At 42.9% G+C, this 288,358-nt stretch overlaps 13 protein-coding genes across 26 annotated transcripts in view; 8 read left to right on the top strand and 5 right to left on the bottom strand.

Moving 5' to 3' along the window:
* Positions 1-378: 378 nt before the first annotated feature.
* Positions 379-21,142, top strand: Axed (BTB/POZ domain-containing protein axundead). Of its 5 annotated transcripts, none has more exons than XR_013085580.1 (7): positions 379-1,451; positions 12,919-13,160; positions 13,561-13,733; positions 14,835-15,091; positions 15,799-16,193; positions 18,372-18,685; positions 18,729-21,142. XR_013085580.1 is itself a non-coding variant. In XM_076815060.1 (7 exons), the coding sequence occupies exons 2-7, from the start codon at positions 1,271-1,273 to the stop codon at positions 18,591-18,593; spliced, it is 1,470 nt and encodes a 489-aa protein (XP_076671175.1). In that variant the 5' UTR covers positions 379-663; positions 1,151-1,270; the 3' UTR covers positions 18,594-21,142. The 5 variants fall into 5 exon arrangements, 4 of the variants coding, with proteins under 4 accessions (XP_076671175.1, XP_076671165.1, XP_076671185.1 ...); XM_076815060.1 differs by having other exon boundaries at positions 379-663; positions 1,151-1,451; positions 18,372-21,142; XM_076815070.1 differs by having other exon boundaries at positions 384-528; positions 1,151-1,451; positions 18,372-21,142.
* Positions 21,143-22,118: 976 nt separating this feature from the next.
* Positions 22,119-25,048, top strand: LOC143370320 (protein VAC14 homolog). The gene is made up of 7 exons (XM_076815294.1): positions 22,119-22,289; positions 22,383-22,764; positions 22,830-23,376; positions 23,448-24,019; positions 24,076-24,194; positions 24,285-24,364; positions 24,428-25,048. Exons 1-7 carry the CDS (start codon positions 22,186-22,188, stop codon positions 24,733-24,735), a joined length of 2,112 nt encoding a protein of 703 aa, XP_076671409.1. The 5' UTR covers positions 22,119-22,185; the 3' UTR covers positions 24,736-25,048.
* Positions 24,999-28,565, bottom strand: Ikkepsilon (I-kappaB kinase epsilon). Its single transcript, XM_076815282.1, has 4 exons — positions 27,481-28,565; positions 26,204-27,377; positions 25,887-26,088; positions 24,999-25,796 (listed from the first exon to the last, which is right to left on the bottom strand). The coding sequence occupies exons 1-4, from the start codon at positions 27,902-27,904 to the stop codon at positions 25,359-25,361; spliced, it is 2,238 nt and encodes a 745-aa protein (XP_076671397.1). The 5' UTR covers positions 27,905-28,565; the 3' UTR covers positions 24,999-25,358.
* A 1,597-nt stretch (positions 28,566-30,162) lies between these two features.
* LOC143370408 (pregnancy zone protein) lies at positions 30,163-52,409 on the top strand. Of its 2 annotated transcripts, none has more exons than XM_076815500.1 (26): positions 30,163-30,460; positions 31,800-31,969; positions 34,465-34,706; positions 34,810-34,926; positions 35,753-35,919; positions 36,194-36,302; positions 36,401-36,634; positions 36,756-36,998; positions 38,011-38,342; positions 38,474-38,835; positions 38,916-39,067; positions 40,239-40,357; positions 40,794-40,973; positions 41,517-41,745; positions 41,840-42,045; positions 42,965-43,314; positions 43,427-43,671; positions 45,467-45,715; positions 45,977-46,369; positions 47,410-47,644; positions 48,004-48,176; positions 48,256-48,727; positions 49,571-49,908; positions 51,003-51,054; positions 51,150-51,377; positions 51,540-52,409. In XM_076815500.1, exons 1-26 carry the CDS (start codon positions 30,327-30,329, stop codon positions 51,740-51,742), a joined length of 5,934 nt encoding a protein of 1,977 aa, XP_076671615.1. In that variant the 5' UTR covers positions 30,163-30,326; the 3' UTR covers positions 51,743-52,409. The 2 variants fall into 2 exon arrangements, with proteins under 2 accessions (XP_076671615.1, XP_076671606.1); XM_076815491.1 differs by having other exon boundaries at positions 40,239-40,353; positions 40,787-40,973.
* LOC143370434 (uncharacterized) lies at positions 51,968-60,958 on the bottom strand. Of its 3 annotated transcripts, none has more exons than XM_076815573.1 (13): positions 60,315-60,958; positions 58,883-58,944; positions 58,616-58,689; positions 58,401-58,485; positions 58,238-58,329; positions 57,852-58,138; positions 57,467-57,766; positions 57,117-57,245; positions 56,817-56,886; positions 56,442-56,732; positions 56,227-56,366; positions 55,784-56,151; positions 51,968-55,686 (listed from the first exon to the last, which is right to left on the bottom strand). In XM_076815573.1, exons 1-13 carry the CDS (start codon positions 60,384-60,386, stop codon positions 55,038-55,040), a joined length of 2,619 nt encoding a protein of 872 aa, XP_076671688.1. In that variant the 5' UTR covers positions 60,387-60,958; the 3' UTR covers positions 51,968-55,037. The 3 variants fall into 3 exon arrangements, with proteins under 3 accessions (XP_076671688.1, XP_076671679.1, XP_076671698.1); XM_076815564.1 differs by having other exon boundaries at positions 56,817-56,973; XM_076815583.1 differs by lacking the exon at positions 57,117-57,245.
* Positions 60,552-62,772, top strand: LOC143372992 (uncharacterized). The gene is made up of 6 exons (XM_076819717.1): positions 60,552-60,603; positions 61,220-61,423; positions 61,707-61,846; positions 62,016-62,172; positions 62,262-62,381; positions 62,462-62,772. Exons 1-6 carry the CDS (start codon positions 60,552-60,554, stop codon positions 62,611-62,613), a joined length of 825 nt encoding a protein of 274 aa, XP_076675832.1. The 3' UTR covers positions 62,614-62,772.
* Positions 62,773-62,996: 224 nt separating this feature from the next.
* Ppat-dpck (Bifunctional Phosphopantetheine adenylyltransferase - Dephospho-CoA kinase) lies at positions 62,997-65,195 on the top strand. Its single transcript, XM_076815606.1, has 5 exons — positions 62,997-63,738; positions 63,834-64,177; positions 64,248-64,502; positions 64,584-64,766; positions 64,887-65,195. Exons 1-5 carry the CDS (start codon positions 63,147-63,149, stop codon positions 65,097-65,099), a joined length of 1,587 nt encoding a protein of 528 aa, XP_076671721.1. The 5' UTR covers positions 62,997-63,146; the 3' UTR covers positions 65,100-65,195.
* A 200-nt stretch (positions 65,196-65,395) lies between these two features.
* On the bottom strand, positions 65,396-66,979 carry LOC143370492 (intraflagellar transport protein 22 homolog). 2 transcript variants are annotated; one of them, XM_076815710.1, is made up of 4 exons: positions 66,625-66,979; positions 66,092-66,261; positions 65,817-66,016; positions 65,396-65,724 (listed from the first exon to the last, which is right to left on the bottom strand). In XM_076815710.1, the coding sequence occupies exons 1-4, from the start codon at positions 66,661-66,663 to the stop codon at positions 65,555-65,557; spliced, it is 579 nt and encodes a 192-aa protein (XP_076671825.1). In that variant the 5' UTR covers positions 66,664-66,979; the 3' UTR covers positions 65,396-65,554. The 2 variants fall into 2 exon arrangements, 1 of the variants encoding a protein (XP_076671825.1); XR_013085626.1 differs by having other exon boundaries at positions 65,582-66,016; positions 66,166-66,261; positions 66,625-66,655.
* Positions 66,980-67,122: 143 nt separating this feature from the next.
* LOC143370465 (uncharacterized) lies at positions 67,123-73,659 on the bottom strand. Its single transcript, XM_076815619.1, has 6 exons — positions 73,428-73,659; positions 72,830-72,876; positions 69,657-70,302; positions 69,080-69,246; positions 67,991-68,552; positions 67,123-67,695 (listed from the first exon to the last, which is right to left on the bottom strand). The coding sequence occupies exons 1-6, from the start codon at positions 73,465-73,467 to the stop codon at positions 67,580-67,582; spliced, it is 1,578 nt and encodes a 525-aa protein (XP_076671734.1). The 5' UTR covers positions 73,468-73,659; the 3' UTR covers positions 67,123-67,579.
* A 401-nt stretch (positions 73,660-74,060) lies between these two features.
* Positions 74,061-76,869, bottom strand: LOC143370451 (uncharacterized). The gene is made up of 7 exons (XM_076815593.1): positions 76,671-76,869; positions 76,476-76,601; positions 76,306-76,403; positions 76,001-76,172; positions 75,665-75,918; positions 75,043-75,583; positions 74,061-74,890 (listed from the first exon to the last, which is right to left on the bottom strand). The coding sequence occupies exons 1-7, from the start codon at positions 76,732-76,734 to the stop codon at positions 74,448-74,450; spliced, it is 1,698 nt and encodes a 565-aa protein (XP_076671708.1). The 5' UTR covers positions 76,735-76,869; the 3' UTR covers positions 74,061-74,447.
* Positions 76,870-77,273: 404 nt separating this feature from the next.
* On the top strand, positions 77,274-82,324 carry LOC143370415 (uncharacterized). 5 transcript variants are annotated; one of them, XM_076815514.1, is made up of 8 exons: positions 77,434-77,510; positions 77,567-77,615; positions 77,726-77,938; positions 78,028-78,201; positions 78,290-78,491; positions 78,569-78,764; positions 78,851-78,936; positions 79,007-82,324. In XM_076815514.1, exons 3-8 carry the CDS (start codon positions 77,752-77,754, stop codon positions 81,927-81,929), a joined length of 3,768 nt encoding a protein of 1,255 aa, XP_076671629.1. In that variant the 5' UTR covers positions 77,434-77,510; positions 77,567-77,615; positions 77,726-77,751; the 3' UTR covers positions 81,930-82,324. The 5 variants fall into 5 exon arrangements, with proteins under 5 accessions (XP_076671637.1, XP_076671629.1, XP_076671647.1 ...); XM_076815532.1 differs by having other exon boundaries at positions 77,452-77,487; positions 77,544-77,615; XM_076815541.1 differs by having other exon boundaries at positions 77,478-77,510; positions 77,567-77,631.
* A 485-nt stretch (positions 82,325-82,809) lies between these two features.
* LOC143370493 (UPF0489 protein C5orf22 homolog) lies at positions 82,810-195,566 on the top strand. Of its 2 annotated transcripts, none has more exons than XM_076815730.1 (4): positions 82,810-83,074; positions 83,299-83,444; positions 84,993-85,142; positions 85,562-85,773. In XM_076815730.1, the coding sequence occupies exons 1-4, from the start codon at positions 83,012-83,014 to the stop codon at positions 85,587-85,589; spliced, it is 387 nt and encodes a 128-aa protein (XP_076671845.1). In that variant the 5' UTR covers positions 82,810-83,011; the 3' UTR covers positions 85,590-85,773. The 2 variants fall into 2 exon arrangements, with proteins under 2 accessions (XP_076671845.1, XP_076671852.1); XM_076815737.1 differs by lacking the exon at positions 85,562-85,773 and adding an exon at positions 195,548-195,566 and having other exon boundaries at positions 82,811-83,074.
* A 61,868-nt stretch (positions 195,567-257,434) lies between these two features.
* LOC143370484 (UPF0489 protein C5orf22 homolog) overlaps positions 257,435-288,358 on the top strand; it is a 683,248-nt gene continuing 652,324 nt past the window's right edge. Inside the window, exon 1 of the mRNA XM_076815684.1 lies at positions 257,435-257,438. The gene's annotated coding sequence lies outside the window, so the exon portion shown is untranslated. The remainder of the gene's footprint in view (positions 257,439-288,358) is intronic.

The raw sequence follows: 288,358 nt of genomic DNA on the forward strand, positions 1-288,358 counted from the left end.
TAATCTTCCAGTAACATGCACAATTACAGTACATTTGTACGCATGCTTCGTCAATTTCTCTGCAATAGAATTGTATAGACTATGTAGAAAATAAAATTTGTGTATCCAATTTTCATTTAGCATGATGGGCCAAGCTTTTCACAAGATTTCCTTTGGATTCTGGGTTTATTCCATTTTCCGCCTCTCTCGCGTCTGGGCTCTTCGCGCCTCTCGCTAGGTGGCATAACATTTTCCAGGATTCTCGCTGGCGCGTATCGTCTTTCGACGATTGGAAGAGCAGGAAAGGAAAAAAAGGAGAAGTCGATCCGCGAGCGAGGTTTGATCCATTCTAGCTTTGTTCAACCAGTCTGTAGTACGGACTCTGTACGCGAGCGTGTACGCGACTACACCCACGTCTCTCTACGGCCGCGCGGGAGCACGTGGCCCTGTGTGTGCGTGCGCGTACAAAAGATTTAATCACGTGACTCCTTGTAGAGAGGATGCTGGCGGTCGCTTTTGAAACCACAAAAGCGCATCGACTTACTGCTGGTCGGTTCATTCTTCGAGTGTCTATCGTGCGACACGTGTTTTGACGCGCACAGAGTATCGGTTGGTGTGAACATCATCTTCTGGTTAATAACGCGTCTAAACGGCCCTAAACTCCTTTCGAAGTGAAAGAAATCAGTGGGCCCCGATCTTTCTAATTGCTCCTTGATTTTTCGGTACCACCCTTCAGCTGCGTAACGAAATTCTCACTATTATTTAGGGAAGTAAGGGACGATTTAAGATCATCGAGTAGTCGATGATGGCACTGTGTTCGAGCAGTTCTTCAACAATTATTCTAATGTTTAATTGCTGGTTACGCTTATTAGGTTTGGCGTAATTCGTTGTAAAAATAAGATGTGATAAGTGTTTTATAGCGAAGCCAGGGAAAACTTTGTCTTGCTACTACTTAGTACGAAATTTTATACAGGAAAATTAGATGAATTAAATGGCCATTTGATAGGAGCTGCGATTAACAATTCGGCGTAATGATTCACGGATTTGTTCAGAAGGGGCATTTTCACTTGCGCGGAAATAAGTTTCTTGGTTACTTACTATTAGAAAGGGATTCACTTTGCCATAGCTGGAGGATTGATCGAAGACAACATTCATTTAATTCATTGTTTAGCTAAGGGGTTCCCATGAGTCGAGGTTTGTCGACCCGCGGCGTGCTCCCTCGTTGGGCATGAAATTCAAATACGCGTTGTGAATTAACGATATCCGAACTGTTTTCGTGCCGCGCGGCTTGATGACATCGGAACTCCTTGACTGTTTCGCGTGCGGAGTGTTGTGGATCGCGAGCAAGTGGATCGTTTCCCTCGTGTTCGTGCTCTGCAGGCATCGCAAGGGCAAGATCGACCATGACTTGGTAAACATGCGACTGCTCGCGTTTCAGAATAAACGCTCGGAGGAAGAGGCTGGAGCGCGAGGTGAGAGCGAATATTCAGAGAGTATGTATGTAGGATGTATGAAATTTCAGTGAATTCGAGTTTGGAGCACCTTCTTTCCTCGATGACCACTTTCGTTACCTTTGCCTCTCTAAGAGACAAAATATAACTCCGGTATCAGTGATCTTCTTCCGTGAATTTTCCATTATAACAAACAAGCCACGAACCAATTCGTCCTTGTATTTTTGAAGTTATAGTTCATAATTTTCACATATTTTAGTTCATAATTTTCACATATTTTAGATCATAATTTTCACATGTTTTAGATCATAATTTTCACATATTTTAGTTCATATTTTTTATATATTTTAAATCACAATTTTCACATATTTTAGATCATAATTTTCACATATTTTAGATCATAATTTTCACATATTTTAGATCATAATTTTCACATATTTTAGTTCATAATTTTCACATACTTTACTTCATAATTTACACATATTTTAGTTCATAATTTTCAAATATTTTAGTTCATAATTTTCAAATATTTTAGTTCATAATTTTCACATATTTTAGTTCATAATTTTCACATATTTTAGTTCATCTAAAGCTCCCTTTTCTCAAATAACGATTTCGCCTATATTTTCATTCTAATAACAAGAGTCCGCAAAAGCATTTGAAAATACTTATCAGAGAAAAAGAAACGTGAAAAAAAATGGAATATGGGCCAAACTACCACGAACCGCGAGTAAATGTTCGTAGACCCACGTTAAAACTTCCTCAGAACGTCATGGGAAGAGAAACTAAACAAACATCCAAGTATATTGTTCCTTCAAAAAGTATATAATTATTCGCCGACTTAACGAGCAAATATTCCACACTCCAGCGAGCAAAAGGACGTCGTTTCCCTCCTAGGCGGAACACATCCTGGTTCATTTGATTCAACGAGCATCGGAGGCCTTGAAAAAAAGCACGGTCGTCTCAAGGTCCCATCGGTACACCGCAATTCTGTTAACAACTAATTTTCGCACATTTTGCCATTGTCAGGCAACAGCCGCGCCACGTGGCGCGTCGATTCAATTCGCACATTTTTCCTTTGTTGCTTCCGAGTGCAAGGCGTTTATCGTTTTCTGGATGCGGCCTTTCATATTGTTACCAGAGCATGCTAGTTACCGTGGTTGAGACGCGTTTTTCACAGCGGTTATTAAAAACCATTTGTGGTCGAGCAGCGTATAATCGGGCGTAAAATCGAATTTTATACATGGACCTTTAATTTATGCAGCAGTTTAAGTTTATAGCCGAAGATCGGGATTCTCGTGGCTCGTAATAGTTTTCAAGATACTCCAAGCCGTATTTAATTTTGTACTCTCTGAAACTTAGAACGTTCCCCGCTGCGCTAATTTCTTCTGCTTTTTGTCAAGATTCGTCTCGATAGCTTCGCCAGTACTTGACCCATTGTCAGCTAGGCGAACGTGCAACAGATTGTCGCCCGCTGCTTTTCGCCCCGCCATAAACACCCCCGTTGTACGTTGCAACGGTCGAAGGGTTCGAAAGTGGGCCCCATAAACTGTGTCCTTTTGAAATCTGTAGCTTTTACGGCTTGCACGTGTTGATTTCGATGGCTTATTAAAATATTCACCACTTTCATCCTGCCCTTTATTTGCAATAAAGAAGCAGCTTGTAATGTTATTGTCTGTGAATTAAAATGAGAACAAAAACGATATGATAATTCTGGTAAATCTACCATTATTTCCGGGAAATGTCAAACGAAAGAAATTCTTACGAACGTGAATGATTTCGACGAAATAACAGTGACACTATCTCAAGTATGTACATTATCGTAAATCAACGGCATGTTTTATTGTAACCCGAAATCACACAGAGCAGCTTTTGTTCACGAAAGAAGGTGCTATTTAAACGCTTTCTGTATTCCCTAAAAAAAGGACGCGACGCCTTTTACCCAGCAGTGTTCGATTGTTAACGAAAAGCAATTGTGCATACGAGACGTTCATTGTGGCTTCAAGGCTTCTTGCTGAACACTCTCGCACGCTCCTATTTCGATTCGCCGGTTTTTCTGTCACCCTTTTCTTCGCTTCTTGCGGTACGTTTTTCGCTTCCAGCGGCAGACTGTCATTGCGCTCGGCTTTTACCGTCAAATCTACTAGAGCATGACGAATTGGCAGGAACAAAAAGAGGATTCCGAAAGCTGCCAGACGTACCAATATTATCCTATGTAATCTTTTATGCCTTTCCACTTTTTCCCCATCGGAGCACGCTAAAACGTGTGGAACTAATGAACAACTTGGTCTTTTTATTATTTCACGCGGGCCCCTCTGTTCTGGAATTATTCGGTTGCCGTGAATTTTAAGTGGCGTTTATGAAATAATACATCACTTTAAAAGCAACGACGAACGCAAGGAATGTTGGGATGGAAATTTGGATAGGCACTTTCATTGTGGAAATTTCGAATTCAAAGATGACGAAAGGGAGACTTTAAGATTTGCACGAAAAACGTATTCATTTATGAATAATTAGTTATGGATTAAATTTAAAGCCATTTCTGTAGTATATAATATTTTGTATTTTACTGATAGAATGATTGTTTTTTTTTACCATGATAATATGAGATTAGAAGTGGTAAATAGAGTTGCAATGCTTCTTACAGTGAACGATTAAAATCAAACGTATTCAAAGAAATTAAAATACCATCGCGGCAGCTAATCGTTTTCAATTGAGGATTGCTATTCGAGTAATAGATTGCCTTAAACACAAAAGAAAGGAATTATATGCGGGCGATAGTAAATTAAACGGAAGCCCTTCGACTGCTTTCGATTCGATTGATTTAATCGGGGATAGCGAACCCGAGAGTGCTCTGATCTTGAAAAAGATATACATCAAAGACTTCCCGCATACGATTTTATTATGGAATATATAGCAGATATGTGAGAGTATATTCACACAATAAACAAAACAAAAAAGATGGAAATTATTATGTATAGTTACTAATTTGAAACGCAAACATACAGTTTCTTACAATGATATAGTTGGTGAATCCAATTTATTTCCCTCTGTTTCTCGTTACGATGAATTTGAAAATGATATCGCAGATAAAATTCCTATTGTACCGCAGCAGAATGTTACATAAGTAAATGGACTATTACTCAAACTACTTGTCGTTGGACTCGACGCTCGTTGTTTCTAGTTTTCTACGCAAATTTATCGAGAGATGACATGGATAGGTATAATAGTGCATTTCTGCATGAATTTAGTATGAAATTCAAATTAAATTTCTCTAGCTTGATATTGTTACTTAAGAAAGGGTTTCACGATATAAAATATGTAGTTATATACTTGCTTTACATTTGGATCACAATGCAAAGTCTTCGAAGTTCGTAGTTTAACGACAAAAATTTAATAAAATAAATAAAATATCTCTGCAATGATATTCATAATTCACGAAGTACAGTTTTTAGGCAGTCTTCGCGAAAAGAACTCAATAATAAAAATACTGCACATAGTTCGTTGGCCGAAGTGGTTGTTTCGATTAAAAACCGAGTGGGGGACGAAAGGAACGCCAGAAAAGTGCCAACTGTAGTGTCATAAATATTACGAAAAGCGTCTGATTTTCTTCTACCGCTGAATGGTCATTGACAGAACGACAGATGGAAGAGTAAACAGACCAGTCGGGCCTGAAGCGAGCCAAGGAAAAAGTCCAGTTTCCTTCGTCACTACCTCCATTCACTAAATCCACACCGACAATGAGTGAAAAGATAGGCGTTTCTAAAGAGACGAAGAGCAGAATTGAAGATATCCGGTTCTAACACTTTGAAACCATAACAAACTCGAGAGCTTGTATAAATGATGTGGAATTTTAAAAAAGAGAGTAAGAATACAATAACAATGCAATTGCAATTATACAACACTCATTCAGGCCAAAATCTAATTTGAACTGTCGAAATTGCATATCACATAAAAAATGATACACATTTCTATTATTATAATTCCTAAGGCTAATTAGACCCATCTATTACTCTAAACTTTCAAATTATTAAATCTTTATATATCCAGCTGAAGAAAGGGGCAGAAAGGGCTAAGAAGCCACAACGGAATCAAATCAACAAAATTTTGTACGATAAAGTTATGATTCCTCGTGAAACTTAAAAGAATGTCACTCGCGGTGATTGAATTTCCAAAATCGTCGCCAGGTACCCCTTTCTCGCGAAGACAGTTCTGTTCAATCCGTACGTTTCACGTCACCCTATTCATCGCTCGTCTAATTATTCCATTCGCTTTTTACAATTTTTCTTTCGCTCCGTTCGCCGCGCAACGTGTTGTAACGCACCTTTTTATCATACAAATTCACGCACCACTTTTTTACTGGAATCGGCCGCTCGACGAGATCGCGTGGCACGCAATAACGAGAGGACAATATGTTGTACGTACTGCCACAGGCTTCGAGGCCACGTTCATTGCATACGCCCACGAAGAAAAATGTCGAAATATGTGTTCCTTGTGAGAAACGCGCGGTTACACTCGGTCCGCTTTTTCTCACTCGAGTCGAAAACTGATAATAAAATACTCGTTCCAGCGTCGCTCATTTCACCCTAATAATGTCCGTTTGCCATAAGGAAGCGTACAATTAAAAGAGGACTAATTTCTCGAGTGCCAAGAAAGAGAAGTACAGTTGAAATTAATCGAATGTAACGTGGTCCAAATAGTAATCACGATGCTTGTTAAAATTTCATTCTCTCGGAATAAATTTCTTTCCTTCTCTTTTGCTGTAGCTATAGCGAGTGGGATACAGATACTGTCGGGTAATGTGTGCTCGCATAATATTACAGATAATTACACTGTCCACCCGTCAACATCAGTAAACGTGAGAATCGATAGTTGTAGAAGGTGATACGATCAGTCTGTGCACAAATGAATCATGCCTTAAGAAGGACAGGCAGCAGACATTGTTATTTATTTACCATACGCTTTTACTAACTGCATGCATAAAATAAATGCAACGATGAGGGATTAATACATCTGTTTAATTAAAATTATAAGACGTTCCGTTGAAAAACATTGCGACGTAAACGTGGAAGCAATGAATCCGTAAGAAAGCCCACAAAAGACTCTTTCGTTCCTTGTGAATCATGCTTTCGCTAAAATTAGAGCCACCAGACTCGGGAGACTAGAGCCGCGTTTGCCGTAGGGTCTGAATAATTTTGGCAACAAAATTTCTCCCATCCCGAAACTATCGTTCACGAGAGGGCGCGTATAGCCTTGGATTTCTGGGCACCAATGAACCTTCAACTCGCCCTAGCTAATTTTAATCCAGGGACGTTCGTGCTCGTGAAAAGAAACCGAGCAAACGGCAAGCTCTTGAGAGTTACAGGTCGATACATCGAGGGGTGAATGTACAGTATTAAAAAAGAAATAGAACGTCATATGCACTTGCACTGCACAGGTGCTGTTTTCCGACGTTTAAAGAAAGAAAGAAGGGTGCAAGTTATAATACGTTCCACCCTGAATTTCCATTGTCGATTCCACGATTCTTCTATAAATTTTAACGAAGTAGGTTCGTTGACACCCTGCAATTGAATTCTGCTGTTCTTTTCGCTTCTGGTTCGTGTATAGTGTAATTAGTTGGAAAAGGAATTAATCAATTTATTACAACTTCGGAAATATAAATTGTCTCAAAACTTTTCTCTCGTTTTGTCCTCTACACACACCCTATAATATACAGGAATGCAAGCAGGAATACTCTGTGAATAAAAATTGCGATATTTTTTACAAACGCGACCAATTCAACGTACGTGCACGAGGCCAGTTCATTTAATCAAAATTCTCACGACGGTGTACTGTCGTTAACGCGATGTGCGACTGTACACGAATAATTAAGTTAAACGAGCCCTCGCACGACCTTTTAATTCAATTGAAAATAATTCCTTCGCTCCGAGCGCGCCCGCATTTCTGCAAGATGCGTTGAACGCAGCAGAAATAGTTTAAAAAAAAAAAGAAAAAAGCAATGGAGACACTTGTTTCAAGACTCAATATCGTAATTCAAGTATTCTCATTTAAATATCTCATTCCAACAGTCACTTAATATACAAATCGACAAATGTATCTGTGCACACATTGGCAGTAGGAATATTAATAAAAATAACTACCGCTTATCGATATTTCTTGCCGAAGGGGATACCTTATATTTTTGTATTCTTACCTGCAGAAAAGTTTAGGTGTAACCTTGGCTGTGGCTTCTGAAACGGACTTATTCTCGCGCCTCTCGGGAATCGCAATTGATTAACACTTGCTAATTATTCGCTCGAAATGCGAAACGGCGTTAACATCGTCTAACGAATCCCGTCGATCATATCCGTGTTCTCTATGCTGCAAAAAACGGAAAGAAAATCGGGTGCGTTTGTGCCGGGGGTACGTAGGGGTAACGTGAATACTTGTACAATGTCCCCCAAGAGAATGTTTTCCTGTCGCCGTGATCAGGAAGCAAATCACACAAACAAATATTCACTCCATTATAATTTTATTGATCATAGGCCTATGGTGTGAGAAATATGATATAAAGGGCATAAACGATGCATCTAAAATAAAAAATTCAAAAGAATTTAGTTATTGTATTATATTATCTAGTACTTGAACGAAGGATTTTTCGAAATATTGATTTGGGAAAAAATGGCTGATGTTTAAAGTAAAAGTTTCAATTTTTATCATAAATCGTGCCTGATTTTCGCCAATTAAAAGAAAACTAAGCATCGGATAAAAAATCCTTCGTTAAAATACTAGATAATATGATACAATAAGTAAATTCTTTTGAATTTTTTATTTTAGACGATCGACTTTCGAGCAGCAGTGGTCACCGCAGAAGCCTTTTCTTTTAGAGAACCCTCGAGTGATGGACAATAACTTAGTAATTGATAAATATTTTTAAATAAAAAAATTACGATGCACGGTACTAGATGCAATGCTTAAGAGTAAAAAAGATTTTTTGAGAAATGTGTTATAGCTTTTGAGTAAAAAATGTCCAAAGACCACCCTTTTTCGGCCTCCTGACTGAGCATGACCCCTTAAAGGCGCATTCACGTAAAAAACAGTGCTTCCGGGCGAGCGAAAGAAGGAGAGATAAATAAATGTTTCCGAATGAAACGATTGAAGTTGAACAATGGAAGGCCTGTGTTTATTTTCCACGGGAGGGTAATCATTATTTAAAAAAAAAACCGAAGAGAACTCGGTGAACGTGTGTTCGTACAAAATAGCAAATGTTCTTGTACTATGTCGTGTGTGACGTCAAGTAGACGCCAGGATTTTATCAGAGAGCATGGCGACTGCTAGTTCAAGCATCTTTCAATGCTTCGAAGTATCGATAACCTCTCTACCTCTCTACGATAAATGCATTCCACATTGCTTTCTCACGAGATATGCTCTCTCTATTAAGTTATAGCAAATTACCGCGAATACTATCTTAATACAGAAGAGTAGAACCCCGCTAGTTCGAATTGATGGACGTGGAGGGAAATTCGTTCGAATTCATTCGGATTTGGAATTGGAATCCTTATTAAGTAACTACATAATTAGGAAGGAAAAAAGCAATGGTTCTAAAATCTTTAAACTCCACAATGTGGCGACTCAAAGACAACCAGAATTCTGAAGATTTTCCTTATTAATTTCCCTTCCCTTTGTAGCAAAATTACGATACAAGTTGCACCCTTCTGAAGTTTCCAGGTGCAGGCGAATTTTAACCTTTCGTTACCCGCGCGTTGTACTTTTTACATCGCCATTTTATCGTGGATTTTTGAAGTTTTTACCTGTTCTTTGTTTTCATTTGTATTCTGACTTTTTAAAGGTAAGAATACTACTTTCCTTTAAAAATAATTCTATATTAAAAAGCGAATGTAGTTGTCTTTAAAAAATAAAAAAGACGGAATAGAGTAAACAACTACTATTATAAATAAGTATTGGTTTATGCACTCCAATTGCTCTGGTGACACCTTTCACGCAATAGTTCCACTTTGGAATGTGTTTTGCCAATGAACTTTTACAGACGCGTTGCACTTTCTACAAAATGACGAATTTTTCTCAAAAACGCTTGAACAGCCACTGAAAAACTGGAGTAAAAGAGACGGGGATTTTTCATAAGGTGCAGAAGGCATAGCTAGAGGATTAGAAAAGGGGTTCAAAACCGATTGGTCGCTCTCAGGCAGAAAAAAAAATAATTCACAGCTGTTGTACTTTTTACAGCAGCGCGGGTAACGAAAGGTTAACCAAAATAAAATACGAAACGAAGACCTAGTATCATGCTCCGAAACAGAAAATAATTTCAACGTTTCTTAATTAATGCTGCATACTTGCAATGAAATCCGAGCAGAAGGGATTAGCATTATTAATGCCCAAGTGTCTGAGGAAAATATTAATTATGAATGAAAGAGGCTGGTTTAAAGTTAAATTACTATTCGGTCGAACACCTGAACCGATACTAATCCCAGGTCGAGCTGCATTCCCGCAACATATGACGCATTCCTCGTGTCGCGCGCAGAGACGAACGCAAAACAAACTGCCTCCTTTCCCCATCCTGTCTTTCCAGAGCGCCCTGGGACGGTTCGAGGTATCGATAAGGCACTCTCACTCTCATAGACCTGAGGCATTCCACGGTGCCTTGGCCCGGGACCTGTACTCGTTGTTTATAAATAATTGTCGTCGCAGTCGATAAAACGTGAGCGCATACATTTACATTAAAACGAATCCCACGGAACCTGACTCATTCACTGCAGTCGCACGAGGCCCCATCGATCTGTCAGTCGAGCGAGGTTGCTCGCTCCGGGAGGGTTGATAGTTGCCGCGCTCCTTCGATTCTCAATCGACCTGTGCAGAAACTTCAGAATCTCTGAATTTACTCGTTTATTTCGCCGAGATGATGTACTCGCGAAAAAGAAACTGATTGCCTTCGAGTGAGAAAAGTGACAAGCAGGGATAATTTTTTAGACAAAGGGCTCCATTCATGGAGAGTCCTTACTACCATTAATTAATTCGATTTAACTAGTGATGTGTGACGGTAAAATGGGTGTAATAAAACACGGCTTTTGAAGCCCATTCAAGTGGAGACAGCGAAAGACGAAAATTTTGCGAGGGACTTATTTTTTGGAGGACATATTTCTGGACGTAGCTTCTGGAGCTTTTCATTTTTTTTTTACATTAAGACATCTTTGTTTTCTTTGATGTTCAAGTGTACGCTAGATATTTTCGACAAGGTGGAATCATTAATTGTGAGCTGATGGGAAAGTGACTAATTGTTGAGTGAAAAATATGTTTAGTTGGCGTGATATTCGGGCGGATGGGTAGAAATGTGATTTTGTGAAAAATATTAGCAGTTCCTGCTATTGGGGAAATTATTTTTTTGAGAGGGTTTGAGTATTTAGAGTTAGACTTGGTTTACTGCCAACGTTAATTTCGTACGTTGGGGATGAGAAAGTAGAGAGAATTTGGAGAGTATTCGATAAAAATGCCTCTAAAAGTTGTACTGCCATCCACTCAGCAAACTAGTCTCGTGGGAAGTGAGAAGATTGTGAAGTGCTTCGTCAAAATGACGGTTGCTTATAACGATGGTAAGTTATATATCTGTGTGTTGCAAGTGAATTTTTAAATTATTTGCTATGCTTCTGTTAGCATATTCATTGTACCCATAAACTGATATCAGTGATTATCCCTAAGCAACGCTTCTACTCGTTACGAAGCAAGTTCCAACATCGGAATTGTGATTGATAGGGAGGAAACAGTATTTTTTAAAATACAGTTTTAATAAGAAACTAAACTTAACTTATACGATAAGATTTTAATAAAAAAAAGTAACGTAAATCCTTCAATACCACAGGATATTTTTACAATAACAATTTCCTAAGAAATGTTGTTTTAGAAGGGAACTCAATTCAGTTTAGAGTTTTGATACTTGTTTTCAAAAATTCTTACCACGACAAATTAAATCTACAGTTTATAATTATTTTTCTAAATTACTTGAGAAATGGCAAACGCACAATTGTTTATTATGAACGACCAAGTCCTCCATGTTACTTCCTCCGACTTGGAAACGGAAACATCATCCGTTAAAAATACCATAAGAAGATATCACTGATTTATACATTCATTTGGTACTGCGATACTATTAAAAGACCACAGTACTTTTCCTGTTCGAAAACAAAATATCCCAACTACAAAAATGATCTCCCGAAATATAACCAAGGCTAATGTGCCTTTACCTTGATACGTTACTTAAAGGAACTAGGCATTCGTTTTTGTCGAAAATGAAGCTTTTCGTTTCCAATTAATTATAAACGAGACTTGTTCTTTGACACAATGTTTATTAACATCATAAGCTTCAAAGAAACATGTTTGTTTCGCCAAAAATATTCATTATAGATGACGCTACAGATGAATCATTACAGAGACTTTTTAAAACAGTTTCTGTTATTTTGCAATGACAACTAAAAAATGGAGGTCGCAATCGATTTAAAACAAATATTTCTGGCGAAACAAACATGTGTTTTAAAAGCTTATGATGCTAATAAACATTGTGTCAAAGAACAAGTCATAGCGTCTATTTATTTCTTTATAATTAATTTAAAAATAAATGCATCATCTTCGACAAAAACGACTGCCTAGTACCGTTAATTCTCCCCCGACACAATCCCATAATTTACAAACATTTACATATTGCTGTTTCTCATCGATTCTGCTATAAACACTGTCCGTTTTAATTGTCAAATAATTAGCGCTTAATTAATGAGTCGATAACAGGAGCAAAGGCTACATCTTTCATTGTACATAACACTCTCGTCGCTTTAACGACAGGAAATCAATAGGTAATCATAACGCGGGATGCTATCTCCAGTAAACATTGCCGAACCCATGTATGGTTTAGATATTGCATTTCTTCTAATGTTTACGCAGCGGAACACGTCGAGCTCCTCGATAAAAGTGTGTAAAAATAAAAATCGAGGTCCCATTCACTGCGAAGTTATAGTTTGAAGAAGTGATTCATGGCAGATATAATAAAAGCGCGCGGTGTTACCATTCCTCTGTTAAACACTACATAAATCGATTGCGCGCCATTCCACGGATTCTGGGAAATGATCGCGAAAATATTAACTTTGTCGAATTATTACTCCTTTCGCATTCATTTCGGATTTCCGAGATCATAGAATTACTCGTCTTGCTAATTTTCCTAATTTTGCAGTGAAAAAGTTCGGTTCAGAAACTGTATGCAATATTGAAGAAACAATACACCTTCCTGCGCTACAAAGAGTACATGTGAAATATCAAAATATTACACGATACCTGTCTATATTAAAAGACATGTAAAAACTGACTCGCAGCAATTATCTACGACTTAACAAGTGCTTATTCTTGCGAATTATACAAGCTATAAACTGTCTAGGAACTAAGGAAATAGGAATTTGAATGAAGCGTATAAAACGACACAGGAAGAATCAAGCTCCTTTTACGTTTGTTACAGGCGACAGCTCGCGATGCGCTCGCACCGAGTCTGAAAGGTCTCGGCAAAGGATTCGGGAGGATGTGCGGAACCGAATATACTCCAGGACCGTGATAATCCCTGTGATCGCGCGGCACCCTTCCAAGGAAACCGCGATATTCAAAAGTTCGCCAGAAGATATGTCTCAAGTACCCCTAATCGCGGCTGAGGAGACCTCCCTGCAGACAACGGAGACACTTGCCAGCAGCATGGTGATACTCGAGGTACGGAGAAACAAAGGCAATCACAAAAGTAGCACACCTTCCTCTGTATCTCTAAATAAATCTAAAAAAAAAGCCGTGTCACCAAGCTTTCGAAATCAGAAATAAGATTTTCCTCGTGCGAATTCTCATTTTTCTTCTTCATTCGCGACCCCCTCAGTTTTGCTCGTTAGAATTATAATTCTCTATTAAGATTTTAGTGTGCCTCTTCCCTTTTAAACGAGACGATACGCAAGAAATGCCCAGATATTGGATGTACATTTTAAATGGGAAGCTTTTCCAAAGAAAGTTTTGTCGGTGGGCTCTGCCGAGCAATATCGATGGGGGCATCGCTTCCCGTTCCGATGCGCGACGTTCTGTGATATAAATGAGAAAACGTTTCTTTAACTGTGAATAAATACAGGCCGGCCTACCTGGTGACACATGGAGATACTGCGTAGAAAGGGAACGACTTGCCGAGAGGTCGGAGTGGTTCCGTGCGATGCTCGTCGGTCCGCTTGCACCAGCACCGAGGGATCCTCCGCCTCTGCTTAAACTGCAATACGTGGAAAAGCGTGCTTTCGATTATGTGCTCAGGTAAATCGCCATTTACCGATTTCCATCGACACCGCGTAGCCACGTGTCTGTCAGACTGCCGGGATGTTCGTAGGACTGCCAATTAACGACATTGTCGTGGACAAATTTTCGACTGCGCCGCGCGACACGCGAAGAAACATATGCGCACCCGCTGTATTCTATGGTTGTCTATCAAGTGATTTTATTCTTTAACCAATTTCGCTGCAATTTCAATGTGGCTCACTTCTATTCGCCAATGGACCACGAAATATCGTAGAAATGGTAGTTATAGCTGGTTGAAGAGTTCAGATCGCTCGTGGATCTCGAACCATTCGGGGCAGAGAAACGGTAACAGGGGGAGAAATTGAAGTCGCAATATGGGAGTAACCGTACCCCATTGTGAGAGCAAGGTCTCGAGGAGGATACCTCATTGATGAAAGAAGTAACAGGGGTTTGCGTGGTACAGTGGGGTCCAAAAGCTATCGAAGCAAAACAGGTCGCGCCGTTTCTAACAAACGAAACATTAGCGAATACTTTCGGCGCCCCGTATTGTTTTCGCGTCTAGTAAAGCTAATAGTTTCACGCGCGTCGGTTGGTCAGTCCGCAGAAGCGATTAATCGGTTTTAGAAGTCTTTAAAGGAACCGACGCGATGGCTACGATGTCTCTGTACACGCTCACAGTTATGGGGATGGTAGCATATTTCTGGATCATCTGTCTAATCACAATCCCATTGATAATTTCATGCAAGCGAAAGCTAGCTAGACCACAATACAGCGGAAGGAAGTGTTGCCGATGCGGGACACGCAGGAACGTCTGTTAAGAATTGTGGGATCCAAAACCGATCGCTGTAGTGACTAAAGAAATCCATTCGACTTAAAAGCGCGCAAATACCAGCCGAATCGAGACATTGATATTTAAATTTACGTTGAGACTATGAAATTCGTTGAACCTGCTCGGTTTTCATTGTATTCTTCCCCGTGCCGGAGTGCGATTTCTCTCGAACGGAGCCTTATCGAGGGGGAAAGGACGTTCCGTCAGAAAAGTATGGTTAAAAATTCAAGTTCAATGATAGGCGACTGTCTTCCCTCGCGTCAACTTGAAGGCTCTCGTTTTCTGTGCAGATATCTTCTCGGCGAGCCGATAAACTTTCAATCCGTGTCGACGGCTCGAGCCACCCTCGACGCAGCTCATCAGTATCTCTGCCCAGAATTGGCTCGACTAGCCAGTGAATATCTCGAAAGGAACCTGAACTCGAGCACCGTGCTCGAGATCTATCAGGGCCTCGGTCTCTACGCGAGTCCTGTAATCTCTGGCCTCTCCGGAACGCCCAGTTCGCCGACGGCACCGCCAGCCCCTGGAGACGACGCTGGTGAAATAGGTATTACCGTCACCCTCGCAATATCCTTCGTTCGGTGCTCTTTAAATTAAATTCCACAGGCGAAAGAAATATTATTGAACCCGTAAAGTCATTCCAGTATTAACCAGAGCCAATGAATTACCTAAAGACTTGAAAGACTCAGGGTCTTTAAGGGGTGATGCTCAGTCAGGAGGCCGAAAAAAGGGTGGTCTTTGGACATTTTTTACTCAAAAGCTATAACACATTTCTCAAAAAATCTTTTTTACTTTTAAGCATTGCATCTAGTACCGCGCATCGTAATTTTTTTATTTAAAAATGTTTATCAATTACTAAGTTATTGTCCATCACTCGAAGGTTCTCTAAAAGAAAAGGCTTCTGCGGTGACCACTGCTGCTCGAAAGTCGATCATCTAAAATAAAAAATTCAAAAGATTTTACTTAAAAGTAAAAAAGATTTTTTGAGAAATGTGTTATAGCTTTTGAGTAAAAAATTTCCAAAGACCACCCTTTTTTGGCCTCCTGACTGAGCATGACCCCTTAATTAAACCCCCAGCATGGGCACTTAAGTGATTTTTCGTAAAGAGAATCTCCCACAAATTCTACCTCAGATCGATAAACCTTAAAACTCGAGCACGACATGGGTCCCTCCTGTCAGAACCCAGCGTGTACTAAACACGCTGCTTCTCCTGTCCCCAGGACTAAAATGAATCCTTAAAACTGCTTCCTTAGCCGAAGTCTGCACGCGACTTTACCTCAGCTGTTTGAACGTGATCGACTCGGATCCAGAAACCGTTTTCGGCCAGGAGCGATTCGAGGAGTTGAGCACGTCCGAGGTGGAAAAGCTGTCGTGTCGGGACACCCTGAGGTTGACCAACGAGTCCATCCTCTTCCACGCCCTGGATAGGTGGGCTGCATCCGAGTGCAGGAGGCACGGAGTCGAGACATCGGCTGGCAACAAGAGGACCGTCCTCCCCGAGGAGGTTTGGTACAACGTTCGTTACCCTCTTATGACGGATAGAGAGTTCATCGAAGGTCCTATGGCAAGCGGCATTCTCTCCAGCGAGGAGTCCGCTTTCATCGTCGCCCGGATCCTCGGGCACACGCAGAACCAACATGCCGACGAGGTACGCACGTTTCTATCGGTCATTTTAAATTGGCCGCGTGGGGTTCATTGCAGCCCAGCGGTATTTTTGAGTTACCATTTTCGAATTTTTTAAGCTTTTAACTTTTCAGTGATAATTGTACATTCGTAATAATCATGCAATCATGCTGTAATAGTCTTTTTTCTAGAAATGTAGATTCTGATATGTTGAAATTTGTAATTGAAAAAATAGTTATGGATAAAGGCGTTTTATTTGGTTAAAATGCACGAAATTGTTGAATTTTATTATTAAGGTGTAAAAATTCACAAAAATATTGGCAAAGACATATCCTGGGGTGCGATATACTCCGTGTGACCATGAAGGGTTAATCGAAAGCGTATGAATCATTGGTGTGGTGGCTTTTTTGTAATATGTTTCACTTTGTCGGAGAAGCTTGAGATTTGGGTCTGAATTTGGACGAGCAACGAAACGGAAGAAATCTGTTTCTTATCGCAATTGTAGTCCCGTTTATCGATTCTGTAACAGTAACCAAAAACGGAGGGTATCTTCGCTATTTTCGTTGTACGATTTTTTCAATTATTTTTAACTTCTTCCCTCCGTTCCCCTGAGAATAAATGATGCTTATCATGATTATTATGCAAGAGAGGTGGATGACTGAACTCGTTTCACGCATAAAGTGTACTACACGTTCTTATCGAAGGTTAGTACTTATCTGATCACTGGAAACAATGTCCGTGACAATTATCAGTCACTGCTCTTTTATCAGTCCCTTGGTTTATTGATTTAACACTGTGTCCAAATACCACTTTTCCCAAATCTATTTATCGAAGTGCCTAATCTCAGTCTTCGACTGTCTGTCGCGCGGTGCACCGAGGTTTCGCGCGAACGGTATTCCATCTATTTCACGAAACACCCTAAAAGCCTCGTGCAACGGGTCTGGTAAAAATTTCACACGAATGAAGCGTCGCAGCGTGCACAATGACAAGTAAGACGTACGGTTTGAGTAACGCGTTGGAAAACTGCGAGCCTGGTGCGCGATCGAGCAGACGCAGACGAATGGTACCGTCAGTGATCGCTTGTGTTACAAATCCATGTTTTGTGGTAATCATTTTATCAACATTGATTTAGCGTCAAATTTAGGTCCTTGCTGCAAGAAGGGTGCAACTCCATTATTGACAGTTTCTGAGTCATAATGTGTAGTATACCTAAAAAGGAATTCTACATCGTTTGTTGCACGTTTGATGGAGATCCGATAACAAATAAGCGATTTATTGCAAATAAAATAGAAATATTATATTTGCGATTTGTTGCAAATAAAATAGATATATTATATTTGCGATTTGTTGCAAATAAAATAGAAATATTACATTTGCGATTTGTTGCAAATAAGATAGAAATATTATATTTGCGATTTGTTGCAAATAAAATAGAAATATTATATTTGCGATTTGTTGCAAATAAAATAGAAATATTATATTTGCGATTTGTTGCAAATAAAATAGATATATTATATTTGCGATTTGTTGCAAATAAAATAGAAATATTACATTTGCGATTTGTTGCAAATAAGATAGAAATATTATATTTGCGATTTGTTGCAAATAAAATAGAAATATTATATTTGCGATTTGTTGCAAATAAAATAGAAATATTATATTTGCGATTTGTTGCAAATAAAATAGAAATATTATATTTGCGATTTGTTGCAAATAAAATAGAAATATTATATTTGCGATTTGTTGCAAATAAAATAGAAATATTATATTTGCGATTTGTTGCGAATAAAATAGAAATATTATATTTGCGATTTGTTGCAAATAAAATAGAAATATTATATTTTTATTATAGAATATCCTTTCGCCAAAAATAGAAATAAAAACTTATCAACTCAATAACTATTGCTCACAGTGTAAAAGTATATATTTTTCAATTAACATTCTCTTTTTGATGTTAAGTCAAAGCAATAATTGTATATACAGTATTTTCTAATTTACTCGAAGTTGGTAAAGATAGAGCTGCACCCCTCTCGCTGCAAGGTTCTCAATTAAAGCACGCGAAGGACGTTACTTTCCTGCACGAAACTCTGATATTTCATTCTCACATAGAAGACCCGCAAATTTTATTCATCAGCTGAATGTACTCAAATTTACTAGGCAAATAGATTCAAGTTTTAAAGAAGATTCCCATTTTTGCTTACAGCTTCGTACAACCGTCACTGGCCCACTGTCCAGGCTCTCGAGCGCCCCGAGGATCGGTATGAGGGCGTACGAGGAGCAGAACTCCAGGCTGGCGAAACCTGGTAAGAAGGAACGCCAGGATAACAGGAAGAACAGAAGAAAGGAGTGCGCGAATCAGGGCCACAGAACTTGCGCCAGGATCGGCAATTGTCTCGTGCGAGTTCTCGCCTGCGTCTTCGATTGAACGATCCTGAAGAGGAGCTAAGAGGAAGAGAAATCGAGGGAATCGAGGGAATTGAATCTCCCACCGAAAATCAATTCTTTTTCTACAGTTTTCTAGCCATCTTTGTGACAGTTTTATCCCCCCGTGAAATTATACGATGATGTGTGATAAGCACACGTGTTTTGCGTTGAGTCGACATTAATATTGGTATATTATTGTCCAGACATCGTTGAGAGCTTGTCTCACAAGGTTCCTTCTATTCTCGTGTCGTATTTCATTTTTACGAGCAATCGACACTCCGTGTGGAAAAAAAGCTGCAAGAGGCTGGCACGTTTAATTATATACTTTGTAAAGCCCTTTTTTCCAGACACGACGTTCCTCCTTGCGTCTCATAGGGGAGAGAAAGATTTTTAGATTATTGAAAGGTCCGCGCGGGAATTTCCAGTTATTATTTTGACGACAGTTTTTCTACGAAGGCTATTTTACCGTTTACAAAGCTTTGTTACCAGAGATATTTATTTATTGCGAAGCGCTACGCTGCGGCCTTAAGAGAACACCGCAGCGAGTTTTCTCCTCGACGATCATTATTTTGCCCCTTCTGAATAGTACCCGATTGTTCCTATAGAATAGTATGGTTGTTATCGATCCTTTCAATTGCTACGACATAATTGACGTCACTCGGATGTTTCGCGACGATGACAGAGAAGAAATTCGATTAGGACTCCTGAACACGATTCGAAAACAGTATTTTTCCATGTACTTGTTAGACCGAGTCGATTTCTCGAGGATCGTGAGTTCTATATTTATTTTAAAAAAATTGCAATAATCTAGACATTTTTTTAATCGGTATGTTTTAATCTCCCTTTGTTCTTTCGCGAGTCCAACAATTCAAACGCTCTTTGACGTATAAGTTCCCCGAGAAACGCTTAAAGTATTTATATTTCTGTATGATACTTGAAGACTGAGGATCCATAGGGGCGGAGGTAACATTTCTACGATAATTTTGCTCTTGAAGCTAACCAGAATAAAATTGCTGGTGAAAGTGTCGTTTAAGCCATTTGGAGTTTCCAGTTTTTCGTTGCCACTATTCGCTATGTGTCCTGTTACGCGTTAACTGCGGTATATTCGCTATGTTCGTTGTGTTCATAATTGCTGTTCAGAGTATATAAGCGTTTAAATTATAAGTTTTAGCGTGGAGCCATGGCTGGTCCGTGTGAACGTGCGACGTTCAACCATGCAGACATGATTTTTACAGGATTTGCCTGCTTTCGGATTTCTTTTGAAACCTTAAACTGTCGTGATCTCTCGTCAGCATTATTTCGGAGATCTCCTACATTTTTCTAAGTTGAACGTCCACGTGAACCATCAAGCGACTGCAAGTTAAAAGCGCGACAGCTTAGAATGCTCCCTTTGTCAACGAAAAATATTAGACGAGTTCAAATGGGAAGGTCGATTTGAAGTTGATAGGTGTGATAGGTTCGATCGAATTCACGGTGTACACTTGATTCAGCTTTTTAGAATAGTAGTGGTGGAAATGGAGAAGGCATTGGTAGATGAAGAGAAATCAATTTTCACACTTTTTTTGATCACTCCAATTCTTCCTATTCCACGAGGCTTGATTATTTGTTGTACGATCGAAGATAAAAGGAAGTTGTTTGTGTAAAAGTGATTGAATTTGAAGATGGGAACGGAATAGTGCGACTGAATGTATTTCTCAAAATCAATTTACGTGAATGAAATTGCAGCTTCTAGTGTTCTTTTAATTTCATCGATTATTTTTAAATGAAACTCCCTCAACGAACATATGTTAAAAGGAACGAAGAATGACCTCAAGATCTCGACTGTTAAATGACCCCAAAATGAAACTTCAATTTCGCTATTAAATTTCCCTTTCGAGCTCAAACGATTTCCTTGGATCGTCGATAAATAATGTAAGAAATAAGATAATGTATAAATCAAACGCCGTGTACATTGTTACCATCGAATTAGAACTAGCAGATCTATTGTGTGTTACCGATGCAACAGCCGCGGGATCGAAAAATTCGTGGCGGCTACACCACGATTTATCTCGCGCTGATTACGCTCGCATGAACTTTCATAGTCTTTACTCTACGCGTCTACGCGAATGACATTAGCGTAGGCGTGTTCTGTCGTTACCATAATACGTTAGTCATTAATCGCATGTTGCTATTTGATTGGTTAAATTTTATTCGTTGCGACGTTGCTCTCGAATTACGTTAAGATCGAATGTTAACTTTGATAAGTATCGCCGAGTCTATTATGTGTTAACGATTATTTATATTATACATTTACTCGATCATTGTGACTTTCGATTAACCATCGATATTGCCTATGGAAGATCGAGTGGAAGCGAGAGAGATTCGTTTGGTGCATCTTCTTTACGGCAAGCGTGTGAACTAATAACAATATGTATAGTCAATTTCATCATTCGCTATGTGCATTTTATCGTATGTAGTTGTGCGAGCTGAAAATTATTGAAAAATGAAGATAACGCTTGAAGATGTAATGAAAGATTATAATGCAAATAAACTATGTATACAGAATCTCAATATTATTGTACATTATTACTTTGTCCTTGAATAGTTATGATTTTTAGTAATAATAAAGAACCCCTTATTACATATTCACTTTTAGGCACAAACAAAATTATAGTAATATCGAGAAAAATTACTTAAAAACTTATTTCCTGCTTTCGGTGTAATCAATTAGTTCGTAAAAACGAACGATTGCCAAATATACCGTGTATAACAAAAACAGTTTTCAAATACAAAAGACAATGGTTAAAAAATAACAATATTTTAAGAACAACAGCTCAATGTCAACTAATAAGTATTTGTACTCATACACATGAATATACACTTATTAATTTTGTTTGAATAGAGACAATTGGAAATGACGTAAAAGAAGGTGACGAACTATTAATATTAATTTGATATTAAGCATCACGAGTGCAATAGGTCAGAAATATTTTCAAGAATAGTATCATGCAGAAGTTTAAAGACTTACCAATTCTAACCCAGACCAGAGATGAAAAATTATAAGCGGAGCTTGCGGGCAAGCGCTTGAAACATGGCGGATCTGTACGACTCCCAGAACCCGCGAAATCCCGTGACTTCCGGAACCATCATGTTCATAATAATTCTCCTCAAATCGTCAACACGGGATCTAACGATACTCGATATTTCATTTCTCCCGCGCGATTCTCTGTACTCGTAGTTTTTTGTCATATGCTTTCACAAAGTATACAATTATAAAAAATATAATATATGTATTTTACTCCCGCGCGTAAAATCGAATCCATTTAGCTGCCTATTTCGCATGCACACTTCTCATTTTAGCATCAGGCCACAGACGAGGTATACCTGGTCTGTGGTAGCACAACGCACTTGCCGTTCGAAATGCGTCTACATAGCGCAACGTGAACCAATTTTCACTTTGTTAGTTGGATCACTTGAATCTAATGCGCATGCGCCAGGGTGACCGATATCAGGTGATAATTTTAGGTTGGTACGAGACAGCTGTCAGGCTGTCATTTCTGTCGGTAGGCGTTCTTATACATCATTTGTGAGAAATTAAAACGTGACATCGGAAAATGATGTCCGAGAGAGATTATGCGCCGCTCAGTACTGCTTGTGTACGTTCACTTAACGATAAAATCTACGAGAAACGGAAAGCAGCTGCTTTGGAAATAGAAAAGTGAGGTTATATATTTTGTTTACTGGCACGTCTGTTCACCTTTAACAGTAAATACGTCGCTTACTATCGCGTACTGTTTGTAAACTATTCCAGAATGGTTAAAGAATTCGCTGCACACAATAACACGGTTCAAATAAAAAGGCTGTTAAAAGTGCTGGGTGAAGATCTGGCCACTTCACAGAATCCGCACACACGAAAAGGTGGCTTGATAGGCCTGGCAGCGATGGCAGTAGGCCTGGGAAAAGACACTGGCCAATACATAGAAGGTCTAATCCATCCTATCCTAGCCTGTTTCTGTGATTCTGATTTACGTGTAAGATATTACGCTTGTGAAAGTTTGTATAACGTGGTGAAGGTTGCGAGGGGCGCTGTATTGCCGCAATTTACAGATATTTTTGCAGCGCTTAGTAAATTAGCATGCGATTCAGAGCAAAGCGTAAAGAACGCTACCGAGATACTTGACAGGCTGATGAAGGTAATTAAAGTTCTTAGACAATAAGAAAGAAACCACGGCAGTATCTCTTTTAAGTATAATTTCAGGATATCGTAACGGAGAGTGGGCTGTTCGATTTAGTTGGATTTATGCCATTATTGCGGGAACGAATTTATACCAAAAATCCGTTTGGTAGGCAGTTTGTTATAGCATGGGTGTCCGTCTTAGACGCTGTTCCCAACATGGACTTTATCATATTTCTACCTGAAATTCTCGACGGGTTATTTAAAATATTAGAGGACCCAACGCCAGAAATTAAGAAAGTTACGGATACCGTTCTTGGTGAATTTTTGCGTAATATAAAGTCTAACCCTGGGAGCGTGGATTTCCCTGGAATGATAAATATTTTAATTACACACGCTCAAAGCACAGACGAATTATTGCAATTAACAGCAATTACGTGGATCAAGGAGTTTGTACACTTGTCGGGACCTCTTATGCTTCCTTATATGTCTGGTATTCTTCTAGCAGTTTTACCTTGCTTAGCGTACGACGGAGATACAAGGAAATGTATCAAAGAAACTGCAACGCAAGTAAACGCAAGCTTAATGGGATTAATAACTACGGAGAATGCGCCACTCGTCCATGTTAATGGTAAATATTTAAAATAGTTGTCACTTATTTGAAGTGTAATGGTAACGATGATAAATTGATTTTTCTTTTAGGTGCTAGTCAGAATTATTTCTTAAGGGAAAGTTTAGATTTATCTAGCGTCGTTGAAGTGCTAACAAAGCATTTAATGTACATGTCGGTTCAAACGAAAGTTGCCGTTTTAAAATGGATTCATCACTTGTTCACAAACATTCCGCACGAAATGTTTAATCATATCGAGAATTTGTTCCCAATTCTAATGAAGTCTTTGAGCGATAATTCCGATGAAGTAGTACAGCAAACGTTAGTCGTGATGGCTGAAATAATTAGTTCGAAGTCTCCCGAAGCAGCTACTACAGATTCAAGTGGAGACATGCAAAACAAATACTTCACAAAGTTCATTGTAAACTTATTAAGACTTTTCTCAACCGACAGACATTTACTGGAGGAAAGAGGGGCATTTATTATTAGAGAATTATGTGTGCTGTTGAGTGCTGAAGACATTTACAAAACTCTAGCGAAAATATTGTTGGAAGAGCCAAATTTAGGGTTCGCGTGTACAATGATACAAACTTTAAATGTTATATTGTTAACAAGTTCGGAGCTGTTCGACTTACGAAACAAACTTAAGGACTTGGATTCTTTGGTGAGTGCTTTTATATCCTTTATACTTCTATGTTCTAATCGCGCTTATCTTTGCAGGAAAGTTGTGAATTATTTAAATGTTTATATATATCCTGGTGCCACAATCCTGTCGCAACTGTGGCATTATGCCTTTTATCGCAGCACTACGGTCATGCTTGTAATATTATTAGATCATTGTATCCTTTATTATATATGATTTCCCATTTTATGTATTTTAACATCGATTTGATATATTTTTAATATAACTTAACTAAAAATGAATGTAGCGAAAATATAGAAGTTACTGTAGAATTTCTCACGGAGATAGACAAGTTGGTGCAACTGATTGAATCTCCGATATTTACTTGTAAGTACAGTATACTATTTCTTATTATACCTGAGCCGTCTACGTAAAATTAACTTGTTTCAGACTTGAGATTACAGCTGCTAGAAAGAGGGGAGAATGATGCCTTAGTCTATGCACTTTATGGCTTACTCATGATTCTTCCCCAAAGCGAGGCGTATGCGACATTGCAAAGGCGTCTAGCAGCGATTCCACCGACAACGAAGTCGATACCAGACAGAAGATCAAGTACCCCAAAATCTTATAAAGACACGTTTGACTTTCCCCAATTATTGAAACACTTTCACACTGTCCAAGAACAGCATAAAGAGCAAAAGCGTAAACAACGATTGATAAGCTTGATAGAGAAGAATACAACTCATACAGATATGTAAATAACAGTTCTATCATTTTAAACTTTAAACGATTATAAATAATAATTTATGTAAAAGTAAGCTGATGTATTTATAGATGTATACTTTTTTACTGTATGGAACATACTTATACAGAAGTATCGCGCATCACCTTTTTTATTCTAAAATTATTGCACGCTAAAGATTAAAAGTAAAGAGTAAAATTGATTCCCAAACTTTGTATATAGAATAATATACTTCTTCATTATTTTAAGCCAGTTGTGAATATTATGGAATGTTAAGTATTTTAAATAACTCCTTTCTTTTATTCTTACCTTTGTATATACATTAAAAATACACGATGTAGGATAGGATACATACATACATCAGATACACTACGTACTCACAATACGGTTTATGCATAATAAAAGAATGTGACTTTTTACATTGTACGATCTATTTAGTAAAATCTCGTCGCTTGAAAAGAACATCATAATAGAATGCGTGACAAATCTAAATTTATCTTTTTTCAAGCAAAATGATTCATCTAAGGACACAGCACACTATTAGTGTCTTTTATATCATTAATTATTCTAAGCTTTCTGTACATGTCAGTCTTACTCTCATAAATGTAAAGGAAACAGGAGAAATTAAAAGATAAATTGCTAAAGCGACGTGTATTCAGAATCGTCCGTATCTTCTAGGCTGTTAAGTGTTGACAAACGATCGAGCTGATCCACGAGCCGACCATTTTTATACAAAATCATTGCAATTCGCTCCTGCATAATACCAATATTCTTCCATTTCTTCGTACTCTCTTGAGCGGGTAAATTAGTTTTCTCCTCGGTTATCAATTTCCCTGGAAGTCTGTCTAATAAATGTAAAAAGCTCTCGTAACGCTCCTTACTGTCCTGTGATAAACGACACGAATATGTCTCTAACACGTATTCATAATTATTTACGTCCTTATATAAAATTTGAGTTTGTAGGAAGACTGTCTGTGCCATTTTGTACCAATCAGCCACACACTCGGCTCGACTTATCATCGAGACCGTACAGTACGTTTCCAGGAGATTCTGTAATCTCTGGCCAGTTTCTGTTACCTAAAGAGAAATCAGGCAAAATTCAGAATAAATATTCGTAATTATATCATAGCATTCTCTTGCGTGCATACTTGTTTCGCGTGCGAATACCTTTATTCGTTCTAGAACATGAAATTGCTCGTCGTTGTATGTGAGGCTACGCGTAGCCCTGTCCCTTAATAAATGTTGCCAGCCATCTCGCAATCGATTAACCAAAGTCGCTGCTTTCTGGCTCGCTTTATTTGCCCATGGGCACCATAATCCACGAATAATATTATCCCACTCGCCGCGTAAACTACCTTCCTTGACGTACCTGTATTTGGAGTGATATACAAATTCTCGTTGCAACGAACTGAACCCGCCGTTCGTTTCTCTCAAGTATAGCAAACAGATAGTAAGCGTGCAGGTGTATACTATAAATTTATCACCTTTGATGAAGTTGCACTACCGCAGGAGCTAGTTCAGTTACAAGCTCCTTACTCTTCGAGTCCAGTTCTTTCTTCCAATTTTGTATTTCTAAACTATTTTGATTCCCCAGTTTCCTGGAAATTTGTCGCGCCAGAGTTTCGCTTCTCTCTACAGCCACCGCTATATCTTCTACAGCTTTTGTGAATTCTTTTGAATGCTGACACTTTTCTAATAACCTGGTAAGTTCTGTCGCAACGAGTCCACTGAAAGCCTCTATCGCGTCTTGCGACAGTTTACTGCACAATACTAGTTTAACAATCCTCCTCTTACAAACATATCCAACCGAGCAAGCTATTTTCGCTTGACTCGCGTCATTTTCTACGGACACCAAATTCGCGAATACTGGAAATTTCGGTAATTCCGAATCTACCGGCAAAATGACATTGTTATTTTCTTTGGAGAACAACATCAACGGCTTGTCTTCGGACGTATTGGGGTAGCCTTTCCCCGGTGTAGATTCTTCAACGATGCTTGTTAGAAACGTATCTCTGAAAAGGAGTATTTGGGAATTTGGTGCAATGTCGGTCTGATCTTGAATATGCACCTGCAGCGCTGTCAATTTCTCTTCAGGGTGCAAGAATACTTTTATCAAACTGCCTTTATGTATACTAAATATGTGCACACGCTTCCTGCAAAGTGTGTCAGTAACTTCTGTGAAGAATCGTTCGAAGCTCCATATTTTCTGAGCGTCGACTTCTAGTAAGCCAGCTAATAACGGGGTCACGATCTTTTTTAAACCTACGCTCAATTGGCAGTCTTGCGGCAGTTCCCTGCTCCAATCGATCGGCCCGCTATCAGAAGTTTGCACACCTGATATCACACCAGAGGCTTTCTTTGTGGTAATATAAAACATAGTTTCCTTATTTCTACGACCTCCGAACGGTCTGAACGGCAAGTTCCCTGTGGCTACGTGATACAAGGTCACGCCTATAGACCACAAATCTACGGTCGCTCCGAATGTCTTTCCAACGGGTTTGCGCAATACTGCTCGTTCGTATATATCTGGATGCAGGTACTCTTCGGTACCGTACAGAGATACAAATTGTTGATCTTCTTGTAATTCTCTGGCAGCTCCGAAGTCGGTAAGCTTATAGATTATACTACCGTCGTCAGCGATAAACTTCATTATGTTACCTGTACAGACAAAAGCAAAGTATCGCTTTACAACAAGCTATGTATGAAATACAAGATTCCCAGAGATTATACGTCGACGTTTCTAAATTACACGTCGTCGTACCTGGCTTTAAGTCTCTGTGCACTAAATTGTTGTCGCGTAAATGTTTCATCCCCGCAGTCAAGTGTTCCAGGACTAACAGGAACTCGCTTTCCGCTAGCCCGTACGTGTTTTCAGGATCGTCCAGGATATTGAAGAGACTGCCACCGGTGCACAGCTCCATAACAATAACGGTCCCACGACCATCTTGCTCCTCTTCGATGGCCAACAACTGAACGATGTTCTCGTGATTTACTTTCTTAAGGACCTCGAACTCTCGCATTTGCACATCGTGCGGGCGCATATGACTCAGCTGATTGAAAGTCTTAACCGCCACGGGTTCTCCATTGCTTTTGTTTACCCCTTGGAAAACTGCGCCAGTTGCGCCTTTGCCGAGAACACTTGTCGTGCACCAGACAAAGTTCGCGGACCCACGTAGGAAAGACATGTTCCCGACAGACCACGAAAGGCTCGTGATTTTGGGCGTTTGACAAGTGGTTTAACCGATACCGCTCAGCTGACAAGTTTCAAAGATACTGCGCCCACGGGAGTTCGCATGCGTTGCACATTTTTTAACTTTCTACTATTCGGAATTAATCGGACTCATTTCGTAACGCATTACATGAAAATTTATGCGAGCAACTAATACACTGCTCTCTGCATCATTATTAACGCGCAACGCACGCCACGCACACTTATCAGTGTTAGTATAACTTTCGAATGAAGCATACATACAGTTTATAATCCATTTTACACAGGGGCGTAACGATGCTTTTGCGTACCTGCACGTACCCGAATTATTTACCTACTGTGCAATTATTACGGATTTCGTTGGGATTAATTAGCAATGCGTATGGATACTAACAAGTAGTAATAGTATTATCGACGCATAAATAATAGCAATTAATCTAGGAATCTTTAAACTATTACTGCACTTTATCCTACTTACTACTGCGAAATTAGAAATACGTTGTACGGAAGAAGGGAGCATCGTAACCAATTGCAAATATATCTTACATTTAAAATCGAATATACCGCGGTTTCACTAATTTTCACTTTGCCAACTGTAAATATGGTTAAGTTGTAAAGAAAAACAGACGGCAAAGATAATCAAAGGGATCCCGGGTCTTGACCAGTTCCCGGTGTACCGGAAGTGGCGCGGCTTCTACAGAAACTAATTCAAATTCCCAGCCGCGGTTTTTTGGCGCGTCTTTCAAATTACGCGCACCTGGTTTCTTGATGCCACGAATTTCCATGGTACAAATTAGGCTCGTCTACCTTGACGAGTGCGGTGGTGTGCAGATTACATTTTCCAGAAACATTTTACTGCGAATAACCTCTGCGTATCACGAAAACGAACCCGCAAAAAAATTAGATTTATATATTATCTTATCCGCACAGACATGGAACTTATCCGTTCGGCACCGATCAGACAGATATTCTTTAATGTATTTGAAGAATACTACGTCAGATGCGGAGCTGACAGTATGCATATGCTCGGTTCAGTTCAGACACAACCGAGGACAATAATTGAAGAGTCCTTGTAGAAAACACTGTAAGTGTAGAAATTAAAAAATAAATTTATCGAAAAATGTTCTACCTGCCAATGGTAATACTATAGTATAGAATTTTAATGCAATTTCCCTTTATAAATAAGCTAGCAATAGTGCTAAAAGGTGGTACCGCTTGTACGTCCAACGCCACTTCCATAGTAAACAATGTATCAGCCAATTAAGCGATAGGTGAACAGAATGGGGAAGATGAATAGCACATTCAGGTTTCTGTAGAACTAAAAGGTGGCACATACAAGGTTTTCTACAAATACAATTCTTTTTTCACTAATCTGGACTATATTAATACAAAAAATAGCAAATTTTGTGATGCATTTGGGTTACTGTATACCTACGTAAGCATATTTAGCAATCGAAACAAATCAAATTTCGTAAATAATTACAATTTTAAAGTCAGGAAAATTTTTACTCTCTCCTGAAAAATTTAATTTTGTGACACAGTGTTTCCTACAAGAACTAGTCAATTCATGACGGATCGCGAAAAGCTTTTTATATGACCAACAAGATAAAAAATACTCTAAATATAATAATCTGTTGTATATAAATTTCACAAAATTCTAAAATATTGAAAAAAAAACTTTTCTCATCGTCTGTCAGTTTCTTGTACAGTGTCCAACATTCTCCTCCAACTTTTCTTCTTCTCAAGTACTTCTGCACTCCAAAACGGCGGTGCCTTTTTCTCCCAACTTCGGCTGCATCTAAATCTTGCATACTTAAATTCGAAAACATTTTTCTCTCGCTATTACGTGCCTTTACGAATTAGTATAATACAAACACTCCTGTCCGTATCGGGTCCGGATAATATACATCCATCTGAACTCGTTTTCTGCAAATATTTTTGATAAATGCAGCGCCGATAGTTCGTCACTCGAGGAACCATCAGCGTTGGTTTTTCCATGGCGTCCCGCAAATATATTACCGATTAGATTCCAATTAATTACGCGGAATTTCGTGCGGCTTTTTCCTTTAAGAACGGCTAATCAATTCCTCGAACGCCTACGCTTGGACGGCCGATTAAAACGAGCCGGCAGAAATATCGCGGGGAGTACGCATCGTATTCTCTAATCTCTGTCAGCGAAACGCGTAACCCTTCTCCTTACAGATTCCGGGGGTTAATAAGAGGGACCCAATGAATATCGTGCTTTCAGTCTGCGCGCAGCGCAGTTACGCTTATCGGCGCGTTCTCCATCGTTTTTCGCGTGTTTGTTGCACAGGAAACGATATTCAGCGTCCAACCGGCAGTTCGGGCTGGCGTTCGAACCGTTTCTCAAGCATGTTCGCGGGCGAAGTTTTTCGAAAATGAGCATCGGGAACAGTGCGAGCATGCGGGGACTATATGCAATGGATAGATTGGTGTTTTTGGTGCTGCTTGTTTGTTCAGTGGCGTTCTTTCAGTCGTGCGGAAGCACGAAACCACCTTCGGCTGTTAATCGGTAATCGGCATTAAATAGTTACAATGTTTAGCACGAGAACTTAAGCCGGGTATCCACTTGAAAGTTAAGCTACGCTATGTGTAGTTTTAAAAAATCAGCTTCGATACATCTTTATGGAACCGCTTCTATCAAAAGCTAAGCTAAGCTGTGCTATGTTTTTTTTTTATGTTTTATAGCACAGCTAGGCATAGCACAGCATAGCTTAGCTTTCAGGTGGATCGCCGGCTTTAGGTGAAATATCTTTAGGTATTCTCAGATGTAGTATTTAAAGTTTAATCGTGACCAATGAATAATACAGCAAAGATTCTATTAGATTTCGCCTTGTATTCTTGAATGTTCAAGAAGAAGAATTCTTAGAAATTCACGTAGCTACGTGTAAAATTGAATGATTCAGAAACACTTGGGACGCACAGCAAAGGAAACAGTTCAACGTTCGCGAATGCTATTGTTTGTATACCGCTGGGAGTTAGATACCGTCAAGGGCCCACTTTCTGGTCGGTTTAGTATATAAATATCAAATAATAAGCTTATTATGATACGAATTTATTCTAACAAATTACTAAATAATTATGAAGTGTTTTGAAATTTATACGCAAAATTTGATAGCTCGCAGTAGAATGTGTTTAGGTGATCAGAAACTGCTCCCTTTGCATTTTTCACTTCCAAAGTTAAATTATAAAATAATTATTATTATATGTGCACTTTCTTTAATACCAAATGAAAAACATAGATTTACTGAAATGACAAACAATCTTTTAAATTTCGGTAAGCTTTCCCTTTACACGTTTAAAAATCCGCGGTAGTTACTTTTAATTGATCAGGAACTGGGTCCTTGACGGTATTTAAATGAAAATGAAATAAAAAATAGTTCAATTCTTGCGTAGTCAAGGAGAATTACACCTGGAATTCCTTTCTCCTTGAACTTACTCGCTAAGATGACAGATTAAAGGCTTTTAATTTTGACCTGTAAAAACACATATTATTCCAATCTCTCGCAATGTTTATAATACGAAAGAGAGTGCTATGTCAGCCGTTCTCAGCTCATTAAAACGTACAATTTTATTTTACAAGAAAACAGTGGCATGCCAATACAGGTATATCAAACTCAGAAACATACTAAGTTAAAAGGCCCCAGATTATTATTTATCATTAATAATCCAATTTAAAATTGTACGTATTCCCAAATCCTAGTACATAAATTATGTAGCAGCACATCTACAGTTTCCCAACTCCGATAAGCTGAGAAATAAGAAGTACTACTTAGGCGATCGATCACAAAAGTGTTCGGCGCAAATGATTCGTTTCACCGAGCACTATGCTTTAACTACTTTACTTTTAGGGGATACGTGTTCACGGCCCCGAATAAGTTCTTAGCCGGCGAAACCGAGCGTGGATGCCTGTCTTTGCACAACCTACAACCACCGGCTCTTGTCCTTCTGGAGTTATTGCCCCCGACGTCGGCGAAGAATGAACAACCACTGGCTAGCACCAGCGTGGTAATGGACACAGGTAAACGTATCCTTAAGCAGGCATTTCCCAAAAGATCGTTTACGAGAAGAGGATGTCGCAGAGGCGGTCATCAGAAAAGAATCGCGAAATTCAGTTATTACTTCGTTAGCCCCCCCAATTGCTAGACAGGTTGTTTATTGGAAATTAAGCTTCGGAGGCTTTGAATCGATGCAAAAGTATCACTGACATATGTGACATGCTGGGAAATATACTTCACTCGACGTTTATACGCTGTAATCTTGTCGTAACGACGAAGTCCGAGTGTTACAACAGAACCAAATGTTTCGCTATCCTTCACGATTGAATCTGAACCTTTGACCTCTTATTATGTGGTTGTATGTATAATACACCGCGAACATGTGTCCTTTTCGTCGCGCCTATTCGGTATCACTTTGATAAGAAGCCTCCACACATAATACGCGCATGGTTTTCAATCGGAAGGCATCTATTAATTCGTGCTGCCTTGTGCGCTGCCTCAAACGCGTGATCAATGAGCTTGATCCGCTTCTGTTAAGGTGCAAATCCACGGCCAGACAAAAATACTGTCTCTCGCATGAGAGTTTAATATCACGGGACAATTATTTAATTATTTTTTTAATTACTTTTGCCATTAGTTTCATGGGATTAGACTCCTGTGACAAATTTCATCTCTCGCGAGTATTTCCATTATTTAGATTTAGTTGTTGCTGAGATTTCTGTCTGGTGATGGAATTGTCTCGTGTAGAATCTCATCGTGGATTCGCAGGTTTACAGATAAGTGAGCGACTTGTAAATGAAAGAAAGGAAATTCTATGAAGGGGGAATATTGCTTTTAATAGCAGACCACGTATATACTAGAGTGAAATGCACTTTCGTTTAATTGGCTTATAATTGCTTAACGCTTGGACACACCGGAGATATTAATTTCGAGTTAAAGCTTCGCGTGGGATGACAGAGATCTTATTTTTCCTGACTTCTTTGTTTTTTTTTGTATCCTATCATCTGACGCGTCGGCCTTGTCGTCTCGTGTCGGGCTCTTTAAACAAATCGTAAATTGAAATTGTCGTCGCTTCCTGCGGGGGAACTGAATTGGCCGACTCCCTCTCCGAAGGGGAAATAAGCAATCGCTGGAATACATGGGAAACCCTATTACATTGTTATGCGCAGGGTGAACAACGAACATTGGCCGTTTAACTCGATCAAGGTCCTCGACTTCGACGAACAAACATATCTGATACGTCGCTGGTGTATCTCAAGATGATACGAGCAATAATATTTATTAACGAATCTTTTCTAACAGAGCACCAGAGGCTCGGAACTACTCTGACCGTTTTACTCAAATTTTACCGCTGAATGTAACGCGATTCGCAATCTGAACTAGAAACGATAGTGTGTTTATTAAATATTGGTCTAACGAAAAAGATGGAGAAAGTGATGGAAGTCTTCGCTGATTTCCGTGCAGATTTTACAAAGTATAATGGAACTTATAGAAGACTCTAATTGAGGACCTTGCGGCACGAGGGGTGCAGCTCCATCTTTAATAAATTCGAGTAAATTAGAAAAAACTGTTTATCAAATTATTGCTCTGACTTGGCATTAAATAGGGAAGACTAATTGAAAAATATATATTTTTACACAACAAGTAGTAGTTATTGAGTTGATAAGGTTTTATTTCTGTTTTGGTGAAAAAATATTCTATAATAAAAATACTAATAATTATATTAATAGTAATATTAATAGTAATATTAATGGTAATATTAATGGTAATATTAATAGTAATATTAATGGTAATATTAATAGTAATATTAATAGTAATATTAATAGTAATATTAATAGTAATATTAATAGTAATATTAATTAATTTACTAATATTACTAATATTACTAATATTAAATAAATTACTAATATTAAATAAATTACTAATATTAAATAAATTACTAATATTAAATAAAAATTAATTTTACTATTACTATTACTATTACTATTACTATTACTATTACTATTACTATTACTATTACTATTACTATTACTATTACTATTATTTTTATTTATTTGCAATAAATAAAGCTGTCACAAATGGAGCTGCACCCCACTTGCTGCAAGCTCCTCAATTGCATTATCCTATTTTCACTCTTTCATTCTTTCCCGAAATACCATCACCCTGCGTTCTAAAGTACACTTGGCAACACCATAATCTCCTTGCTCACCTAACGCGTACGCAATTGCGGGAATAGCAATTAGCTAAATCGACGCATAGTTAGATAGCGTTCTTGGTAGCAATTTATCGATTAAGGGCATCCTTTTGTGTGAATGCAGTTATGTCAACACAATGTAAAGGGAAGATTGCTATTTCGATGTCAAGTACTAATACAAAGGTATTGGTGCGGTTAAAATGGATTTTAATAGATGCAAACGAGACAATAACTTGCGATAATTCTACCACACTTTAAACCGTCTTGCCGTTTTGTAGGTACATTTCTTTTATGGCGCACGCTGACATAAATGTTCCTCGGCAGGTATTGAAGCATGCTTGGAATTAATGGTGCCAACGACGAAATACAGGAAGGCGAGGCTTCGGCTGAAGATAAAATTCGACAACCACCCTGACTACGTGGTTGAATCTGTGGATGAAGTTGTTATCGAGCAGGATTCTTTGATCACTTTCGTGGAAACGGATAAGCCGGTATACAAACCAGGTCAAGATGTTAATATCAGGATCCTTACATTGAAACATGATTTGAAGCCGTGGCTGAAAGCAGTAAGTCGATCCGTCGATTGTGAAATCTGACGTTGCCTCGAAATGCATTCGATTTAATAGAGCCATCGTGAAATGTTCAATCTGCGTAATCTTTTCAACGCAGATCCCCAAAGTGTGGATCGAAAATCCATCAGAGATAAGGGTGGCGCAATGGACGAACGTGAGCACGGAAAATGGGATGGCGCAGTTGCTGTTTCCTCTGTCCCCCGAACCACGCTCGGTAAAATGTTTAAACTGTATTTATCACGAAGCGCGTATCGTAGAAAATAGATCCATTCTCAAATTACGTAAGGATAACTTTGGCAATTTCTTATACCCTCCCTCCCCCGGTATAAGAACTTTTAAGATTTCATATTTCAACACCCTGCCCCCTTCCTTACGTAATATTTTTTACATTGCATTGTGTCAGTTATTAAATTTTTTTTTAAGGTTTATATAATTCATTTAAATCGTTTTCACCTGTGCGATAAAACATCGTTTATAGGCTACTCATATTGAAAATTAAATTTAAAAAATATTACTAATTCTAATATTATAAATTCGCGAGACCTTCTCCCCCAAAACGCCTTAGATAATTTAAGGACGACCCCCATATAAAGCAAAGCTGTTAAATAAAGCGACATTATCGCCGCGGATAAAGGGAAGTAGATCGGGGGTTGCAGTGTCGGACTGGGTGTTAAAATATAAAGAGACAAAGGTTGTCTACCCACAACTATAAGGCTTTAATTTAATTTTCATAAGATTTTAAATAATCAGAATTATTTTTTCAGAGTTATTTATTGCATTCTTAAATATAAAGTATCAACGTAATGCAGCGAAAATTTTAGTTACATACAGTAATAATATTGGAACTTCTATTATATTTACAAGCTACTAAAAGGTCATTAACATTTGTAACATATTGCCTGATGATTAAGAGGGCCCATTCCATCGAGCAAGCTGGCACCCTGGCCAGTCCGCCACTGAAGGGTTGCTATGTTCGAATGGCAAAATGCTCAGTGCGCGCATCACGCAAATATAAAACCGTACTTATTTATGCTTGGCAGGGAACTTGGATGATACATGTGGAAAAGGAGGAATTATACCCTCAACTGGTTCACACGACCATTTTTGAAGTGAAAAAATACGTACTACCGAGATTTCAATTAACGATAAATTCACCGGGGTACATTCTGGCGGACACAGAAAACGTGACGTGGAACATCTGCGCCAAGTATCGTCACATTTCTATTAAATTCTTTCAGCATTGTAGAACTTCGGTATGTACCTGTATAGATGAACTTTTCGAATTCAGTCTCGACAACTTCAGGCTCTTACTAAGCAAGAATTATTATTAATAACAATAAAGAGGAGGGTCAATGAACTCTTGATTATCCAGAGTCGTTTGTCTTCGAACGTATTCACACGTGTGGAGTTCTGCTATGCTTTTAAACATTACTGCGCCGTGCAATATTTTATTAGAAATCAATAAACGAACGAAACGACAGGTACAGTTACGGGAGACCCGTTAAAGGTACACTACTACTGAAGTCCACCCCAGAAACGGCAAGTTGGAGGAGCAAATACAATTTTCCAGAAATAAATTACGAGACGGAAGTAAGCGATCTGCTTTTCTTTTCAATGTCCCATATCTGGCTCAATTATTACAATAAAAAATTGACGAGATTGCTTAAGAAATGCGCAATAATTTTCAGTTAAACTCATCGGATGGATGCACCGAATTCGTACTTTCTGGCGTGGTTCTTAGTCTAGCGAATTGGAAGGTGGTCCCCAGCAACATCGTCCTCATTGCGAATTTCACAGAGGCTGGGACCGGCGTGGTGGAAACCGCGATTAGTTGGACGATGGTGATGCATCAGGCATTGAAGTTGGAATTCGAGCAATACACGCCGAAATATTTCAAGCCGGGCTTGCCTTATCATGGAAAGGTAAATGCTACGAGGTGTTCAATCGTTTCGGTCCGATCCTGAAGACACTCTTTAAACAGAATCTCCAGCGATCGTCCCCACTGGCCTCGTTATCTCCTACATCCTTACTTTTACCTAACAGTTGCGAGTTTTACGGCAAGACAATACCCCGGCACCTAACGAGAAGATTCAGGTCTGCCTGAAGGAAGACAGGAAAGACGTGATATCGTTAGTCCTGATGGAATGCCGCAACTTTAGATCGTCTGCCGATGGATTGATCGATTTCATAGTTCCACCGTCGCATAAGAATGTCAGCCTATTGAGATTCCTGGCCACGGGCGTCGACTATCCAACAAAGTACTATTCCCCTGACATTCGCTGGAGGGTAAGCGTTTCGCGTAACTATAAAGGCCTGCGCACACATATCAGTTTCGTGTCAGTACTGTTCCGTCGTGCCAGTGGTAAGAAGAAGAGGGGCGTAGAGGGTCTCTTCTTCTTACCACTGGCACGGCGGATATGAAACTGACATGGAACATATGTGTGCGCAGATCATTAAGGGGAGGTTCCGGTCTAAAAGTCGATTTTTTTTATTTCAGTTTTCGAATGTTAAACCTTTTAGGAATACTTGTTTAAAAGCATTTGTTGAAATTCGTAAAATTCCCGAAGTTATAGGCATTTGAGTAGCGGCAAATGCATGAAACAGTGTTCTCAAAACGGTGGGACCTGTATCTCCAAAAGTTATTATCCGATTGGACTGAAACTTTTTTTACTTTGAAGAATATACTTCTGACTAGGAGGGAAACCAGAAAAAAAACAAAATTTGAAAATTTATAATTTTCAAAGGCGTTGAAAGGACGAAAAATATAGGGGAAAAGTGATTTCAAACTTCAAGTGCCGTTATTTTCTTAAAAAATGTCATTTTTGCATTTTTCTTCTGGTTTCCCCCCTAGCCAGAAGTATATTCTTCAAAATAAAAGAAGTTTCAGTCGGATCGGATAATAACTTTTGGGGATACAGGTCCCACCGATTTGGATGAATTTTTTGACGCCTCGACTTTAACGACTCCCGAGTGCCGTCTGTAATGATTAATTATAAAACAAAAAATATATTTCTATAACTTAATACATCCTTAATACAATGCAAAAACTCCCATTAAATTATATACAGTAGTTTTCCTTTAATTAATTCCTAAAGATCACCTATTTTTGGGGGCTCTAGACCGGAACCTCCCCTTAAGGTCTAGCCACACTTATCAGTTCCGTGACAGCTCAGTTCTTCTTACCATTGGCAGGCTAGCACTGTTCCTTCACGGAACTGATAAATGTGTTCAGACCTTTACATTTAACGATGCTTCCCAATACGGACGCGCTAGACTTTATTTCCCTGAACTGCGTTAGGTGTTGATGGACCAGCCTTCAGCGTTGTACGACGTGAAGCCTTGGTTCTCGCCATCCGACAGCTACTTGGCGGTGGCTCGTGGGTACCAACCCATCGTTTGTGGCGAAAAGTACTCTTTCAACGTGATGTACACGATCCCTCCGAACAGCAACGTCAACGAGGCCATTTCCTTCCATTATTCTATCAACTCGAAGGGAGATCTGCTGATCTACGGGCACGTGAAGCACAAGCCTAGCCGAGACACGACGCTGAATTACTCGGAGTTCCGTAATCTGCTAGGCGTCGTTGAGTCTCCGCCGAACAATACCGACCGCGACTCTGTTGTACATAGGTTCGTATTATAAATCACACTCGTTCCATTCCATTTCTCTGCTGTTGTCTGTGAGATTAACGCGCAGCTAGGTATAACGCGTGCTCCCCGTCTGCGTTGAAATGCATGCTAATCATTCGTCGTGGCCTTAGGTTCCCGTTGAGCGTTAAGATTACACCAAGCATGGCTCCAGTCTCGGAGCTGCTGCTCTATTACGTGCGGCCCGACGGCGAGGTGGTCGCAACCACGTACACGATCGAGGTTGGCCACTGCTTCGAGAACAAGGTGAAGAGTGCGTGGCACACGGACGTCCAGACGCCAGGGTCAGCTACTCAGTATCACGTGGAGGCTGCGCCGTGGTCCTTCTGCGGTGTCTCGGCCGTCGACAAGTCCACGCTCTTCGTGGCTGGATCGAAATCCAACCTCGTCGATGCTGACCGAACGTTCCGGCAACTGAAAAGGTTCCATCCTACACCGAAGGCACGCACCACGCAGTCCTGGGTACATTGCGAACGTACGTTCTCGACTGTCGATGTGACTATCAAGCGTGGAGGTGTGACGTTAATTAAACCTTGCGCTTCGATCGTGTAACAGCGCTGCCGCCGAATAACGCAGGCGAGGAGATGGACCATCTCCCGAACCCATTCTGGAATCCCTTCTTGAACTTGCGGAGACGAAGGAGGCACGTGGTGTACAACGGAGGGGTTAAAGCCTCCACTTATGTCGATGCTGTACAAGCTTTTGATGTAAGTATCCTTCGCGCGGATATTGGCTTTTTGCCTTTCGACAAGCTCATCGATGCTGTTGCGAGGATTTGAGAAATCTTTGGGGTTCGTGGAAGCTTCTAACGTTACGATGGCACTGACATGGTTTAAGGGAACTGGACAGTCAAATCGCTCGAAAATCAAGTATTCTTTGCGAATTAATTACAAGCAGGTGGAAGCAGCCACAGATTTTTCCTTTTGCACAATGTTTATTACTGTCACGTAGAGTAAAAATATATTTTTTTTGCCTACATAACTATCTTACAAGTGGCGCCACACGAGGTTGATTATGCAGTGGATTAAAAAAAAAGTGTCTTTGGTTTTGCCCCGATATCCAGCTTAAAAATAAAGATATTGCGGTTGAGAAAAGAATAGAAACAAAATTATTAAAATAGCGACTAGGAGAAGGCGATTTGTACGATAAATGTCGATTCTCGGGGTGCGCGTATAGCTGTTTCTTTTTGTATCTCAGAAACTAGAGTTTTTACGCTTTAATGTTGAGGTTCAAGGCAGAAAGGAATATAATTTGAACGTGTTATAAAAATTTCAAATCGATCCGAACTTCCGTTTCTCTGCAATCAGAGCAAATCCGCAGAAAAATGCGTACACATCAGGTCGGCTGTACCGCCGTCATATATATATGTAAATATTATCAATTTTTTTTAACAGTAGTAATAAACATTGCCTAAAAGTACTAGTTACAATTTGTATTCAACTCCTTGTAATTAATTCGCAAAAATACTTGGATCTTCGAGCGATTTTCCTGCCTAGTTTCCATAATGAACAGTTCCATTGCTATCTTTATAAGGTATATTCATTCGTTGAACCTTCAATAAATACTGCTGACACCCTGAGGTCCGGAAGAACCCACGGTACTTAACAAGAATAAAGTTTCAGCGTACTAGATAAATTACACGTTTGATAAAGACAGCGTTTCTTTCGTCGTGGACATTTATCTTAGCTTTCTGAATTGTTAAGGAAAAGTAAGACAGTCGTTTGCAACAGTGAATGCGTTCTACTTTACTGGCGTTGCAGATAAAGTAATTTGATCATTTTTAGTGATGCACTAGTCGGTTAAGCTGACTATCCAGCCGGTCTGTCTCTAAGCATTTTCATCGAATGTTGTTCATTTAATAATCTTTCTATCTCGTAGGATTTTGGAGTGATCGTAATGAGCGATTTGGTGTTAGAAACACGACCCTGTCCGATTGCGACCGTGTTACGGTTTAAGATGAGAGACATTTCGCGTATGCAGGCCGCGGGTGAAGGTAAGTATTTACTAATTTATTTTATAGCTACTATAATGAAGCGGACGCGACCTTAAAGAATGTGTAAAACGGGTAACCAAATGAATAATTTGTTTAATATTAAAGTATATTATTAACTGGTGTTATGCACCCAAAATAACATAATATAGAATATAATATTGAAAGTGTAACGTGAAACCCATCCACTGCGCGAGGTGTTGCCCCAGCGTCTGACTATACACTGACCGTTTCTACTTTCCCATCTTATCCGACAAGGCAGCAGAGAGCCGGAAAAGAAATTACTTTCTCCCCCTTTGCCCATTGTCTCCTTATTACAATCCTGGTATCACCTCAACTCTGTACGATCATTTGTAGGCACTTGAAAGCGTATTACACCACTCGCAAAAGTTAAGATGAAACACAGAAAATATCAAACCCTACTTTGGTTTTAAAGATGCTAGAGCAGACACTTTTTCGATTCACTCTGAAATACAACCTCTGGCTTTCCCATTGACAAACTTCGCGAGCGCGCAACCCGCGATGGCATTGGAAGCGGGATACGTTGACGAGCTACCTGATCAGACAGCCGCCATTCGCTCCTACTTCCCTGAAACATGGTTGTGGGAATTAGTGCCTACTGGGTGAGTTCTTTCAAATAGCACATGCATTATCAATGGCGCAATATCGAAGATACACAACAAGCAATGTGATCGCGATCCTTGCCGATTAAATTTATGACGCTCCGATCCGGAGCCTATAAAAATAGGTGATCTCTAGGAATTAATTAAAGGAAAATTACCACAGATATTTTAATGGGACTTTGTGCATTATATTAAGAATGTCTTAAACCGCAGAAATGTATTTTTAATTCTGTAATTAATGATTCCAAATACCACTGGGGATTCGTTGAAGTGGAGGCGTCAAAAAATAATTAAAGACCATGAATTGCCCTAGTAGACAAAAATTACATTTTTGAGAAACTAAAGACACTTGAAATTTGAAATAACTTTCCCCCTATGTTTTTCGTCCTTCCAACGCCTTTAAAATATACAAATTTTCAAAATTTCCCTGCCGTATCGCAGAGTTTACACCCTTTTCGCCGGAACTTCGTGACCCCAGTCGGTGCTATTAAAATTCACTTCATACGCGTGTGGAGTAATTGCATACTGAAATGTCTCTCATAGGAAAGAAGGGAAAGTGACGATAAAACGCACGCTTCCGCACACCATCACCGATTGGGTTGGCTACACAACGTGCATTTCACCGATCCACGGCCTCGGAATGGCTCCGCCGACCACCATAACAGCGTTCCAACCGTTCTTCCTCGACTACAGCCTACCGTACAGCGTGAAGCGCGGGGAGATGTTGCGGATGAAGGTCTCCCTCTTCAATTACATGCAGCACAGTTTGCCTGTAAGACATATAAGTTAACTGTAGACGCATAAATCTACAAACTACCACAGGGAAGGATCGATGTCCTATTACCATAAATCTCATTGATCCGCAGGTGAAGATCAAGTTAGTCGACGCCCCAGGATTCGATTTACATTTGTCACACCCTTCGGCTTCGTTCTGCGTGGAACCAAGGGCAAGCGTCGTTCACGAATACATCCTCAGGCCGCGGGTTATCGGGGAAGTGAACATAACAGTGTCCGCTTCCATAGATCCCGATTACGCCGGCTTTTGTGGCCCGGACACCCTGATATTTACACGGTAATTGGGGCTAATTCGCTTGGAACGATCCTCCCATATTCCATTAAGGGGTCACCTATCGTCAAGGTGTAGAAAAAGAATCGATTCTTTGGGAATTTATTTCAGAAAGTACATGCATATTTTTATGCAATGGTTTTTGTATTCAGATGAGGGACACTTTAACAGGTTATTATATTATGCGTTGGTATAAAAATATTTAGTTATTGCGCAATTACAACTGATTTCCCGGAAGCTGTTTTTAGAAACACGTTTTGCGGTGACCAACATTATTCGGAACTGGGTTATCTGAAATAAAGAAACGAAGAAGATTTAGTTGGTCCAATAGTTTATCTAGTCTTTAATGGTTCCGTTTTATAAAATATTAATCTGGGAGAAACTGCCAGATGTTTAAAGTGAAATGATCGACTTGCGTAGAAAAAAACACTGATTTTTCCCTGCATAAAATAAAAACTATGCATTGGAAAAACAAGTGCTTCGATTACAGACTAGATTTGAATGTCTAGAAGAAACGTACAAACTTTCAGAAAGATTGGTGAAGCGGTTTTGAAGAAATCGTTGTCACCGGTCTGAAAACAGCTTCCAGGAAATTAGTTGTAATTTTGCAGTAACTAAATATTTTTATACCAAAGCATAATATAGTAACCTGTTAAAGTGCCCCTCATCTGAATACAAAAACCATTGCATAAAAATATGCATGTAATTTCTGAAATAAATTCCCAAAGAATCGATTCTTTTTCTACGTCATGAGGGTAGGTACCCTCTTAAGCCAGACATAGCGCCCGATCAATCCCTGCGCCGAGATCTTGAAAGGCTGCCTGCAAGATCGTTAAAACTCTGCTCGACCGCCAGCTAATAACTGTCCATAACGCTCGTTAGGTGACCGCCACCAATTATAGATTGTCGATGTTCACTTTTTAAGGGACGTTATCGTGAAACCGATTCTCGTTCTACCAGAAGGATTCCCCGTGGAGGTAACGAAGTCGGCGTTCATTTGCCCGAAGGACTTCAGCGACGATTCGGCGATCGTGTGGGATTTAATATTGCCGGAGAACGTGGTGCCGGACAGCGGCAGGGCGTACGTGAATCTGGTAGGGGACATTTTAGGCCCGGCCCACGAGAATTTGGACAAGCTCGTGCAGCTACCTGTGGGCTGCGGCGAACAAAACATGGTGCTGCTCGTTCCGAACATCCACGTGATACGGTACTTGGACGCCGTTGGGATCGAGAACCTCGCGCTTAAAGCGAGGGCGATCAAGAACATAGAGAAAGGTATGTCCCTAATCGGGCAATCTAGTAAAGCCTCCAAAGGTATCAAGAAATCAAACCGCTTTTAACATTGGACAGCTTCGATTATCTTATCACCTCTTAATGTTGAACAAAGGATATCAGAGGGAGCTGAATTACAGGCACCCGGATGGCTCCTATTCAGCGTTCGGGACTAATGATTCGGAGGATGAAAGCTCTATATGGTTGACTGCCTTCGTATTGAAATCGTTTGCTCAAGCTCAAAGCCTGATCCATATCGACGAGCGTGATCTTATAATGTCCGCTGAATGGATCGTGAAGAAACAGCTGAAGAATGGCTGCTTCCCTGTGGTTGGCAGAGTTTTCCACAAGAACATGAAGGTTTGCCTGATTAACATTACTTAGAACTGCTGACGATTGACGTGTACGTACCTACTTCTATCGAAGGGGCCAAAATGATTTGTTTTTTATAAGGGTGAAGGTAGGCTCTCACTACGCCTCGCCTCCCCTCGGCGCAACTTCTTTCCGCACTCACATTTAGGCTCGCGTCACCTCGGTTTTTCCGTACCTGAAGTTAACTGAGCTTGCCTCGGTTCGTGTGTTTGGTCAGTTCCTCAGAGGACATCTTCCTGTGCAGTTGTCAATTCAATAGGCGCACACTACGCCTTCCTCAAAATATTCTCGAGGAAGAATCCGCGGCTCGGAATCGCGCTGAGGCGAGGCGCAGTGGGAGTCAAATTGTCAAACTACATAAGAAAAGCATAGGAAGAATAAAATGATCCGAGGCGAGGCAAGGCGTAGCGAGAGCCTGCCTTAAGTCATCTAAGAAAAGACATGCATGTTTATATATTTCTCTGCTTTATTTAACTTGCATACTTTTCTCTTTTTTTATGTAAACAATGAAATCTTTCATCTTCACTGTCAGTATCTGATGATTCACTTTTGCTTCCGCTGTCTGATTGTGGATATTCTTTTTCACAATCTGATGACTCACTTTCATCCCAGTCGGTGTTAGAACAATTTTCGTCTAAATTATTTATTTTTTCCAGTAATTTCACACTTCGTGAATGTCTTTCCGTAATTCCTAGGTAATTTTTTGGGTAAGTTTTTTTTTACAGATCACAATAGGAAATAGATCCCTGAATTTCAATTCTTCAGATTTTTTTTTATTATGAACAAGCGAAAGACATGAAAGAAGTAAAGGCAAACATAACAAACGAGTATTGTTTTGCATTTTTTGAGCAACGCGTGTGTACTGAAATGTATTTAGTTTACAGATACAGATCGTAAAAGTGTTTGAAGTATACGGAAATATTATGAGAAGCTTCTGAAATCAAATGTTTACCTGCGTTCCGTGAGGGGTCAAAATGGCCCATCTCGGTATACAGTGAGTAACGAAAATATTCGGACACTTTTTAAAATCGCATAACTTTTTTAAAATTAATCCTAAGGACTTGAGTTTTTTTTAAAAGCTAGAAGGATTAGTTTGCCAACTGACGTGATTCGTCGTTTTGAAGAAAAAAAATTGCAATTGGTCGGAGTATTAAAAAAAAGAAAAATAGTAAAGGTCGTTTTTAAATTTTTTTTGTGAGCCTGTAATGAAAATTAAAAAGAAACCGTTTGTAGATTGAAGTACGTTATATACATGCCTAAATTTCCATCAAAATCGGTTAACGTTGCTCTGAGCTATAAATTTTAAAGATCGCAGAATAATTTCGAAAATCGCGAAATTCCCGAAATCAGCGATTTTCGACCTTTACTAATTTTTTTGCTATTCCGACCAATTGCATTTTTTTTTCAAAACGACGGAACACATCACTTAGCAAACTAATCCTTCTAGCTTCTCAAAAAAACTCATGTCGTTTGGACCAATTTTAAAAAAGTTATGCGATTTTAAAAAGTGTCCGAATATTTTCGTTACTCACTTTTTGTACTTAGGTATACTACATCTAACTGTTATAGAGAACAGCAAGCAAAGAAGAAAATTATTTTACAGAATTAATCATTTATATATTTCAATAAAAGTAAACTAATTAGAAGAAATGACAGAACATTTGTGACATTTTGACCCCCTTGGTAGGTCTAGTGTTAAGTAGCGACGGTATTAAATAGATTTCCAAGACTTTCGAATAGAAATGATGCGAAGACAATAATTGGATGCCTATTTGCGTTGCAGGGAGGCCTCCAAGAAGACGACAGTTCATCGGCATTAACAGCGTACATTCTCATCTCTCTGATCGAGTCGAAGGTCCCTTTGCCGTCATCTCTCGTGAAAAATGCCTCCCAGTGTCTGGAGAACGGAATGGCTAGCAACGACGACGGCTCCTACACCATGGCCCTCTTCACGTATGCATTAGCCCTGTTGGAGCACCCGAACGCCAATTCCAGCATGAAATCGCTCATTGAGCTTGCCACGCATCAGAATGTACGAAGGAATAAGCCACGTTTTAAAACATTCATAAATATACAGAGTAGAGACGGAGGAATCCAGGCGATCGAATTTCTCCAGTCTTTTCGTTACATTACCTTAAGCTTAGTACTCGAAAATGGTGACGGTTGGTAAAAGTATCAGGAAACTCGATCTTTCTTCGACCTAAGAAGACTGATCAGCTCCTTCCGACGAAACGAACAATTCTTGCTTCTATGACGCGAGGATCCCATTACTCACGCACGATTTACATCTTAGGATCTACTTTGGTGGGAGGACAAAGCTAAGCCCTCGTTGAGTTTGAGCATCGAAATTACAGCGTACGCTATTCTAACGCTAGTGAAGCTAGGAGGCGGCGGGAACATGGTCCAAGCTCTGAAGGCCGTTCGCTGGCTGTCGAAGCAAAGGAACGCCGAGGGTGGATTCATATCCACCCAGGATACGGTTCTCGGCCTGGAGGCCCTCACCAAGTACGCCGCCGCCATGAACGGCAACAATGCCGACTTATCGGTCCTCGTAGTCTCCGTGGAGGTGGACCATGCCTTCAGGATGCACAATGACAATCGTATGGTCCTCACGCAGATCCGTCTACCCGTTCTACCGACCATGGTCGAGATCTTCGCCGAGGGCGAGGGCTGCGTCATGGTGCAGGTAAGCTGATTACCTCTGCCATTTGTGATACAGAGTATTGGTGCACAGTGGATAGGTGCAGTGGTGGATTTAACAGGGCGGCTGAGGAGCAGCTGCCGCCTGGGCCCCTGCTCGCACCCCTGGGGCCCCATCTCCCAAAAAAAAATTATGATTACTTAGGTATAGGTATTTAACACTACATATTTTTATGCTACACTTGGCCCGTTTTTAATAAACTACTTATCCATCTTCCTGACAAAATGGGCCAAGGACGGTTGCCACCTGGGCCTTTCTTCTTAAATCCGCCACTGGATAGGTGGAAAATAGAATAAATCGATGGCTTAGTGCATAAATAATAATAATAATAATTGTATGTCCTTTTTTAGCGTTTTCGAGAAACACAGGTTTAAACATGCAATCTTACATAAGAATCAGGGACATACAACGAAGAAAAATATTATTTTTGGCAAATTTATGAAGTATAGTAACTGTAAAGAAATAGCAGAGAACTATTTGTTGCATATTAAAATTCAAATTTCACAAAAAGCGGACATACGATATTTCTGCACTAACAGGGGATGATCCCCAGCACGGAAATTCAAAAACTTATGAAACTTTGGGGATAGGTACGTAGAGAATATATAGATATACATTACGCAACTCTTTTCTGCCTAAATTCACTCTGAGGGGGTGAAATTGACCCCTGAAAATTCGGTTATTTCTCGATGTTGCGTTATAACTCGCGAACTGGAAAATATAGACAAAAACTTTTCAAACAAAAGTTGCTTCTTTTAATTAGGAACTACCATTTGGTAGTTTACAATTCTTACAGTTCGTGAATTATAACACAAAATCGGAAAATAGCCGGATATCCAGGGTCAATTTCACCCACTTGGGGTGAATTTGGGCAGCAAAAAAAAATTGCGAAATACATATCTCCATATTCTTTACACATCCCAGTTTCATAATTTCTTGGATTTTCGGCTTAGCTTCCCTTGTAAGCCACAGAAATTGATCCTCAAGTATTCATGATTCAAAATTGTGTTGCTTTCCAAACTTAGACTAACATGAAGTACAACGTGGCGTACGTTACTGGCTCAGATGCATTCAATTTCGCGGTGCACGCGAAATCGCTGCCCTTCGCGAATGAATGCTCGATGCAGGAAATTACAATTTGTGCCCGATATAAGATGGCAGACGAAGAAAGTAACATGGCTTTACTCGAAGTAGGAATGATAAGCGGCTACGTGCCGGACAGAGCAAGCCTGCACGCGTTATTGAGAAAACCGTCGACAAGTAAATCCATTGATTTTCTGCACGCTATGACGATCCTTCGCGGTTGGAATTACTACACGCAATGGCGCACTCAGGATTTAATCTTGGGGGGAGCCGAGTCGAACGGGTGAAAATATTTGTAATGCAAACTCGATAAAATTCATTAAGCGACTATAAAAGTTTATTTAAAGAATAAAATTCAGTTTCCTTATCTTCTTACAACGCCCCTTCCCTGGAGGGTGCCAGCCTCCTACCCCTCTGGGTGCGCCACATGCTACTTTTATCTTATACACTTTAGGACCGGGTGTACAACCGCAAAGGAACAACATCGAAATTCAACGGAGCAATAACCGTAATTAACGCGAACGCTTGAATTACAGGAGTGAAGCGTTTCGAGGAGGACCACGATGTCGTTACCATTTATTTCGACAAGCTGACCAACGAAGTAACATGCATTTCGTTCACTGTGGTGCGGAAGAACGTGGTCGATCGCCTCGAGCCGGCGAACGTGAAGCTTTACGATTACTATCAGCAAGAACTCACGATATCTAAGGTAAATCGGAGCGATCTGATTCGGGGGTACAGGTACTGAGGATATGTAACGATAATGCTAACGATTGGAAAACTTTCAGAGCTACAATTTCGCCCCGACTTGTAGCAGCGCAGATCCCACCGAGGAGCAACCGCCCCCGCAGTTATTACCAGAAGTGAAGATAAATAATATGGTCTCGAAAAGCCTGCCGGGCGATGAGTTATCTGTTCTGGAAGCGAGGTCGGATAGCAACCGACCGATGGAGAAATCGGCCAAAGACATGGTGAATGAAAGTGGAGGCGTCAACGAGAAATTGAAGAATCAGATCGACGAGGAGAATGGGAAATCTACATCCTTAAAGGGGCCGAGTTTAGTGAACAAATTCACGGAAAACGTGGCTAACAAAAGGGAGAAGCAAATGGATATAATCGAAGAGGCATCTATCGTTGGGGTGCAGCCTAAAGTTGATAATGTGCCTTTGGTGGACAACTCGAACCCGAAGATCAACGAAGACGATTCGGGTTCCATAACTACGACTAACGGCAACGGCATTGCCTCTGATAATTCTAACAGTGAGTAAGAAATGATTATTAATTACACAATTTTGGTATTGGAATTTTAGAAACGATCTCAAGGTCCGTTTCGAGAATTGAGATTCCATTGCTGCAAGTAGTTGAAGAGTCCTTGTAGAAAACACTGTCAGTGCCAAAAATCGAATTCTATAAATCTATACTATAGTATTACCATTGGCAAGTAGAACATTTTCTCATAAAGTTTTTTTTAATCTTGGCACGAACAGTGTTTTCTACATGGACTGTTCAATTAGAGGATCATCGCTACTCGAGTCACTTTATTGCCCAATAAAACGACGTTTTAAATTGTGATGGGTTGTAAATCTCTTCTGAGCAAACGCAGAAAATTTGTTAGGGGAAAACGTTGCGCCATCCAACTATGCGCTATTTTCCTCTAACTCCTTCCTTAAAAGGAATATATTGTCCACCCTACTTTCTAGAATCAACCTGATGACTCGACAAACAGAAATGGGGTGGATGTACCAATAAATGAACACGTACCAGTGAATGGACATTTTATATTAAAATGAGTAAAATAAGTTATTAAAATAAGCAACTAATTAATTAGAAACTTCTTTTGATTTCTTGCTTCATATTCAAACAATTTTTGCAGCACGTGGAATCAATCGCGCTGCAAACATAATTTTATAAAAGTGTTCGTTCGTTAGCCTTGAGTGTTCATTTACTGGTGCGTTTACCCTACTAGTTGCTTCGAGTAGAGTACTCGTTTCCTCGATTCTTTTAAATCGTACAGACCTAATGATCGTCTAATTATTTGGAGCAATGAATTAGTGTCTTTTCGCAGTTCTCGTGTGTGTATTTAAATGTGACAAGTTTCATTAGCCCCGCAGGTAGAATCTGGGAGCGGTCTGACGCCCGATGAGCCAGACACTTGTCGCAAATCTCATTTCGATAACTCCGATTCTGACGTGGGAACTTCAGGCAACGCGGACAATCCGTCTGCGGTGCTAACAAATGAAACAGATGACGCAGAGTTTCCGCCGAACCCCTCCTTCGTCGTTATCAATCATGAAATGGAAACTCCACAAGGAATCGAAGGACCCATGCTGGTTTATGTGAATCCCACCGCGTTCGATTACAAAACGGAAGCTCCTGTGGGTACCAATGGTCTTTCCGATCTGGCGCCAACGCCTAGGATGGAAAACGAAAATATTTCACAGGTACCTGTAGCGTATACAATTTATCATGCGCACCTTCGACGTATTCCAATATTTTCGTTGCGTTTGGAAATATAGAATAATATCGAAGTTCATATCGTAGTACACACCTCAATTTTATTGTCTCGACAACGTTCCTAGTTCCAAAGTACCGTGTTCTACTATAGCAATGGTGACAGTACAGTAAACTCTCGCTATGAGCTCATCTCACCTATGCGTTAAGCGTTCGTCGCTATCCTCATCACTTCTTGGAATCCTTCGGTCGAGAGTGAGAAAATTCGAGTGTCGACGTTAAAGCCGGGAATCCACCTGGAAGCTTAGCTCAGCTATGCTATGTTTTAGCTTAGCTTTTGGTGGAAACGGTCCCATAAGAATGTATTAAAGCTATTTTTTTAAACTTAGCATGGCATAGCATAGCATCGCATAACATAGCTTAACTTCTAGGTGGATTCTTAGCTTAAGCCTACCTTAAGCATAGCTTAGCATAGCATAGCTTCCAAGTGGATCCCCGGCTTTACCGTCAGCTACGAAAGAGGGAAAGCATGATACTTTGTCTCGCTTCATCTTTCACTCGGGCCATCGGCGGCACGGAGTCATCGACGCTATGCGTTAAGCGCTCGCCACCAGCCCCGAGCGCGAGCTGATACCGAGAGTTTACTGTCCCTGATAACCATCTGTCTCCAGTCTGACATCAGATTGGTAGCAGGGTCTGGCTCTGACATGAGAGCGCAGAGTCTGACGTCAGAACCGTAGCAGACAGGAGAATCTGCTGCCGATCTGACATCAGGCTCTGCGCCTCAGAACCCAGCCATCTGCGGACACAGACGACTACAGTTCTGATGCCAGATTCTGCTGCCCAGATCTGGCTATCAGGGGTAGTAGTAACAATATAACTAAACTTGTAGCATACAAAGTCTCTGAAATTATGCAGCAAGCTAAGTCATGCAAATTCATCATCCCAGAGCAGAAAGCTTAAAAGTACTTTATCATTTTGCGATCAAGGGATGACCTTACTCTGCAGATGAATTAACAATTACAAATCAAACGAATTAAAACTCAAAGCGTTCGCGAGCTTATCGAAACCGTGCTGCTTCCAGGAGGAGTCTGATGGCCGAATAAAGAGCGACGCGGACGTGTCGCACGTATCGTGTAAGTGAATGTATTTTACAACCTACACAACAGTTACACGTTACAATCAGTATGTTCACAATTACATTTTTTTTTTTTGTTTCGTTTTAATTTAGCGCCAACGAGAGTGAAACAGTTCTGCCCTATATGCGTCGACGAGCTGCCATCGGATATCAGCAATGTTTATTGCTCGGCGAGGAGCGCGGTCAAAGTGGCGATCAGACGGCTGCGTAAAGCGCGGCTGTTGCTGGATCTGCATCCATCACGTGATGTCCGACGCCTTCGTGCCACGAAGTTCGAGTTCACCTTGAATCCGAATTGCTTCTGTACCCCGCTAGATTCTCGTACGTACTTATACCCGTACAGTATGTTACGACACTACATCGATAATAAACCATCCATCATACCGATACAAATAACACGTACACCGTTTTACAATATTCCGTTTCCATTCTCTCTCTCTCTCTCTCTCTCTCTTTCTCTTATAAAAAAATATCCTCTTGCAGCTGGAAGTTTAGCGTTGATACTAAACAAGGACGACGACTTCCTAGCATCCGGAGATCACAAGCAGATGCTCAACGAGTCGTTTTACATATACGGATTGCCGTCAATCAGCGGCGAGCCATTCAAAGTGACGGATGCACGGCCCCTGTGCTCAAATCAGCAGAAGAATCAGTCCGATTACGTGGACCCGCCGGCTGGCGGTTGAACATACCGAATCCCTTTAAAACATTCAGCACGCGAGAAACATTCGATGGAACACCAATCTCTAGCTCACTGGAAATCCCGGTGTAGCGAGCGATCGAGATAATTAATCCCACTTCCGGAAGCTGCATTGGAAAATTGGCCTCGCTCCTGTGTAAACCTCAATCATAAAGATACGCTATTCGTAAACTTCGCGCAGGGTATATACATAATTTTCATTGTTTCTTCGTTTTATCTACAAGTATGTCTATCAATTATATAATTAATAGTAAGGGTAAGCTATCGCGCGGCACGCACATGAGAACGTAAACAAAGAAGAAGTTGTCACCCTCGTCGCAAATATAAATTGTTGCCAGGGAATGATCTGCTCTCTTTCTCTATCTATTTCCTCTATATTCTGTTTTCTTTCTTTTCTTTTTTTTACTAAAATTGTAAATAAAGAATTATCCGTCTTCGACGCAACAAATCGGCCAGCTCACTTTCATCTATAATTCTATCGACAAAGTGAACAACAATACGCAAGAAAGCGGATATATATTGTTTCCTTTTTTGTCGCACTTTTATTTATTATCTTCGTGTCTGACCGCTACTGAAATAATTATTACAAATTAACAATCACCTTTTTTTTTGTCGAACTGTACTACCATTAAATATTATTTTATTACAGTGGATTTATGGTTATTCATTTACTATTACGGTTGCTTCCTTCTTCAATTATTGTTACACACTAAGTGTTTGCCATTTAATGCTGATCTAAATTTCGTTATCGTCTTCGTGACTCTGCGCGGAGCGGTGTTGGATAATGTTCGTGATTAATTTTTTGATTACTCTTGCTATCTACTACGAACACCAACGTGTGTCCTCAGCATTAAATACCAAACCGTATCGTCGTCGTCATCCATCGTCTCCGGAAATATTACTATATTTAATCACGTTGTAAACAGGTAAAATGCTCGCTCGAAATAAATAATGAACTATTCGTTATTGTTCGTTAGAAGCTACTCGTTACGACGCTCTGCTAAAGTAAACGCGAGACCTAGCTGCATCGGGAATGAAAAGAGGAACGTACGAACGTTTACGAATTGGCAGTAGCATTTTTCAGTTTAGTCGGCGCCGCTCGAGATACTTCAGGTATAATAGTAACAGGTATTTCCTCTCTGCTTAAAGATACTCGATCATAAAGTTGCAATGCATCATCCGCACGAATAAATAATACGGGGTATACATAGATATAGTGGAATTCTATCGGAATCCGATTAACTTAAAGAGAACCGGGGGAGCGAATACGATTACTAATACTTTGTTACGTTAGGATTCGTTAGTCGCCTAGATTCGTTTAATATGCGATCAAGTGTATTCACTGGAGTTATCGTATCGTAACGTACTATCAATTTTTCGCCGGTCCGAGACCACACACACACGATGGTTAACATTTACCGAATATTGGAACAGCGTGGCCCAGGCAGAACAGAAAGTACTGTTACTCATTCAGGCAACATGTTGGCCCAATATCGTCAGAGCAATGGTCGTACAGTGATTGGCAGTAGATGCTTGAGAAGTAGTAAATGCACACGCTTCAAGATACCGTAACAATATACCTAACATTTCGGGTGGGAAAAATATAATGAACTTTCTTCAGATGCACTCAAGTGGTAAGCAAATCGCCATACGTGTTTCTCACCATTCGTTGTAGAGTCTTTAATGCGCTATAGTTGGGATGGAAACAACTGGCCACCCAAGGGAACTGATCAAAGCTATCACCCACCGTTCTTCTTTTTATCAAATCTTGTTAGTATACACCCTTCGGAAAAATATACTAAAAACAAGTAACTATTGTAGGTCAAATGGACTTACTATAGTATAAAAACTTTCGAGAATGCATCCTTATCGGTTCATCACATTCCTTCTACCCAGTATAATAATATTACAAAACAACGTCGCACGTAGTACTATACTAATATAAAAAACAAAAGACTGCGATACAAGTATTCTGATATGTAGTATCAATGTGTTCGCAAGATAAACCTTGGACCACAAAATATTCTAAATGCAAGTCCATGGTATTAATAACCACAGATGTGTTTTCTAGTTTCAGGCATAAAATTAATCTATAAAACATACTGGTCCAATGCGAAACATTCAATATAATAAAATTAACTCGTAAATTGTTATTGAGAAAAGAAAATATTAATAAAACCGTGATACTGTAATAAATAATGCAGCATCACATTGATATTAGTTAAACTTTGAAGCCACGCAATACGAATGGAATTGATCGGACCAATATAAAAACTAATTCTAAAATTACTCGTTCTACCTGGGCAATAATACTCAGATTATTCGTGTTTAATTTTGTCGCATCAAGTATAAATAACATCATTTGTCGGACAAATACCAAACTATGAGAAAGTGTTCCCAAGGGACACGCGATATCAGTAGATGATAAGAACTTAAAGCTGTACGAAGTAAAGGACAGTTCTGCTTGTGCGCTTCATAAGAAAATGAAAGACAGGTAACACAGGAAAAATTAATGACTATAAGTAAAGCAACGATACATTAAGACATGAGCTCTATATTAAATTATACGCGGATTTTGTATCTTTTTTTTAATTATTATCATTAAAATATAAAGTATTAACGTGTTTACTAAAATAGTAATTAAATCAGTCAGGTTCCCGGCAATACTGGCAAGTATCGGGCATTAGTAGTATCCAACATCAACTCGAACCAAGTAGAGTCGAGAAATAATATATATATTAATATATGCTACTTTATTACATCTTTATAAATATATATATTACTTGAATCTTATTAATATGTTTTATTATCAAATACTACAATGTAATAAGATCAGACTCTAGTCGAATAATAATCAAGGTAAGTCGTTTTTTATCTTCGCTGCAATTTAATTTATATATAATAATACATACTAAAGTATATATATATCAAGGATGGATTTAATATAGAGCTTGCCTTTCCTACGCAATTTTAATGAAATTAATAACGGTATTCAACGGGTCCGTGTAAAACAATTCGCTTTGCTCTTTTATTTCGACATTAATGCACTTCAGTGTAAAGAAGTCAGTCTATACCGATTTCAAAATTATCACCGAATTTACGCTGATAAATGCACATGTACAGCCACTGCGTGACAAACGCCACGTTTTATTTATTAGCGACGTTAAACACGTCCATTGGACTCGACAACGAGCGCTGCGATTTTCGTGACAGTCGTTAATACAATGCAAATGCATCAGAGATAATAGGAGGAACTTACGTGAACATTAGTATTTCAGTACTCAATAGATTTTAGGTGCCGAACGATCGTTAATGGATCCAGTGGTTTTTCTTAAAGAGGTACCTCTCCGTATCTGATCCATGAGAGAGTCCCTGACCTGGACAGGATCCATAATGGGCACACGGTTGCCCATAATACGCCTCACGCTCGCCGATTTACTCGATACATTATTCCCTTGCAGATTCTGCTGTTGTTGAGCCAGCTTAGCATTCAAAGTTTCGAGAAAGCCGGACGACGATTTGGAATTATTTATCTGCTGCTCAGCGGAGTGCTTTCTTGCGGGTTTGGGACTGCTACTGGCGTTACTGCTCGCGGCACTGTTACCTGTACTGCTAATAAGCTTAGCACTCAAAACCGCCATAAAGCTTTGACCCACCCCCCCTGGACCTTGACCTTGTATATTTACATTCGTGTTGATCGTGGTCAATTGCGTGGTGCCCGATCCACATTCTTGGGAAACCGAACGGATCGCTGCGCACGAACGTTCGACGGACGATCGAGTTACTTGTAACACGGCATTATGCTGTAACGTACCAGACGAGTTGTTATGCGATTGCGTCTGTCCCGTAGCCTTCCGTAACAGGGAAGGGCTAGCAGGGGTGTGACGTAATTCTGTAAGGGTCCTTACTGTTTCTGACACGGAGACAGATCTGCAATACGAAATATATATTGCATTAAGCAAATAGTCTACGTGTCATTTGAGGGGGATTTTTCGTTTCAGGAGGAGTAAAAAGAATTATCCCCTACCGCTGAGGAGTAGGGCTGGCTGTGGGCGAAGAGCCTTCTAACAAAAACGCCGGCGGCGGAGGAAGGTTTTCGGCCTCGTCGCAAGTATTATCGGTACGCTCGTCGTTAGAGCCAGACGAAGGATTACTGAACGTGGCAGTTATGATAGTAGACGTGCGCCTTGCTGGCGGATGAGGCTTGCTCGCTTGTTGCATCGATCCTCTGCGAACGGTTAATGTAGACGCAGCACCAGGTACATTCCAGGCATTCTCATTTTGATTCTGGAGCGAATGAGAATGCGGTATAGTAGTTTGACTGCCGTAGCCGCTGCTAGACTCCACGCTAGACTCTGACGTTTGGCTCCCGCCATCTTTTTCTGCACCTTCAATCTACAATATCACACATCAACGTAAATATCCGTGGCTGTGAAATTTAATACAACGTATGGTGTCTCGATTGCATACCTTCTCTGTCCCTGGCGCTGTTAATGACGCGGGAGGCGGAGGTAACGGTAATTGCATCTCTTGAGCACGGCTCGCAGCTAGATTTGCTAATTCGTGCATGTTCACGTACATGGGCTGCTGAAGCTGATGAGTTGCTAATTCTGTATCATACAATAATAATTGTACATAATACGCTTTAAGCAGTATAATAATTAATAGAAAGAAAGGATAGATACCTTTTGCTAGATGCGCTGGAAGTGGTAATTTGGGCTTGCCTCGCGGACTCCCAGGAGGTTCGTTCTTCACTGGAACTGACGGTCGTTCTAAACTGGAACATCTGTTCGGTATAGGGGGACGATTACTACCATTATTTCTACGCAATTGTACTCTGGATGCTTGATTCGAGGAAGAACATGAAGAGGAGGAAGAAACTGGAGAAGCCGGTTGACTGTGACAACAGCCGCTATTGTCCGGAGCTTGGAATGTGTAGACGCTGAGTGCTGGTCTCTGATGGCCTTTCTCGTACGCTACAACAGTAATCGGTAATATGATGTTAAAGAAACTTAATTATAATGTCCTTGGATATAGATCTGAAACAGTAATCCACTTACCAGAAGAGATCGTATGCGGCCGTTCACTGATCGTATTCTGATTTTGCCTATCGTACTGAACTGATGTTTCCTGTAAGTCAGGCCAAGTAGCAGTGGTTACAGGTCTTGTTGTAGTACTACCAGTATTTTGATTAGTGTTAGAAGACACATTTGTTACCTACGACAACACAATTCAACTTCAGCAACATAACAGAGACATTCGTATGGGGAGGGTGTGTAAAACTTCTATTTAGCATCGAAAGTGAAAAAAGAAATACGTGAAATGCTATAGCAGGCAACTAATGTCTAGCACAACCTTACCTGATGCTCGGAAATTGGTTGCGTATACAATGTATCCTGAGAAGTGAAGCCAGAATCACGGGAGCTACCGTTCGCCAAGTGGCGTAGCGTCATCATACCGCTGATGCTGGAGGGCCTGACACCGGCGGACTACAACGAGTACAACATCGACTACCACATACTCTAAGCTGATGCCAAACGGCATTCATGCTGTAATCTACGGGCAACTACTTTGCATGGTATACAGCTAGTGCGTAAACAGTGAAACTATTATGTGCCATGCATCGTAAAGGCATAACATTCTTAGTACATTGACTAGGCAAAGAGAAAGGAACTTTAATATCGTGTTTGAACATTTGTAGAATTTTCACCTGAGAGAGCGATCTATGCCAGGGATGTCCAGACGGGCTTGGATGACTTTTGCAAGAACTACTGCTGCTGCTAGTTAACGAACTGATCGAACACATTGAACTCTTCCTCGATCCAAGAGACAAAGAAGGGCTGGAAGGAGGCGTAGCAAGCGACCATTGTGTAACGTCGCAGCCTTTTATATCCGTGATCACTTGCTCCGACGCAGGTGGCAAATGATGCGGAGAGGCTGCGTGTCGTTGTAACTGATCGGAAACTTCTTGGAGGTGTGTCAGCTCCATTAGCATCGCGATCTCTTCGTCCTACGTTTATTTGCGCGCATTGTTAAATGTATTATTACGGAATCAAGTTGTTACAAGCCTAGTAGTTACAATCGAGTTTACTAACAAGCACTGGCTTCAAAAATCTGGCAAGAAGGCAAAATCTGCCTCTTTCTTCGAGCAGGGCTGCGCGCACAGCTCTTCTTTCTGTATCTTCTAAACTTAGCCGTTTCTCTTGAACGACAGCAGCGGAAGATTGTAGCATACGGTTTAATTCAACATCTCCGGATAAAGCTCCAAGGCCCTGCGATTGCCCTTGCCCATGTAAATGTTGACCTTTGCGTGCCTTCTTTTTTTGTAATCGCAATGTATCGGTAGATCGTTTCTTCAACTCTGCCCGGGCTTTTTTATATTCTAAAATTAATACAATTTCAGGTGTATTAAGTGAACTTACACCGATTTTGTTTCAATACTTTATTCATAATCTTGTTTGAAACAAAACGTTCTACTGACCTTTGGCATGTTCCTTGTCTAAATTTATTAAAGACTTTTTCCAATCCTCTAATTTCTCTTGAAGAGGCAACACCAAGCAATCCATAATAGCGCTAAAAGAAAAGTGTTTATGCAGAAATATAATTAACAAGAGCAACGAACTAGTAACATCAATAAGCATTACCTGGTAAAAGATTTCATACGAGTTTCTACTGCTTTGTGCCTAAGACATATCCGTGTCAAAGCAGTCCCAATTTCTTTTGTTGCACCTTAATTACAAGCATTCTTTAATATTATATGTATTTCTATAGAATACTAGAAGCGAAAAATATTTGACTTCTTTATAACATATTCATTAGTACTAAATGTAATCGAAAGTAAAGTTTAACATTAATTTACCTCTAGCATTAGTTGCAGCGTCAGCAATTTTTTGAAATGTTTCAAGATACGCAGAAATAGCTAAAATAGCAGCCCTAAAAGGAACGAAAATAGAATATACAGTTATAATGTTATATTTTTACATCATTTTTAACCGCAGCTTATGTATTATTTAAATTCTAGTTTTAGTACTTCTTTTAGAACAGTGGATACTACTGTCTGTAATTCATCAAGAGAAATAAATATGATTACCCTAGAACTCTGAAATGTGATTGAAAGAATTATTACCTTAGGCACGAATGTAATTTGGTTGCTTTCGATATTAAATCTTCCCATAATGGTGCGCCATTCTAAAAAGTAAAATTTGTTATCCACTTCTGTTTAAAACCACTCGGATACGCTTTATTTCCTTTCAACCTGTGAGTTACATCGTATCGTGGAAATAAAACAGTGCATATTGAACGCAGATAATACAATCATATACGCCTACCTATTTTTTATGATTAGATGCTCGTATGATTTAATTATGAAATTAGATCAATGACTGTCAATAATTTCTACCGATCTTAATAATAAATTATCTTATAGATTTACCGCATTTGTAAACCTTCTTCAACTTGTACTCAGCATTATTAGCAGAAAGAAGAGTTCGTTAATAAAAGTAAAATTTTCTTTTAGATGATACGAATAACCACTGCAACTGATAATACAGAGTATTCCAAGACCCATGAACAAGGTGTTAAATAGTAGATGTCGAAGCAAAAACGAATAAAATAACATACATTTCTAAAGTACTGCATAAATTATTTTACTTCCAAAAATGTTTAGAACATTCTGCGATAGATTAACATACACTGTTTAAATATTTTATAGATCATAAACTTAAAAGATCCTTACTGCATCTTACATTGTAATGTTAAGACTCTAAACCAGAGTGAGTTTTTTATGTTTCAGGGCTATAAACCCTAAGAAAGTATAAGAAACTGCAGATCTGTTTTTAGATCGTATATATTTAAGAACTGCATAAATATAAACACAATGCTTGGAATGAAAATCCTATAATCAAATGTAAACAAGAATTCAGGAGACCTTTAATCATCCAATCCTTAAAATACTTCAAGATTCAAAAGGAACTATAATATTCGGTACTTTGCAGCTAGAATCCAAAATAAAATACATACTCTTTCATGCTTCAACTACTGAAATCAAGCCTCTACCTGTTAAAATATACATGTTTCATTTGGAGTGTTATACTCTTCCATTCGCTTTGACACCTACCACATAAAATGATAAATATTTCGAACATTTCTGTCCTCTGTTTCATCCAACTGTGGCTGTCATGCAAGAATGAAAAAAGTATACCGACATTCTAATAACATGGACAAATTAGCTCTCGTCCTCGTTCTGTCGCATTAAAGTATCTCAATGGTTTCAGAGAACAGTTCTCAGAATGAGGCCATCGTTAACGAAGTTTACAGAACGCCATAAGAAAAGGAACGATAAAACAAAGAGAAAGAAAGAGAGAAAAAGGAAGGAAGATAACGCACTATTTTGTGGAACGTGCGTAACGTAAAAGGGGCACTACATCGACAACGCGCCTTCGCCTGCATCGTAAATTGTGCAACGGTATAAAAGCGTACAAGAAACAATGAACAGGAAAAACGCGGTCGGATATCATAATGAAGATCGAGTCCCAACGACGCCGATATTACTTATGTACCTTCATGTCAGTGATAATCTGTTGAAAGAGGCCACCCAGAGCACCGCACTCTCTCTCAATTGTTGCATCCATCTTTGACTATCCGAAATTGTTTTGTCACTTGGCCCCGATAAAGTTCTTCCGCATCAGAGGATCGTGGAGACGTTCACTTCTTGTCATCCGTATGGACGCGTACAGAATTCCCGTGCGAGTGTCGGCGATCCGTGTAATTCGCCATTTTCGTGGCCAGCAGGAGATATGTGGTTTGAAATAACACACGGAGAGGCAAACACGACCGAGTGTACCCTAGGTGAACCGTAGTCCCGTGTACGGACCGCGATCGCCCGCGGACGAGTCGACGAGATACTCCGACGATTGATATCGAGGTTTCACGAATGCTCGGGACGATTTCAAATCATAACATGGAAGGACTTCCCGTAAAAAGATTGTAAACACTAGGGACGGGTTCTCCGAAGCAACGCGCTCATCGCGACGATCAAGTATGGCTCGCGTCTGCGTCGATTCTGTTTTCGTGTTGTAATATCTGAATATCCGTGGGTGCCCCCTACGGCGACCCCGTTCCAGAACTTCAAATTGAGGATTCGGGGTATATCTAATCGTTACTCAGGCTAAGGGCCTCTCTCTCTCTTTCTCTCTCTCTCTCGCTCCCCCCCCCCCCTCTCTGCCTCTCTCTCTCTCTTCCTCGTTCTCTTTCTCTACCCCCTTGGACGATCACTTCCGGAGTGTCGACTATTGAAAGAGGACATCCTGCATCGTTGCTCCCTTATTCTGATTGGTTATTCAACACTATGGGGGAAATATGTTTGCCACATGCATATTCCTATCTGCTATTACTGTTCCTAGATCGAGATTTCATTCTTGAATGTGTTCTTGACGAGGACATACTTTTGTTCAGTTTTGTTAAGAGATATCGAAAGTTAAAGAAACAATTATTCGAAAGTCGACAGAAGAAATAGCTATGAGTCTTGTGATAAAGCAGAAAGAATCGTTTTCCGATATTTTATTAAGATATGTTGGGAAATTGGCGGAAATAATACCGAGCATTTTTGAATACTTCGCTACCGTTGGATTCATCGCAGTTGTTTCTTATATGTTCTACCGCGTTTATGGTAGATTTGAAATTTCGAATCTCTTTTAATAGAAACTTTACGCTTATCAGATTTTTATCGATTAATTAACACGTTCGCTCCCATTGCTCAGCTTGCCATGGCAGCGAGATTAAAGAAACGCTATCTTATACGCTTCGCTACGCTGCAATTAACGGAGACCGACTTCTATATAGCAGCGGACGCGTTAATCCATAATTTTACGACAACGTTTAGAATGTATTATAGAATGTACCCGAGCAGTTTTATATATTCTAAATTTTCTATACCTTCGATTGAATTACAGAACGCTATTATAAGAAATCAACATGCAAAAGACAGGAGATAGGATTACAGGAAATAAGAAATTATAATCGCTCGGTTATTCGAGATCGAAGCATCATTAGCCATAAAGAAATGTTTCGTAACTTGGAACACGCGGTTGATGTAAATGACCCTTCTATTTAATTATAGAATAACACTTTACAGTACGAATTGTACTAAAAATTCAATATGGAGGACTTCATTTATCAGCATTATTCATTATAAACATTCCATGTGACAATCTTTTACTGCATAATAGTTTGTTTAGAGGACCTTTATATAATATTTCCAGAAATGCCATGACAGATTTTATGCATTAAAATGCATCGATATAGTAGTTTACTGTCCACAATTGTTGAACGTAAAATCTCTACTCGATGGACTGACACCCTTTCATCGTGTTTGTTTACGCGGCCATACATATTTAATAGCGTTTATGTTAGCCAAGGGTTTGCATTCTACAAAATAATAATTTAAATATATCAATATAATTGTACATTATAATTTATATCCATGCGTTTATACTTGGTAAATGTAGGTGCAGATCCTTTTATTATCACAGTGGCAGGAGAAAATGCTCTGTGTATGGCCATTTACTATTGTCTTAACAATCCCATGCAAAATGACTTTTCGTGTCTCGAAATACTACAAAGAACAGGTGTGCGATCTTAAATTCAAGGTTTTGTACTTATAATCTTAACAAAGTTCCCATTTCAAGTGTATTCGTTTTCTTAACAGGATGCGGGTTTGGTTTGAACGATAAATGGTACAATGTTCTATTACAACTGGCATTTAATGATAATCACACGAAACTAATAGAATGGTTACTTTTACATCATAAAGTTAAATTAAACAAACCCTCCCGGGCCTCCTCTGTACCACTACTATAGAAAAATTATAAACTTAACTAGCATTTTAAACATATATATGTATATATATATATATTAGCTCTATTTCTATTATAGTATCTATAAATTAATTCACTTGATAAGTGTTGATTATATATAATAAGTAGTAAATGTATTATTTAAGATTACAAAATAATTGTTAGCATTGTACAACTTTTATTTTTATGAACACTAAATACATTAAAGTAAAAATATATTACGTGATTGTTTATTGCTTTACAAAATTTAAACCAAAGTAATGATTTTTATAATATAGTATGTGACGTTTCGTTATGTCATTGCGTGATGCGTTATGTTGAAGCGCGTCATCAAATGTTGAGCGAAAACGTTGAATGCGTGGAGAACTGCCGGCACTGATAAGAATTAATATTCACTCTTTAAATATTAATTATGTAATGCGGCGCGTAACCGATTTGCGAAAACATCGTTGCAAGTATAATGCACAGTGCGAGTAGTTCGACGAAAGTATCGTTGAAAGGAGAGGTTAAACGTTAAAAGCTCTATTTGTATTTAGAATGGCAAACACCGGTTTGTTAGTTTTGACAAATCCGGCGAAGGTGATAAAATTATTACCAATTATCAAGAAGCACGTATTAAAAACTTTGTATATCCAATATTTTCCGGAAAAGAATATTTTTATATCCGGAAATTACACGGTTTCGAGTTCTCAACGCAGAGCAACGCGTTATGCTCAAACCATTTCTAATATTTACACGGACACTTGCGCGATATCCGCACGACTCGATATCCGAGTTTTACTTACAAATATAAAGAATCCCCATCTATCGATAATAAATACAAAGAAGCCCGTGGAGGTAGTAATTTTTGATCAAATCTATAGTAAAAAGGAGGCTGATACATTCATACAGGATTATCTAGCTAATACTTCTATGGGCTGTAGTTTTGTTACCTTCAACGATGATCAGAGAGGAGAAAAGGCGAACAATGCGATCTCTCGTGTTGAGGAGGGAGATACTTACAAAAGCGTAGTACTAGGTGGCACGTTCGATCGTATACATAATGCTCATAAAATATTTCTAAGCGAAGCTGTGTTGCATTGCACGAGCAAAGTTACAGTTGGAGTTACCGAGACAGATATGTTACGTGGTAAGATTTCTGAATGTAATGGTGCTGCAAAAAATTTAGTTTATATACGAGCTACTAATAATTGTTTTACCTAAACTAATCAATTAAATTTATAGGAAAATTATTATGGGAACTGATAGAACCGTGCCATAAAAGGATTCTAAATATTAAAGACTTTTTAGAAGACGTAGATTCAACATTAATATACGATGTCGTTGCGATAAACGATATGTATGGCCCAACTAAGGATGATCCAACGTTTGAAATGATAGTAGTCAGCGAGGAAACAAAACGAGGTGGTGAAAAAGTGAATGAAATGCGCGAACGGAACGGTCTAAATAAATTAGACATTCATGTTGTAAAGATAGTAGAGGAAGAGGATTGCAAAGAACACGAAGAAAATAAAATCAGTTCTAGTAATAATAGAATACGTCTATTGGGAACACAACTTCGAGCACCTGTACGCATGAACTACGTAGACCTAATCTAAATATGTACTGCATTAAACATTATCAATTTTTTTTGTTCAGAGGATAGGAAACAAACCTTTGAAACCTTATATTATTGGTTTAACCGGAGGTATAGCAAGTGGGAAATCAACAGTAGCTGACAAATTGGAAAAATTGGGTGCTGGTCTCGTAAACTGTGATAAAATAGCCCACGAGTTGTATCTTCCCCATAATAGTTGTTACGATGCAATACTTGATCATTTTGGGCCCACTATCTTGAGATCAGATGGATTTATTGATAGAAAAGCACTTGGGAATATTGTATTCAATGATACAGTAAGCTTATGTAGTTTTATATTGTTTATGTTTGTGCCTTCTTACCGTTCTTTAGTCATTCAGGAACAAACTTCCTTCTAGGCACAGTTAGAAAAATTAAATAAACTTGTTTGGCCTATAATATTAGAAGAGGCGACCAAGCAAATAAACGACTATCATAGAAAAGGATTTGATATAATTGTGATGGAGGCAGCTGTCTTAATTCAAGCCCACTGGCAAGATGTGTGCCATGAAATTTGGACCTGCATCATACCACAAGAAGAGGTCAGCCTTTGCTTCATTAAACGAAGCTGTAATACTCTATGGGGAAACACTCTCTTCCAGTCCAATGTAACATTCATTTCAGCGTAGTATGATGTGCAATTATCTTTGTATAATTTGTAGGCCATAAAGAGAGTGGTAGAGAGAAACGGATTAACTGAAGCTGAGGCAAAATTAAGAATTCAAGTTCAACCAAGCAATATGGAGCAAATTAACCAAGCTAATGTTGTTATATGCAGTTTCTGGAGTCATCATATTACTCAGGAACAAGTACAAAGTGCGTGGGACGAATTAATGGCATTCTTGCGCGAAGAAGCGAAAAGCCAACATACATAGCGTTAATATTGATCAGAATTTTTATAAGGGATTTATGAAAACTTTATAATGAATATTGGTTTTTATTAAGAATGTAACATTGTACAATCACGCAGTGTTACCAGCAGCATTTAAGTGAAACATGATTTTGATAATATTTTTTAAATATTTTAATCTATTCATTCAACTGATTCGTTTGTACGTAATACAAATTATTCGTTTATGCTTTTTGTTAAGTATAAATTTTTAACAAGTAATTTCTGTGTAGTAAAAGATGTTACACCGTGTATAAGGGAACTGTAAACAAAATTACTAGGTGGTATAGCTATTATATTGTGGAATAATTACGTGATTTTATATATCGTATATGGTGTACATATAAGTTTGTTACATATATGAAATAAAAAGTATTTGTAAAAAACAGCGATTATTTTCAATGAAATGTAAATTTTTCCAAATTCCACCACCTTGCCATATTACTTGACAAATAATATGTTCTCGTTGAAATTATTTTTCGCTTCGCGATCTGTGTAATTATACATTTTAGTAACTATTGTACTTATAAACGACGAAAAATCAGCTTTAAGTTTATTTCCACCGCTTTCTATGTTACACCTTACATGAGATACTTTCACAAATGTCGACGCTATATTTATAAAAGTATAAGTACGTATTATTTAAAATACGAAAGTTAAATAATATTCAGAATCTTCGATGTAGTATATACTAAATACTTACAAATTGTTTTTGAAATTTCGGGATGCCTTTTATCAGGGTCGTAACAAAATATTACACATCTATCTGGGCCTAACTTTGTTTGACTGATGAAATAATCATATGACTGTTGGATTTCTTTTAAACAGTCATTTGACTTTTCACTGTACACAAGTATGACACCATGCAAATCCTTTCTTATAGCTGGCCAGCAATTTTCAAATCTAAAACATTCGCATGTTATTCACGATACATGTACTTGCTTTTGTTTTTAAACAAATCAAGTTTGGTATATATACTTATGATCCCCACTACAGTCCCATAATTCAATGTCTTTCGTTACTCGTTTATCATTTATGTCTATATTTTGTACCTCAAATTCTAATATTCGAACACCTTGAGTCGGGCGATAGTCGTAAGGTATTTCTGTAGCATCGGCAAGAAAATTCGATATCGTCGTTTTACCACTCTAAAAATTGCTTCTTTATAACGCCATTTATATTTTATGGGATTAGTAATAAACACTATAAGCTAATATTTAGTAGATTATTTCTACAGTTTTACATGCAACGAAGAAAATAAACATATAAAGCTTATACTTAAAGGATATTGTGTTAACTAGAGCTGTTACTTTTTGACCCGTCGGGTACCCGGCTACCCGAAACAACGTCAAGCAATTGCATGTTTTATTGCCTGCGGTATTGTTTGATGTTAGCTAAAAATGATCGAACAATACCACACTCAATGGCTTGAAGTTGTTCCGAGTACCCAACGGGTCAAAAAGTAACAGCTCTAGTGTAAACCAATAAAATTTCAAATTTTGGAACATTACCCTAACAGGCCCTACGACTATTATCTTTAACGGTTGCATGTTCTCACAGTACTTCAGCTTTATACGAATGTTTCACTCCAAACTTGAATGTTTGGAAAATTGTTACCATATCAACCAGTCAGTTACCCACTTCTACCTGCTTTGTAGAGTAAGATCATTATAATGCGAACACTGTGTGGAAATGTAACGACTACCAAATATCATTAACATTTTAATAATTGCAACTAATTATTTATGAATTAACTGGATGTATAGATATACATATAACAAAGGCAATAGTACACACTATATAAAAAAGTATACTGTTTTACCAGTACGAATGAGTTTTCTAAAAACGGATAATTCTATTGACGTCCAATATTGAATTATATTTTTATTGATAATTTAATCTATTTACAGTAGCTTACTATCAATGTATCTTCAGACAGGATCTATTTAAAACTACGCAGAAAGAGTAGTGATAATTAATGATGAAATAATTGCACAATGGATCCGGTGTACGATGATCAATTCTAAGGTGTTCATTTATTGTAAATACAAATTAAATACATATATAAAAAGATGCAATCCATTCGATAAAAGAAATACAGCGACCATTCTGATACAATCTGTCATTGTATTCACAAGAAAGTCTCTAATTGATTTATAACATCGAATTGATTGGAAAGAATACTTTTGTAAATCTTTCGCAATGTGCTAGACATTTGAATATTATACAACATCATGTATATTTACATGATTTCTATACAGTTATGAATATAAGTTGAAAAATTCTTACATCGTTAATATTATTGCAGGCTGCTTAATTTGTAGAATTGTTTTTTTTGCAACACTAAAATGATCAATCGAATGATTAAGTGATAAACTAAACTGATCAAATTGAAATGAATAATGATGTTATAATGTTGTAATTCACAGATTACAAACATTAATGACATTCATAGTTTAATACTTTTTAAGCTATTGGTTGATCCTGGACCGCAGCTGTAGTTTCATCTGGATAAGTCAAACCATAGAGGGCTAGAAGTGCACATTTTGCTGCTATTTTCTTGGCATCCTTCTTATTTTTTGCTGTAACATATACATAAATTTAATAACATATTAAATACTTATTGTTTTCTTCGTATGTCATTTTCACGATATTTTCTGAATGATTTCTGATGCATTTAAATTTGCGAAAAATTCCTTAAACGTTATCGTGCATTTTGGTGAAGCGAAGCTGGGAGCCGCGGAAATTAGACCGAACCGCAGCGACAATTAAGTAATTATTATTAATTTCTTCAATTCGCTTCGCCGCGCTTCGCCAAATTACGCGACGGCCTTAATTAGGAATCAGTATACATAGAAGAAATGTGTGGTGCGTTACCTGTTCCTGTATATTTAATCCCATCGATGACTGCAGCAAGAGTAAACATTGTGTTTGGTGGATTACCCACACGATTCAGTTCTACGTATGTCAAGCCTGGTCTCATTTGATTCAATAACATTACGGGATGTATGTTTGTAGCATTTGGAGGAAGTTCCTTTTGGACTGGAGTTTTCGGAACTAGAGTTACCTCCCTTTTAATTCCTTTAACTGGCGAAGGTAATCCTGGTCTTGGGACTGGAACTGATGTTCCTTGATTGTGCCATTCAAGGAATAGTTTATACAATGCAAAGCTGGCCAGAGAACTCCATGGAATTTCGTCAGTTTCGTCAGTAGTAGTATCCATCGGTGTTCCACCTTCTTCGTTAATCTCGTCCTTCTGCATGTTTACTGGCTCTACGGCCGGATTTATCACTTGCCCATCTGTTTCAGCATCAATACGTGCTTTCATAGATGCTGTTGTCATTTTCTCAAGTAATAAGGCCTTCAATGCATTCTCAGCAGCATTTTGTCGAGCAAGCGGTTTCGACAATCCTTGTCCAACGAAGGTTTTACCATCGAGCTGTTTTTATTCATAATATATGAATAATTTAGTAATAATTACATTTACATTATGTTTAAATAATAACAATATCCAGTTTATGTAAATAGGATATAAGGGGTCGTCCTTAAATTACATAAGGCTTTTTTGGGGGGGGTCGCGAATTTCTTACGTTTTCTTACGGGAGGGGGAGTCAGGTAGCGTCTTACGTAATATTTTTTAATCTAATTTTCAATAAATACAAATTCTATCATTAATGTTCCAGAAAAGTAGTTTTAGTTTAAATTTCCCGAAGCCGAGTTAAATGAATTATATAAACCTATAAAAGAATTTTAATAACTGAAAAAATTAAATGCAAAAAATATTACGTAAGAAGGGGGTTGCAATATCAAATCTTACGAATTCTTATACTGGGGGAGGGAGGGGGTAAGAAATCGCCAAAATTACCCTTACGTAATTTAAGGACGGCCCCTAATTTAAATAATGTAAAAAATTTTAAAACATTAGTAATACTTTTGGTACACAAATAAATGCATTATTTTAAATACCTCTGCATGAACGAGGTAAAGAGAGTTCTGTATTCCTTGAGTTTCAGGAAATGTGAATTGTACTCCAGCTTTCATTTCGTTTAATACCATGATCGCATTCTTTGGTTGTAATGTCTTCCTCAAACGTTGATTCAAGCGAAGTCGCTTTAGTCTCTTATTCACCTTGACTAAACCAATAAATTTTGTTTAATTTACAGTATTACGGAGTAATCTATCAATTATATTTTATATTGATATCAGTAGGTATATTTTCACAATTATTAAAAATGCCACAGCTCAACAGCAAGTTACTGGAGCACATGGAGTTATCTTAATTTTCAAATTTGCGCAGTGAATTATCATCATTATCTCATACTAATCATTAATCAATTCTTCTAAAACCAATGAGTATGTACAATATGAAATAATTGTTATTTTCAATAATTATGTTAAACATATACAACGTTCTTCAAGTAGAATTAATGCAATGTGAAAATAAATGGGTCTTCTTTTCAAGGGAACTTTTAATCTTATTAGTTTTAAGGAAATGTGAGAATATTATATAATCAACAATGAACTAATTATTGGAGGTACTTACATCCAGGTACTTTGCGTCTCCACTTTGGTTGCTGTTCTTGCATTTCGGCATCAGCTTTCTCAGGCATTTCAGAGTCATTCATTTCGTCATTGATCACTTCGACAGCATTATTACTTATTGCAGGTGTAGGATTAGAATTAGCTATCTGAGGAGGCGCTGGAGTAGGAGCTGGTGTTGGAGGAGGCGGGACAGGGTTACTTTGCACAGTTATTGCAGATTGTTGTTGCTGAGCATGAGAGGTTTGTTTCAGAATTGGCTTCAGTCGTTGGGGTTGAGGCTGAAGCTGAGGCTGAGGTTGAGATTGTGGTTGTGGCTGTGGTGGAGGCTGAGATTGCGACTGAGAAACAGGTTGCGGTTGAGATGGAGGCTGAGATTGAATCTGGGGGGAGTTTGTCATAGGTTGTTGTGCTTGCTTAATTTGTGCCTGCGGTGGCTGGGGTTGCTGCTGCTGCTGCTGCTGCTGTTGCTGTTGCGGCTGTTGAGGTTTCCCTTGCTGCATGTTTCTTGGTGCAATTTGTTGCATTTGTGGTGACTGTTGCGGTTGTTGCTTGAAGGATTGCGAATTCGGTGCATTTCCCTGTTTGTAATTGCCCAGTTGGTTAGAAGGGGGTTGCGAACCTTGGAAGCCTCCTTGTTGCTGGTTGTACTGTAAAAACAGGGTGGGTCGCCGCTACACAAGGAACCTCTACGGTTGTGCTATCCCACCAAGGTCTAGCATCGTATTATGCACTCAGAAGCAGTCTAATGCTACCCCCATAACTGATACCTGTCAAACTATATTCATGGCCGATATTTTTTTTATATATAACTGAGCCGAGTTTACACGCAATTAAAAGTGTTAAATTACACACACAAGTAGTACGAAAAATTATTAATTACAAATCAGAGTTTCAAATCTATGTTACGATCAAAATATATACGCAAATAATTTTTACATATTTGCAAAGACAAAAAAGTTTCAATCAAAGTTATACATAAAGTTAATGGAGTAAAGTAATTAAAACTACTTTGTACTTCGTAATTGTTCAATGTCAAGGTGAAACTTGAAAAATTGAAATGAATTTGTTTCTCTCATATTTGGCAAACAGCAAAGCGTAGATAGTTGGTATTCCAAACATTATAGTAATGTACTCTATTTAAACATCAGGTCAGTATGTTTTCAAAAATATGGCCTGTGGCAGGCTATGCTATGTGGGTAACTGACGAACTAGTCCCTGGCTGAATAGACCTCCTCGGTATTGTTGTATAGCTACTAGTTCCTGCATTGCAGGGGAAGGGAAAGTAGGGACCACTAATTAGTACATGCAAATGGATGAAAAATTGGAAACAACAAATGGAACAACTACACAGTTTGATCATGAGAAATACAGAATATCGTAAAGAATCTTTCCCTTTCACGAACATAAATTTAATACAGTTCATCAAGAAAACCTTAATATGCTTATAATTCTTAGCTATACTTATCACTTGCAACGAAGCCCCATTATGTTATCAAGGAGAAATGTTCAAAAATATTCATTGCTATTCTCATAACTATAGAAAGTATCTACAAAGATGTTGAATTACAATAATTAGAGTCGAGGTCAGATAATTTATAACTCTTTCAAAGGAGGGCTCTTTTATAGATGCTTTTACATGTAGATCGCTCAAAAGAAATATACTTTTGCCCTCGCGTGTTCTGCTATTCATTATTCACCATTAACTTTACATTAGGGCTGGGGCTATTCGAATAATTTAATATTCAAATATTTTACAACTATACTGATGTATTCGAATAGTATGGTGTGAAGTGGGTCAAAATTAGCTTACAAGATTTCACTCTGACAAATGAACCTAAAGAACTTGATTTATAATTCATACCATACTATTCGAGTACTTAAGTATTTGAATACTTAGATATTCGAATTATATTCGCCAAATAATTGAGCAACTGAAGTATTCGAATACCGAAAAACTCGACAAATAGTCCCAGCCCTACTTTACATATCTTTTTAAAGTCATTCTAGAAATTTGCAAAAACTGTACAATAATATGTAAAGTCTTTAAACGATACAATATGTCTTTAGAATATTTCATTTACAAAAGTCAAATGATAATAAAATAAATTGGAGAATATAAAAAATATTAGAGTATAGTAAAAGAGTTGACAATTAATAAGCGTATCGCATTATTTTTATCTTAGGAATTACTCTATTGCAGAGCATCATATTCTCTCTACAACTCTTTATGTATGCATTTATCTTATATACGATAAGAAGTGAATAATATAATGATAATAAATGATTACTAACACCTCGTTGATGTATGTATGCATATACATATGCTTATGTGTACGAAACACTTTGTAATAGATTTCTGGTATACATACCAAACGATATTGTAGTATAAGAGTAAAACCTTAATGTACATACTTTGGTATACGTACGAGAATATTATCAAAAAATGCTTCCACTATCTGCACTTGTATACTGGAATTCTTTTCTATATAGGTACATTCATAGAACATATATTCTATGGAAAAAAGGATTAATTACACAAGTATTGTCTTAAAACTATTGGCATAAAAAATATTCCAAAGTATTTCTATATTTTCGAAAGATCTTTATGAACTCGACCCTTCGCATTACAAGATCTTGCCATATCGTGCATAGAAGTATAAGTAAATTCATATGTTGGGTCTACTATTGTGCATAAGTCCAGGGATTTAATCCTTTTTCCTACTTGTCTGGTAAAAACATATAATTAAAGTAATTGGATTCTATTTATACGATACGGTTGTAGTAGTCTTCAAAAATCAATGAATAGTATAGACATTCGAAATGAAGTGTCTATTTCAGATCAGCGTTAGGTATACATTAGAAAAAGATGTTTAATTATTCAATGGTATATTCGTATACCTTACGGGTGATAAATAATAACAAATTTACTATGTAAAAAACAAATTTTATGAGCACACACTCTTGGTATGAAAATTTCTGTGTTTGATATTGGAGCCACCCAAAATGATTTTATAAATTGTAAAATAAGAACTACCGAGTACTTGAGCGTTTTAAATCTATATACAGCTACAATAATTACTCGTATAAAGCTACGATTATGTTTCCAAATTTTTTTAGATTTTCTCTTATGAAATATTATTGCATTAAAATAATTGTTAAGGCAGAAAAACTTACGGTGTTTTGCCCCTGGTATCCTACATTTGGATTATTTTGGTTTCTCACTGTAAATGTAATTTAAATAAACGTTAACACCAGGTAATACAGAATATAAAAGCGGTAAGGCTAATAAATACATTATGAGGATGTATTGATATATTCAATGGCATTTTATGTAAAAATGATATTTTAAAACGCATTATAGTGAGCACAAATATTATTTATAAAAGTAATGAAAAGGAAGCATAAGTATATATATATATATGTATATATATCCTTTATATATATGTATATATAAAGAAAAAACTGTAAAAGAATAAAGGTAATTAGAAAATTATTCCAAACTACGCTGTTCGCAACGTTTCGCGAAATTGTTTCCTTCTCGGCTGAGATATTTAAAAAAAAAGCGACGGAAAATTGTGTCAAAATAAGCTGCATCCGAGGACGCCATTCCCACAAACCGGTATATATGATATTGATTTTTGTTCTATTGGAGCTATTTACATACCAGTAACTATTAAATCATAATATGTGTATATTGTTTGTGAAATAAGATATTACGATACGATATACAACGTGTTATAGCGTCCCCATAAAAGAATATGGAGTATCTCACCGTTGGCATAGCCTTGACTCTGTCTGCTTCTCGTATACATGTTGGCCGTTAACACTTCGTTAGATCACTGAGGATACAATTAACTGCAGAATACTAAGGTACATAAACTACCTTTTTATATTACACTCAACTTCGGAATACAGAGCGTGGCTAACGTATGCGAAGTGCGGATGCAAGGGAGGTACACGGCGCTGCACGACGAGAAACGGCTTACTTTCTCGTTACAGAGAAGAAGGAAATGACGTTGTTTACCGTTGTCGGAAGTGGAGAGTCTACCATATTGGTCATCAAGCGCATGCTTTAATCTTTAATGATTACATATTCGAATTCAAAGGTTTTAACGTGAGAACTCTTCGAATCACGATTATCCTTATTAAAGTTCTGTTAGAAAAGCAAATAAACGAAAGTAAAAAATTTCACGTTATTCTGCTTACAGATTGTATTCGAAAAATGATATCCCGTAGTTTAAATAAAATACAATGATTTTAGAATTATACCATTACAAACGAAACTATTATTATCTTGGTGCTGAAAAAATCAGAGGAACATTTTTAATAACAAATATTTTCAACAAGTACAGATAATTAATGAATTAACGCGGGAAATAAATATACAAAATGTAGGATTAATGAAAATGTCAATTCTTTTAGGATGGTTATTACGAGTATACAGTATAATATTTGAAAGAAAGTTATTTTAAGCAATAACCTGTGTCACTATTACGACAAAAATTTAACGCGTAAACAACTTTTGATGGTCAATAGTGAAAGTTAATTGTTAATAAGTACAATATTAATATCTACAATAAACGTAGAATGTAACAACTTGTAGTTTCTTATTTTTATAAAAATACAATTTATATAAGTCTATATATAAATAAAAGTATATAAAGTTCGAGCTGTGGGATTTTGAATGAAGGAGTTTTAAGTTATTTGATCATAGCAATAATAGTAGTAGCATATTTTACAGTTTTTAATTATTCTCTATCTTAATAAAATTGTGTTACAGTATGTAATAAATTTAAAGCAACCCTTCCATTTCCTGCATGAACTGCATGTACGCATCATCTTTAGTTTTAGGTTGAGTTGTTCGTAACGGTTGTGCCTCTGGTATTCTTTCTGCAAGCCTAGACAGAGTGCTCGGTTTCTTCTTGTCATCTCTCTTCACACGAAGAGAGGTGGGCAAGAATCTTGTAACATCGGCAGCCAAATTTCTAATTTGCGGTTTCGCTTCAATAGTCGTGGTGCTTTTCCCATCTTTATCTTTCCTATTAATTAATTGCGGGGCAGCGGAGAGTACATTAGGTGTCTTGGGTTGCGACCCTGTCCCAGGCTGTGCCTGCATTTGCGGATTTCCTATATTCGTCATATTCGATAGATTTGGCATTTGCATTTGCGGAGGAGGCATTCTAGGCATACTCGGTGGTCCAGGTCTTAACATTCTTGGCATCCCTGGTGGCGGACCTAAACAGTGATTAAAATTTTTCTAATACTATGTTAAGCCTTCTTCCTGAAACTTATTTTTTTTTTTTAGAGTAACTACGAGGATCAATACTTTTTTTCGATGAAACTGTTTGCTTCCAATTTAACATAGAATTTTATTGAAATATCCTTACCAGGAGGCAATCGAAGCCCGATACGAGGCGGAGGTGGTGGAGGCATTCTTAAATGTAACGGTGGTGGTGGCGGTCTGTACATTAAAGGATGAGGTGGCATCCCCATAGGAGGCATTGTATGAGGTTGTGTATGCTGAGAATGAGAATGCGAAGATGCATGTTGATTGTGATTTGATGAGTGGTCTGATGCCCCTGGGGGTTCCACTTCTTCCTCTTCCGTTCTATTGTTATTAGATTTATTATTTGATTTTGAATTAGATTCATTCTCTGCCTCGAGCAACGATAATCGATTATTTAAGTCTTGGGCTCGCTCGGTTTCTCGTTTCTTATGGACGACTTCCATTTCACGCATAAACTGATCAATATCTTGGCCCGCCATAGCCAACATTTTCTGCTGCAGAGTAGTTGGCTTTACTTTCGACATGTCTCTTTCCTTCTCCTTCTCCTTATCTGTGTCTTTCTCTTTACTGTCTGATTCCTGCTTGTCTTCCTTATCATCTGCAAACCGGATTGTCCTCGATTTCGGCAGTGATTCTTTAATCTGCATTCAAATCGTAGGATTACTCAGTAACATACATTTAAAAGAAACATATAATAAGAACGATTATAGGTAATTACACACCTTGTCAGGCACATCTTCGTCATCGCTTGATAAATCTGGAGGTGGGTAAGGTGGTACACCAGGTGGTTCTTTATTTGGTGCTAACGTAGGTACAGAGGCAGAGTTTGCATATGCACTTGTTTTTTTCAAGATACTCGGTGGTATGGGTATGTTCATAAGTGGATGGTGTTGTGGTATATAGTGTGGATGAGAGGGATACATGTGCGATGGCGGTTGTGGCATATCAGGTAGGGGTATTTGTGACGTTAAGGAACCTGAAAAAGTATTTCTTTACATGAGGCAAACAAAAGAAATTCACTTTGTCGTAACTAACGATATTGAACAATCGAAATGTACCTGAATACATTCGCGATATGTCGTTACCAGCCGAAGGTAAAGGAATTTCATCAACTTGTACTTGCTGGGCATGTCTGACAGCTTCGAAATAGGAAACTAGATCTATCCTTCTGCGTTCGTATTGTATGAGCTGTTCTTTCAACTCGGCCCATTTTTCTTGATCGTCTTTCGCCTATTGATAGAAAAAGAGCAAAAGCTGTCAAATATATAATAGCGTATATAATATTTATCTACAACTCCAGTTTATTAATCTTACCGATAACTTTCGAAGGGAAATTTACATTCAATACGTTCAAAATACTTACATACATTTTTAATACACGATCTAGGGTCTCCTTTAGCTTTTTCCTTTTATCTTTTAATACTTTCTCGTTAAGAGGTGGTGGCTGCATGACATTATACTCTAAAAATTAAGCATGTATTACATAATGCTAATCGTACGGATCGCTCGAAGAGTAATAAATTTTGTGCAAACCCATTTGATCTATTTTCTCCATCTCTTCGATAATTTGAGCAGGATCTTTCCCTTTCAAAACAGCTGCACGTACTAATTGCCTCTGCTTCTTATTTTTCTTTAATTCTTTCTTTCGCGCCTCTTTACCTGTAATAAATCTGTCAGTGATAAATAACTGAAAGACACAGAGATTATTTGGTTATGTTATTTACTAACGTGCTTGATCAGTGGGATTCATGTATTTCCCACTTTTTGTGGTATTTATCGAGCGGCGACCCATCTTTTCTTTCTTAAATTGACGTTACGCTATTTAAAATGTATCTTTACACTGTATTTTCAGAAATATTCTGTCATAGCAATCATTATTTACATTCGTCGCGATTATAGATTCGCCATTAATGCGTGGTATCTAGTACAGCGTGCTACATCGAAATATGTGCCATCATATCATATCATTCTTTACAGTTGCAGGTTTATATACGACAGTTGTTCAATTAAAGTGAATGGATTGGACAATAGATTAAATTGAGCAACGAATAAGAGACTGCAAAAGTTATTTTGATAATATAGAGATTATAAAAATTCGTAAAAAGAGAAAGTAGAGCACTGAAGAGGTGAGTATGCGCATCCGCCATATTGGGTCCTCTAGAGAGAGCCGATTATTGAGTACCCGCCCTATTTGGTATTGTCAGATTCACTTTATAAACAAAATATGCGTTATTGATATTGACGTATAGTAGCACGACACATTATTAGAATATTTTGAATTTGACAATACTAAAAAAGGCGGGTGCTCAATAATCTTCTTTCTCCAGAGGACCCAATATGGCGGATGCGCATACTCACCTGTTTACTGTTTAGTGCTCTAGAAAAAGCCGGCTCGCGAATAACTCATATATTATTTGTGGATACAACAAGTACGCATATGAGTATATTCTCTCGTTAATTAAGTGAGTAACTTCTCCTTGATTAATTCCGTATTAACAAAGGTGACAATATCTGCGATTATGCGAACTATTAAATAGTGAAGAAGGTCGATCGAAGCTTGACATTTATGTATAGAACCGGTCTGAACTCGTCGGTTAGCAGGTTCCTTCACATTTGAGAACGAGTATATGTTCTGTATTGTTATGAATACATACAGTAACAATAATAAACAACGTTTGTACCTTATAGAGTAACTTTAGTAATATTAATAATTGCGTTATTAATACTGCCTACTTTGACAGTGGAATTGAATTTCAAGTAATGTTTCTAAAACTCTGTTACAGGAATATAAAATTATTTTTAACGGATAATGTCGCATATTACTGCGCATGATATACACAAGAAACCACGTACGAGAGATATTAAAATACAGGAAGATGTCACGTTCTTCCAAATGGGTTTTTCTCAAAAGATATTGGACGGATTATCTGTTTGCGCGTTTCAAAGACCTTCTCCAATACAGTTAAAGGCTATTCCATTAGGACGATGTGGATTCGGTATACAAAGTTTTAATTTTATATTTATATTTAACATAGCATAATTATATTTAATAGCTTCAGCTTCTAAGCTTTTGTGTCGATTACAGATCTGATAATGCGTGCAAAGTCAGGGACTGGTAAAACCTTAGTATTTTCTATAATAGCGCTTGAAATGATTGATATACAAGTATCGTCTACTCAAGTGTTAATATTAGCGCCTACTAGAGAGATCGCTGTACAAATTTCACAAGTTTGTGCGTCGGTGGGTTGCGAAATGAAAGGTGAATTTCTCTTAAATATCTGATAAGGCAGTTTTCTTTTAAAAATGGCTATAGTCCTGTTGTAAATAAAATAATTCTATTCTTGTAGGTTTAAAAGTCGAAGTATTTATAGGAGGAATGGCCATAGACAGTGACAAAAAGAAGGTAAATGGTTGCCACATAGCTGTCGGTGCTCCGGGTAGAATTAAACACTTAATTGATAAAGGATTTTTAAAAGTTGAAAATGTCAGGTTATTTGTACTCGACGAAGCAGATAAATTAATGGAAACTAGCTTCCAGAAAGATATTAAGTTGGTATATCAATGCTATTATATTATTATATTGAGATTATGATCGATATAAACTCATGACGCATTCAAATTTTCAGTTATATCTTCTCAAAGTTGCCATTTAATAAACAAGTTATAGCGTCGAGCGCAACATATCCGGGTGATTTGGAAACATTCTTACAAACGTATATGTGTTCTCCAGTTTTAACATCACCGGACGATGATGGGCCAGTTCTTATTGGACTCCAACAGTTCGTAACGGTAGTCCCTTCTCATCCAAATGCCATGAGACAGGTCCGACTTAATGTTCACGTATCATTCGACATGTTTATGTACACAATTTTCCATCGCACACTTTTGATATATATCTTACATTTCAGGTCCAAATAAAAGTAGACGAACTAATAAAAATATTGAACGAAATTCCATTCAAACAAAGCCTGGTCTTTTCAAATTATCAGACAAGGTAAATGTATTTACAGTTGCTGGCGTATAATATTTGTATTGAAAGTAAACATGTTTCTTCGAAATTACAGGGCTGAGTCTGTATGCAACAAAATTAATTCGAAGGGTTTGCTAGCTGTCTATATTACTGGAAATCAAAACATGGTAAAAAGACTGAAGGCAATCGACGAATTAAAAAGTTTCAAATGTAGAATAATGCTGACAACTGATTTAACTGCAAGAGGTATAGATGCAGACAACGTGAATTTAGTTGTGAATCTTGATTTACCTATAGATGCAGCAACGTATTTACATAGAATTGGAAGAGCTGGACGTTATGGCTCTTATGGCATCTCTATAACAATAATTGCGGAAAACGAGATTGAAATGTTCAAACAATTATTAGCTTCTATTGGTGGCTCAAATTTTTATGTATTGAAGCTTCCTTCAGATTATCCTAAAGATATTTGGGCTACTCCCACTACACAATTTGAGAAAATTTATGCGAAGTCGAATGACACAAATGGAAGCCAGCTTGAAGTCGGCACAGCTATTAGAGCTGAAAGCGATCCTCTCGTAACAGTTGCTGATGCAGAATTAAAAAATATAAATTCAGGAAGTAATGAAGCATTAGATAGAGTAAGCGAGCAAATTACAAATATCACCCAGGTTTCTAACGTAGAAGAAGTAAAAAGCAGTATAATTAAAAATGTTGAAAATTTACGCAAGGCTCCTTCCAGTTTAAGAAAACCATTTAATTTAGGTAACAGAATCAAAGTGAATTCTTTGTTTGTGCAAAGTACTGATGCGATAGATGAATCTCAATATACCAAAGAAAAGGAAGAGACGACAGTTACAAACTCTTACAATCTAACCGGACCTAAAGTTATACACGAATTTAAATTAGACTGTTTATCAGATAATGCTTCCAATTGGGAAAAGGCTAACGCAAATGTAGTGTTCACGGTTGATTTATCAGATATCCAGCACGATGACGTATCTAACTCTACTATTGAAAATATCATTGAATATTTAAAATATAACTCGCAAAGTAGCAATGCAGAAGAAAATGTAATGTGTCATAATTGCGTAAACGTTGCTTCAGAGTCTGACAATATAGTTTCTGAGACCACTGTACTCGACGAAATAGGAAAATTAACATTGTTAGCGCCGGAAAATAATTGTGTAGATGATAGTACTGATGTAACTAGTGCCGTCACAATTTCAGATGAAACGCATGATTGCACAGATGTTTCTATTATAAAAGAATTTAATTGTTATCTCTCAGAGTGTGCAACAGATTGTAATAAATATGATGATAATGTTCTTGCAAACGATGAGGAAATTTTATTAAAACAAGCATGTGCTTGGAAGGAGAAACTTCAGTTTGAAATTAGATTATTAGATAATGCAATGGAAGCCATGAAAACGTCTGTTCAAAAATTGATATTTGAAGAACATATCAGTATGCTAAGAATATTCTACAAAATACAAAAGCAAGCTGTTATGTGCATCTTTCCAGAAATACGGAATGACGACGAAATAAACGACACCTACTTGAATTTTGGATGTACTTTACATGGGAATTTAATAGACATGTATAAAGAAATAGAAGATTTTAAAAGTCTCCATCGAAGACCTGGACAAAAGTTTGACACGTACTTCCCGTATCCTGTTCAAGAAGATTCGTATATGCCAGGCCTTATGATATCGGAGACAGACATAGAGAGTTATTGCGACGCATTGCGATATTTAAGATCGAATCCATGTCCTAGAAAGAAGTTGTTGCAAATAATAAATTTGGTTGCATTTATGAGCGAAGGAAAAAAATGTGATTTAGTAAAGAAGTTACAAGATCAAAGTGGTAAGTCATTTGACGAATTATTGTCAGTGATGCAGCATGAATTATTAGATAATGAATCGGATGATAATAAATACATGGAGCATGAAATTGATTCACCAAGCATTAACGACACTCAAGTTCAGTGTATTACTAATTCGAGTGATCAGGATTTGCATAAGGAACTTTCTGGCGTTCAAAACATAGATGATACTGCTGAAAAAGAAAACGTAACTGTAGATGATGATCAATTGGTGGAATCAAGTAACAGTACTTCCAACGATTCTAGTAGTTCAATATCAACAGAATTTATCAAAGATGATTCGTCTAAGATTCGAGAATATGAAACTTATGACGTACAAAACAATACATCAAGTACTTTTCCAAGTGAGAGTGATGACATTAAGGAACAGATATCAAACGAAGAAATACACACGAAAAGTAAATTTCATAAGCGGAAAATGAATCAGAGACAAAGACACAGCACCTATACTAAAGAAACAGGGAAAACTTATTGTAAATTTAGAACGGTTCGCACAAATAACATCTCATATAATCAAGCTACTGCATTACCTAATGATAGTGATGTATTTCAGCAGCAGTCTAAGTCAGAAATTCAACAATATTCAAAGCCTCAAACAAGTAACTATGTTAACTCGACGTTGTCAAAAAGAAAGATAAATTCATGTACAAATAATAGACAACATGTATATGATTCTCAAATGTCATACATGAATAACGAATCTGAAAGTTCTGATTCTCTTTCCGAATCTTGCGAACATGAAAATTACGTTTCACACGAATCTAGTATTGCAGCGGCAAAGTCTAACGTATCACAGAGACATCTAAATAATAAAATCGCATCAAAATCAACTAACTCTTTTAATACTGATTGCTTGCGACAGCATAGAGGAAGAAAGCAGCCTGCGCACACACAATATCATAACACCCCTTACATTCCTCAAACAGAAAATTGTGCGTATTTTCCGAGTTACTCCTTAAATTCCAATATACCCAAAGATAAGAACAATATCGACCATTCATCGAATAGAAATGTAAATGAACGTGAAATGGAAATTGAGCAGTTTTTATCGTCATTGAGAGCCGAAACTGATCGCTTACATTTAGAATTATATAAATCGCAAATGCTTCATGGTTGGATAAGAAATGATTGAAGTTGGTAGCATCGGTATGCGTTTGAAAATAAGAGCTTATAATGCGGTAGACTATACGAGTCTTGGAGCTCCTGAATTAAATTTGTCCACGATAAACTTATAATCGATCAACGGTGTATTTTGAATGACGAATAATCAGTAATAGAAGATCAGTAGTGCGTATTTGTAAAGATGCTGCGATGGAATACAACCGATGTTTTTTAACCAACTAAAGTTGTGCATACATTAATAATAGGATATGCTTAATTTCAATAAAAAATTGTGATAGCTTGTACAGAAATTGTTAATTACCTGTAAAAATAATACATTTAAAACAAGTTAGTTTCGCAAGATCTACTTGATACACGATATATGGTTACTGTATTTTATAATAAAAATTCGTACAAAACATGTTATATTGGATGATTTCTAATTTCCATATAAAATATCCAACAAACATCTTCGAATTTATGCCAGAATACTTTGTCATAAGCATACTGAACATGCGTCGAGTAATATTCCTAAAATATATCGTAATTAATTAATAGTAGTATATGCAATTTTCTTCGTAATTTAAAGCAAAAGGAAAATATCGCGTATAAGTACTTTCTTACTCCGACGAAAGCATTGGGTACAAAGTAAAATCATTCTTTCATTGCATTGAATAAATTACGAAAAATTATAATTCCGTGAACATAACATTACAACGGGACGCAAACCGATTAACATTCATGTCGCGTATAGGTACATACATGGTAAATGATTTTATTTATTAGCACGTCATACGCCGGCTGTGAGTTAGGGGGATCAGGTTTCTAAGGCGTTTCTTTGAGGGGAGCGAGACGAAAAAAAAACACCTTACGAAACTCGTCTCGTGAGAATTTGGGGTACGCGCTTGTTGTGTCCGTCCTTTATTCGCAAAATAATCGTTTGAGCAGCCCGCCTAGTATACTTCAGTCGGTGTCCACGTGCTTTCGCGTGAAGGAGTCTCTTAATCGCGTTCGCGAGTATCGTATCGTGTTAATTAGTGTACCTATCGATTTTTTTTACGCCGCGGATTACGGTCGTTCCTGATTGCACGTTCTGGGCAGCGGTAGAAAAGTATGTCGCTCTCCAGAAAATATTTTAAGAGGGTCCCGATTTACGTGGTAGAGGGGCACGACGAGGTGAGTATTTCGAATGGTCGGCGTCCTCCTACTTTGTTTACATCCTAACTTGCTCCGTTTAGTGTTTTCGTCTCTGCACGCTAGGAGCGCCGCGAGCGTTCCGACAACCGATGACGTAGAGGTCACGTGACCAAAAGCGTTGAAAAATTACAATCCAACGTCGTTTGAGTTGGCGTACGTTATAATTACGATTTTTTTTTATAAAATTTGCGTTGTTTCGTTAGGTTCTGCCGTTCATTTATCGTTGCGTCGGGTCCAAGCATCTTCCATTCGAAGGGAATACATTTGTACATTTGGATTCTCATCCTGATATGCTTATACCGAAAGGGATGCCGGCGGACATTGTGTGGGACAAAAATCAGTTGTTCAGGTAATTGCATTTCATTAAAAACATGGGGCAACTTATGTAATTCTGTTCAGAATTATTTGTTATATGTGTAATATGCAAATATATACACGTGTCGCTATGCGATCGATGCTACTTAGTTCTGTATGCTTATCAACTGCCCAGATAGCACACGACGTCTTAAGATGTCCATTTTTACGACTGTTTTTGGTCTGAATGTCTGACGACCTTTTTAAGACGTCGCTGTCAAGACATTTCTAAGACGTTTGTCTACAGATGTCTTTAAGTCGTCTTCGAGACGTCTATGCCAAGACGTCTTTTAGACGACTGTGTTAAGACGTCTGTCCGAGTAGGTGTTTAGGACGTCTCTAAGACCTCCATGCCAAGACGTTTTTTAAACGATTGCGTTTACCCAGATAGCACACGTTATCGATTAACCGTCTTTAAGAAGTCTTCAGACGTCTTGGAAGTCTGAAAGACGTGTTAAAGACGGCTTATAGACGTCCTGTGCTATCTGGGTTAGATGTCTTAAAGACGCATATATACATAAACGAGTCATGACTAAGCCGGCTCGAGATGAATAGTCGCGACCGCCAGGCGGCGACCGGGCCGAGCGCTTCTCGCAGGTGGGATACAGCAGTCATGCCTATAAGAGACCCGGGCAGATCATATACCATCATTCTCGAGTATCGGCGTTTTTTGACGAAGGAAATTTATATTTTCGATTTCGAATATGCCAAAAAATGTCTCGATCATTCGCTCTTGCAAAACGGTTCTTCTTTTTTTATGAAGAAACGAAAATATTGATCAGCATGAAAATAGACTTTCTCAAATGAGAACAAGAGCCAGCAGCAGCTAAATCTACGGAGGGCTGCTGCTTCTTTTTTCGAAATACTTAATTTCATTAAAAACAATGTATTTAATTCTAATCAAGTCCTTACGAAGACGTCTTTGATGCATCGTGAAAGTCTGAAAGGACATCTTTAAGACGTCATTACGACCATCTAAAGATATCTATAAGACGTCTTATAGACGTCTACAAGCCGTTTAAAAGACGTCTTAAAGACGTACCGTTTCCTGACAAACGATGTAAAAAAGCGTCTATAGACGTCTTTACGACAATAGCAGACGTCTTTAAGACGTCTTGAAAATCTGACACAGACGTCTTTAGGACATCGTTAAGTCGTCTGTGTGCTATCTGGGTGGTGGTACCCGGCAGTCCACCATTTTGATATCATTAAAAAAAAGTGGGAGCGATACCACTGACGACAGGTCGTACTGAATGTATGCGCATTACATATATGCTAACAAATAATAGTTTATTATTATCGTATTATCATAATGAGTAATGAATTAGTATGTTATTTTATTATTAGATAATAGTTACTTATTGGCAAATAATATAATACTATGGGATGGTAAAAGAAGTGTTCTTTCCTTTTTTGCCCTCACTTGTGTAGAAACAAGAAATATTTAATTCCGAAAATTTTCTGTTCTGTAAACAAATTTAAAATTTATATTTTTTATGGTAATGCTATTTTTAGGATGTTAATTTTCATGTTTTCGTTATAGTGAAATTAGCATAGAGAATTGGATTTTACCTGCTGCATACGCCGGACACTTGAAGCACTTGATCTGGGTGAAACCACCGTGGGCAAATCAGATGGCCGATGGCGTGACAACCTTTTCCATCGGCAAGCATAAGGACAACGGATCAATAAGGTAAGTCCGCGACGCATTATTTTATTTTCATCGCGTGTCAAATTGACCACGTAATTATAGCTGTAGCATTGAAAAACCCTCAAAGTAATAGGGGTTATTAATAGCCATCACATTTGCAGTTGTGAGTAGGTACATACGTGTTGACAATATGCAATAATCAATTACGGAGATCTTGTTGTTCCCTGTGATGAGAAATCCGATTTTATAGCCTGTTGAAATAATTTTCTGTGCTATGAAATGTTAAAATAATGGAATTTCAGTATAATTTCGTGAAATGAACAGAAAGTTGAGATCATTGTATCATTTCGCACAATTTTTATTTTACAAGCTGGAACTTAAAAATGATTGAAAATGACATTTTGCAATTGGTCTTATTATTGATATAAAAATGCAGTAACTTTGATTATTGTTGCTTATAGATTTTCTTGGTCGTGGGAGGCCAATTAGTGGATAATATATTACTGTTTAAAGTGGAAAGACTAACGGTCAACAATTTACCATTACGTAACAATTAATGAGAAATGCTTATAAGTACCCACTTGTAAAATAAATGTTAAAGTGATGATAGTCCCTTGATAGAAGGGAATTAGAGAAGCATACAAATTTTGGTTCTTAATGTTTCAACCCTTTTATGTTTCTTCCAAGACAATTTAGTAATTCAACAATTTCCTAACAGAGTCCTCTTTGGAAACATCAGTATCAGTTGATGGTTAAAAAATATTCACAACATTATCATTAAAATTATACAGCTATAGAAAGCCAAACGTATTAAATTTCTAAAGCGTAAGAATTTAGAGATTAAGCTCCCTTGCAAAGGAATGAAAAATAGCATAACGAATGCTTAACAATTAATTGCTATTTCCCCTAATTGCCTCGCACGGCTATCATCGCTCTAATAATTAGCAAGGAAAGCCAGAACACCCGAAGTATCCATGGCGAACCGTAAATTGTGTCATTGAAAGAGAGCCCGCATTATCTTCTGTAATTATAACGTGCAGTCTGCGCGTGTGGAATACGTGGTTCGCGATTCGTACGTTGCAACGAAGATAAAGGTACGGATGAACCGTGCGTTTGGCGCGAGGGTGAGGGGAGAGAATTATTTTTCACTCGCGAAAAGAGCAACGCAGTTAAGTGTCTCCTCCCGCGGCGATTAGCATACACGAGCACGCCACTTCGTGTACATTTAGGATAGCCGTAGCATAATGTTACATGTGTCCTCTGGTACCGAGACAAGCATCAGAAAATTGTCGACAGGTGGTACCAGCTTCGGTGGTACCAGGGCCCGTGCATCTTACCTCAGCCGTTGCGTGATCTCAATTTACGCGACAACTTTCACCAGGAACAAAACAATACGATTAATTGAAACATCAGCATTAATCGCGCATTAATATGCTGGGCGAGCTGTCGTTAAACCTTCAACCGTAAAGTAACTCCATCAGTTTTGATTACTGGGGACATCGCCCAGGGTCTCGTTGGAGAAGAAACCGCAATATGCACGCTGAAGTTCATCGATTGCACTTCACCAGAGACTTTTAAATGTAATTCTATGTCGTCGATCTCCTCCATTCGTAAAGCTCTCCCAGATGTTATTATCTAACAATTCTTGTGCTGCATCGCTGGCTATTGTTATCCGTCACGGTGACGTTACCATTAGCTGCGACAAGAGTATTGAAATCGAAACTTATTTTAACGATAAGAATCGCGCGGGACCATTACGCCCGACACATTAAGACTGTGTAATACAACGACAGGGTATTGAAAGTCATAACACCGCATCGCGGGGCCATAATATACATAAAGCGCCACTAGGTTCCAACATGATTCATGAAGTGCGCCGGTTTTATTGTTCTGTCATGGCTCTTTGTGCGTCATTCAGCGGTACGAATGATTGGCTCTTCTATTATGGACGCGAAATACGGTGGAGATATCTAAACTCGACGTATTGAATTGCGTCGATAAAGACGTAGCATCGTATATTATAACCCGATCGCGGTACGATTGCGTCCGGACCGCAGCGCGATACGTTCGATTACCAAGGTAATTTAGTTTTGAATTACCACGACTAATATAGGGATGTAAATCAGTGGTGCTGGTAGGGTTGCCAGTCGTACTTTAAAAGAAGTATCTCACGTTATTATGCGTAAACGTGCTCTATACTTTTCAATTACAATAAAGTATGCGAAAATACTTTATTCTGCGATTAATGATAAATATTACGTGAAACGTAACGCAATATTATTGTACGTAGTTCCCAAACGCACACAAACCATGATCATCTCCGTTCCAAACGACAGCGCACCTCTCTTAATTTAATAATCAACGAATATATTTATACATTTTAATATGGATATTGAGTGCAATAACGCCATTCAGTTATTTAAAAATGATAAGAAGTTGCTCTGTAATGCTAAAAGCAATAAAGAGTATGTTTGGAAGAAATAAACACTAATAAGATTAAAATGTAGGTATTTTAAGTTTTTCTCGAGCGTACGGTTTTTTATATTCCACGAAAGCAAATTTATGATATTTTCCTGTAAAAAAGGTGGTAACCGTAGTTGCTGGCTTCCATCTGACACATCTCGATTTGAACAGTGCTATCCTGTGAATTGAATACCCCAGTCGATCCGAGCAGGCATCCTACGAATGAAAGATTCTGAATTAGCTCGAATTCTTTCTTTAGAACTTTCTGACTAGTTCACCTGTATAATATGAATGTTAGGGCGAGGGAATCTATCGTCCGGCCTCAGGTTCGAAAAATGGCCCAGAAAAGTCTGACCGGCCCTCCTTTTATCCCCCTGGTAATATCGACAGTCACATGTTTCCTCGTGCTTCTATGAACTCGTTGCTGAAACGAGGACAGACATTCGGCTCTTCCATTGGCCACCGCGGACGTCCTGGGTATCAGCTTACACGGCTGGAAGGTGGTACACGCGCGCAGCGATGAAAACTTGTCACAGTCGGTTAATCCGCGTGGAAGGGGTTGGAGTTGGTCGACAAGATGAGGGTGCGCGCGAGGGCCGGGGTGGCGGAGCAAAGACGGTTAAAAGGAAAAAGGCAGGTAAAGTAGCAAAGGGAAGCCGACACGGTGCGCCGCGGCGATATCTGCCAACAAACTGGTGGCCGTGATGTAGCGCTCCGCCGGGACTTGAGTTATGTTTCTCGAATTACCCCGTGGATATATGTCCGTGCACCGTGAGTGAAGCACGCGAATTATGCCGTTGTCGAGACTCCGCTGTGCATCTCGTGCTAATCCCTTATCCGGCGAATCTCTCGATTGTATCAATTGCTCGGAGCTCTGGTGGCGATCCAAAACGAGGGAAACGCGCAGCTCGAAGGGTTACGAGGCTGAAATTAGTACTCAACAGCGTAGAAACATTTAACGAGTGTTTTGCAGCGCATTCGTGCCCACGGTCCTCTGACCCGTGTGCCACGGGTCAGGACAATTTTCACTTGCGCGCTCCTCGATCTGTGTACAGGGCGATTTAAAAGAGAGCGGAGTTCCAAGCCTCATTTCCGCTCGACATTTCGTTCGACTGCAAATCGAACTCGCCCAGCTCGACATAATGGTACACGCCGGTGCATAGTATTTAGAAAGGTGGACACTTTCTCCCTTCCGCGCGTTCGCCCCGAACCGTGAACGTGGCGAGTGGAAGTTTTCGTCCCCATAAGGACGAGAAAGATTGTCGTCCCGCGGCGGTCCCCTTAATCGTACAAAACGCTCGCCAGAATCCCGGAGCATTAGTTATGCGTAACCCATTAAAGTGAATTACGACAGGGGACAAAAATTTGCCAATTACTAATAATTGGCCGCCGGTACGATCGACGAGGTGGAGGGACGGGCGGGCGAGGTGGGGTGGCAGGGGCCCACGGGTAGAATATCGTTCGCGATAAGATCTAAAATATGACGCCATCGACCGCTTTTCGTCGAAGTTATACATACGTAATCGCGTGTACCCACGCGCAGGTGCCGATCGGGGAGCGATCGATTTGCATCGGCCGGGCGCGCAGGATGCACACGGGACTTTCGTTGCTCCTTGGCTTTTTTGCATGCTACGCGCGTCTTCTTTTTAATGGCTTTACGCTACCGACGCTCGCAACCGCCTCGTCCTTTGCCGCGGTGAACCGCCGCAAAAGAAAGCAAAGGCCCGATACCATTAAAGCGCTAGGATGAATATGTTTTTATTGAACCATGCACACAGGGGACCGAAGCGCCCGGACCCATTACCTTTTCCAGTCAATATGTGGACTCCGACGAGACCGCTAACTCCGACTTGGCATTAAACGGCGCTTACGCGGGGCGATGTAATTATCGGATTTATGGAGTACGGTAAAGTAGCCGAATATGAGACAAATTTCTTAAGAACGTCATAACTCTTGACTGAGAACAGTTTTATTAAAATTCGATACACGTGTTAAAAGTAGAATATGTATTCTTTAGCAACCTACTGGAAAGTAGTATAACAAAGATTCGGTTTCTTCGTAATAAAATAAAAACGAAAGTCATTGATATAAGCAGATAAAAAATATGGGTTCTTAATATGAGACTCAGTTTGTTTTTTCCTGAAACTTATTTTGTCTTTCTTTTTTTATAAAGTCGGCATGCGAAACCTATTTCTTCACTACTTCAGTTTTCATGGGCCCACCACGCCCATTGTAACACTTTATACGTACACTTAACCCATTGTTTACCTAGCACATCTGAATAATAAAGACCTGTGCAAAACAAGCATTCTGTATCATAATTTTCTCTATTAATCACTTTCATCATTCAGAACAATTTCTTCTTCACTCTCATCAGCAGAATTTTCACGGGTCTCATAGTTGGAAACAATAACATGATAACTACTAAGTAGCTTCGAAGCTAAGTCTTCATCATTTAATGATATACAACTAGTAAGTCTTAAACTAGATCTCAAGCACTATACAACAGTATTTGTGAAAATCATTATACACTTACCACTTTAGAGGTATTTATAATTTAATCGAACCACTTCAAAAACTTTCTGCAACGTATTTCAGAAATATATGCTTGCTCGAGACGCTAAATTGATTACAATGCCACTGTGCGGACAAAACAACTGATACACGGTTAGTTAGTAAAGAAATAGCATCGCTATGATATTCTACTCATATAAGAAGAGGTCGTCATATTCGGCTACTTTACCCTACTAACTTCTGACCGGGATTAAGGAATTATCGGTGTATCCACGCGTTCCTAACGCTCTGTGTCGCACCTCGTTCCTGGTACTTTTAGTGGGTTGTAATTCGAATAAATTTGAATATTTAATTAATTTTTTAATCGCAGGCAAATAAGTTTAGATTGATTTGTGTAGGTATTCCCAATTTTTTCTTATCATCGACGATCGTTCCCCTAGATTCAGTTCGCTGATTGTCTCTCATTCTTCGATTCAATTACCCACTTGATATTCAAAGCGAAATCAGGGGATTGCCGAATTGGGGATTTACAAAAGTTGAATTCTTGTGTCTGTATGAAGAATTGGTTTCGATCTCTCGTTCCCTTCATACACGACCGGCGACTCTCTTTTTCATCGTCGTCAAGGAAAGATCCACAAGAAGCTCAGTTGTGGGGGTTCGCGACAATGGACAATGGCGCAATAATCTACAATAGAGATCCGCTTGGAGATTCCATGCCGAATGAATAGGGCCCCTAGGACAATCATCTCGTAAACTCGGCTTCCTTACACGCCCCTCCTTTCGTCCTGCGGCTTGCTCTCCTGTTCCGTACTTCACGTTTCGTGGTTCCGCGGACGCATGAATCTGAATCACCTACTTATGCGAAAGTGTCGAGTAAGGAAGTCCCCTCTGTGCTCCGTAGAATAGCTTGACCTTCTCTATTCTGTAACTCGCTACGGTTACCCGATCAGCGGGTGTCCGTTTCATTTAACATTCGTGGCGAAGCGCGTAAAAAGTATCTGCATCGTGGCATGGAAGATATCTGCACAGCCCTAGACAGAAATGTAACCACGAAACATTCCGTTTTGAAGGCTTGCAGATATTCCTGGGCATTTCTCATCACACTTCGATCCCACGTTATAAAAATCTCGCCCGAACTTGCTTCCCCAAAGCGGAGCTAAAAAGGTGGCGTTCGCATGCCACTGCATCCGCCGGTCGCGCGACATCCATGTTCCACGGACCAAAGGGAAAGTTCGATCGAATGCATTTAGTCGCCAGCACGCGTGATCCTTCCCGATACTTTTCCCAACGATTGCGGTCACAAGCTTTCCATTGAAAAACTATTCGCGTCGCGCAAGAGATTCTTGGGCGCGCGCGCGAGGCGGCCGATACTTTTCGGTATGCCTGGAACGCGATCCGCGCGAAAGCGCTTACGCAACGGGCCCTCTCCGTTCTTACGCTCGGGCACCGTGGGTCCGCTCGGACCGTGGGCATTCCTCGAATTTCTGGAAAAACGGCCTCTCGATGTCACGAAATACGCGATCGACGTAACGAGACCCCCTTCCTCGTATCGGGTAGTAAATGCCAGCCGCGTCTGCGGCTCGGCTCGCGTCCCGGTTCTTTGAATACCGGTATGGTGGTAGCGGCACGTCCAGATTTTCACCGGGTGTCTTAATCGCATAACTTGTTCCCGGTAAGGCGAGCGCGGCTTATATTTCCTGCTTTTTTCCCCCCCTCGGAACGTTTATCACCGCATCAGGAACGCCCGGTGGAAAGTTCACGGGTTGTAGAGCACAAATTGCTGCGCGCCGTGCCGTTTTGAGCCGGCGTCTGTGTCGCGCCCCGCAGCGCGTCTACCGCGCCGCATTGCTCGCGGTTCGCGTGTATTTTAATTCGGGTAATTGTCCGACGGAAACGATCAAATTGACACGGGAAATTAATTTTAATTAGATTTCCGCGGGCCCTCGGGGTGGGTACGGTTTCTTGGGCTGCAATAGATACGATACCTGCAATCAAGTCAGCTCTTCCCCGAAGCATTTAACGATACAAGCGACTCGTCTCGGGTATGTACCTACTCATTTTTTAACGACCTCGATTAGAATCAACCGGCTGCGAGTGACAGGATTATCTTCATCCTCAACTTGGATTATTATCGTCGAATCTTTCGTTATTTTTCGTTTTGTCTTCCGAGACTTTGCAAATTCTACTTTGATGTCAACAACCGCTGCATCACATTTAGAGATGCACATAGCTAATTCAAAAATAGAAGGACCAGGGTCCTCGATAATCCATATTTCTCACGAATATTCCTGTAAGTGGAACGAGGAAGTACTTATATTTATTGTTAAACGATCGCGTGCTACCAACTTTCGTTACTTCGAAATCCACTTCGTCGACTTCGCCGAGTTCGTCCGATTTCTCTGTCGCTGGATGCGAGCGATCAGTATTTCCAAGGGTGAGCCGAAAGCGCAGGTTTCATTAGAGATCACACGCAATTAACATGAGCGCTCCGTGCAAAGCGAAGGCGTGACGTGGCAGATCCAAGCCGATAATGCGTCGCGGCTGCATCGGTCTGCATCTGCACGTGCATCGCGTGTGCCGCGCGTTGAATTCGTTTCGCGAGGTCGCGGGATTCCTAGGTGAACGTTAGAGGCTGTCGTCCAATTGGTAGCCTTGATTTCCGTGGCATCCAATGGTCGGCGATGGTACACTTTCCAGGAAGAGGTGGCCCAACTGCGCGGTGGTATCGGAGTAGGAGGATAGGCTGATCATAGTGGGAGAAATTGCAGCGGATGGTGAATGCAATCGTCAGCCATCAAGAGTTCTTCTTTCGATTGCCATTACGAGCTTTGGCTATCGCCATTGACTACGGAGGTGGGACTAGTCCCGCGGGAAATTCCAATTCATACGGTCACACTTCTATTGTCTCTGACGTGTGGGTTTACGCAGATCCCTCAGCGCGATAAGGTTGGCGATACTTCAACTCGGGATAGTACTAGACGAGCCGCAATAGATATAATTGGCTCGCACCTTCAGCTGTTGCTAGCTGCTGCGAGGATTAACTGTGATAATTACTTTCTTACCGCGTCCATAAAATATCTGTCACTCTTAACTTCTGCCGGTATTTCGGATCTACGATAAGGCACTCCGTATACTTACCTACCACCTGTTCGTTCCGATATTAAGTTCCCTCATATCGAGCGCAGCGGGGCTCCCCTTCCACGATCGGAGACAATCAATCTTCGCGTTGCTGAAGATTCTATTTTTCCCGCCGCCATTCATAATACACCTTACACGTTGTCAGCGTTTAAAGGAAATTGCCGCAGAAACGGGCCCCGGCTCGGATTCAATAAGTTCACGATCGCCGTATCCCTTATACCCGGTCTCCTATCGCGTTCCAATTATTTCCCGCAGCAGTTGGTATCCGACTCCATCGGCCAGGCCATTCATCATCATTAACGCTCCCGTGCGAGAGCGTACGAGTATATTTTGAGAAATGGAAGGGCGATAGGTCGAGGAATGGTAACACCTATCCGCGAGCAGGGGCGGTGTAATCAGCGCGGTGGAATAAAAGGGTGTAGCTTTAAAGAGCGTTGGAGGTGATGGCAGGTCAGGGACGGGGAAGGTGGCACAAGAACACGTCTCTGGAGCTTGAGGAGCGTGGGCGCCAGTTGGCATATCACGATCGTCGTCAGGTTGCTCCGCACATATCGGCGGTTCTTAGCGAAAAGAACAAAAGGGGCCGCCACCGTGGTGGACCAATCGCGAGCGTAGTCGAGGCACGACTCGACCCCGAAGAATTAGCATCGACCCCGCGGGGATCGGGTCCCCGATCGCGATCCTCCTACCCCCTTCTCTCGCCCTACGACTCTCGCTCCTCCGCCGATTGATTCGTCGTGGCCGGCTCCTAATTGATTGTTAGCCACGTAACACCGACGCGAATCTCCCGGCCGAGGAACCTTCTCCCCGATCGCCTCGCATCGGCCGAAGGACTCGGAGGCTTGGTCGACATGATCCTCGCAACACGGCCTTCCTGCATCGCGTGCGAACTCGTTTAATCGCGATCGTCTTCTGGAGAAATTTTATCGCGGCATGTATTGGTAGATGGGACTGGCAATTGCTTTGGTAGGACTTTGCAGGAATGAGTGGTGAAACTTTTTTTTATACTCCTATGCGCAGGTTGATCCAGAAATGGCTAAGTGTTCAGTGGCTTAGGGTGCAAGGTGTGACGTTCGCAGGATTGTAATAATTGATTCCACGAAGCGATAAATTTAGATAGTCGCGCGGGTAGGATAATTAAACTTGAAGCTCTGAGATCGTTTGTCAGCCGCACTTCTCCGCCTGGTTCCTTCGGAATTCAGCAAGCACGCGCGCGCTTGACTGTCTCGTTGCGAGATCACGGCTGAAAAACCCGACTGGAAAAAGTTCAGCGCGGCAGCTTGAATGACAATTAGAGCAGGATCGGGTGGAATTTAGGCCGACGGGTCCGATCGGGCACGCACGCTTAGCCGGAAGCCTATTAAGCTGGAATTTCATAATGGGGGAGTGCCTGTTGACTATAGTTTCGACGTGTTACGCAACTTTCGCTCGTTACGGCGAACAATCGGGCCCGTCTCGGACACGTATCCGAATTAATTACTCATCTATGTCGATTAATACTCTGGAAGAGATCCTTTTCATCTGTCCGTAAACGGAGCCAGGCGAAGGACGAAAGCAGCACTCGAAAGCACAATAAATTAAATGACCCTATTATAACTATTCAAATCCAAGGAGACCTTTGTGGAAATTATAATTCGTAGAGTAGTTGCAAATCATATTTCATTTGTACTTCGATCCCCTCCTTTATGTCACTATCGACTGCGTTCAATATAAAACGAGCGAATACTATGCTCGGACCCTATATCTTGCTAACTACACGAAATATCTTGAAATGGAGGTGGTTTCTTCGAGGAGTGACATAATTCTTTACCATATCTGGCGAAGCGTAGAATAAGGGGACACAAAGGATCTCACGTGCCCAATTATTCCTCCCGAAAAATGCGCAGGAAGCGCAGACGTCCGCGTTTCCGAGTGCGAGAAATAATTATGCGTAATTGACGTTGGCGGATATGCACGCGCGAGGAGGCGCTGCTTGATCCTCCCGAAGCCCAAGCAGATGTTAGTTAAGTAGGGTCGTGTTATGCGCTACACGAAACTTTCGTAAACGTGAGTCGAAGGAATTACGGATACGTTTAATGGGAAACAATAATGCATAGCTAAGTCCGCGTCTGCCACGAGCATTGCGCGAGTGGCTCCACGATATTCCTCCCCCAATTAGGTACATTCGATTCTCGGTATTACGTGCGCTCGCAAGAGTGGTTTTTAGATTCTTGGACAGAGATACGCGTACTGCCGGGAGGTCTGATCTGGATGATGATGATGATGATGATGATGATGACGACGATGACCACGTTGATGATGATGATGATGGTGATTGCGATCGTGACGGATTGTAAATATATACATACGTATGTGCATCTGTCCCTGAATTCTGCCCAGCAGAATTAAGTTGTGTTTACGCTGCGAATGATATCTTCACGGACACCGGGTATCGCTGTGCGAAAAAGAAAACGCTGGAACAAGCATGCATTGTAATTACAGTTGCAGAGAGGGTATCATTGCGGGGAACGTTGTGTATAGCATGTTTCATTATCAACGATGTATTTCATTCAGGCTATTCTTGGAACTCCAGAGCTTCTGGACGGTGGGAAGTTCGTTAGAATCGTTTTGATGGAAATGTAATTCACCTCGATTGCTTTCATCGTGTTAATCGGACTTTGATAAATTTTCGGAAGCTTTGTTACATACAGTTAATCGTCATAGAATTGAAATTACTTAAGTAGAATATTCTGGCACTCCACAGACACTTACTCGTGAAGCATCACGAGCATAGATTGAATTGCTATTCGTTTCGAAGTGTATTACATATCGCAACTGGAATCGCGAGAATGAATTTTAGTTGACTGTGATAAGCAGAGGGAGAAGGCAAAGCTTGCGAGGACGTGGAATCATAAAATTGTGTTCACTCGTATAAACAACGATTATGAAAAGGTTCGAGTATGCATTAACGTTGGGTTTTATAATCTCGCTGCTTTGCGTGGACGGCGGTCTCGTTTTTTATGCTGCGCGACGGCAATTTTCGAATTACGTTGACCATATCTAGAGACCCGGCATTTTTGTTGCTTATCGCGGCTTACTCGTGCGTAACACGCGAGTGCTGCAAGACATACCACATGGTGAGATATTGCACCGGGTGGTACAAAGCAAACGAATCGTATTAACCATCCACGTGCATGTTTTTCACGCGCTGTTGCGGCTAGTAGAACAATCCGCGTAACAAGCAGGCATCTTGTCTCTCCGTCTGGCCAGCTGTAACTCGTAAGATCGCCTAGTTTAAGGCATTTGTCAATTCCAGCGATCGTTCCACCGTCCGTTTACGTTCGTCGCACAGAAGAAGGCGGATATATATAACAATCGTAGGATCGTTTACCGTCCGATAGGCCGATACCTCGATTGGTTCCAGCTATCGGCAATTGAAATACGAAGACAGTCGAATGAACTTTCTGATTTTTCCGCGGCTCTTAATATCAATAGACCGCGCTGGTAATGCCGGTATTGCTGCAGATCGGAATCGAAGGGGGGTATATATTCATATATCCTTCGCCGCGTGTACGGGGCCTTTGAATGATGGCGCGTAATGCTCGGCTGGCGGCTCTATACCCGGTCCGGAGGAAAAATGGGGGCGAAATGTCCCCCACGTGCTCGGCTCGGGCACGATTCGTTGAATGCGCGTCGAAGAATGTCGCGTTACAACGGGTTTACAATCCGACTTGGAGCGAGGTCGCTTTGTCAGTAGCAGCCTTGCAAGGCTGATACCGCGTCAGTATGCCCACGCGGAGAACGGTTATTTTCGCCGGGCCGCGTGTGAAAAATCGTTTCCCACCGGGCGGGACTGAGGAGAAAATGCCCGGTCTCCGATCTGGCCGAGTGCAGCCGTAACGGGGGCTGGACAATTCCGTTTTCGCGTTTCTTCGCGACAGTTCGTTCTCGTTCGCGCGGTGCCGTCTACTCGCCGATCGCTCGCAGATTTTTAAATACCAGCCGGCCGTATTCGGCCGTCGCTCCCCATTATTTCATCAACCAGATGCGTAATAAAATTCGCTGTCGCGCAACAGCTTGGAGCTGAAAGCCGCGGTTTGCGCAACATCGGCGCTCGTTCAGGGAGCATCGTAAATCTGAAACTCGACCAACTGCTCGCCGGTCTAGCCTGCCATGGGAAACGTGGCCGCGGTCCCGAACCGTCTAGTTCATATTTTCCTCGCGTCCGCAGCATTTTACACAGGGGGATCGATGTTTCCACCGTTCTAAAGGGGCTCTCAGATGCGACCGGTGTTCCCTCGGCGACGACGAAATTATACGGCGGATTATCTGGCCGGCTCGTTGTCGGCGAAGCCGCTGAAAGCGAACGCACCGCGGTTTTTGATCTCACCGCGACGATTTGTACCCGCGATCCAACGTAAGAAGAACGTGCCCCGCTCTCTTCGGGCCCTGACGAAGGGAAGAGGCCACTATTCTCTCCCTATCTCTCTTTCCGCTGCTTTTTCTTTCGTCCCGCTGCGAAGCAGGGGCGGAGAAGGAGGAGAGGAGCAAAGAGTGAAAGAGAGAGGGGAAGAGAGAGAAAGAGAGAGAGAGAGAGGGGGAGAGAGAGAGAGAGAGTGAGAAGGGGGAGAATCCGTGGGTAAGATCTGCTGCCGTCTCTCAGCCGTTGACAAATAGTCGTCGTGGTCTTTTCCACGTATACATATAGAGAGTCAGCGCCGAGGCTTCTGGCGCGGTTTGTACGCTCGCTCGCTCCCGCCATGGGCTTTAGCGATTTCTTTTTCACCCTCCTCTGGCGCGTTTCACCATGCGCATAATTGCCGGTGGGTGTCTCGCGTGAAATGCAGCTGCGCGCATGCACATTCAGACGTCCGTCAAGACGGAGACGTTCGTTCGTTCGTTCGTGCGTAGGCAGCCGATGGGACGACGACGGGGATAAGATCGGCCCTCGGGCCCGGTGATCGTACTTTTTTTCCCGATCTCCGATCGGATCGCAGGAAGAAAGATACCGGCCGAATTGTAAATTCATAATTTCCTGGCCGTGTATCGCGTTTCTCGTTAACTACCGCCCGTAATCAGTCCGGCAGTCTGAGTTCCGTAAGTAAGCGTGTCGCTTCAAATTATTCCCGCCTCGTGAATCGGGGGCTGCGCCGTATCGTGCTCGGATACCTTCTTCTTCCTCGCCCGTTTCTCTCTTTCCCTCTCCCCCCCCCCTCCCTTTCCTCCATTCTGGACAGCCTTCTGGAAATTAAAATCAATTTCTCCGGCGAAATTGCGGTGTTTCTCGTAATTTCATTAAGCCCGCGCGGGCAGGCCTGATGTTTCGATGGTATCAGTCGCTTGGTCACCAGGAAACGCGTGATGCAGCCTACCCCTGCTGCATCTACTCGCTTTTGCTCTCGGGACGGACGTTCCAAAAACCCTGCGGATTCCACGGCATTCTATTATTCTGAACTTGTACCTCGAAATACTATTTTTTGCACCACTTTACGTCCCATCACTTTCTCCGCGGCGATTATGATTCCAACGACTCACTTCTCTAATCGACGTAACAAGTTTCCTCGCAATTTTCTCGAGAAGCTTCACGAAACACCCGTTACAGACCATTAAGGTAGAAACCCACGACGAGTTTAATCTCGCGAGATAATTATTTAATTATTTTATTATTTTTCAATTATTTTTTTCGTTAGTTCGTCATGGTTGTTATACGTATTCAAAAATCTCATCTCTCGCGACTGTTTCCATTATTTACATTTAGTTGTTACTGAGATTTCTGTCTGACGACAGAAAAGTCCGATGTGCGATCTCGTCACGGATTCGCACCTTTGCAAGCGCCCACTCCGAACTCGGTGAATCCTCCCGCCGCAGCAACCCTTCTTACAGGCCGCTTTCGAAAGCCGCTACATTCTAAACGGCCCTTATCCATTAACGTGTCTCGCGTGCGGGACGCACGAAGAGCGAGAGAGCATCGTTGATAGAGTCGGCTAGCCATAAATTCACCGGGTCGTGTACAGGGCGTTCGGGTTTGGCGGAAGGCACGCGTATAGCCGGGCGATGGTGGTGGTCGAGCGGCGGTGTGCCCCGCTAACTCCGCCGTATAATAAATTCCGCGCGGCTTTGGATGATGTACGATCGTCCTCTCGTTGCGAGTGTATTAGTCCGCGCTGTAAATCTCGAGTTCTTTCTGGCCGCGGCTCGTTGCGCCGTTGCGCCGTTGCACTGTGAAACGGGGGGAAAAACCGCGACGCGCAAGAAGAGAAAACGGTGTCGGGAACGTGTGGCGTGCACGAGAAAGCACGGGGACGGAGTGAGATAGAGATCGGCAATGCTGGAGGGAGAGAAAAAGAGAGAAAGAGAGAGAGAGAGAGAGAGAGGGGGCACGGTTTCTCCACCGTAAAATTCTCCGCGGAAATTCCGGTTGAACAGGGCCAGAGAAGTGATGATGGATCGCCGGCTTATTCGGTTCTCTTCATTCTATAACAATCTCGTAATTTCAAGGGCCGCGTGCGTAATTTTCCGCGACATTACGAGCGGCGTGCTCACGGCCTCGAGGATCCGAGATTCATGACGGCCACCGTCCAGGGCGGACACCCCCTTTTCCACGGAGCGCGCGGCCTGCCCGCTTTGAGGCGCGCTTCCCCGAAATCTTCCAGCAGAACTTTCGAGCGAATCCATTAGCAGGTGACAGCACGCGAAATTAAGCGCAGCGAGCGAGGGTAAAGCTATTAGGGGGCCACGGGAAGATTTATATTTTTCAGGCCGGACTGGTTCTCGCGGACCCGCTCGTGGAAGATGATCGCTTGATTTATTGGAGACGATGAATGTTGTAACAGTGTCATCTGCATACTAAACGCGCTGCTAACGATAACATTGTTAGTAAATAACACGCGCTAGCGATGTTTATTGCTAAATTCGCTTGAAGGGACATTACAGACGTGTGGATTTTTTATTCTGCATTTTTAAGCACAATTTTAGATATGGTTTGTATTAAACATTTTAATCTGTCGTTTATTTGAGCTGAAGGGAAAAGTTTGTTAAAGGTGGATAGGTGGCAGTAAATAATCTCCATCGCTTTCTCTGTCTTCGCCGAGAAAAGAATTCTAGTTCCTCGAATGATACCCTGTAATTGATATAAAAGCGTAATTTATCCGGTCTTTAGGGTGAATTAGGGCAAAACATAAAGCCACACATCCCTCGAGCGCGATCCAGTTCACCGATTAGTATTATTAGAACTCTATTTCCAGCGTCGGCGAGTGGACTGAGAATTATCGCGCGAACAAGTGCTGAATCGCTGCGAAACGATTGCGCCGCGATTACTTAAAACCATCGATATCCGCCACGACTAATTAAGAAAATATTGCTCGCATCGTCGGGCTGGTTGTTTTATTTCTCGATAATTCATACGTTTCTTTCGGCCTGATATCCCCTGTTAAATCCTAGTTAAATATACTTGAAACCACCGGACTATAACTCTTCGTCAAGTATGAACGAAATTATCCGGATACTGTTTCATCCGTGCAGATTTGGATGCTAATATTTCCCAGATGTCACGACACTCATACATAGTTTCCTGGAAACGAGACTCGCGGCAGCAACATTCTTGGACTCTCACGCAGCGAAAGGTTGCTCCCTGAGTTATTGCTGGCGCATCGATCCGAGTTTTCACTTTAACTTCGCCTAGGGATACTCGTAGTGACGGCCACTCGCGGATCTCTGGCTTAAAAATTCTTGAACAATTCGGGGTCTCGAAACTTCCAATCGCTCCGGAGTTTCTTCTCCAAGTCTTTCAAAAGAATTTCTTTAAAGTCCTCAATGTCCAAACAAATTTTCCTTTAAAGGTATATTTAAATATCTAATAAAGTCCTAGATCCTTGATAGTAAGATTAAGAATTATACTAAAGTTACTTTTTACGTCTCTGTGTAAGCCAGAGGGTGGTTTTCAAACGACGACGTAAGTTGTGTAATAAATTAGACGATAATTTGAATATGACCTTGAAAATTATCAAATTATTTAACGCCTACGGTATTTTTAATAACTTCAAGCCGTCCGAGGTTTTCGAGAACTTTCAGTTTCGAATAACTTTACAGACGATTTAAAATTAACTTCGCGTGTTCGATTCGATGCGCCTCGAAGCTATCACTACCCGCGCCATTCCGCGTTGCTTGCTCGCGATCGCCGTGCAGGTTGTTTATTATGCGTTTGTCTTACTTACGCACCGCCTGTTATTTACGACTACGGTAGACCGAAGTTTTCCCGTGAACTACCCCCCGAAGACCTCTCGCTCGTAAACGCTGACGAGCACGGCGCGCTTTTAGATCTGAGAACGTATTTGGAATCATGTTGCACCGCAAGAAAGGAAAATTGCTCATTGTTCCAGATTTTATCCTTTCTTGCTACTTTTAAGTTACTGCCTGGCAGTTCCGCCGCCTAATGCGTCTGGCTCTTTTATAGATGTATGAGTTAGAATTATAATCGTGGAAAAGGGTTCTTGCCATCGCCGCCATTCCTTTATGCAGAGCATCCAGTTCGATGATGTTCCTCGAACTCCATAACTTTGTAACGGTGCGAGATACAACAAAACTTTAAATATAAAAATGGTTCAGCTTTCTGTACTGCATCGCGCTACCGAAAGAAAAAAACAAGTCATGATTAAAAAAAAAAAACGAAAAAACGGTATAATTTTGAGGGTTGATTCACCCTTCTAGAGTACATATCCGCAGAAAAAAGAAATTGCCCTCTGCATACTCGAATATGCTCTAAATTCACTCGAAGTTTCATTAGAATCAGAATTTTCGGGTTGCGAAAGTTTCTTACAAGGGAACATCCCGAACCCGGAAATTCAAAAAATTCTGAAACTTTGTGAATATGTAGGGAATTTCCTCCCGATTACAACGGAATTTTTGTTTGCTGCCCAAATTCACTCTCAGGGGGTGTAATTGACCCCTGAAAATCTGGCTATTTTCCGATTTTGTGATATAACTCGTGAACTACAAAATAATTTTTTTAACCAAATGGTAGATCTAATTAAAAGAAGTAACTTTTGTCTTGAAACTTTTTCTTTATCTCTTACAGTTCCCGAGTTATAACACAAAATCGAGAAATAGCCGAATTTTCAGAGGCTAATTGCACCCCCTATGAGTGAATTTGGGCAGCGAACAAAAATTGCGTTGTAACCAGGAGGAAATCCCCTTCATATTCACAAAGTTTCAGAATTTTTTGAAAGTTAATGTCTAATTCTTAACTAATTCTTGTTAGTTAATGCCTTTAAACTTTGCACTCTCCAAATTTTGCACCTGTTCTAATAAGTGCCACCGAGCTTTGCATCACACAGAGAGCATATCAATAGAGCAGCGAATGAATTGTATGACTGTGAAAATTGTGAAATGGTGCACGGAGTTCACCTTTGAAAATTTTCATATCCGCGAACGGGTCTTAATATTTTTTCAATTTAAAAATCCATCGAAAGTCCCATAATTAATCATCAGAGCGAGAGATTAAGCATGCGCTCCAATATTGGCCGAAATCAAGGGAGGAGAATATGTGCGTTCGGTATGTAACCGGTATCAGATTAAATCGGCATCGGTTCCAATTTAATTTTTAATTTTTCTGGCGGATCCGGTTGAACGGCGTGAATTATCCGTCCGCACGATCTAACTCGATCACGGTCGTTCCACGAAGCGGCGCAGGGTGGTTTAATCGATGTACTTGCCATTACCATCGGTAGGGAGAGAACGGAAACCGCGGTCTTCGCGCTTCGCTATGCCCGTTTCCTCGGATCAATCTCATCGACTAACCCCTGCGTTAGCCCGGTGCCGTATCGTAATTAACGACTAATTACCGCCCCGGTCCGCTTATTTAATAGAGTTGGAGCCTTTTCTCCCGGATCGGGCTCATGCTGGATCAACTCGCGGATTCTAAAGCGGCCTGGCTAGAGCGTTAATTAGTCGCGCTCCGTTCGACCTTCGGTGTACCCTTGTTAATTATCGTCTAAACGATCTTCCGGATCTATTCAGCCTTCCCGGGTTGTTGAAAGGCGGCGGCGGCGAGACAGGATCGTTGGACCGACGACGACGGCAAACACGCGGGGGGAGTGAGGGGAGGACATATTTATTTCATCGGTGCCGGTTGGATTCTTTTCTCCCACGGTAACGCATCCACCGAGATCGCTCGGTTTCTATTTTCGCGGCAGCCACCGCGCGGTGCCGTTGGAGGGCCGCGGCCGGTGTTAATCGATAGTGCTGGCAATTAACTGCTGACGTATCGTTTCTCCTGGTGAATGCGAGAATCGGTCAGCGCTGTAACGAGTACCTCGGTAAAGAGGTCCGCGGTCGCGTGAGAGGCGGTCGACGGGCTAACACCGCTATTGTCGCTTGCAGTTTGCACGTTTGTCTGTCGAGCCTTGTGCAACACTTCGAGAACAATTACGCGGCCACGGGCGGAGCTGTTACCGTGTATTTATTCAAAATATCTGCATAAATTCCTCCGAGAGCCCTTCTCTTAGCTCCTCTCTGCACAGCCAGGAATCCGCTCTGTCAGACGTTTTAGAACCGCGGCGATAAGATGCAGAGTTTGCACAGCTAGGTTCAACGAATGGCGTAGTAATTTTTATACCGACTGCCTGCGTCGGATAATATGCGTGCGTAATATAGGAATGGAAATTACAGCTGCTACGAACAGACTTAGATGCAGCCTAATATCCAGCATTTAAATATCTCCTCTATCGTCCGGCAAATGTTTAGGATGCTCGCTAGGGGCAGCTAAAGTATCGCGCTGGTCTAATAATATTTAATCGATGGACCTGCGTAAACTTCAGCCGGACTTTCGTTCCCCGCGGCTGCCAGCCACGCAACTGTCTTCCAGACAAGCTCGAGCACATCCGGCTGCATAGAGGCACTCGGTTTATTATTCTTCCTTGTTCGAAGAGTCGCGGGGCCGCGCGGAGAGAAAATCTAAGCCGTAAGAGCTTTCCTAGCGGCGCGGCGAGTACGTGGGCGAGTGTATGTATACAGAAGATGGCCCGAGGGAGCGAATCGCCTGGGCAAACAATCCAACTTATCCCGTGAATCAACGTTCATCCTTGGGAGCGAGTAGACGGTAGCCAGGATATTCGGGGGATAAAAAATGGACGTTACTTGGGAAAGTAAACGGCCATGTGGTTAGCGAGAGGACGCTATGTCTGACCAAGCAAGTCAGCGACACGGGTATTCGATTAACCCCGCGAACTCTGTCTAGCGGTAGAAAAACGGACAAATATCTTCTTCGTATTTGGACTCCGTCGCCTGCTGCGCCATTATTCTTCTGGTCGTGATTATATTACAGTGCCGGAGAGAAATTTGTCGCCGCGGTGGAACAATCGGTTGGCGCGCACAGCCACGGTCTTTCTATTTATCCGCGCTTAATCCGCAGCCGTTTCCTGGATCTCTATTCGCTCCTGATACCGCCACGGAACGGAACGTCGAACAGGATCCGCGTGTTTTCGCAAGCCCCGCGAGGCGTTCGTGTAAAAACAGAAGGCAACTCCTTTTAGACCGTAGCGCAGTCGGTTTAGTAACGAATGTAGTCCCTCTATAACGTCCGCTCTTCTTGTCATTAGTGTGTTTTTAATGAAAATTAGAAGCGACTCAATCTGTATTCCGATCCGCCGGTAAAGGGCAGTCGGCACTACTTTAAATGAAGCGACAAGAAAAAAAGGCTCGCCATCTGTCGCAGCGCCGCGGCAAAAAGGAATAGACCGTTGCTGTTTGACTGTCATCGGGTTTTTCTGTCCGCGAAACAGTGCCTGTTTTTCCCTGTCGGGCCCTACTGTACGCTGTCGCGCCATATTCGACACGCGAACGAGTTCGTCTCGTTTCTTTTTACCACATTAGCCTTTTCCGCGGTCCCGAGCCGCGGTTTTTCCGTAGCCATGGAATCGCTCGAACCTGCCAGCTGATTATACAAACGAGCATAGTCCTCTGTCTGCCCCTTCGTGCTCCCGGCCGTTCGAATCGAATCGGACGTTGACGAATCGACTCTCGCCTTTTGCAGAACATCTGGTATTTATCGCCGTGCCTCCGAGCACGCGACAACTCCGTGGGCAATTAATTAAACGAAAAATCACGTTAATTGATGGTCGTCCGGCTACGCGTCCGCGTTGCTTTCTCTAATCTGATCGATTCGACCCCATTATACGCGAAATAAATACGGCTATTTATGCCCTCGGACGTGCGAGCAACTCGGGCGAGAGATAACAGTGATAATCCTGCATTCTTCCACTCTGCATTCCCACGTACTGCTGTAACATCTGCAACCTCTGCGTTAATTCGGTATTCTCTCGGAGGACTTATCAGGACTTCAAATTTACTCACAACATTTTTTTATACAAATTTAATTATTTCCATAATAATAGTTGTGTATAGGTACCTATTCAATATCGTAGTTTCTTTAACACGAAACAAGTTGTATTAGAATATCCTAAACTCATGGTACTTCTAAGTAAACAATTTAATAAAATGGCACGTATTACATGTTTCGTTTTTATAAGAGATCAAAGTGACCATTTCGAACCTCCCATAAGCGCTGAATACTTCCTTCAACTTTAGCCCATGATTCCATACACTTTATCAATTCCTCGAATCATCGAGACAGTATATTTCACCCTACCACAAACTCGTGTCATTTCTCGTGCTAAACTGTATATTTTATTGCAACTCTTACATCGCACATTCCTACGCTTCTTCCTCGCCATTGTTTCAAAGAGTAAGGGATCCTGTTTTTTTTTTTATCAACGCAGCTCTCGCACAGCGGTCGGGTAATTGGTATTCGTTCGCGGCGCGAGCCTCCTCGAGGGCTTCGGGAATAAAAGGTGTGACGAAAAAAATATCATAACGGCGATCGGTCCTTCTTTTTCGCGTCTGGAGACCAATAGTTGCCACCTGTCGGGGGTTTTCGCCGTTCTACACCAGACACGAACAGGCAGAAAACACCGCGATAAAAGCGCCGCGCCAAATACGGCCGAGTCGTCCGGGACATAAAGCTTGTTTTGAGGAATCATTAGAGGTGAAATAAAATGCGGTACGCCTGCCTGTGCTGCTACCGTGTCCGGTTCGACAGGCACGTATATAGCCTTATGGCATCGGTACCTTCCACGGCTGTCGGGAGACAAACGTGTCCCTTGCCGGCGCAGGCATGACGTAAATACGACATCCGGCCCATAACGTTTTACAATTTCATCCATTGTGCTTGAAATTAATTATGGATTCTCGGTGCGAGCATAAAGTTGCGGGTAATGCTCCGAATCCTAAGGAATAGTGGCGTTGATGCGCTGCAGATAGCATGTATTCTTTCCGCATCTGATTTTGTGGTGGATAACTTCTATATTTCTCGATCTTTGTTAATGATTCTTGTACGGTTCGCATAGTAATGGTATGAAGCTTCTGATTTTCAAAGAATTCTGTAGCTACGGCGGTGCTTCTCACTCGGAACTTCTGAGCAGTAAAATTTATTTCTGCACTGAATGTGTTAACAAAACGGTAAAAGTATAGGGATCGTTAATTACAGAACTTTCAGATCGTATAGTATTTATTAAACGAAATAAATGTTTACTCAACATAGATCGAGAAAATGAACCCTGTCAAAGTTGGACTCGACGTTTGGTTTTGATAACGCAAGTAGTTTAGTGTTTTCTGTTGGTCACATGCAGTGTATAAGTAAGCGTTTATTTTGTTACCTATGTTTTTTTATATAATATCTGCAAAAGGTATTTGAAACGTTCTTCTATCTCTACATACGTACGTTCCCACGTCTTCGTATCACAGAATAGTCTACTTTCTTGGGAACTCCTGGTCTGCAGATGGCAGGTATTTTCTACTTGCCGAAATAAGAAAGTGTCACCCGTTCGCGTCGATACGCTTGCGCCTGTCATTCCTCCTAGAAACAAAGTTCAGTATCAGCGACATATTAATTGCTTGATAATGACGCAATATTCGTCCCGGTATGTTGTGTCCGATAGCGATTAAAAATTGTAACAAACTGAAAGGTATAATTGTACTGCTAGATGCAAGAAGGGCATCAGTGCCAAAAGTGAGTTTCGAGGAAATTATCTGTAAACATTCCGAAGGTAGATATTTTTTATACATAGTGAAGTTGTTGTAAAACAGTCTGTAATATAATAATCTTCTTACATAAAGACATATTCTCATTAAATAATCTTCTTCTTGCATAAAATGGAAAAATAAAGAAAAAAACTTGTTTTTTAACATTACTTTTTACTGTTTATTTAATATCTGCATAATATTTGCAAAAATATAGAATATGGAAAAAATATAGTCATAAAAATCGTGTCATGTTCAGGTTGATGTGTGTTTAGCTTACAACAGAAGATCCCGAACCCGGAACATCAAAAAATTCTAAAACTTTGTGAATATGTAGGGGATTTCCTCCTGATTACAACGCAATTTTTCTTTGCTACCCAAATTCACTCGATGGGGGTGAAATTAACCCCTGAAAACTCGGCTATTTTCCGACTTTGTGTTATAACTCGCGAATTGTAAGAGATAGAAAAAAAGTTTCACAACAAAAGTTACTTTTTTTAATTAGATCTATCATTTGGTAAAAAGCTTACTTTACAGCTCTGTTAATTTTAAAGATGGGGCAATGAAATTTACAGGGCATACGTAGAAAAGAATAAGCAATTTATTTATGCGTTTTATGCAAAAAGGACCTAAATATCTTGAGGCTGTTCTTGCATTTAACAGTACAATTTCGAAATGACGAATTGAATAATAGCACACATAGGTGTCCAGTTGGAATAGATATAAACGCAACGCTAAGTGAACGGACGTGATTCTGATGAAACAGAAGCTTTTAAATTGGCTCCTCGCTGAGATACGAGTGATAAATGTGTCATCGGGTCCACACTCCGAAGAAGACTCGTACGATCTACATTAATTGTAGGTTTACGTGTCGCCTGCGCTCGTGCACGGCAAACGACAGTTGACAAAACTCGCTCGTTCGAACCGTTAACGATCTCGAGGACGATCGGCGATGTTACGCACGCGTGACCCGTTTCCAGCCCACGATATCGCGATCGATAACGATCGTGACAACAGTTACGCGCTCTCGAATTCGAACGGTTTGTCGTTTGCCCGTAGGTAGATACCGATGCCCTTGCTATCTAATTATGTCTAATTAGTGTCACCTGCCGCGTAGCTACGGAGATAGTGAATACCAAAGGGCCAACGATCAAAATTTGTATCGCTCCCTGCTGGCGAATTCAATTTCGCCCCATCGAATTCCGATCACAACACATCTCCGTTTCAGCGATGCAATCTGACGCCGCAGAATTGCGGCTGGATTACTTAATCGTCCCGCGAATTCAGAGCAAACTGCACGATAACTGAAGAGTCTTTGTAGAAAACACTGTAAGTGCCAAAAATCAAATTGTATACTACGGTATTACCATTTTCCGATAAAATGTTTTTTAATTTTGGCACTTACAGTGAATTCTCCAAGAACTCTTCAATTAGTTATCTTAGAATACACGTGCTGTCCGACCACAATCCTAATTCCTCTTTCCTAGCGAAGTATTTTATTGTAAACTCAGAAATTTCGACGTCGGATTTCGGGATCCCTTTATTTAATGATTCTATTTGCATAAAACGACAAGTGTATCGACGAAGGGCGATGCGAATCGCAGTCCCGAAATGGGTGCATCTAAAAAGTAGATTGAGCAAGCCATCGACAGCCCACGTGGCGAGCAGCGCGTTCTCGAAACGCGTGCAGGAGAGGCTCGCCGTTTCGCAGTTCCTCGTCCGAGGCAGCGAAAAATCATCGGATCGTGCCATAAAATCACGCTGGCATTTATTGCCCGCGCGTCTTGCCCTGGCCGTGCGCAGTCCATTTGTAAAACAAATGCGAACTCGTTCCTGGGCTCGTTGCCGCCTAAGGTTGCCGCTCGTTGTCGCTCGTTGCTCGTACGTCCCTTTCACAATCGGCAGCCAGCAAAAATCGCGCCGATATATACGGCTTTACGATCATCTACGTATCGTCCGGCCAGTGGAAAAAGTCCTCCCCCCCCCACCCCCCCATCGCTGTTACTTCGTGGGACGGGGCTGTTTTGCATACATGAAGACGTCACGTCGCGTCGTCTCAATAGAGTCCAGCGAGACGATTTTCTTTCTCGCAGGCAGTGCGTGACACTTAATCGAGACACTTCAGTTTGGACAGGAGTTTCAGATTGTCACTCTCAAATGCGGCAACTCTTGTTTACGCTTTCATTTACATATCCACGTGTCCAGCGTTACCTTCCTCTCAGGGCACCACGTCGTAAGGAAGTCTGAGGAGATCGAGACTTCACGAAATAGGAGGAATGGGATTCCAGCGACAGATTTCTTTTCAGGAATAAAGGAGTCTAATTGGCAACTGCTGTATTTATTCTGCTTTAAACGAAGAAGGATATTCACGCGTTGATGAAGATTATATTTTAAGGATCCATTTGCCAGTAGTTGCATTCGCCGGATAGTTGGATTAACAGAGAAATCGTCATGCAAATGACCGAGCACCCTTTCTGCTTAATTGAATCGTCATGTTGGAGGAGCGTTTCACATCGATTCTCAGCCGGGGCAACAAAAGTTCAGGCGAACGTGTTGATTTACCGGTGGCCGCGCGTTAACACGGATTTTCACGATCCTACATTATTCAAAATCACTAGCGGGCCCTTTTTTTCCTTCATTTAGCGCGAGGCACCGACTCACTCGGGATACTAGTTCCCAGCACGAGACGGCCATTTATTATCGGAGACAAAGGTTACGCTCGCGGGCTGACAATGCTTGTAAGTGCGCGCTTCCAATGGCCGTCGAAGACAATGCCTGAAGTCGACTTAATGTCAGAAGGGCGAGCGATGCATAATTTATTAAGCCGGCTCTCGTTTCGCGCCGCGAACGCTTCTACATCGTCCGAGAGCCGTCTGTATCTTCGCCAGACTCGGCAGATCAGCGGGCAAGATTGACAGTGTCTCTTTCAAGCCCCTTCTGTGTACATAACTCGCAATACGAATGTACTACCGTCGGAACCAGACAAGGCTTTTTTGTGCCTCGGCAAACTGCCGGCTTGTCGAGTGGTTAGAAGTAAGGGGCTTCAAGTTGTTTAAATAACAGGCTAAATTTTATCGTCGACTTATATAAAATTAGAGATAATACCTTGATAGATCGCGAGTAATAAAGTCGTTAGCGTTGTTGATCCACTAATTGTTTCGAATAAAGGAGAAACCGATGATCGATACGGCGACGAATATATTGACCAAGATCACTGACATTTTCTGTGCGAATGATCGAAATGAAGCAGGAAGCATCAGAGCGTTATAGAGTCCGTACAATAATTGTTATTGCTGGGAGGCATAAAAGGGACTGCATGGAATTCTGGAACACGCCAGATCCTCATAAAACTCCAATGAAAAGGAGTTAATGGGCCGACTTGTCAAGCCAGGCGAAAGGATAATAATCGTCATTGCTTAATGTTACGAGAGGGGCTGGAGCGAATTCTAGTATACACACAGGGCCCTCGCGGTGAACTTCTCCTCTGGAAATGAGTTAATGGCACGAGTTGTTAAGCCGAACGAAAGAATACCGAAACGGACGGGGCAGCGGCAAAACTCGCGACAGGCCGCGGCCCGCAAATTAATTAAGGTGGTCACAATTAACAGTAATGAAAGGGAATGTTTCAACTACCTCGTTTTTAAGAATCCGGCTTCTGCCCGGGCACGTTCCTTAATCGCAATTAACCGACTGCGAAAGTAATTAAGACCGAGGACCGTCGCCGGCGAGTGTAGAAATGAAGAAAAGGTTCGGTCGTGACAGAAAAGCGAAGAAAAAGGGACGGAAGAAGGGAAGGAGAAGAAGTGAATAAGGCGGCCGTCCGCAGGAACCCTGTAATTAAGGTGTCTTAATTGGACGCTTTCGCCTGCCAATTATCCACGAGATTCCCCCGAGGAATAGCGTGCCTGTTAACCCTATCACTGGAAGTGGGTCATCCCGTTCGATGAATAACCAATGAATGATCCGATATTATGCAGATGATGATCGATATGCGCCAACTTCGCGCAGGTACCCTTGCTCTTTGTTCGACTCATCGTCCGCCGCGGCGGTGGTCTCCCTCTCAATTAAATCAGACTTGAAGCGTAGGCAGAATTCTGCATTTCTTCCTTGTTAATTCGTATGATAATACAGCTCCCCGTTACTGAACCCTTGGAGTCTTCTAATTAACAGTGTAGGTGGAATTCTATATTTCAAGGGAAAGGGGAAACAACTGGGAATGTCCATTTCTCGTGATTTTGCGATTTATAGCATACTAGCTTTACTACTCGGCTTCGCCCGAAATTTAGATTCTGATTTTATAAAGAATTTTTTTTTATATTTATTTATTTATTTTTTTGTGAAAATAGTCATATTCATCTGGATTAGCTAGGCATAATGAGCTGGTTAAAAACTGGAAACGTCCACTCTGCACTGGAACTCTTTGCCTAAGCATAAGCTTCTGTCGTCAATACAGCAAGAAATTATTTAAGAAGAAATCTATATAAGAGAATTAAATTCATTGAACCTTGTTTCTTTACTGATGCACTAAAGTATTAAAACTTAATTTTCTCGATAAAGCTGTTTTGTGACATTCCCTGTTCTTCCCCTTATCCTTCATTTCATTCTTGTTATTTCGAATTATAATACAGAACTTGATTTCTACTTGGAGTTTTCTACTGAACAGCGTTAGTCACAATTCTATATTTCATCTTCTCGTCATCATACAGACTTTTGTTATCGAAGCCTCGTAGCTCTCCGCAAAGTTCCATCTCCGTTCCTACGAACAGTTTTCTCCAACGGACAGTTTTACACGGATAACTCAGAGGTTGGCATGTCGAGCTAATGTCAGTACATCGAATGCGCCCGGTAAGTGTTTCAGATAGGTTGAAAGGACAACTTACATCATGATAGCGGCCCTGTGACATTTTACGTGCATACGGTAGACGGTTGAGCCGACAATAAAATGTGGGTGGTTCGGCTCGCGATATTTACTCGGCCCGTTATAACTATCAGATAAATTTGTCGTGCCTGCAATTACATCACCGATGAAACACGGCTCGGCCATCCTCGCGCTCGTAAAACACGCCTGCTAATCGTTAATATTCGCTCTTTTCGAGATCGAGTTCCGCCTTAATTGCAGAGGGTCGACATTAATTTACCGTAGGTGCGCGAAAGCAGCTGAATCTTTCGCACTTCATTGCTAAAACAATTTCCTGCTTCTATCTACGCGTGGTACTTTAGATACTCCAACATGCAAATGCTATCCCGCGAGCGTGCGTCTTCTATGCTGTTTTCTATAGACACTTTTTCACCGGCCATTAGAAGACAGAATATCTTTTTTAGTCTGTCAATTTTGACTGAAAAAGCTGATTCCTCCACCAGACGATGTTTCCTTCATTCTAATTCCTTAATATCCTTTATTCTAATTCGTTAATATCCTTTATTCTAATTCCTTAATATCCTTTATTCTAATTCCTTAATATCCTTTATTCTAATTCCTTAATATCCTTTATTCTAATTCCTTAATATCCTTTATTCTAATTCCTTAATATCCTTTATTCTAATTCCTTAATATCCTTTATTCTAATTCCTTAATATCCTTTATTCTAATTCCTTAATATCCTTTATTCTAATTCCTTATTATCCTTTATTCTAATTCCTTAATATCCCTTATCCTAATTCCTCAATATCCTTTATTCTAATGCCTTAATATCCTTTATTCTAATTCCTTAATATCCTTTATTCTAATCCCTTAATATCCTTTATTCTAATTCCTTAATATCCTTTATTCTAATTCCTTAATATCCTTTACTCTAATTCCTTAATATCCTCTATTCTAATTCCTTAATATCCCATTCATTAAATGATATCTGACGAAAAATCATCTTCACGCGCGAATCCTGCGGCCCGGCATTCAGTGGCAATAGCACCGCTGCAAACGAGCCCTCCTCCACCAAATTTTTACGAACCGGATAGCGGTTATCAGCAAAACGTATCTCATCCTGGGAGGATGCTCTTCTCCCGGTCCTATCACCTGCATCTGTTTCTCCTTGGGACTGAATAAAAAGAGGGCGGAGGTCGCGAGGAAGCGATATTTTCGGCGTGCCCACGGTACGTCATCGCGATCACCGAAACAGGTCGTTCAACCCCCGAAACGGGAGAGGATAAACCGCGCGGCGCGAGTTTCGGCAAAGCCAAGGACAGGCATCCGCCGGTCTAAACGCTCTTGGCCCCCTAATTAAACGATAAACGATGGCACTGGCCGACCGGAAGCGCCGTGGATCCGGTGTAGGAGGCAGTGTCCAGATAAATCCTCGGCCAGCCGAGATTTGCATTCTTTTATTGCCCCTCGCCGGACACGCCAAACAAAGCATAAACGTCGTATCGACTGGCGGACTTCGTTACACGTCAGAGTTATGGCTTCCTTCCTTAAAATCTTCTCGCCTCGTCCTCCTCTTCTCCGGTTCCCTCCTTTTTTTTTTCTCTCTCCCCCCATTTTTTTTTTTAGTCAACGATGCTATCGTCCTAGTCGTATCTCATTTGCCTCGGTAATTTATACCCCGATCGCTTGTATCGCTTGTTTTACACCGCGACAATTAGCATACTGGGAGGCGTCCGTGTGAGTTTTCTTCTTGTTTTTCCAGCTGGAAATTTCGTTACGCCCGTGTCGCGGGCTTTTCACGACCGACACTCGCGTCCTTAATTGCGTCCCCTCTGTCTCCCACCGCCCGCGGAACGAATCTGGAAGGTCCTCCAGGCGCGATGGCTATCTGGATTCATTACCTCGTACAAAATACGAGATTAATTGCCGCGATACTTTTTTTTTCTCGCGCCCGAGACACCGGACAACCCTCTTTTCTCCTGCTCTATTCATTGTCTACGCGGGCCGTGGCGATATCGAATCGGTCGAATACGACGGTGTGGCTACAGGCTGTTCCAGCTCGGCGGCGGCGCTCTCGTCATCCGACGATCCACGGGAAAGATGTCCTTCGGGAGGCGCACCTGCCTCTTTAGGATCATATTCCGCGATATCAGATCGCCTTTCCGCAGCGCCAATAATTAGCTACTAATACACGAATAGTCGCGTATACGTGGCAGGAGGAAATTGCGGATACGTCAAGCGGCTTTACCGATACGATCTTTAACGGATAAACGCTGACATACATTTCGCGACACTTCCTTCGGCTTTAAAGCGTCTAGTTTATGGCATTCGCTTCGCAGGCATATTTTATCCGGGGAATTGATAGCCGTCGATGTAAATAACGTGGAAACGTAGGGGGAGCATCGCGACCGAGGAATGCCGTAAGATGTTGAATTTAGTGTACCGGAATCGAGCGTCACAAATGGAAGTTGAGCAGAGAGCTAAGGTTCCGATTTATTTTATTCGTGACGAATCTTGAAACGTGTTTTTACCAATTCGTAGTCCGTGTTTTACGAGTGAACGTGCTGCGAGTGAGATGTCTCGAAATTCTTTTAATTAGCGTGACAGAATTCATGGGGCAGTGAGCGTGAGTGAGATCGCTTTTGGATCGGTGCATGTGTCACTTTTGCGCGTGTTCGAATACGGCAGTACGTATTCAAATGGTCGCTACTCGTAATCGCGTGTCAGTGCTTGACAAGGTGCATAATACAGCAGGAAGCAGGGGAAAATAGTATATGAACATAGGATTAATTATTTCCCATTCATGCTTTACGTTTTACCTTCTTAATGTCATGCTGGCTTTGGCCTGCTTATCTCGCCGCGACTACGTATCCGTGCAATTTAATCGTTGCTTTTTATATTCTGTAGCTCGTCATCGTTATCATCATGCCTTCGTGGATTAGAGTTTCTTAACAGCCTGCTCTGGCGTCAGTCGTTTCCTGAGTCTTCCCACGTCCTTATGCTCTTTTGTTCCGTGTTCCATTGCTTGTTTTGGAGTTCTCTTGTTAAGGGACCTGTATGGAAACACGGTGTAGGTGATCCCATCAACCTTGTCTGCAGGATTCTATGCTTCCAATTAGGGATTTGTTACAGTATACTCCGCATCGTTGGTGTATAGGCTGTTCCATTCTAATCTGTCGAGGGAGGCAGCCTGATGGAAAGCTTTCATTTTCCGGAAACACGGGCCCTCTAAGACGTTTGTCACTTGGGCCTTTTTTCTTAAATCCGCTGCTGGCTACCGCTATTTCTTCAGATGAAATTGACGCGATATTGCAGTCTCAGGAATAGCAGAAGTAACGATCTGTTTTATTCTATGCTACACGAGATCATTAACCAAGAACCGCGATGTTTCTTGCAACGCAGATATCTCCGGAATCTTAGTCAAACATTTTTGTGATATCACTAATAATTCCAACTATTCTCGCACCGATTAAAACGAAGCACCGCTTATAAATTTCTACCCTGTTCCACTCCAAGCAGCATAATCGTATCCTTTGGAACTGAACGATAAAACATTCCACGATAAGGAATTCGGACAGTAGGGTGAAAGTATCGAAGATTGCAGAAGAAAATACGAAGCTCACAGGAGGGCAAGATTTTACGGTCGGCGAGCGGGCGTGGGGAAGTATCGATCTTCATAGATCGAAGTGAAGAAGATGATAAGAAAGGCGCCCAAGGAAACGGCAATTTATCGAGGGGGGGCTGGTGGCTCTAATATCCCTTAATAGATATCCTATCGGCTGATTGGGGTGCTTCACGGTTGCTAGCGCAGCCCTAAATGCCGTGGTGCGCAGCTCGGGCCCTCGGAACCTGGGTCGGCGGACGCGCGCTATTAGAGGCCCGGCGCATCCTTTTACTGCGCAGTAAATGCAGGTATAAGGCGCGACTTTTAAATTCACTTAGACCGCGCGCTTCGCCGCGGAATTAAAACGCGAACTTTATTGCACCGGACCGGTTCCCTGTCTCGCTTTGCATCCCTAGTCGTTACCCTCGGGGCGCGAGCGAGGGGTCGTTCGCATGGTAGCAAGCTGGAAAACGACCAGTGCGGCTTCTGTTCTTCTTCGTAGAAGGATTCGTGCCAGGAGACGCGGGCAGCTTTTCGAATTTGGCAGTTGGGAACTAATATATTTAACGAACCCCAGATCCATATGGATTATGAGTTCAGGACGTTGAATATTGATCGCAAAGGAGACGCCACAGTTTGGTACTGCTCTGGATGATAAGCGGTAGTGTCTACAGATTGGAAGCTTAGCATGCCTACTTCTGAACGTGGAAGTATGGCTACATTCGTCTCCACCGTTACTGATGGTGACCGTCTTCAGTTTCATCGCTTTCGCGCGCAGTCCTCCGAGGAACTTCGTTATTTATGGGACAACCCGGCAACAGTCCGACAATATCAAGCTGGCGCACAAAGAGGAAGAAACGATAGCCCCTTACCAGTGCGCGGAGAGCACATTTAATTAGAGAAATGTCTTTCGTGCGAAAGGCTAACGCGGTCCCGCGTTGCCAATCATTAATCAACGGCGAGCGCTGAAGGGAGCTCGGCAATAAAGCGCTATTCAGTATAACACGCGAGAACCCCGAAGAAACGGTAACAGCTTATTTAAATACGCTTTATTCCGCGGCTATTGATCGTAAATTTCCGAGATCCCTTATTCTTCCGGTTTCATAAGCGGCGCGAGATGAATTTATGAATACGCGTGGGCAATACGTTACGGGCACGTCCAATAAATATCAAGCCTCTTCATTTACCTGTCCGGGCGATATACTTACACGCCGAGAGCTACGGGCCGAGCGACGATCGGCCTAGAACAATGGCGCGAACGTCGGGGCCAGCGCGCGTTACGCAAAACGCGGCACGAATTTCGCAATTCGCATTATGGGCCGCCGTGGCCGCGGATTTGTGGGTGGAGTTTTGAGCCGCTGCTCGGCTGGTGATGTGTGCACGGTACACGCTTCATGGGAAAATGGCAGATCCGTATCGCGGTGGAAGGCAGCCGGGGGAGACCGGCGCGGCGTGCACCGCGGTAGTTTCGTGGGTTACTTACGAGGCACGGTTTTACACAGGTCGTAGAAACGTCGAGGCTCGTACGAAATAACACGACGCCGCTCCTGGCTTCTTCGCCCACGAGACTTATTTTTCAGTGTTAACATCAATCTGCCGTTCGCCTGGCAATGCCGGCTACGTGGGCGATACCATTCACGCTGCCATAGGCGCCGGAATGCCCAGCGAACCTCTCTTCATCCTCTCGTTATTACACCGAAACGCTATGGGATGAACCCTTTACACGGGAACAGCCGCGTAACAGTTGTTTCGGTGCTTGACGATGTTGTTTCGCCAGATATCGCCTCGAGATGGACGACGGAGCGCGCGTCTGCTGTGGCGAGGCTGCGCAGGCATCGTCAGAGTTGAAATTATGTAGCTTCATCATCGAAGTATTATACCTGGTACCTAACGTGTTTAGTTCCGCGTGGATGGGTCCTTCGCGTTGATACGGAGGAAATTCAGAAATCCGCGTAACTGAATGTTGCCGATCTTCGATGTTATTCCCGTAAGTAGATCATAAAAGCATCCTCCATAAATAGAAAGCCTTTTCCTACCGTGGTTGGTCGTCTCCTTGGTGAGCCTCTAAAGATACCACATTGCATTCCAAAAGCCCTCTCCTCCGGTTTATTCGTCTCTTCTCGAAAGGAACTCGGCACGGTGAGGTAACACGTGGACATACTGAAATCGGCATAAAATCGAACAGGATCATTTTTCATAAACGTAATATATCCTAAGCGTTTCATCCGCGGGGCTACCCGTTCAGCTATCAAGATCCTTCCCCGTAACTTAGGTCCCGTAACGACAGTGACTCGCTCAGGAGGAGGCAGTAAATGATCGTCCGCGCTGTGCCGTTCGGGTTCCAGGCTCCCAGGGGCCGTAATGGTGGGCGCTGCATCTTCCTCGGCTTGTTTTTAATCGCCCAGTGTTTCACGCCGGACGCTCCGAGTGTCCGTGCTCGTCGGTGTCTGTGTTGCTCGCGGAAATCAATTAAAGGTTATGAGTCTACCAGCGGAGGGAATCGCCTCGCGATGGTATCGGGTTTTAATCCGGTCCCATTTGTCGGTAGACGGAGATCTTCATTGACGATGGAGGATCGGTGTTCGGATGATATTCGCGCGGTAAGGAAGGATGCAACAGGAACGTAACGACAGCGGAAACAACAGGAAGTCGTATAAAGCAACGTTCCCTGAATGCTGGCCATAAGCCCGCGAAATTCCCGGCGTAGGCAGATAAACGTTATGCTCATTTTACTATCGAGATAACTCGGTACACGAGCGACGCAAGTGGGCTTAGTGCGAGAAACTTTATTACGCGTGTTACGATTTTTCTCCACCGCCTGCTGGAACAGATGATGGCGCTCAATTATCGGAATAGCTGCACGTGTAGATACGGCGAATAATTGCATGGCAGAGGATTCGATATCCGAAAGGCGTCCCAGTCTAATAATGATGACGGCGATGCGTGTCCCATTGAAATTGTCAATATTCGCATTGAACATTGGAGTTTGAATCTTTAGATTTTAGCCCTTTGTGCAACTACAGGGTGCGCCAAATTAATGGGACAATACGAAACATGCAAATTCTTTATGCGACCAGACATCGAAAAGTCCTTCACCCGTTTTGGGATCCGAGGCTTCGTTCTCCAGATATTTATGATTTAATATTAGCGGTGGAACTTTCGGGCCGCACAGTTTAAGGGGGGATTGCGCCTTGTTGCGCCGAAAAATAGGTAATTCTTTATGAATTTTTTGTACAAAAACGGTTCGACAAATTAATTTGAGGTTTCGCAGGCTGTTTTATTGTATCTTGAACTATTGTTCTGAATTTTTGTGTGACAGTGAAAAAAAAACATGGCAGATACAGAGAGAGCGTTGAAAAATAATCGGGTGGCTCTGGCGTTGACGAAAAGTACTGTAAGGGTTATCTGAAGCACAAAAAGAAGTTCCACATCATCAGGTACTGAGTAATCTTATCAACCGCTTCTTCTAATCCTATACGAACGGTACTTGCTTTATTACTTGCTAAGTACATCACAATGTCATCTGCGAATGTAAGCAGGGTAGGGTTTCCTGGTTCGTTAAAACTAAGTAGCTTAGGTAGATCACTTATAAAAATACTAAAGAATATTGGGGAATTAACAGTTCCCTGTTGCAATCCCTCCTCTATTTTAAATGTACGCGTAGATGTATTTTTCCCATCCCATGTAACAAATGTCTTATTGCATACCATACCCCATATCAGGAATATCATCCACTGTGGGAACCCTTTCTTTCGGAGTTTGTATAATAAACCATTCAACCACACTGAGTCGAATGCTTTCTCCGCATCAAGTAGAGCCGTACCTACTAGCTGACTCCTGTCTACATATGCATTAACATCGGCTAGCAACTTATGAATGGCATGAGTGGTAGAGTGCCGGTGTTTGAAGCCAAATTGGCTATCAGGGATAATGTTATTTGGGACACAGTGCTCTAATATCTTGTCATTTATAACTGCTTCATAGACTTTACTTATGCACGGTGTCAAACTAATTGGTCGATAACTAGCTGGTACATTAGGATCTTTACCTTTTTTAAAAATGGGCAAGACTTTGGCACATTTCCATGCCTTAGGGAAGTAACATCTGTCGAGGGCGTTATTAAATATTATAGTTAGACCCACTATTATTTTGGCTGGCAGATGCTTTAATGCAATTGATGGAATTCCATCAATCCCACAAGATAGTTGGGATTGTTGATTAGTTTTGACTTTAAACTGCGCGGCCCGGAAAATCCACCGCTAACGTTCAACTGTTAATATCTCGAGAACGAGACCTCGGATCCCAAAACGGTAAAGGACTTTTCGATGTCTTGTTGCATGCAGAATTTGCATTTTTCAGTCCCATTATTTTGGGGCAGCCTGTACTACGTACGCAGTATAAGATATTATCGCCTGCAATTACTACGTAGACTTACGTTAATGATAATAGTTGTATGAGCCCGATGGGGATATTTCCTGAATCAAACGAAATTTTTTCTAAGGCTCGAAAGTGACGCTTATGAAAACAAACTCGAAAAGATTTTTATTCGATTCATTTTATAATACATTCTTTTGCAAAGTCAACGACTTCTATCCACCCCACCATTCTTTAGAAGCAACAATACTGATCAACTTCGTATCATTCCATGAAGTATCATTTAAACGGCCTAATTTTATGGAACAGACTCTGAAAAATCATTGCAGACTCTCGCACGTACAATTATACAGCACGATCATTTTCCTCATCCAAGCTGCCGCCATTCAAATTCAGGCCGCGCCGGCGTCGCGTCAAAGCGGGGATAAACGCATTTTGAGACGTAATTACCGGCATGTCCGCGCTGTAATACGGACCTTAGTTCATTACACAGCACTGCGAGGCATGCTTACGCCGAGTTTAGTAGCTAATTTCAAGTTTCGCCGGGTATGGGCGAGAACCACGGCGTCGTAGATTATGGCTTCATTAAGTAGAAGGCAGAAGCGAAATAAGTTCGCGATTACACGCCGGGGCCGATGAATTTTTTATGAAAGCGCGCCTCCCAGCTCTTTCGCGATCGTGTAATCATCCCCGATACATGATCAATAACCAATACCAGCGGAAAATCGTTCCGCCTCTCGGATCCAGCGAACGATCGATAAACCGCCCACGCAGTGGAACAGCCCCGGTGCTTCCGTGATTCCGCTGACGCGCCGTGCGCTTTCCATGCGAAAGTTTCTCATTGTGCCGCTGCACGATGCTGGGCTAACCTGTGAATGCATCACCATATCCATCAGGATGCTTGCTATCGGTCGCTCGTCACGTTTTATTGCAGCCCGCCAGATACCAATTGTAAAACGTTCGTTTGCAAACTGGACTCGGTATGGAGTACGGGCACGCCTATAGCTTCGGCTGTACAGCTGAAATGGCATTCAATGGTAGTTGGTTTAATTGTGCTTCGTGCTTTAATGGCGCAGTATGCATGTTTGGAGCGTATGGTGTGCCGATGCTGATGCTGAGACACTTTGAGGACGAGGTATCTTTTCTTCGATGCCTTCTCTCAACTATATTTTTCTTCTCGCAGGAGGGTAAATTTGGAACTGAAAGTTGGAATAAATCTCGACGTCTCGAAGCCCTCGGAAATACGCTGCTCCGTGTGTTTTTACTGAAAGGGTAGGTTTGTGGACAGGGTGTGTTAGCTTCAGAACTATTCACTGCCACAAAGGAAATCTTAATATTATTTTGCATAGCGAAGGTCCTGAAATGCGATAAGTTCCATCTCCGTCTGTTTGGAATAATGTAAATTAAGTTGCAAATCGTTTGCGGGATAGTTTGATGGTAACGAAATGGCACCTGAAATTTCTCCCACGTTACGATTGCCCAGCGATGTGAAACGTTGATCTTCGTCGATCTTTTCGCGAACATAAAACCGATACGAATTTCTCGATGTCGAAACGGTCTCCTATGAATTCTACTTGTGTGGCAAGGCGAGATCGTGCGCACACAGAGTACGAATTAGCTATTTGCTACGGTATCGCGTTCCTTCGGCACTTTAACCTCCTCATTCTTTTGCCTGCCAGGCATACACAAGTTCTTGCCCCAGAAATCACAGTACTTTAGTCCTGCCAGGTTTATATTATCGAAATTGCTAGTGAATGCTTTTACTGTGCGGTTAGATGCTGGCAATCTACTACCTCGCAACGATGTACGCGACAACAACGTACATTAAACACCGATCAACCAAGATTTCTCAATAATGTCCTAAACAGGATAGAAGACATAAGACACGAGATGCTGTTCCTCTCTTTTGCTCAAAATTCTATTCAGCATTGAAATATTAAATTGGAGCGAGGGATCAGGCGTGGGATTTACAAGATTCTGGAGCATAAACCAAACATACCTAACGAAACTTCATATACAATTCTCAGCTTCCACGAACAAGTTTCTAAGCTTCGAAATACCCTACTGATTCTAAGGGATGAAATTCGTGAAGCGACATTCTCCCCTCGCCCCGTCAAGCAGTGCGCGCTGTTCTTTAAGAATCCCAACTATTTCCCCAAGCGATTGTCCTACACCAAGGTCGATCGCAGAAAGCTCACCGCGCCAGAGCCTGAAACAGGTGATGCCCGAGATCTCGCTGAAAGAGTCTCGTGCAGGTCCATCGGCGCGCGAGACTCCTACGCTCGGCGAACTCTATCCTGGAACTCTTTCTCAGAGCTGACGAAGAATAGGCAGCGCGAAGAATACGAAGTGGACGTGGCGGGGCCAGGGAATAAAGGAGGAAGTGTAGAGGGTAGCGCGAGCAAAAGGAAGTTGGCACGGGAACAAAGAACAAAAGTGGGCGAATTCCCGGTCTCTCGAGATAAAGAGGAGGACCTGGAAGGCGGGCCGAGGGAATAAGGAGAAGCAGAAGCAGCAGAAGCAACAACAGCGGCAGCGGGAGGAGAAGAAGAAGAAGAAGAAAGCCGGTGCTTGCCTTGGTCCGGCAGATATTCGCCGACTAATTGAATTTACGAGCTCGCCGAGCAACCGACGTGGGTCGTGCCTGGTCTTTGGACCAGATTCAGTGTCGGTACACCGCCATTAGTGGCCGCTCCTCCTGATTCCTCCAGTATTCCACGACGATAATCGTAAGTTCCGCGATCATACGGCAAACAGCCGAAAACTTCGTCGCGTATACGTGACCGTGATATTTGATACGATACCAGGTGTTCGCCTTTGGTGCCATTATGCCCCCCGTTGTATTCCTGTGCTTCTGCCGGCCGATCTTAGCCGCCATACCGATCTACCATTACGGCGGGAACGACGTGGATCGTACATATGTGCGAAAGATTTTGCTAGAACGGGCCCGAGCTGCTACGGATACGCATCTGACGAGGTCACGATGCCTTTCACGGTGGTTTCGCCTTTTCATCGTCATTATTTTGTGATCGCGATGTCGTAAAGTGGAGGACGTACTTTTCAAGCAGGTATCTTTCTCTCTGTTCGCGAAGAGTCGTCTTATGGTTCAGTGTTGATGTGTCCGAGTACAATGAAGTTTCTGCGAAGGATTATTCGAGGATGAATTATTGATAGAATTATAATTTTACTTCCACCGAGGGTGCAGAGCGAGGTTTGATAGAGTTTCAAGGATCTCGTTTGTATTTTGAATCGCGCACCATATTCCGCGAGTTGACTGGAATATTTTATCCCCGTCGTGCGTTCACGCGTTTCCTCCGAATTTTTTCTCGAGTCTGTACCTTTTTGCGACACGTAAGTTGGTCGGTCCCCTGTTCGCCGGGCAGATCGGTTCAATGGAAAGGAACCGGTCCCCGTTTGTTCGTGAACCCGCACCGACAACCGGTATAACTAACCTCCCTTAACGGCCGACGTGTGAGAGCGCAAAGTCGAAGGAAAAAGGCGCTATAGGCCACTAGCACTCGCCTCCGCACTTCAGCGTTCCTAATCTATTTCCACGGGAATCTTTGTTCCCTTCGATCAGACGATTCTAACAAGAAGCTTGTATTATATTTATTTCCTACTGAAGCTGCATAGAATTGAAGATCTTGCAGCAAAAGGGGTGCAGCCCCATTTTTGACAGTCTCCGAGTTAAAATATATAATATACGTAAAAAAAAATTTTACACAGTTTGGTGCACGTTTGATGCAAATCCGATAACAAGTGAGTGATTTATTGCAGATACATAAAAATAGAAATATTAATATTAGCATTTTTATTACAGAATATTTTGTCGCCAAAAGTAGAAATAAAAAATTATCAACTCGATAACTACCTACTACTTATTGTGTGAAAATATATATTTTTCATTTATCCGTCTCTTTTTAATATTAAATCAAAGGAATAATTTTATTTTTTCATTTTATTTTTTCTATTTTACTCGGAGTTAGTAAAGATGGAGCTGCATCCCTCTTGCTGCAAGGTCCTCAATTCTCGACAATTCTTTTAAAATTCAGCACTAATCCTTCTTCTTTCTTAGGAATATTCTTTCTTAGAATTAAAAATAAGCGAAGGCTTTTATCAAACCCGAATTTAATTTTTTTTCCAGACCGTGTTACATCAAAATCGTGTAATGACAGAATTAAGTGTAACTCCTTTTTCGCTAACCCACACACGATCCTCAGTTCCGCAAAAGCCCAGCAGAACGCTGTGCTCGTCCACCATTTCAAAACGCATCGTTTTATCCATCCCCCCTCGACCGGAATAGGTTGAAACGTCTTTCTCTCAAAAAGATGCCCAGATTGCGTCCGCCTCGTTGTTAACGGCCGTGTACAAACAAAATTGCTGTCCCGTTAATGGCCACGGTGCCTCTGCGGTTTCATCGCGGCGAGATTTCGAGGATGGTCGTGCGCGGCGCACGCGACTGTAAAAGGTAAAGGAAGAAGAAAGCAGTGAAAGCTCGCGCTGCGCGGAGGCGTTTGTCGAAAAAAATGCCGCCGCTTTTAGCACTTTTCTCGTAGCGAATCAAAGCCTGCCCCTCCACTCTCTCTCTGTCTCTCTATTCCACCATCTTCTCTCCCCCTTCCGCCCCTTTATTCTTTTCCTTTTGCACTATACAAAACTCTTGAAATCGCAACGCGACGCTTTTCGAGCACGGTTTCATACAACGCCGTTTCCTCTTCCCGTCGCTGTATCCTTTTCACTCCCCGCGGCTTTTGTCGAGGTTCGACGTTGGAGCCGCGGCTTACACGTAGCGCAGCGCTGGGGAAAAAATGACCCAACGGTCGTTAAACACTCGTGTTAACGTTAATAATGATAATGGACTCGCGAGATTAAGAGAGCGCGCGGCGCTGCTGAGAGCCGGGGGAGAAACCGGCGTGCCGCGAGGCGAGGCGACGCCACCAGCCCCCTCGGGTGTTTCCACCGGTGTTGCATAATTAGAGAAAACGTCATTACGCCACCAATTACCGCAGCTTTCGGCTCGCCACGAAAATTAATTAACGCCCCGCGAATGCGAGCGTCGCGTTGCCACGCAGGAACCAGAAAGCTTGTTACGCTCTTCGCGGGCACGCTTGCTTTTCGGAGCGGGTGCACGGCCGGAAAGACGAGGAGCACAGTGCCGCGCGACTGCGTTATTTTCGCAGCAAAGTGTTCGGGCAGAACTTTCGTAGGACCCCTCAATTAATTCTAGCTGCTATCATCGTTGCTCTACACAGAGTGCTTCTGTCTTAGTTTGTTCGGCAGGCTCTCTGCTCGGATTGTATCCTGCGGTAAAAATGATATCTTTCAGGCTTGCCTTTCTATAGAGGTCTGAAGCTTGTAAAAAGGATTCGATACGATCCGCTCAAAGGATATTGCGCGAAAACAAAGGCTCTTTTTATGGCGTTCAAAGCATTGAACTTTTGCTACTCGCTTAATGGCTAACTATAAATTCATGAGCGCGCTGGTAATAGTGGTAGCCTACTCGACGGAGTTTCAAGGCGTGCGACAGATGCACTATTCAAGATTTGAAGAGACCTCGAGCACTCGGAGCTCTTTGTAAACAAGAGGTTTCAAAGGTAACGATCCCTTTTGGCGTTGAATTTTCAAAGGAGCTTTGGTCAGATATCGATGCGTGTGAAGGGGCATGAAAGATTCCTCTGTCTCCTTCGCGGAGTCTGCAGTCGAATGATCCGCGTTTCATGTTGCATATCTACGAACTGCGCGTGCATCTAAATGCATGCAGGCTTCGCATTGATCGCGAATGTAGAAAAATGAAGAAGAAAGAGACCAATGACGTTAAGGGCTGATTTTCGCTTAGGTTCATAAAAGGAAATGTCACTTCTTCAAGGTGATAGTCTACCCAGAACGACAATGACTTTTATGCACGTTGCTCGGCGTACGAGGTTCTGCCAAGTCAGTTGGCGCGCACGACACGTTCAAGAAGTACGAACGCGAAGTCCAGACGTGTCGAGGATCAAGATGATATCAACACGAGTTGGCGCCAACCTTCGGTCTACGACACATTGCTTCCTGTTTGCCGTGGTACATGAATCATACAGGACAGGCCGACGTGTATCGGGCGACACTGGCTCGGTACAACATCGACGAATAGTCCTAATTGCGGTTTAACGACTTTTCCATCCGGTCCGTTTCGAGAAAACGCAGCGCCTCCACAATTTTCCACGCCTTTCTTCGATGTTTCCAACACTAAATGAGAAGGCACCCGGACACTCGAATGGGACCGTCTTGCGTGACTCGGGTGACCAACATCCGTTTACCATGTTGTGCTTGCATTTTAAACAAATATGTAAACAGTTATTGATTACTGGGTGTGGCAACATTTTCGATAAAACTTCGAATGTTTAATTCTAAATGTTAAGATCCGCGTGTCCATGATGGCGGTTCTATATTTTGTTGATTTCAATTGTTTCTGCTTAGTCAGAATAATTTTCCATAGACAGTCTTTCCAGTCTTTCAGATCCAACTCCAGAATGAGGGGACATTCACAGCGCATAATCGTAATTCATTTATTTCTTCCTCCCGTGAGTTTTTGTCGCGCGGCAGCTCCGAATTGCCCGGCCTTCTGCGCAGTATCCTTGTAACCCGAAGAATATCCCGTCGGAACTTCGGAATAATTGGATCGGTACAATTAGGGAATGCACCCTTTCCCCCGCCGAGCCTCTTTCTACGCTTTTTCTGGACTCCGCTGCTTCTTTGTCCCGTTGGTTCAGTGAGCGTCTCGGAGTAAAGGGACACTTCTGCCCCCCTACCCTAATGGAATCGGTGGCTTCTTGTTCCGAATGTGCTGGCTCAGCAATGTCAATAAAATTTAACAAGCTTCCCATTTACCATTTGCGGAATCTTCAGCGCGCGCTCCGCGTTTTCTTTTCCTCCTTTCCTTCCTCCACTCGAAGGATAATCACTTTTATTGTCCCGCCTTCGTCTCCCGCCCTTCCTCCGCGTTGCCAGCTACTTCCTGCTTCGACGTTTCTCTCCTCGTTCCTCCCTTTTTTCGTGGCCGCCATCGCGAGCGATGACACTTGTTACTTCAGGGATACTCGGATATTATCGCCGCGGTGGAGAAAAATTGCGAACCCGCCGGCTAATAAAGAGGGATGCTATTCCCGCGTTAAATGTAGCTTCCGTCAAATGTTACGGCATCGCCCATTATTCCGCAAAGAATGCCCGCTCGGGATACGGACACGTCCCCCCGTCACGTTTCGCATTTTTCTCTTCGGTAATTGTAATTTCGCTGGAAATTTATTATCCCCCGTATTTAATTTCCGAGTTTCTACTTCGTTACTGGGCAACAAGTATGCACCAGCTGTACTTACCGGAGGTAATTAATCTGCCCGTTTCTTTTTTTTTTGCGAGCGACGTTGCAATTACCGTTCCGATCGTGCCTTTCGTTTCCATTTTTGTGGGAAACAGTGGCGAAGAACAGAAGAGGTTAGCCTTTAAAAACGCTTTAATTAACCAGCGAGATAAATGCAAGCCGAGCCAAGCAACCTGTCCACTCTGGTTTTTGTGATTGTTAATGGAGGAACGTTAATCTTCCTTTATCTTGGATTATTTAATTCGGAGTGTTTTATAAAGCGATTGTATTTGCATGATTTATGAACTACTATGCTTAGTGTATGGAACTCTATCATTTTTGTCGACTATCTTTTCGTGTGTATCACAAAAGGCTTTGTACCTACTACGAAACTTTCTCTAACTCCTGAGAATGAATCGATATTCACAAGTTTCCTTACAAACTAGTTCAATCCACTCGAAACTCTCCAATACTCAGCTCGATTTGGATATTCAAGTCCATTCAAGCACCAAGTGGATCTTCTTTCCTACTGCTCTTTCGAATAGCTCCTTCGTTCTGCTGATAGTAACGCTCCGGAACGCTTTCACTATCTTATTGATACAAAACTATTCAATCATCGAAGGAACACCAAATTCTAGGACACATTATTAGAGACGCTTCAGAACCCTTTTCGATCTTGTTTCTAAATCATCCTAAACTCTAAGACTCGGATATCTACGCGACTTTCGTCACATCTTCCCCCACGAATACAGCACCACACACTCGAGAGGATTTGAATATAAAACCCCTGTAACCCTTACCGTAAAGTGGGGAAACATTGGCATGTTTTTGGAACATTTTTCTCTACCCTTATCAGATAATAAAAAGAGGAAAGTAAACACAAGCAAAATAAGCATACCTTATTTTTATATCAGAACGTGATAACTTTATGTTAAAAAGTTTAACACAACATTTTACAAAACATTTTTTATTAATTTGTTTTTTATCCATAAAATAAAAACTATGCATTAGAAAATCAAATTCTTCGATTAAAGACTAGATTTGAATGTCTAGAAGAAACCTACAAAGTTTCAGAAAGATTGGTGAAACAGTTTTGGAGAAATCGTGGTCGCTGGTCTAAAAACAGCTTCCGGGAAATCAGTTGTAAATTTGCAATAACTAAATATTTTTATACCAAAACATAATATAATAAACTCTTAAGGTGTCCCTTATCAGAATACAAAAACCATTGCATAAAATTATGTATGCACTTTCTGAAATAAATTCCCAAAGAATCGATTCTATCTTTACCTCCTGACGGTAGGTAACCCCTTAATGCTAAAACTTTTTCAATATTTGAGTGTGGTCCACTTCTTGAATACAAGAATATTCAGGGGTTGAATACTTTTGTGGAAAATACGAAGACTATCTCAAAGACTAATTTTCAAGCAAAAGGTGCAAAAGTGAAAAAAAAGTCAGATCGAACCCTCTGGTTTTCACGTCGCGAACTGTCAAACTGCCTAAAGATACTGCCAATGTTCCCCCACTTTACGGCACCTAACTTAAGTCTAAGAAGACATCGAACCTCTGCACCGCATTAGTCAATGACCTACTTCTGATTCCGAAGGCGTACCCATAATCAGCGAAACACCGAGTCTCTGGGAAGCTTGCTTGGAGTTACCATCGAAATCGTCGGAGTGTTTACTTCCCACGCGGCCACAGCGATCCTCGATGCACCCCACATCCCAGGAATCCGCGCCATCTGCGACGAAAGAAGGCTCGCAGTTGGTTTTGGACAGGCCGCGTGTAGGCATCGACGTGTCCAACGTGTCATGTCGTCTGCGCGTGTTTACACGCGTACCACCGACATGCTTGGTACGAGTTCGCTCCTCTCGCGGCAAAAGAAACGCGAGAAAACACTCGCGCCCGTCGATCCGCGGGATCGCTAATCGCGCGCTGCGCCGTCCGTGGAACCAGTTTCTTCGGCCCCGCTCGGGGACATCTTCTTAGGCGGATGCTACCGGTGTCCGCCACCGCGGCATCCTCTTCCACCCAATTATTGTCCCGTCAGTAGGATCGGGAGAAACGGTGGATGGCAGCGACTTACTTTCTTCAATCCTCCCGTTCGATCGATTCAACTTTTTCACCAGACGCAGGGAAATCGACGCCGACGCTCCGACGAATTCATTCGATCTGCTCCCACTCCAGGCTGGGTCGCTTATTGGAGATGGGTGCAAGAAGCACATCTTACATTTCGAATCCTTAGTTGGCGACTTTCTTCTTCGAGGAAATTGAGACATTCTGACCGGGACTCTTTGTAGCGTACCAGGCTTGAGGATAAGCAAGAGTTCAGGTTTTCAGGACTGAAGAGATATTAATCTTCTCTCTTACAATTGGCCCGTGTCGGAAGACGAAACCTCCTCCCCTAGGATTCAAGGGTATATAAAGAGTAAGGGGGAAAAACGAGGAATGTCCATTTTTCGTGGTTTTCCGATTTATAGCGTTTATGTTGATGGCATCTGGGACTACATAACTGTCGAATCATAAAGGGTTGTAAAGTTCACGTGCCCCCTTAAGATAACGTTAAAGTTTTGACGTACTGGTTAAAAACATGTAATGTTCACTCTGCACTGGAACGAAACACTTTATTTTCTCGGTAAAGCTGTTTTGTGACATTCCCTGTTTTTCCCCCTTACCCTTCATATATTATTAATATTGTATATTGCTACTCTAGCGGCACTAGTCCACGTTCTTCTTATATGTACTTGTATTAAAATAGATACAACTAAGTACCTAGATATCGTTAAGCCATTCATCTGCAGCAGATGACATAGCTGGGCTAGCTAAACAGAGAAAATTACAAGTATACGATGTTACGTAAGTGAAATCTAGTGGAGGATCGTTTGGTAGCACCAGTAATTAAGAATTTTGACAACATAGTGTGGCCCGATCGAGTGGTATCGTTCATCGAGCTCTCCGCTACTGAAGAGCAGAAGTAACGCGCCGCGAGGTTGAAAAAGAAACGTAATGCCTTAATTTGCAGGTGGCAAATGATCGGCGGGGAAACGCAATTTTCACCTGGTATTTTGACGAGGCAGAGATACTCGTTTGGAGCGTTTCTCTCCGCGGAGCGGTGGCGTTGATCGGAATAGACGCATTAATCATTCGCGTCCCTCAAAGGAACCAATCAGCGGCGCTTGTTGCGCGTGGTTTCAATTAAACATGGTAAATTGCGGCGCGCTTCATTTACAATTAACCGTGGCTTCTTAAGGTCGGCTGCCGTTGACTGAGTTACACATACGCAATCAGCGCTCATAATCGCTGCCCACGGTCCCAGGTATCCCGTTAATGAGCTTTACGTACTGTTACTTCATCAACTTCTCATCGTAATTGTAAATGGGCCCTTAATTCTCTCGTATCGTACTCCGCCGACCGCCGCCGACGCCGACGTGCTCTCCCACTTTGCTCCTGTGCTAACAAGCATTTTTAATGAAAACACGCGCGCCCCAGCAACGCGCTCGCTTCTTTTCCGTTGCAATGTTTCATTTCACTTGTCTGCCCGCTGATGCGCCGCTCTCGAAACGTATCAATTCGTTAGCCGTCGATAATAAGCTTCCTCGCAACCGCTCCGACATTATTTGGCCATGCGTGCCTTTTACGGCGGGACAGGGCTCGCTGCATTTCAATTAGCGCGTATTAAGAGGTCATTCTGATGATCACGCCGCAAAATTCGGCAACATTCAGGCTTTTTTTTCTCAGTGAATACAATGGATAACAATGTCAAACTTTTTTTTATTTATTAAGCTACTTGTAATGTGTACGGGAGAATTTTTTAAATTCACTTTTAATTGTGTTTTTTCAATGTTATCTGGAGTTTAAAATCGCGCCTTTGAAAAGAAATACCTCCCTGGCGGGAGTGATTTAAGCTCACAGACTCATCTGAAACGAAAAAACCAAGCTGATTCTTAATCATTAAAAATTTCTTAATAAGTAAAAATTTAACAAAATTGCGCGCATTCGAACTTCAAGTTACGAAATTTTCCATTCTTACTTGAAGCTTGAATGCGCTCAATTTTGTTAAATTTTGACTTGCGTGGCTAATTCTGGCACCTGCGAAAGCGGTACTCAATATGATTAAGAATCAGTTTGGTTTTTGTTGTTTCAGATCAGTCTGTGAGCTTAAATCACTCCCGCCGTCTTTTCAAAGGCGCGATTTTCAATTCCAGATAACATTGAAAAGACACAATTAAAAGTGTATTTAAAAAATTGTTCCGTATACATTACAAGTAGCTCAATAAATGAAAAAAAAAATTACATTGTTACTTATTGTATTCACTGAGAAAAAAAACCTGAATGTTGCCGAATTTTGCGGCGTGATTACCAGAATGACCCCTTAATTCATCTTACTCGTCGACCCTCTCTCCTGCAAAGGAGAATCTGAAATTATTAAGTCTGATCTGAGCTGCGCGGAAGACAGGTTCTCCCGAAGAAGAACTTCTCCTGATGCAGGGAAAGTTTATGAACTATGTTTGTGGCACATTTCGCATAGTTGACATTCCAGTAATCTAAATGTACATAACCAAATGGTATAATCTAGCAATCTGCTAAAACTAAAAATTCAACGAAATGTGCTATTGAATGAAACAGTCGGAACAGAGTGATCCACAGGGAAATACCACGACCACGGATGGAGAAGGCCAACGGCGATAAAGTAGCATACCGGCGGGCAATTTTGCAAATCGACAAGGATGGCGATGTATTCAGCTGCAGAGGCCTAACCGTACCCTAAACGCATCCAATAAAGGTGTTATTTCCTTTTTTATGGAACGGTGTGTTCCATTAAGCTGGAGCTTTCTTTCTTACCGCATCGATAAGGAGGCAGAGGTGCATCCGAGGTTGGATACACCGGGCACGTAAGTACTCCGGGTACTCATCGGCACGTACGTGAGCGTATGTTGGCACGTACGTGCCGTTAAGAAACTTCCTTTCCCGGATTGCTGGCCTGCTGTCACGTGCAAACCATCCTGGCCAACATTGTTACATTCTCGTTGCATTCTTTCGCCGAATCCGCGGCTCCTCGAACGCTTCGTCGAAGGATATTCCCCCGACAGGCACGGGAAACCGGGAGCGAGAGAGGGCGAGAGAGAGAGAGAGAGAGAGAGAGAGAGAGAGAGAGAGAGAGAGAGAGAGAGGGAGGGCAGAGAGAGATCGGTACGTGTTCGTGATTTTATCGCGGCCTGGACAGGAAAAAGTTCGGAGCAGAAGAATTCTGCTGTGGCAAACGGCGTCCGCGGATAGAAGACCAGATGCTCGCCGCGAAATCCGCCGATCGTTTGCGCTCCGAGGCCCCTAAACGCCGCGAATTATTCGCTATTATCTCGATACCTGATCGAGGAAACTAAATAGCTAGATTCGCGTAAATGCTGACCACGGGTGCTTGATAAGCCGCTATCGGGTACACCTGATACAAGCGCTTTGCTGTTTCACTTTATGGTAGATCTGGCTGCTATCGAAGAGAGCGCCATTTTAAATGGGATGTTACTTTATTTCGTCGTTCTTTCATGGTCGAATCCAAACTCCGCTGCAATGAACTCTGTATGTATACCTGCGTAAATGTATTAATATGATTAAACAAAGAAACGGATCACGGAGGACACGCGTCTAGTGCTTAGCGCTCATATACACTTGAACAGAGTGATCGCAAATCACAACGCAATGGGATTACCTGCAACGAGACAAAAGACCTAAATTCGCTGTGCAGAATTCAGAAGAATGCGCGCATTTATATGTCCCGGTGCTTTGATTAACAAGTAGGGTGTTCAGCCCTACAAAATTTCCACGCCCTTCTCAATTTCGGGAAGAACCAAAAGCCCGATGGTAAAAAAATCGTGGCTGCACGAAGTCTGTGCAACAACTGTGAATTCGAGGCTTCTCGCTGTCTTCGTGATGCGCAATAAGACTCCATTCCGGTTCATCCCAAATCTTTCCGAGCACACAGACAAAATGGTAGAATTATTAAACCTTACCTCAATCTAAAAATTGATCGAGAAATGGTAGAAAATACTCCGTGCAACAAAAGTTGCTCCAAAACAAGGACCCTCGGGGTCCAACGGCGAACCGATAAGCCCCTCCTGTAATTACACTCTCTAATCACTTGTTGAGTAAGCTACAGAGGCAACCCACCTGCAAGCAACCGCACACCAGCGCACCCAGCATGTACCTACACACTCCGATAAGAAAAACTTAAAAGCTTCATTTAGTTACATTTTACACGGGAGCCTCGTAAGTGGCCAATTTCGATCTACCGAGGAATTTCGCGTCGTAAAAATTCCACGAGCTCGTTACCCCCGGAATCGGTCATTATGCGTGAAAGATTGACGTAATAAATGTAATCGTAAATCAGTAATTTCGCTCGCTGGGGTCTGGGGGTGGCGGCGGCGGGGGAGAGGGGGTGTTGACCCGCCGAAGTCATTAATCTACGAGCGCTGATTAAACAAATTGCTGGAGCGCGAGGCGTCGATGACCGACTACCTAGTCGCAAGGTGTTCTGCCATGATTCCTGCGGGACGATCGATCGGTTAGTGGTCGATTAAAAAAGAGAGCTGCGTCATCGAGATAAGTGGAGCTACCTTATAATGAGAGGGCGCACTTTAGACGTGGATAGGCGCGTCGACGGCAGGCGTTATACAGTCGCGAGGCCTATCGGATGCCATTTTGTAATATGCAGATAGGTCGGTGCCCAGCCAGGCGACAACGTGTAATTTAATCATACGCCGGTCCCAATTAATTACGTTTTGTCTTTCAACGACTCTCGCTCGTTTAATAGCGTACCGTGGTCTTTCGAAACTGTTCGCCGCTATAACAGACGTATCGGCGGTTCTTTCAATCTGTTCGGACGGTTGCAGGTAATTGCTACTTACGAATATTTTTCTTAGGAAGGATCAGTCTAGGATCTAGTGTAATGGATTGCTTGAATCGATAGAGCAATTATCTACCCGGGTAACGGAGGATCCGTGACGAACTCGTAATTCAGTGATCCATTCCTTTCCTCTGTGCAACGGGATTCGCGAATGTACCAATAACATACTGTGCACCGATGGAAAGAAGTCGGTCGAGAAACTCTAGGGTCCGAATATCAGGTCCTAATAGTATATTGGCCGGCGCGACAACGTCGACGAATACAAAGTAAGCAAACGGAACACAGGCGGCGGGAGCCAATGCGAGCGAAGAACCCCTCTTGCCCATGTGACATTTTTCAACCGTCTTCTTTCCATCGGGCCACAGTAGATAGCCCCATTAGTAGAGCGATCCCGGTGTAAACGAACAATTCCACAACGTGTTGTATACCAACGTCATTTAAATCTATATAAAGTATTAGTCAGCGCGTTAGTTTTCCAGATAGCAATAGTAAGCATCCTGAAGTCCTTCTTTTATCACCTTATCCGTACCCTATTACTCATCCTTGAACCTCGATCTCTATGCCTCATCCCTTAACGACCGTTAAACTCAGGACAACCCCCACTTTTCAGCTTACCGAAAACCGTACATATATATATATTACACGCAATTCTTCCAGTCAGAAGCTCTTGAGCACTTCAGTCCGAATAGTCTGGACACGAGAATCTAGTTCCGAATCTATAATCTAGTATTTATCTGTAATCGTCTTAGTTTCCGTTATTTGTATAAAGTTATTTAATAAAATAAAAGTAATACGAAAAATACGGAATACAACAAACGAACGTCTCAGCTTTAGCAAAGCGTTTCCTTACAATCGACCTAATTGATTGCCTCGATGTTTGCGCGCGTCTTCCCTTAATCGTTCTGTAACCACCGAGGTGCCATTTTCGACAGCATTCTCGCCAGGTACGCGAATGAAGCTCGATTTGTCAAGAATGCGTTCGCTTGAAAGCAAGGCAGAAAAACGTTATCGAGGGTTTCTCGCATTGGCAAACAGCTCCTACATACCGTCGATTGAATTTCACTGCGCTGCGGACCACACAGCGGCCGCGATAATAATTCCCGTATCGGATAATAGGTCGATTTAGCAAAGGACCTGCCACCGGTGCCACAATAGCGTAATAGATAAAGCGATACGAAATGATAACGCGGGACACACGGCAATAATTTAGCCTCCCCTTATTGCACCGTAACTGCGTACCGTTTATTACTATCTGTTATCTGTGCGGACGGGAAGCCCGTGGACTTATCGTTTCTCGAAACGCTCGCCGCCGCCGCGAACAGAGGAGAAAGAGATCCTATCTATCCTAACCGCGAGCCACTTTTTCTTTTCCCGTTCTTTCCCCCGTTCCGTGGTCGCCAGCGAAACCGACTCCTTCGCGAAATCTCTTATCCGGCCCGGGCGAATTTATGCGCGATCACGTTTATTGTTGGGCTACCAGGTGGCAGCGCGTATCTACGTTGGACTTTTACGCGGGCGTCGCGGGCACGGGGGCCAGCGATAACGTATTTAAGGCTATTTGTATTTTAATCCGACGGCATTTCTATTCGCGTACCGCCGTGTTCCGCCGTGAAACACGGTAGTGGAGGCCGGCATTTAAATGGAATTCCGATGTTCCGAATCGTTTCTGCTCGGGGAATGGCCACGAGCGTGTTCGCCGTGAAAACGAGCGCGTCGTTCGTCAGGAGCCGATGATCGGACCGAGCTGGCTGATTAGCAATTAAATTGGCGGTGTCTCCAGGCACGGAATTATCGTCGGACACGCGTCCCTGCCGCGTTAGGTGCGAAATATTCTATTATCATTTTTTTTTAATCGCGCGAGCTTGGAAATATTCCCGCGGAATTCGAGAAATTTATTGGATGTCTTGAGGTGGAAATCATTCGATGCTGTTTTGTCGCAGAACTCGTGTGCGTGGGAGATTCAGCTGGAGAATGGAGAAGTGATGTTAGGTTCTGACGATAACGTTTGATTACAATCGTAGTACCTAATTTGTCCGCTGATGGGTTGGTGAATGTGTTCAAATCGTGCAGTAATATTTCACTGTGAGTATAATTACTAGCTTCTGTTAATTAATCGTGCTCGTTAGTCGACCATGGAGCTCAGTCGCCTTTAGGCCTAAAATACTCATCCGTCGGAAGCCATTTCCGTGTGGTCCTTCAACGATTATTTATCGAGTTGCGCATAAAACCCGCTTTAACGCCCCATTTTTAATTTAGTATTCTATACTGACTTGCAATTTTTTTTTTAAATTCAGTTTCTAAGAGTTAATAATTGTAATTTCAATAGCCCAGCCTTTCAGCTTAAATTTCCACGCTTTTCTAGCAGCTTGCCGGTGAACTGTATTGTTAGACGCGAATGGTTTGGACAATGGGATGGCCGAGCGCAAAAATCGCAGAGTTTTTCGCGAAGAAAATGTAACTTACCCGACTGCGAGTTAAGTGACAAGAATTACGCCCCGTATACGTCGTTGTACTCTTACACGGGAAGAGAAATGATTCGGCAGTATATCGTGTTTTATGTAATTCATGAACAATAAATAAGGGTATCCACTTGTCATTTATGGCCGTACGCCTCGACGAGATTCTCCGCGCAAGATGCCGTCCATAATGCACTCACGGGCGGAACCGAGGCATCTGCGTTTAGAGACGAAAATAACTTACTTCCTCGGTAATAGATAAACTTTATCTGTTTATTGGTAAACAAATCAAAGCCGAGCTATTCAGACATATATCCTTATAATTTATCGACGACACCTGCCAGTTGCCACTCCTAACAATATCCCGCAACGGACACTTTTTTAACACTCATTCGTCCCTGTGTCAATTGGACACATTTCCCTCACAAAAATGATGATAGTCTGTTACTTGTAGGTAAATTTATCCCAGGCTTCGCGAAGCTATATTAATTGTGAACGATGTAAACAATCATATGCTTGAATATACAGAAATTCCTTTTTTTTAAATTTCAATATAAGAATTTCCAAAGTCAAGAATATTTATCTTTTCATTATATTGACTTTTTTCAAGGGTCAAATTAAGTTGGGAAACTAAGGGACGGATGAGGGTTAAAACGTCTATCATATTATCATTTCAACTTGTTTCGTTATGACATCACGTTTTTGAAAATGTACCACGGTGCATGCAGGGTGCTTATTCCCACACGAAACCGATATCCAAATTGTGGAATAGTGGAAGGAACTTCGCCGCTAATTCAATATTCAAAGCGACTCCTTCATCGAGGCGCGTTCGATTGAAATTCGTCACGCTCGAGATACAAGTGCATAGCCGAGTGGCCTCACACAGTGAATTCTCATCGCCGACAAATTCTCGGCGACAAATTAACCGCTCGATCGGATCGAAGCCACGACGTTACATTGTAGCAAGTCCTTCGAGTCCCCCGCGGTGATCCGTTTTACACAGGGAGGCGGGGACCTTCCGTGCGTGCACGCGACTCATCGGGCAAAGATTCGCATCCTTCGGGAGGCCTTATGTTTGCTCAGGTACGTTCCTACTGACTCACCATCGGTATCATTACTCCGAGCGGTAGGTGGGCCAACGGAAAGCACGCCGTGGCTACTTCCATTTGCCGTGTAACTCGACGAGAGAGCCAATCCATCACGATGAATGCAATCAGCAGCTGTTCCATCTCGGCCCCGTGCCTGTACCAGTGTACACGATGGTTTTTAGGTGCGCGGCGGCCAGCGTCGTTATCGATATCATTACAAGAGCCGTAGGTGGCCATCTAGATCTAGGAATCGAGCGACAGGGAACTCTCCTCGCCTCCTTTTCTTGCGATCGCTCTTGCAGCCTCGCGCAATCCATCATTCCGTGGATGCATGCAATCATCGGCCGGCACGGTAACGCGGCGTCCTTCTCCGTTATTTCCTTTCCTCTCTTCTCCCTGACCCCCCCTCCCCGCCGCACAGATGTATCCATTTTGTTACCCGAGCATTTTCAAATCGCCTCATTTCCGTTCCGTAACGACATCAAGCCTCTTCCTTCGCTCCGCGGTAGCAGCAGGCTTTTCTTTGCCCGCGCTACCCGGAAGCTCTTCTGATTGTGAAACCAACGGAACACGCGATTCGATAGTAAAATTATCGACCAATGCATAGTCGATCGTAATTTCACGACCTGTGCCGGTAACCGAAAGGGTAATAAACTGAAGCAACTGTAGGAGTACCAGTGGCGGATTTAACTGGCAAGCTGTTGCCTCTTGGGACCCTGCTCATCCTTAAAAAAAAATTGATTTTATCCAAACACTATGTTTTATTTTGTTTACTATAATTTTCATACCACACGCCTGTAAATTTATGTGTAACTCGGTTATGTATAGAGGGTGTCACAGAGAGTTTGCCACCTGGGTCTTCTTAAATTCGCCACTGAGGAGTACAGAAGGTTTTAAGAGCTTCTGGACTCAGAACATAGGACCGTGAAATTTTCATAATACAAGGGCCTAGACAGTGAAACCTTGAAATTATATTTCCCTCCCTGAGAAGTATTCAAATATCATCCCCACGGTACATGACGTTCCCTTTTTCAATAAACTTCACACCTTCTCAATGCCCAGCCGATCCACAGTGGTCTGGAGAGTGGCCAAAATTCAATTTCTCAACTTCAACTTTATAATGTAATTTTTTTTGTATGAATTGATATCCTTCCAGAGCTTTTAAACCCGTATACCTTTCCTTTTTCAGATGATTCTTTGATTAGATATAATATTACGAAGACAAAATCATGAAATTTTATGTGAATCTAATTGTTTCAATTACTCATTATAGAACATCAAAATACGTGTTTGTATTATACAGTCGTATAGATAAGGAAGTATATTTCAGTTATTTATACGTGTCCTAAGCATTTTTTAGTCGATGTACAAACAGTGCAATGTTTATATTAATTTAAACGTTGAGAAGGCTTATAAAAAAATGATTAAGAGTGATTAACGTCGGACTCTTCTTACATGAAAGCTTACACAATTGTTAACAAGAGCATTCAAATTTCAAGTGCAGTCTCCTGCAGTCTTCAATTTTATGCAGACTTTTAGAAATGACGCACGCTGTAGCTGTGTAATGGACACATGGATAATTAAACTACCTTTTATGAATAATATTTATAAAGATATTTATTCGACTAAATTAAAGATATTGGAGATTCAACTGTTTCGAACTGGACTCCGTGACTGAGGGCTTTTGAAATAATAATGCTCGTGAATAAGGTAATGCAATGGGGTTTTAAAGGCTTAGGAATGTAAGAGAAGGGATGACGGGATAGGGCAGAACTGCAGGATTTTGTGTAGGTGACGCATTAGCTAACATGACGATGGGTCGCAGGGATGACGTAGTGTTTACATTTACGCAGCAGTAGTTTACATAGCTCAAAAGTAGTTACTCTGATACATGTTTGCAGAGATAGTCAGATAAGTAAAGGATCAGTACATTACAGCTGCATACCCGCTTGAGGAGCGATTTGGAAGAAGCGGACGTTGTCAGATGTTTTCATTGCGTGTATATGTATAATATTTACATGTTTAGTTATATTTTTTTAGTCAAAGATAATGTTAGAACTGCTTCTTTTTCCCCTTTTCTTCTTTGGTACAGGTGTGCTTTTCACAAAAACATAAGTATTTAATTGAATTCTGCGATAAAACAATAATTTGTGTGGAAAATATTGATATCCAATTTCAGGCAGGAACATTTTTTTGCTAATAATAATAGTGTTTTTTTATTAATAATTTACGATAAATAATCGAATTATATAATAAGAAATGAATTTGCATTGGAAAAAATCGATATTAAGGTGTTTTTAATTTCGGCTATAAATTTAAATCCGCCAGCTTGAATTTTGCATTTTTGGTGTCAGATTCGTTATTAGCGACCTCAAAACCCCTTGATCACCAAATTTGAGAAAGATCCGAACGTTGGCCGCTAAAAGTAGGTACCCAGACCACTGTGCGATCGCGGGATTCCAGGCCCAGGTGGATAAAGGCGATAAAGTGGAAACGGCGGGGGAAATTTCAGTCAAGAGCCGTGTTTACCTGGCGCGTTCCGCGCGAATTTCCTCTTCCTGACTACCAAGGAGGTTGTTGTTACGCGAAATCGTAGCGGGGTGGTCAGGCTCGGAAGAGGATTGCCTTGAAAGTTTTGCATGCGGGGGTACAGGAACCGGGAACCAGGAACCAGGAACCGAGCCAGAGACCGGCTTGACTGGTCCCAGGTCCCTGCTATGTAGGTGTACGCGCAGGTACGCGTGACACATCAACGGATCTGGACGTGTGTGTTCGCCTCGCCTTACATAACCCGCTGGGAGTGGCGTGCACCACCTATTTCAGGTGGTACCTGCAACTTTGTTGCTTCTTCGCTTTGTCACGCTAATCGCGAGCACGCTCGCCCAGAGGACGATTCCGTGAAGTCTGCACTGGGTGTCTTTCGCGAGAGCTGTCGCGAAAATTCAGGCGGACGCCTAATTACTTCTAACTTTATCTTCTTGGTGGAATCCACGGTTCACAAGTGGTGGATACAAAGGGTGGTGCCTCACACGTGGCTAAAGCGAACATAGTTTACAATTTACATTTTCTGCTAATTACCAAAATCTTGATCCACCTATATAATACATACCAATTGCCAAATGATAAGCAAACTTCTTTCTAATATTCTAATCGTAAGACAATTTTTACGAGCACCATAGAAATCCCGTGGAATTACGCGCGACACCCGGTAGATTCTCCCCAGGGGCGAATGTTTAGATAGATTTTCCGTAATTCATGCGCAGCGCTTATGCAAATGTCTATAAAGCTTCTAGCTACCTGCGCTAAACCGTCGCTGGTAATTCCCGATTTAAAATATAAGTACTTATCCGGTCGTAATGGCCGCGTTACGAGGACTTTAAAGAACACGAAGGAAGTAATTTTCAAGGAGCAGCGAAGTACCGTGCACATATTTGCACACTTACGCTCGAGTATTCGTTTTATTATGCTCGGTGCACTGTGCTGCAGATTGCTGACGCGGTGGCGTTTTCTAATCTCCCTTCACGATTCTTGAATTCCGAATAGCGCAGATGAAGAGTAATTTTGTCCGACGGCCGTTCCGACGTTTCTAATTTGACTAATTCGTTCGTGGATCCGCGCCAATAAGCGGGCATTATCTGAGGAAATACCTCCGAGGTAATCTAACAGCGGGACAAGGAATCGGAATTTAACGTTCCCCGTTAATTCGTTAACGCGGGGAGATTGTTATCGGCGCGTAAATTGTCGGTGTACGAGCTCAGCTTGATACGGCGGATATTGATGTTGTAATAGACGACTGTTGTGATAGAACGACTGAAGCGCTGCTTCCACCGGGATTTTAACTGCGAAACTTTGCATTCCACGTACCCCGCGAAGAATCGTTTCTATCCCTTAATCGCCGGTTCTATTAAACGCTCAGTTCATAACAGTCGTACCTACGATCCATACTTATCCTCATAATGCTTATCATATTTGACTTTATACCATTCCCGCAGACGAAGATTATACTGATTAGAAACGAAACGTTGGGATAAATCTTTGCGACACGTTCGCGAAAATTTGATTCACGACAGACAGAGAAACTGCATTCACATGCTAACGAATTCTCTGACTGTGAAGGTTGTTATTATTTCTGTGAAATTCAGAGAGGATCGGGAAAACTCCTTGGGGGAAATTTCGTTTTCGATCTTATTCTTCGAGATAATTATTTTCACACCCGATGTTCTTTTTAAAATCATTCGACTTGCAATCAGAATGTTTCTCTGTTACTCTTTAAGACAAGGTAGGCAATCACTTGTGCCGTTTATGTTGTGTATATGACGCAGGACAATTGTCAACGTTAAGGCTAAGGTATTTAGTTTCTCTCGGAGTACACTTGTGACTGCTCCAAAAAATGGCACTTCAAGTTATGCAACATACATAGAACTATAGTCAATTAAAGGACAATTGTAATATCAGTCTTTATGTAACTAGCATAGCCCTTTCTGTCGAAAAAAACGTTTTTACCTTTATTAAGCTAAGGAATCAGTCTTCCTGTAATACTTTCTTTTATATATATTAACCTTAATATATCAAGCAGAAAGCTTTTATATGTTTGTGTGTTTATCTGTCGCCTAGAAACTTTCGAACGACGAACTCTGGGATCACGAAATGTGCCTCAGCTCTTTACACCTGCCTAATCCAGATGAATGTGACCATTTTCACAAAATAAAACTAAAAAAACATTTTTTTTTTATAAAATCAGAATCTAAATTTCGGATGAAGCCGAGTAGCAAAGCTAAGTAGTATATAATATAGGTACAATACTACCTATTGTTGCCGAATGTTTCCACTACATTAAGGCTGCTTTTACAATTGTCCTACGACATGCACATACCTGCCATTCTATAGAGTCACAGTGGTGCATAGTCTCCGTCTTGGGTAATCGGTTGGTTTTGAAATAAAAAGACCCGTTCGCGTGTCAAAAGGCAACTCCAGCGCCGTGCTGTGCAGCGAGTTATCGTCTTCTTGCACACACCGACGTAGGTGCTGTAAAGTAGGTCATATATCTTTGCTACCGCATAGTGTGCAGGGTCCTACGGCCCCCTCCACCGTCGCCCTTTTATGATTTATCGCTGTATGGAAGTACCGACACGCTAATTAACCAGCGGCTCGCTCGCGTTTTTGTCCCGACAGAGGTCACGTGAGCATAAACGCCAAAGCTTTCAGGTAAAAAGTACGAAGCTCGCGACGGGTACTAATAACTTCGGCGGGCTAAGCAGATTGCTTGTTCCCGACGTATTATGTTATATCGCCGCGAGCTTTTCATGGAAATGCTCCTTTGACGCAATACGGTGTAATTTGTCCCGCTCCGAAGAAACGTATTCAAGATTGCGGGGGCGTAAAGCGCTCCCCGAGAGGAGTAAAAAAGAAAATGCCTGGGTAAAAATTAACATAGGTACGCGAGCCAGCTGTGCCGGGGGAATTGCAATTTTCTGCTCCAATATCGTTATTAGCGACGCGATAAACGGCCGTTTACTGAATCTATTTGCTGGAACGCGTGAGCACTGACGACCAGCATCGCGGTAGCGTTCGTCACACAGTTGGTGATAATCTGTTGTTATCGTGCAATCACGCAACTATGATAGTAAATATGTACCGACAATGTGACACGCAGTCATTGATCCCTTTTATTTATGGACGACAATAAATACCGTGTTTCCGATTTATTATTCTACATATCGCTGCAACTGATTTCCTTTTCAACTACTTGCCTATCTCTCGTCGATCAGATTCACCAATTACTCCCAACGCTGTATCAACGTTGTACCAAAGTTATTCCTTTTTTTTCGCGGACAGTATGTAGATTTCCGCTGGACGATCCAGCGATCGACACTCGAGCTATCGTTTGCTCATGAATAAAACAGTAATATAGTCCTACCGGGGGGGAAGTGGAATACAGATGGACAGGTGAGGAGAAGTTGACCCTGCCTCTCGCTTATCTTAATTGTCAATTAAGTTTTGAGTCGCGTGCAGCGACTAATGGCACGCCCACTCACCTCGATACCGTCGTCTCCTTAGAACGTAGATCGTCGAGTGTTTAGATCGATGCCCGTCCCGATTACGCATTCCCGCCGTCTTAATTAGCCTGACGTGCAATTAGCCGGGCGAAACGTATCTATCAGACACCGCGGCTTCGATCTGATGCACTCACGGTGCGCGCACACGCGGGCGCGCGCTCGCCTTTTGTCCTCGTCGCATCCATTGACATAATTTGCCTTCTAAGTGGCTCACGCATCCTGACTTGTTTTTATCGTGCGCCAGAAGTCGGGGCGAATAACAATGTCGCGCTATACGCCGCGCTGCGCGCTCTTTACGCTTCGAGCTTGAAGTGAGCAATTGTGAAATGCAAGTTTTTTTTTTATCCGCGCCCGCATATGCATGAGCGTCATTCTCATGATAATGAGCAACTTTTTAATTACATCTGCGGCTGGATCCGCGAACAGCGCGCGACTTCTATCTCGCCCGTGTACATAAGGGCACATTGTTTGCTAATTTATGCTAACATCGCGTTCGGCAATTAAGCGTCCAAGATATCGCGAGGAATGGTATGAATTTTGATTTCCGCGATACTTGGACTCGGTATTTGCTTTTATACGTGTACAGTGTATACGCGGTGGCGGGGAAGGAAGTTCGAAACTCATAATTTTTTTTCTTTAAGTGTTATCTTCTCCTCGATCTATGGGGTAGAGAATTTACAGTATAAATGTTTCTAAAGGCACTATCTTATTTCTGTCACCGTTCACTGTTTAAACTTCCTTCTCAACACTATCGCATTTCGCAGACCCACGAGATGTTAATTATACGTTTCAGCGACACGTCAAAATGGTAATTAAACCCGTGTCAAGCGTTTCATTGTCGAAAACGAGACTGTATCCACGTCTAGATGTTTATTCAGGATATTTCGGGGCGGTATAAATTGCGGCCGCCGGTTCCGACGATCGTAAAAGACGGCGGGCACCGTGGAAATTTGAATTTTAAGCGTAGCGCGCGATCGCGACAAATTAAGTACCTGTGGATCGTGACATTGATGGCTGTCCAGGTTTCCATTATTCAGGCCAGGGTTATTATTACGTAGACGGCTCGTTATGCTGTTCCAACGTGTGTCACCAAAGGGAACTCTTTTTCCTACTCGGCGCGAGCGTTCCTTTTCTTCGTCCGGCCTCTTTCTTCCCTCTTTATCCGCCTCGATTCAAAGGTGTCGTGCTTAAAAGGAAGCGTCGAGTTGTCTTGGAGGATCCCCTTACAATTCCTTCTACCTTTCTTCCTCCCTTTGACTCCCTTTGGTAGATTCCTGGGCGCCTTGTACCGAGAAATTCAATTCAAGAAGGAATGTTCATTAAATTTTATACGTGTGTACACGGGACGACATAAGAGTGGCGCGGTGATCTCGAATATTTCCTTCGCTGCCTTGTAAGGAAGTATTTGCATATCTTTCGAGTAATCCTCGCATACATTTCGTTCCTGAAAGAGACGCTATTCCTTTCGCGACGAGGCGCCGCGCCGCGGATAAACCTCTTTCTGCTTGGAAAAACGTCTGCGAAAGGTCCTGCCCGGGCGCTTTAATTGGAAATGGGGAGGGAAACAGCCCAGTTTGCGCGAGTTTCCGTGGCAGGTAACAAACAAACGAAAAAGCAAATAAAAGAGGCGGAAGAAACAGAAAAGGAAATAGAATAAAAGGAAACAGGGTAGAAGGGAGGAAGAGAAAAGATGGGCAAGAAAGAAGTTTATACCTATCCGTGCGCGGCAAGAAGCTCAGTCAAGTGCAGCCGCACGTCGATACTGTACCCTCCGCATAATCCACCTTTGCTCCCCTACACCCTCAATGCGGCGGCCTTAAAGGAGGTGCTTTTCAAGGTTATCCAGCTTTCTCCTCTCTGTCTCTCCGTGCTATCCGAGGAAGCGGCGCAGCGGAGTGTCCTCCTCTCCGGCAGAGGGTTTCCAGGCGGCAGTTGCCATGCCAACCAGACCAGCTTTTCCCCCGCGTCCCTCAGCCTCTCTGTCCCTTCCGCGTTTCATCCCAGCGTGCTCCTCCTAATGGAGGGATCGAGGGTGGCAAGTGCGCCCCCGTCGGAAGATCTTCAAAAGGAAGAAAACGCGATTTCACGAGCGCCATTCGTTCGGCCCCGAAACACTGGGTGGGTGGAGGGTGGCAGAGGGTCCGCTGGCCGGTGTTGCGCGAGGGAGGGTGGGAGCACCGGGGTGCCGGGTCGAGGGCAGGGTGGAACAGAGAATACTCGTCGAAGAATCGGGACGAGGTAGGACGGGCGTTGCTATGCCGACGAATTATCATTTTCGCCCCGGTGCACCCGAAAAAGGGAGTCGCACCCTCTCCAGCGCGTACCTGACTCCGCCCCGTCGTGCCCCGGTATGGATTTTTTCTCGGTCGGCGTCCACTTGAGAGCGGCGCGACGCCCGAATTTTTTTCCTCCCCTCGGTGCTGCACGAGAGGATCTCTCCCTCTCTTGAGCGCGCGCCCACCGACGACCTTTTGTCGCCGGTTTTTCGCCTCCCTTTTGTCATTACGTACGGTTGGCACGACGACGTCGTCACCGTCGCGGCCGCCGCTAACGCCGGCTACGGCGACGGTGACGCGACGCTTGGAGGACCCACCGTTCGTATCCGCGCCCTGGACTTCAAGGGTTCCAGCTGCTCGGCTGATCTTTCGACGGCGTTAAGATCGTGATTCAAGATGAATCTTTAAGCAGCCGCGAGCAAATACCTTTGCGTTATGAAAACTTCGCGCCCAGTCATTGACGCGATCGACCACGGGGCGGGGGTGTCACCGCCGGGGGTGGAGGTTGTTTCAGCGATCGTTCAATGTACTCAAGAGCTTTCCTTCCCAACGCGATATCGTACGAACGTCTCCGATCAATTCATTCAGACGAATGCTACCGAAATGCTTCCAGCCCTACGGATTTCTCGACTTACTGTTAAGTTTATTAAGAATAAACAAAATATTCTATATACGGTTTGAGAAAGCATTCCTTCAGCTTTAAAATGAACCCAAGACGTTCGCATTATCTTTAAAAATGACCGAGATATTACAGTTTAAGTGATGACGCGTCAGCCGATTTTGTTTGAATTTTCGAAACTTTAACGTTAAATATTTCAAAAACTATTTCACATAGGCCGTTGAAGTTCAGTACACTTTGTTTTTGCAAGGTTATCGACAAATGCTGTAATTTTTAAGAGAATCGGTGAAACTAAATGTTTCACCTATTCGTTTTGACGTGGAATAGCTCGATAGGAAAATATGTAAAAAAAAAAAACGACTTCAGAATTAATTGCAACGCAGAGCCGTAGTTAGATTTCTCGAGGGCCCTCCAAAGCCGAAACTGCAGGGCCTATCGTGTTTATTATAATAAACCCGCGATCGCGGAGGGACATTTTTATCGCAGCGCCGTTCCAATTCTCGTCTGGTTTTGATCTCAATTATTCACTCTGCACGGGCGAGGGTACAGTTGAGATCGAAGGTGAGGTTTCCAGCTGAGTCCACAGAGATAATTAAGAGCGTTAGAGTCTCGAAACGCACGGATTGGAAGAATGGCTGCACAGGAGAATGACTAGGTTTCTCTCTTTTTTTAATTTCTCGCAGAGGGGTGGGCGAAGTCCCGACGGTACCCGGGGAATTTCTATTCCGCGTCAGTAAAACCGGCTTCGATTACGGCTAATTAATGAATGTTCTAACGAGTGGTCGTGTCTGGAACGGTGGCTCGGCGAAAGGGGCAGCCGAGTGTTCTCGAGTTAATTTCTATGGGGATTTGAACGGATCGATATGAGCTTTCCGTGCTTGTGTGCGCGCGCGTGTGCAGGCTGATTCAGCCATGGACGGACGGGGCTCGTCTGCTCTGTAGCAACGGATCGAGCGTCCGCGCTTTGCGAAACCTTCCTAAAAACGGGCATGGAATAAATGAAATGGACCGCGGAAGTTGCGTTAGCGCCCGACACAAAGGATAATTATACCTTGTCGCGAGTTATCGCGGCGAAAATCTCACTGTACTTGGGCAAACCGCGGTTAAAACGGTGAACGTCTGCGTCTGGCGTGAATAATTTAGGACGAGGCGTCTTGAAGACTTACAGATTACATTTCATTAACGAAATAACAACGAACGGAGTGTGTACTCTGGTAGTTTTCTCTTCATTGTTAGGCAAGGTGCATTTCAGCTGTGTAGCAGTTACGTGCAGAAGCATAGTGCTCGGAAGGGGTATTGTAAGAGGGTTTGTATGGAGTCGGGCTTAAAATTCAGAAGCTGAGGAATTTTAGTTTCTACGATCAATTTTCAACGGCCAAAGACATGTTCAAATGCTACTTTTCTTCAAGCCTTAATCATTTCTCTCTTTGATTATGCCGATGTAATCTATGGTCCTTGCCTCTTATAACTTCCGTAAGTTTGATCATATAACGTTTTGTTCCGGCTGGCTGAAGATGGAGCAGAGATGGATTTTTCATCTCTGCTGTCTCGTTTATAAGATTCTCGCAACTGGTACACCGATGTAGGTATCTGTATGTTCTACTTCGCTCTAATCTGTCCATGTACCCTAGCAGCGCTATAACAACGAGGCGATGTTTTGATTTGTCTGTGCCTCGCCATCAGTGGCGGATTTAAGGGGTGAGTTCTATTTAGGACGCTAGGAATAAGGTGATTCTTGGGAATTTTTTTTCTGAGAAACTATTAAGCGGATCTTTTCCAAACTTTCAGGGTATTTTAGTTCACATTCCAACAATAAAAATTAATTTTTTTTATACAAAGTGTTCGGTAGAAAATGAGATATATGAACACGTTCGTTAGGACTCGTGCGCCGGAGTTGCAAATTTGCGATTGTAATGGTGGCCGTAATTCTTCCCTGAAATAAAAAAACCAAGGATTTTCTTATTTCTAGCACAATTACATTGTCGATGAACCTAAGAAACGGGAAAAAAGTTAAAATTTGGCAAATTGGTGGGACTTGAAAGAAAAAGTTACGATTCTGCTCAAAGATATTTCGTACTATTTATGAAAAAAGACTTGTTCAATTCAATTTATTTGTCAAAGTTATAGGTCCATCGACAATGTAATTATACTAGAAATAAGAAAAACCTTGTTTTTTTTATTTCGGGGAAGAATTTGGGCCACCATTACAATCGCAAATTTGCAACTCCGGCGTGCGAGTCCTAACGAACGTGTTCCTATATCTCCATTTCTACCGAACACTTTGTAACGAAAAAATTATTTTTTATTGTTTGAATGTGAACTAAAATACCCTGAAAGTTTGGAAAAGATCCGCTTAACAGTTTCTTAGAAAAAAAATCTCAAGAATCACCTTATTCCTAGTGTCCTAAATGGGGCTTCGCCCTTAAGAAAAAAGGCCCAGGTGGTAAACGTTCCGAGGGGCCCATTTTTCGGGAAAATAAAGCGGTAGTTTACTAAAACCGGGCTCAGTGTAATAATACAGAAAAAAAACATACTTTGAATAAAATCATAATTTTTTTAAGGATGAGGCCCTGGGAGGCCTTCTGAGCGGGGACCCAGGTGGCAACTGCTCATCGGCCGCCCTGTTAAATCCGCCACTGCTCACCATCGTTCTTGTAAATTCCTACTCCTACTATTATTATAACTCCATTCCTTCTAATATACGTTCTCTGTCGTCGTTTGCTTCGTTTAAACTGAGTGTTCGTTCTTGCATCCTCTCACGGTTTTCTCTGTACTTATTTAATATTTACTTCCTTTCTATTTCTTATCTCCTAACCTAACGTCTCCTTAGGTTACGTTGTAGAGCAGCAAGTTAATGCTGAACCTCGCCTACTCGTCATTGTAATATTAATTGTAATGGTGCAATAAACTCATTCAATAATAATAATAATAATAATAATAATTTCCTTGGAATTTGAATAACTTACAAGTAGACTAAGACTACTATCCATTGCTAAGCATTACAACCAGAAAGGATCAGCATTCATATCCTGTAAGAAGTACACTCTCTCCGCCCACTGTTCCAAAAGTGATCGATACCCATCGATGCCTCCATTTCAATGCCAATTCTACCCTCTCCCCCCAAAAAACCGCTCGCGCAGTTAGTAATCTCCCCTTGTCAGACATGAAAGCGACCATCACGTTACTACGAACACGCTGGCGCATTCATCCGTTCGACGTTGGGCGCGCATCACGCCGAAAACCGACGTCCCACGGCAGCGAGTGAAATCGCCGGGCCACGAAGGGACCCCGTAGAATCCAGCGTGCACGCACACCCACAATGGCCCCGCGAAGTGTGCGCAGGTATATAATCGCCGACACAGTGGAAGACGAGTGGCACTCATAGGGTCGAGGGTCCTTCCACGGGTACGCCATGCCCCATGGGGTTTTCTGGCCACTGTGGGTATTCTCGCCTCCGCCCTCGTCTCTCCACCCCCTCCGTGAAAGGTGGAAACAGCCCCTAGGATCCTTGACACGGGCTCGTAGAAAATACCCAGACTTGGTGGAGTGGCGTACCGTGGACGGAGGGGGGAGGCGACGGTGAAAGGTGGTCGGCAAGGGTAGGACGAGGTCGTCGGCCATGATGTCGGGGGTGTGCCCTGGGGGTGTAGCCAGCAGGCTGGTCTCCATGACAACCTCGTTCTACCCCGACCGACCGGAAGTGAAGTGGCACGAGGCGTAGCTCGGTTCGGCCGCCAACCGGAAGTCGAGGTAACCGGAAGCCGAGCGGCGGCGATGGGGGCCGAAAGGAGAGAGGGAGGAGGTCGAGCTGGGAGGGGTAGCATGGTCGAGTGGCAAAAAATGAGGAAGAGAGATGCGATCCCCTGTTGATATACCTACGGTCGTACGCACCCTACCGTGACGCCGGATGATCGATGACGATGTCGGCCACGCATGCACACCGACGCGACGGCGACCGGGACGCTGAGCTCTCGCTCGTACTGTACGCGACCGCGCCGGCGACGAGAAGTTACGAGTGTACCGGCTGTCCGCGCGATGCTGCCTCCTTTGTTGCCGGGCGCAAGACGCCCGCCGCGCCGTCCACTCTGTCGCGTCCTCCTTTCCACGGGTCGCCGTTCATTCGGCAGGCTTAATCATAGCTTTCGTATAAGTGCATTAGCATGTATCTGCTCGGCGCAAATCAGGGCTTGAATAGGTTTCGAAAATAACTGTTTCAGACTGTTATATAAAGGTTCTGACTGAAAGAGTTATGAAGAACCTTTATTCGGAATAACCGTTATAAAGAACCTAAATATCAGATTATATAAGTATATGTTACGGTTCCTATATAGCACTATAACATTTATTTTTTAGGTTCTATAAGTTTTATTTTTTAGGTTCTATATAAGTTACAAAGCGGTTATAGAACCGATAGAACCGATTATAAATAAGTAATATATGTATCGGCGGTATGCAAGGATCACTTGTATACATATGTACAAATGTGTACATAATATATATTTGCTTACTTATTTATAATAATTTTTAAACAATTTGGTTACACAGAGTAATCTATAGTTGTAATATGTTGTGATTTCATTTACTGTAAAACTCTGCACAATCGTTACAAGAATCGGTTCTATAACCGCTTTGTAACTTATATAGAACCTAAAAAATAAAAGTTATAGAACCTAAAAAATAAAAGTTATAGAACCTAAAAAATAAAAGTTATAAAACCTAAAAAATAAAAGTTATAGAACCTAAAAAATAAAAGTTATGGAACCTAAAAAGTAAAAGTTATGGAACCTAAAAAATAAAAGTTATAGAACCTAAAAAATAAAAGTTATAAAACCTAAAAAATAAAAGTTATATAGCTATATAGGAACCGTAACTTATATAGTCTGATATTTAGGTTCTTTATAACGGTTATTCCGAATAAAGGTTCTTCATAACTCTTTCAAGAATCGAAATCTTTATAATAACGGTTTCAAGCCCTGGCGCAAATGCACGTCTTTCGTCAGAGCACCGCGCGCGTGTCTCACCGTCGCGTCGGCAATGGTAGGTACTTCGGGCCTGTTTCAGGCTGGACACCCGGTGGCTCGTTGCGTGTTTTCAGAGTATATCCGATGGGCAAAAGTGGCACTGGTTTTAAAAAAAAAAAAGGAATGGAGAATAAGATATCAGTTTGCAAAGAAGTACCCGAAATCTTCAAAATTATGAAGTCTGCTATCCACTGTGCATTTACAGTTCACTCCTGTTCACATTTTGCTCTCCATCTCGCCTGATCTACCTCGCTAGAGTCTCTGCCATCTGCATTCCACTGCTACTTGAAACGTTCGATCACGAGTAAATCGTCACCGATCTGCTCCTCCATCGGGCAGCTCACGTTTCTCATACGCGTAACGGTACCACCCACGAAGCTGGGGCCTATTCTAGGAATCGCCGATTACAGGGGTGCCCGTGTCCCACGATCGGACAACTCGCACCTAACGATGACTTACGATCGGCTTAAGTGTCAATGCCGGTCGCGTCGGTGGAAAACGCGCCTCTTCCTGTCTCCCATCGATAACTTTCGCGCGTCCCCGACGAGCGGAGCGTCGTGCGAAACCCGTGGATGCCGCCTCTGCCCTCTTCTACCGCGCTCGGCGACGCGGTCCCTCCTCGCGCGACGAATGGCACGCGTAAATATCCTGGTGCACGAGGCAGACACGGTGGAACAGTATCGCGACTAACGGTACGCGGGGCCGCGTCTGCACGCAACTCTGCACGTGCACCGGCACCGGCCGCCGCATACGCGTGCACACTCTGCGCGCTAAATTATTTTACAGCTCGTAAAGTTCGAGCAACGAATACATCGACCGCTAACGAGAGAGTAGCATCTATCAAGATAGTTACGATTGCGATCTATGGTCCGGCAACTTGCTCTCCCGTAGACTTGCCCCCGGGGGAATAGTTACGCTGGTGGAGCCTTTGCGGATAAACGGGGATTAGTTCGTTTAAGGGCATCCTCTTTCTTCGGGATCGCTGGTGACGACCGTCGTAATTTCGCGGTATTATGAAAAGACAATTCAGAGTTTATGAGCCCCACCGCGTATTACGCCTGTAATGGGCGAATCTGCTTTTTGGTTTATGCCCTTGAATGGTAGACGATTCGGAAGTTGCATTCTTGGTGGGTCTTTAGCTTGTTTTACAGCAACGATATGGCCTACCCTAGTAGCATTTCTGGTTGGCCCACAGTATCCCCAAGTTGGGAATTTGTTGGCCATCAAAATGCCAACAATAAATGCTACTAGGGTAAGTCCTTCGAAACTTGTTGTACCGATTCAGGGTATGATCGTTGAGGTATTCTGGAACGATCGATAGCGCACCTCAGCACGTGCTTGCCAGTGAACTATAATATTTGTCACAAGGGATGTTGAATATTATCCTCGGAATAAACGAATTGAATAATATCAGAAGCAACTCCACTTGCCTGGCGGTTCTACGCAGCACTTTGACTTTCGAATACGTTTACGCAAAAAATATTACAGTTACAACAACAGTTTTTTTTACGAAAATGTTACTTACTTATCTGACATTATTTGGGCTACAACAGTTTCGCTGTATGTCAAGTAATATTCCGGTTATTAATAAAAAATGAGAAGCGGAGCAAGGGATGTTGAATATTATCCTCGGAATAAACGAATTGAATAATATCAGAAGCAAATCCACTTGCCTGGCGGTAGTTGAATGGTCGATTAGAATTAGATTCAGATACTAAGTGTACTGACCCTGTTACTCATTATCAAATAATTTCACGTCCCACTATGGAAGCTCAAGCCGTTCGCTCTACGCAGCACTTTGACTTTGGAATACGCTTACGCAAAAAATATTACAGTTACAACAACAGTTTTTTTTACGAAAATGTTATTTATTTATCTGACATTATTTGGACTACAACAGTTTCGCTGTATGTCAAGTAATATTCCAGTTATTAGTACAAAATGAGAAGCGGAGAAAGTGTTACAATCGCCCCCGACCAGGTTTTTGAACTTAAATTATACATTTTTATTAGGGAGACACTTAAAAGTGATAAGTAACGATCAGTATTACTTTAAAAATGGCCAGATTATATATTAAAAAATAGAGAAAACACGTACTTGCAAAGGGAGTATTTATATTACAATTTTAAATCAGTAAGGAAAACTTACTTTAGGGTATGGAAAAGTTATTTCCTTCACTATGCATGTCTATTGTGTATCTATGCTGCTAGGATATGGATATGTGTATTCGAAATGTCATTCTTCATCATATATCCAAAATTTGTGTTAATACCTATCATATGTTTTGAGACACTTAACGTGTTACAATCGCTCCCGGTCTACCCTACCATGATTTTCGAAAAGAAACTCGCGCTCCAAGGTGAAACACGCGAGAATGAAGGCATGTTTACACGAACCATATAACACGGGAAACTTTAATAACAGTAATTTCTGTCGGACCCGTCGTTATTGGTAATAATAACCAGCTCCTCCCGCTGGTGGAACTTATAAAATTCACGGCACCGTTGCTAAACGCGAGTCGTTCCTTTACGCCTCTTAACAACGCGAGCGCTTTGCTGCTCCCTTGCAACAGACGGTGTTTCTTCCCTTTTCTACGCGACGCGGTCGGCCTTTCAAGAGATATTGCTTTCCCGCCGCATAAGTCTAGAAGCCCATTGTGCACGAAAGTTGCATTCACTGCTACGTGGCGGTTCCTCGCGGCTGGTAATTAAGTCGTAAAAACCGAGAGCATATAATTATTAAATTAAGTTACACAGTCCTACCCGCCGCGCTCTTTATTTCTCCCTTTTCTTTCGCTCCCCCGATCGCCCCCCTTTACCGCAGCAACCCACCCTTCGCGCTGGTTATATACGCAGGAATGGAGAGGACCTCTATCCCTCGCAGAAAATCAGAACGAAGGGCGCAGAAAAGGGCGCGTGAAGGGGTGGGGGGAGCAGAGCTTTTCGAGGTGGTGCTCGATCGATTGGGCACGCCCAGTCGGCCATTTTCGTAGCAATTAACGAATTCGTAATTAATTAATGCACCCTCTTTCTCTCTCTCTCTCTCTATCTCTCGTCCCCTCTGCCGTCGACTGGCTGTCCACGGTTCCCTTTCAATGCGTACACACTGGCCAGCGAGGAGAGAGGGGACGGAGGGAGGGAAGTTTTTACGCATTTAGCGTTTTCATGCGTTTCACGCACATACCCGCCGACGTTGAATATATTTTCGTTGAGCGCGCACCGGCGACTCCAGACCGTCCAGCGATTTCGTTTCGTAAATTAAATTTTAATTAACGCCGGTCGCGAGTAGCAATCGAGCCGTCGAGATCAAAGCGGAACGCGGGGTATCGTGCCTAGAAGCGGAATGCGGCGGCACGCGAAGCACGTTCCTCCGTTCCTGAATTTTCGCCCCGATGTCCTTGGCACCGCCACTTTGTGGAAACGATCCGACAGGGGGAAATTAGCGATCCGGACGAGCGATTTTCGGCCGAGATCGAGTTTGACATGCCGGGGCTCACTGGGCATTAATCACCTCCTGCTAAAATGTTAGCTGTTAATGGTTCATCGTTTTGCTAAGGAATAATTTAAAAATAGTGCATCGCGAATGCGTAACGAATAGTCATTTTATCGACTGATTTCTTCACCTTCCGTAATCTTCCAGTTAGAGTTATGTTCCACGTAACTGCCACATGATAGCATCCAACTGGTCGACGAGTGCCACATGATAGCATCCAACTGGTCGGTTGCTAACCGGGACTTTAATCGGAGGTGAAGAAATCGGGCATGTGTCTTTCATATAGAGTGAGGTAGGGAAGACCGGGGTAAAGTGAGCCCGATAAAGTTTGAAGTCGAATGAAATCTTTCCCTTTCGATAAAAATGTGTGGAAATAGATTTATAATATAATTTAAACATTACTATTGATAAATGTCGAATAGCAATGCTTAAAATAAACTTAGAGAATATTAAAATTCAATTTAAAAGATATGATGCAGGAGGTATCACTTTACCCCATGTATGGGGTACTCCTATCCGTATTTAAAGTGAGGTGCAACAAAATAAGAACTTTAATTAAGGATATAGGTAAATATTAACCCCTTGCGCGGCAGCTTCTGGCTTTTTTGCACCGTGATTGTGAAAAACTGTGGCAGATTTTTCTTTTTTTTTTTAGGTTAGTTTCTGTTCCACCACACCGCGTGGTTTTCTAACCAGCTGGCAGGTTAGGATATCGCGCACATCACTTGCGCATCGGTTCTTAGCAGCCATTTGCAGCTCAGTTTACCCCCGTCACTTTACCCCGAAGATGTACTCGGTGGAAAATTAATTATTTAATAATGTTAGGATTAATGTTTTCTCAAACGCGTGTACATGTATGTTTATAAGCTTATTTTAAACTCGCAGACAAATTTTGGGGTTAAATTAACACAATTATGACTCATTTATTCGAAAAGCTAAATGGAAAAGAAACCCAATCGGAAGTTTCTAAAATCAATTAATTTTTAATTTTTTAAATGAATTTACATTTTGCGATATTTGAATGTGCATAATTATCATTCTAATATTACATACATTTATTACGTCACTATAATTTGTAAATATATTCTATTGTTAAAGAACAAATTAAGGAAGCTCATTTTACCCCGAGGTTCTCTTTACCCCGGTCTCCCCTAATGCTGGGATGTTTGAGTAGGAAGGATTCGGTGGCACGTTTGTTGAGATTGTGCGGCTAACATCAGGTAATTACTTATAAAAAATCAGGTGCAACGTGTGAAAAGAAGCCGAGAGAATTTGACGGTATGGAAGCTTGGAATGGAGAGTCGGAGATTGGATCGAGTTGGAGGAGTGTAGGAAAGGCAGGAGTTGGCGGAATGGAGCTCGGAGTCCCGATGGATTAGAATTGAATTCAGCAGTAAAGAGCAAGGCAAACGCGTTCGTGTGTTCGAACAGAATCGCGAGTTTTATGGATTTCCTGCGGTCGCGTTTGTTACCGTACATTGAGTCGTTTATTGCATCGCCGAACGGAGAAAATGGTGCAAAAAGTGGCGTCGAGCAGGGAGAAACAGCGATACGAGTCGTTATTAACTTTAATGGTCGCCGCCACGTGTGAATCGCGATTAAGCTCACGGGTATAAATTGATCGAGCCTTTCTTACCAAACTCGATTCCGCATAAACGAGATACGAAAGAGCGATCGGCGTAGACTACCTCCGAGTATGATATAATAACCTGGCATGTCTAAAAGCCGTTATACAGGTACACATAATCTAGCGGAACCCATTTTACTTTTTAGAATACGAGCGACATGGCAAGGATCTGAAATTTATCACACGAAGCTTATAAGGCACTTGCTCGAGGACATCGCAATGTCGCTTACAAGTCGATATGGATTACTAAATTAACGAGCATTGAATTTTTCGAAATATTCCAGGCAAAATGGTAAAGTTTCGTGACCTTCTTAGGGTAGAACAAAAGACACTGTGTAAAATCAGCAGGTACCAGCCACTAAATAATATAATTAATAATAATACATCTTTACTACAACACCAACTTGTGAAACATTAGCTGCATTAGCGGATGTTATAGTTAATTCAATTATAGGTAGCTATATATGTTTCCTTCTGTGGCGTAATGGGTGAGATTTAGCAAAAAGCTATTTTGAATCCTTACCCTGAAATAGATTAATTTCTTATATATATAACTTATTTGCATCTTTATATAAACGTATTCCGTATGTAGGTAAGTCGCAGCGGAGTTTTTGAAATGTATTGTTTATAAAATAATCCTAATGACCTGCGGTAATAAGTTATAATAATGCGTGGCCGTACATGTGATTGATCATGAACACGAATGAGCTGAAGGTTATCAGAATAAATTAGAGCTTCGTACAGAAGAATACAGAAGGGAACAAAGAATATATGTATACCTGCTAAATAAATATTAATAAGCACGAGTATCAATAGAATCCAGCATTTCCTCCACAATCTGCTGAATCAACCGGATCCAACGTTAATTAAACGCGTCTAACAGAGAAGCTCGAAATTCTGAAACCAAGCGACTAACGCGCGGCGTATCTGTTCCCCGTTTCAATTTCGCATGCGACTTTCCTAGAAGAGTCTCTGCTACAACCGGCGCGGTTTACCGTGCTCCCTCCTACCGATTCAATAACAGCTCGTTTCCCTAAAAAATCAATCTCTCGAGGCGTAAGCCCCCTCGGTGCATGCGAGTTAATTGCAAACGACGACGATGACGACGGGGCGGGAAGGGAGGGCGAAATATGCGGCAGCGTGATCAATATCTGCGCGATGATCCTCGCGTTTCAGCGCGCGCTGAAGAATTTCCGCGCGGCCGAGTATTTCATTATCTCGTTGGACTTGCGTGCGCGCGGGGAGGGACGCGAGAGGATGGACGCGGCGGGTCCGTAGGTCGTGGAACGCGTGCCCTCAGCGACACGAAAGGGAAGTCCACGTGTTCGACGAGTCCGCCTTAATTAAAGGTTCTCCGTAGGAACTTCATTTATTGGTGAGCTCTAAGCGGGCTGCCACGTTGGACGCGCAGGGACCCGGGCCGCGCGGAGCGCCCGGAGACGGAGGCGAGGGCGGAAAATGGGGAAAGGGAAGAACGGCGGAGAGGATCGCGGATCCGTAGGCGAGCCACAGGGGTAGAGAGGCTGCGCGAGCTGGACGAGAGTTATAATCATTGGGGTCGAGGCCCGTCTGCCAGCCACCTTTGAACGAGCCTACGATAGGTTGGTCACTTCAGGAAGTGAGGAATCATAAGGATCTCTAGGCGGGCTGATCCGTTCGCCAGACCCTCTCGTTTATTTGAATTACTGCTGGATTTTACTGCCCGGACGACCCAACTGCACGCTCCTCTGCTTTACAGAGAAACGCCATCGTTCTTGATCCTCTTTGGTCGAGGCTGACGAATTCGCGCGCCATTGATACTTTCTATGGTGACATGTTGGACGTTGGGAAGATATTATTATGGCCGGTAATAAGTTCGCTGGGATCTCTCGGAGGAAGTTTTACTCTTATTGTATACGGTTGTGCATAGTGTTCGATCAAGGATGTATACGCAGGTCTGTCTTTTAATTTCTCAGCACCTGTCGGGTCATTAAGTTATTCCAGTGGTGTAGAAGTCTTGTATAGGGGCTCTACTACCTACTGAAAATCTTAGTCACGTAATTTTCGATTGCAACAGTATTTTTGAATTATAAGTACTTATGGCTATACATAAATATCTCACGGTACTGGAAATATTTATTGCATCGCTCGAATATTTAGCGATTATTCATTTCTACCTCATTTCATGTTAATATTCTTATTAGTATTAGTACGAGGCACACGGTGTCCGATATCTTGGTTAAAATAATTTGGATACCAACTATTTTATCAATCATGTATTTATGAAGATTGTTTCATAGGACGAGAATTTCGGGATGGTACAATATATTTGTGTTTTAAGGGGGCAGATCACTGTAACGGTCCGAAATGTAAGGGTGTTTTTGGGAATTTATTTCAACCAAACAACGCAAGTAAATCAATGTATTGCTTAGTATAGTTAATAATGTACATATCGAAGGGTAAGAAAATTTTTTTTTCAAGGAAATTAATAAATCCGTTTCCTGTATACTCTTCGTCAAAATATGCGCTGCGGCAAAATCGTGCTTGTCGCGTTGACAGTGCCCAGGCCATATGGTTAATCCGAATTCAAAAAGACAAAATTATTTAGAAACCTACGTCTATTACGCGACGATCAAAAACAGTCAAAATCGTAAAAAATTACAAAATGGTGGACCACTGAAAAAAAAATCATGTTTTCGGGGTACAAAATTGGGGAAATGTTGATAAAAACAATAGAAGCAGGTCGTTAATTGAAAAAAAAACTGATCGTCACGTAATAGCGACGGATCTTTCGTACAATAAATGCCCTTGCTCATGTCAATTGGGCGTATACTTTTCTCTGTAGACTGTCAACGCGGTTGAAAAATGTTATTCTGAGGAAAACGCGTTCAAAGTTCCGCGCGGCTCAGTCGCGCGCTTGACACCGCTTCACGGAAAATACTATATCTCCGTCAATTTTGCGAATTTCCCATAAACTTTGGAGAGAGCACTCTTGAAACGCGCGTCTTTCAGAAAATGTGAAAAAGAAAAAATCGATTTTTCCGATTTTTGACAGTGGTCTGCCTGCTTAAGGAGGTACGCTAATTTGAAGAACGCATAGATCCCGAGAAGCATAGATTTAATTGTAGAGAAATATTGGTCACATTGTATACGGTACTGGAAATATACAAATTTATATTTATATACATACATATATACCTATATATATATTTCCAGTACCGTATTCAATACGATCAGTATTTCTCTTCAATTAAATCTATGCTTCCAGGAATCTATGCGTTTCTCAAAATTAACGTTCCCCCTTAAACCGCAAATTTTCCAGATTGGGAAGGATTAGAATGCCATTCGAATATCATAGAATCCAAAATACAATCCTGACGTTCGAATATTTCTACAAAATTTGAACGGCAAGTTACTTCTCGCGTAGCCTCAGCCCTGCCATTAAATACTGGACCCGAACATATACGTGGCAGGAAACCAACGCCAATATTAAGGCGGGCACATAACTGTCGCGGGCATTCGACGTCTAATAACAAGCCCCGCGAGGACGGCGCGTAAAAATGTCTCGATGCCCGATAAGATCGGCCGTACAGCAGAGAATCGATTTGCTCGGGAAGAAAAGATCTCCCCGTTAGGAGTAACGCTATCATCGATCAAGTTCCAGCGACGTTCGACACGGGCAAAGCCACGCGTGCTCGCGCGACCGTGCACCGCGGAAAGAAACTCTCGATTTACATTTTAATTGAACTAAACGAAGCCAAATGATTTATCCCGCGGCGAGGAGGGGCGCGCGTCCCTGTCGCCTGGGTATCGATGATACCGAGCTCGAAGATTAAATCAAACGAAACGAGCCGACTCTGTAACGATCTACGAGTTGCAACCCGCGACACCTCGCGACGTTCTAATTGCTTTGTCAATTTACGAATTTCTCGCGGCTTATCCAGCGCGTAATCGTTATCTAGCCTGTGATTGGTCGCCCGACAAATCGTTGCTTTCTCATTTCCTCGTAATTGGACACGTTGCGCTAACTCGAGGCAGAAAAGTCATCTGGCGGAAGTCGCCCGTTCCGCGTCTAATTGCGGAACAAGAGTCGAACGAGAGTTACTGCGATTCGTAGAACGGCGAGGGGGCATTTTTGCATACGCGGTTACAGGTTTCTGATTAAGGCCCTCCCCCCTCCCCGGACTCCTTTTGTTCGTTTTTCGCCTCCGCGCGGAAATTCGTTATCCGAGGCGCGCGTACCCCGAGAAATATTGCGTTACGCGGAGCCGGTTAATCGCGTACCTGTCGGTAATTAATTTATCCCCGGTGATATCGGAAACAACGAGCGGGACTAAGCCCTTGGAGTCCGCGGAATCGTGACCGACGATCTGCCTGGCCGCGATGTACGCCATCCGCGAAGGCATTCGAGAGACAAATTGAACGCCTCGTCACTGTTACGTGCCACGCCGCAATTACGAATGGTCGTCCCGATAATGCGATCCTTTTCTTCCGCGAAGCATACCTACACTCGCGGCGCGTGATCTGTTTAAATTTACATAGGGGACGAATTGGATGGCTGGATGAGGGAATCGGAGTCAATCGAGTCTTTAAGATTTCAATTATCGAACATTAACTTGTTTGTGCAACACAGCTCTACTTATAAGATTTCCTTGAAGTTTACCGAAGTGGGTTGGAGATGATTCGTGGCATCTCGAAGCTCGTCGCTAATCTGAGATGAGAATGTCGTAGAATAATCGGAGTGGGTTAGTGCACACGAAATTGCCGATCGTAATTAGAGCAGTAAATATTCGAATACTTCGAATAAATTCTTCGAATGTTCCTAATTATTCGAATATTCGAATATTGTAGAAAAAGAAAATGGTTTTCTTTTTCTTAATGTTAGAGAATTCAGAGAATTCGAATAATTAGGTATATTCCAAGAAATTATTCGAATTCTCTGATATTCGAATAATTAGGAGTATTCGAATTCTCTGATATTCGAATAATTAGGAATATTCGAAATCTCTGATATTCGAATAATTAGGGATATTTGAATTCTCTGATAATCGAATAATTAGGAATATTCGAATTCTCTGATATTCGAATAATTAGGAATATTCGAATAATTAGGAATATTCGAATAATTAGGAATATTCGAATTCTCTGATATTCGAATAATTAGGGATATTCGAATTCTCTGATAATCGAATAATTAGGAATATTCGAATTCTCTGATATTCGAATAATTAGGAGTATTCGAATTCTCTGATATTCGAATAATTAGGAATATTCGAATAATTAGGAATATTTGAATTCTCTGATATTCGAATAATTAGGAATATTCGAATTCTTTGATATTCGAATACCCGAATATTCGAATTGGTACATAGATTATTCGAATCTTCGTTACAGCCCTAATCAAGATGCAATAACAATCGCCAACGCCGGCTTACGATTCGAGAAATGCCACAGAAGCTCAAAAAAAGAAAATCAATACAATAGTTAAAATGAAGAAAATATTTTCATTCAAACTTCCAGACACCACCTTAATATTCCAATTGCAAAGAGAACGCTCACATGTAAATCACGGTTTTTGCAGTCCCGCAGGGGGGGCATTCAGATAAGTACAAGCTTCATTGATAATAAAGCGACCAAACCACCGACAATTAACCGATCGCTATTTTATCTGGATCGGATCTGGCGCAGGCCGTGCAGCGACACCGCGTTTGTCGGCTAAATTGGCCCGGGTATTACGTTATCCGTGTACGGGGACAGTATCTGTCGCGTATCAATGAAATTGGTACGAGAGGCATGCGGACACGCGCGCGTGTCGACCTGAATATTCGCCGCGGCCTATAATCGCACCTGGTCGATCGCCGCCGATAGAATTTCGCCTGAGTTCGCTCGACCTTCAAGAATTTCCCCTCCGCCGATCTGATTAGAGCCACCCGGCCTCCCAGCGAATTTCTTCCCATCTTTTGTTCGCTTGAGCCGCGATAAGAGGCAAAGAAGAGTCGCGGCCGCGCGAGCATTTACGACTCTCCGCTTATCCGCGACATTCTACGCGCTTATGGCTAGATTTATTGCGAATTACCTCGCGCGAAGTAACGCTTACCCCTGGCTCGCAGAATGCCCTGATAGTTCGGGCTTAAATTACCCGATACATTGCGGAAGATCTGCTCGGATCGGTACACGCCCCTTGTCGGGCATCAGGCTTCGGGCCCTCTGTTGAAATCGTGGACGGTGTACGACCAAGGTAATCTTGATTGTAAATAAACCTGAGTTACTGTGCGCGGTCCGCCAGCCGAACCGCGGAACTATTGGCGCGGGCTGGGGCTTGATAAAGAAGTCTCGCGCGTACTCGTTACGGAGAACACTGTCGATAATTTAGTCACGTGCCTTAACAATCTGACACTTATGGAAGCTTAAAAGCAGCGATAAGTTACGCCGCGGCCCGTTACACGCGGCATTCGTAATTCGACGTTCGCGAATAAGTGACGAATGGGGCGCGTAAATCTCCGGGGGCGGGGGCAGCAGGGGAGAAGATTCTCGTGGTTAATTGCAAATTAGAATTGTTCGACGGTCCGACCATCGATACTCCATACATCATTGGTCACAATATTTCCGCGGCGCTCACCTTTTCCCACGTTTTACGCGGCGAATTCGCGTTATCCGGCCTGCGCATTCCTCGGTAATTGGATTTTTGCTGGCGGGGCCAGAGTTCGCGTGGAATCTATACGTTACGAGCTCGCCGGCCCCGTTGACCCCTTTATTATTAATTAGTATCGAGCGACGTCTTTATTCGAGCGCTCCTTCAATTATACTTTGCCATCGGCGGCGCGATGACGAATTACCGCCGTAAATCCTGGCATTATGGCGGCGCGACCAGCGCGGAGTTAATAATTAGCCATAAATTGTGCCATCGACGGTAACACCTGGCTCTCTTCCGGCTGCAGCAGGCATCGTCTAATCTCGCCGAGGAAGAGACGCGAGGAACGGGTCGCTCGTTAGCCTAACCGCGGAATACCGCGAAAGCTGGCACACACTCGCGCGGGTTCGCCGCGCGAACGTGGCAATGCCTGATCTATCGCTGGACAAAGCTTGTCACGCGTCGTTGCCTTTATTGTCAACGCGCAGCCTAGCTCAAGATTAATGTTCCTTGCCGCTTAGAGTGCGAGTTTGCACCTGGCCAAGAGACACTGCTGGCACAAGCGAGACCGTTGTGTGTCTTGGCCAGGGCAACCGTTCAAGAAAACCCATAGAATAATTTACGGCACTGTAAATTTCGAGGAATATCTGAAAAGGCAGCGGATCGTTTGGTCTTCGCTGAGCGCCCCTTCGGGACGAAGTTCCTTCAATTGTAATTATTATTCCACGGTTGGTGTGTTACAGTTATCTGTAATATGTTACTGAAAATCCTCGTCCACGTCTACGGGTACCTATCGCAATGATAAGACTCCCCATTTCTGCCTCTTAGTGCGATAATCGTTAGCCGCCGTTGAAAGTCTCCCCGAGAGGAACGGTTATCGCAGAGAGTTCGCGAAAGTGACTTCCAGGATTTAATTCCCTACGTATGGGAACGATACGTGGGTTTCTGCTGGGCCAACGACTGGCCGGGGGCCACGTCTCGGGAGATATTCCCTCGATCGCTGGAAACTGTCTCTCGATCACATAAATAGACGTTCGGGTACAGTTAGGTCCTGGGAATTCCTTAAAAGCACGTGAGAGAGTTCGCTCGGTAAGCTTGATTCAATGCAAGTATTCGCACAGTGGTAGGAAGCTTCGTCCTCAGAGGGAACGTACGCAACGATGCCACGTAATGGCCGTCGGCCGGATCGCGCCTCGCGAATTATCGTAAAACGCGAAAAGGCCGCGGCTATTTATGATATTAGTTCACATTGACTGAGAAAATTACTATTGCCTGTAAACCTGCCTCGGTTCTTACGGTTTCCTTTACGATCGCGGAGCTTTATACTGTATATGTACAGTCGGGCCACGGGGGAAACTTTACACGGCCGTATCGCTGATGTTGCTCCTCGGCTAACGATGGCCTAAGCTCCGTGGTAGATAAGGCAATCTTTTTGCTAAGCTACTTTTTCACGCTGAAGATCAACTGGTCGTGGAACCTATCCATTCCGCGTGCCATTTCAAAGTGCGTAACGTGGGAGAGATCGATCGGTGAACCAGGAATGGCACAGATTGGCTTTCTGAGGTATCAAAGGGCGTAGGAAATACGTAGGGATTAGTCAGGGTTTCAAAAACATGTGTCGGTAGGCATGGAACCGTAAAGTAACGTGGCTGGAATCACAGTACTGACGAATTTAACGGGCGGCCGGTGAGCATTTGCCGCCTGAGACATTATCAAAAGAAAAAAATTACGATGTTATCCAAAACTTCCACTACATCTTTTTTCCTGTACTGTACTACGCTTCGCTCGTTTTTAGTAAACTACCTCTTCATTTTCCCGAAAAAATGGACCTCTCAAAACGTTCGCCACCTGGGCTGTTCCCCTTAAATCCGCCAGTGAACGACAGATGTGTCCATAAAATTCGTCAAGCGTTCGAGTATTTCCCCGCAATCACCGCGACCATGGCCAAATTACCATTAACCCGTGGTACAGGGGAAAGAAATGGGACCACGTCTACGCGCGCGTAACATCGGCCAGATATCGCGTCGCGAAAGGGTCAACGTCTTATCGAATATTAATGATATTCCGGATAGCCACCTTGGTGGCTGTAAGTGTACCAATAAAATACACGATAACACACCGACCTACGAAATTAGTATCTACTATTTCGAATTTATGGACCGCGGCGCGGTAACTTATCACCATTACCAACGCACCGATATATCACCCCGTGTACAACGCAATCTGTACCATATCCGCATTGTACGAGCGACAGAAACCGCGTTGTAAAATATCCGCGGCGCGCCGCGACCGTTCCGTATTCTCGTCGTATAATAAAGATATCAAACACGGACGTTGTTGTTTGTTCCCCGTTCCAGTTCCCGTTCCCGTCCCCGTCGTTCGACAGAGGGGCCCGTCAACCAAGCGGCCGGCTCGTCCTTCGCGATATCTACGAGCCCGATATTACCGCGGCCGCAACTGTTTCGGCCGCAGGTGACCGAGTCCTGGAATTTTCCGCGTAATCACCGCTCGTAAACGTCACCGCCTGATTCAACCGCTCTCACCGCGACGACCATCCATTTTCCCCCTAATTACGCGATAGACTCGTCTATCTTTCCACCCTTTTTCCTTTTTCCCGCGCGACGTCTAACTGCACCTACAACTCCAGCCTGTCCGATGCGCACTTTCTACTCTTCTTGGGATCTTGGGCTTAGGCTCCTCTCGATAGGCATGTTTATGTAATCGTGTAATTGGTAATGGTGCGTCGATTGGAATATGCTTCGAATAGGAAGAGTCTGAGCATTAGGTTATTCTCCAAAGTGCTTGCGTAGTTTTGTTTCAACTTTAATCACGAAGAAAGACATACAACGAAGGAAGTGTAGTTATTAGGGCGCTTCCCTTATTTTTTTATGATTTCTTGCCATCGTTGTACCGACTGGTCGGTGCCTCGTTCACAAAATTCTATCGGTTTTCAGTCAGGAAATGTACTGGCTGCTTCTGCTTCTGTTGCTTCTACTATCTTGCAATTTATTTTCTAGTAAGAGGTCTCCCTACCTTGACGGACGAAATATAACGCGAACTTTAGGAATTTTTTAAAACAAAACCATTAAATATATTTGCTTCCAGCTTTGTGGCTTTATTTGTCCATTTTTAGAGAATATAAGAAAATTAATTTATGCAAAAATAGTGGTTATATCCGGAGTTATAGTGCTTCAAATAGAGCGTCTTACAAAAATCATATGCGCATGGTTAGCGTAAAATCAGCCGTTGAAGTTGTCAGAAATGGAAAATTTAAAAAATTGTATAATCTGTATGAGTGTGGATATCGTCCGAACTAGATTAAATGTGAAATACTGCAAAGTAAAAAAAATGGCAGCTAATTTTGCAGAAACCGACTTAGTTTTAATAACAACAAGAATGGAACGACGACTTTTTCTTGAATATTTTTTTCTCTTCATTTTTTCCTGACTGCTACATGTGCCATTTCGGGGCAAACCTCTTATAGGGTTCGTAAAAATTCGAGATTTTCATAAAAAAATTAAGAAGTCACCGAATTTTTTAAACCCAAACCATCATTGTTTGTGCGCTACAAAAATCCGGTGCCTTCTTAATTTTTTTTATGAAAATCTCGTATTTTTACGGACACTATAAAAGGTTTGCCCCGAAATGGAACATGTTTTACACACACCGTAATTTTTTCCAAGTCGATCTGAACCTCAATTCGTTCGCAATCAGGAAAAAAATGAAGAGTGACAAATATTCGAGGAAAACGCGTTTAAAGTTTCTAGGTAAAGGCGACGCTATAGGTTGCCGCTTGACGTTTTTAGCTGCTAAATCTACAATTTCCCGAATTTTACTATAAACCAAGCGGCATTTTATTCAAAAAGGATAGTACTTTCGGAAAACGCAATAAAAAATCAATTTTTCGACTGCCTAGTCCCCTTAATGAGTAAATGAATCAATGAAACGAATAAATACAGTTTACTGATATTATTATCAGTAGCCTTTCTTGAATTCACGAAGCACACATTATTGAGTCTCGAATTAGCGAGCACTCGCTCTAAATTCGTTTCACTGATTGAATGTTGATTCTGCACTAATGTTGAATAAAGCAGACGGACATGGGAATGCCAAAGAACAAACTCATAGAACGTCACAACTGCGTCCCATGAAATAGGCGAAAACTTTTGAAATTACCTGGTGATAAAATCTCTGTAAATTTAGTTGGATTCCATAAAATCTTTTTCGAATCAGTGGAATCTTTATAAACGGAGTTTTACTTTCTTTATTAAAATTGCATTGTGCTCGTTCAGCGCTGGTTCTTGAGAATGTTCATTTAATTCGTTTAATTTCCCTTCTTTTCACGAAACGCGTTGGCCAGGCCAACGTTGACCATTCGGGCCGAAATTTGACGAGGACGACACGGTCGACAAGGTGAGGCTGACCACGAGGGTCACGTTCCCCGAATGAAACGAAATTGCGCGAAATAGAATGGACATCGATCCAACGAATCGGTGGACGCGGTCTCCGTTCCACTGCATTATCATAATTAATTTCCAGCCCCGAATTTCGAATTGAAAAGCAGTCGACTGCCCGTCTATTCATTAATACGTATTATGCAAACGTTTCGCTCGATTCATCCTCGTAACGAGCGGCCATTGTTTGTCTATGCTTGTCCTTGCTCCAGGCAGTGGTACAATTGACTCTATACTATGAAAATTTCGGTGTCACTTCTCTAGTCCCCCTGTCCGCATTATTGTTGCCATTGTAGTTTCGTCACGAACGTCCAGCGCGACCTTCCAGCTCGATCTAGTTTTCGCGGCAATCTTTTTTATATTGTATTAACTATTTGTTACGTTACACGGTCATGGCTGGAAGTGGTTGGAGAGTTTTAGTTTCATTCGGCTGTTCGAACTCCGTCGCCACTCTGTTTCCCTTATTCCATAGACGAAGGGAATAGAATACAAGGTTTTGCCGAAGAAATTTCACAAAATTAACAGCTGAGTTCTACGTTTAAAAGCGGCGAAGATGTTTGCGTTTAAATTTGACCAGTTTTCACGAGACAATTGAGGAAACGTCCGCAATGATTTGAGTTGAGAAAATTTATTTATTTAAAAGCTTACTTTTCCAGATTCGAACTTTCGTTTGGTCTCAAGTGTTGCCGTGGATTTCATATTTCATATCTGACTCAGAAAAACCTTATTCCACTTTCGGCGATGGTGTCGTTGAAGCGTCTATATAATGGCGTCGTAAAAGCACATTTTATTACTTGGGTTACTGTAACTGTTGCCTTACAGCTGTGCTCGCAGCGTTTCGCTGATAAGAGCGCACACCGTCGAGTTAATTGTCTTTTTGCTTCGAAAATTTACACGTGATAAATACAGAATGTGTCGCCTAGGGCTGAAAATATCTCTTCGATTATAGTATACCTCGCAAAGTATCTTGTAAAGTATCTTTCTGTTCGTTTAACTTTCTTTTATGCAATTCTATCCATTCAGGAAATGAAGATGTAATTACAGGTGTGCGTTTATGAAAGAAATACGGTTACAGAGAGATAAATCTTGTTATATCACGTGTTCTCCCTTCAACTGAACAAAAGACGACTCGTCTAAAAATTTCCGACTATTCCTATTCTGTTAAGACGACGAATCGCGAGCTGCAGTGATCAAGCAGCGCTTCAACCAGGTACAATCTCGAAGGAAAAAAAAGGAGATCGCGTTATTGTTCGATAAATTTGTCTGCCCGCGAAAAGTCGATAACTCGGAAGTCTCTGAATTTACATCCCGCGCCGGCGAATAAATTCCAATCGAAGGGGCTTGAGAAGCAACAAATTCACGGCATTCACGCGACTTATAGGCCGCCGCGTTCAACTCGTCAGCAGATACACGAGTCGAGTGAAAGGATGAGAGTTAAAACTCTGTGTCCCCGCTTCTTCGGAACGGAAACCGCTTCCCCATACAGATTGCGAACCTCTTCACCTTTGATAGACAAGATTGTTACGATCGATAGTCCCCGTGAATCGCGATTCCTTTTTTCTCCCCGGTTTGGTCGTCGGATTCGTCTGGCGCGATGTTGTTAACTGCCTTCCTGAAACAGGCGGGAAATTATCCTTGGAGTGAAGGTGGAGTGGCGTGGCGTCGTTAAAGTCTCGCAAGAAAATGCTAAATAGGTCTTTGAACCGGGCATAAACGAGCTGTAGAGATCCGATAACAGTCCTTAAGTTAGAGCCGTGAAGTGGACGCGCGGATGCGAGAAATCGTCCCGTTGGCGTGCGCTTTTTTACTTTCATCTTCGAGTGGACGATACTACGGAAGAAAAAGGTCGCACCGAGGCGGCATGCATTATAAAACGCAGTTGCGACGCTCGCTGATTTGCATCCCCGGCACTTTAAAACTTTAAACGATGCAGCGAGGTGATTCTTTAACGAATTCATTGTACTTTCCTTCGGAGCGAGCCTAACGTTCCGTTGATCGAGTATTCGCGACTTACCCTGTAGTTGTGTTCGTCTTGGGTAGCTCATTTATTGTTAGTAGTAACTTGGGCCATCTTCTTCCGAGTGTATTACTTAATATATTAAAATAATATCGATATACAAGTCTCCCATGCGAGTTCAACCCCAGTATACTTGGAAGAATATCCTTCGTTCCACTACCTTTCCAGTGAAAAATCGCTTGTTATGAATTCGTTACTGATTTAATTACCGTTGAACGTTCTGTTCGAAGTTACCACGCGATAGCACAGATATTATTTATTTATCTTAATATACAAAGAAGAAAGGGTTTGTGTATTTATCTGTCGCCTAAGAAGTTTCAAATGCTAAACTCTGGGGTCACGAAATGTGTTGCAGCTCAATATGCCTAACTAATCCAGATGAATGTGAATATTTTCAAAAAAAAATAAATAAGACATTTTTTTCTCTAAAATCAGGATCTAAATTTCGGGCGAAGCCGAGTAGTAAACCTACTTAGTTATGCATACGCGTAGTTTATGAAGCATAGAATTTTCAAATTGCCAGCTACCAGTTTACATAATAACATTCACACTATTTAGTAATAGCGTAGATATCTCAATTAATACAGAGAAATGGCCCCGCGAACTCGATCCCTAGCAACCAACCAGCACCCGGTGTTTCACTGTACGCCAGCGTCGCCGTTCGTACTTTATCTTGGTTTATTTATGCACTTTCAGTGACGTACAGGCGTCGTAAAGTCAGCAGCGGTTTAATGGGCGGCATCCGAGCCGCGATTATTTAATAACGGCCCTATAATTAGTATCCAACAGTTCAGTGACATTATATCGAGATATTTTATCTCGTTAGAGTTTATGCGTCGGATTCCAGGCCTGGGTTCGTAAAAATAACAGCTGTGGGTATTAAATGCGGGAATAATCCCGCTGTATGCACGGGGATGCGCGTGCACGCGTCTTATCCTATATTTCCCTTCTCCTCGCTTTTACGCCGACACTTTTTCCCCGCGGTTTTATCGTGCAGTAAAAGTAGTCGCTGTCCAGATAAGTCCCGACGATTCTCCATTTCTCACGACGTTTCCCGTTCCATCATTTTTGGCGACCGTTTATGTACATACAAACCGGGGCAAGCCGATGGGAATTATGCAAACCTTTCAGGGGAAGATGGAGTATTACCGATAAACCTTTTATACGCGCTACAAAACCGTATTCACCTCGCTCTCGCCATCGGGATTAAAGTAGTACTCCTCTTTCATAAAATCTGCATGAAAGATATTATTATCGTTCACAGAAATATAAAGAGTCACAGGAATCGAACTCTTAAAATTCTAAAGTCCCGTATTATTTCTTGCTGCAAATGTAATTCCACTGAAAATCGGTAGGCTCGCCTCCCCGAACCTTCACCTGTGCCGCCCATTTCTATTCCCAAGTGTCGTTCGCCTTCCCAGCCGAGCGCCCATCGCGAAGTCCCCCCGGAAAATCCGCGCAAAGGCGCACCCGATCGCTGGAAATCGGTATGGCCAGCGATCGAAAAAAAGTCGATCCCAACGGCCTGTCCCTGGGAACACCGTCAGGGAATAAATTCCAGCTAACTTGTCCATGCAAGTGGGCGCTAGGGCCGGGCATCGGCACAAAACGCGGTGCGTCTCGAAGGGGAACAATGGGAACGGCTAGAAATCGCTCATTGTGCCCGCAAACCGGCAAAAATAATCACGTGAAAGACTGCGAGGACGGACGGAAGGACGGACAATGAACGGGCACGTATTGCTCGGCTGCCACTCGTGCTTCGCAAACGGTTTCCTGGACTCAAACGCTCATTCGCCTCGCTTATTTGTGCTCTTACGGCATTGCCATTCTCCCCCTCATCTCTCCCTCTGACTCGAGTTCCTGTCGCTGTGGGCGACTTCCTTGCAGAAAAAATTATTTCACCGGGTTATCAGTAGGCGAACGAGGCAGATGGCAGCGAAATAAATTCAGTGTAATACGGCGACCCGACGGTCTGACTTCCACTGGCCTGGCTGAAGCTTTAAGGAGATTGTGCCGATCGTTGGGATGTCTGGTTGAGTAGGCACTTCGTGTCGGCAATTGCTCCGCTGGCAAATTGATTTTTGCGATCGGCCGTGGCGCAGGGTTGAATGGCACGTGTCCTTCCCTGTCTTTTATTTGGAAAGTTTTAGAGCGCGCAGTGAAAAGTGACTTGCGATGTCTTTAGAAAGTGATTATGTACGGGCAGGTATTGATGGACAGATGAAGCGATTGCATAAGAGTCTTACATTCTTTGTATTTATTCCGGAGTATTTGTTGCGGTTATTATTTTGTCTGGTGCTTTCATTCTGGAATTAGTGTCAGGTTTCTCGGATGAATCGGGGGTTGTATCGGCAGGTTTAAATCTAGCGATAGTGGAGTTTAGGTAAAATATTTCAGGAATTTATTTCATTCGTCACACAGCCACGATTCAGATGACTTCGGAAATATATTTAACGAATACTAGCAGAAATGTATACGCAGCGCAAGACGATCGTAGTCGTTAAAAGAAATGTGTATTTTCGAAATTCGAAGAAAACAAAACAGCAACGCTGTGATTCCTATAATCAGTCGGCGCTGCGAAGCACACGGCGAAATCTGAGAGTCACTGTACCTCAATCAGGGGTTCAACGTTGTCCCACGTCGCTTCTCATTCGCTGGGAACCTGTAATATTAATTATCAGAGACATCCTCTCGAAATTATCGGTAATTTGCAAACCGCGCAAAGCATGCTGGCGGGACTTTTTGCCAGAATAAAATAAGGAGTCGTCGTTTCGTTCGATCATCTCGGTTAACCAATCAAAGCGCATCCCGATGCGATGGAATGATCGGTCTCGTGATCGAATCGATCCGAGGCCCGCGCGTACCCTCTCTAATCTTCGAGTGACGGTAGGAACTGGTACCACGCACATAATTACTTGATGGATGCAATTAGGAATGGTAATCGGGAATCTCGCTTCGATTGCAAGAGATTCGATTCCTTCTGCGCTCCCCGGCCTTCCCGAACTGCTGATCATTCTCTCGATTACAGTCGTCGTCTGAATTGGATTACGCATTTTAAACTCAGCATGAAAACTTTCTTCCCCGGATACATTGACAGATGTTCCATCGATCTTCGCTCAGCCAAGGGTCTCCATCATTATTTAACTACTTGCAGCGTATATGTCGTTTCTTCTGGTTTCCTGTGACTATTCATAGACCTAGCTCCTGCAGCTTTCATTAAGACCTTACGCTCTTGCATTTCTTGTAGCTTATTCGACCGCATTCGGTTATTAACTGTATATCATTACTTTTAATAAACCTCTGTGCCACAAAAATTCACTGCACATAACTGTCACGTTCGCGCTAATATTACTGGTGAATAAATTATTGCGCCGAAAGCTGTACGTGTCGCAATCAAATATTTTCCTCCGCTGATTAGTCCGGCCAGAAGAAGGGAGCTCGAAATACAAGCGCAGCAACCATAGCATTCCCGATATCCCTTATAATCTATTACGCGAGCAAGATTGGTCCAACGAAGCAGGATAACTTGTTCCCCCGATCAGCCGCCACGGAGGCCTCGTTCGTATTTCAAATTCGCGGGGGATCTACAAGAATCTGCGGTCCGAGAGTCGTGAGGCTCGATGTTCGCATGGTTTTCGATAGATCCGCGCGATCGATAGCAGTAGAAAATCGTGAGGTTCCGCAGCCGCGAACGGTGTTTGATCCGCGTCAATGCAAAGTCCGAGGGGCTTTTCGTTGGCTCGCAGATCATCGATAGGGGCAAGCCTCGATGCATACGGAGACGTTGCTGCGAAAGAGGTAGCGGCCGCGTCCGAGTCACGACTTCTGTTTACCAGAGAGGCCTGATCATTAGAATCTTCCGATATTTTCATCCATCGGACAGGCCATTGGCTCTATGGTAATATCGCTTCCTTGCAGAGTCCCTCGTGAGTTATTGTTTTAAACCTCTCATTCTCTACCTTGTACTCTGCTCCTTCCTCGTTGCTCACGGATTTTATGTTCCGCGAGACTTCTTGCGCCGCTGATTTCTCGCGATTATGACTTAACCTAAGAGCCGGGTACCGGGGCGCAGCAAAAAGGCACCGTATGAAACACTGAGAGTTTTAATGGCAAGGTTGCGAGACTAACGTCGTGGGCAGTAAGAATATTCCCACGATTCCAAACAAGCTACTTTAAATTGCGCAGCTTAGTTTTTGAGGCATATCCCGGTTTATGCAAACCATTCGGAGGATTAGAGCTCACTGGCTTCTGATATCCGTGCTCTCCTATATTCAGGATTTACTTCGCTAAACTTAGATCGCCACGCCTTTCTTTCTACGCCATTCTTCGTTGAATATGTTCAATAATTGCGAACGGATGTCTACCAGTTCTCTTGTTTTTCACTGTTCGCCTGGCGTTCGCAGACGAGTAAGCAGCGATTTTTCTCTGAAATCACGGAATCCCGCGTCGAACAGCTGCTCTTTAAAATCGCGGATGTCGAGGATAATGAATGACAGCGAGGCGAGTGTAGAGAGCTGGTTGCAGGGTACCAGTGTTCAGGATCCGGCGTGATAAACGTATTCCTACGATCGCGGTTCATTTCAAGGGAAGATTAATCTGCTTGAGTTACTACCGACTTACGACGTTCTCGTTCCTGCTTAATTACGATCGCGATCCTCCCGATAATCGTACGTTTGCGCTTGTCTCGCGGTTATTTAGGCGCGCGTGTAAAGCTGGTCGCGTTGCGCGCAGATGCAGCGGAATCTTTATGCTTGAAAGTGATTTGTGCCCGTCGTTGAGCACACGAAAATTAACGCGAAATTTATTGCCCAACGCGTAGGCAACAAGTATGCAGCGCGGCGTAAAGATTGTTATTTGTGTCGATATGCAAAACAGCGTAGAAGACATTACATCGTGTAACGGATACTTCATGAACCGTTCGGCTGTGCTGCTAATTAAAGAATTACCCGTTCCTCAAATTTCATTTGCCGACTTTGCTGTCAGATATTCCTATCAGCCTGTATCCGGTTAAAGATGCGCTTCTTACATAGTTAATGCTGATCTCCCATTCGGAGAAACCTCGATGATACGATGCTGAGATATCAGTTATCAAATACTTATTACTCGCAGTGCTGACGTATTAAAAACCTGTTCCACGTTCAGCGGAGTCGATGATGTAAATTGTGAATTATCGTGAAGCGTGCTTGGGCACTGCGATTAAGCTGAATTTCGCGGACCTCTCGATCACCTCGGTACAATAAAACCAAAGGGAATCAAAGAAATATTACAGTTGCAGGTTCAAAAACATTCGTCTCCCCAAAGTTAATAAAAACATTCAATGCACTCGCGTCAGACGGACACTTCGTTTACACCGTGCAACCAACGATTCTCTCCCACTACCATTGCCATCGAAAAAGTCCCACGAAAGCGTCCAGTTCCATCGACAAGCGTGACCAACGCCCATTAAACGGGCATCAAACACGACTGCCCGAGCCACGATGAATGCACCCTCAGTTGAACCTGCCCGAGTCGATGGATTCAGGTCGATCGCGAGCAACAACCCAACAGAAACAAGGCGATCACGCGGACAAAATATGACAGAGGGGGGTAGGGGGAATGTGCGAAGGAGAGAAAAAAAAGGAGGAAAGGGGGCGGAAGATCGAGTTGCTGCCCGGGCCCGAGGGTTCGGGCCTGCTGGCGCGGTGTGCTCGTTTTCACGGCGGGCCAGGTGTGGGAGTGACCGGGAGAGATGCCCGGCTCGATAAGACGATCGATCGTTGGACAATACCGCGACGGTATCGATGAAATCGTAAGCGAGCCTATCCGACCCGATCGTTTATGCGATAGATGACCCAAATCGTTAAGGGCTTCTGTTTCCCGTGCCTGATGCATACGGGCGAAATGCACGGCGGCCCCGATCGAGCCGCGATTAACGCTCGCACCGGTCGCGCGCGGCCCCGCGTAATTTTCGCCGCGTACCAATTTCATTGTGACGCGATCGTCGGATTACCCCGGCTCCGCGGAGAAAAAGCGAGTGTAATCGACGGTGTTACAGGTGTAGCGGTACGTTGCGACACTTGTACCTATGTAGCTACGCAGTGCTGCTGTCGAATACCACCCATCCCTCCATTTGCGCGCTACTTTTTTAATCTTTCCATGTACAAGATGCGTGCCTACGTGTGCTCAATTTGGGTGATGCATCTTGAGTAAACAACCGCGTATAATAAAACTTAGAAGCTCCGTCGGCATCCTTCAATCCCCAATTCGGTTAAACACTTTGATTAAATGGTAATTTACACTGTTCGCTTTGTAAATACCTGGGTCGATTTTTGTGAAGTCTAGGCCTCGCAGGATTTATTATACTGCTTATCAGAACAGTGGCGCAAAGAAGGGGCTTCGTAAAAAAAAAGAAAAGTGGAGTTTATTCTGTAAATTAATTTTTGTAATCACCTAATGGGTTTTATTGAATTTGTATTGAAAATATTTTTACCCCTTCAACTCGGCTCCCCTCGATATTAAATCCTGAGTGCACTACTGTATCAGAACAGTTAAATTTTCTGTGTTCCGGGGTTTTCTATTAAATCCGCTGGCCATACGCTTGGGTCCAAAAAGACCCCGACATCGCCGCCCGAGGGTGCAGAAGAGGTGCCTTATTTTCTTACTGAACATTTGCTCGAGCAAAGCGTTGCTGGAAAGGGCGAGGAAGACGCAGAAGAACCTAACCCAGAGCTCTGCTTGTTATATATGTATTACACAGGGGATACGTTGGAGGTACATAAATGGAGGTCCTCTACAAAGAAACGCAGGATGTTGTACACCGGCCACGCGATAACGATAAGGAAGGATAAATCGACCGGCAGGTAGAAGCGATAGAACCCGATGGCAAGTAAGAATAAAGGGGTGAACACCGTGGGCCCGGTGCACAATTAACGGGTTTTCGATTGGCGGCTTGCTCCTCGATAACCGCGATCGAATTGACGCTGTACGTTACAAGGGAGCTTAGGAATTCCGATAACGCGCGGCACGGTATGCAGGCCGTATGCCAAATCGCTCCGAGTGGGCACGCAACTTGCTCTGACCTGCGCAATTTATATTTTCTTCGGCCGTCGCCTTTCGACGAACACGGCCGAGCTAAGGAAATCAGCGGTAAACGGTTTCATCAATTCAGATTGCAAGCTTGTTGCGCGTCCAGTATACTTTGGGGATCATTAATTACCGGGTTAATAGTCGCGCGTGCGCGTTGCCCTCTGGATCCTGCGCGAATTCCCCGAGCCTCCGCCGAGCTCGAGATGCTCCTCTTACGTAACAACGAATACTTCCACGTTCGTGGAATTTGCAAGTTGCTTGATGGCTGAGTCAACATCGTGATGTAAAATAAAGGGTAAGGGGAAAAACAGGGAATGTCGCAGAACAGCTTTATCGAGAAAATTAAGTGTACTAGTTCTTAACCAGTCTATCAAAACTTTAACGTCATCTCATTTGAGCTTCCTAACCCTTCGTGATTCGACCGTTTTTGTAGTTCCAGTTGCTATCAACAAAATATGCTATAAATCCCAAAATCACGAAAAATATGATGTGATGTAACATATGTACGAACCGATTTCTTGACTTTGTATTTTCTACAATACTAATTCCTTCGTTATTATCCACGGGCTCCAGTCTACGGATTTGTTGACTCTTATCTAACGCGTTAGGAGATCAAAAATGTGATCTAAAAATCTCAGAGAGATGAGAGTCGTTTCGCGACGAGGAACATTTAAGGAATCGCTACAGCAGACCTGAAGAACTTTCATGGAACCAGATGTCCCACTGGATGATGGCTCCGTTTACTCAAGAACGCAGTTAATTCACTTAACTCGTGCTTGTTCGCGGCGAACGTGGAGGCACCTGTGAAGAGTGTGCTTTTTAAAAAGTGACACGTACACGCACTTTCCCAGAGCGTGCAGTACCGTGTTCGCGATACGTTCTCCTCTTGTCCGCGGGGAGGGCTTATTGCCATAAGCACGTCCGTACATCTAGGCCCACTTAAATCAGGCAGGTGCGTCGCGCGTAATAAATTGCGAACGTCTCTGGATACAGAGTGTTATGTATTTCGATACCGTGGCGGGACACGTTGACGGATTGAAACCGTATCACGGCTGACTTATGCGACCAGACGGGGAATCGCGAGCGGAATAGCGAAGTGCTCGCGCGGAATTCGCTGTATTATTCACCGGTGCAAACGATTCCACGCGGAAGTAGCTGTTTCGGTGTCGAAAAGAGATCTTAATACAGCTGCTCTTCTGGATATAAATGCCCAGTTATTTATTTCTATTTGCAACTACAGTAGAACCTCATTAATTATCCAAACGAATTTTGAGCTCTTACTTACCCTCTTACACTAACGTTCATAAGTATTAGTACGCCTGCTCTATTTGCACAGAATATTCCCACTGCTTTTAATTTAAAATACCAAATAAAGTAAAATTGATCAAGTTCTTCAATAAATTTCGAATCCTGCTGTAATCGCTAAAGACTGTAAAACTCAGATGTATGATGTATGGTTGACATGAAAATGTCAGAGATTCAAACACTAACATACAACATATACAGGATGAAGAACAGAGAATTTAACGCGTGGAACAAAAGAAGATCATAATTAAGGTGAATGTCCCCATTTCTGCTGATTTCGTATTTTTCTTATTATTATAAGCGTTACCTTTGTACTAGAGTTGCAACAAAATAATTCTAAATTATTTTAACATTCACGCGAGTGCTGCACGAGGTTGGGGCTAATCAAAGTGCAGCATAAGCAACGAAAATTTTTTAAAACGAGAGGCTCATGATTTTTCGATAGTGTTCTAGCTGGTTGTGCTAAGGAACAACGTCACTATTGGTATTCGATAATTGGGCAGAAAATAGTTTTTGCAGTAAAAGTTCTTATTTGATAACAAAACCAGATACCGTATTGTGCTTTGGATTTAGATTTTTTTTTACTATTTTTAATTTTTACTATTAATCAAAATTTTAGTAGCATAACCTCACAATTCAATGTATGATGTAACCTCTATTTCTATTCGAAGACATTTGATTTTTTGTTTATCATTATTTCATGCTTTACTGTTGTGTTACAAAACCTCTCCATAAAAGATGTAAATTATTTTAACCTGAAAAGGCATATTATGTGAGCAGAAATTGGTACAAATGGCGAGTAGAAATACGTACATCGCTATTTTTCGTGAGCAGAAATACGGACATTTAGAGCAAATTACTAATAGTTAAACATCTTGAAATATCGTCCTTAAATAGTTTTTGAATTGACTGACTTATTACTAAAGAATTAATCAATTATTCTGCAAATTTTGATCACAAACAAATTATGTATACCTTCTTTATGACGGGTAACCTGTTAAATGAGCAGGAATTGGGACATCCACCTTACTCGCGATAATACCTTGCTGCGATGTACTACTCTAAAGTCTACACTCGTCATGCCGCGCTCATAGTTATAAATATCATTTCGCATTCCCCTTTGCGCCGGCGCTCTGTTATCGCGCTAATTATGCAACAACATAGCAGCCATGTAGCAATGAACCTGTTACCCCGATAACAACGGGTTCGTTCACTTACAATTAGCGACACTTAGTCAGCAAGGAGTTTTCCTATTGAACAAGATGAATGAACATCGATGGAGCGACCGTTCTCTGTCTCTAATAGGCGCGCTTTTGATCGCTTCGCCGATCTTATCAATCACATTGGCAACAGTTGTTGCAACAGAATGATATCTCGGCTGGTTCACCGCGGGGAAGCGTGATATTATTTTGCGCTACGGCAACATCAGATAGCGTTAGGAGTCTTAATTAGAAAAATTTACAAGCCTGCCTCTACTTTTTCCAATGTAACGGCTGACAGCCATTGAGCGTGCCAGAACGCTGCGCGGTTGAAAACGCATTTGCAACATTGCCGCTGATAATACCCGATACGTGTATGTAATTACTTCTGGCTGCTATCGCAGCAAGAGCAACCCAGTGCGCAATGCGCATCGCGAGTTCCGCTGCCTGCCCACCCCGCACGGCGCAGCCTTGTTTTCTATCTTCCCTAATGGATTTAATTCCGTCATTATAAAGTGGCTCGTTAAACGTGAAATATTTACCCCGCTATCGTGATTTGTAGCAATTAAGTTGCCCCGTTTTGCTTGTCTCTTCAGCCCCCGAACGGTGAATCCGCGGAACTCAAAATAGATGCGTGCAGCGGCTTGCATAAGAGATTATACCAGAGATTCGTAATATAATATACAATATAATAAAGGGTAAGTGAAATGTAACATTCAACGAACTTTTAATGCAACCTTATTTATGTTACTTTAGTTTCTCGCGATGGGGTAAACCCCATGCAGTAATTGAAAAATTCGGATCTAGATTACGCAGGATGTTGTATAATTACGGAATAAGCCGAGAGAGGCATATCGTTTGTGTAAACAAATCTGTAGGGGAGACCGGGGCTGGGTGGCCCAAGGGGTAGATTGACTAATTGTTAATAACTTTGCTCCGAAATATGCTCTACTGCGGAACGATTTACTGTAGAAAGAAGTCTACTTAGACGATACTATATCATGCATTTATGTCCGACCCCGCGATCGCACGTTTTTTTAACATTTATCAGCGTTTGTCGCAAAATTGACTATGTAAGTAAATATTTTTTCTTAAAGATTTTATTTTTTCACGCTCTATATAGTTACAATAGAATAAATGTTAAGGGACTATTTTAAAGTTTGTTTATTAGACGATCTATTGACATAGTATTTTTGTTTATATATAAATAATTGAAGATTATATAGATTATGCAAGTCAAAATGATAGGTCGGGGCTGGTTGACTAATAACGTTAATAAGGTTTAAATTGTTATTTCGTTATTCAGAAAGCGATTTTTATTTTTTGTTTAAATTTTACTATGTTATAAATACATTATAATTTATGTTTAAGTTGAAAAAAGTTTCAGTTTATTATTAAAGCATGAAAGAAAGAAATTAATATTTTATAATGTAACAACTCTTGTGACATTGTGTTATTTTATTACCACTGAGATAAGTTGCTAATAACATTTTCTTAAATGATTGTACCTACAGACGACCTACCCCCTACTGTAAGTCAGCCAACCCCGATCATGGGGCTGTTTGACCAGCATGAAAGGTGTTAGAAAAACATTAAAATACCTTAATTTTTGCCACATCGAGTCAACTTTAATAATTTAATCAGATTGCCAAATGTATGCCCTATCAAATATACTCTCCGGTTTAATGATATTTCGTCCACATAATTTATTAAAAATCAAAAACCGAAAAACTGGCGTACCAGCCCCGGTCGCCCCTATTGTGTACAAAGTTGACTTAGAAGCACCATTTTTCTCGTAATCGTAACTGCCTGGTAATATTATAAGTGATTTAACTTGTTATAATATTCTACACACATTCTCGGTTTCTTCTATCAGAGTTTCGCGTTATATTCAATTTTTCAGTATTTATCAGTGACATTATCGTGAACGGCAGCTCTTAGTTGAAGCGAATATTCTTGGAAGCTCGTCCGAAGACAAGCTTACAATTATATAGATCGAGGAGATACATCTCTCCCTCTCTCGGCGTTTACGAACGTCGTAAAAATTAATCACCGCAGCATTGGCGTTATAAGCGGTCCGTGAACACGTTGAACCGCGGAGTTATCCCTTTTTGTGATCTCTGTCGAACCTGTTGGTTTTAACTTGCAAACGAGAACAAGATAAGTCGCTCTGTTAACGCGGCAAATCATAAGGTGTGCTCCCTCCGAGAGAAAGAGAACCGCCACGTTAATTCGCCGAAAATTGAATGTCGGCCAGTAATAAAGGCGGCCGTAAAAATCTATGGGGTACGCATTATTCGCGCGGCGAAATTAATGATTTGATTGCGCGACAGATAATATCGACGGAATTGCGCGTCACTCTTTGAGTCGTGCTCTTTCCGCGATTAAAATGCAACGGCGCACGCGAGTAATTAATTAAAAGGAAAGATTTCATTGGAGCAATTATTAACGTGGACAACCAACTAATTGTAAGTAATATTAATTATGTTTTCTGAGGGAAGCTGATGCTTCGAATTAAAATAATATTCTACGATTTTTCAGAGCGCCCCTTCGTTTGAAATTAAAACGTCGCTGTGAATTAAGCTCACGTTGCGAAACAGTTACGATCTCCACTATAGATTTAATGAAGTTTTTCTCTGTACCGCAAAATGATTAATGAATCGAATTCTGTAAAAAATAGACGGCGCGTCGATCAAAGTATTTGAAGTTTCAGTGTATGCTATAGCTGCTTCCTATTTTCCATTGTAACTTGTGTCATAAATTTGCTGTCGGACAAGTTCCTCCGTATACTACTGTAGAAGAATAATGCAACAGTAGCTGTAAGACCACTAAAAGAATAAATGCAGAAAATAACGTTTAATACGCTATAGGCATTTTTACGAGAGAACAGTTGTCGCCGACGATACAGTCACGAATACCTTCCAGCGTCGCACTCGTCAAAAGCCTCCCTTGTTCAGGCTCCTCGTAAAGGCTTGGTTTACAACACCCCCAAGTGCCGATCGTTTTCTCTTTCCAACGCCCACGTTGACGACAGATAAAACAGATCGACAGGCCCAAGTCTCATATTCCTTACTTAAAACATGAACAGCAGCTTGGTAGTTGTTTATCCCAACTGCCGGTGTCTGTATTCTATATTCCACATTATATACAATATTCAGCACCAAGCAACTTTTCCTACATCGCCCTCAATCACCGTAAACCACCCTAGGCGTTAGCAGAACGAAACAAAACCGTCGTTCTGATTAAATCGTCGAAGTGGATGTTTGTATAATTAAACGCATCGTGACGTAACGGACCTGCATAAAATGAGCAACGATAAGCAGGCACGGCCGTGCCCGAAGACAAAGAGTTTCCCATGCGAACGGTTGGTGTTTTCAGCCGTTGGCCAGATAAACAGGAACACGTCCACTTCCTCCAGCTGACAATGGAAGGCTTTCAGCCGCGAGTGTGCCGGATAATTCATGTCTGTGCGAGCAATTAAGGCCTAAACCGCGCGCACCTTAGCATCTAATTATCTCGCTGGATGTATGAACTCCCGCGAACCCGAGGGACATCGGCCATCATCGCCGCGGTTAAGGAAAGAAATGGGCGACAACCGGCCGCTCGTTGACCAGATCCACGGCATTGGATTTCCAGGCTCACCTCCGTGTCGCGGCTTTCATTACCTGCTAATTGCTTTACTGAAAGGTGGAACGGAATAATTTTCCCGAGGGCCGCACCTTGGCGTAACGTATCTGATAACTCCACTGGGAGAAATGAAAAGCTCATAAATAGGTGTCTAATAAGGAACGTTGAGCACTTCAAAAGCCCCACCTCCCTGTTTGGTCTAGCCAGTTGAGTTTTTAGTGTCGAACAGATCTGGGTATCTTGCATCTTAATTGTTGTTATAGTATCCTTGATAGAGTCATGATTGCCCGTAATGGTGCATTGTATATGAATTTTTCATACGTCCGTGTCGCGATAGGCTGATCCTGCCACGCGTGAATGCCGTTAAATTTAATTGGTCGGCATGGCATATAGGGACCGTAACTGTGACACATTAGCAAGAATTAGATTTGTGCATACGAAATTGCCGTTTCGCGTGGGGAAGATCGAGCGAAAATATTTCCTCCTTTTTCAGTATTCCATTTATTTTATTTTATTAAGCTTCTGCGACATTTCTCGAGTTGTAAGCCAGCGTTGGCGCAATACGAATGCTCCAGATTTGAGAAATTCGCCAAAAATAGAAATAAAAACTTATCAATTCAAAGCTACTTTTCCAATTGGTGTTCTCTTTTCAATGCTAAGTCAGAGCAATAATTTTATAAACAGTTCTTTTTAATTTACTGGAAGTTGGTAAAGATGGAGCTGCACCCCTCTCGCTGTAAGGTTCTCAATTGTCATCGTATCCGCGCCATAAACAGAGGAACTTTCACGCGATCGGCAATTTTATATGCACCAATATTTAACAAATATTATATATGTTTATCACATAAGGTGTCAGCCATTTGCTGCAAGAATTCAACGATCCGCAGCACAAGTCCAAAACCACGTTGCTTCTGAATTCTTAATATTCCAGGGATATTTTCATGGAACGGGAATCGACGATCATAAAAAGGGGTTTGAGCACCTAAGCATTTATTGCTTCTAAAGAAGATTAGATCACAGTGTCCGCAACGGCGACTAAAAACGGTCTCCGGAATAACGATCCTTCGAACGCGGAGGCCTTTGGTGGCCAGCAGCAGGCTCCCAAACGTTTAAACGAATTTATATCGCGCGAAAAGAAGCGCGGACGACCACGTCGTCGCCGACTATAATGAATTATAAACATTCCGCGGCATAATTGCGTCCTTAAACAGTCGTAAAAGACGCTTCGGGGAGCGAAAAAGCCGGGGGCAAAGCGGCGAGAACCGGAATCGCTGGCCGTCCAATCTTTTACGTATGCGATTCAGGTAGGCAGGCCCTGTTTTATTGTTATTTTATTAATCGATGCCGTCTGGTTATTGAGTAGGCAGTCGTTACAAACACGCCCGCTCGTAGGTAGCGAATAAAACACCGCGTGCAATGCATGATCAGTTGCCTACGTGTACGCCTTTTGTCAGCGCGTCAGGCTAAACCAGTACCCACTTGCAGCTGATTCCAATCTGCCTCAAGTTTATTTCAGCGCAGCGAAATCTCGAGTATTCAAGCATCATTTGGTCGATCCATCGATTACTCAAATCTTGTTCAATTGCACGGGCAGATTAGACAATTCGCATCCTTGAAAGAGGCAAAGAGATGTGTAGTTCGCGATGACGTGAACACTTCGTTGAAAGGAATCGAATGGTGTTTGTTACCGAATTTATGACGATTTGAATTTGAATCGAGCGTTGCCTGAATTCTAACCGAACCTATATATCAACTGAATATGAGTCTTAATTAAATTTTTCATTGAATTCCTAATCCCATATTAATTTTTACGTTATATAATATTTATACTTCACAATCGTCACAGTATCCCTGCAATTCTTACCAAAACGATGATTAATTGCGATGTCTCGATGCGACACGATGGTTTGCTTCGCGATCGGTATTTCTACACGTCTTACCCGTCATCAGGAACCGTTTCCCTGTCGCAATTCACGTCGTCCGCTCGCCGGACACCGCGGCCGAGGCAATAGCGGAAACATGAATTACCTGAAATCCATTTTACCTGGTTGCACGGTGTTTCCTCTGTGAAAGGCTCGTTTCCCGTTTTACGTGCATTATCGATCGCCCTCCGGTGAACGGGGCGAAAAAGATCGGAGGCTTGCGAAAGCGAAAAGGAAGGAAGGGTCGGAAAACTATGACGACATTGCTAATGCGATTTCCAAGTGGCTATGAAGGATACGAAGGTAGCAAAACCGTCTACCGTAAGATCTGACGGATGCCATTGATTTTGAGTATCTACAACAGTGCTCCGCAATCATTTCTCACCCTCGGCACACCTGAGCCCTTCCCAGAATTCACCACAAGCATAAATATACAAAACATGTAGAACTTACCAAGTGTACACACTGAAATAGCATTTATTTACGAAAAGCTTTGTTAAAAAAAAATCTTGTGCTCTCCTCTTGGAAGCACTGTGCCGCGGCACACCTGACATCGTCTCGTGGCACATCGGTTGCAGAGCGCTGATCTACAGGAGCGTGTATATTTGCCGATTGCTCTTCGCCTCGACAAAATAGCCATACCGTGAACAATGCTCGATCTGGGTGAACAATTTAGCGAATTGCGAGTTGATAGTGTGTGCTAAGGCTAAATCGTGTTGTTAAGTCGAGCAGGTTTCCATTGTATCCTGGGATCTGGATTACTGAAATTGACTGGGAAGCATGGTGATAGGAATGCGCGCTGTGTCAAATTGTACGATATTAATTTACCCTGGTGAAACGCCACCGCTGCGTTATGATTATAGGAAAGGAAACGCAAGCTGTAAACCGAGGAAGAAGGAAACGCGTGTAAAGCGGAGGCTGCGACCGGGATAGCCGATATAATGTTGCCAAATGGAGGATAATTTACGGCGGTTTGATGTACAGCGCCGCTTTTGCCGCGAATCTTTTCCCCGCGTTTCGCTCGCAATGTTCGCCGTTGCCATTGTGTGTCATTCTCGTTGCGGAGAATGGATTATGTAAATACGCTTTGAAGGATTGTAGGCAGCGCGGCCGGTCGATAAATCACCGGTTAAATCATAAGCGTGCGCTCTCTCGCTATATGGAAATTCGCGAAGAAAACGAATTCCTCTTTTGTCTACTTACACGTCGAGGTGAATTTCAATGGACGGCATAATGAGACCGATTCATCATAATTTTATGCGAGCCTACGTAGAGAAAGCTCTCATTGTTGGCGAGGACATGATATATCTCGGTGTCGATATCGCGTAACGAATTGGCCGATTGAAATCGGACCCTGAAAATTGCGGCTAATCGTGAATAATGGAATTTATTATGGGCCAGGAACGAGCAACGCCGTGCAAGCCTCGGAGCGTTCAGGGTAGGTACAATGATTCGGACAGGTTACTTGCGACTATTGGCAAAAGTTACCATCGACGCTTGGTGTATGGAAGAAATGATTCCAGAGCACTACGAGTTACTTGGAGGTACAAGGTTAATCTGATGCGTGGTAGGAAAGATTAAAGGAGGATTATTCATTTCACTGTCACATTTCTGAAAATAGGGAAAATCTCTGGTATTATTTCACCGTACTGTTCCATCGAGAGGAGGAGATTTTTAAAGATGTGACATCGTAAAGCCTACTACATATTTACAGCCTCCTTATATGGAGGGTTGTCTATAGGTATCGTACCACTTAGATATTTTACGTTATATTTCGTACTTGGTACTAATTTGAACGCGAGTTAATATTGGATAGTGTAACTTGATGTTTTTCGTACCTCCTATTAGATGATTAAGCTTTTGCTCGGAACAAATTAATTTCTTATTAACCTTTTTCTGACATACTGTAAAATATACGATTAAGGCAATCGGTCTTCTAAACTGTACCTCACGGTTTCCAAAAACGTATCTCTTCTAAAAATAGTATCAATAACAATAACGATTATTGTATAGTTACATATGTGTACGTACTGATACGATTGTACTGGTACGATTTAGGAAACATTATCAATTTATTTATAAATATCGATTTAAACTTTATGAATGTAAAATGATTTAAAATATTCTACAATAAACCCGCTTTAAAAAAACAAACAAAAATACAGCATGAAACTGCATTGTTAGATTAGTATCCGCTAAAATAAACTGGTAAAAAGTTACTTTAATTATCAATCATCCCTGGTTCTTTTAAACGTTTATAGCACCCACAAAATAGGGTGTAAGTTCGAAAAGTTTTGTTCTTCTTTTCCATTTCGCATTTACTTGATATTTTTACTATTACACGCCGTTTATATTCATTAATTATTAAGAAATTGATGAGGTACGATTTATGCGGCCAGTGCGATACAGACAACTCTCCCCCATGTCCCTCAAAGTGAAAAACGAAAATCCCAGTGGGTCAACGTAGACCCAGGTGACGCAACAGGGTGAAACACGTAATCCTATCCTATCATTCCGAATTATATAAGAAAATTTCCATCACGCACGGGATTATCTGATAAAAATTACGCCGCGCCCTCTGCATATTTATTGAAATATCCACGAGGTTTGCCAACGTTAGGCTGTTTCCTTCTCTCCCCGTATCCCACACACCGATAACGTTATTTATCACTTTATGATACAACTATTTCCTGAAGCGAACTATCGGCGATTTCCAACAATTTATCTCCGGACCGTTCTACTTTCAATCGGCCGCCATTCCTCTGGGAAACGATTCGCGATGAAATTATTGAACGGTCGCACTTAGCGCGCGGACTTCCCTCAAAGTCAGCCACGAGCGGTGCCTTGCGCCGTCGAAACGGCGGCCATAAATCCAGCGCCGCCTCTCCCCGCTACAATTACGGAAACGTTTCCCGTCCCCGGGGAAAAAATGATCTAGTAGCGCCGTTTCAAAAGTCCTATCGCGCGCTTTAACTTAAACGCGGCAATTACGCGCCGCGGCCCGACAGTGACATAAACACAAAACGCTATCGCTGGAATCGATAAATTACCACGACGGGGGGAGGGAACTCGCGGAGCGAACCAATTGCTCCGCGCTCTCGAGAAATTGTGCGTGCCTAACACGCGTTTAGTACTTTCGTCGGGCGCAGCGTCCAGGAGTATCCGAGCCTTTACAATCGTTAAATCCGATCTCCCGCGGCAGTGGTAGAAACAGTAAATAACCACGGCTGGTTGCCATTTACTCGCCGTGAATTAGAAACACTGGCTTTCAGCCGCGGTCACTCAACGAGTATTGCGGAGCTCGAAACCTGGTACACGGATCGTTGCCGCTATTCCAGACGCGCGACCCCTTTGCCTGGCAGCGATCACCGTGCGCCCGGTTTGAAGCTCGAGGCTTGGGGCTTGGCGCGAGCTCTTAAACGGGGCAGGCGGGGAGTTTTGTATTGGCGAGGGAGGAAGAGTGTAGAAGGTGGATGGAATGAAAAGTAATGCCTCTGCGTAGGTAAGTAGGTAGGGGAGACTGGGGCAAAGTGGGACGAAAAATGTTTGAAGTCGAATAAAATTTTTCCCTTTCAATAAAAATTGTGTGAAAATAGATTTATAATATAATTTGAACATTACTATTGGTAAATGACGAATATGAATAGTTAAAATAAACTTGAAGTATATTAAAATTCAACTTGAAAAGAAAATGCAAAGTCGACCACTTTACATATATGGGGTAAAGTGAGCAGAAATAAAATACGTATTTAATGAAGGATATAATTATAAAATCAACATTATTAGAACTTTCAAATTATTTAACCTATTTGTTTTTAAATATATTTCATTAATACAAGCTTAATGTTAATAATTTGTCACCAAAATTTTTAAATACATATTTCTGAAATACGTTGCAGAAAGTTTTTGAAGTGGTTCGATTAAATTACAAATACCTCTAAAGTGGTAAGTGTATAATGATTTGCACAAATACTGTTGTATAGTGCTTGGGATCTAGTTTAAGGCTTACTAGTTGTATATCATTAAGACCCGTGAAAAATCTACTGATGAGAGCGAAGAAGAAATTATTCTGAATGATGAAAGCGATTAAGAAAGAAAATTATGATACAGAATACTTGTTTTGACCAGGTCTATATTCTTCAGATGTGCTAGGTGAACAATAGGTTAAGTATGTATAAAGTGTTACGATGGGCGTGTTGGGCCCATGAAGACTTTGATGGTAGGCCCGCAAAGGCTGCGGTAATGAACAAATAGATTTCACATGCCGACTTTATAAAAAAAGAAAGAGAAAATAAGTTTCAGGAAAAAACAAACTGGTTCTCATATTAGGAACCCATTTTTTGTATCTGCATATTTAAATGACTTTCGTTTTTATTTTATTACGAAGAAACCGAATTTTTGTTATACTACTTTCCAGTAGGTTGTCAAAGAATACATATTCTACTTTTAAAACGTGCATCGAATTTTAATAAAATTGTTCCCAGTCAAGAGTTATGATGTTTTTAAGAAATGGGTGTCATATTCGGCTACTTTACCCTACTTTGCATGTCTGTGCCGAAATGTCCCAGAGATTCCGTACTCTGTGCATTCGCATTACCTGGATGAATAATAAATGCAAATAGTCCTTTGTATTATCAGGGCCGCGAACGATCCCACTCCGCGATTATAAGCAACAGCAGTAATTTGCTAGATAAGCCTCGAAGCAGCTTCTAACCTTTCGGCACGCAATAGATGCACATTGCACACCATTATGAGGCCCTTGGTGCCGTCGAAAACGCAATCTGGCTTTTCAATCTCTCGATCGAGCGAGTGTCTCGTTACGCTGGTCAAAAATTAATCGTCCGTGGAAATCCCTTCTCTCCGAGGTACCTATCCCCGTGAAACACGATGGAAACACGGCAATATTTTATATTCGACTGGAAAACAACCAGCCGCGCGGATGCTGGAAAAATTCTGCGATCTCGGCGTCGAGAAATCGCCAGGTCGTGCGCACACGCGAAATTCCATGGGTGGTTGGTCGTTTTGCGCGGACGCAGGGAGTAATAAGACGGCCATTAACGGGACGCGATATTGCTAAATAATGAAATCGCCCGGCTGTAAAATAATTTGTTTATTGTTCGATCGCGGCGGTGGCGGCCGTTCATTCAACGCTCGCGCCTTTCTCTCGCACGCGTGGAGCCACGATCCCAGCAAATTGCTCCGAGATCGAAAACGCGTTAAGAGGTTGTAAACTTTATTGCACCTGTTTAATGCTCCTGAAATCTGTGCATTTTTTTTTCAATGGATATTCAGTGAAAGAAGTGTAGAAAGTAGGTTGGTATTTTTTAGTATGGGATTAAAGTGCTGCAAAATATTTCTATTTATTTATATATACGGGTGAAATTATTCATGTCAAAGGTAGTGAAATGTTTACGCAACATAAACATGGTGGGATTTCTTTAAATACATTTATAAAATTCAATTACCCCGTTTCAAATATTTTTAATGAAATTAAATATTAAATAAATTTGCACAACCCTCGAATTTATGAAATTCAATTAACCTTAATATTGCTAAGATGAAGATCGAGGTCATTTAATATCGGATCTTGTGACAGGCACATGAAAGCATATTGATTATAGAGCGTTTTATTATAAAGAGAGTTCAGCGCATAGTTCCCCTACTCCACAGAATGAGACAAGGAAAGTTTGAACCTACGATATGAAAGGAAGAACTGAATCGGAGAGAATCTGAAATATCTAAAACGGTGCCTTGTTGGTGCATTCATACACGCAGCATGCCAAAAGATCAGTCACCGTTGCAAAACCTGCTTCCCACACTGCTATAGTTGCTGTAAGTTTCGAACGTGCGCAGGAATATGCATCTTAATTATATCCGAGAAAATTCATGCATGTGTATGTATATCAACAGCTGAAGATAATATTTACAATGACAGCCACCTATAATATCTACATATTACGTGCAGAGGAAGAATGTTGCGTAATTTTAAATGGCCATTCTAAATAAAGCGCGAAGTCGCGTTTCACAAAACAATTTGCAAAGTTACTCGCGTGGGCATAAAAAATCACCGACAGAAAGACTTTTTCACGTGAATGATGCTACTAATATGTTGCCAATGATTTACACCTCGCCGCGGCAAGGTGTGTAACATAAACATTATGTTTCCTTTCCCAATAAATTCACATTCATCGACCCGGATCCTTTGAAGACTAAGCCTGCACCTGTTCCTTAAGAATAATAAAACTAACTACTTCGAAACAGTGTTGCTCTGCAAAACTATAAATTCTTCTTTAGTCCCCTAAGTCCAGTATAAGCTTGATAAATGTATGTAGTTTGGTTTCAGTATATGATCCACTATCATTTATGTGTCTTCAGCAATTTTTCATGGGCAGTACATTAAAGCTGGGTTACACAATTCTTTCGATTCTGGCATTTACGGTGCATTCATGGATAAAATATCGATTTAGTTACTACACCGGTGAAATATCGATTTTGTTATGACCAAATCGTTTGATACAACCAGTGAGACGTTCTCCACCCTGAGCTATTATATAAGGTGTCCTTTAAATCACGGCGCAACTGCGGAGAACGTGATTCGTCATAAAAAAGGCATAAGGAAAAGAATTCTTAAAAAAATGTTTCTGTTACTAGCATTGTCCTAAAAAATAATGGTTTTAGAAATGAAGCTGTGGTAAAAAGTGTATTCTATATATTGTACTTGTTTCCATTAGCGAGGAAATACTTGCTAACAAATTGCACCGCGATTTACCGGGCACCCTGTATTCTGTTCATTCGAAAAACTAGATTCTCATTTTACCACCCAGAGAGCACATTTTTCCCGTCACTTGTTATAACACTACGAGCACCTGTGTCTCTTGGCAATGCGTATAGAAACTAGTTTGCTACTGAAAAATCGTTGGACGAGAAACAAGCTCGCGCCGGACAGTGGAATAATTGATACGTTTCCGAATACGGGTAATGCAAATCTCGGCTATTTGTCCGCGGATTATTGTCCAGTGGCGATGAATAAATATCACTGCTAAAGTTTATCGCCCCGTGATAACGGTGTTCCGTTTGATTTAGAGATCGAATCCGCGATTTATCTTACGGAGAAACGCTGCTACTGTTGCGTAATCAACGCGTTGCGTATCTGGTCCGGACCAAATCGAGGAATGCAACAGCGACGCGAAGAAAACGCCACGATATTGGTGTGAACTGTGGATACGAGACACTTCCTTTAAGTTTAGTGCTTACAGATGCATATACGATTCTACGGCACACACACACAGATAGTATTAGAATAATCCACACTGTCCAGTTCGCGATAAGTATTATGTCAAACTATCACAAAGGACATTGGCAATATTGGCATACTGCATTAAACAAAATCAGTGGATCTTGAAGATTAGATAAACCTGAGATACACTGCCGTTCATAAGTATCGTTATAATTGTGAAAATTTATTGCAAATTTATCGAAGAACTTTACTTTATTTGGTATTTTAAATTAAAAGCAGTGAAAAGTATTGAATCTCAAATATCACATTCTGTGCAAATACAGCAGTTAAATGTGAAGCCTCTGTCCACACTGAGCAGACATACTTTACCAGTGGTGCACTCAGGATTTAATCTTGGGGGTTGAACGAGTCCGAGTTGAAAGGATGAAGATATTTTTAACGCAAATTCAATAAAATTCTTTAGGCGACTATAGAAATTTATTTAAACAATGAAATCCAGTTTTCTATTCTTTTTGCAAAGCCTTTTTTCGGGGGGTGCAGGGTCTCTTGACTTCCCCCTGGGTGCGCCACAGAACCTTACTGGTTCTATTGTGCTGCGCCATATTGGGCGTGAAAAACTTCAATTCTACCGTGTATTGATCATCCTGCATAACTTAATTCTAAACATAGTCACTTCTAAAATATTCTATCTAAATATCTCACTCATTCCCTGTCTTAACATACTCTCACCCCAACGTCCAATCAGTTACCCTTGAATTAATCACGCGCTCATTACTCTTAAGCAGAGCAACCTAAATAACGCCCATTGTCGATCTTTTTCAAATTCCCCACCTATTCCTTGGTCTTCATAAACCGTCGGAACAGCATAATATAAGTAGGATATAAATCTTCGAATGGCATGATTCGAACGGTGACGAATGTGAAATAAAGTAGATTTCTAAGCTCCGCGGAAAGTATTACAGTAGATCGAGAACGTGGTAAATCGTGGTATCACGTACCTACCTATACGGCGGCCATTAAAGTGTTAAGATGTTTGAATGATCTTTTACGAAAAGGGTGGCTATTTGCCAAAGAATACTGGAGAACACCAAGGTGGAATAAATCGATCCGTTTCGTCCTACCGATTACGTAACGCTCACTGTGTCCACCGGTGCGGAGCACTTACTCGCGCCTTGCCCTCGCACGAAATCCTCGGCCGGCGGTCGTAAAAACTTAACTATCGTTTAAGTATATTTTACGTTTACGAGCTGAAATTGCGCCAGTCCGCCTGTGTGCCAGGCCTGTATATTAAAACTGGTTCGACGCCGCCGCCGCGCGATCATACACCATCGGAACAGTCGACCCTGCTAATGACTTAGGAGACCCGCAATTCGCGTTTCACGCTTCCTACGCGCCGCGCTTGAAATGCCTACCATAAAGATTAGATGCGTTCCTTTCCCATTCGGCCCCTAATTATGATCGTAGTTATATTTAGAGCAATGCCCCGTTGGGAAACCGCGGCGATCGGTGCAATGCCGCGGTAAGGTCGTCCGGGTTGGATTTCCATCGAGGAATCGAGCGCTCGTTTACGGCCAGAAAGAATCCATCGACCAGATTGCTAGATCGGAATTTCAATCTGGATCTTTCGTTCAAAGGTTTATTACTTTGGTAAATCAAGCTACTCGAAACGGCCGTTCCCTGGAATTTAGTCCGCGCGGTAGGTACGGCAGTGTTTGGCATTGTGGGGGATTTAAAATTCAGAACGACACGGAAATTGTAATAGAGTAAGGACGACTGCGCGGCGGGACGATCGTAAAGAAACTGTGAAATATATGGTACGTGTATCTGGGAGGTATTTCACCGGTCTATTTTTTCCTCCCTGTCAACGAGTGACAGCAGCAAACTAGTTGCTGGCTTCTAGAATAATTTAATCAAACTGGACGATCTCGATAAGAACGGCAGGATTTCTGGTCCACGGGAAGAAAATTGCACGCGCCAATTAAACCTAGGGAAAGACAGATTATACTTGCTAATAAACGGTCACTGGTATAGGAGGAAGTAAGTTTCCTGATAATAGCGAATAACGCGTCGAACTGTCAAGTTTCGTTAAAATGTATTTCGAATCTTCCACTTTTATGTTCCTCGATTAATTAAATACTATCGGATCTCATGATTATTCATGGAAACAGCAAGATCTCGTAACGACTGATTGTGCAACTATGTAATGAGCAATGTCGGATTTATGTTTCTCTGCTCATCCACGCAATTTTCGCCGGATTATTAATGCACTACCGATACGAAAAACGCAACGATGATTTACTCGCGCGATGCAGGTGGACCGACTCTCGCTGCACTAATGGCGAACACACAGCCAGTTATCTGTTACTCCCTGTTAACTTATGTTGCACCCAGCCGTTGATTTTTCACCCCACGGTGTGAGACGCTTGCCAGGACTATAAAATTAATTAATTATCGCTCTCGTGATTAATCTGTGCGCGAACGCGTTGCTATTCCACGTCGCAGCGGGACATCCATTTCGGTTTACACAGGGGAAGAGTGCTCGTAGCTCGTAGTCCCTTCAGGGGTTCGTTAAATGATGCAAGTTGGAGAATTTTTTTAGAAGAAACCATAAGCAGAAATTAAACCAAATTCTTTTCCACTAATAGACAGACTTATTGTCTAGATTTTCACAAATTTGTACGAAAAAATATTAGTAATCGAAGAAGATATCACTGCCGCTAAGCCGAGTATCCACCAAACAAACAGATATTCGTCCTGGACGAATCGTTCGAAAAACGTCGAAAAGAAATCGTTCCTTTTTTCCAATTATCGCACGTCTCTAACGAACGGGATAAAACATGCGTGGAATTGAGAAAATAATTTATTTTAAATCCATGAGACTCCTAGTTGTCGTCGTAAATAGTTTAGAGTGCGCGAGTTACGACTGTCCGCTAGTAGAAAGTGACGGTAAACGTCAGACATGTATTTTCACTTCGCTGGTGTTTCGAGGTGTCCAATTATTCGGCTATCTGTCACCGGTTCTTGTAAACATAAATATTATATCGGGCTAGGTACGTCTGATGCGAAATGAAAGTCTATTGATTTATGAAGCGTCCGCGTGGAAAGCTTTCTCAAGACGCTCCTCGCTTTTTTGTTTCAGGTAAGCGTAAGGTGAAACTGCACACAATGAGAAGCCGTTTCTTAGCTGAGAACGACAATCCCATGGAAGACCATTTATGGGGTTGTCCATTATTGGTAGCAGGTGACTGCCACGCGGCAACCTCAATGACTATCCATCACCCGTTGGGAAATATGTGGGTCAGTCGCGAAGTTAATCCCCGATGATGGTAACCCGTGATAAATTAAACGTAAAGTTATTGCGCCCATCTTTGACATCGTACACCATTCATTGTTCCATTAAAGTTACGTGGAATTATAGGTAGAGAGTGGCGGGACGATTCGGTTACAGTGTGTTTTAAATTCAACGTCTGTCGCGCTGCTTGTAATCCGCTCTGCGGGCTATGTAATTACTTAGGGACTATTTCAACTACCCGGTTATTAGATTATCGCATCGAGTAGGTACTTTCATTACTAACAAGGGAAGTTAGGCACCCCGGAAATTCAGAAAATTATGCAACTTTGCGCGCAAGTAGAGTACTGCGTAAAAGTAATTAATTATCGAATTAAAGATTAGCGGTGGGAGTAACTTGAGAAGAATGGATTTTTCGGGAATTATTTGTACGCAGTCCTGTAGATATAAAAAAGATGCAACTTTTATTTATACTTCTTTTCGATATCTCTCACCGTTCTCGAGGTATTCCACGAAAAAGAAAATTTTTTTTTTTTTTCAAGGTGTGAATTCGCTCCCCAAAACTGTATTATGGCACTGACAAAAGATAGGTTTGTCTTGCGCATGAACTACTCTACTTGCACAGAAAGTTGCATAATTTTCTGAATTTCCAGGTTACCTAATTTTCCTTGTAAAATATTTAACTGGGACTTGGGAAAATATAAATTCTTTACCTTAAGTTGTTGGAGACTTTGATATTAGTATTAGAGTATCGTTAGAAACGGTAATTGCTAAATCGCTGCTGGAATCGTGGGAAATATTCTGAGAAGTTGACTCGGGAGTGGACGCGTTAAGAAAATATTAGAGCAGTGGAAGGGGTAATTGAAGTCGAGCCGAAAGTTTCAGCGATTCGTGATTAATAACTCGACGAGAAAAAGTGGCAATTTTATTAATGGAAACGTCGCGTACGTACCGAGTAATAAGCATTCACAACGGACAGAACGATTGCTGTAACATATACGTGTAAATGACAGACTCCATTCGAAGATAATTACGTACGTTTTTGTATGTTGCGTCGTATATTACCAACGAAGCTGAATGAAAAATCGACTCGCTCATACCCTTCGTGTTTAACTTCGTTCCTCAGCTCTGACACAATTTCCACCCGACAGCAGTATTTTATGCATTTTCACAAGCTTCCTGTTTCGTTGCTCATACTCGACTTTAAAAACATCCACAAATCATCCTTTTACATTCTGATCTGATAAAAGTAATTGCGGATTCTTCTTTACGTGCGATAAGTTGGTCCTCGAATCCAGAAACTTTAAAGATTCATCAAGCTTTCTCCATAATCTCAGTCCTTGTAAATTAATCGAAACCGACATAACAAATTTTCCAACCTATTCTTACATAGGTACACGCTAGCCTAATATTTCAGAATTAATCAACTCCCAAATTCATCTCACAAATCCGCATAACATTACCCAAAGCTTTTCATCTCCCAAAGCCCACAAACTCACAAATTTCACTGGATTCTCTTCTCATAGCCCCTTTCATTTAACATTAATCAAACCCAATTCGCCAATCTCCCAATCACAATATTAACCCACAGAACATCAAAGTCCTACACCTAGTTATTCCTCAGATCAGCAAGTCATGACATAAACTTGAGTTATCCAGACGTGTTTGCATCGCACATTTGCATTCAACACTGGTGGAATTGAATGGTATGGAATGGCGCGCAGTGGTCATGTTCCCTCGATAACACCCCATCGTTGGTAATTCCCACAAAATCGTTCGATCGCGGGGGAAACGGTCGCGGTGTTCCGAACAGGGATCGCAATACCGGTAAACCGGTTTCGATTGAAAATTTTACCGAATTGCCGGTAATTGAAAAAGTCGGTAAATTTGCAATCCCTAGTTCCGAACGTCTTCATCGCGCTGGCTCTCTGGAAGGAGATCAGCGAGCAAGATAAGGCGAGATCCGTATCAGAAGCTGCCGCGCATTCCAGCGGGCTGTTACAAGCGTTGGGACATCGGAAACGCCGCCTTTAACCCGACTATGCACTGCCTGGAATCCGTCCAGCGACGAGCGGGCCGAAAGAGGCGCGCTACGAATACGGAATCCGCCGTTTCGTCTTCCATTCTGTCGTCAAACCGTGACGGAATCTCGTCTCTGACGGCGATGCAACTCGACCCAGAGGCGTGCAGAGCGACGTGGATGGTCGAATTAGAAACGGGAATGCCAGTTAACGAGCCCGTCCTCTTTGAGGCAAAGAATCCGCAACCGTGCAAAGGTACTTGGCGGATCATTCGTTTATTTAGGGGCGCAGTTATTCATCTTTACTACCCGCGCTTTCATGTTCGTCGATACGTCAACACGCCTGCAACCACAAAGCTCCAGGACTCGGAGGCTTACAGGACCCCCGCTACTCATTGTCAGTGTGATATCTGACGATGTCGTATCACCTTAAAGGATCGTAGATTCCAAAGCTTGGAGACTTACGTGACTCCCTTCATTCGTCCAATGTCAAAGCACCATCATTCCATTAGTTTTAGTGTGGAAACCCTTGCAGCCAACACCAAGAGGTCAGTGACACCTCGCGTCGAACCTCTGCTGGGCCGCACTCTGGTCAGTGTTCTAATTCTGATTGTAAAGGGCGCATTTTAGAGTCAATTCTTGTTGCGAACTTTACTCGAGAGTCTGTGGAAAACATCCCTGGAGTTACAATAATAACGTGAACGGTGATAACAGTTTGGCGTCGGCGTGTTTCCACGCCGAGGGACTTGCATCCCCCAGCTTGGATTTAGCGTGGATATTTTTTTGGAAAGCATTGGTAATAGTGTCCGAGAGTCCGAGAGTGTTTCCTTTGGAAGCAAACCGGGCTCGGAGTTCACGTTGTACGCTACAAAACTTTCTTGGCGGATGCGATCTATTGGGAAAGCCGAGAATCAATCAAAGTTCTATCGCGTAACACTTTAGAAGGAAGTTTTTATGACTAAGTTTCTTCATTCTCAATTGCGCAATTACTCGTAATGGTGTGAATGGAATAGCCTCCTTCTTCAATTAAAGCGCTATATTCGCGGGTAATAAAAAGTCTTGCAAATGAGCTGTGCAGCTTCGATAAAGTAATTCGTTCCCGATTCACTGAGAAGCGGTTTGCAATCGCTTGCCATCGGTAACGCATTTACCAACTTGGATAAGCTGGCGCCAAATTGACGTTGCCTAGTAGTGCCAATTACGGGACCTCGCATTCTAGTCTGCCAATTAACAGTTTTATTCGATGATCTTTAGATAAGAACGTTTCACGATAGTACCTATTCGGTATAACACTTTGGGAAAGTGTGAACGATGAAGATTGTCCGGATAAATGAACTAAAGTATTCAGACTGGAGATCGAATAATTCAAACAATCGCACGGGGTCAACATATGAATATAATCGATGAATCGTAGAATACTTATTAGGGTCGTCGGGGGAAGTACAAATTAAAAGATCAAATTCCAACAACCTAAAAAACAGTAGCACGCAGTATGTCGGAAAAATAACGGAACTTTTTAAATTAAAAAAAGAAAATTAGTTATTTTGCCAAAATTATTTTTTTTTATTCAATATACATCCCTTCTGCATCAATACACCGCTGGGCACGTTCGACTAGTGCCAGCATAGATTTTTTTATATCATTTTGCGGAATCGCCTCAATGACACTTGTCACCGCGCCTTGGATGTGTGCAACACTGTCATAAAACGTTCCTTTCATGGCCAGTTTGAGTTTTGGGAATAGGAAATAATCACATGGCGACAAGTCCGGCGAATACGGAGGATGTTGGAGCACACAGACCTGTTTTTTCGCCAAAAATTTGTTCCATTGTGTTTCTGCGACGAAGTGACAAAAGGTACTGCCACTTTAACCGTTTTAACTCGACGATCCGTTAGTCGATTCCAATACTGATGCTTTTGTTTTGTAGAGGAAATATACAGCTTTCAGGTTGCATATTGTTTAAATAGATGACATTAGCAGTTTTCGTTAAATTTAAAAAGTTCCGTTATTTTTCCGACATACTGTGTAGGTACGCAAAGAAAAAAAATAGAAATTGGTAAAATGCCTTCCAAATTCCCGAATGTGGAATTCTACAAACAGGCAAGTCTCAAGTGTGGAATACTCAACACAACTCACGCCGACTCTGGTACCTATACACTTCTAGGCACAAGAATGCATACTCAAGTCCATGATGTATGCGCCTTTTGTTTTGCAGATTGCAATACAACTACAGTTAACAATCAGTCATTTGTCGTTAGTCAATCAAGGAGGGCATGTCGGTGATCAGTCAGCGAACTGTGTCGCGGCATAGTTGCAGTTGTCAGGAATCCATGTCACGGTATTAGAAGGTTGCATCGCCCCGCTGTATTATCATTAATATTACTTTTAAGAGCATTCATCATTTAACCAAGAATCCCCATCGTACCTCCAGCCATCTGTCGATCCTCGGTTCTTAAAACACTCAAGGGGAAGCTTGATCGACGCCGTGGCATTCGAGGCGTTATCGAGTTATCAATGCTTCCAGGCGCACGCGAGCGATCGCCCTCCACCGATCGATCATTCTCCAAAACGATACGTCGTGATTCAGACGCACGATTATTTTATTGCAAGCTCTGGAACAGATCGTTTACATCGTCGGCATTATGCGAAAGAAATGTCACGGGCGACGAGCGTGCCGTGAATGAACGCACGCGGGGTCTTTTGGAGCACGCGAGCCAGAGTGGCCCCTTTGAGAGGCCACCTTCCAGAAGTTTTGAAATAGCGTTGGCGACGCGAGAATTTCGTTCCCAACGAGCTCACGCTGCGACCGGATACTGCGGCCGTGCAATAAACGTCCATAATTGCTGTTGGCCTTTTAGACCGACCGGCGAACGGGCAAAATAAACGCATTAGCCAGCTTGCTCCAAGATTTACATCCCGCTCGCTCGTCCAAGAGAAGCGAGCCAGCGCGAGAAACTCTGTCACCATCGCCCTTAACCCATTCGCATTTCACAGCGTTACGACGGTAAGAAAAACACGCGTGTGTTTCAACTAACAAGGGAAAACTGTCAAACGGCCCCCTCGAAATTCTTTCCGTACTCCGGGATTTTGTAGATAGCATTGCAAATCATTTTGTAGAGAATTAAGCTCCAACGCTCAGCCGTTTGTTTATAATATTGGTTTAAACAAACTTACAACGTATCGAGCACGCACACGCCGCTTTTGATGAGGCTAACATATTTTCTGGAATATCTCGAGAACTATCAGACGTAGAACAATTTTTTTATTAAAAGCGTGTGCTTCTTAAAGACGAATCCAGTCTCGTGCTCGGTTTTTAGAAAATTTCAGAAACTATATTTTCGACAACCAACTTTAGAGGCTGCTTTCAATCCTTCAATGTGGACGATTGCTGATAAGAAAAAATACGTGTCAAATATTTTTCTGCTGTGCGTTGATCTTTCTTCTAAAGGTTACGAAAGAAAGTAATGTTATAAATAAACTCGCATTTGGTTCGAGGCATCAGGGCCCGATTTAGGGGGGCGCGAACAGGGCAACTGCCCAGAGGGATAAATCTAGGGGCCGCAAAATTGGTATGAAGAGAAAATTAAAATCAATGGAAACCAATAAAAAAAAAAGTAAAACTTCTTGAAAAATCGGTAAAAAAGTAGGTAAGGCTTCTGTCATTCCACAAATACCTACAAAAAATTTCACTCGCTGTCAAAAATTAGATTTTAAAATAAGTATTAATAATTAAATATAAAGGGCGGTATAAATAATTTTCGCCCAGGGCGGCGGAAGAGCTAGATGCCCTGATGCTAGGTGCTCTGAGAGGCATTTGGGATAGGCGTTTGAGGAAAGCCAGGGAGGTGGAAGAGATCTCCTCGCAGGTCGAGACGCCAAGTGTGTCTTCCACCCCTCCGTTTAATGAATAGCTGGAGAATGTATAACTTCTAAAGTGTGAGAAATTCTATAGGGATACTTGCGCATTATCTTGCCATTTGGCGATGTTTAATGCATCAAGAACCATTGTCGTTAATGATTTCATGTAACTTTCTACGTTGTTATCGGTATTAAATCTGCGGCAGGTTGACCTGTCCCAGCCTTTCCCGCGCTCTTGTAGTTCGAAATTACGCCTCGTATCTAGCGCTGATTTACTACTATCTCGTGGTTTTAATGCCTTCTAAATTCTGTGGAGTGGTCGTGGAACGTGTAGCTTGTAGAGTGCGAAGAATCCGATGAAGATTCCTGTGCTTCCCACTTTACGATGTTTGTTGTGTCGATAGTGTCTTCGGTGAATTCATGGGGCAGTGAGTGTACTAAATTCAATGGGTTTTGTAATGTGGATACGTTGTCGTGAGAGATCTATCTTTTTTTAGATACAAGGTGTTTATAGTCTTGGTATCGTTAGCCGGCGAGATTAAGCAGGAAGTGCTGCATAGAGAAACAGTTTCTGTTCGACCTAAGATTTAACAGAATTTAACAAAATATTCTTTAAAATCTCTTCCACTGATAATTTCGACTCCTAATGTAGGTACTACATCATTTTTAAATACACAAGGGACGTGTCTAGCGCAGGAAGAGCGGGTTCCAATCCCCATTTGTATCACAGCCGTAAAATGTGGAAAGGTAGGAAAGAGATATTAAACCCGCGAGCCGCGCGATCGATGAAAGCCTGTCCGCGTAATAACACTTGCGTCGGAAATCTATGTGCACGACACGTTTAGAATTGCCGGAAAAATATCACAGTGTCGCGTAGATTGCAAGCGACAAGCGTACGAGAAACGCTCGAACGGTCGAGTGAAGAAGGAGCCCTCGCGCAGATTTGCGTGGATAGGCAAGGGTATTCGAACGTGGCCGAGAATAGTGTCAAGTAACTCCTCGCTGGATAAGCTCACTTCCTCCGTATAAATAAGATTTCCAGAGGTGGGAGGGTATTTGCGAGGGTTCGTAGACATTTCCACCAATATAAATATGCCTGCAGCGTGGAGTAAATAATATCTCGAGAGGAGAAATATTCGTAGCCATGGGCATCGGCAGTGAAGGATGCGACACTTAGTCCACAGGGACCAAGATCGAGGATTCCTGATGTCGGCTCACAGATCTCGGATAACTTCGACCACGGAAGTGCGTAATATTTATGGGAAATACTTTGTCTACTAACAGTCGGGTGGCTCCACGTAGAAATTTAATTTACTAGATTTATTCGATGCTAATGGTTTACGATCCTCCGATACTTCTTCGCGGGAAGTCCGCAACTCCTACCACCCTTATCTTCGCGTGAGTTACGCGGGATTTGGAAATGGTCCGAAGGTATAGGTACTTCGAGCTAAGGAAGTGAACAAGTTAAGAAAATCTTTGCGTTTCAATTCGAGCTCGTCGTCGCTGTAAAATATCGAAACGAAAGCTTGTAAATAATCGCGCGTATAACTCACTGCGCCTTGGCAGGGATATTTCTAAAGAACCTGGCATTCTTAACAGACGTCGCGAAGCTTGCGAGCAGAAAATTTATCGTCGCTAATAAAATTACGATTCAACGGTGTTGCACGATGTCTACCGGAGACAAGGCATTCCAATCAAATGTCCGCGACTTTCGTTCGACGTCGGACATAAATTTCTCTTCGCATTCACAATTACAAGCACGCTCGTGAAAATAACTTATTACTTGTCGCCTATCGGTTTACAATAGAAACGGTGCGCGTATAACATTGGTACTGTGGTTTATGTTAGCGTGGCCTCCCTTTCGAATGTCAAATAAAGTTTTCAATGAAATTAAGAAAATTTAACGCAATAACGTATCTACTGTCTTAATAGCAGTACGTGTTTCTCATAGTGAAAGTTCCACTCTGCTGTAGACAGGCGAGATAAGGGGAATAACTTACAAGGATACGTTCCCAACCCGAAACTGCTGATTTTAATTAAACTTAATGTGAATGTAGAGGGGTGCAGCTCCATTTTTTGACAGCTTTTGAATTATGACGGGTAATATATTGTGTAAAAAAAAATCTACATCATTTGGTGCACGTTCGATGCAAAGCCGAGAGCAAATGAGCGATTTGTTGCAAATAAATAAAAATAAAACTGTTAATATTACTATTACTATTACTATTACTATTACTATTACTATTAAAATTATTAATATTAATATTGATATTAATATTAAAATTATTAATATTAATATTACTATTAAAATTATTAATATTAATATTGATATTAATGTTAAAATTATTAATATTAAAATTATTAATATTAATATTAGTATTAATATTTTTATTATAGAATATTTTTTCGCCAGAAAGAGAAATATAATAACTACTGTTTATTGTGTGAAAATATATATATATTTAATTATTGTTTTCTTTTTAATGTGGAGTCAAAGGAATAATTTTATAACCAGTTTTTTTCTAATTTACTCCAAGTTGGTAAAGATGGAGCTGCACCCCCCCCCCCCTGATTGCAAGATCCTCAATTTCTTTTCTCTGTGGAAATTCATTCTGAAGGGGTGAAGCAGTCGTTAAAGTTACCGCGTTTCCTTTATTTCTTCAATATATTTGTGCGGTGCGAGATAAAACAAAACTGTAGATATTAGAATTGTTCAGTTTTGGTGCTCTATTGCACTACCAAAAAAAAAATGAAGTTATATTAAAAAAACGAAGAAACGCGAAAAGCAGGGTGAATATCCGTGAAAAAATATTGCTCTCTGTAATTACCCAAGATCTTTGTCTCGAGGGTGTAACGTACTTTATAGGCCGTCCAGTTAATTAATTAAGTAGCCCACTGCACTGTAAAATTATTTACGCCTTGACAGTGGTCGCGTGCGAGTTGGCATCAGGTGACAATATTCTTTCGCCTTTGAGGAGAACGATCCATAGGTAAATACTTTACTCTCTCGCGATTCATCGTACAGATCTATAGCGAGATTGCTGGGGTAACGAGTTTATTTCACGCGATCTCCTGGAGCATTATCTGGTTATCACGAATACGAAATTATTACCGTGAAACGAAGTCTGAAATCCTGTTGCTGCTCGGGTCTCATTCGAAACCGGTGCACATGAAGATATCAAGGAATTCAAATTAAACTGTACCATGTATTTTACGAGCTTGCAGAGGGAGAAGAGAGAGAGATAAGAAGGGAAATGGACGATTGGACGAGCAGATGAAAGAAGTTAAGTTCGTGTGAGCACATCTTGACCCCACCTTCGCTATACATTGGGTGTCCAAATGCTGAGAACATATTAAACTATAAAAATTAACCATATTCGTAATATCTACAATAAAAAAGAGTTTATTTTTCATAAGGAAACGTGTCCAAAACGTCAAATAGAATATTTGTACTCCCTAAAAACAGTATAAAGAGCGATTAAAAATTACTTTCGTCGCGCATTGACCATCCTGAAGGATTTACATCAAACCTGTTCACTTATAGTCACCCCTTAGTTATCCCGATACATGGATGCATCACTCGAAGTCTACACGATCCTTATCAATAGAAATTATCGATAAACTCGTTTAAAAAATCTGCGATGATTCTGAAATTTTCATAGGCTAATAGGTACCGGCACCTACCTACCTGGAACAAGGGTAGGTACATAAAAGGCGCGTTGCGTCTCTAAGAATTTTCATGATGCTGCGCAACGTGGACAGGATCGGCCCTGTTTGCCTCACAATCAGTGGGCAGTACTGGCACTGTGACTATGCGAGAAATATAATCGTACGTACAGCAGCATGCAAGGCGTAATGGCAACACGCAAAACCAGGTATCACCACGGTTAGGTTCGCCAGTCGGTTAATTACACGTAATTACCGTTGGCGGACGAGAGAATCTTGCACGCGTGGAGGACGCAGTAACGTGAGAGACGCATTAGGGAACGCTAGGAGGAGAAAGAAACGACGAGGATCACTACCGAAATGATCTGAAGCGACGGACAGGCAGTTGTTACTAGGTCAGCGGCTATTAAATTGTTATGCCCCTTTGCAACGCTGGACGGAGGATTTAAGGACAGGGAGAGGAGGAGCGCGAGAATTCGAGCGAGGAGATAATTAAGGGTGACGAATGGAAGGATCTCAAATGGTTGTTTAGTGTGTGTCGAGAGTTGCTCTGGCAGGGGTGCCGCGGACAAGGGGCGATGAGAAATCGCTGCAAATTACAAGGAGCGATTGGTATTTGTTCGGTTCGCTGCCGCGGTTCTCGGAGCTCGCTCGAAGGTGTTCACTTTGAGCCGCGCCCGAGGACGCGATAACGAGGGTGGCTTCATTTCTATCGTTCCCTTCCCTCTTCCTTTACTATCTTTGTCACGCGCGCTTTAGTCACATTTTTTAACACTTCGAGCGGGTGAAGATTTTGAAAACTACCCCTTTAAGTCGGTCGCTTTTCGAGGGACCATTTTTGCCGGGACGTCTCGTACAAAGTAAACATTAAATGACCTCTCAGTGTTAATCTAAAAATTTTAAGAACACTTGTGGGAACAAGTCCGACGACTCACGCGTGTTGATACCGAACAGTGAATGTTAACTAAGCTACATATGAAGTGTACACGGTATACAGTATACAACACGGATAAATAGGGGTTGGGGCTGCTAGGAATAGTCTATCAAAGCATTCAAGATTTGTATTCAATACTGTCACAGCATTAAGGAACCTCTGCTTTCGAATGATATTCTATACCTATGTCCAAGGTTACCCGATGCGTTTTCAACCCTCTAATTGCGGCCGGCCGCAAAAACCGATCGCGTGCAACCGGCAGTGCGCAAAGAGAAGGACGGGACCGCGGCGGCCGTTGCGGCAGGATGCTGGCTGCCGCTACGCGGCGCACTTGAGAACGGGGCCTAATGATCGAGGCACCGCCGTTGATTTACGCACTGCGGCACACGTCGCGGCAGCTTTGTCTTCCGGGATCGGCTCGTTAATAAAACTTCCCGTAATAGAAGGCTTCGTCATGCTGGTCCGGCCGGCGATCGCCTGTTTTATTATTGAAAACCCCCATAAAACTGCGCGCAGATAACATTCCGCGTGCATACTGACATCGACAGGGACAGCGGCGGCCGGGGGTAGGGCGAGGAGCGGCGGGGAGGGTTGCGCGGGACGTGAACAACGTCGGGGTCATCGGCGGGGAACGATAAGACAAAGTATGCGCCAGCGGCAACGGCGATGATGCGACGGGAATTTTTAAATTTTGTCGCACACCGACGCGCGCCAACACGCGAACCGGTCTTAAAGACGGCTAATCGATTATCCGCCAATTCGAAGATCGATCAGTGAATGGCTGAAACCGGTCGCAGGAAGTTGCAGGGCCTTCGGTGGATGGTGAACGGTACGCGAGCAGGAAGACCGATGCGAAAGTATTTTAAAAATCCTTCGCCTCGTGTACCGATGATGCAGATCCGATGGCTGGGAACAGATGTGAATGGGAATGTCTTGGAATCGCTTGTTAGGGGAGACCGGGGCTAAAAGTTCCGGGGGTAAGTTGTTCCGACGGCTCTGTCTTCGAAATAAAAGGGGCATTGTACTTTAAATTATTTTTTCCGTGTGAGTTGATCACGCCACTCTGTCGCCCACTTTAATAGCGTCCGCGACAGCGAATCGTGTGGTTGTAAGCAAGGACCTATTAGTCGCGTATCAGATAAGTAAAAAATTTTCTATCATTATTTTTTGGTCTATTTCAATTATTTAACTTCGATATTATTGATTGATTCGTTCTTATGGATCAAAGGACATTTAAGAACATGGTGTAATAGTGTTTATCGTTTGAAAAATATGTATAAGCAGAATAGGATATTACCGTAACAACTTGCCCCACCGCAAATGTATAAGGTGAATGTCCCAATTTCTGCTCATTTAAGAGGTAACTCGTCATAAAGAAGGTGTAAAAAAATTGTTTGTGATGAAAATTTGCAGAGTAATTGATTAATTCTTTAATAATAAATCAACCAATTCAAAAACTATTTAAGAAAGATATTTCAAGATGTTTAACTATTAGTAATTTGTAATTAAATATGTAATGCTCTAAATGTCCTTATTTCTGCTCATGAAAATTATTTTGTTGCAACTATAGTACAAACGTAACGCATATAATAATAAGAAAAATACGAAATGTGCAGAAATTGGGACATTCACCTTAAATTGTTTCTGCTGTGCTTTAAGATGCGAACATATGAATGAAAGGCGGAAAGGGACACGACTTCGATCGAAGTTATGCGTAAAGATAAATAAAAACTGTCGGTAGAGAATTCAATATCTGCCACATGATTCTATCGAGATTTATTGAAATAATACAATGTGGACAAGAGGCCACAGTAGGCTACAAGTACGAATCTCAATAAGTAGGTACCTACATACAGTTGAATGTAAAACTGATTAGTAGATTATAGTTTTTATACCAAAGATAATGTTCATGGTTATTATATCGTTTTGGTTTTCTTTTAAAGATAATACATTTTTGTTGGTCCGAACCTTCATAAATAAACATTATCAATAAAATTCTGTTTTATTTCATTAGAAAATGAAATATTTCATTAAAAGGCAACTCTTATATCTTAGTAACAACTTACCCCAATGCGATAACAACTTGCCCCAAATAGGGATAAGAAGTTCCGCTTGGATCAGCCACAAATAAATGACTTTCTATGAAAAACCTATTACAATATATTAACTACAAGCATAAAACCAGAAAGTATAATAAATTTAACAAGAAATTAGTCAATAGTGAATAGAATAACTACATTATTTTCCAGTCATTTTTTATGTTTTATCGAAATCGGAACTTTTAGCCCCGGTCTCCCCTACTTTTGTTAGGTATTCGCGTAACTAGCCATCTCAACCATCCGGGTTACCAAGTCGCGTATTCTTCTTAAATTCACCATTTTCCTGATGTTTCTTTTCTTGCCTTTCATCCTCCTCCTTCATCGTCACTCTTTAGCTGTTTCGCCAGCACCTTGCGCTATCAGAGCCCCTGTCATTTCCCCATCGAATTAGGTACTACTATGTACGCGTTTAAGTTCCATCGCTAAGACAGTCTATTGAGAAGAATTTATTGAAGACAACAGGTGCCTAGTTCGCAGCAGAGCAGGCAATGATTAACAGCACTCAATGCAAACCTCTGATGACTCCGACCAGATGATGGAACGTTTCGTTAAACGATGTCCCGTTTAGCGGTGGCGCGATCGGGGGGTTCCATTGTAAATTGATTAATGACGGCCGAGCGCACACAGGGCAGGGAATTACAGTCCACGGTGCCGTCGGTGGAGCGGGGCCAAATAAAGTTATTAACGAAACCGAATAATTTCGGGGTGCTGCGTAATGGCGCTCGTGTACCTTGACATTTCCAACCGCTCCATATTTGTCTTGCACTTTCCATCGACAGTTAGCCGGCGTCGCATTAATGGAGAAATTGCACCTGGAGGATGCAGGAGCCGCCCGTATATGTAGCACGAGGGCGAATTAGCATTCGATATTACCGGCCGATAACGGGATAACCGGGCCACAGTCGTCCCTTGGACGTTGCTTTCCGTGCTTGATTTCACTAAGGCGCGAAAAAGGGCTGCTTGGCCCTACGGGTAAAAAAGTGTGCCCCCACCATACACACATACATACATATCGCCGTAAAGCCCTCTCGCAGCTGCCGGACGATCCGCATTCCACGGTTTTACACGGTAGCGCGTCGTAGGTTAACCCTTAACGAGGCGTCGACCCGCCACGTGCACCCTGCGCGATCCGTTCGGATCGTGGAAAAAAAATGGAGCTCATGTTCCCTCGGACCACGGTGTCGGTCTTGTCTCGTTACCTAAACAAGGTGTCCCGGAATTTTTATGCGGCTTTAAGCAGCGCCAAGCTGCTTGGCCCTCGCACGATGTCCTTCCTTTGCGGCTCGGAGCTTATCTTATTTGGATCTTGTCAGTTACGGTATTCGGGCAATTTTGACTACCTGCGAGAAAGAGCGGAGCTGCAATTTCTAACACGCTGCTTATGAAGAAGGTCTGTAACATAAAACTTCCAAGGACTCGGAGGTGATCACTGCTCGGCCGATTACAATCTGGACGAATGTCCACCTGCGGTGTTAAAGCTCCTGTGGAACCACCATCTGCGTCATCGATAGTTCACCCGATGCGCTAGGTTGTCGGTCAGGTGATCCGGGCCGCGCGCGTCGCCCGCTCGCGCTGGAGTAGAAACAGTTTAATAACGGGTGCGATATCGGCGGGCACGGGCAATTGTTGTATCTCCCGTGTGGATCTTCGTCCACAGCCGGCGATCAAATATTTATAGAAACCTGTCCCTTTTACGGGGGCAGGCTTTTTTTTATCTCGGTCGGCGCGGAGACACGGAAGGTCGTTCCTCGGAGAATCGAACGATACGGATCGTCCGCCGGGCTCCGAACGTAATTAAAGCAACAAATTCTGGAATGGCCCGAGGCGCGTCGGCGCCCGATGTCCAAGCGCTCCGTATCGCGCGATCATCGGTCTTCCTGATGGATCGGTACAGGTGCGCGCCTCGATATGGAACTATGGGTGTCGCGGATCACCCGCCGGTTCAGCAGCCCTCCAGCGGTATGAGCGTCGATTAATTTACCATCTCGTCGAGCAATCCTTCGCAATTATTGGATAAACGCCAACGACCCAATTAACGCCAGCATCGTTTGACGGGGCACACTCAGCAGCGTTTGCGACGCCAATCTCATTCTCCTCGCAATCGGTTGGCCGAGGCGCGGCGGAAACGGGGGTCTAACGAGCCCCTCGTTCCGATCGACTCGAATCGAACAGGCGAGAGATCGAGCCCCCCCTGTGCTCGAGGACCGTTTTCAGCTCCTTTTGCTGATCGGCCGGCGCGGCGTCGCCTCGAGTGCAAGACGCTATACCGAACAGCAGTTTCGTAACGCCGCTTAGGTAACTGGCGGACTTGATTGGTTTAATTGGGATAATTGCGAGATTCGTAGGATACTGTGATTGCATAAAAATTGCTGGATTTTAGATCGGAGGTTTCAGGTGTCTCTCAGCATTTGGCATCTTCTTTTGTTATAGTATACCTTCCCGCTGATTTTATTCGTTAAGGTTAGAGTCTACTGGATGCCAATGCTGTGGTATTAAAATGGAACGATCGTTGCATCGATCGCTGTGCAGAAAAGTAGTTGCACCTTGAGTATCGCACGATTATCAATGAAAGATAGGATGCTCGTGTTTACGGGCAGTTGAGCACCGATTGTCGTCGGGTGATCACGGAGCAGGCAACCCTCGGCCGATTCTAACTCCTTTCATAGTTGTCAGCTTTCAATTGCACCCTTGTTCATCGCGATTTTCATCACCTTTCGCTGGCGACTTTGAAGACTATCATTTAAGGGGTCGTCCCACGGACGAGGAGCTGTGTAGCCGCCTTGGCCGATCGTTGATTAACGTAATCGCGAGGGATCGAAGGACAAGGATCGCTATCGCGATCCGAAGAAAGGCTACAGCCTGGCTCCACGCTCCCCAATTTGACCCTGCCGATCAAGGGTCACGCGAACGGTCTTGATCGACGACGCGAGATCAAGGGGCCCCGGGGCGACAGAAAAGTTTTATTAAAAATTCGATCGCCACGCCTGCCTGGCCTGCAGATGCACGCAATGGCGTGGACGAGGCAGCGGTGACAGGGCAAGCGACACGATCAAAAATTGCCATCGAAAACTGGCCACGTTTAACGAGATCACCCCGCAGTGATTAAACTCTTCGCGTCCGTACACGTGCACGCGTGTTGGACGTCGCGACAGGAACGAACGGAAAAAAAAGAACAAACTTTCAGCTTCAAACTTCGTAACAGTAATACGATCTCGTATGCCCCAGTTATCACCGACGAGCTCCTTTAAACACGAAGACCCTTGCAGAGGCGTTAAGGCGGAGCCACACATTCGGCATTCGATGACCTGTTCGCCAGAGTGTTCGCGTGCAGCTCTACACTATACGCTTATTCGGCAAATGATAAGCGTTTCGACTCGTGATCTGGTGTTGTATACCAACGTCATTTAAATCTATATAAAGTATTAGTCAGCGCGTTAGTTTTGCAGATAGCAATAGTAAGCATCCTGAAGTCCTTCTTTTATGACCTTATCCGTACCTTATTACTCATCCTTGAACCTCGATCTCTATGCCTCATCCCTTAACGACCGTTAAACTCAGGACAACCCCCACTTTTCAGCTTACCGAAAACCGTACATATATATATTACACGCAATTCTTCCAGTCAGAAGCTCTTGAGCACTTCAGTCCGAATAGTCTGGACACGAGAATCTAGTTCTGAATCTATAATCTAGTATTTATCTGTAATCGTCTTAGTTTCCGTTATTTGTATAAAGTTATTTAATAAAATAAAAGTAATACGAAAAATACGGAATACAACACTGGAACTGCGTACATTCGTGCAGAAGCTCGCGCAAATATTTTATAATGGGGAAGCTGACTGCAACTTTTTCCCACCCGTGACGCTACCAGCACATGTGCCACTTGTCATCGGTGTTTTAGGTGCATTTAAATTATCTTATTTTACTTCTGAACTTATATTATTTATACTTCTATAATAAGTGCATGTATCTGTAATTATTATTATTATTATTATGAGCTACTATTAATTGTGTAGATATAAAAAATAAATATGCATCGTTTAGGTTATGAAGACATTAAAACCGGTAAAAGAAAAACATATTATAAGTCAAGTTTGACATAAAATATTTTCACACATTTTATGATATTTTATAATTTTTTCCTTTGGTTGTGATTTTAATTTTGAAATCAACAGTCGGCAAAGGTACACATGCGCTAGTCGCGCCATCCGCGCCGAGCTTTGCGCGAGCTTCCTCATTAGAATCGGTGATCCACAAATACAGTTGCTCCCCGAATGCCGAATGTGTGGTTCCGCCTTTACATCACCCCCTTCATAAATTTGCAACTGCAATGTCGCTTGATCAAGCAGAAGATAATCAGGAAGCCATCTTCAAACGGTGGGTTACTGCGGCCAGGCGAATATGCGTGCCCGTTGACGCGATGGAGCTCATGCACAAGAAAGATGATAATGACGCCTCTGCTCGACCGAAATGCAGTCACGCTTTTGGAGAAAAAATTTCGCTGCCACCCGAAAAATGGGCCCGCGAGTGTACGCGGCGCGCTTCAGGTGCCCGAGTAATGACCGTTTCTCGCGACACACTGTAAACTTCCAGTGTCAATACGCGCTGCACCTGGCGCTCTGGCCAATCTTAACGAGATCGTTTCGACGTTTCTTTCATTTTGGGCTGCCCCGCATAAACCCTTATTATTGGTTCGATCGGTCGGATGTTCGAGGCCGTGGTGTTTATGGGCATCGTTTCAAAAGCAGAGAGGCTTATTCGAGGACCTATCTGTAAAATTTCGTTAGGTAGTTTGCGGATACGACGTTCGAGATTCCTTCAATGATTTCATATTATCGAGGAACGGTAAGGATTATAAGTTTGGCACGGGTTATTTATTGCCTCTCCGTTGCCCAGTGTTATGGTATTTACGGTCTGAATCAAAGTTGGACGTTGTATGTAGAGCAGCGGAAGTATTTATTGCATCGCTCTCGAGTCTCAAATTTATTATACCAATATGATTGATAAAATGATTCGCATGTAATTTATTTTAGCCAAGATAGCGAGCTACATATTTCCGTAATAAATCAAACTTGCAATAATATAACGTGTTTATTCAAGCGGTGCAATAAATATTTCCAGGACTCTATACTGCAGCGCAAACGTATGCTAATAATCATTATCTACATTACAGTCTTATTGAGATGAGAAATGTGACGTTCAATGAACATGTAGTCCCCTCTCCCCCAAATCCTTTGATACTTCTTTTAGACCGTCCTGTATAATTATGACCCAGCACTTTGCTTTTAAAGAAACGCAGCACGTTGCAGGGCTCGTCAGCGATTCTCTGGCAAAAGGTTACAGGCTGCCAATTAAACAGTTTAATCCTCCTTTTAAGGGTGAAAATTACAGTATCCCCGGTTTTCACAGAATATGCAATTCAACGAAATTATGCCACCCACGGTAACAGTCTTACGTCATAATTCACGGGGCCCGCGCGAGCCTCGGTGCCTTCGAACGCTGTACTTAGTTTTAATATTTCATCCGCTAGCCGCACGGACGCCTAATTGCATAATTACTCTTAATCGAGCCAGCCTTTTTTTCCTGCGGTGGACACGGGCGTTTCATGGACCGCAGTTACTCAACCGTCGCTACTTACGACGTTTTAAGGAACGCCGTGGCTCGAGAGGCCTCGCTAAAGGGCGTGACGGTATCCGTCATTTCCGGTGACCGAGCATTTCGCTTTATCCATTATATCTTTCTTCCCGCGCAAACGCACCGAAGTCTGTCCTCCGGAGTGATGTTTCCTTGATTATAGTTGCCGCTGGACAGCTGGGAAAGATAAATCGTTTGCAATCGAAACCGAGGCCCAGGGCGATCGTGATCATCATCTGAATGTGCACTCTCCTCTGATTGCGATTCTCATTATCCCGGGGATCCTTTGAAAAGTGCACGTTGCGCAGGGTAGTTTTTATTCCATACTTCGGCGGCGCTCTGTCGCCTGATTGGTAGACACATCGATTAGCTTCCGTTCCGCGAGATGCTTCCCTAGCTGCGCACTCGATGCACGCGAATCGAACGAGACCTTAGGTCCTAGGTTCTTCACCCGGAGGGATTTAGGAATTGAAGGGTGATAGCTTTAGATGGTTGATAGCTAAAAGCGCTTCGTCTTACACGGTTTCTTTCCTTCGAATAATTAAATATTACAGCGAGCTACAATTTAATAATTAATCAAACGACGCTTACGGTTACATTCGTAAGGATAACATCCGCGTGTGTAACAGCTTCATAGGAGGAAACAGTTAGGCGCTATATAATGATTACACGTCAACACTTCACGGGGTGCGAGTGAATATCTGATTGCGCGTTATGATTAATACTTTCGTAGTTTTATGTATGTTTGACCGCAAGATCGTCGCTGTTGATAAATCAGCGGAAATAACGAACCGTCGTGATGTTAAATATCCTTGGTGTTTCGTAGCCTCGCGAGCTATGTAACCTGAGCTGTAGGTACCTAAGAGAGCCAAAGCTACCATCGCCGAATGCTCGTTGCCTTCAGGGTTCTCGAGGAACTTCCTTTACACGCTGGGCAATCTTTCACTCCAACTTCAACGGTATTGGAGTCCAGCAAACACTGCCAATTTCAAAATGAACTTAATCACAGAATTGACGTAGAAAAAAAATGCCTAAAACAGTGGGAACAACGGAGAATGTATGAAATAACATAGAGCACTACTTAAGAAATTCCACGCGCTCGCTCCAAGGTGCTCCATCCTTATTTCTCGTAAAAGATTCCGCGGTATCAGCCTAGCCAGCTAGACGGAGGTCGCCGGCGCACGACGATCGTCTCGCCAGAAGCGTTCAAGCCACTTCTCACATTGAACGGTACTTAGAGGCCTGCGACTATCGTTAGCCAAGCAGGTTGCTCTCGACTCTGCACTTAGCTCGCTTATCTCGCTCCTTCTCGCGTCCAGGTGACGCGACGAGGAACGGAGCGTGGGAGTGAAGAAAACGCGTTTCCTCCGCGCGTTCCACTTGCATATTCCCGTAAACTCGACGCGCGCGCTTTGACGCCTCTTATTAACTCGATAGGCGAGCGTGTGCCTCTAATGATCAGCGGCCGAGCGCCGAGCAAATAGGAGGCACGCTTCGGTTGCCTTTAGCACACCACTTCCCACGATTTTCCTTTGCTTTTTCAGCCGTGTGATTCTTGATCAAGCCTCCGCGTAGGTACCATTGGGAACTTCACCTTCGAATCACGTGGATATCCTGCGTTCACGCTGGACGATCCATCGTGGCGCGCTTTTTCGCGCACGAGATAAATGGCCCCTGAAATTCCGCGGAGTTCTCCCAAGGCGGTTCGCAAACTTTATTTATTTATATATGCGGGAAAACCCTTTGGTACATAGAAAATAGAGGAAACTAGTAGAGGACTAATACATAAAAGTAGAAATGCATAAGTGAACAAAATAAAGGAGAAAAGAAATAGTGTATAAAATACCTACGATGAAAGTAAATAGAAGTCAATGAGAATTGTAAACCGCCTTCCTCACTGAGTATAGTGAGTGGCAGAAGAAATCAACTAAATACGCAACAGAATTAGAAGGTAGTAGAATGTTTACGCAGCATAAAAAGTGCAGTATTTCTTAATACTCTAGTCAGAACATTAAGTTCAAGTAAGCTTAAAAGGACACTTGACATAGTGATTAATAATTTTCAAAGTAAGTATTAGATCGGCTATAAGTCTCCGCCTTATGAGCTTCGTCTAAAGATAGATACATCTTCGTGTGCACTCCTGTCTTCGTGAGCCTTCAACGTAACCCTTGAATAACCACGATCAATAGGGGAGACCGGGGTTAGTTGATACAGGGGGCAAGTTGATACAGACGATTATCTCGACACCGTATATATGTAGCTCCATTTGAGCTAGATATGTGAAGATTGTTGTTCAATTCTTTCCTACGATCCAGCATACCTACGTGTGTGTACATTGGCGTTAACAATCGTTTCTTAACTGTATTCGTTTATATAGAGAAAAAGTACATAGTTTTGATACATCCAAATTGATCGTCCAAATAACATTTTTTCATTCATTTTGTATGCATTTTCTCAAGTTTTCGCTTACAATACATTAAAGAGGAAGGATCAAACTATATTTTAACATATTTGTTATTAAGTAATTAATTCAAATAAGAAATGAAAAAAATTGAAAACAGAATAACGTACCAACTAGCCCCGCAGTGGGGTAAATTGATACATTTTACCTTCGTCCAAATATTTTTTCATTCATTTTGTATATACTTTCTCAACATTTCATTTACAATATATTAAAGAGGAAGGACCAAAGTATACCTTAGCATATTTGTTGTTAAGTAATTAATTTAAATAAAAAATGAAAACAATTGAAAACTGAAAAACGTATCAACTAGCCCCGGTCTCCCCTAAAAGTCCTGGAAAATTGATTGCGTCGTGCGTTATGGAGGAAGTATAAAAAGCTTGCTGGGCTCGTTCGATAAGTTTGACGAATCCTCGGGTTTCTTTGGTCGAACGGCGAAGAAGCCGTAGTAAAGGTGAAACGAGGCATTTGTAGTCCGAGTAACATCGATGGAAATGCCTGGTTTGGTCGAAACCGCGGTCCGCGTAATAGCGACACGGTAGTCATCCTCCTTAACTTAAATCACGTCCGCATGCACGCGACTCACCGCATCCCCGTCGTCGTTCGCAACAAGCAGCTCCTTAGCCGGGCATAATGGCGCAATAAATTACGCCACTTTGTGAACGCAGTTAAAGCCACTATTATGCGCCAGTGCCATAACTAGTCGGAAGAAATAAAAATGCCCGTGTATCACCGGGCACGTTCGATAAAAGTGCCTGCTCGATACCGACGTGTTTTCGATCGTCGATACAGCCACGTAAAAATCGCGGCGGACGACCCCGACGAGCTTTGCGGCGAATTAATTGCATTACCGTGGAATACGCTTGTATAAATATCTTCTGATAGGTTCTACACGCAAGTAGGTAGGAAATGTTATTACAGTTGCAGGTAAATCATATTTACTAATGAATATTTCTCTTGGGGTCTAGCAGAGGTCATAAAATATAGGTTCGTTCAAATTAAAATAGCTCGACAAATTGGATAGTGAATTATGAGCTTTTAACTGTCCTTTAACTGCTCTGTTAGTCGTTAGCGTCGCTTGTAGGTATATGTCACTCTAAAAGTTCGAAGACCGGTAGAATCGTAGAATTTGCCTGGGACTTCCACCATCAGATGCTGCTAAATCTCAGAATTTACCGATCAGCCGTGTTGGCAACAGCCTGCTGTTCAAATATTTCATAAGATACGGTTTTTGAATTTCCACCGTCCCACAACGCCAAATGCTAGGATTCACCGGACAGTAATTTCAACCCTTCCAGCCAGAGTTTAACTCCATCTAAGAAAGCATACATATCCCTTACGTTTGACTGTTCTATAAATCAGCAAAGTCGAGAGTGTTTCTCACCAGGTGCCTATTCCAACGCGTGAAGCGATACAATAAAAAAGTGGTGTTTCCAGCGATATTTGAGGAAACCACTCTTATTTCGCCCGTGATTCGCCTGCGCGCGAGCCGTTCCGGCTCTCGGTGGCTCTCTCGCTCGTGACTGGCAAAAAGTCACGGTCGAAAAGGTGGTCGCGGTTCGTTTAAACCGTCTCTCCGTGCTGGGGGAGCAACGAGAGGGGAGAGATCCTTGGATGGGTACGAATAATGGCGCGACATATTACGCCATTTTGTAAAAGGGGGCCTTGAAGAGCGCGAACTGACAATGCAACGGTGGGCCGTGGTCTCGCCTCGCGATCTCTCTCTCTGCCTCTCTCCCTTACTCTCGTTCCCTCTGGTCTTGGCCGTGTGGGTGCGCCAGGTAATGTCTTAAATGGGTTGGAGTCGTGCTTGAGGTGCCGCCGCTGGGATAACCATCGATGCATTAGAGAAGATGACTTCATTCGCGCCCGCGCGTGGTAGCTACGCGGCCTTTCGTCAGGCTCGTCCCGCGGTAAGTGGCCAGAAGAATGATAATGACAATGAGGATGACGACGATGATGATCACGATGATGCTGCGCGCTCGGCTCGCCGCTATTATTTTCAACCGTCCAACCTGCCCCGCGTCTCGTTACGCACCGAGCACGCTCCTACGCTCATTCTTCCGGATCCTGATCGTAGATTCTTGCCTCTTTCACACGGACTTCCTTTTATCCCCGTTGCCTTCCCCTGTATCCTCCTTGCTCGTTAAGTATTAACGGAGAAGTCTCGCTCGTATTCGCCGAGTGCCGACCAGGGGGAGGAATTGGAACGGAAGGGTTCTGCGATCAGCTAAGATTGCATCCCCGGAGTGTAGTTATTTCTAAGCCTTATACAGAAGTGAAGGGGATACTCTCCCAAGTGTTATCCACGCGCCTTACAATATTATTCAAGGATGCTAACCATTTATGACACGTTACCTTCGAATGTCCATTGAACACGAAACTCCCACGAGTAGGCAACACTGATCCCCGGTAAGGTAAATGGCCCAGTGGTGGAACAGTTAAGGAAGCAGTTGAGATAATTGCAATTTCTTTTATATTTAAACAGTAGAAAATTATAAGTAGATATGATTATTCGAAAGCGTAAAATTTCTACTTTCAGATAAAGTAACAAGAGTCTATATTTGTTAAAGGAAAAGTTTTAAATTAATTGAAACATGAAATTGTTCATACGGCCCAGTAATTAACTGAAATTCATAGCGTGTCCCAGTCATTAACTATCAGTGTCCCAATTATTGAATATATATTTAATTTAACTATTTCTATCAGTTAATGAAAAGAAATCAATATGGTGATATTTTGGGGTAATGAAAACATTTTATTTATAATAAATTTTTGTTAAATTCTCTATTATTTACCCGAATGAATTAATTTGGGTTTCTTTAGTCGTTTATAAAATTGTAGGTTATATTAATATTATGACGAGTTTAAGATTAATTATCCTAATAATTCTTAAACAGTATTATATTTTTGTACAGTTATTATTAACGTAAATATATAGGATACCAAAAATACTTACTTCAGAACAATAAATGTTAATAATCTCAAAATTTCACTGAGTACTGGCGTCTCTACCAGTGTTTAAACACCGTTAAACACGCGTTTAATAACTGGTCCGTGTCTTGTTTCCGTGTACTAGTGGATAAACGCAACAGTTTCAATATTAAAAACAAAAAATTGATAAGAGATCCAATTAATTTTCCATTCTTCAATATTTAATAAATCCAAAACAACTGTACTATTTAAAAAATTATAAAATAATAAGTAATTACAACCTTAACAAAAATATTCTCTCGCTTGCTTGAGCCCATTAGGTAAGAAGCGAGATTGCAACTGTCGAAGCTTTACTGTACAATAATATTTTTGCACGATATAACAATTCAGTCATGTAAGCTTATAATTGTATCTATACAATGCTAATACATTTTTCAATTATATTTCGACCAATTCAAACGTTGCAAATTAGTAAAACTGTTATTATTAACAAAATTTCTTCTCAATATTTAATTATTACGCCTTGCTTAAGCACTGGGCCATTTACCTTAGCCACGCAAACCCGAGCTCCATTCGTTTGTCTTTCATAACCCGCCTAATCGTAATCTAGCTAAACATCAACACAAAAAAGCCTCTCAGCATTCACGACGGGGGAATTCACCCTGTTCCGTCCATTCTTCCACAGCATCGTTTCTCCAACTTAATTTAACCGCGGAACGGCTTTCGTCTCCGTAATTATGTCGGAACAATGGCAGCTGGAGGTCGCCGCTGGGAGCAGCCGAGCTTTGGCGAGTAGCTGCTAGAGAAAGGGAGAGAGGACGACGATGATCGTTGCTCGTGCCGCTGGAAAATCGGCACAAAAGCGCGCTCTTGGCGCGGCTCGCGAAACGTACGATAATTAACTATTCACCGTGCACACCGGCGCGGAAACAATAACGCGGCGAACGTCATCTACCACGGAAGCTGTCCTTACGCCAGCTTGTTACCACGGGGCGGGCGCATCGGGCCATCGGCGTCGCGGCAACCGCTCCCGAAGGTGTCTCGTCAACATTCAGCCGCGGTTGTGCGCGGGTGCAGCCGCTAGCCGAGGATACGCCGGGACCCAGGCGCATTAGCGTGATTACAATTACGGCATGCCGTGCTAAGTAGCGAGCCCCGGCGCGGCCAGACGCTCCGAGGGCGAATCGAGAGCCAAACAGCCGAGCATTCATATCCCGCGAGCTGCTCCACGCTGCCGCGCCGAAAGGATTACCTATTGCATTTTCCCGCGAGAGCGACGCGGCGGGGTAACGTGGAATAGGGGCGCGCGCATAGGGGCAGGGACACGCGAACCGGCGAACAAGCAACGACGAGGAGCAGGGCGGTGGAGAGGTGCAATCAAGCAGCTCGCAGAGAGCAGAGAGAAACAAAGACGGCCGCTGTCGAACGTGGATGACAACGGGGGATGCGTAGAATGGGGCGATAGAGGTGACGATGAGAGGAGAGGTAATCAAGGGCGCCGAGTGCAAAAAGGAGCAGGAGTCGTTATTGTTTTTGGGTAAACGTTAGCCCCGAGCAGTGACGCCCGCCTGCTGGAACGTGCCGCGGGAGTATGGCCGTTGGTACCGCGGATTTCGCCACGCAGAGCGACAGCGGGTTGGCGATTCTTATGATAATCGATGCCTGTTTGCGCATCACGAGGTTCACGGTCGACGTGCGCTTGACAAAGCGGCGGGCATCAGGACGAAAACGACGAGCCTCGTGGCAGTTGTTTGATCGGGCAACGGTCGCCATTCCCGGAACCTCTGCGAAAGCATGCAAATGGCCGAGCGTTACGGCTGCGCCTCTCGCAACGATCCCACCGGAACGAAGATTGAGATTCTTTGGCCTGGGTGGCACTTTTCTGGCCGGCGACGAGGAGGATGATATTCTATGGAGTTTATCGAGCGGCGCGACGCGGGCCGTCAAAAGCGGGGCTAAACACTCGAATTAATTGGTCGATCCCCGGCGATGGGAGCTTCTTCCTTTTCGCCGTTTGTTTACCAACGGCGTGACGTCGCCGTAAAACGCTGTAACACGGTTTAATTGCCCCGCGCGTACGCCGAACGCCACGGTATTTTGTCTCGTTAAACCTGTTGCGATTCGCGTGACATGGTAAATCGGCCTAACCGCGTGTGCGTTTACGTACGGCGACGCTGCTCGTTTAATTACCGACGCTGATAAATTCGTTCTTGTCGTGTTTTCATTGCTTTCTCAGTTCTCCCAGAGAAGGATGTCCGTTCCCCATTGCCGTGCACCCCGGGGTGTAAGATTCTGCGAGCGTTTCCTTTTACTATCCTCGCCGTCTCATATTCCTATACCGTGGACGCCTGTTTACTTGATTGTGCACGATGCAAGTTTATTGGCTCACATGTCTAGAAATAATATCTGCTTTCCAGTAAGGGAGTTGGTGCTTAAAAATTCAAGGTCGTGCGTACTCGAGGGTTCTACATCGAGATACCTATGTAAAGCCGTAAAGTTTGAAACGGGATGATAGAAGTCTATATCTGACACAGTTATGCGCTAAGGTAAGGGTACCAGTAGTTGACCAGTCAAGAAAAATCCTTCACTTAAACGATAGTCAGTGCTCGCTCTGTTATTAAATTGCGAGAGTCGATGCCTAAAGATACTCTTTAAGCTTTCTAAATTATGTAATAAGAACGATTTTTTAAAAATTTATGTTACACAAATTTTAGAACGATTTTCAAAATCCACTATTTTATTCAATTATTCAGATATTTAAGAAAATATATTCATGTGCATATTTTTTTAGTAAACTCGTAACTATCGTAATAAAAATAAATTTTCTTGAACTCTCCAGTTTACACCATTTTAGTATTGCTCTTATCTGATTTGCTAAACAGCCTCTACTTTTTCTTAAGCGAATATTATTAATAATGTTTAGTGTATTGGTACAACTAATACATATTTAGAAAAATGGTACCTCGTAGTATTCTTTTTTGATTGGAAGATTAAAATTAAAATTATTATTAGTTTTTTATTCTCGTGCCTATTTTCAATATTTTACAAAATTATTCAATTCAATAACATGTTGGTTTTTTTTAATCATAAAGTACACACAGTGCCCCATGTAATTGCAAAATCGTTATTATATAAATCGACTTGTATAACTGCAAAATTCTCAATCGCGTTTCCGCCGTACCTTAAATGTCCAGGTATTGGGACATTTACCTTACTATTCATAATTCACTTCACACTTGAGTGTTTTAATGCGTAGTCGGTAGATGGCTTGGCACACCAATTGCATTTTTTTCAAAAGATCGTGGCTCCTAAAAACCGTATTTTTCACGTTTTTCTGAAAATTGGTCAACTACTGGTACCTTTACCTTACATGGTTCGCAGGAACTATTAAGCATCGGTCGCTCCATCTATTGGAAATTGGTTATTAAATAAATGAGCCTTTTAGTTTTATATTTTAGTTTTATTTAACGGCTAGGAAAGAATGTCTTTCTATGATATTGAAACAAAAAGACACTCTACAGACGTATCATTATCTTTCACTATATTCAGATTTCCCTGAATGTTGAATCATTTTCGCCTTTTAATAATTATAGTAATCCAACACCATCTACTTACAACGTGTTAGCGAAACACAAGGAATTACTTACCTCCTTGACGATGGAAGCGAATGAAACGTAACTTGTGAAAGATTTTGAAGGAGGTACTGATTTTTAACACGGACCTTCAGAGTTACCATTCGTGAACTTGCCAAGAAGTTTATGAATTTGTGGTTCGGGGTGTGTTGAAAAGTTATACTTAGGTACCCACGTATCGTCTTCCTTGGACTCACCTGGACTAGCGATGCAGCATTGCCTCCTCGCATTTCCTCGCGCACTCTTCTACGCTCATTAATACCGCGGAACTTTAGAAATTTATGCTCGCCGTTACAATCGCGCCCGACCGTTAATCAGTTCCCCCCGCGAGGTAGCGTAACTTGGTGTAATTACCGGGACAATAGTAGTCGGTAGTGGATTTCTTTGTAACTGTTCCGACTCGTCCCGGCCGGCTCGCCGCGGATAACCCCCGTGCAATTAAGCTCGTTGTCTTGCCCGTCCATTTCCATATTTTCTTTCCCATTGCGTGCTTCTAAGAAAAGGGCGTCGCGTCGCGCTCGATCCTGGGAGCGAGTGACGGCGCAACGGAACCGAGCGAATCTCCGCTCGCGAATCGTTTCTTGTGTAGCGCGTTTAATGAGCTATCACGATGCCGTAGGGACTCCAGGAATAAATTAGTCCGTGGTCGATGCTCCTTGGAATAGTTTGTGCCGCTTAGATTACCTTTCAGATAGCTTAACATTCCGGTAGCCACGTCCCTGTAAAACGCACACGTGATGATAGCTCACCTTTCTTTCTGATAGGCCGGGCAAGTTGCTTGATTTAATAGACACGGAGCTTCTGCGTAATTTAAGGATGCTGGAGGAATCTACATGGTACATGGTGTAGCGAGGAGGGTGACGCGAGGTGGTGCAACTCCGGAGGATTGTACTCTGGCTGGAATTGAAGTTTGCGATCAGTCGATTCGTAAAGGAAATTGCAGATTGCAGGGTATATTGAGTTCATGCATCAGATATTTGTATGTATGTAAAGAAAGTACAGGGTACTTCCTTTTAAATTAGCCCGCGCACTCACGGCGCGTTGGCTGAGGAGGTTAGAGAGACTAAGGAGTAAACACCAGTGCAAGGACAAAGCTCCACGAATTAAAAGACAACGGGAAATAGAGATTGTAATTGGGGAATAATTGACATTTAATGTCGTTTCTCTTTTACAAGTAAGCGTTGTAAATAGTTGTGAATAGTTGTAAATAAGAACATAAATAATAAAATAAAAAAAACTCTTTTACAGAGAGAGAAACTCAGTTTTGTGATTATTCCGGCCCAATAACATTATATGTACAAGGAGGAATCGAACAAAGTTGGAACTAAGTAGATCCCAAACACAAGTGCCAACTATGTGCCCTGACACGTTCATAAAATCATCCGTAAATGATATTAATCTTCTCTACGAAATCTGTCATTCATAAAGCTTACAGGGCATTCTTCCTAAATTAGAACACCCAATAGCATTCTTCGCCTCGACACCTTCGGATGTAAGTACCTATCTACATCCATATTTCTTCTATCTTTATTCAAGTACGGAGCATAATCATTTAATCAGATGTTTATAAAAACATGAAAACTACTCGCATCGTATTCCCGATACTTCTTCGTTCGCTTTACGGTAGGTCATTCCGGTGAGAACGTCGCGGGCCTCGTTAAAACAGGATTAACCTTATGATAGAAGAGGATTAAGAAGAAGAGAAACAGGATCGCGGACGCTTTGTACGGTGTTAAGGTCTTTCATTAAACGCATACTGGCGCGCATTATACGCGCGCGCAATTAACGTTCATTAGATGCTGGGGGCTAAGAGAATGCGAGGAATCACGTTAACGAAGAACAACCGGGGGATCAGGGAAATTGTAAATAAAATATAAGGAGCCCCGTAAATTGTCCGTCGGAACGTATCTTCGGAATGCAGAAATTTCTGCGTTCCGTGGCTTCGGTAAGAAAGCCCCTCTAACCGCATCGGATTATCGCGAGCCGTGCACACCTTCTTCGATCATTCTTCCATCCGTTCCTCCGTCGAACGCTGTGTATAGCTCCTTTAATCGCCGCTCATACATTGCCGCATCTTCCCCCGGGGATACTCGCGGAGATCTTCCACGAAGTCGCTCCTTCTGGGATGCATAGCTGATATTCCGAGAATGGGGAGAAAATAAGACATTGTCGTCTTATTTTGCTCTTTGTTGCCAGTGACGTTTGAGAAAGGTACAGTTAGAGTGGCAGGAGGTTCTTCGGCGAGTATGGGATTAGGGAAGTTCAAAGGGATAGTAAAATATGGCCGTGCAAATTACTGGACTGAGAAAGAGAGAGAGAGAGAGAGAGAGAGAGAGAGAGAGAGAGAGAGTGCAATTTTATTGTAGTTAGGAAAAAATGGTGGAGTCGACAATTGGAACGTATTGCCTTGAAAGATATTAGGTTGGAGGAACACCAAATGTGTTCTTCTTCACTGATTACAGAGCTACCTCTATTTGATCCCACTTTTATACGACCTACGTACATAGAGCCTCAAGCTACTGTGCAATGTCCAAAAAGTGTATCGATTACTTACTTTCCTGGGCTTTTGACTCGTCAAGAAGACACTGGAGAGGCTTCAATTTAACCCCCGAAGTAGACGAATCTCGACAAAAGGCTCACCTTCGTGCATATTTATAACCGAGGCACATATCAGTGGACACTTGACGCGGCACTTAATCGCGCATTCCTGCGGCACCGCGACATACCATAAACAGCTCCGCGACAAATTGCCACGCGCGTCAGGGTGCTGCGTTAGTCGCCGCCGCGGAGCGGATAAGAGGATAAGGAGCGTGGAAGGAGGGTCCCATCAATCGCCATCACGATCAGTGATTACGAATCCCCCGTCATAATTCTCGCCGCGGCCAGCGGTAAGAAAATTACAAGCGGAAGTCGGGGGACACCTCGGTGTCCGGAAGGCGAGTCGTGAGCGGATGCCGCGGATCTACCCCCAACACCCTCTGTCGCGGCGATTAATATTTTTAACGGCGACAAGCACACGAGTAGATGGAAACGGGCAGATAGCATCCCGGCTATCGCGAACACCGCTGGCGGGGATCAGATAGATCGCGCTACCGTTCATCCTCGTTGCCGCGTACCCGTGGCAGTCGTTCCAGGCGATCCTGGCCACAGGTGGTTCTGTTCGTGCGCAAGAAGAAGAAGAAGATGTCAACGGCTGGAGTTAAAGTTCGAGGCACAATGGGGACGCCGTAATGCACCGGTCGACAGACGCGCGGATTCCGAGGCACGGCTGCACGCCGCCAACAGAGGAATGGTGTAAACTAGGATTCCAGCGTGTACTTTATGGAGATACAAGCTAACAGCGCCGGTTCGCGGTGCGCCATTAGCGTGGCATGGTAAAAAATCCTCCATCGAAAAAGAGGAAAAGATGTTGCGTGGCTGGAGTTAATTGGCATTCGAGTTGCGTGAACGTAAACATGATTCCGTCGAGGGGATGCTAAGGATGACGGCTTGATTAGAGGAGCGTAATCGCAGAGGTTGGAAGTTGGCGAGGCTAGTTGGAATTAGTATTTCGAATGGAGGGAAAGCTTTACTTTCGTTTGCGGTCGACTGGTGTCTTATGGTATTAAGCTTTTGGGTGGAGGCGTCTGGCGATGTTGTATTTCAAGCCGTTCAGTGTTTCTTTCTATACTGTTTTCCTATACCTCTGCTTTCGTTAATATAGTGCAACAGAATAGTGCAACAGAAAACAGCTCTTAATTCGCAGCTAAGATCCTACCAACTTGAACGTTCGCTGCTATCAAAACCAACCCTCATAATGTTCGATTATCGGTTCTATAATCGCTTTGTAACTTATATAGAACCTAAAAAATAAAAGTTATGGAACCTAAAAAATAAAAGTTATAGAACCTAAAAAATAAAAGTTGTAGAACCTAAAAAATAAAACTTATAGAACCTAAAAAATAAAAGTTATAGAACCTAAGAAATAAAAGTTATAGAACCTAAAGAATAAAAGTTATAGAACCTAAAAAATAAAAGTTATAGACCTATATAGGAACCGTAACTTATACTTATATAGTCTGATATTTAGGTTCTTTATAACTTTTATTCCGAATAAAGGTTCTTCATAACTCTGTCAAGTACCAAAATCTTTATAATAATGGTTTCAAGCCCTGGTCCTGACTGACGACTCATCAACCCCCAGCTCAAACTGTTTAACCTAGGAACGCGAAATTTAGCAGGTACATTGTTTTTTGACGTGGGTTAAGGGAGGATGTTTGGAGATTCCGTCTCTAAGGGAGTGAAAAGGGGTAAAATGTGTTTTCTCGGACTCCTTGATATCTCTTAGGCTCGATTAGATATCAACTTGGTGTTTAGTTACAAAGGTCTACAAGTGCCTAGAAACCAACATACACATGTGTAAATGTTCGTTAAGCAAAGGGTACTTTACAGAAATTACATATATAATTACTTGAAGAAGCAGATATAAAAGAGATTGCTTTTAATTATTCTTCCATAGCGAAGCGCGGAGGTATTTTGCTAGTAACTTGTAAGGGTGAGTTGAGGTAAGAATTCGCCGTGGCATTCACGAATCTTTTACTATTTTTAAACAGTGTAAATTGTTATTGTAAACTATAATAATGCGCGCTCCACCTTGTGGCATTTGTAAATTGCACGTGCCTAACGTTTCATGACGTTCTCGGCCACGTGCACACGCTGATTCGTTCTCGAGGAATATTCTACACGCTGTTGAAAGTATTTACGCGTACTTACGCGCCAACTTTGAAGCCCGTTCACTAACAATGACTCTCGCGATTTGACTTGCTAATAGCTCCCTGGCCCGTCATTGTAATGTGTTTACGCCGCGGTAAATTGACGTGCCATTACCCTGGATCATAATCGTCGAGAAAACATTTTCTAAATTGCGTGTGCGTAAGCGCATTCGCGTTTACAGTCGTGCACGGGCCCCGTAAGTGCAGGCGAGATCGTGTGTAACGCGGCTTTGTGCAAACGCGTGTTCCACTTTTTGGTACGTCTATCTTAGAATAACAAGAGAATTATAGCCCATTACCGCTTCTTTCCCTCATTAATGGACGCCGCGGTTGTCATCGTAAATCAACCTTATTATCTACCATCTTTCGATTCCAAGGGATGACGCTTGCAATTATTTCACCTGGTCTGCCAACAGTAACCTATGTAGTCTACCATGTGCTACGCATTTAGAATTTATTTACATTTCCCGACGTTTACAAGTGGAGTACACTCATTTATCAGAAGATGCCTCTGTCCCTACATAAGTGACTATAATCATTTCCTTGCGCTCTCGTATCATGAATCACTAAGTCAACATAAAAAATTATAAAAGCATTTTATCTCCCAACAATTCACATGGATACAGTGCACTCGAAAGCAGTCACGAGTGAGGAAATAGGAGCCCCCGCATCAGAGAAATATCACCTAGGAGTTAATTCGAATCTACGTAACGCAAGATCTCGCGCTCAGTGGAACAGGAAAGGGACCTCCCCCAATTACCTCCGCTGAAATCAATCATCGCGATCGCAAAAATCACACCTCGTTCTCGCCCCTTAATGGACGAATAATCGAGTCGTGGCCTACGTGTCTCCCAATTATCGACGAAGGAACGTTCCGCGCGGTGCTCGGAGCGTTCGCCGTGCGCCACGAGCGATTGGCTTGAATGGAAAAGCGGCCGGCGGAGCTCCGTACCGTTCCAGTCACGCGTTCTCCAGCACCGTCGATCCCAGATGATTGATCAATTACGCTGGTGCCGTTTTGGAGCGGGCGTGCCGCGAGTGCACGGTTTAACTATCCGCGAGCCGGGCGCGTGGGCCGTGACAAACGAGCCTCGAATTGGGAGCCCGCCTGGATTCGAGCGCGCGAATCAGCTCCGAAGCCGAATAGCCAAAGGTCGCGGTTGCGTGTCAGGGATCGATTATGCGGGGTATCGGCTGTAAATCCCGAGAGCCGCGAGATAAATCACCGCGGCGCGAGGTTTACGCCCGTGCGTGTAAACAGGCGCGCGCTTGCCGACGCTGCCCGGCTTCATCTTCCGACGTCGGGGAATATCCTGCCCGTAGTTAACCTTTTGCGGTCCTGGCCTGGCTGCCAGCACTGCCAGCCGCAAGGATCGCCGGACGTTGTGGTCCGAGTGTGCTTGCCAGGCGTGTCCAGCTTCAGATCGATCATAGATTTTCTTCTGCCTGACATTTCAGTGCCGTTCCTTCCAGCACCTCGTGCAGGCTGTTCTGCGCCAGGCAATGGGTCTATTCGAACATGTTGCTGTTTGGCAGGTCCTTCTGAATTAGGAAGATCGTCTACTTACACTCACAAGGAGAGTATTTTAGGTGTCCGCCTCCGATCGTTTTGATTTTTGGATATGTTATAGAGGACAGAAAAAGAAGAAATACGTGTTTTTTTATTTTTCCCCGTTTTCATATTTGCGGGGTGAAAGCTGCGTTCAAAGTTAGGGTTGAAAAATCATTTTTGTGGAATATCTCGAGAACTATTAGAGATAGGGGAATAGTGTCAATGGACGAATTTTGTGTCTTTGAATGTGAAATATGACTGACTCACCAGATTTTCAAAAATCCACAAAAATGATTTTTCAACCCTAACTTTGAACGCAGTTTTCACCCCCCAAATATGAAAACAGGGAAAAATAAAAAAACACGTATTTCTTATTTTTCGATCCTCTATAACATATCCAAAAATCAAAATGATCGGAGGCGGACACTTTAAATACTCTCCTTTTAAGTAGCAGCGATGCCAGCGAAACGACGGAATATTCTTGCAGAAGGACACAGCCTGCACCCGGAAGACTGGAACAGTAACGAAGCCTCGGTATCGTCGGGGCTAAATTGACGTGTTCTTGTCAGTTACAACGCGGCGGCTTCTAATTACGTTCTTCCCATTGGCCTCCCTCTCGCCGGCTCGCGGCGCGCCGAGGTCCGTCGCGTTTCGCTACGTTCCTTGGGCGCGGAATGCTTCACGCGCAGTAAAACCAACCACGGGCAGCAGTCTTTGTTGCCTTTACGATCCTGATTTAATCGCGGATAATTCTGCGTTTCGTTGCTGAAATTGCTTGCCACGCGTTAACCGCCGTTTCGGGGACTAGAATTATTTAATCGCGCGTGAAATCGCGGCGCTGAAACGCTCCGCCGCTGGGACAGCTTCTCGCGTTAGGGTGGACTGTCAAAAATTGAACCGTGGCGAAGCACGTCGCCTTTTTGCCGGGTGGGATATAAATTGCGGTGATTTTTATCGCCGCTAACTCCCGCGGTCCGCTTCTTCGCTTCTGCCGCGCTGTTCAACTCGGCGAATCACCTGGCGTAATGCGCTCGCTCGTAAAATCTTAAACGCGCTATTACCGCCGTAACATTTGCCCCCGGTTGACGGGGCCGTTTGAATACGCGCGATGGAAAAATGCGGCTGCACTGTGACATCCTGTGTAAGAATCAGAAATTTTTTTGTGGGAAGTAAATTTTGGCGAAATGATTGTCGGCAACAGCGATATGTTCGGGCGCGTCTTCTGGGAAATAAAGTAGCATAAATTTGTACAAGGCACAGGGAAAGTGGGAGTCCATACCAGGGATAGACTATATCAGTGTTTCCCAAATTATGAGTTGGTAGATAGGTGTTTTGCGAAAATATCGAGAAACCGAAAGAATTATAGATATGTAGATATTATAATTTGAGAAATGGAGAGCTAAGTGTTTCTACGTTCGACGTGAATATTACAATATTACCAAAAAAATATGCTGACTCATTATTATTACAATTAAAGATGGTCCATACTTTCTTTCAGCACTTCTATTAGTCAATGTATTTTCTCTTCCAAATGAGACCGCGTATCCCACAGTTCTCGTAGCAAGCAACATAATTTCCATTAAAAATGTTTGTATCATTTTGATATTATTTATAAGCGTAAAGCTGTAGACAATATTTCATTGTCACAGAGCTAAGGACAACTTTCTCTTTATACCAAAAGAATGTGTTTCCTCGTGTAGAAAATACAATTCCTTTTAAGTGTTTTACGAGAGCTTTTTTTCAAAAAACTAGTTTCTCTTATGTTTCTTTTTAAAGGATCTTTTTCTTATCAATTTAATGCGATAGAGTGACTTCGCTTTATCGGAAAGTGTTTCGTAGGTGAACTACTGAAACTACATGTCACGTATGATAATTGCATTCTCGTTGGAACCGCTGCTTATCAGGCTTATCACGGAAACTACTACCTTATCGTCAGAGGACGAGAGGGGAAGGAATTCAAGCTTTCACTGTTTCCCTCCCTTCTTATTTGGCGCTGGGCTCGATATCCATGGCTTAGCAGGTGGTTCCCTCTGCGGCAAATCACTGTACTCGTGCTCGTCCTGCTCCCCGTATCCTGGCACGTCCTTTTATCCTTCCTCCTAGCAGGAGCAATCGATTTTTCAAAAATAAAAATCACAGTATTCATCCTACATTCTCGAGGTAAAGTAGAACGTAAACCAAGAAGCATTGCCTTTCATCGAACCTTCAAAACCAATAAAAACTGTTCTCATTAATTGAAAGGTCCTTACTGGCTCGAAGGAGTTCTCGACAGGAATCTTCTTTTCCATCAGGATGCGCGCTTCGATGCCATTTAACCGCGAGTTTCAATTACGGAATGAAAGAATTCTCTGCGACAATTATGCGGACCTTTATTCCCTATTCTGTACTCGTATCAATCCTTCGCTTACACATACGTAGACAAGACCACGTCATACATATACACATATGTCTTCCTGCGGAATTATATTAAATCTGAATCTTCAGTAACGTTAAAATTAGTAAACGGGCTAACTGTTTGTTCCTCGACATCATAGCCAGAAATTCAGAAACTGCCTTTGCAGCAGCGTCCAAAGGCGAAGGTGCACAATGCGCTCGGCGTGCTGACGCTCGGACGAGGAAGCAGCGCGTCGACCGATTCTTTTCACGAATCGCCAAACGGCATCCTGACAGCCTGTCCGGTGTGTATGCACCTAGTGCGTTTATTGCGAATGGGGAGTTTCGGAGAGGGTAACCGTAGCGCCAACGGTTGCGCTATACACGCGCCAGCCTCCTTTGTTTAATTACAATACGACCACGCACCGCGCAAGTAGACAGGGTAATTATTGGTTACAATGAATGGGATTAGGGTTGCTCGGCGCTTTCTTCTTTGTTCTAGTCGCGAGCAACATTTGGCATCCGTCGGTAGCTCGCGTACGCTCGTACACGCGACAACGGTCGCCTGCCCGCACGTCGTTCGCGTATCGCTATGCGCCTGCTATTGCGGCTATTACATCGCCATTAATGGCACTTCACAATGTAATTTCCAGTCCCTCACCCTTCCTCCCTCGCCCCTTCTCCTCGCCCCTCAGCCTGGCTACCTCCACCCTCTTCTTTCCCGCGTGATTTTCAAGCATCGCTTCCCATCACTTTCTATCGCGAGAGGAAGACGGAGACAGTCCTCCTACCGTGGATTATTAAAATTTCGAGGATATATAGGCTGCCATGCCACATTTCCTCGAGTTCACTTTGGGTTTAACCCTTGACTGGTATACTGTTTTTGGCAAACGTGACTGGTATACTGGGGTCGTGGCAGACCCCAAATAAAAGAGGACATAGAAATTTGTAAAGTCGACACTAGAGCAACCACTATGAATATTTTCTTCTTAGGTAATGTAGAAAATAATAGAAGCGTAGAAAGTTAAACTATTATTTTAAAATTAATTAGAAATTCAGTTTACCAACTTAGACAACCGAAAATTGTACATCGAACTTTGGGTGCTTGGGGTCACGAGCGACCCCAGGATACCAGTTAAGGGTTAACATTGCTCCGGCTGGGTTAGCGTAAAGGTAGAACTACTTTGCGCCGATTTATCTCTCGAGTCAAATTTAACTGTCGATGGATTTCATCAGCGCAATTCGGCCCGTGAAAGCGTCAAATCCCTTATTCGTAATATGTATCTTCGTAGGTGACGCGATGCGTTTGTGTGATCCGAAGGGCACAGATGTAACGAACTTTCATTCAGACAGTGCGTCCTGCAGGGAAAAATGGCATGATGGGGACAGATTGTACTTGCAAATGTGAGTTTTGTCGTACACGCGTTCGCCTGTGCGGGTTTCGAGCGACCAAGCGTGTCGTTATCATTGTCTTCGCATTGCAAACTGCGGCCACGGAACCATTAACGCGCATATGCTTATCATGCGTTTCCGCTCGTGCGTGCGCGTCCACGTACGAGCCATTCCGCGTCGAGAGGAATACTAAATAACGTTCTGTCTCCTTTCGAAGCCTCGCTCGCATTCGCGGTATTTAGCGATACACCTCCGCTTTATGCAAAATTTCAGCGTATCCTCGGGAATTGTCCAGTAGTCCCATTGGCGAGCTCTGATTATATCGCTCGAAATAATTGCAGGATATATATTTGTATAGGATTCAAGGGGGACGAAGCAAATATCAGCGACGACGGACATATTATTCGGTATTTTGTTAAACATTCTTTGTTGACGATATTTCTTACCCACACCAGCATTTCCACCCGTTTTCGTCACGCGTCTTAGCAGCGCGTCAATCGAGATTGAAGCTTGCAGGCGCTCAGTTACCGATTCTCGGTACATCTTTCCCTTCCTGAAATTGTCGGTTGGCAGCGATCCTCCGGAGAGGGACACGCGTCCGTTCAGCGACATGGAAACGCGTCTACGCCACGCTCGAAAACGGCCGATTCCAATCTGCGAAATTTATCCCTTTCGGGTTTAAGTGCGAGCTTCAACATAAACTCGCACGACACGCGAATAAAATCGCCTCGTAACCGGAGGCCACTGCGCGGAGCCGCCACTTAAGCAGATACTGAAATACTGGCCCCGGGGCCGCTTCCGGCTAACGATCGCTCTCTCCGACGGTGAATTGCCACCGTCGATTCGACGAAAAACGCGATTCTCACGGGTCCCCGCCGCCGCGCCGTTGTCAATTTATGTGATCCCCCGCGCCGCGTCGCGCCGAGTAGGTGTTTCTTTCTTTTTTCCAAGAACCAGGGGGATCTAGTCGCGCTGAAGGGAATCCATGTTTTAGTTTAGTTTAGAATTACCTGCGCTGGTAACACTAGTATCCTGTGCGCCGCTTCCTAACCCTGCGGGATCACGTTTCCTGTGGTTTCGAAAACACAGTTTTCTTGAGAAATACGCAGGAGGATTTTTGCATACCGATAGGGTTGCGAGCGGCATTTCCGCGATACCTTTGGTACTCTATTTCAATTCTGTAGTTCCCCCGTACATTACTAAACATACACAAAACACGAACAGTGATGGATTAGCGATGAGATTCCAAGAGGATCGAAGCTACACTGTCGCTCTAAAATACTTAGCAAAATAGCCACCCTTTTCAAAGCTTCGAACTCCAAAAGTTCCAAGTCTCATTGGACCATTATCAAACGTCCCGTTAATCGCGGAAAGCAGTTACTCGCAAAAGGCAGAGGACAGTGGAGTCCTCTCCAGGTTCGAGAATAAGGAACGTACTAATACCGACGCTGATCTAGGACCAGCCGAGGCGAAGAGGGGAGCAGAGAGAAAGAGAGGATGAGAGAGCAGATGGAGAGAGAACTGTTTATCTTGCTACCGGCGGTACGTATCGGTCAATATGTGCCCAGCCTCTGAGCACACAGGCTGCATACGTAGGTACATAGGTTCCTACCTCTTCCTCCAGGCGTGATAGCGACGGGGGAGGAAGAGGGTGAGGCGGTGAACAGGTAGGGGGAGAGGGAGGCTGGCGGTGGTGGTTGCCTGTGGACTGCACATTACGTGGCGCATTATGCGCGTACACAGGGAGCCTTATCTGCGCGGGCACGTCCGGGTAATTTAGTCTGGCACTCCTCACGACGATGCTTCTTCCTCTCCTGCTGCTTGTCCACCTTTTGATCTCCCGTTTCTCTCCTTCTTCCTCCGCGAAAAATTCGTCGAACCGCGGGGATGACAGCACAATCGTGTGGAAACTTCGTGATCCGGCTGTTCCTTGATCGGTGCCGATTCTGTCCGCAACGAAGTTCTAGGTAATCTGGTACCAATTCCTCGCATCCCTGCAGTCGTTCCGTAGGCGATTTTGTTGGAGGTTCGACGACCATGCTGATTAGAAGTACTTGGGGTTTGCTATCTCTTGTAGTGTTTAGGGGAGACTCGGATAGCGGAATGCGCGATCCCTTGAGCTCTTGAAGAGTACACACGTCACAATCCGCAGTACTCAGCCGTTCAGTACAGTTACAGGTATATCTTACTTCGTACTTCAAGTTTAAATATACCAAAATTGAATCCCTTCCAACTATGCCCATTCCGCTTCGCTCTTTGCACATCCATCTTACACTCTCTGCTTTAAAATTCTTCATTCATTATCAGTTAGCTTATATAATAGTTATTGTACATATGTCGTATCAGTAAATCGGCAAGTTTTACGACTCCAAGTAGTTCTGCAAAATGTCCCCGCCCCATTGGCTCCGAATGACAAATATTCAGAGGAAATTCAGGCGCGAGTCCTTCGCGGGGATTGCCAGCATGCCCAGCGCACGCTGCAGACGGTAGGTCCCCCGATCCTCTGGACGCGGTGCTCGCGAGCGTAACGAACACGTAGTCGGAAGGATGATATTGCGATGGCCAATTCCATCCCGCGATCCGGTCACCTTTGTCCGATTCGCTGAAGGATAATCGAGGCTCGAGATGCGAATGACTTGCAGGAAGCAACGAGCTGGACGTGTCCCGACACATTGTGCACGGTTGCGCAACAAAGGAGCGGGGAAGGGGAGGGGGGGGGGGCGAGAGAGGAGACGCGTCGCGATCCGATTGATTTTTGGATGATACTGCAGTTGCATTGTCATCGGAGCTGTTGCGCGTTTCAATTACGCGCTGCTCGATGCTCGGAAGAGTAATTAGCCTCGTTTCCAGCCGTGTCATGACGCTGCTGCACGTCCTCCTCTTTTACAGCTTTATTAAGAGCCGCGAAAAATGCGCATGATTCTGTCGGAGATCGACACGCGTCTGGGTCTGCTTTCGTTCTTCTAACATTTTCGTATGAGGAGCGCGATATGATTTATAGGTAAGTCGTCAAAATTTTCTTCCCCTTTTAACACTCGCTGTGGGTGTTCTGCCTTCGCAAATATTAATAGTGCGGAAATATGCCAAATGGCGGCTTCCGCGGCGAAAGTGTTTGCGAGGGATATCCAATTAGGAATGATCGTTACTTTTAGAGTGTAAGAGAGAAACACGTCTTAACTGTTCGAGGATAAATTATATCGTGGACAAAATCAATGCTTTAGGAATATTAAACAAAATCCTAGAAACCAATAAATATTTACAATAAAAGATAACTAGGGTAAATGTCCCAATTACTGCCAGCGTCCCTATTAGTGCCACTTCGTTTATTTTACTTAATAAACACGCAACGTATAATGAATAGTGTAAAAAAGAATTTACCATGATATTGGGACTGTTCTTCTTATTATTATAGTATATTCTTTGTACATCTATTCTTTATACGTTACGATTTTTTAAGAGAAATAAATAAAGTGGCAGTAATAGGGACACTGACGGTAAATGGGACATCTACCCTACACATAAAACAGTAATAACCCACTTTATTCATTCCATAAATTACAAACTCGCGCGCAAACCAATCATACAAACATACAACATTCCAGCACAAAACCCTGCGTGTTAAGCTGCCTCGTGAGATACTAAGTAGGTACCTACTACCGGGAAATTGGAAAAAGTGCTTAGGAGTCACAATATAGGTACTTATATTTTACAAGTTACTACATTAGTTCAAGCTTCTCTTACTCACCCCACATACAATCATACAGTTTGTAAAAAAAGTATTTGGACGCTTTTTAAAATCGCATAACTTTCTTAGAATTGGTCCAAACGACATGAATTTTTTTTAGAAGCTAGAAGGATTAGTTTGCTAAGTGACGTGTTTCGTAATTTTTAAAAAAATTGAATTTGTCGGAATAGCAAAAAAAAACTATTTGTGAAACCTAAACTTTTAAACTTTTTAAAACTGTTAAACTTTTTTGTGAGCCTGTAGTGAAAATTCAAAAAACCCGTTAGTAGATTGAAGTGAGTCATATACATGCCTAAAATTTCATCAAAATCGGTTAACGTTGCTCTGCGCTATAAACGCTTATAGATCGCAGAATAAGGTCGAAAATCGCGAACTTCCCGAAATCAGCGCACACCTTTCACAAGGAAGAACCAGTAGCCACTGTGACTGCGACCGATTGCCCACGTTGCTGTATCTTGATTACAACCCGATCGCCCCGCGGTGCTGCGCGGCTCCTCGTCTTCTTTTCGTAGAGTAATTACCCGGCGCGACGCGGCGCAGGGAGCTCGTGCGTGTGTACGGTGCAGGCTCCGGCACGATGCGAGTTAAAAACAGAAGGGTTGCGATTAAATAAACTTTTCTATCTGGAATGGCCGCTGTGCAGGGAGGTGGTTAGGCCCGACCGGTAGCGTCGGGCTGGTATAAGTGCAGGGATCGACCGTGGGTGATTTGCACTTTGGTTGGACGACGGAGCGTGTAAAGCGTGTACGTCTCCTCGCGTAACGAGAGGAACGAGTGGTCAGCGCGGGGTGGCACTGTAATTACGCTTCCCGATCGAGATATCGATTACGTTTACAATGGCAATTTAATCGACTCGCGCTATCTTTAGAGATGCCAGACGAGCCTGGCCACCGCCCGTCTAGGTAATGCCGATCATTTGCATTTCGCTGGGAGACGAGCGCGACCCCGCTTATCATCGGGGGCTGGAAAATTACGCGCCTCGCTGCCCCGCGCAAGATGGCATTGTAATTAGACCGATGCCTGATTAAGATGTCGATTGTGCGTACATACGCCGCTCTGAAACGGCGCGACCGTGTAACGACGCTCTTGGGGGGGGTAGATCATAGCCGATCCGTGCTTTCGGCGTGCACGCAGGGAACGCCTGTGGAAAATGAAAAATTGACACCGGGTAGGGGGATCGCACAGTGATATTGTAATTACGCCGATGCCTCGGCGAGATATCCCCGATGCACCGGGAATGCAAGGAAAAGTGAAGGGAAAAACCGCCACTGCAAAGTGGGAAATTAACCCTCAGGCTGCGTATAGATCGAGATTATTATTCCCTGAGTGATTTCCTCTGTTCCTCTGTGTTTCTTAGATAATTAATTATTTCGATCCTTCCTGTGGCTCCGCGATGTTTTCGTGACTTGAAAATGTATGTACTTGCAAATGGCTTAAATTCTGATATAAGATTGGAACATGTGTATTACATTAGAATTTAATTATACTTACAAGTGCCTCTTTGTTTTTGTTTCAGGTACTCCTAGAAGCTTTAAACATATTCCATTAGACTGCAGTTACGCTTGTAAGTACTGTTTTTGTTCTTCGAGAGAGTCACATTGAATTCATACATATCCCAGCGGATCTCGATACTACTTGCTATGCTCTAAATCCTTAAGGCCTCGTAAATAATCGAAGATAGGTACGTTATCGACTGGAATCTCAATTGCATTTTAGCACTCGTGACACACAGGAACGACCGTGCAGTAACAAACGACCGCACCTTCGCGAAATCAGGTTTGGTTAATTATCGGTCTGCTGGTAAACGATCGCGTCGCATCGCGACCGAGTTTAATGAATTTTCGCTGTAAAACGCGACCCCTCGGGCGACTGCAAAAGATTAAACGGTAACGGAGAGTGATTATAATAACGCCACGCTCGTAATGCGCGCGATTCCAGGGAAGCAGCCTGATAATGCGCGCGCGCGTTACGCACCCACACGCGCCGTAATTGCGTTTCTTTCCGTGCATTAATTCGCGATCCGCCCGGTTGTGCGTGGACACGGGCGTGCGACTGAAATTTCGTTGAAAAAGCTCATTGCTTGCTGCGGACACGGGGGGGCAGAGGGATTTATGAACGCGCTGCAACGTGTCGGTGGCAATGATCACGGGCCAGTTGCAATTAACGAGCCAATACTTTTGATACGCGCGCGTCATTTGTCCGCGTCGTTGAAAACAGTGTGTTTTTTAACGCAGCAATTCCTTTTTCTACTCTCGTGGTCTCGGCATTTTTCATCCATCCGCCACCCTACTCCTTCGTTTTCTCTCTTGGCGGGGTTAATTACGTTATTTCGAGCCAAGCTTTACTCGCGGCGCAATCAGTTTTGCTTGCGTGCGGTGGACGTATTAATTTTCGTGCATTCCCAATGAGGACACCTGCTCCGCGCAATAATTTATCCGTGTATAGGTACGGGGGAGTGCAAATGGCGTCGAGTTACAGAAACTTTGGAGATTCTTGCTCCAAACACGTGCAAATTCGTTAATAGTTTACTAAATAGCGTCTCTCTAGTAGTGGGAAATTGTCCAAATATCCAACAAAAGAACATTCCCAATCGGAAAGTGTTGAGTTTAATAAAACTTCGCGTAAATGTAGACTGTAGAGCATATTGGAGTTTGCAAGGAGCAATTTTGTGTTTTTTCGGAAATTCACTCTGAATGATTTAAATCAGCCCTCAAAGTTTATTGCGCTTTTTCATTTTTTTTTAATGTCAGCCCAGGAATGAGAAGAAGGTAAAGATTGTGTGTAACGCCTATGGAACGAGTGCAAGGCGACTCGCGGAAATTAATTCCCCGTATCCAGATTTATGCTTGTCAATGGAATACTGGCGTAATATTTTGCCGATTATTGCCTCGTAATTCCTCGCACTTGCCTCCGCGCGTTTCCGCCGTTAATCTCGCACAGGTAGCCCCGTTTGGGCAACAATGAACGCGCACTTGAGATTTATTCCTGGCCGCGTGCTTGTACGAGGCACGCTGCGTGGCCCCGGTTTTGACCCACTATGATGCAAATCGCGACAGATCGCGGCCCGGCTACGTACGCACGGTCCCGATTTAAATCTGAAAAGTCGCCCTTGCGCGCCACCGGCCGACCCGTCGAGTGGCGTTAGCATGAGAAAGGGAGACGTGCTTCCTTCGCAGGGGAAACAGGAGCTTTTTGGCGAAAGGCGCTTGAGAACCACGAGCGTAGACCTGGAGATCTTTCTAATCGGGATTGTGCATTGGAAATTTAGGTTCCATTGGATACTTGTTATTGAGACTAGGGATTGCAAACCGGTAAATCGGTTTGAAGCTTTTTTTTCACTGATAACGTAGTTGATATCGACGGAATTATGCGCTGCATATATGCGCAACTATTTCTCGCGATCTACCGGCAAATATCGAGAAATACGTATTTCTCACGATCTACCGGTAAATATCGAGAAATACGTAATTTATCAAATTACCGGTAAATATCGAGAAATACGTAATTTATCAAATTACCGGTAAATATCGAGAAATACGTAATTTATCAAATTACCGGTAAATATCGAGAAATACGTAATTTATCAAATTACCGGTAAAAATTTGGCGATTTATCGGTAAAAATTGGATGTATAGCAATGTAGCGCATATATATATAGCGCAAAATTCCGTCGACATCCACTACGTTATCAGTGAAAAAAACTTCAAACCGATTTACCGATTTACCGGTTTGCAATCCCTAATTGAGACCTCTGAGAGTGTAAGCACTGTGCCTATTGCAAGCTGTTGCTGTTGTAGAATTATTATTAAAGTTCGCTGCAGCGATAAAAAATCTTTCAGGCTTAATCCTAATTCAGGTGTCAGTATCGTTATTATTCAGTACTTGTAATGTCTTTACTTGAAATGAAGAATATAAGGTCGCATGTTGGTTTACTATGTACCCTGAAAGGTCAGTAATCGTTAAAACGCGGAGTGTGAAGTGTGAATGACAGGTGGATGCCACGACTTCATTATTCGGATGTTGCTCGCTGGACGCGTAGAGAGTATAATTATACGTAGAATCTCATTAAATCGAAGAACGTGGCCCTGAAGGATAGCGAATATATTATGTAGACTCGTACGTGTAATTTCCGTCTTAATAACTTCTCATCGTTACGGTAATTAGGGAAATTAAACCTGAAACATGAAAACTAAAGAAGCTTCTCTGTCATCGCAGTGCACAAATGCTAAGCGCACAAATATTGCCTCTACTTTTAGTGTTCTCGAGAAACACAAGTTTAAGCATGCAATGGTACGTAAGATTCGGAGACATTCAAGGAATAAAACTATTATTTCTTGACAAATTCATGAAGTAGATGTACATGTGATTTTTATACAACATAAAGAAACAGTCAGTAACTATTTGTTGCATATAAAAACTGAAATTTCACAAGCAGTGGACATTCAATATTTGTGCACTGATTGTAAGCCACCGATGTGTTTCCATTTCACCAGCGTAAGTACTATTATTATTATTATTATTATTATTCGTCTTTATTACTTGACACATCCAGAGAAGAAAATAATACATAAAGACAAGCGAAGTAAATGGCGAGGCTGCAGTACAATACTGTTAGAAGCCTAACCGTAACTAAATAACTAACTAAATGACTAAAAACTAACTAACATTAAGAAACTAGAAAGTTATTGTGACGCATAATGTAACCATATATATCGCCGAGCTTTACATTTAAAATCAGGAAACGAATTTAAACCTCGAATATCAGGTGGGAGGGAATTATAGTAATGAGCCGAAATAAAGCAGAGGATGATTCAAATTTAGACGTCAAGTGTGTCGGTATGGAAAGGAGACTTTGGTGTCGAGTAGAACGAGAATTAGGCCCATGGTGAGAAAGATTATTGCGAAGAATATTATAGAGATAAGGCGGGCCATGAGATGAGAGTATTTTGTGAACGATACAACATAAATGGAAAATCCAGCGCTGAGGCATACGTAACCAAGACGTTTTGACATATATGTGAGAGATATAATCATACTTCGGGACACAAAAAGAAAAACGCATTAAATACAGTATTCTGCAAAAAAGAAAATCGAGAATAGGAGATTAAAAAACCAGTATACCAATCTACTCACTAAGCGCTTCTGCTTGAGTCACAGCTTAGATGCCCAGTTAAACAAGCGACTCAGGTACAGCAGCTTCCATAAAACAAATTACAAGCAGAGGATCAAAAATAACCCCAGGAAACATCGACGACTACACGCGTCGGAATCGCGATAGCACAACGAGAACGCTGCTTTCCGCGATAGCAGAAAATTACGCAGATCCGCGGGAATCATTACCAAGATACATCGATAAGCAAACAAGTCGCTGCAGCGAGTCCCTTGGATAATGGAAGGAGCAGACACTAACGGGGCAGGAATAAGTATCAATAACGAATAACACCGATTACAAGCATTAGAGCCGCGACGGAGGAACGGGCACGGTGATTTCCGCGACGTCGACAGGATTATAGATTTCCACCGGGCAGGGCTGTTTAGATATTTAGATAAGCAGCCAGGCCGCCCGGGGTACGGCCGGGGGCAGGTAGAACACGGCCGCTCGGACGTGCATCCCCGCCGGCTCGTGATTAATATAAATGCAGGGAACTAACGAACCGTAACGACGCTGATGCCTGACAGGCGGAAACAGAATTTTCTGCGTATTCTAACGCTCCGCATTGTCTGTGACATTCCCGCACTTCAGGTACCGCGCGCGCGTTACCCACCTCCTGGAACATTGTCCCTAACCGTGTACCCAGCCTGTCACGCGCATAATGCCGCAACTTTAGCATTAATGTCTCACGGGCCAGGTATATGTTCTCGCATAATTAGCGCCGGTTTTTATGCGCCGCCGTGCCGCGAGAGGGAGAGAAGAAAAAACGGTCGCAGGCCCTCGGCCTCCATCCCTCTCACTCTCCCTCTTCTCACGGGGGTAGCGCGATAACTATTTCTCTTCTCCCCAATGTCTCTCGTCCGCACCTTGTCCGCCAGAAGGACCCCGGAGCACCCCGAGCTTCTCACGAAACCCTTCCCTCCTCATTTGCATGCTCGGAGAGGACGAATGTATTCGTACGTATCGGCGGAACGTATGCACGGAGTGGAGGCTTGCTGGACGGGCTTTCTTAGGCTTCCTCGGATGCGCCGAGACGAGAAAAAATATCGCAGCGCAGACACTCGGCGGTTTGAATTTTTAAGGGCACAGAACCCCCTAGGGACGATGCACGGGGACGAGTCGCGGGTAGCGCGAATCTGCTGAATAATTGCGAGGAACAGAGCGGAGAAGCGAGCGATTGCGTGGTAAATGAAAATAGCGCATTGTGCTCGGTAACTGCGCGAGGATTATAGAACGTTCTCGCGTTTGTTTGCTGTATTAATAATCATCGCCAGGCTGCGGACCGCTACGTTCGGTTTATACGAATCTGTGGCGGCCGTGTGGTTAAACGTGGCGTTGTTCGCGCGTGCCACGAAACGTGGGATACATGTACAACTTGCAGCGGGGTCATTCCACGCGAAGTCGGAAAGTTTTCGGAGTAACATATCGGATTTTGGTGCAACTTGGATATGTTGTAGTCTTTAGGGGTATGTAAACATATCTCGAAGGATTTTTTGAAACGTCAAAAATTGTGGATGTTACAGCTCTTTGAAATATAGTGTTTACTATTTTTCCAAAAATTATAACTGTTGAACTAATAAACTGATTAAAATGACCTTTTGGGTGCTTACAGTGCAGATATAAGAGTACCTGATAAAAATTATTTCACTTAATAAAAACGAATATTTGATTATTTATTTAGTAATTGTTCTAAACAAATGCAATTTTATAGTTGAAGGCACCTTTTTAAAAATTTGGAAAAATAGGAGGATAAAGCCCTGTTTTTCCTCTTTATGGACATGTTTTGAAAAACGTGGACGTTTTAAAATTGGCCAAGTGAAAATTAATTGAATGTAACGCTGCGTCAAATCACACCGGCTCGACTGGTCGCTGTTTCTTTATTTCATTCCTAACCTTGTGTGGCCTTGAAGGTCATAGTATACCATATGGTTGAATTTGTCATGGCAGTAGCTTTCATATTGGGTAATCAAATATATAACATTCCATTTAAAAAACGAAAAGTCACCCTCGTTTCATGGAAAATATTGCGAACACCAAAAATTGAGATATCGTATTATGTCGGATATAAAAAACAGTAAGAGTTTTCCTGCTTCAGTTTTTTTTTCAAATACTTACCATTTTCGAGAATCCTGTATAAGAATTTCAGGTATAGCCGCTTGGCCGCTGCGAGTACCGCACGGCCCGAGCGACCAGTCGAGCCGGTGTGATTTGACGCAGCGTTACATTCAATTAATTTTCATTTGGCCAATTTTAAAACGTCCACATTTATCAAAACACGTCCGTAAAGAGGAAAAACAGGGCTTTATCCTCCTATTTTCTTCAAAATTTAAAAAGGTGCCTTCAACTATAAAATTGCATTTGTTTAGAACAATTACTAAATAAATGGTCAAATATTCGTTTTTATTACGTGAAATAATTTTTATTAGGTACTCTTATATCTGCACTGTAAGCACCCAAAAGGTCATTTTTATCAGTTTATTAGTTCAACAGTTATAACTTTTGGAAAAATAGTAAACACTATATTTCAAAGAGCTGTAACATCCACAATTTTTGACATGTCGAAAAATCCTTCGAGATACGTTTACATACCCCTAAAGACTACAACATATCCAAGTTGCACCAAAATCCGAAATGTTATTCCGAAAAGTGTCCGACTTCGCGTGGAATGACCCAGTGGCGTTCATCGAAATGGGAACGTCGTAGCGTTTGGGATAATAATCGAGGGATATTCGTCACCTGTATCGCGTGCCACGCGAAGGAAGCAATACTCAGGTCGAAAGATGATTTCATAGGTTGCTAGGAATTCATTTTTTCCAAGCAAAGACTCGCGGTAGAACGAAGTAATCAACAATAGAAATCTGAAATCGTATTATTCCCATTGATGATTCGCATTATAAACAGAAGTGTTCGAGCACTCGAATCGATTTCACGATTGTCAGACGCCTCTGACGTCCTCGTACATCGAAATTCAATTTAAAGCCGCGGATCGGTTTCTAAAGACCATTGTCCTTTACGCGAAAAGAAACGCCTTCGGAGCCTACTCAAAGCCCGAGAATCAAGTAACCGAAGCAAAGTGACCATTACGCAGGGAATGATCCTCCCCCACCCGTCTGAAAACGGGCATAATACCCGCGATTATGTCAATAGAACCGCGCGTTCATCGGCCGTAGGAAAAGAATCTTTAAAGACATCTCGCGTGATCGCCGATTACTATCGTTACACTGTAATACCGCGCCGTCATTATACCTATTACTACAATCGATGCCTGGGTAATCGATCATGGACCATTAGATCGCGACCAAGCCTACAGGATCCGTTGTTGAATGCACCTTATTGTTGGAGGGCGTGTGCGCGGAGGCGCGTCGCTCTTCAAAGGCGAAAAGAAAACGAAAGAAGGAAAATAGCTGTGCTCCCACAAATCGGTTCAGGCGCGTTACCTGTAGAGCCTGTAGGCCGCGGACTCTGATTTCGAGGAGGCGCGTCGACTTTTCGAGTCTCCCTTTGTGTTTCCCTGCCGATCCCGCGACAATGCGTTTGCTCGCGACGACAATCGAGGCTTCCAGGCAAACAGAGAAGGAGCGGGGAGGCCCTTTTCAACTCGCCAATGAAATGTACCTACGATTACTTAGGCCAGTGGCGCAAAGGTCGAGTGGGGATCAATAGATCACCGATCGCGAGAGCATTGGGACAAGCTGAATGGCATCGGCGTCACTTCGATTCGGAAAGGGGGGCCAGACGCAGGTTCCACTGGCAAAGGCTCGTTAAACCCCCAAGGGCGGGCTCCTGCGACCCCTTCTCAGGTTGCCCAGGTGGAAGGCAAAGTCGAAGATCGTGCACTCGATCAGTTTCCCGCCGCAGTGTCACGAATCTCTTTGGCTTCGGAACGTCGCGAATCGTGCCCTTCGCGAGCTTCTGCTGGGGATCCTGAAATCCTCTTACGAGCCTAAAAGAGTTCGAATCCTCACGGGTGGTTGTGAATTGTTGGTTGCTTCGAAATTTGTGAATTGGAGCTGAGTAGTTTCTTGGTGAATTTTCTTTACCTCTGCACCATGCAAGAATGATATTGGAATTGTGAAATTAGGCACGAATTGCATTTCTCGTGACGAGAGATGTCTCTTTCTCTGAAGATTTGTGTCCTTCGTAATTTTAATCGTTCCAAGATCTTGGCGACCTATGTCTGTATCATTTTCGAAGTATTTTGGAATTGATTGGGTCATTCATTATTGTAGTTTTATACAAAAACTCTAATTATTACAGAATGTTAAAAGTAATTTAACGTATTTCGGGAAGTAGTGTTGAAAGGAATGAAAGGGTAGCCTGTCGGCGAGCCTAGCGATTTACGTTCTAAAGCTGTTGCAAACCTCAGCCCAAGGGACAGTGACATCGTGGAATTCCGTCAAGGGTGGAAAAATACAATTCCTATTCAATCGTTCCGCGAAGGAGCGATCTCTGTTCCCGACCGCAAGAAGGTGTTCGAAGGTGTATCGCCGACACCGGTAGTTACCGTTCGATCGCTTATCGATCGGCGTAAATAGACGTGGATTAGCTCTAACGAGCTCCTAAGCAAATAAACCGACGCTGCCAGTCAGCACCAGAAAAGCCTTCCTCGGTGAGGATTGAGTTACTAACCGAAGCGCCCAGGATCAACCTAGCCTGGCACGGCTGACCTGTGAACACAGCATAAGATCTCTCCTGAATCGATTATGCAAATAACGCGAGGTGTTCGATAAATCCTGCTGCATCAATAGGAGGCGATTTTTCGTAGAAATTCAAACACATTTCTCCTATCAAAAATTCCATTTGGTGCTTGTGAAAATGGGAATAACACACGTAGAATACATTGTCTTCTTCATTCCCAACAAGCTTGCCGAAGAAACTGCAGAGTTTCCTAACACCAAGAGGTTTGAAAAATCCAAAGAGAACCGAAACTAAAAAACACCGCCCCAAAACAGAAGAATCATAAATCCACATCCCTACAAATCCCAGCACCGAATCACCCTCTCCCATAAACATTCCCCCGAAACTGCTCGCTTCATCGAGTAGCTCGCCAGCAGAGCCGCGAGGAAAGGGAAAAGCTGGGCACGAAGATGCATTAAAAGGCAAAGGAGGGAAAAGAGTAGAAGTACGTGGAAACGAGCCGCGGGGACCGAGATAACTGGTCGAAATTAAATCTCCATTAGGCGGGGCGTATGAATTATGAAGACGTAAGGACGAGTCGGCGAAGTGGAGGGAAAAAAAGAAGGAAGATGGCCGAGGGTGGAGACGGTGCACAGGGTTCGCGTGTACGCGTGTTGCGGGCGCGCAGGCGCGACAGGATGCGGCCGACGTCTGCTAGAATGCAAGCAGGAACATCGAACTGACCGCGTACGCGAATGCAGTGAGTAGAACTGTTGCTCGTTGCATAATAAGCGCATGATTGATACGATCGCTCGGGTGATGCACGAAGTTGGGCCTCCGTCCGCGCCGTTGCGAAAGCAGCGTTCACCGTGGACGAGGTTCTACAACGACGCCTACCATCGGCCGCCCCCCTGGCTGCCTACGAGCCCCGGCGAAATGCGCTGCACGTAGGTTAAATACGCGCTGGCACTCGGCGTACTTTGCTACTTTGTTCCTCCTCTCTGGTCTTTCCACGGCGAAGGCAGTCGCGGTCGCTGCCGGATGAACGGCATCGATGCTGCCGGCGATACGACGTTTGCATTTATAGCGGCGCCGCTTTCAGTTATGCGACTCCCGCTGACATAAATCCGGCCAGCACGATCGCTCAGCCCCGGGAATAGGAATACTGATGATGCCTCGGCCGCTTGAAGAACTGGCCCCATGCTCTATCGTTCAACTCTTTGCTGGGCCCTTCGACCAAGGCTTTCTTCCGCTGAGGCTTGGGTGGGAGATTGGGTGGTTTGTCGGGTTAGTCGCGATGTTTTCCCAGGGGTGCTCTAGTTGAGTATTCAAGGACTCGCATCTTCTCTGGAGATATCAGTTGGGAGGGGAGAGATTCGCATGTGCGGTCCTAAGTAAAACCAGTGCATGTGGAGGTGTTGAGGAGTTTGTCGGAATGTGGACATCCCGGAGATACTTCGTTTCTGTGTGTACGAGAATGTCGGGGGATTGCTTTCTTATCCAGGTTTAGAAAACCCGGAAAATTTGAATACCGGCGGTGGTACATACTCGGTAGACATTCCGTGGTAGTTTGCATTGTAGCGGGATTGAAGCCGAGCTATCTTTATGCCACTCCAATTTATTAAACTGTTCGTATATCGAATTTATCTAATGTGCTCGAGGACTGGACAATGTTGCAGCATTTGCATACTGAAAGTTAGGGTATCGTTGTGTAATCCAGCGTGTCATTCAATACTGTCTGGAAGTTCTCGCGTTCCCTGTCTGAACATAGAAAAGCCCACGCACCTGGCTGAAAGCAGGAACACTTGAAAAGTGCGAATTTCGTTTTATTTCTGGACCTCGCCGCCTCTATCGAGCAAGGCACGCGATCTACGACTTTTAATCTCGAACTGCTGCCTACGTGTGTACACGTCAACTCGGGACAACGAGCTTTCAGCCTTTTGTGTACGCGGGGCAGCAAAGCGTGCCGCGAAATCCGCTCGTGGGCGTGCGTTTGCAATTTGATGCCGGCACGATTTGTTATTGCATCTTCGGTGGAAGCTTCGTTCACGGAGAAATATTCATGAGCTGATTTCGGCGTGCGCGAAGTTAGTCGTGAATTAATTCTACCACGCTGTAGATAAGCATCACTCAGCTGGATTTCTTTGATTTTCCATTCTAATCTAAGGAAACAACACTTTGTCTCCCACGTTTATTAAACGGGTAGGGTAGATGTTCCATTTACTGACAGTATCCCTATTACTGCCACTTTATTTATTTCACTTTAAAAAAAAAACGTAATGTATAAAGAATGTACTATAATAATAAGAAGAACAGTCCCAATTTCATGATAAATTCTTTTTTACACTATTTTTTATACATTGCGTGTTTATTAAGTGAAATAAATGAAGTGGCAGTAATAGGGACACTGGCAGTAATTGGGACATTTACCCTATTCTGTATCTACTTTGATTGGAAATTAAGGCATCGACAATCTCCTCGTTTCAATCCTGCAATTAGCGGCACACTTCATGTCGCGCCAACTTTTTCAATTTCTCTGCAGCATCTCCCAGCCGACTGTTTTTGTTGCCGAACACGGTGTAACGTTGATATTCTCGTTTGTAGACGCCCGAGGCGCGGCTCTTAATAATTTCGATATTAATTAGCGAGACGTACCCTCTCCGGGCACAGTCAACGCGATGTTACCTGTCCTTTTTTTTTCGCGGGCGCATCGTGATCGCGTGGGCGCGCGGCGACGCGCGCGGAATGCGCTTGATCGTACACGCACGTGCGTTCGCGCGCAATTTATCACGCGAGATCGAGGGAGATGCCCCGGGGCCAGACCTCGTCGACGAGATAACGAGGGAACTCTGTTTCATGGAAATCTTAGGTATCTTTATGGTACCCTTCACTCGCCACTTCTGCTCTAAGACGGTAACAACGACGCGAGCACACATTTCGCAGCCCCGGTAGGATAGAGGCAGGCGCAGACAACGAGAAATATCATTTACTGACTTGCGTTCGCTTTGCCAGCAGCCGTGCTTCCTTGGCTTCCACGCTTCGGCGAGCAGCTTTTCGCCAGATACCCGTTTTTCCTTCGAGTTTTGCTATCGTGCTCGCCTCTGAAACGTTGCTTCGTTACGCGCGAGTAACAATAGTAATTTCGATTCTTCTTGCGTGGTGCTATTCGAGTTTCTTTCTGACGTTTCGGTTTCTCCATATTTCTTTCTTATTAAGGGGAGCACCTGGTCTACGAAGTTGTAAAAAGCGATCTTCGCGATTTTTTTTAACAGAGAAAAATAAAGTCGTTCTTTCTAAAACTTTGAGGGTATTTCGATATATATTTATAGAATTCAAAATAAAATTTTAATTGAAAAATTTCAAGTTCATCGCGCGTGTTCCGAAATACTTCCATTAAAGCAAAAAAATTAAATAATCGAAAATCCCAACCCTCTAAACTAGTTTCTCTTAACGCTTCGATCGACCTCGGCAATTCTCGAATATGATCTTGCGACGAGTTACTCCATTTCTGTTTTAATTCACTAATACTTTCCAATTGTTTATTGCCTCTACAAGCTGCTCGAACAGTACACTGACATACCTCATACACGCGCTTACGCGAGCCTAACACACCCCTGTGTAGAACCGATTAAACCCAATGATGATGCGAAGGAGTCGAGGAGGCGAGTGCAGCGTGCTTCTGAGAATATAAAGGAAAGCTCGATGCCCGGGGAAAAGTGCAGAAGTACTTTGTCGAACAAGTGCTCGATGCGTTGAAGGACACGCGGCGCGCGGGTCTTTAACGAGGCGCATCAAGCACGAGGGTACTCGTTAGCATTGTGATACGTTCTCTCACGTGTCGGACGTTGCGTCCAGAGAAATGAGAGAGGGCGCGAGGGGGGCACGGTGCACGCGCAAGATTTGTTTTTAAGGTTCGTTAAATGGCCGCCGCTTTTTGCCCGGATCGAGAGAGATTACCGAGCATGGAGCTCGGTAACAAGGGCTCCCCTTGTATGCGCCACACGAGTCGCCGGGCTGAACGTCTCAATCGTTCGTTCACGAGGACCACGCGGAGGAATGTCCGACGATTTGATTCTAGCTACCAAAGAGAGAGGAGAGAGACGCGCCTGCAGAAGCACGTTTTAACCATAGAACGTTTCTTGCCGTTCGCCTATCGGGCATCTTTCGTAACGATACTTCGTTCGACAGGGGACACTGGTCCACGGGGCACTTCGAGTCGCATTCTTACCGCGACCCCGTAGAATCCTGAACGTTTTGCTGTTCCTCCAGTGGTCTTTACACCTCTATTCGCGGAGAAACGTGTGCCACGCCGAAGACACCGCGGTGTCTTCTGCTCGCGTGACCATCGCTCGCTTCGGGCACGCCCGAGACTACAAGCGACGTACTTTTCGGTTTGCATTGAGAAGAGGATGCGGGATCTACTCAGAGGACTCGTAAACGATGTCGAGACGTCCTCCACGCCTCTATTTATCCACCATCCCCCTGGCGATCTTTAGAGACCGCGTGCAATCAGCACGCACACGATTCTTCCGAAGCAAGCTGCGTCGCAAACCCGTTACTGTGATCATCGAACGTTTCTGACGTGGCCCATGGTCGAACCCGTTTATCCGCCCTAATTCGGCGAGGGCCAGTGGCGGAAACTTGGCCAGAAACGGCGTAAGTCGCGACACGTAATCGCCGATCTCCATTCACCAATCACAATAACTGTTGCTGAATAATTCATGCCGCCTCGCGTTCCAACATCTTCATCCCCCCTCGGATGAATTAACTTTTTGTGAAATTTAATAACCTGTCGATAGTGGCTGGGGTAGTAATTCACAATGCCCAGTGGAGAGAGCAATCTTAGAAGAAAACTAGACAGAGAGTACCTATGTATCGAGTGGTTCGCTAGAGAGATCGACAGGCGAGGGTACGAAGCATCCACGATCCCTTTCTCTTAGCATCTTTAGGACAGCAGTGGACATTGGTGGTTCCACTTAAGAGAAGCATTCTGGGAAATGTTTCTGATCTTTCGAGGAACGAGTTCGTTGACCACTGGCCATTGTTTGGGTCCCTCTTCGGTGACCATTCTCATTTCTTGGTTGGATCGGTTGACGCTGCTAACTGGCCAGTCAGTTGCAGTATTTGCTGTAATTATTGAAATGCCGCAAGTGGCAATCGCAATTCTGATATCGGTGTTGTTCATTGATTTTTGTTGTTTGATGTTAAGATTGTACTTTAATGCATCCTGGGGGATAACCTTGAAATTGGGAGAATAGGCGGATACGTACGCCTTGACGTATCATCAAGCAGCAGTAGGATAAATTGTTATTCCGTTAAATCACAGGTATCGAGACACTGGGCTACCGTTTTAAACCGGTTGAAATTCTGTGTAGATACTTAAACGATTACGTAGTTTCTAGGTGTGCTCGTATCGAGGCAATCTTCCGAAGTAGCTTCAGGCTCGCCCACCACGGATTAACACTACTTTACCATGGCCCAGCCGTGTCCCATGGGTCCGTTCGCCTCCGAGAAATCTACCAACATTAACTCGATCCTCCTTCCTCCACTCGGTTATTACGGGAACACTTCTGTTAGTGAAATGACGGCTTGTCGTCGAATCCAGAACAAGCTATTCTCATTACATAATTTCTCTGTCCTTTTCAAAGTACATAATTGGATAACGTTTCATCTGCGCAAATTTTCTCGATACGAGAATTTCGAGAAACGATTTCAGGAAACACGCACGTACGTTTGGTTCCACGGTTATTTTTTTTTTTTTCGGTTTGACGTGCGCTTCCAACTCATTGTTCTCATTCGCGAAGACGATAATTACAGACGCAGCGGTAACTGTTTCCACTGGCTGGCAGGCCTGTTGACTTGTACGCGTCTATAATTTCTTACAGTCGAACGAGAAACGAAAATTATGGCGATATTACGGAGTTCCCGTATAATCACGGGAAACGGTAATTTACGTCGCATTCGTCATACGCACCGTGCCGTTTCGTCGTGTTGCATTATTTGCATTATCAACGTCCCCCTCTCCGTTTCGCTGCGGGGAGCTGCAGTCCCGTTTCGTCTCCCTCGGAAATTTTGAATCGTTAGGGTCACCGGTCGACCCCGTTTCGCGATATCGAGGAGCCAGAGAGCAGGCAATGTTTATTCCAATTTAAGCCTCCTTTTGTACGTGCGGCTCGGCGTCGCGACGGTAAGACTGCATGGAAATTGCGAATTTCCTGTGTAATCACGTGGCACATTAAATCATTCCCAGTCCGAGTTGTTACATTATTATGCTAACGATCGCGGCCAATTCTTTCGTTTGTTCCCATGTCACGTTGAAGCAGGCCTAAAATTTCCACCGCGCAATCGCACGAAGCCTGCCCTGAAAACGGTTATTTTTCATTTCTCCCAACCGTAGTATGGTAATTGAAGGGCGACTTTCCGTTTTACGCGATACCTTACACGGTCCTGTTCGTTTCGTATCTCCCGTTGCCGATGTCAATCACTTTGAACAAAAGCCTGCTATTAAATGCTATTTGATTTCCGCTTGCAATTTTAAGAATTGAAAATTAAAACACCCACCAACAAACCGAGTAGCAAAAACATTTGTTTTACATACGAATTTGTATTTCTTCGCTCGATCGCAACAGTCTTCAAAAATTTTCCGTGGCCTGCCTTCGCCATTTGCAGATAAATCCACAGCTTCTAAATCGACACTTAATAAATTTACCGCAAAGGCACCTTCTAGCCAATCGCAGTATTTTTTATAAAACTTCGCTCTAATACGGTGTACTGACCGAAGTCTCAAGTTCAACTGTGGTAAAAATCTTTTATTAATTTCACCCACTATTTTATTAATGTGGTCGTCTTCGAAAACCGAATAATTTTCGTGTAAGAAGTGTTCAAATGATTTATTCGCGTGGAAGAGAACTTCACGGAGAACTTTGTACGAAACTGCGAAATTATAGGATTTATTAATTTCAATATAAGATAAAGTGGCTTCAAATTTCCTTTTATGATTTTCACATGATTTGCAATACACACATTTGACATGGTGGTAAATCGTTTTGTTGGAATGCATTCCTATGAGAGTAGCAATTTTGTACAGGCACGAAAATCATCCGAAACGCGTAGCGAAGAGCCGTGAACCTATTCAGGAGTCCTGCTGTACCCCCAAAATTTCATGCGTTCTCACACTTTAAACATTAATATCAGCTGATGTTGCAAGAAGTAGCAGCTGATTTTTGCAGGACATTTATGTGGTGGTATCTACTTTCAAAATATATCATCAAGAGAACGTAGGAACGCGTAGCTATTTTTGTAGGCCTACAAAAAGCAGTTACAACCTCAAATTATACGTACCCTTCTTTAAGGCTCGAAAACATGATTTCGGTTATGTATTTTGAAAACTATTTACGTCATACATAAGCTGAGACTATACCCGTTTATAATGCATAATTCGTTTGATTATAAATGTCCCCAAAAGTAAAAGGAAAATGTCGAAACTTTGGTTAGAAAGCTGTCAGAATCTCGCTAGCATATGGAAGGTCTACTTCAGATGCATTTTACTTCCGTATTAAAGAGAAAAACATATATCCCTGTTCATAGCAAGATAGATTGGTTCATTGTCTTCCAGAAAATAATAATCGATACCTAAAAACCCGACTTTCATAATTTAGGGTTCTTTCCAGGTTGGAACCACTGTGCGTCGCTAGATCCTTAGATGCAAGTTGATCGCCGAATGACGAACATTCGTTGTTGCTAAGGAAACTGCACGTATTTAATTTGCGGTTCCTTACAAGAAAATGAATAAATGAAAATTGAAAAGTACAGTGATGCGTGACTAATTGTCAATCAGAAACAGAAGACAAAGGTGATATAAAATTGGCAGTCGTTAAATGCGCGACACCGCCAGTGCCATGCCTAGAAGTAGTGTTCCTGATTTCTCGATATTTTTTGCTTCTCGAGAAATCAGAAATCACATCATACTTCTCGAGAATTCTCGAGAAATTGAAAAGAATATTGCAAAATTTATATTTTTGGAATAATGTTGTTAATATTTATCAAAAACAGAAGAAACCTTTAACTAATTGTTCATTCCTGTCTAATTTGCACAAACCTTGTATAAATGAAAAAGCAGATATTAAATATAATTGATATATTTATTTATTTAATACAAAATTTGTGCAAAGTGAAACATTACTTTTTTATTTTAAAATGGTTTTTCATCTGTTTCTATTTTGTGATAAAATCTGTAGCTGTAGAAAACTTTCTTTCGATTTCAGTGGATGTTGACTTGATTCTATGTAGCATATCCAAAAGTTATGATAAATTGGGTGTCCTTCCAGTGGACTGAAAAAATTGAAATTCCTTTGTTAAAGTCCAGAATTTATCGTCTTCTTGGTTGATACTAATTTCATGGAAGCTCTCTGCGATTGCTATCTCTAATTGTTTTCTTAATGGTGATTCTTCATTTTGAGGACCCGTAAATTTTCCAGTACTTTTAAGGAGAATCATGGTTACTGTAATATTTCCCGAAAAGTCTAGCTACTTAAAAATTGTTTTGGCGTTATAAACATATCTGTCGTAGTTATTAAATGCCAAACGCGTCTGTTGAATCTTTTTGAAGAGATCCTCCATTACCTATGCAACAATTTTATAAGGGCTACAATAGTTTTATCTCTTCTTTAACAGCCACAAGAAACTCATTACTTAATTCAGTAGGTATACCATTTTTCTAAATTGTTAAATAAGAATTTAAGAGCACCTTCACCAGTCAATAATGTCGAATCTTCTCTACTGAGATTTTCTATTGTAATTCATATAGGCTCTAATGCTACTAATAAGATTTATTATAAATTGTAGATGCGTTTACACGTTCGCGATTAACTAGTAATATACAAATTGAACTAACTAAAAATTCAATGCCGAAAATAAATGAGATTTATAATAATTTTCGTAGACTCAAGTTTCTCGAGAAAAATAATATTTCTTGAGAAATAAGAAATAAGCATTTATAAAATTTCTCGAGAAGGAACACTACCTAGAAGCCCAAAATAGGAGAGCAGGATTTTAGCCCTTATCCAACACCAATGCCGAACGTGTGGTCCCGGCTTAACCCCTGAACCTATACAGAGTAAACGGAAGTGTCTCTGCACAGCGAGGCTAGATATTTTCACCACATGTTAATAGGGGGTGCAGGTTGAAATTTACCCCCTCGTGGTCCATCAACGAGTTGAATACCTCTCGGTACCTGATTGACCGTGCTTCTTTGGCAAGGATCCTACGCTGCCAGCCTATTCATACTTGGTAAACTCGGCGGTGTGCGTGCATCCGTGTCTGTGCCGCCGCGAACGGAGCGCTGCTCCGGTTGCATTGCACGCGACACAAGCGTGATTCACGTAACCCACTCCTTTATAACCTGTTTGGTACAGGTCCCGCATCTTCGTTCGTGCTCATTGTGCCCCGGTAAACTTATCGTCGCGGCGCATAACTGCCACACACGAAGGGAGGGGGGTTCCCATTTTTATTTCTTCCTATACCGCACACGGCTGGCCCTGTACCAATCGATTCGGAGAATAACTCCGTTTCTTCTGTTCGTTTCTTTCTCGTTACATTATGGCGACGCGGTGTTATCATTCCTTGGCTGCTCGCACGGCATTCTGAAACGTTCGCCGGCGGGGTGTCTTCTTGCCGAATGGAAGCTCGAGGAATGTCTTTGTTGTTTCGTCGTTCGTTTTCCCTTGGATCGCGAGCGTTTCGCTTTTCGGGCAATCGTAAAGATTCGCAGGTTCGAAAATTAGATGTTGGATGCTTGAGTACCAAGTGGCGGGCATCATTTTTGATTATTTCAGGCGAGTTTTGTGTGACTGATATGATCAAGCTTGAGTTTCCTAGCTCTGAAATTTCTGATACAAAAATGTAGAGGCTTCTTCGTTCAAGTAAATACGATTCAGTTGAAGGATCGTATTTTTGTCATTTGCATCGTGTCCCGTTAGATTTGAAAATCAATTAGCCTGATCACTTTTAATTTGCGATTCGAGTTTCCGTTGCAATTGCACTCTGCGGTCTCCATTCCTTTTTTGGTAGGCTGGTATTGTCCGCGTTCTCCTTTCCTCTTTGGATTCTTGAAATATTCGAGATCCCGACGAAGCAACCCGTGCCTTGATCCTCGAGTTGAAGGGTCGAAGCCCACGGTGATTCAGTTGTTTCTTGCCTCCGTGATCGGCCGATTCTTACCAAACCGGTCCTGCAACGGGTCCTGGGCCATCGGCGAGGATGTAAAGGAGCGGGTTACGACAAGAAGAGGAAGAGGTATCTTCGAGCTTGGTTTGACGTCACGGTGGAGGTCAATATCATCTCGTGGAATCGGAGCAGGAGCGTTACCGCATCCTACGGCACAAACAAATGCTTCGCAATCACTTTACCGAGCTTTACCTTTAGTTCGAGCTTCCAAAGCATCGGTGTCATTTTCGAATTCACAGGAATGTCCATAGAGCTTCCGCAGAATCTTAACTTTCGACGCCTGCCTTGGTTTGCCATTGTTCTTTTCATGCCTTCCTTCAATCTGAAATTTCCCAAGATGCTTGTCAACGAACCATCTTCCACGGAATAATAATTATCCACGCCACCGTAGCGCGCACCTCCCCATAATCATTGCAATCTAATGGCGATCGATACCACCGTAATGGCTGCCGATTCCAAATTATCGGATCGTTCCACGTTCTCGACAGCCCTTTGATCTGTCGACTCGTTACACCGGCAAGTTCGTTGTCCTACTTTCAACCCTCTCCTCAGGGCCGAAGGCATCGCCTCAGAGTCTCCTCTGGTCCAGCTCTTACCCTCCTGGATCCTCGACAAGAGAGAACTGCAGAGGGAAGAGGACGAGGGGCCGCAGGAGGAAGAGGGGTAGGGTGAGAGGAACCACCCCCACGATCAATACGGTAATGACGCCCCCGCGCCGTGATGTTACTATGCTAAGCGTTTCGCTGTTTTATGCTCGCGAATATGCTGCACTCCGAATCTTCGTCCTCTTTCGAACTCGATTCACCGCACACCAGCTACCCTTATCGCAATTCTCCCTCGCCTTTTTCCGCTCCCCCCGTTCGTATCCGTGGCAATGGCGTCGATACGGCCCTCGAAGCGTCGTCCTTCGACGATATTCCGATATTACAAGAAGCTCCAGAAGAGGGAGACGAACGCGCCGCGCGCGGAATCATCGTCCGTTAATTAAGGCTAAGGGTGAACAGCGATACGTGATGTAAATTCGATGCCGTGCTCATTGCCGCCACTTGCATCTGCATTATTTACAGCCGTGGCGCGAGGCGTGAGACAAGTCGCCGTTCGGGGAGATTCTAATCGCCAACTCGAGAGCGCATTGTGCATCTGGGATGGCGACGTCTTGTGAATTTAAACGGATAGAAGTATAGAGGAATAGTATCAATTTGAGCATGCGAAAGGGAGTGTCGTGGGCGAACGTACTGCTGAATAGCGTGCTGTAAGACCCCTTGTACTGTCTCAAATAAATTTGAAATGTTTTGGAAATATTGTCGTCCGGCAAGCAGTGATCCTGACTTTGGTTAACATGGAATTTAGAGCGTTTATGCGGTCAAGCTTCGTTCAGCTCACTCTCACGCAACACCTTCCACGTACAGTGGCCGAAATAATGATAGGTTCACTTTAATTGGTTGACATAAAAATGTGTTTTATGTTGTATTTTTTATTTTATTGATTATTATTTATCCGTTCTAATGCAATTAACAAAATACACAGTTCAATTGAGCAACATAATGTTTATTAGTGTCAGTTACAAATTTTCTATCACAAAATTTGATATATATTTGGCAAAATAAACATAGGTTCATTATATATTTTTGCATAAAAATTTAATAAATAAAAAGATAAAAATAATTTAATACTTCGTTTGACCTCCTTTGTTTTTAATCATTTCAAATATTCTACGTGGCATTGTCTCAACTAGTTTTTGTAATGTCTCTGATTTAATTTGAGCCCATGCCTCTCTCATCCCATTTTTTAATTCAGACACATTAGAATATTGCTTGCCATTGGCGTTTACCTTCGTTGCTAAGATTCCCCAAAGGTTTTCAATTGGACTTAAATCCGGACTCCTTGATGGCCAAGGTAAAACTTCAACTTTTATCCTCTTAAACCAAGTTTTAATCGTTTTTGCACGATGTATTGCTGCATTATCGTGCTGAAATATTAAATTAGGCCCAGCAATTTCATCGCCATACTGATCCAGGACATATTCCAGTAGCTCCTGGTATTTTTCGGCATTTGCTTTGGGCGGAAACCAGATTATCGGGGTCTTGCCGTTGTACCCGAATGCAGCCCAAATCATAACACTCCCTCTTAGTTCTGATTCAGCCGAGCAAAGGGCCATTTCTCTCAAAAGTAGCAATTAGAAGCTTTCAGTTTACATTCTCGAAGTTTGAGAGATTAAACAGTAACCGTTTCACCCTGACGTTCCAGCACACACGAGCAGAAGAGTAAATTCTGGTCTCGACTTTCGTAGCTTTCGGCGAAGCAGGTGATATTTTCTCCTGACGGAGGGCAACGCGGATGGAACGTCAGGAGAGGGTCACGCGAGATTCATCCCCGGCAAATTGGCCCGGTGAAACTGCGCTACCTGATCAACATTTACAACGAGCCGGTGTCAATGCCGTCTTCGAGCCATCGCCTCACTTGCCGGCCCACTCCCAAACTTGCTGAGTCGGGGGCTACCATTCGCTTACGTAGACGCCATACTCTCCCGGCGAACGATGAAGCGTCTCCTTTTTACGGGCAATGAGGCGAAAAATTACTGACCTCCTCCCTTCCCCTAGCGCCAGCTCGCCGGGAGTCACCTAGGTCGGTGCACCCCTCACACGATTTTCCAATAACTCGTTTACTAGCTGGCTCCCTCCCCATGCTGCTCTGTCCGGGCTCTTCAGCAGTCTCATCACGTCACCCTCCAATCGCTGACACGACGTCTATATACCGTCGCCGCTCCAAGTGAAATATTTTCTTGGCGCGCTTTAAACGCTACCCCTTAGCGAGGTGGGAATGAAAAATACCGCTCACCCGCGAGAAGTTTCGCCTTCCACTTGTATCCTAAATCGTGTATATTAAGGGAGAACACCACTGTGACGGCCGGAAAAGGAAGACATTCTTAAGAATTTTTTCAGGAATAATTTACAGTTTTCATAAAAAAATTGATTACCTACCTTTAGTACGCTGTCTTAAGAGATTATACAAAAAATAAATAAATAGGAAAACATCCATAAATTTTAATATATTAATTAATCTACTAGACCCCCCCACGCGAGCTGGTCGAAGGTATAACTATGAAACAGCAGGTCCGAAATCAAATTTCATTTCTTTTTTATAAACTATATCAGTGTAGTTTCCGTTGTACGTACCGATTTCTTAAACAAATTATTTTTTGTAAAAATGGTGCGCTTTAGATGAAAAGTTTCGAAAATCCGCGAATAAGATGGACAGTTTTTCAAGCGTATTTTAAAAAATTTGTTTTCAATCAAAGAATCCGTACGTACAACGGATACTACACTTATATAGTTTATAACAAAAAAATGAAATTTGATTTCGGAACTGCTGTTCCATAGTTACACCTTCAACCAGCTCGAGTGGAGGGTCCAGAAGATAATTAATATATTAAAATTTATAGATGTTTTTCCATTTATTTATTTTTTGTATAGTCTCTTAAGACAGCGTACTAAAGGTAGGTAATAAATTTCTTTTATGCAAACTGTAAATTATTCCTGAAAAAAAATCTTAAAAGTGGCTTACTTTTCCGGCTGTCACAGTAGTGTTCACCCTTAATGAGTTAGTAATACGTGACTTGGGTCTCTGGAGATTTTAATGAAGCATACTTGGTACCTCGATTCGCTGTATCGTAATGATCGACGGGCTGGCTCTCAATGCAGGGGTGTGTAAAGATTGCGGACACGAATTTCGAGACACTTAAATATAAATCATTGATATTTGACACTGGTGAATTAGTCCCCTGGTGTACACCAGTCTGATTTAATTCGCAGCCGGTGAAAATTGATAGAGTAGGTACGTTTCTCTACCTGGGAGAGACAGTTAAATAGCGGAAGATTAATAGCCTTGCGGTTACAATAGAATCTAAGCAGAATGGCCACCTCTCGAAGCGTGTCACGTCGGATGATTAGCGAGTCCACTTTTCGCAAACAGATCGATCCAGCGAGCGCTCCACATTTCCCTCTCCGACTTTAATTTCCCCGGGAATCCTCGGTCCGTTCTGACGGAAGGTCACGGTCGCGAGGAACAAGCCCAAAGTAGGTCTGGAGCACGAGCTGGAGGGAAAGAGACGGACCGAGGACGACAACGAGGAAGAGGCAAGCCGTGGCTGGCAATGGGGAAAGGGACAGGGCGGGGTGGAGTAGTTGCAGTTAATTTTCTGGTGGCTCACCTTCATCGAGCCGCGTCGCGTAGAAAGGCAGCGTAGGCAGGGGCTGCGAGAGGTCGGCGCGGGGGGTAGTTCGAGGGGGTAGAGGACGAAGGGTGATTAGCAGCGTCCGCATGCGCCGTGGCTCGGTGTTCTCGCAGAGGCAGCAGCCAGCAGCTAAGACCAGGGGCGACCCGGAGCCCCCCTTTTCGTTTGGCGGGGGGATGACCGAGGAAGGGGGGAGCGGTGTCGACGGGGGTAGGAGGAGGAGGAAGCAAATTAATACGGGCGAGCAAGAGGGTCCAGCTAACGAACGAACCGACGCCAAGTCTAGTACCGACCAGCGCCGCGACGCCTTGCAATCCTCTCCCTGTGTCTTTCCTCTTCAACTCATCGTTGTCGTTTTCGTCGTCGTCGTCGTCGTCGTCCCTATCGCCCTTCGTCAGGACACCGCTGTTGGCAGCCGAATAGCCACCACCTCGTCCCGCCTGGCCCTGCTCCCGTAGGTGGGACGCGTGCCTCGAACAGTGAGAGCGTTTAGTGTGTACGGAGCATAATAGATCAATCGTAGCAGAGGATGCTGGTACCCAGGAGGCATCGTTTGGCAGGAGGAGCTGCCAGAGGTGAAGTGTGAACGTGCCTTAACGGGTACAGTAACGGTGATACTGGCCGTGACAGTGAAGGATGGCAGTCGGTTTTGGTTCTCCTCTTTTTTTCTCCTTCCGTGCGCTCTACGTGCGAGTGGTTGGACGCATAATTCGGATATGGCGGAAGAGGGACTCTCGTAAGGGTGCTCGCTGGAGATGCCTCGACGCTGTGATCTCCACTGTCGCGATTGATAACGATTATCCTTGAGCGGAGGTGAAAGGCTTGTGCTGTCCTTGCAGTATTTACTCGGTTCTTCGATGCTCGCAGGAAACTTTGAAATTCGTTTAGTGTCTTTAGAGCATCAGCATTCTTAGTTTCTTCTCGTACACCGTTTATGGGATCGTCAGTGTCTTATGTTAGCTGTTTGAAATTTAGGAAACCTATCTTTTACTAAGAGATGCAATCGAGCAGAGTACTCCAAACGAAGAATCTACACCGTACATCCTTCTTATCGAGTTCAGATTCAACGACTATTATATAGCCGAATTTTTTAAACCCTCCGAAGGTACCGAAAAGTGTTCGATGGTTAGGAAGTTCGGAGTAAGAGACACGACGAACATAAGAGGAGATTAGTTTTTAGAATTTAAGCTGCCATCTCGTTTCTCTCCTGCCGTTCGGTTTCTAATGACCATCGTTTCTATTTTTAACGCAGCCTCAAGGTGTTTACAGGCTTCTTAGATCGCAGAAAGTTCGCGTCGCCGCAAATGGCGATGGACGCGCGATCGAGCGTCGCGTCGGCAGGTTCAGCGAGGCGAACGATTAACTCGGTGTTAATTAGTCGATCCCTCGCCTCGATAGCGTGATTAACACCGGTCTGCCCTTTGCAGTGGCCTGGCCCCGCCCCGAACAATGTATTTCCTTCTTCGAGCACCGCCATTTTGCCGGTTTACACCTCCCAAGATCGCAATCGGGGCTAATTTCCGCGTGGTCACACGAGAATTCCCGCCAGCGAAACGGAGGGGAAAAAAGAACGGTGATGATTGTACGATTATTTTGCCATTGCTGCTCCGTCCACCACGGCTATTCATCGCGTAATCCAGGCAAAGGATATCATAGTAGGTATCTCTGCAGCTTCCAACACACGTGGAATTCAATAGGATTGACACGAACCTTGTTTCTATCTACTTCCTATTCCTTTTCTCCCACAGAAACACGCAATTCAGCTCTAGCACAATTCCTGCAACTCTTCCAAGCAGCAATCCCACTTAATTTTCACTTTCAACCATTTCCCCTTTTTCTGTCTCGATCGAAATAATACCGCCGCGCGGTCTCTGTGGTGGCCAATAATTATTTCGTACTTCACTTAAATCTCTCATTGTCAACCGACACGCCTACTTTGTCACTGGAACATAGTCCCAGCTGATCCACAAGCCGAATCGTATCGCGGGCAGCTGATTCTCGAGCAGCACGCCGATATCGACGGTTTTCTACCAAGGAGAAACACAAAACGCCCGGAGAAACGGGAATCCTCCCAGGGTCTGAGACTCAGGCTCCGTTCAACCGTCTCTGGCCTGTTCCCTGACAATCGAAGACGCTCCTCCGCGAGCAGCGGGCAACGTCCTGGAGGGAGAGAGAGGGCTCCGCACTCCCCACAGTCTCATTTTAATTAAACGAAATTCCGCGTGCAACAAAGGGCGGTAAGCCAGCCGGATAATTCGAAAGGGCAGATACGTGCTTCCTGGTTGGTCGGGTTTATAGAGGCGAGTGGCAGTGGCGGCCGATGGTGGTGGCGTCTGCGAAGGAGGAGGGTGCCGGAGGATGGAACCGGTTCTAGGTTTTCCCCGGGGTAACTAGGTGGTGAAGAGGGACGGGAAAAGATGACAGGGTGAGGCGAACCGAGGGAGAACGAGAGAGGGAATGATAAAGTGCGGAGGGGTGGGGTACGAGGTGGTGGTGGAGGAGAGGCCGAGGGGAGGAAAGAAACGGAAAAAAGAGGACGAGGAAGGACGGAGAGATCGCAGAGCGAGGGAGAGGCTGGAGTGGGATCGATAAAGGGAGTGTCGGCATGAGAATGGGGCAGAAAGAACACGAGGGTGGCCCTTGTCCTAAACGAGCGCTTTAAGCGGGTCAACGTGAAATAAGAACTCCTCGTGGACGACACGGGAACAATCAACAGGAGGAACTCTGTTTCACTCCCTTCAACTTAATTATTGGCCATCAACATTGTCTTACTTTCGAGCAAGAGCGATAAGATGAGGTGAGCTCGGCTGGGGGGTTCTGAAGTAATGCGAATATCATTTGTTGACCTTTGAGGTGGCTGTAATTGGCCTTAAATTGAGGATGGTTACAATTCGCTTTCTGAAAATTGACAAAGGTTAGGAAGTTCAGTTTGCAAATTATTCAATAACAGCGCCACGCTTCGGTATAGTCTTCTTTCCGCCCAAAACCTCACCTCTACCGCAGCACCAGTTCCCATATAAAACGCAATAAAATACAATGAAATTCGCCTCGTATGAGAAAGCTTCGGAAAAAACTTGTTCCTATTTGAACATGACATCGTATTTCTTCGCTTAACACGGATTACGCGATCTAGCTTATGCTACCCGCGCGATGCATGGCGCACAGTGGTTCCAAATCGCTAAAAAGCGGCAAACCCCTCAAAACGTACTTCAATTTAGTCGGAAATCAGTGCACGGGGGTTTTTGGGGTCGCTGATTAGGAATATCTTGTCCGAAATGCAAATTACAATATCGAAGACCTAATAGCATTGGCATAAACCTGGTTTTTAAATTAATTTTTCGATGTTCGCCTAAAATTATATAATCAAAATGTCGAATTTAGTATAGCGATCTTAATTTTAAAACATTTTTAAATTAATTACAGTGAAAATTTTATTTTTTTTTTATTTTCATGAAAAATGCGGCATTCCTACCTTTATAGAAGATTATGTATATATATATATATATTCACTTCAGAAATTGACTTTTAACCAGCTTTTCGGGAAAAGGCACCACTGTGTGGCGTCCCCCCGTGTCCATCGCAAGATTACGCGACCAATTGAATCAAGAAAGTCCGATTAATTTTTATCGCGCTGCGTTATTCCTAATTGCGACCGACCATTGAATTCCACGCTTGTCTCGATGCAACAGCTATTCCAGCCTCGCCGGGACGGCAGGTGTAATCTTCATAGTTGCTCGCTCGCGATCATCAACGCGATTACGGTTACATCATTACGGTCCACCGTCGTTGGCGCGGCGGATCCCTCGGCCATTAAGCACTCCGCTATTCATTAACGTCGCTTAAATAAATTTATTGTACTTTAAAACCGGGCGACTACTTTCCACGCATAAATCCGTTCGTTCTCGGCGCTGTTCCTCGGTCTTCCCTAGCTTTGAAGCAGCCTTTATGTAACGCTATATCTTGATGCCGCGGTTGCAGCCTCGCGTTGCGAGATACCTTGTTCGCCTTGATGTTCCCATGCACTAATTTTGCGCGTCTGCTTCGCGAAAGTCTTCGGGTGATCTTAAAATGCACTGCAACCATCGCGCGCAGAATTATGGTCTCTGTGGGCGAAGTAAGCCGAAACCAACTGTCTTCTATTGAATACTAAATTACTACTCACCGCGTCAAATAAAGAATCATAAATTAATTACAATTTTCCATAGTCATGTAGAGAATGACAATTTCAGATTTGTGTATGACTTTTTTCACATTATGAAGTATGCTTTAAAAATGAAACGAATTTCCTTCTGGGGAGGGAGGGTTGAATTGAATCGAAACCCTGACGCGACGAGCAGGGGTCACGGTGTATCCGACGAGTTCTATAAAACAAGGGAAGATCGGCGAGAGGCAGGATAATCCTTGCAGTCGGATTATTCGGGATTTTTCTTGGCTGTAGGGGTAAAAAGGAACGAGGCGGACGTATAGCTCGGTAGTTCCTTCGGAGGAGGCTTCGTTTTCCTGCCAACCCCCGCTGATATATTGCTCGCTTGTCCCCCTTTTTACTCTTTTCCCGTTTCCGTCCTACACTCCTTCCATTATCCATCCACCGTGTACAATGTGCAGGCTGGAGGAGCACGCGCACTTTGCATTAACCGTTCGCACCTGTGGAAATGTTTCCCTTTGCTGAAATTAAAATATGGATGGGTTTCAGGTACCGTGGTATACGCTTTTATTTTCTGCTTCTGGTCTCTGTACTTAGAATTTTGCTCTCTTCAATGATAATCTATTTTCAAAGCAATGTGAATCTCCTTTCTTAGCCCACTTCAACTGTCTCCTAGCCGCTTCATCGATCAGTCTGTTCCTTGGAGATCATCAAATTAGAGAGATATATGATACTGCGCGCTGCATTATTCCCAGCATTTAAATATTTATGATCCCCGCGGCAAGATCGAAGAAGAACATTCGTTGGATGGTTTTACGTGCACAGAGGCTGCATCCATTTTAATAATGCCTGTTTTTGTGTCCCCTTGACAAACGTAGCGCGCATTTTGCTGGTTCAACGTTCCCGAACCCTATTACGAATATCGTGGCTGGAGACACAGATTCATCCGCGAGATTTTACGTACACAATGCAACGGGGGGGGGGGGGGACCCTCTTCAGACGTATCCCCTCTCGGTTTATGATATCATACACCGACTCCGAAATAATGCTGCCAGCATACCGTGCTCTCGGTGCCGCGACCTCCTCCGTTCTTCTCCTCCTCATCTATCAACAGTTTTCTTTTCCCTACCCGGGCCCTTTCCCCGCGGTGCGCGCTTTTCCCAGCAAGATTTATGAAATGGTACTTTGTACAGTTCCATTTCAGCGTGCGCCTCGATTTACTCGCCCGGGGGTAAGGCGTGCCTCCGACCTCGCCTTATTTCGAAACTTTTCAGGAGAACGTATAACACGGCGACGCTCGTGCAGGGGGCGGTTTGAAGTAAATGAAAATCTCTGGGATACGTGTTTCGTGGGATGGCGCGTACAGAACACATCATTACCAATCTCTGTATTTGTCTACGTATCTAATTGAATTTGCTTCAATGCTTTATTCATTTCTCGATTCTACCGACCAAAGAAATCGAAACACATTCATGCACATTAATCAGATACATTCGAACAGGGCCGCGTTTACCGTAGGTGCACTACTTAGGCGAAGCTGGGACCTCGCTCTCTGTGTGGTCACATTTTCTGGAGACGCGGTAGCGTCTCGACGCCAAGTACAGGAAAGACACCCTGTATATGTCGACTGTCGCTACCGCTATCAGTTACATGTCGCCGGGCTATTCCAACCTAACCTGAAACTTATTTCATTAATATCTCATCACGCCTGCAATATTTCCTAAATTTAAAGACATTTTTCTTATGTAAACCGCATATAAGCTTTCGAATAAGACCAATTTCAATAAAATTGGTCCGCGCTTAACAGAGATATCATAATATCGTCTCATGGATCAGTCGGAAATTTTAAGATTTTTCTTCGTCTTCTCCAAGAAATTTTTTCGTCAACATAATACGTATACGCGTTACACGCACACCTTCAGCCAAAACGGAACTAACACACGTTTCGTTCGTCAATCGCTATCTTCACTATGCAATCTACTGAAAATTTTGACAGCTTACCGTCAAGTTATAACCAAGTTATAAACGTGTTTTTACAAATATATACATAAATGAATTTCTTTTTAATTCAAATGATAAAAACCAATTCCACCAATCCAATTGTCTTGAAGCTTTGCAGGCGTGCGTAGTTTGGATGGCAATAGAATATATTTAAAAAAAAGCCCGAAAGGATGAAAAAATTATCCAGTCATCAATTAATAATATAATAATAATTTATAATATTGAAAATTATCTGAAGTCATTCTCTATGCAAATTATCTTTGTAAAAAGAAGTGAGATCTCCATAAAAAACTTCAGAAAAGTAAAAAAAATACGCCAAGTACACGAAATCAAATAAATCACAAAAAATAGAAGATAATAATAATTATAAAATAAAAAAAGATGTGAAATCAAAATGAGCTGCACGTACATAAAGGTAATGGTAAATACAAATAAATATTTTAATACGAATAAACATTTAATTCAAAATACTTGCATACTGAATGCAATTCGAAGATTCTGTTCGCGAAAGTTGCAAGGAAGCATAGTCCAAGATCCATTTCCACACGGGCGCGGTATGCGTGGCACGCATGTCGGGTGACTGGCTTCTGGGGTTGGTCGAGAGAAAAGGGAGTTCGCGTAAGACGTTTCCGTGCGTGGATACGTGGGAAGGTCGAGAACGCGGATCCACGAGGGCAAAAGGACTCCGGGAGTGATTTCAGCGCACCCTCTCGCCACACCCAGATCGACCTCCCCCTAAGAAGTCACATCCATCAAGCTGGAATCTTGATTTCCAAATCCACCCTCCCGCGGCTGGTTGCCTTTCCGCTCTCGTCCGGGCGTTTCTTCTCTTTCAAAATGCCCCGCCTCGCGTGACCTGCCGCCTAAACGGGCTCGCTTCCGTCTCGCCGGGTGTTGCAACCTGGAAGTCACGTTTCGCGTTTACTGGATGCCAGATGGAATCCGCTGGCCCGTAGACGTTCTTTCCTTAGCAATGACGCGGACGGGTTCGAAGGGCAGAGATTTTTAACGCGCCCTCGAACGGTGCTTTGCATCGTTATCGCCGGGATTACCGTCTGGGAAAGGATGCTGGCGAGGCCGCTAGTATTCTGGGCAAAACGGGCGCGCTGAAAGCTTTGGTTAACAGGAATCGAACGGTACCACTTGGAGCTTGAATACCAAATGGGAATATTGTTAAAAGGTGGACCAAAGTTTGTAATTCATCAGCTGATCGAGCGAGAGACTTGAGACTGGTGAACTAGCATCCGTGGGATGAATAGACATTTTTTAAATAAATGGAAAGTTTTACGTCGCGTACATTTAAGGGGTCTTCGCAATGTGACGTCTGGAAGAAATTCATTTTTCGGGAATTAAAAAGGAAACAGTTTGTAGCTTTATTCTATCGCGTTTTAAGTCTATAAGAAATTGTATGTAAAAGTATCCATTTATAACGCAGTAGGAGCATAACAGAAAATATACCAACGTCAGTGTATCTTCAGAACTCTCTGCTAAAACTAAGGGCAGTTTTAGAGAAAAGGATGAAGTTTACACTTTGGAGCCCCTAGCAGTAGGGGAGACCGGAACAAAGTGAGACAAATAAAGTTTGAAGTCGAATAAAATTTTTCCCTTTCAATAAAAATATGTGGTAATAGATTTATGATATAATTTAAACATTACTATTGATAAAGGACGAATATTAAAATTCAACTTGAAAAGAAAAAGCCACTTTACCCCGTGTAAGGGGTACTCCCTATCCGGGGTGAAGTGAGCTGAAATAAAATAAGAACTTTAATTAAGGATATAGGTAATTATTAACCCCTTGCACTGAACCGACGCGTGTAGCACGTTAGCTTCTGCTTTTTTGCATCGTGATTGTCAAAAACTGTGGCAGATTTTTCATTTTTTTTAGATTAATTTCCGGTCCATCACGCCACGTGGTATTCTAGCCAGCTGACAGGTTAGAATATTGCGCACCTCACTTGCGCATCTGTTCTTTGCAGCTCAGTTTACCCCGGCCACTTTATTCCGAATATATATTCAGTAGAAAATTAATTATTTAATAATGTTGGGATTAATGTTTTCTTAAACGCGTGTGCATGTATGTTTATAAGGTTGTTTTAAACACGTATACAAATTTTTGAGTTAAAATAACACATTTACGACTCATTTATCCAAAAAGCTAAATTGAAAAGAAAATCCAATCGGAAGTCTCTAAAAATTGATCTTTAAGTTTTTAAATGAATTTACATTTTTCGATATCTGAATGTGCGTAATTATCATTGTTATATTACATACATTTATTACGTCACCAAATTTTGTAAATTTATTCTATTGTTAAAAAACGAATTAAGGAAGCTCATTCTACCACGAGGCTCACTTTATCCCGGTCTCCCCTATAGGAACTTGAGGCTAGCAGCCTTGAATACAACGAAGTTTCTTTGAAACGTGAAAAGATGTCCGTTTAACCGTGCTCGATCCCTAATGTGATCGTTTCTGAGGTACCTACGCGATAGGAATGAACGGGAGAGAAGATGCATGCATCAAGGTTGGGTAACGGGTATAACCGTGGAACCGCCTAGTCGCCAGGAATACTTAATCGTCGATAAATGTCACCATAAAGAATCGATAGAAAGGAACACAGGGCGTAAGGCGTTAATAAAATGCGCGTACGCATGCGACATTCTATAAAGGACGCTCGTTTAACCGCGGCTAGGCGTTATTTTCGTCGGGATATCTTAAACAGCCGTGTGGACGTTATCACACAAACGTCGTACAAATTTACAGCCTGTCATTATCGATTTCACCTGAGTTATTAATTAAATCTCGCCGATAACTTTCTCTCTCGTAAGTCTTCTTTGTCGCTCTCTTACCCATTTTGCGAGTGAAGACAACTTTTCCTTTGACTTTGTTTGACCGTCGAAGTTGCCTTTTAAGTACCTATTGACACGAAGAACTTGAGTTACTTGATCAAAGCTGTCGATACTATTTCAAACCCAATCAGAGAGAATCACCCGTTGCTTTGATTTTATGTCGCATTTCTTGGTGCTTGAAGGCCATAACGCCAGGAAAATAACACTCGCGTGTCACACACTCATTGATAGTAGAAGGGAAAAAGGTATTTGCCAGAAGTTACTGAAAAGAGTAAGCTGGCAAAGGGTCGAAGGTACGAAGAAATAAATAATTCTCAGGAGCGCGTCATTCCCTGGCCCTTGTTTATTCGAAGCTTTCCATTGCTGAGCTTTCGCGGTCTCGCAGACTTCTTGGCTCGGAGTTACGTCTTTCTAAATGACTGGAGACAGGATGACAAAGCGGAGCATGGACAAGTAGAGGTGGGGCGAGCGGAAGACGAGCCTGGTGCACAGAATAAGACGCGTATTTATCATTGGCTCGCCGGTAGCTACGGGTAATTAAAGCCTCTCCCTGTGCTCTGACCCAGATATTAATTAGGCATTCGTGGACGCGTCTCGCGCCGCCTGCCTTCCTCCCTTACGCTATTAAATGCTTGGCCGTTTGCGTGCCCGCGATACGGAATGGTTGGATTGAGAAATTCGCTTGTCGTTTTGGTGGGCCGAGTTGGCACATGCCGGCGTGTTTCGTCCATTGTTTCTGATTGTCGGTCATGTTGGATAATTTCGAAGGTATTTACTGTATGATTTGCCGCAATGCAGTGTCCACTAGCCCTGGTACGGTATTCAATTCAGCTATGGGTACATTTAACATTTCAAGGGACGGGAAACACACTCTCCTTATATTTTTTTTTTTCAGAATTAGAAAATTTACAGAAATGAGACCACTGTTGGGTTGAAAAAGACCGAAGGATCGTAGTAGGATTTTTGACGACTTGAAGGATGGGACTTGTTATTGGGTTGAATCCACATTCAAATGGGGTTATTTTTTTCGATTTTTGTTGATTACTTTTGCAAAGATTATATTTAGAAAAATTATTAATATAGGAATTATAGTGAATATAATAAGAATAATTATTATAGGGATGATTATATATATTTTATTAAAACCTTTTAATTGGAAGTTAAATGTAATTTGTTATACTATATACATAGGATTAGAAGTTTCATCAATAGATTGTAATATATAGAAATAATCAGATGATGTCTACAAAATGTCAATATCATGATGCGGTTTCGAAATTTAATATAAAGCCAAACTTAAGCGCGGCTGCAGACCATTTATTATATGTAAAGCTTCGACTAATAAGAATACATAATGAAATTATGTATATATAGATATAAAAGTAAACACAGCATATCAAATTCTTAATTAAAACAAAATTAAATTAATCAGGAAGGCAATATTGTTTTTGCACCTGGGCGGCCAAAATCCAGAAACTCAAAGAAACTATCAAATCCAAAACACTGTTCTCCCATTCTGATACCTCGCGTTGTCACCCATTGCACGAGCGAAACTTTATTGGCGTACGCTGACTCTGCTGGTAATTGAGCGTTGGTGCACGCGCGCGTCGTGACGCGCCGTATTCCTCATCGCGGTCTTTAAACGCGGCCGCGGTGGCATCGCCATCAATTTGCCGGCGTGCGCGCGCAAAAAATACAAAACTTGCGAATAAAATATGTGCGCGTCGAAACCGGGCGCGTGCGAAGTATCGCGGCGGCGGCAGGTGCGTTCTCCACTTTATCAAACACGTTTTTCTCTAGCCGAGCGCGCGGCTATCGCCTGAAAAAAAAAAAAAATGAGAAAAAGAAAACGCCCGAACGGCGGATCGGGGACGCGAGACTGGGTCGAAACATAATTTTACATAAAATTAATTAATTCGACGGCGCTCGGGGTCGTAAATAATCGCGCCTCTTCTTCCGCTGAATTTATTCCCCGAACCTTTTTCGTGCACGAGCGACGCGCCATTCGTAAACATCCAGCAGAGCGACGAAAACTGCGGGTGAATAAGATATGAATTCGCTCGTTCGCGTCCTGATCGCATCTCGGCGAGCGCACCTACCTACGTACGGCCGCCGAGCGTGCGGGGACGCGCGAAAAGGGAAAGCAGGAGCGGCAGAATTATCGCGGCCGAATCGGCGAAAGGATTAAGGCGAGCTGTAATTCCTGGATTTATTGTGCTGCGAAATTTAAAATAGATCGCCGCGAGTGCCCGACCGAATATAACATTTCGCCGCGGGGCCCGGCTACATTTATTCTCCTCCGCGTGACTCTTGCCCCCGAGATAAGTGTTCCTTCTTTATTCCCTTCTTCTCCGGCTGCCTCCTCCTCGCGTTCCTCCTCGCCTCCACCTGTCGCGCCTCTTAGCGAAACTTCGCCGTGCTTATCTTCAGTGACATTCTTCCGGCCGGCGATAAAGCACCGTTGCGGGGCCCGTACGCAATTTTATCGGGCCGCGATCGCGACAAATTTGCAGGCGCGTGCGGAGAGGCCGTTCTCCCGCGCGATTCGCTAGCCTACGAATCCGGCGCGCCGCGCCGTCCAACGGAGTCCCTACGGTCATAGTTACCGGGGATCCGTATCGCGGTAATTTATTGCTCCTGATACACGCGCGATTCGCGCTCGTCCATCTCCGCGGAGATGAAGTATCGACGGACAGGCGATTAATTGAATTTTTTAGCAGGCTTCGGCCGTTTTGCTTCTGACAGTGGAACGTGCACGCGAACGTGCGCCGCTCCGCGCCGGCCGATCGCGATGAAATTCCTCCCCGGGATTAATCAAACTTGAGCCTCTTTTTTCTTCCCTCTCGCTGCCTCTCGCGATCGCTCGATGTCGAAATTTACTGCAGCTTTTATTTACCGTCGACCGTTCACGGCTGGCTCCTCTTGCGCGCGGGGCGGATGGATATAGTTACGCGCGAGTTCGCGGATCCCTTTATCTCGGTTTAGGGCAGAAGGGAATGATTTACGATCATCTACAGTCCGGCCGGCGGAGGAACCGGGGGTAGGCGGTTTCGTGAATTCTGCAGGTGGACGAAGTGGTTCAGCACCAGGAATAGATCAAAGCGTCTTCAACGAGACGGGATCGTTTCTACCAGATGCGCGGATAATCTCCGTTCCCATTCGTCTGTATTTATTACATCGCGTTAGACTCGCTGTCGCCTGCGTTTAATGACGGGGAGACGCGAAACTGGGGCGTTTGTCGCGCCGGCCACGTCCGTGGATTTTAGAAATCGAGCCTCCGCGGTGCCGTTCGGATCATAAGTCGAGAGAAACTTCGGACGGACGGAAATAAATGTCCTGTTCGGTTGATTCTGTGAAACACTGTGGCCATTCCGTTCTTCCTCCCCTGCCCGTCAGTAAACAGAAACCCTGCACCGTACTGATCGTAACGGAGCGAATTATTAATACAGGAATCATCGAGCAATTCAATTACACGTGCGCCCGTTACGCTCGCGATAATCGTAATTTATAACGACCATTACGAAGCCCATTAAACTTCGTGTAATTTCGCTGGCAGTACATAAGAGGCAGCTCCAGTTTATTAATTCCTCTATCGTTCAGCCGCGTTCCATTGGGACCGTAATTTTCCCGCTCGATTTCACTTGAACAGCGGCTCGCGTTAATCAACGTGACGGTCCCGATCGTAATCCCCGAAACGGCGCAGCGATAAAAGGCGTTGCGTGGCTGTCGGCGCGATTGCGCAACGGGAAAGCGAAGGAAAACCAGTTGCTCGGTGGTTACAGGGGCTTCTTTATCGCTCCTCTCCATCTCTTAACGAGAGACAAAAATTGTTGCGGGCACGAGCGCGTGCACAGCCATAAAGGCGGGTCCAAATGCGAACGAGCGCGGTGGTTTCGCGTCAAGGAGGCCGGAAGCGGCCTACTTCCGAAACGGCGTATAATTTTTTATGCAAAGCCAGCGATCGTTCCAGCTCGAAAACTGTAATTTGTAGCGGTCGTTGTTAGCGGTGCAACAGGGTGCAAGAATGCATCCGTGGAGGCGCGTCCACGTGCACCGATCGCAAGGTGGCCCTAGACGACGCCCGATAATTACCTCGTCAGAGGCTTCCTTTCTTCTCTCTCTCTCTCCATCGCCGCGGCCGGTGTAATTTTGGCCAACGAGTCGCCTAACGACCGTGTCCCTTGTCTGGCAATCGGAATCAGGAAAGAGGATGTCGAGGATGCACATTATACGGGGTGTGTCTAGGAACTGAAACGGGTGGTCGCATGATTCGACGGCTTTAACGTGATCCACGGTACCTAAGTTGCAAAATTGTAGCGGGTAACCTTCTTCGATTAAGGGGACCTTCCGGTCTGAAAGTCGATTTTTTTTCTCCATTTTTCGAATGTTCAACCTTTTGGGAATACGTGTCTGAAAGGATTTGTTGAAATTCGTAAAATTCACGAAGTTATAGGCATTTTAGTAGCGGCAAATGCATGGGCAACAGCGAGCCACTCGGCGCCCGCGTTAAACTTTAAACGCGTTTTTCTCGAAACAGAGTTCTCAAAACGGTGGGACCTGTATTTCCAGAAGTTTTTATTCGATTCGACTGAAACTTTTTTTATTTTGAAGAATATACTACTGGCTACGGGGGATACCAGAAAAAATATAAAAAAATTGAAAATTTGTAATTTTCAAAGGCGTTGAAAGGATGACGTATATAGGGAAAAAGTGATTTCAAACTTCAAGTGTTGTTATTTTCTAAATAAATGTCATTTTTGTAAATTGTTCTGGTTTCACCCCAGCCAGAAGTGTATTCTTCAAAATAAGAAAAGTTTCAGTCGGATCGGATAATAACTTTTGGAGATACAGGTCCCACCGATTTGGATGAATTTTTTGACGCCTTGACTTTAACGACTCCGCAGTGCCGTCTGCAATGATTAATTATAAAACAAAAAATATATTTCTATAACTTAAGATATTCTTAATACAATGCAAAAAGTCCCATTAAATTATATATAGTACTTTTCCTTTAATTAATTCCTAAAGATCACGTATTTTTGGGGGCTCTAGACCGGAGGGTCCCCTTAAGGTCCTATTTCAATTTTCTACGGCTTTGTACATTGTAGCTTTAAACTGTCCCACTGTTTACATAAGAGACACTTTAATTACACCCAAGTAATTCCCCGTATATTTTACTTAAGTTATCAATAGATCTACGGAACCTGTTTTGTTGCAAAGGATTTATGTTCCAAGCTGCACCGTTGTTGCCACTCGATCGCTCTAGAACCGCCTCCGTTTGCCACTTTATATTCCTCTCGGGTTTAAGGCTGCGGCCTGTTCGATGAACAATAAATTCCTACCGGTAAAATTGTTACCCCGTGCCTAATTAGTGGTTATCGTGGCCAGTCGTTAAACCTGAAATATTACACTCAGTTTGTCCTTCCAATCTACTTTGTTATGGCTTCTTTAGCTGCGATGCGTCCCATAGATTAATGCTACTGCTTCTTATACAGCGGAGTGTGCAACGATCAAGCGGGTGAGAAGCCTTTAAAAGATCAACCGGCGAAAATAAATCAGTCTTATGTAATTCGTTATATCAAACGATTAGTGGCGATAAACAAGTGCAAGGTTGCAAGAAGGAGCTTCATTGCTACCCTATTGGCGATAATTTATCGATCACCACTGATACCTTCAATTTGAACTGTTTAAAAGTAATTGCATACAGAATATTGTCTTTAAAAAAACAAACCTTTTAAAGCACTTCGAGTCTCTTTTATTATTTACTTTCACGTTCGTACTATCTGGAAAATATCGAAAGTATGTCAGAGTGTCCACGAACGTTTGCTCGATGTGAGTTAAAGGGCAGTGCTATTTTCCGAGCAAACAGCAGCAAAATTTAGGATTTTTATTTTAGAAACCAGCGATTCCATTCATCTGAAATTTTGACCATGTTTTTATGCATCTTTGAAGAAGTTGCAGTTTCTTTTTAAACTCTCTTGGCCTGACCGGCTTGAAGCCACTCATACTACAGTAAACCCTCGTTATGAGCTCGACAAACAGGGCTGGCGGCGAGCTCGTAGCGCGTTGCGAACACCATTCCGCGGCCAATGGCGCGAGTGAGAAAGCATAAGAACGAGCGTGAAGAAACGAAAGAGCCTCTCTCTCGTTCCGGGTTCCCAAATGGTGGGGACAGTCGCCGGGCTTTAAGCGCGTGGTGGAAACGGGCTCATAACGAAGATTTGCTGTATGTTGGTGCTACCGTTAAAAAAACCATCCCTTTAACATCGAAGTAGATCTTGTAATCAAAATGGCGGTCTCTGCTAATACTGTAGGAGGAAGTAACGACTATGGGAAAGGAATCACAGGGTGTGATTAAAGTACGTTATAGAAGTGCACCGCTATCGATTAAACACAGCGGATGAAAGTGCGGATCGGCTTGATAACACGGCGCGCAACTATAATTTCTCCTAACTGTCGTCTCTCCAATAAGAAGCCTACCTCGCGTACGCCTATGTCGATCGTCCCAGCCCGTCCGTGGTCGTATTTACAGCCTCGCATAAATCTGCAACGAAGCTTCACCGTGCGCCCGAGCCTCTATTTCTGCATCGTGGAAACATTTTACGACTGCTGCATCAATTTGTTTTCTTCCTCCTCGGCCTCCTCTCCCGACCGAAAGGCTCGTGGAAAGAGAGTCCCTCGCGACGTCCCGCAGTATTCATTAATAGCGCTGCTGCGTCCTTGCTGGGACATCCGCCGCGCGCGACCTGTAATAATGATGATTCCATTCAATTAATTAGGAGCGTCGTTATTGTAAGCCCTCTGCGGCACATGCTATCAACGTCGCCACTATTTTGCGTCTAATCGCGCACGAGGATTTACAGGCTTCGCACCGGCTCCGCTAAATCGGAGCCACAATTCGCCACTAAATCATCGCTAAGGCGGCATTAATCCGATGATTAAACACGTGTTGAATTTTCGTGAACCAACTTTCGGAGAACTTGATTGCATGTGTTATTCGTGCGTCTTGTCACGATTCTGCACCGTCGTCGGTGATAAGGCGAATCCGGGACTGTCGATACCAGTGAACGGCGGAAAATACAGGAATGATCAAACTATTTCGCGGAGGGGGAATAACCAATCAACGCCAAGGTGGGAAACGAAACGGCGCCACCGTCGAGCCAAACCAAGCTAGCCAAGCGGAGAAGCTGTTGTCGACACTGGTTGGCTGAAGCCTCATTTCCCTTGGCTAGCTTGGTTTGGCGGTGATGACGCCATGATGGGAATCGAAAGCGTGACGTCACTTGCCTTGGCTTGGCTTGACGGTGGCGCCGTTTCGTTTCCCATCATTGCGTCATCACCGCCAAACCAAGCTAGCCAAGGGAAATGAGGCCTCAGCCAACCAGTGTCGACAACAGCTTCCCCGCTTGGCTAGCTTGGTTTGGCTCGACGGTGGCGCCGTTCGTTTTCCACCTTGACGTTGATTAGTGTTGGCTAGAACCGTGATTTCGGAATCACGAGTGATCCGATCACGTTCATTCTCAATCACGGTGATTTTTCACAGTGATCCATGATTTTTGTGATCGCTTCTGATTGGTGCAGGCAGAACAGTGATTCACGATTTTCGTGATTTGATTGGTGGAAACATAACTGCTCTTTGCATGCGCCACATAACCCCAATTACTTTTTCTTGCCGGTCACAACTATTACATCTATCACTATTTTAGCCAGTCGACATTTAAAAAAGAGGTTGACCGTAACCTCAGTCTACCTTTTGTAGCCTATAAATCCAGAAAAACACAGAAGGAAGCGATATGGCGCTATTCATTCAACTGTTTGGCTTCTAGAGTAGCAATTGATCTGCACTTTAACGCATTTCTAGTTATAGAGTCTGAAATATAGCAGCTGTACCAACTCCCCCGCCGTACCGACACCCCGGATTTATCTTATCCCGATTTAAACCGTTGTAACGTTAAGAATTGAAGCATATACGCTCGAAAAGGTATCAGAAGTGGCCAGTTTCAATCTCGCTAGAATCCATCATCCCGTCTGCTGTTTCCCTGCGTCGCTTCAACGCCTGGAACTGCGTTCGAGCACCACCAACTCGACGGAAGTCCGTTAGAAAAGAGGGAAAATCACAGGTTAACGAGCCGGCCGATCAATCTACCAATGCGCGGAGGATCGCCTCGGTAACCAATTCATTAAACGTCTCCCTGATGTGTCCGGTATACAGCCCCGCCGTTCGTGCGAGCTTCTCGCTTTCGCTTACATAGCCCGTCGAGGATCCCAAATGATGGATATATTACCGTCATTTGTATTATTATCGTCAGCAACAAGCGTCGCCGATAAATTACTAGTAACTGGCCGACAATGTCGTCGTTATCGTCGCCTCTAATTTAAACGTTATTAACCTTTGCGTCCGCCTCGTCCCTCGGACGACTTAACGATGACAGGTTGAGAGATACGGACAAGCGGGCCATGACAGTGATCGAGTCGGCGCGGGGAACACCTTTCGATAGGTATCGAGTGTTAACGAAGTCAATAGGGCAAAGCCTGTCCTGGGCCTGGGACAGGACAATAACCGATGTATATACGTCCGTCTGTTCGTTCGCTGACCGTCACGTCCTCCAATGGGATGCCTGCTGTCAGTGCGAGGAGCAGGTGCGACCGTGACTTGCCTTCTCCCCCTGTCCACGTACGTACGTATAATTACGCTTGCGCGTACCTACGTGTTCTACGTACTCCTGTTCTATCTATCACGCGTGTTCTAGCCTCATCTAGCACGCCCTACGCTCGCCAGCTACAGGCAGGTACATACGAGCGGCTATGTGTTACGCTATGGCCACATACCGGGCCATGTACAATATCGTTCGTGATTACTCCAACGTGGCTGCGTGATGGCAATTGCCTGGGTTAGGTGCATTCTCGATACGTATTTAATGGTTATTTTAGCCGAGGTGGAGCGTGGAGGCTATCAGAGGGTGACGATGCTAGCTTTTGGTGGTGGTTTTCCGGGTATCAGAGTTTCTTCTTATTCCACGTGTATAGCAGAATGCTACCGAAGCTTCGGTAGCACTCTATGCGTGGACACTTCTACGACTACGCTCGTTATCAGCAGCGAATCCGATCCCTCCCTCCGCTCGTACAAACATAACGACAAAGAGCCGCATAGCTCGCAGGTATGCCCGGTATTTAAGCGTGACGCAGGAATAACCAACCCCTCCGTTCTCGGCCATCCGTAGCCTGCACTTACCAGTCGGCTCTCGGCCTTCCTGCCCGCGCAAACTATAGTCGTTGCGATTCGACCGCATCGCTGTACGAACGTGCAGCCGAGTCGCTCGATTTCTTTCTCATTTGTCCCGTAATGAACCGCGGAATAACTTACGCGGATGATTTATAGGTGGCTGCGTTCCGCGCGGTTTAGACGCCCGTGTCACGCTGCGAAATTAATACCTGCTCGTCCGCGGGGGGACCGAATGATACTTCGCAACAGAAATTATTAATTACTACCCACGAGCGCGGTACGGATACACGCGTATCGCACCCTCGTACGAGAAGAATGACACGGAGCGGAGGGCGGAAGGGCGAGAGGGACGGATCGAACATCTTCGTTTGGGCGTTGCGGCGGCAGAGTTGTTCGCGATGGTATGCATATATCATTTATGCATGACACGCAGGTACAGTTTGCCCGTTTGTGCGCGCGATAGTGGACGCATCCATCTGCATACCCGCGGCGTGTTGGTATCGTATTATGGTCACTCCTCCGCGCGGCGAATAACGTTTTTCCTTTCATTTTGCTCTCGTTCCATATATATTCCGGCGTTACTTTGCATATTAAGCGAGCGAACTACTAAATATGTTAAAACGCGGCGCTAAGTATCCCGCGCTCAGCGAACGATTCATAAGCCGCGCTAATAGCCTGCGAACGATTTCACCGGGACTTGATTCTGTGGCTGATAGAAGTAACGATCACATCCATTGCACAGGGCGATCGGTTTTCCGAACAAAAATTTGACGACCATCGCCGGATGTCGGTCTCTTAAGCATATCCTCTTTGGGTTTATAACGAGCTCAGCATGCGAGGAAAATTGACTCGAGAAGCCTAGAAACCGTCGCTGACCACCTGTGCTCAGGTATGAAAGGAAGTAACAGGTAAAACTGAAAATTTCCCAGCTCCCAATACATGATTGCTGCTTTCGTGGCTAGCATTCAGAAGACTTGCCAGAGATATCTTCAATCACCTTTAAAAGCAACAAAGTGGGGCTATGTTTCAGCCTGAACTTCCTGTCTGGGTCCCGTATTACGCTGCTTGCGTTTAACTTAAAAATTATACATCGAGACCCAAAATTAAGGGACAGGAGAGCAAGGCTGGGTTAGGGAGGCACTATAGGCAGTATTTGCGACGAAGAGGCAGTCATGAATCTCGCCTACGACCTCATCGATTGTTCGAGGAAGGGGCCATTCGCCTGCTATGCGGCGGAGCGTCTCGAAGGGCATCGTTCCCACCGGATTTATGTATCGCACGGGCGCGGAAACACGCGTCCCTTATCTTCTTTAATTCATTAACCCGTCCGCAGGATCAGCGACTCCCGCAACGCCTCCATTAGTGCGTATATTCGCGTCAGTCTTTACACCGCATTCACGAGTCACGACAAGCCGGGGTTAACGTTATGCAACGACCCCGCCGGCTATCTCCTTGCTTATATGTCCGTGCGCGTACCGCACTAATTCTCACACTAATTCTCGCACTAATTTACCCGTGATCCGGATACGCATTCGCATGCATCAAACCGTACATCGCTGGTGTACCCAACACGGACGAGAGGGATCGTGTATCCCTTCTGGTGCCGTGAACACAATACACCCTCGTGTGCGTGCCGCACACGCGCTAGCCACCTACACGCTCGCCATCGTGCGCGCGTAGATTGCCACGCGGATGATTTGAATCCTCTTGGACGCGATCGTGCACGCTTCTGTCTGTCTGTACTGGGTGGTCCATTCGTCACGAACGGTTTTTCGCGCCGCGCCGCTTCACTCGTGTCTGATTACCCCTCCGTCGTGTGCGGGTTAGTCCGCGATCGCGCCACGCCATCGCGTGTCGCCCTGCACGGCCAGAAAGGATGATAATCGATGCCTTGGAATTTATGATCTTTAATAACGCCGTCCCGGAGCAAAGCTGACGGGATTATCGAGATCGTTCGGTTGCTGCTGGCCCAGGGTGGCGAGCGAGCGATTCGCGGAATGCTCTGATCGGAATCATTGAATCATTGATGAATTCACTTGGGTAGTGTAATCGATATTTGTCCTGGCGCTCGCACTATTCGAAATAACGATCTGCAGCAGTTCTGGAATAATTAGACAGGGATAATTTACTTCATACTCCAAGTGACAATTCTACTAGCATCCCTTCGGCTGGTCAAGCAACTGTACAGTACCGCGGTACATAAAATTCCAATTCGAAGTCTTGCACGTCAGCTAAACGGGTTAATAATTTCCTCAAACCAGACTGGGGCATTATGTAAATAAAAAGTTATTTAAATAACGCATCGAATAAAAGATACTTTATCTTCATCCGTTGGCGAGTACAGAATAAAATGTTTATCTCTTATTCGAACTGAACAATTTTTTATTCAAATACATTTTTGCCCATCTCTGCTGCAAACCCTCCATATTATTTGACTCGCGAGCACAGGGAGCGTGTGAGAGCTCGAGGACTAATATTTACGAGTCTGTTCCTTAATCATCACGACCGCGGGATTCATCTCCCCTCCGCGTCACTCCAAGCGTCCAAGCAGCATCGAAATTATTCATCGAGGACCGATGGTCTCACCCTTTACATTGCGGTTCAGCGTGTCATTTTCTATGCATACGAAGGCGCGCACTTACACGCGGCCGGGTCCGTCACGTACAAGCTGACACGGTGGAGGAGCACGGGCGACACGCGAACACACGCTCGCGGATTCATGCGTCCAGAGAGATACGCATCGTCCACGATATTGTTGTCTTCCGATTACATCGGACAATGGGTCCATTTCCGGAAGCGGAGCGGAAATTGTACCACCCAGCATGGGCGTGATGGTGTGTGCGGGTGGACGCAAGCGCGTTGCGCGGCGTCTTCGAGGGGAACGTAATTTTGGCCACCGCGGACGTCAGCCGAGGAGGAAACCGGAAATTGAATGGATCCGTCACCTGCGGGTGCGTGTTAATGTAACGAGCTCTGTTAATTGTCCGTGCCTTGAGAAGGTTCCTCTATTAAACGTTACAATATTGCGCGCGGGTACTATAAACATGCGAATTCAATGGGGCAGTTGAAGCGAAACTCAGCGTAGAGGACGCCGCTGGTGCATGTACCTTCGCTGGCTGTTGATTGCAAAATTAAAACGACAACGAAAGGAGTAAATTATAACATATAAAATATTTGAAAACTTTTTACACCAAAGTTGACTTCTAATATCTTTTATTTCTTTTGCCAGGTTTGACTTCTTTAAACCCTAGAAGATGCAAATTTATTTTTTATATCTTCATGATTAATAATAGCTAATGATAATAACAGTAATTATAGACACACGCATTTATTGTAGCAATAGAAATTAAGAAGTAAAATAAGATAATTTAAATACACTTAACCCTTAACTGGTATCTTGGGGTCGCTCATCACCCCAGGCACGCAAAGTTCGCTGCAAAATTTTTGGTTGTCTAAGCTTGTAAACTGTTTTTCTAATTAATTTTATAATAATAGTTTAACTTTCTAGGTTTCTATTATTTTACACATTACCTAAGAACAAAATATTCATAGAGGTTGATGCAGGGTCGACTTTACAAATTTCTGTGTCCTTTTTTATTTGGGGTCTGCCACGACCCCGGTATACCAGCCACGTTTGCCAAAAACAGTATACCAGTTAAGGGTTAAAACACCGATGACAAGTGTCGCATGGTGGCGTGACGGGTGGGAAAAAGTTGCAGTCAGCTTCCCCATTGAAACGTGACGTACTTACGAGCTTACCAGCGATTGAAATATTCGGTTGGTCGAATGCTAGATAACGCACCGTAGACACCGCGGCATTGCCAAAGGAGGATGAAGGCAGTGATCACGGGGAGAGCAGAGTGTCCTGTTCGAGGCTTGTATTAGCTCGGCCAGGGCAGTGACGAGCTGTTAAACAACGAGGGCCTTTAGTCCCGGTGCAAAAAGTCGCGACACACGCGGAATGCGAGTTTTTCAGCTGTAGACAAAGGACCGCCTGCCGTCGGCGGCGGGCCTCCATGTTTGCATAATTTATTCTCATAAACTCGGAAGCTCGCGTTGGCCTTTAAACGAAATAAAGACATCGCCGCGGTCTTTTCTTTCGGCCCGGCGTACGTTTACGGACACGTAGCGCGCATAAAGTCTGCACGACCATCGGCCGCGTGCCATTTATTAGCAATTGTAATGAAATGCCTGTTGCAACGGGTAATTTAGAGTTTCTCTCTCGCAACATTGTGAACGGTTCGAGGCGGGCCTCGCGGTTTCTTTTCGCCAGCGTCTTCTTTACGGTTACGCTTGTTTACGGAGCGCACCGTCTAATGACAGTGCAAATAGTTTCTATTGAACCAGCGGATCCCCGGGGCGACCATCTTGCTTAGAATTTCCTGCGCGCTTTCGTGTATCCTGCGCCCCGCGAAGGCGCCTCGAAAGCGCAAATTTCCTGCCCGCTTATTTGCCATCCCATTAAAGCCAATGAAGGCGCGTCCTCTTATTTTGCCATGAAACTGTCTGCCTATGCGCCCCGGCCGTGTGTGTTCGTTGACCAAAGGTGCAAAGACCTTTGCATACGCGCGTTCCGCGCTCAGCCGATTGTTTAGCGCGCTTGGACGCGCGGCTGAAAGAAGCGTGACTCTCGCGGCATCGACGGACGCTATATCGATATTTCAGCGATAGATCTCGGGTCTTGAGTAATAGAACCAGCGTTAATTATCGACCCGCCTTGCGCGTCCGGGGGCTACCTTAATTTATAAACGAAAATCACGACGCTTAACGAGTTCCGTTTTATCTGGATTGATTAATCGGAGCAGGTTGACAAGAAACGAGTAAGTAGTATTAATTACCGGTGCAGCTTACAAACATCAACTCGCCACTAATTTATACGTTTATCTTTTCTGGTCACGATCCTGCTTCGCTCCTCAAGGTTCCCTGTGCAGACTCTCTCTAGGGAGAGTCGCTGTACGAAAAATGCTGGGGCAAAAGGAAGGAGGAGGAAAAATAGAAGCCGCACATGTTGTGCATCGCGAGCCGCTGGACGCGGGCAATGCCGAAACCGTAAATATAATCAAAGCGAGAGAGATAAACGAGTACCGTACGATAAATTTATGCCTTCGACGTTAATATCGTCCATGATAATTAAACAGGGAAGAAATTTGTACGGGGATGAGTTTGATTAATGCGCGGGGCTAGCACGGCTATCGATGACGATTCATTATCCTCGAGGAACACCGTGGGCATACGCGACATCGGGGTCCCGCAGAAAGCGAGGGTGGGCCGTCCTCGTTTATTTTCCGTGGCAGCAAGGGGATCAGGTATAATTTGAAGCAACGCCACGCCTTCCGTTGCCGCGCACCTCGTGACTCCGCCGTGAATCGCACGGTAGCGTTAATAACGCGGCCGCGTGAAATATAATAATTGCCGTATTATAATTTACTCGCGACGTGAGTGAACGCAGCTCCGCTACTTCCTTCTCTTCCGTGACTCGTTTCCGCGTGCCGGACCGGTTCGGCAAGACTCTTCGCTGAATAACACGCGTGCTTGCGAATTTAGGCTGCTCGTAGGTTTCCCTAAAATCAGTGGCGCACCCCAAAAGGAGCCTAGGTGCTCTGGCACCCCCAAAGAAGAGGCTTTATAAAAAGAAAAGAAAACTGGATTTTATTATTTAAATAAATTTGTGTAATCTTCTAATGATTTTTATTGAATTTGCATTAACTGAAATTGCTTTAAATAAATTCTCTGAAATATTAAATCTTGAGTGTGTCACTGCCTAAAACGGTACACTAAAACCGTAGGGTCTGACTGAATTTCAAGTAATTCTTGATTCGCTTAAATTTTTCAGTTATTAAATTTTGTATAGGTTTATATAATTCATTTAACTCTGTTTTGGGAAATTTAAACTAAAACTACTTTTCTGGAACATTAATGATAGAATTTTGTATTTATTGAAAATTAGATTGAAAAATTACGTAAGATACTACCTGACTCCCTCCCCCTACCTGTAAGAAAACGTAAGAAATTCGCGACCTCCCCCCCAAAAAAAGTCTTACACAATTTAAGGACGACCCCACTATCTCAACAAATTTCAATATTCTCTACAAACGTGTCAATCGACGCTAGAATATCAAGCTTTCACTCCCAACCTTCGATTTTCTTACTGTAAACCGAAACCATATGCTGTAAATATTTTTTAAAGATATCCGAAGAGAAATACAAAGGAATCTTAAAATATTCAAATTTCGATTCGGGGTCACGCGCCACTCCAGAGTTTGCAGCTACGCTGCAAAAGTGTGACAGTGCCGTTCTAGGGTTAACAAGTGATCAGCTCGAGTTTGGGAGTTACAGCTATGAACGTGTCTGACGCGACCCGTCCGGAACCACTTTTACGGTGAGGCAAGTGGGAGCTAAGTAAGTAAGTGGGCCCTGCTGAATCTCACGAACTTATACCTGCCGCACGAACTTTACTTCGCGCGTTCCAGCGTGATTAGGGGGCAGTTAGAATTTCATCGGCGATCCCTGTTCAGTGACCTTCGTGGCAGGACTTCAGATCGACGGTGAACCATGCACCCCGCATCCGGCCATTTCTTTGGTTTCCCTGCTGTCAAAGCTATCTCCCTTCTGTCTCCCGATTAGCGTACCGTGCGAGCAATAAATTGCCTCTAACACGCGGTCAGCCAGGAACCCGGGATGTACGATGCCCATGATGCAGCCAAGCATACGTTGCCATTAATACGCGTACACGCTTCTACACTCCGGTGTGTGCGTGCACACGCTGCGTATGCGCAACGGGCACGTAGGATTGCGTCAAATGTAAACAACCGTGGACGCTCGGTATCGTCGATAATTGGCGTAATCACCTGTAAACAGGTAGTTTATCCTGTCATTATGGATTTACCGCGGCGCAGCTGGCTAATGAATAGCGCGGCGCAAGCTGCAACGGATTCCGTCCGGTGCAGAACCGACGCTACATCCCCCTCGCCGGCATTTTTCCCTGGATGCGATTCAATTACGTGAGCCCGAATCCTTGTCTCAGCTCGGCTCGAAATTTATTAGCGCCGCGTTCAATTGCTATCGAAGTTGGACTCGTTCGCGAGAACCGGTGGTTACTGCGCGCATAAGTGTTCCGCTACTCGGAAGAAGCTCCGATGAAAATTTGTATTTAATTAAAAGCTTGGCGTGATCTGCGTATTCAGAATCGTATTAAATACTGGTAAGTCATAAGTGTCTTCGTCGCCAAGAAAAAGAACAAAGCGTTCTCTGTAGGTGCGGATCCATGATGAGCTTTTACATTTGGCTTTTCTGTGACGAGACAAAAATCTCAGCAGCAACAATATTTGGTGTATTTTCAGTCTATGAAGAAAGACGCAGCAGGAATATAGTGTTTCACGTTGTAACATACTGCACGAACGGTCAACATAGATCGGACATAACACGCCGCCACGGCGGAGCGGGATTTCTCATCGAAAGGTCGATGTGAAACCGTAGATTTCGGAGAAGAGCCGTCCTTTTAAGATGATCGTAGAGGTAACTTCAGCTGTGGTCCACGAGGCCCTGAAGTGAGTGACTTACATGGGAGACGGGGCGGTAGCCCTCCGGTTTCATTGCGGCACAGCGCCTGATTCGAAACCTGCGCAAGATTAAATTTAATCGAAATTGCCGTCTTGAATTTCTTTCGCAGACCACACGGGTGTAATGTAATCTCATACTTCGGTCGAATCCTTCCTTGCTTCCTCCCCTCGACTATAACACCTTCCCATTCTTGCTCTACATTCTTCTCTTCTTTACGCTTCCTATCGGTCGCCCTTCTGCCCCGCGCGAATAAATACAATTTATGCGCGAATTCTGGTCGCGGATCTAATCGAGGTCTAAAATTCCTGCGGACTCGATACGTGTAGCTTTCACGGAGCTAATGGGGTTACATATCTAAGAAAACATAGTGAAATTCACAAACGCATGATTTATGAAATATTTAAGGAAGATGGTAATTAAATTTAAATGTAAATCAAAAATATTGATATAGATACAATAAAATCTAATTTCGCTGGATCCTCGACCAAGTTTAATCCGTAAGTGGATTCTTGGGACCGCTGCGATCCTGTGTAACTTTAAACTAATAATTCTTTAATATGTATTGATGTAATTAGTTGACGATTTATGTAATCATCCGTTATCTCATTATGCTTCTAATGCTGCAAAGGAAAATTGATTTCTATTTACCAATTCGGTGAAAATTAATATTAAATAAAATAATTGATTTGTTGGACTGTTGAGCCATTGCGAAGTCAATACATTTAGCTTGTAGCAGGATACTTTCCTTTACAGTTTAGCTTTTACTATTGAAATCCGTTTATCTCACGGATTTCCTAAGTAAGCATATAGGTATACATTTATATATTTATTATTTTATAAAACAATCGTCGTTTAAGAGACACTGTTGCATAGTAAATGGAATAAAGAGGTAATTTTATGAATATGAATGCGAGGCTGCGGCGGCCCCAGAGGTCCAACTTTTAACTAAAATTGAGGGGCCACCGAAGAGTTAAGAGTCCCACACTTCCGTTTCGCTGGTCAAGAAAATTTATTCCTGGTAACTTTTTGAGGCAAAAGTTTTCAGGGAGAGGTCCCTAATTTTTCTAACTAAATAAATCCGTTTTAAATGCAATTTTTGGCCATCCCTCCCGGGTCGAGATATGGAAATGGAAGGGAACTGAAACATACCGTATTCCAACTGCGAACACTGACAGGGCGCTTTCATCAGACCGGGTACATTAATCCAGCTCCGCGTAATTATTGATTGGCATAGTGTCACACGGGGTGGTCCAATAAATATTGCTATCTCTGGCGAACACGCATGCGCCCAAGATTGCGAACGCGAATACACGAAACTGATTGCATACCGATCGCCTGCATGCATATCGCGGTTGTATATCATTTGTACAGAGAAGACAGAATTGAAGCTGGCTGGTATTCGGGTTGATTGGCCGCGAAGGACCTTTGGGATGGAATATTCGTCCGGTGGAACAAGCGAGAACGAAGGAATAGGGGGAGAAATCACGGGAGAAGAAAATGTATCTTTCAACGGGGGATGGTAAACTGTTTTGCCCTTATTGAGCGGAATTAAAAAGAGATCAACTACTTTTGTGAAGGGAAACCAGGGTGGAGAACGAGTGGGGGTA

This window comes from Andrena cerasifolii, chromosome 1 (assembly GCF_050908995.1).
Source record: "Andrena cerasifolii isolate SP2316 chromosome 1, iyAndCera1_principal, whole genome shotgun sequence".
Lineage (NCBI taxonomy): Eukaryota > Metazoa > Arthropoda > Insecta > Hymenoptera > Andrenidae > Andrena > Andrena cerasifolii.

What these genes read in the sequence shown, in the direction of transcription:
- Axed (XM_076815050.1), top strand. Translation starts at nt 1,271, where the DNA reads ATGACATCGGAACTCCTTGACTGTTTCGCGTGCGGAGTGTTGTGGATC. An exon ending in GGAAGAGGCTGGAGCGCGAG is followed by an intron (nt 1,452 to 12,918) that starts GTGAGAGCGAAT and finishes CGTTTGTTACAG; the next exon opens with GCGACAGCTCGCGATGCGCT. An exon ending in GCAGCATGGTGATACTCGAG is followed by an intron (nt 13,161 to 13,560) that starts GTACGGAGAAAC and finishes GAATAAATACAG; the next exon opens with GCCGGCCTACCTGGTGACAC.
- LOC143370320 (XM_076815294.1), top strand. Translation starts at nt 22,186, where the DNA reads ATGATGTCCGAGAGAGATTATGCGCCGCTCAGTACTGCTTGTGTACGT. An exon ending in GCTGCTTTGGAAATAGAAAA is followed by an intron (nt 22,290 to 22,382) that starts GTGAGGTTATAT and finishes AAACTATTCCAG; the next exon opens with AATGGTTAAAGAATTCGCTG. An exon ending in GCCACTCGTCCATGTTAATG is followed by an intron (nt 23,377 to 23,447) that starts GTAAATATTTAA and finishes TTTTTCTTTTAG; the next exon opens with GTGCTAGTCAGAATTATTTC.
- Ikkepsilon (XM_076815282.1), bottom strand. Translation starts at nt 27,904, where the DNA reads ATGTCTTTCCTACGTGGGTCCGCGAACTTTGTCTGGTGCACGACAAGT. An exon ending in GTAGTGCAACTTCATCAAAG is followed by an intron (nt 26,089 to 26,203) that starts GTGATAAATTTA and finishes CTCCAAATACAG; the next exon opens with GTACGTCAAGGAAGGTAGTT. An exon ending in ATGTTCTAGAACGAATAAAG is followed by an intron (nt 25,797 to 25,886) that starts GTATTCGCACGC and finishes ATTTCTCTTTAG; the next exon opens with GTAACAGAAACTGGCCAGAG.
- LOC143370408 (XM_076815491.1), top strand. Translation starts at nt 30,327, where the DNA reads ATGAGCATCGGGAACAGTGCGAGCATGCGGGGACTATATGCAATGGAT. An exon ending in CAGCGTGGTAATGGACACAG is followed by an intron (nt 31,970 to 34,464) that starts GTAAACGTATCC and finishes GTTCCTCGGCAG; the next exon opens with GTATTGAAGCATGCTTGGAA. An exon ending in TGTCCCCCGAACCACGCTCG is followed by an intron (nt 34,927 to 35,752) that starts GTAAAATGTTTA and finishes TATGCTTGGCAG; the next exon opens with GGAACTTGGATGATACATGT.
- LOC143370434 (XM_076815564.1), bottom strand. Translation starts at nt 60,386, where the DNA reads ATGGATGCAACAATTGAGAGAGAGTGCGGTGCTCTGGGTGGCCTCTTT. An exon ending in GATTTTTGAAGCCAGTGCTT is followed by an intron (nt 57,767 to 57,851) that starts GTTAGTAAACTC and finishes AAATAAACGTAG; the next exon opens with GACGAAGAGATCGCGATGCT. An exon ending in TCCAGCGCATCTAGCAAAAG is followed by an intron (nt 56,367 to 56,441) that starts GTATCTATCCTT and finishes TGTATGATACAG; the next exon opens with AATTAGCAACTCATCAGCTT.
- LOC143372992 (XM_076819717.1), top strand. Translation starts at nt 60,552, where the DNA reads ATGTGGTTTGAAATAACACACGGAGAGGCAAACACGACCGAGTGTACC. An exon ending in CACGACCGAGTGTACCCTAG is followed by an intron (nt 60,604 to 61,219) that starts GTGAACCGTAGT and finishes AGTTTTGTTAAG; the next exon opens with AGATATCGAAAGTTAAAGAA. An exon ending in CGAAATACTACAAAGAACAG is followed by an intron (nt 62,382 to 62,461) that starts GTGTGCGATCTT and finishes TTTTCTTAACAG; the next exon opens with GATGCGGGTTTGGTTTGAAC.
- Ppat-dpck (XM_076815606.1), top strand. Translation starts at nt 63,147, where the DNA reads ATGGCAAACACCGGTTTGTTAGTTTTGACAAATCCGGCGAAGGTGATA. An exon ending in CGAGACAGATATGTTACGTG is followed by an intron (nt 63,739 to 63,833) that starts GTAAGATTTCTG and finishes TTAAATTTATAG; the next exon opens with GAAAATTATTATGGGAACTG. An exon ending in GCATCATACCACAAGAAGAG is followed by an intron (nt 64,767 to 64,886) that starts GTCAGCCTTTGC and finishes TATAATTTGTAG; the next exon opens with GCCATAAAGAGAGTGGTAGA.
- LOC143370492 (XM_076815710.1), bottom strand. Translation starts at nt 66,663, where the DNA reads ATGCAACCGTTAAAGATAATAGTCGTAGGGCCTGTTAGG. An exon ending in TAGTCGTAGGGCCTGTTAGG is followed by an intron (nt 66,262 to 66,624) that starts GTAATGTTCCAA and finishes AGCAATTTTTAG; the next exon opens with AGTGGTAAAACGACGATATC. An exon ending in GACTGTAGTGGGGATCATAA is followed by an intron (nt 66,017 to 66,091) that starts GTATATATACCA and finishes CGAATGTTTTAG; the next exon opens with ATTTGAAAATTGCTGGCCAG.
- LOC143370465 (XM_076815619.1), bottom strand. Translation starts at nt 73,467, where the DNA reads ATGTATACGAGAAGCAGACAGAGTCAAGGCTATGCCAACG. An exon ending in GAGTCAAGGCTATGCCAACG is followed by an intron (nt 72,877 to 73,427) that starts GTGAGATACTCC and finishes TTACATTTACAG; the next exon opens with TGAGAAACCAAAATAATCCA. An exon ending in GATACCAGGGGCAAAACACC is followed by an intron (nt 70,303 to 72,829) that starts GTAAGTTTTTCT and finishes CTGTTTTTACAG; the next exon opens with TACAACCAGCAACAAGGAGG.
- LOC143370451 (XM_076815593.1), bottom strand. Translation starts at nt 76,734, where the DNA reads ATGGGTCGCCGCTCGATAAATACCACAAAAAGTGGGAAATACATGAAT. An exon ending in GAATCCCACTGATCAAGCAC is followed by an intron (nt 76,602 to 76,670) that starts GTTAGTAAATAA and finishes GATTTATTACAG; the next exon opens with GTAAAGAGGCGCGAAAGAAA. An exon ending in GGAGAAAATAGATCAAATGG is followed by an intron (nt 76,404 to 76,475) that starts GTTTGCACAAAA and finishes CTTAATTTTTAG; the next exon opens with AGTATAATGTCATGCAGCCA.
- LOC143370415 (XM_076815522.1), top strand. Translation starts at nt 77,752, where the DNA reads ATGTCGCATATTACTGCGCATGATATACACAAGAAACCACGTACGAGA. An exon ending in ATTAGGACGATGTGGATTCG is followed by an intron (nt 77,939 to 78,027) that starts GTATACAAAGTT and finishes TGTCGATTACAG; the next exon opens with ATCTGATAATGCGTGCAAAG. An exon ending in AGCTTCCAGAAAGATATTAA is followed by an intron (nt 78,492 to 78,568) that starts GTTGGTATATCA and finishes TCAAATTTTCAG; the next exon opens with TTATATCTTCTCAAAGTTGC.
- LOC143370493 (XM_076815730.1), top strand. Translation starts at nt 83,012, where the DNA reads ATGTCGCTCTCCAGAAAATATTTTAAGAGGGTCCCGATTTACGTGGTA. An exon ending in TGGTAGAGGGGCACGACGAG is followed by an intron (nt 83,075 to 83,298) that starts GTGAGTATTTCG and finishes TTGTTTCGTTAG; the next exon opens with GTTCTGCCGTTCATTTATCG. An exon ending in AAGGACAACGGATCAATAAG is followed by an intron (nt 85,143 to 85,561) that starts GTAAGTCCGCGA and finishes TGTTGCTTATAG; the next exon opens with ATTTTCTTGGTCGTGGGAGG.